The 268,921-nt window shown below is 43.9% G+C and overlaps 8 protein-coding genes, 1 long non-coding RNA gene and 2 pseudogenes across 29 annotated transcripts; 4 read left to right on the top strand and 7 right to left on the bottom strand.

Moving 5' to 3' along the window:
• Positions 1-38,861: 38,861 nt before the first annotated feature.
• Positions 38,862-43,548, top strand: LOC308653755 (transmembrane epididymal protein 1A-like; the record flags this gene model as incomplete). Of its 2 annotated transcripts, XM_081302433.1 has the most annotated exons (2): positions 38,862-39,182; positions 42,167-43,548. In XM_081302433.1, 2 exons carry the CDS (start codon positions 39,110-39,112, stop codon positions 42,805-42,807), a joined length of 714 nt encoding a protein of 237 aa, XP_081158559.1. In that variant the 3' UTR covers positions 42,808-43,548. The 2 variants fall into 2 exon arrangements, with proteins under 2 accessions (XP_081158559.1, XP_081158558.1); XM_081302432.1 differs by lacking the exon at positions 38,862-39,182 and having other exon boundaries at positions 41,935-43,548.
• A 16,689-nt stretch (positions 43,549-60,237) lies between these two features.
• On the bottom strand, positions 60,238-70,363 carry LOC308653402 (RNA-binding protein EWS-like; annotated as a pseudogene). The gene is made up of 2 exons: positions 70,303-70,363; positions 60,238-61,160 (listed from the first exon to the last, which is right to left on the bottom strand). The product of its transcript is annotated as an RNA-binding protein EWS-like (transcript).
• Positions 70,362-182,441, top strand: LOC308653401 (aldehyde dehydrogenase X, mitochondrial-like; annotated as a pseudogene). The gene is made up of 3 exons: positions 70,362-71,712; positions 72,090-72,254; positions 182,388-182,441. The product of its transcript is annotated as an aldehyde dehydrogenase X, mitochondrial-like (transcript).
• Positions 182,442-187,101: 4,660 nt separating this feature from the next.
• CHRD (chordin) lies at positions 187,102-196,062 on the bottom strand. Of its 3 annotated transcripts, XM_081302360.1 has the most exons (23): positions 195,899-196,062; positions 195,569-195,672; positions 194,974-195,103; positions 194,736-194,864; positions 194,548-194,647; positions 194,313-194,400; positions 193,807-193,948; positions 193,560-193,700; positions 193,396-193,478; positions 193,084-193,231; positions 192,829-192,935; positions 192,566-192,685; positions 191,584-191,740; positions 191,025-191,245; positions 190,378-190,491; positions 189,797-190,075; positions 189,616-189,709; positions 189,452-189,508; positions 189,083-189,186; positions 188,536-188,638; positions 188,061-188,215; positions 187,840-187,939; positions 187,102-187,473 (listed from the first exon to the last, which is right to left on the bottom strand). In XM_081302360.1, exons 1-23 carry the CDS (start codon positions 196,044-196,046, stop codon positions 187,418-187,420), a joined length of 2,880 nt encoding a protein of 959 aa, XP_081158486.1. In that variant the 5' UTR covers positions 196,047-196,062; the 3' UTR covers positions 187,102-187,417. The 3 variants fall into 3 exon arrangements, with proteins under 3 accessions (XP_081158486.1, XP_081158485.1, XP_081158487.1); XM_081302359.1 differs by having other exon boundaries at positions 193,396-193,700; XM_081302361.1 differs by having other exon boundaries at positions 187,102-187,470; positions 193,396-193,700.
• A 576-nt stretch (positions 196,063-196,638) lies between these two features.
• THPO (thrombopoietin) lies at positions 196,639-204,117 on the top strand. 6 transcript variants are annotated; one of them, XM_081302366.1, is made up of 5 exons: positions 196,639-196,776; positions 199,449-199,613; positions 200,251-200,337; positions 202,222-202,389; positions 202,622-203,263. In XM_081302366.1, the coding sequence occupies exons 3-5, from the start codon at positions 200,322-200,324 to the stop codon at positions 203,128-203,130; spliced, it is 693 nt and encodes a 230-aa protein (XP_081158492.1). In that variant the 5' UTR covers positions 196,639-196,776; positions 199,449-199,613; positions 200,251-200,321; the 3' UTR covers positions 203,131-203,263. The 6 variants fall into 6 exon arrangements, with proteins under 6 accessions (XP_081158492.1, XP_081158493.1, XP_081158491.1 ...); XM_081302367.1 differs by having other exon boundaries at positions 196,644-196,776; positions 199,454-199,613; XM_081302365.1 differs by lacking the exon at positions 196,639-196,776 and adding an exon at positions 197,207-198,152.
• Positions 204,118-207,772: 3,655 nt separating this feature from the next.
• Positions 207,773-212,472, bottom strand: POLR2H (RNA polymerase II, I and III subunit H). Of its 3 annotated transcripts, XR_014023072.1 has the most exons (6): positions 211,821-212,090; positions 210,818-210,901; positions 210,630-210,723; positions 209,011-209,094; positions 208,741-208,824; positions 207,773-208,138 (listed from the first exon to the last, which is right to left on the bottom strand). XR_014023072.1 is itself a non-coding variant. In XM_081302180.1 (5 exons), the coding sequence occupies exons 1-5, from the start codon at positions 211,891-211,893 to the stop codon at positions 208,021-208,023; spliced, it is 453 nt and encodes a 150-aa protein (XP_081158306.1). In that variant the 5' UTR covers positions 211,894-212,472; the 3' UTR covers positions 207,773-208,020. The 3 variants fall into 3 exon arrangements, 2 of the variants coding, with proteins under 2 accessions (XP_081158306.1, XP_081158307.1); XM_081302180.1 differs by lacking the exon at positions 208,741-208,824 and having other exon boundaries at positions 211,821-212,472; XM_081302181.1 differs by lacking the exon at positions 208,741-208,824 and having other exon boundaries at positions 211,811-212,091.
• A 1,199-nt stretch (positions 212,473-213,671) lies between these two features.
• Positions 213,672-228,726, top strand: CLCN2 (chloride voltage-gated channel 2). The gene is given in 25 exon segments (XM_081302176.1): positions 213,672-213,835; positions 213,837-213,998; positions 216,272-216,428; positions 216,587-216,718; positions 217,275-217,403; positions 217,490-217,623; positions 217,727-217,804; positions 217,882-217,960; positions 218,092-218,217; positions 218,306-218,390; positions 218,473-218,574; positions 219,338-219,422; positions 219,583-219,738; positions 220,098-220,167; positions 220,414-220,524; positions 220,820-221,033; positions 221,562-221,695; positions 221,935-222,107; positions 222,230-222,344; positions 222,552-222,625; positions 222,859-222,918; positions 223,035-223,073; positions 223,232-223,336; positions 227,108-227,194; positions 227,333-228,726. Coding segments are annotated over 25 exon segments (2,961 nt in total). The 5' UTR covers positions 213,672-213,676; the 3' UTR covers positions 227,528-228,726.
• On the bottom strand, positions 214,052-218,187 carry LOC308653565. The gene is made up of 4 exons (XR_014023073.1): positions 218,079-218,187; positions 217,343-217,397; positions 216,572-216,711; positions 214,052-214,199 (listed from the first exon to the last, which is right to left on the bottom strand). It is a non-coding gene; the product is annotated as an uncharacterized lncRNA (long non-coding RNA).
• FAM131A (family with sequence similarity 131 member A) lies at positions 228,476-236,321 on the bottom strand. Of its 3 annotated transcripts, XM_081302179.1 has the most exons (7): positions 234,873-234,891; positions 234,525-234,570; positions 233,756-233,898; positions 231,469-231,562; positions 231,047-231,229; positions 230,772-230,888; positions 228,476-229,522 (listed from the first exon to the last, which is right to left on the bottom strand). In XM_081302179.1, exons 4-7 carry the CDS (start codon positions 231,536-231,538, stop codon positions 229,047-229,049), a joined length of 846 nt encoding a protein of 281 aa, XP_081158305.1. In that variant the 5' UTR covers positions 231,539-231,562; positions 233,756-233,898; positions 234,525-234,570; positions 234,873-234,891; the 3' UTR covers positions 228,476-229,046. The 3 variants fall into 3 exon arrangements, with proteins under 3 accessions (XP_081158305.1, XP_081158304.1, XP_081158303.1); XM_081302178.1 differs by lacking the exons at positions 234,525-234,570; positions 234,873-234,891 and adding an exon at positions 236,120-236,321; XM_081302177.1 differs by lacking the exon at positions 234,873-234,891 and having other exon boundaries at positions 234,525-234,627.
• Positions 236,322-236,901: 580 nt separating this feature from the next.
• Positions 236,902-255,579, bottom strand: EIF4G1 (eukaryotic translation initiation factor 4 gamma 1). Of its 6 annotated transcripts, none has more exons than XM_081302170.1 (33): positions 255,426-255,579; positions 254,576-254,632; positions 254,257-254,350; positions 253,877-253,963; positions 252,614-252,790; positions 252,322-252,421; positions 250,930-251,042; positions 250,015-250,107; positions 249,746-249,815; positions 248,642-249,466; positions 248,290-248,378; positions 248,007-248,193; positions 247,785-247,918; positions 247,507-247,665; positions 247,157-247,345; positions 246,778-246,975; positions 246,285-246,431; positions 245,842-246,078; positions 245,576-245,680; positions 245,313-245,472; positions 245,008-245,108; positions 244,077-244,179; positions 243,750-243,852; positions 243,284-243,516; positions 243,024-243,139; positions 242,743-242,915; positions 242,197-242,322; positions 241,959-242,040; positions 240,690-240,788; positions 240,464-240,598; positions 240,252-240,333; positions 239,971-240,111; positions 236,902-237,532 (listed from the first exon to the last, which is right to left on the bottom strand). In XM_081302170.1, the coding sequence occupies exons 3-33, from the start codon at positions 254,314-254,316 to the stop codon at positions 237,348-237,350; spliced, it is 4,809 nt and encodes a 1,602-aa protein (XP_081158296.1). In that variant the 5' UTR covers positions 254,317-254,350; positions 254,576-254,632; positions 255,426-255,579; the 3' UTR covers positions 236,902-237,347. The 6 variants fall into 6 exon arrangements, with proteins under 6 accessions (XP_081158296.1, XP_081158297.1, XP_081158298.1 ...); XM_081302171.1 differs by having other exon boundaries at positions 247,157-247,342; XM_081302172.1 differs by lacking the exon at positions 253,877-253,963.
• Positions 255,580-259,512: 3,933 nt separating this feature from the next.
• On the bottom strand, positions 259,513-268,699 carry PSMD2 (proteasome 26S subunit ubiquitin receptor, non-ATPase 2). Of its 2 annotated transcripts, none has more exons than XM_081301072.1 (21): positions 268,503-268,699; positions 268,001-268,057; positions 267,518-267,703; positions 266,391-266,512; positions 265,893-266,117; positions 265,436-265,594; positions 265,138-265,282; positions 264,900-264,960; positions 264,512-264,658; positions 264,234-264,340; positions 263,938-264,065; positions 263,533-263,620; positions 262,244-262,406; positions 262,043-262,144; positions 261,740-261,885; positions 261,395-261,478; positions 260,940-261,108; positions 260,764-260,858; positions 260,484-260,610; positions 259,949-260,067; positions 259,513-259,802 (listed from the first exon to the last, which is right to left on the bottom strand). In XM_081301072.1, exons 1-21 carry the CDS (start codon positions 268,635-268,637, stop codon positions 259,620-259,622), a joined length of 2,748 nt encoding a protein of 915 aa, XP_081157198.1. In that variant the 5' UTR covers positions 268,638-268,699; the 3' UTR covers positions 259,513-259,619. The 2 variants fall into 2 exon arrangements, with proteins under 2 accessions (XP_081157198.1, XP_081157199.1); XM_081301073.1 differs by having other exon boundaries at positions 267,518-267,682; positions 268,503-268,698.
• Positions 268,700-268,921: the final 222 nt, after the last annotated feature.

Genomic DNA, 268,921 nt, shown 5'->3' with positions numbered 1-268,921 from the left:
GGACTTCCTCTACCCAGTCTGCTTCTGGGACCGATCCCCTCTAGCAGAAGGGTTGATTCATTTCTTCATTTAACAAACTTTTATTTTCTTTTTTTAGTTGTAGTTGGACACAATACCTTTATTTTACTCATTTTATTTTTATGTGGTACTGAGGATCAAACCCAGGACCTTGCATGTGCTAAGCAAGTGCCCTGTCGCTGAGCCACAACCCCAGCCCCCTTTACAAACTTCTATTGAGCTCCTAGAATGTAAAGGAGGAATATGGAAAATAGTAAGGTTGCTGTCCCTGGGAGAATAATTGTGCTCTGACATGTGTGTGTGTGTGTGTTTCTCTTTCTCTTTCTCTCTCTCTAAGTGGATAATGCAGGAGGCACAAAAGGAAGAGGTACCACAATCATCCCAGAAAACATCGGGAAGAGGACAGCTCACCAAAGACTTCCTGGAGGTGGTAACCCCCAGAGGAGTCTTGAAACTCCCCTGTCAGGAGTAATCCTCAATGGATCTGCCCTTCAAAGTAAGAGCCTCAGTTTCCAAGGTTGCTTAGCTGGAAATATTTTGCGGATTTATTCCTAAAGGATAAGCCTTTGTCACATAATAAGCCTGAAGGCCTTCTACCATTGAATGCCTTCACTCAGGGATGGCACCATGCTGGAAGGGAACCTCTAAATGCGGATGCCTGAGTCGTCTCCCTCACAGGTCTCCCGTTGTGTCCTGTCATTTCCTCCGGAAGTTTTGATGTTGGAAGGTTGCCCTGACCTACCTCTTCAGGTTGATCAAATGGTCCAATTGTCTACAAAGAAGCCCAGACGGCCCTGAAGGAATGGATGGGAAAGGGGGGGCTGTCTAGAAAGGAACGTGCCAGAGGGAGTCCAGCCACCACACCAGGTTGGCTGGAGCCAGTATCCCACAAAGGATCCCTTTGTTGTTGGAGGAGGTGTCACAAGAGGTTGGCCACAACTCATGAAGCGCATCCAGGAACAGTTCTCCTGAAAGCACTGGCAGGGAGCTCTGTCTGGTGGCCTGGAACGGATTCTGAGCTAGAGGAGGTTGGGGGGGGGGGGGCAACCCTCTCCCTGCTGTCTGGCACCACCTGTCCTTGAAGCTGGCTGTCCCAGGTGAAGTGACCAAGAAGCATGGCAGGGACTCCACAGTGACGGAGCTGGCTGCTCTCAGGGAAAGGGCTTCTGGGCTGTGGTCCGCTCCTTCCCTGAAAGGTCCTGAGAGCTGCCACTTCCATCTTGAACCCTACCCCTCTTCTCCTGGATGGTCATATATATAACCTTTCAAACCTGTGTTGCTTCAAAGAGTTGAAGAGGTGCTCATAATAGCACACTGAGTCAACTGGCACCAACTCTGACCACCCCAAGCAGACCTAGGAGTTTGGGGTCCCTACTTATTTCCTCAAAAGGTCAAGACAAAAGGACGATGCCTTGAAGCAGATTGGTGGTGGGGATGGCCAACAAGCCTTTCCAAATTCCTCTCATGCTTCCTGTCTTCCATTCCCTGTTTCATAGCAAGATGCTCTGAATTAATAATGGCACAGCTTGCCTTCGAGACCCCCATCCAGACTTTGCTGAGGACTTAATTGCCCAGAACACAGTCTAAATATGGCGCCCTGTGCAACTATTCTTCCCTTTGTTGTTGTTATTGTTGGTAGTCTTCCATTTTTTTCTTTTGTTTTATCACAAATGGCTATGATGCACTGCATAAAGAACATGGGCTTGTCCAAAGTATTAAAAAATAATAATTTCCATTTAAAAATAAAAAAGTGGGGCTGGGGTTGTGGCTCAGCAATACAGCGTGCACCTTCCATGTGTGAGGCACTGGGTTCTATCCTCAGCACCATATAAAAATAAATAAAGGTATTGTGTCTATCCACAACTAAAAAATAAATAAAGGTATTGTTGTCTATCTACAACTAAAAAATATTTTAAAAAATAAAATAAAAATAAAAAAGGGGGCTGGGGTTGTGGCTCAGCGGTAGAGTGCTCGCCTAACATGTGCGAGGCCCTGGGTTCGATCTTCAGCACCATATAAAAATAAATAAATAAAACAAATGTATAAAGAAATGATAATTTCCATTAAAAAAAAAGAACATGGAGGGCTGGGGATGTGGCTCAAGCGGTAGCGCGCTCGCCTGGCATGCGTGTGGCCCGGGTTCGATCCTCAGCACCACGTACAAACAAAGATGTTGTGTCCGCCAAAAAACTAAAAATTAAATAAATATTAAAATTCTCCCTCTCTCTCTCTCTCTCAAAAAAAATTGACAGAGATGAATGTTAAAAAAAAAAGAACATGGGCTTGTACATGTCAAATCTGGCAGTACCAAGTGTGGGTGAGGGCACAGAGCAGCAGAAACTCTGGCATGCTGCCAACATAGGGAAAACTGCACAACAGATCTGAACAGCATAAGGCCTATAGTCCAGTAATGTCACTCCTGGAAGTACACCCTCATGAAACTCACACAGGTATAGAAGGGACACAGGAACAAAACTGTAGCCACATTATTTGTCAAAGCAAAAAAAAAAAAAAAAAACTGGGAGAAGCCAGGTGTGGTGGTGCACACCTGTAATCCCAGCAATTTGGGAGGCTGAAGCAGGAGGATTGCAAGTTGGAGGCCAGTCTCAGCAACTCAGTGAGGCCCTGTCTCAAAATAAAAATTAGGAATAGCTGGGGATGGAGCTCACTGGTAAAACTGAACTCCTGGTTTCAATCCCCAATACCAAACAAACAACACAACACAACAAGCAAGAACCTGGGAGCAATTTGAAGGTCCATCGAGATAATCGTGGCTTTTAAAAATTGGTGACAATACATAAATTAGAGATATATGGATCAACTTAGATACTGTCAAAAACGATTTTAAGAGAGAAGAGCAAGTTGCAAGAGGAAGATTCCTTTGCTATGATGCTGTCTGTAAAAGTTCAAAATATATAATAGGATATGACAGAGACATACAAGCATACATGAAACGAAAAGCACCAAATTCAAGGCAGTGATTGGAAGGGAGAGAGGTGAATTAGGAAGATCAACAAGAGGAATACAGAGATTTCAACTGCTGGTAATATTTTATTTCTTAAGCTGAGGAGTGGGAACACCAAACTCACCCCAGGCTTTTGCATGAGACAGGTTTTGTCTTCTAACACCAGTCTAGTACTTAGCCTCAGATAGCCCTAAACATGTTATTTGACCATTTTCTTCTCCATCAAGTGTGTTCTCATAATGCCCACCTCCTAGAGTGGCTGTGAAACTTTGGAATCTTTGGTAAGGGTTTATTTCATCCCCACATAGTGTGATCTTGGATCCTTCTGCAACAGACTCTGGTAGCAGGTGCTCCAGAAATGAAAACAGGATGGGGCAGGGGTGCTGGGAAAGTGTCCATGAGGCCCAGGCTGGACTGGTGGGATGTAGTAAAGACAGCACCCCCACCACCACCCTACTGTTCTCTGACCAGGTACACTGCTCAAGATTTTTCTCCTTCTCTTCCTACCTCTCCTTTTTCTTCTCTTGTTTCTGCTGCTCTCTCATAGGACAAGACAGATAGATACCATGGTCACACAGCTATCAAGTAGCAAAACTGGGATTCTAGTATATGTGCTGCCGAAGCGAGCACAACAAAACTGGGATTCTAATACAGGGATCTCAGCACGGACACACTTCCCAGATGGGTGAGATGGCAGCCTGTAATCCTGGCTTGAAGAGGCTGAGACAGGAGGATCCTAAATTCCAGGCCTGTCTTGGCTACTTAGCAACACTCTGTCCAAATAACAAATGAAAGGGTTGGGGAGAGAGCTCAGTGGTAGAGCACTTGCCTAGTATGTGCAAGATCCTGGGTTCCATCCTCAGTGTCTCCCCCCCCCCTCCCTCTCTCTCTCTCTCTCTCTCTCACACACACACACACACACACACACACACACACACAAAATGATGACATACTTTTTAACTAGACCAGGGGTCCACAACCTTAGTCACCTTAAAACCACCACCTGAGCATCTTTAAAGATACCAAAGCCTGGACTTCACCCTGGAACCTCTGGATACAATGCCACATGGGTGGAGTAGTTGTCAAAGCTTCCCGTGCTGTGGGGATGCCCAGCCAGGGATGAGCAGGGGTGAGGTCTCCCTCACTCCTGTCCCTGTTGTTTTTCTGGTTATTACCCTTTTATCTAATTCCTGATTTGTTGGATTAATCAGGTTTTGTTTCTTTTCTCCTGTTATTTCCCTTTCTCTTTCCCAAGAAAACACAGAAGTATTTGACATACAAACATTCATTTCTTATTTCCTTTTCGACATGGAGAATGAAGATATCTATTGAAACATTTCTGCCTGAGGAGAAGAGAAAAAGAAGGATGATAAAACCCAGAGGTCTCTGTTCTCCCAACATCAACGCCCCTCAGACTGACCCCTTCTGCTTTACATTCTCAGAAACCACTGAGTCCCATTCTCTGCAAGGCAGAGGGGTGACCAAAAGCAAGGAAGACCAAACCTGGCTGGATTCCCAGGGCTCATTTCTGTCTGACTCTTAGCTAGGGGCCCCCAATAACAGAAAACCTTGAGAAGTTCAAAATAAATCCACTAGAGGGCACTGCAGCACTGCCCTGAAAAGACCATATCTTGAAGGCTTTTTTTCCCCCCATTCAATTAGCAAAAGTATTAAGCGCTAAGCCCCTTTTAGCCCAAAGCTCTGGGCAAGATGCTGAAGTACAAAGATCAGGGCACAGATGCTACCCACTGTCGAGTAGAAGGAGGGCTCAGAACCTGCACAGGTGGGTAAGGTGGTGCCTAGGTAGGGTTAGTGTGTGACTTTTTCCTGCTTCAGGGGACATATGTATAGAACACACATACACACACACACACACACACACATACGTGTGTGTATATATGTATATGTATATATATGTATTATATACATACACACTACATAAATAACACACATACATGCACACATCATAGGAACAACATGCACAAGCCACGCAAGCCACATGCACACACTCTGCAGTCTGGGACTTCCAACATCTGGGAGGAGCCGGCCATGGGCCATACCAGCAGTTGCAGGGGAGATAGGTTAGAGAGGAGGTAGGCAAAGGAGAATGTGGTGCTGAGCAGCGGTGAGTTTACAACTTGAGAGAACAACCCTCATGGCCCCCAGACAATCCACACATCATTAGAGTCACTGTAAAAGAACCCCGTTAAAAACGCACACATGTTAACCACATGCTGCCCAAGGATTGCACGCACTCATAGATTCCTACTAACATATAGCCCAGATTTACTGAGTGCTGAGGTTGGGATGGGGGATCGTCTGTCAGAAGGTCACAGGGAGAAGAATGATAGCACCATTTAAGCAGTGCTGATCATGTGCTGAGACTGCACTGGGGCCTCCGAGGGCTTTTTCTCTTAATGCTTGCAGCGCCACTGTGCTGTGGGTTAAGACACTGCATCCCTTTTCAGAGGAGGACATGTAGTCTCAGAGAAGGGAAGTGGTTTGGCCAGGACCACATAGCTATTAGGAAGAAGGGCTGGAATTCTGAACCTGTCCTGAGTGAACTCACAATTAGTTAGGGAGATGTATAAATAAAAGATCCAAAACGACACATGGGATTCAGCAAATATCAATTTCATTTTCTTTCTTCTGTTCTTTCTTTTTTCCTCCCTTCCTTCCTGCATTCCTTCCTTCTATTCTTTCTCTCTTTCTCTTTCTTTCTAGAATTTAATATGTTCAGTTTGCATCCTGAGAAGGAAGGGGAAGCCCTGCTCCTATTACCCTCCCTTCATGTCTCCAAGTAACTCCGTATCACCAGAGATGCAAGCATCCCTGTCACCTGAGCCATATGACCCAGCAGACATTAGGGTGTGAAGGTATCAATGGTTGGAAAAGATGTCTGTGGAGTTTGTGGAAGATGTCTGTGGAAGTTTACAAACTTGCATGGAGGTACCAATTAACTGTGCAGCCAGAATTTCACACTGGGAACTGGTCCTTGCGGGACCCACCAGGCTATAAGATCGAGCCAGACTGGCAGCCATCCAGTGTAGGGTGGGGATGGCACAGTCAGAGTTGAACATGAGTGGATCAGAAGGCAAGCAGCATGGCCCCCAGATCAGGCTTTCCTGTGCCCCTCAATCAGCTTATGTCATGGCTGCTTGGGTTTCTGTCCAGCCACCTGGAGGAGGAAGATACAGCCTGAGCAGGGCTTGCAGATGCTGCACTTCATATCTACCTGCGAACTGAAAATGAGGGCACCTGCGCTACGACCTTGCTTGCAGTGGCCTTGAAAACCCAAGGAGAAAATTCTTCAATAAATAGAGTTTCAGAAGAACTAATCATCCCCTTCATGTGGAAGGAGAAGTGTCCTGAAGTTAAAGTATATGACAACTCAAGGGAAGTACCTGGGGAAGAGGATGTGGATCGATACTTGAGAGTTGGTCAAAGTGTGAAGACCTTCCTATCACACGTTAACACCCACCAGGAGCATCCAGTATGGAAGAGGTGCTGAATGACCCATAGCCAATGGCCTGGTCAACTGACATCAGCCAGCCTTTGTTATCGGACATCACAGTGCGGGCATGACTGCTTCATGGCGGCAGTGCACAACAGAGGCTCCACACAGACCCACCACCAAGTCCCATTTAGGTCTATCCCTGAATGGTCTGCCAGCCAAGGATGCAAGGGAAATTAGGGAGCCTGGAAGAGTGGCCACCAGGAGGCGCAGGCTGAACAGGTGAACCCGGCAGCGGTGGCAAGGTCCTACCTATGGAGAAACTGCAGCTGAGGAGTTTCTTCTCTTTTCCTAGTTACAGGGGGTGTAACTAGGAAACTCCAGAAATGGCAGAGGTGGGTGGAATGGAGCAGGTCAACTTCCACCCAGGACAGCTGAGTGAAGAAGGCCCTTTGTATATCCAAGAGTGGGCCAAGGACTTTGGCTAATGCTGAATTGAGGAGGTAGAGGGTTATTTTCCTCCATTTAAGAATACTTTAGGGCTGGGGATGTGGCTCAAGGGTAGCACGCTCGCCTGGCATGCGTGCGGCCCGGGTTCGATCCTCAGCACCACATACCAACAAAGATGTTGTGTCCGCCGAAAACTAAAAAATAAATATTAAAGTGCTCTATCTCTCTCGCTCTCTCTTAAAAAAAAAAAAAGAATACTTTATATTGTAGGAGGGGGATGAAGGTTTTTAAAGCACCCTCAGGCAGACTGTTTTGCAGTCAAGCCCCAAAACAATCTTGAGAAGTGGTCATTACCACCTTTGTCTCATGGAGAGCTGGGCTGAGACTTCAGATCATTTGTCTCAGGTCACACAGCCAGCCAGAGGGGCTGGACCTGAACTCAGGACCCTCCAAGTTGAAAGACTTGGGTTCAGACTCAATCTCCACACAGTTGGGTTTGTGATCCTGAGAAAGAGCCTTGGGCTTTCTCTGTGATTCAGTTTCCATCAAAGTGGGGGACAATGAGGTAAGCTTAGTCATCTCTTTTGAAGCTTTGATAAAGCACCTACACCTGCATAGCTGGTGGCACCCTAGAGCTGCACACACCAGGCCCGCCCCCACCAGAGCCCCTTGTTAAACATTCATAGCACACCACTGCACACAGGCAGAGCTGGCAATTTCGGCCCTTGCCTCCAGTGCCTCTGAAATGTTTTACTTATTTTTTGAAACAAGAAAAAGTTATATAGTATACAAAATTTTAAAAAAAAATGTCCCTCCCTCCCTTGTCCTTTTTAGCCATTATCTCTCCTGCATGACCACGGCTATTACTAGTTCCCCACAGTGGTAACACATTTCTAACAGAGGCACTCTCCTGGGCCAGGTGGGTCCCCTATGCAGACCATAAGTCTTCCCAGAATGTTCTACATTCAGACCCACCTAATGTTATAGACTTGCTACATGCCAGACTCACCCAACTGGCTCTTTTTATTCTAAAAATTTTAAAAACAAAATAATTAAAAAAAAAAACCTGTTAAGTAACATCAAGACACTGATAGGCTAAGGTCACCCAACAAAACAGTGACACCCCCTAGGTCTGACTCCAGGTCCTGTAACTCCTTCACCTGAGCCTTTGCCCTTATAATCCCAGCATACCCTCCTCCCCTGCCCCAAGCAGCCCTGGTGTGGTCCAGAGTCACTGAAGCACCTGGTTCACCATCATCACGTTCAGGTTGCCTGTAATCAATGTCTACTTTGTATGTCTTTCTTTATGAGGAAACTCATGCGCAAGGAGGGCAGCCTATGTGATGTCTTCTACTGGCCAACCAGCGTCCCAGCCAGGGCTGGCCCCAGGAGCTAACGTCCCAGTGGGTCTGACTGAGCCACATCAACTTTGTTTCACGATATCTTCTTCAGAGATGGGTAGACAGGACTCCAGTGGCTGGAACCAAGTCACCCTTCTATAGTATCCCACTGCACAGTCCCTTCAACCCTGTTTTTCCTGGAATCTCCTCCTCTACCCTGGGTGGGCTCCACTCATTATCCAGGTGGGGATACCAGAGACCACAGGGCCCCAAATGGAGGACATTACCCTGAAAGCAAGGTCTCATGGAGTGTCTGTCTGTCCTCAGCTCCATGACTTGCTCATAGGAGCACCAGAAAGATGACAGCTCCTTAATCCTGGAGCCTGCCTTCCCCTCACCCCCTGCAAGTGGGGGCTCAGCCTCAGCCTCACCCAAGACTGAAAGATTGTCACCACATGAACAAAGAGCCTAGTGACATGCCTATGCTCCCACGAGGAACCGGTCCTGTGCTCCTCAGGACAGGATTGTGCTCTGGGGAGGAAGTGGGCATTTGAACAGGTGGAACCTGTTAGAAGTCAGCTTGTCCTTTCTGAGAGGTTCAAGAAGGTTCCGCGGGTTGTGACTTGAATGACAGCTACAGAATGAGGCGGGCAGGGAAGGCCAGCCTGGGAAGAGGCCTGAGGGAGGAGAGAAAGAAAGAAGAAAAAGAAGGAGGGAGGGATGCCTGGACACCTGGTGGGAGGACTTTTAAATAGGGAAGGACCAAGTGACAGAGCATGCAAACTGGACAATAGACTTCCGGGGGCCTCCCCTTTTCAAAAGGTCATCAATCAATCCACCAATCAATCAAACATCCCTCCCAGGGATGTTTTCTTTTTAAGAAAAGCTAAATTCTCACCACACCAGTTAACTCTCTAAGCTATTCTTTTATTTGAACCTGAGAAACAAAGAGAATTTCAGGACTGTGGAATCAACTACCTGGATGCTGTCAAAGCATCCAGAAGATATAAATGGCATTGTGGGAGCTGGTTTGTTGGGTGTGGTTTTTTGCTGTTAGAAGAAATGCATCCTTGTTTAACTTCCCCGAGCTTGTTTCCTCAATTATACAACAGGGACCTGAACGCTCTGTGCCCTGGTGGTTTGCTGCAAGGATTCAATGACAGGAAGTCTGTAAAGTGCTGATCATAGTGCCTGATGTGCAGTAAGCACTCGATAAATGTGAGCTGTGATTTTGTAACAGCCAAATCACTTCAAAAGCTGAGGCCCAATTAGTCAGCTTGCAGTTTGGTCCCTTCCTGCATCTTGGCTTTAATGGCCGCTAATTGCTCAGAAGCTAAATTTTCACTTACTGAAGCATTTATCATATGCTCTCTTTGACAGCAAGCTTGCTTCCTAAGGAAAAAAAAAAAAAGTGATTCAGTTTATAAAATTTCTATTTTTGTCCAACTGATTTTAGAACTATCTTTCTCCATCAGCTAAGGAATTGGACCAGATAAGCTGTGAGATCCTTTTCTGATAAAAGAAATTCTGTTTCTCTGTTACATAAGATGAGGAACTCATGTTGACTACTCAAGGATCTTCAGGGATCAGACATCAACAAAAGCAGATTAATATTTTATACAGAATAATTTGCAAACTGGGAGAGCTGAACCAAAACATTTAACATCCAGTGATGAATTTCTTGTCAATAATGAGGTCATTTGTATGCAATACATAATTCAGAGAGGAAACAAATTCTTTTCAACATCATTTAGCTGAATTAATCTTAAAAAACCAATCCATAATACTGAAGGGGGGAATTTAAGATGTTCAGGAATGCATATTTGCAATCAATATATAATTCAATATGAAATTGACTAAATATTACAATATGAAAATAACTACATAAAACTTGGTTTATTCAAACATTCAGAATATCATTCAAACATTACATGGTTGCACTAGGACAGTTGTTACAACCACCTGCTCTGGAATTAGGTTGCCTGGGTACAAGTTCAGCCTCCACCTCTTAACAACAGAATGCCTTGAACAATTTATTTCTCTATGCCCAAGTTTCCCCACTTGAAAAATGGGGATTAAACTGTTGGCCACCTCTAAGAATTTTTGAAGATTAAATTTAAAGTTGCAGATGAAAATACATGATACTTTATATGATTGCAATAATTTACAGTTGGCCCTTCTTATCAGTGGGTTCCAGCATTTGTGGATTCAACCAACTTCAGGTAAAAAAATATTTGGGCAGCCCAGGAGGCTATATATGCCTGTAATCCCAGCTCCTTGGGAGGCTGAGGCAGGAGGATTCCAACTGCAATCCCAGCTCCTTGGGAGGCTGAGGCAGGAGGATTCCAGCTGCACAACAACTGAACGAGAACTTGTCTCAAATAAGATCAGTCCAAATATGACTGCAACACTCTCTTTTCCACCAGCTCCTCTACAATGTGATTTTTTCCCACTCTGTCCATTTTCCTAATGTTTGATGGAATTCAATGATGAGACTATCAGGGGCTGGCCTGTTCTTTGTGAGGAGTTTTTTAAAATATTACAAATTAAATTTATTTAATGGGTATAGGATGTTCAAATTTTCTATTTCTTCTTGAATCAGGTTTGATAAGTTGTCTTCCTGGAATTTGTTCTTTCATCTAAGTTGTTGATTTATCAGCATGAAATTGTTCATAATTGTTCTTTTTCATTCCAGGTCCAAGGGTCCATATTGGCTTCCTTCTTTTGTTCCTGATGTTAGTAACTTGTGTGTTCTCTCTCTCTCTCTCTCCCTCCCTCCCTCTCTCTGTCTCATTTCATTTGATCAGTCATTTCTATTAATCTTTTCAATTTTTCTTATTACTTGACTTTTACCCATTTTATTGATCTTAGCCTTTATCTTTATTCCCTCTGGACTCCTAATGTGAAAATTTAGATCATGGATTTTAAACACTTCTTTTCTGATATAAACATCTAAACCTATAAACCTATAAACTTTCCTCTAAGTCCTGTCCAAATACATCTCACAAATTTGGCTGTTTTAGATTTTCATTATTCAGCTTATTTTTTTATTTCCTCTTGTGATTTTTTTTATTCGATTCATTATTTATTTAGAAATCACTTGCTTATTTTCAAATATTTGGAGATTTCCTAGCTATCGTATATAATTAATTTCTAATTTAATTTTCTTGTACTCAGAGAACATTCTCTATACAACTGCAATCTTCTTTTTTTTTTGGCTCTAGTGAACGAATCCGTTTATTAAATGAAATACAATACAAAAATATTAGGACATATCCATTTACTTGAGTGTTTTTTCAATTTGGAATGAACTGGATGCAGGTTTGGAGGTAAGCTATCTTCTCTCCTGGTAAATGTCCCTGTTCATCATGGGTATTTTAAGGGCCTCCACAGGGAAAACCATCTGTTTGCCTGTGTGTTTGCCTAGATCATGTACTGGAACGTGTCTGGGAGGCTTTTAAAGCTGTGTGAAGAGTGGGAGACAGTGCTGCTGTGGGGATGCCCATCACTGTTGGCCGTGGTGGTCTGTCGGTGCTCATGTATTCATCGTGTTGGCCTCCCATAGGGGATATTAAGTGCAGGAAGGGTCCTAGTCAAGTCTTTGTAAGTTGGAAGTGACCTGTAGACGTTTTCTGCACATCCTTCTCAGATACGGTGTACACCTCTTTATTTATTTATTTATTTATTTTATTGGTTGTTCAAAACATTACAAAGATTGCAGAATCACATCGGTTACACATCCACATTTTTACATAATGCCATATTAGTAACTGTTGTATTCTGCTACCTTTCCTATCCTCTACTATCCCCCCTCCCCTTCCCTCCCATCTTCTCTCTCTACCCCATCTACTGTAATTCATTTCTCTCCTTGTTTTTTTCCCCATTCCCCTCACAACCTTTTATATGTAATTTTATATAACATTGAGGGTCTCCCTCCATTTCCATGCAATTTCCCTTTTCTCTCCCTTTCCCTCCCACCTCATGTCTCTGTTTAATGTTAATCTTTTCCTCCTGCTCTTCCTCCCTGCTCTGTTCTTAGTTGCTCTCATTATATCAAAGAAGACATTTGGCATTTGTTTTTTTTTTTTTAAAGAGAGAGTGAGAGAGGAGAGAGAGAGAGAGAGAGAATTTTTAATATTTATTTTTTAGTTCTCGGCGGACACAACATCTTTGTTGGTATGTGGTGCTGAGGATCGAACCCGGGCCGCACGCATGCCAGGCGAGTGCGCTACCTCCTGAGCCACATTCCCAGCCCTTGGCATTTGTTTTTTAGGGATTGGCTAGCTTCACTTAGCATAATCTGCTCTAGTGCCATCCATTTCCCTGCAAATTCCATGATTTTGTCATTTTTTAGTGCTGCGTAGTACTCCATTGTGTATAAATGCCACATTTTTTAATCCATTCATCTATTGAAGGGCATCTGGGTTGGTTCCACAGTCTAGCTATTGTGAATTGTGCTGCTATGAACATCGATGTGGCAGTATCCCTGTAGTACGCTCTTTTAAGGTCTTCAGGGAATAGTCCGAGAAGGGCAATAGCTGGGTCAAATGGTGGTTCCATTCCCAGCTTTCCCAGAAATCTCCATACTGCTTTCCAAATTGGCCGCACCAATTTGCAGTCCCACCAGCAATGTACAAGTGTACCCTTTTCCCCACATCCTCGCCAGCACTTGTTGTTGTTTGACTTCAGAATGGCTGCCAATCTTACTGGAGTGAGATGGTATCTTAGGGTGGTTTTGATTTGCATTTCTCTGACTGCTAGAGATGGTGAGCATTTTTTCATGTACTTGTTGATTGATTGTATGTCCTCCTCTGAGAAGTGTCTGTTCAGGTCTTTGGCCCATTTGTTGATTGGGTTATTTGTTTTCTTATTGTTTAATTTTTTGAGTTCTCTGTATACTCTGGATATTAGGGCTCTATCTGAAGTGTGAGGAGTAAAAATTTGTTCCCAAGATGTAGGCTCCCTGTTTACCTCTCTTATTGTTTCTCTTGCTGATAAAAAACTTTTTAGTTTAAGTAAGTCCCATTTGTTGATTCTTGTTATTAACTCTTGTGTTATGGGTGTCCTATTAAGGAATTTGGAGCCCGACCCCACAATATGTAGATCGGAGCCAACCTTTTCTTCTATCAGACGCATAGTCTCTGATTTGATATCAAGGTCCTTGATCCATTTTGAGTTAACTTTTGTGCATGGCGAGAGAAGGGGATTCAGTTTCATTTTGTTGCATATGGATTTCCAGTTTTCCCAGCACCATTTGTTGAAGATGCAATCCTTCCTCCATTGCATGCTTTTAGCCCCTTTATCAAATATAAGATAACAACTGCAATCTTCTAAGATGTTGATATGGATATTCCAGAGAGTGGTCTAATCCTTGGACAAACCATGTGCAGTTGTTGGGTATCAAGTTCTGGAAATGCCAATTAGGTCATGTAAGTTGGTAATGTTGTTCAAATCTATAATGGCTCTGATTTTTTTTGGTCTAGTTAGTCTATCAATTACCAAGAGAACAATATTAAAATCTCCAACTAAAATTATGGATTTGCCAATTTCTCCTTTCAGTTCTGTCAATTTTTGCTTCATGTATTTTAGAGTTCTGTTATTTGGTGCATACATATTTGTTATGTCTTTGTCTTCCTGATGAATTGACCTTATTGCTACAATTATAATAAATGCTACTTTGATATTATTGTAGGCAAGCTAGTTTTTTAAAAATGATTTTTATGTTTAAGATGTATGTGATACGTCTTTTCCTTCCTTTTAAATTCAACCTGTGTCTATTTCCTTAAAGTTCATCCTTAGTGTGCTGTAGTTAGCACACAGCTGACTCCTGATTTTTTATATTAAGACTAATAATCTCTGCCTTTTAATTGAAAAATGTAGTCGTATGCATTTAATATTTTGTATGGTATGGTAAAATTTAAATTTACCCTCTTGTTATGTGTTTTCTGGGTTTTGTTGCTTTATTCCTTTTCTTACTGCCTTTTTAAAATTAATTAGATATTTTTAAATTTTTCCTTTTTTCTATTCTTAGTATAATTATTGGGGATTACAATATGTATCCATAAGTGATCAGTCTACTATAAAGTAGGAAATGTAGGAAACTTACAATAGTATAATTCAATTTATCTCCATATCCTTTGTGCTATCTTGTCATAGATTTTACTTTTACATGTTTTATAATCCCCACAGTTCAGTGTTATACTTTTCCTTTAAACAGTCTGATACTGCTTTAAAAATTAGTATAAGAAAGCCAGGTACTGGGCATATACCAGTAGTCAGGGACTCAGGAGGCTGAGGCAAGAGGATCATAAGTTCAAAGCCAGACTCAGCAACTTGGTGAGGCCCTAAGCAACTCAATGAGACCCAGTCTCTAAATAGAAAATAAAAAGGGGTGGAGATGTGGCTCAGTGGTAAAGCATCCCTGGGTTCAATCCCTGGTATGTATAAATAAATAAATACTAGTATTTAAAAAAAGGTAACCTTTTCTATATATCCACATTTCACTTAACTATATCCTCCAAGCTCATCCATGTTGCCACAGCTTACAGGATTTCATGTTTCATTTTGTTTTGTTTTTATGATTGGATAATAGTCCAGTGTGTGCATGCACCATGTTTTGGTTATCGTTCATCTTTGATTGACACTTTGTTTCATTCCATATCTTGGCTCTTATAATTAGTGCTGTACTGTAGTTTTATTTGCAATGAATTCTCTCAGTTGTCCTTTTTTCAAAAAATGTCTTTATTTTATCCTCATCTTTGAGGAATATTGTCAAAGAATATAAAGTTATGAGTTGTTTATTTTTTCTTCCAGCAACTTAAAGATGTTATTCCAGGGCTGGGATGTAGCTCAGAGGTAAAGCTCTTGCTCAGCATGCATGAGACCTAGATTTGATCCCCAGCACTACCAAAAAAGAAAAGATGTCATGTCATTCTATGTCTCTGGCCTCCTTTGTTTTTCATGAGAAGTCAGCCATCATTCATATCTTTGTTCATACATGATATATCTTTTATATGGCTACCTAAAGATTTTTATATTTGTTCATTTGACTATAACAAGGTTAGATATGGCTTTCTTTTTATTCATCTTGCTTGGGTTTACTGAACGCCATGGATTTGATTGATGTTGTCACTAAATTTTGGAAAAGTTTGATCATTATTTCTCAATATACTTTTTTCCTGCACCATTTTATCTTCTCTTTTCTTTTTGAGATCTCTGCTTTAAATATATTAATCATGGAGAATAGATTTTTGTGGACAGCTAGCAATTGCAGCCATGACATTCTAACCAGGAGGAAAGAAAACAAAGAGAAAGAGAGGCACACTGCTTTGCTTCTGCTCTTATTCTTTTGGCCAGTACCCTGGACAGCTGTGTCTCCAAATAAAATTCTCTCACTAGAGAAAGAAGGGGGAAGAGACTTCTGATTACAGTTCTTATGGAGTAACTGATACCAGATTCCCTCCACCACCACCATAAACAACTGTAAAACCAGACAAAATATATGAGGTAACTGTTCTCAGGCATTGAACAACAGGCAGTACCGGACTGTGATGAGAGAGAGAGAGAGAGAGAGAGAGAGAGAGAGAGAGAGAGAGAGAGAGAGAGAGAGAGAGAGAGAGAAGGAAACATGAGTTGAGTTCCACATAGGGCCTGGCCGCCTTCCTAGGAGCTGGAGCGCACACATAGCATAGCATTCTCGCAAAGTGGAAGAGGCAGGAATTAGAGTCAGGAGACACAGCTGGCTGGAATTTTCAGGGCAATGTAACAGAAGAAGCTGAATGAACACAAGGGACTGAAGTATGCATTGGGATTCTCCAGCAGCCCTTGGCTGGGAGCTTGGCTGGGCTGGTGCAGGTGGGGCACCATGGGGCCAAGGTCAAGGGGAAGTCTGCTGTGGGGCTGAGCACTGAAGGGGAAAACCCAAGGTTGCCCAACATTGGAAGACGTAAGAGATCCTGCCAATCCAGAGTTAGGAGCAAGGACCTACGACTAAGGTCAAAACCAAAGCAGACCAAGCCTGAGGGCTAATAAGACCCACTGATAATCTACTTGCTTGCCATGACTAAAGGCGCAGAGTCAAAGCCAGTAAATTAAAAAACAGAATTTTCCAGAGTGAAAGCTGTCACTACAGAAGAGCTGTGATTATAGCTGCTTGCGCCACAGTACTGACAGGAAACAAATGGAATAGAAGCCAAAGGACTCTTGGGGGAATTTTCATTATCAAATGTGGCCTGCAGACACTAGGGTGTATTTTGACACCTAAAGTAACATCTAGGTTCCCAAAATGCACCAGAGGAAATAGGTTGTGAAATCTGCACACCTACTCCCTCACCTCATCCCTCCATACCCACAGAAGAACATACCAGATACAGGGCAGGTACCTGGTGAGGCTTTTCTTTCCAGAATCCCAGACAGAATGAGGTTAGAAGCCTTGCTTCTGCTTCTGTGATTTCCTTCAGTCTACCTGTCTAGAACTTTAGGGCTGTCTGGACTCACCTCTCACCACAGCTTCTCCTTCCTCCATCGTCTTCCTCCTCCCTCAATCCTCCCTTCATCCTGATAATACATTTCTCTGTGTATTTTTCTGATCAAGTTCACTACGGTCAAGGTTTGATTTATTAGAGGAAGAGCTTCAAGATGAAATTATTTCTTTTCTTTTCTCCACAACAACTGGCTTTTGAAACTCTCATCTTGCTGAAGGGGTTAAGGAAGTCAGGGTTCAAACAGCCTCTCCAGGGCCTCTGTGTCCCAGGCAGGTCTTTCCCTGAGCAACTAGAGAAGTGAAAAGAGTGATTTACATGGGGAATAAAAATATATCGGTTTAATATTGTTCCTCTTGCATATTTTATCTCAGTTTTTCACTTGAATTTTTACTTTGTTTATGGTTTCTTTCAAGGATAAGGATTTTAAAAAATATTTATGATGTTGAATCTGTCATCTTCTCCTTAATGGCTTCTGGGTTTGATGTCCCACATAGGAAATCTGTAACCTAAGACTAAACATAACTTTTAATGGCTGCAAAATAAGACATTGTGCAAAAATGCAAATGTGTCCTAATTTATTTACAGACGACTATTTAGGGTGTTCTGTCATTTAAGTCATCATAAATAATGCAGTAAACATTGTTGTAAGTACATTTTTTTCTTCTGCAATTTAATCTGTTTCTTTAGAATAGATTCTTAGGAGGTCCATAGGCTGTTTTCACTGTTCCAAAAGCCTCAAGAATGATTAAATATTCACCTCTTATAAAGAGGTAATCTACACTAAAAGGTCAAGTTTCTTTTCTTCTGCACAGAATTACAGCTGCTCAGCGTGGTTTTATTTATATTTCAGGTTGATTAGGAGCTCTGATAGTTACAAATGACTTTGATTAATTAAAAGGGAGAAAACCAATTACTAGGTAACGAATGAAATTTATTTGATAGACTGTCTTTTGAAAGACAAAGGAAAGGTTAATAAAGTGTTCCTTATTTTATTGAGGATAAGGCGGGAGTTGGGGGGAAATCACCTCAAGGACACCCAGGTAATTTCCAGCAATCAGGTTTGAGATTTTTTTTCTTTTTCTTTTGTACTGGGGGTTGAACCCAGGGACGCTATACCGCTGAGCTCTATCCCCAGGTCTTTCTGGTTTATTATTATTATTATTATTATTATTATTTTGAGACAGGATCTTACCAATTGTCCAGGCTAACCTCAAACTTGTGATCCCCCTACCTCAGCCTCCAGAGTTGCTGGGAGGTGTTCACCACTGCGCCCAGTTTGATTTTGTATTCACATTATCAGCCCTTCTTTTAGATGATAAAGACAGCATCACCACCATCACCCTCATCATTACAACCACCTCTTCTATGTACCTATCTCTGTGCTGAGTAAAACCACATCCCTCTCCTTCCTGAAGTCTAAGTTCAACTGTGGAGTTTCAACACTGAAGTTCACATACAAGAGCCATTGTTCCACTCAAACTGGAAGGTGGGCTGCTCAATCTGATTCTAGCATCCTTGTGAGATGCAGTACCACAGTGGTTAAGAAATTAGATTCTAAACTTGAAATTGAATCCCCATTTGACCCAGTTATCCCATGCCTCAGCATATACCCAAAGGACTTAAAATCAGCATACTATGATGACGCAGCCACATCAATGTTTATAGCAGCTCAATTCACAATAGCAAAGTTATGGAACCAACTTAGGTGCCCTTCAACAGATGAATGGATAAAAAAAATGTGATACACACACACACAATGGAATATTACTCAGCCATAAAAGAAAAATAAAATTATGGCATTTGCTGGTAAATGGATGAAACTGGAGACTATCATGCTAAGTGAAATAAGCCAGTTCCCAAAAACCAAAGGCCAAATGTTCTCTCTGGTATGTGGATGCTGACTCACAATAAGGGAAGAATAAAAGTACTTTTGGATTAGACAAAGGTGAATTAAGGAAAGAGGGGGTGGAAATAAGAAAGACAGTGGAATGAATTGGACATAACTTTCCTATGTTCATATATGAATACACCACCAGTGAAACTCCACATCATGTTCAACCACAAGAAGGGGATCCTAATTAGAAAAAGTCATACTCCATATATGTGTAATATATCAAAATACACTCTACTATCATGTATATCTAAAAAGAACTAACAAAAAAATTTTTTAAAGAAATTAGGTTCTATGGGCTGGGAGTATAGCTCAGTGGTAGAGCACATGTAAAGCCCTGGGTTCAATCCCCACCACCTCAAAAAGTAAAAATCATATCAAATTAAGTTAAAAATTTTTTAAAAAGAAAAGAAACAAAACTAGGCTCTTAAGTCAAGTATTGTGGGTTAAAAAAATCCAATGATCTGTCTCTTAATAGTTATTGGTCTTAGGCAAATTTATTTGACTTTCTGAGATTTAGCTTCTTCTGGAGATAATGAGAGTACTTGCCTCAGAGTATCAGATGAGGCAGTTAATAAGAAAGCATGAACTACAGCATGACAAATTGTCTGTTCTGTGTAACATTAAAGTCTAGGCTCCAGATGCCCACATAATACAAAGAGTAGACATAATAACCACAGAGAAAATTTTGCCTCACACTTTAATTTAAACACACTCCTAGAGTTTGCCTTAACCAAATGTACCTGGATTGCACTTTGCCCTGCATGCACAAGTTCACTCAGTTGATTCCACATTTACTGAAGGTCATTGCTAAGCTCCAGCAGGGACAAAGGTGAGTCCCCAAACCAGCCCCATTCTGCTCCCCAGGCACTCTGTAAGCAGATAGTCTGGGAGCACGGAGTGGGGATGTAAAGGTGGGTTTCAGGGAAATCTGGAAATTTCTACTGATTTCCCTCACTACAACAAATACTATCTATGGTTTCAAGAGAATCTTTTTTCTTATGATAGGAATATATAGCCTCTCTGTTAACTAAAAAGGAAGAAAAAAAAAGGAATTTAGAGATCCTTAGTGACTTAGTGAGATCCTATCTCAGTAAAAAATTTAAAAGGGCTGGGGATGTAGCTCAGTGGTAAAGTACCCCTGGGTTCAATCCCCAATACTATATATATATATATATATATATATATATATATATATATATATATATATATATATTCAGAAAATAGAGATTAAAAACTAGAGAATTTTAAAGCTCACTTTCAATCCCAACTTCTAGAGAGAAATGCAAATGGTGTGTTTTTTGATTCCTTTTCTTGTGTATGTGTATGTCTGTGCAAGATACAAATGTTTTAGAAAAGCCAAATGGGGTTCATCCCACACATTCTAATTTTCCACTTGACCAATAAGCTAAGTATATCTATGCAGGATGCAGGGCTCCTTGCACTCCTGCTCCTCCAAGTGTCGTCCTAAGCCCAAGCCCAAGCCCAGGTTTGTGAGCTTGATTCTTAGAAGGGAAGGTAGGGAAATGGGGGGTGGGGCGGAAATAAGCCTGCTTCTCAGGCTGGAATTCAAACCTACATTTTCATAAACTCCCCAGAGAATTTATATGCCCCATACGTTTGGGGAACATTGCTTTAACGACCAGATAGTGTCCCATAACATGGTAAGACCCTCATTTATCTATTTCATTTCTCACTAGTGGGATCCCTCCAGTCGCCAGAAGTCGGTCACTCTAGGATCTGGTGGTTCTGCAGACCCTCCCTCCAGCAGGGTGCTTTTCCCTCTCCCTTTCCCATTTCCCAGATGACCTCTTGGCCCCATCAGGGCCTACCCCTAGGAGACCGAGGACTGCTGGGCAAGCGCAGTCCTCACCTTTCCCCACCTAGACCCAGGGCTGGCTCTGCACACTTCCCAGCTCTCCATTCAGAGATCTCAGGCAAACGCCCGCGCCCCCAGACGGCAATGCAAACGTGTCGGTGCAGCGTCCGCGGCCCGGGGCTCCTCTCAACCTCGAGGCAACCGGTGAAATTCTTTCCACCCCACTATCCTCCTCTGGGATTCCCTCTGATTCCTGCAACCCCCGGCCCCACCCAACGTCCCGCTGGTGGCTCTCCTGGTCTTCCCACCTCCCGACCTGCCCCAGCCTGTCCCCTCGTGTCCTCCCAGACTCCGGTGGAGACCTCCTTTCAGCCCCTACCCCTCTTCCCCTCTCTCTCCCCCACCCTTCTTCCAAAAACCGCCTCCCACTTCTCACCCACCCATCTACTCCTCCCTTTTCAACCTCCTCAATTCCCACCTCCCCCCCAAATTCCAGTCCTCTCCGTGGGAAAGTCAAAGCGGCTCCGGTCCCGCCCCGGCTGTGTGTGGCCCGAAGCGGGGTGGGCGCACTCCCCAGCCTGGAGCGAGTGAATGGGTCCTGTGTGCCCGCTCTGTGGGCGGGACGTCAATGGCCAGTGTGTCACTGGGTGAAAAGGCACCTAAGGATGCCTGTGAGGCTCCCCTGACATGCAAAGTCTGACCCCGCGACCTCGTCCGTGCTTCTGTCGGGGCTGGGGCTCCAGATCTGAGCGCGTGGGAGGAGCAGGGTGGGCGATCGGTCCCAGAGAATCAAAGGCCAGACCTGAGGGACACCTGCCCGAGCTGCCAGCTCAGTGTCACGCAGCTACTATAGGACAGTGGGTCCCACCTCCCCCCAGCAGTAAAGCAGTTCTTCCTTTAAAGATTTTGATATGCATTTGTGGGAAATCTTCCTTTAAACGACACAAGTAAACTCCCATCTTTGGGAGGATGAAAATAGTTTTGTTTTGTTTTTTTTTTTTTTTAATAGTGGTGATAAAGCTGCTGTGGAAATGGAGTCACCCGTGCCTATGGAGGACCGTAGGAATGGATCTGACTCAGGCAAAGTGTAATAATACAAAATAAGAGTCTTTGAATGCCTATACCATTTGATACTGAAATTCTCTTTGTAGAAATGTAGCAAGAAGAATAATCCTAAATATTCCCCAAAGCTTTTTGTATACAAATATTCTTTGTGCTGAAAAATAAGGAACGGTTTATTTAAAATTGGGATGGACTTGGACATGGATATGTATATCACTGTGCATACACAAGTTGGGATATGATTCTGCCATTAAGAACATCTGATAATATGTGGAAAATTTTTATGAAATGAAAGAAATAGAATATAAGTTTGTACAAATGGGATATTCATAGGTATATAAGATAAGTATAAAACACAGAATGGAAGAAAATAAACCAAATGTCAGTGGGTGATTTTCCTGTGTGTGTGTGTGTGTGTGTGTGTGTGTGTGTGCGCGTGCGCGTGCACAGGCGCTAGGGATTGACCCTACTTCCTCTCAAATGCTAGGCAACTAACTCTACCACTGAGTATAGTATCCCCAGCTTTCCCCTTTAAAAAAATTTATGAACTATTTTAATATACACCAATTTATAAAGAAATTTACCCATCAATAAGCACTAGAGTGCAGAGGCATTATTCCTGTTTACACTTTTCCATTCTGAATTCTATTTTTTAAAAAATCTTCTCAAAAGTGAAAGATACGATGTATAATTGCAACCTGCATTTCATGAATTAAGAGCCTGATTACTTTCTTTTTTTACTTTGATCAGTTATTATAGTTTTTTTCTGAAATATCTGCTATGGCCATTGTTCAATATTACTGGAGGCATATGTACTCATGCTGATGTATATTACATATTTGTAAGTTTTTTATTATGTTAAAAAAGTATACTTTTACACATTTGTAAGTTTCTATTATGTTAAATAAATATACTTTTCTGTGTGTTAGGCAGAAAAAAATAAGCACTAGAAATGCAACCCCCTCCCTGCTGTAACCCCTGGGGGACCCTCCTTACTTCCTACCCTTACTTTTTGAGGTAGCCTGTTTTGATCATTCATATATATATCCTTAACCCTAATATAGTATTATTTTAAATAGTTCAAATTTCACATACATAGAGAAGTTATATGCATACTCCCGTGATTTGCTTATCTTGGTCAATGTGATGCTTTGGGGATTTATCCATGTTGCTAAATCCAGCTCTGGTTCATTCAGTAAATGAGTCAATATAAAGAACTTAGTATCTATCACCTGACACTACATGTTTGCTTATTTTTTTAATAAATAAAAATTCACTTTCATTGCAGAGTAGTAGAATGTTGTGGTAATATTATATTAAATGTATTTATCCTGGGCTGGGGTTGTGGCTCAGTGGTAGAGCACTCACCTAGCATGCGTGAGGCGCTGGGTTCAATCCTCAGGACCACATAAAAATAAATAAATAAACAAACAAATAAATAAGTAAAGGTATTGTGTCCAACTACAATTAAAAAAAATTTTAAAAAATGTGTTTATCCTTTCTCCTGCTGATGATAATTTGTGATGTTTCCATTTTGTGCTTATTATAAATACCACCAAGATCACTTTAGTTCGTATCTCCCTATGCATGTGAGTTTCTCTAGAGTAGACAGCAAAGGCCTGCCTTGCTTCAATGCTACAAGTTACTTCCTTGTTGTTTTCCAAAATGATCATACCTAGCAGATAAGTTATCCTGCTCCCAACATCCAACTGAGCACCTGTGCTTCTCAGATTTGTTACTTATTTTCCAGTTTAATGAGTATGTAGTGTTATTTCTTTATGGTTTCAATTTGCATTTTCCTGATTGCTAAAGGGTTAAAGATTGGGCATCTGTTCATATATTTATTGGTCATTTGTATTTTTTCATTCTGAAAACTTCTGTCCAAAACCCTTTCATAGTTTTCTATTGATTATTGTCATTTTCTTATTGATTTTCAAGAAATCTTTATATATTTTGGATGTTGATCCTTTGTCATATGGATGTGTTGCAAACAGGGTCTTTTGGTGGAGGGAGGGTACCAGGGATTGAACTCAGGGGCACCCAACCACTGAGCCATATCTCCAGCCTTATTTTGTATTATTTTTGGAGACAGAGTCTTATTGATTTGCCTAGCACCTCACCATTTGTTGCTGAAACTTGCTTTGAACTTGCAATCCTCTGCCTCAACCTCCAGAGCAGCTGGGATTACAGATGTGTGCCACTGTGCCCAACTTGAATTTGATTCTTTGTGGAGTGTGATAGAAAGATCATCTTTTCCACATGGACAATTGCTGAGCCCCTTATGGCTTAGCCCATCCTTTCCCAGTCATCTGCGATGCTGGTTTTGGCATAAGTTTCTTAACATGTGTTGGTCTGTTTCTGTGTCCTCTATTTTGTTCCATTTTTCTGTCTTGAGCAATCCTGTACTCTCTTAATTCTGAAATTTGATAATCAGTCTGGATGAACATATACTCCCACATTTTTCATCATCTTGATTATTTGGGGCCCTTTCCTTTTCTTTTTTTTTTCCGTACTGGGGATGGAACCCAAGGCTGCACGTGTACTAGGCCTGTGCTTTACCATTGAGCTACACCCCCAGCCCCACTTTTTGTACCCATTTTAGAAGTAGCTTGTCAGGTCTACAAAAATCTTTTCTAGGATTTCAACAATCACTTCATAGATTAATTTTGGAAAGTGGACATCCTTATGATATTGAACCTTTCTATGGAGACATAATCTCCATTTATTTAGGTCTTCTTCAAAATTCTTCTATGAATCTTTACATGTTTTCCATATAGATCCAACACCTTTTGTTAGATTTGCTCCTGGATACTTTATTTCCACAGTTCTATAAAACCTCAGCAGTCTCTAGGATTCATAATTTTTTAAAAGCCTCCATATATTGTGGATTGTTTTTAGCATTTGAGAATTTAAATCATCATCCAGACTGGGGTCTGGGAAGATGGTCTACTCTATAGCCAGTTTTCTCTGGCTTGATAAAACTGCTAAAGCTTTTAGAGAAAGGATGGAGGCAGGAGAATTTTAAAAAATACACTTAAAGCTTTAAAGAAAAAGCGTGGGAGTGGTTATTAAAAATCAAAAAGTACAAAGGCTAAATAAGGCAGTGAAACTCAGCAGCCCACCTGCCCACATCAGGTTCTCAGCACCTCCTGCCACTCCTTGTAGGTCTCTCCCCAAACATCTGCAGCTCACAGGTTCTTGTGAGCCTTCTAGAATTACTGTAGTCTCTCACAATTATGTATATGATTAGACTTTCTCCAAATCTAAGTAAATCTAAGTAAACTTAAATATGATAATGTTCCTCAAAAGTCAATAACTACAACTATGATCCCTCAAACTATTTCTATAACAAATAAACATCAGGAAGGGACACTGACTTTAATTGTTATTATTCCACATTATTTTAAATGTTCAGTTACTTTAACAACAGAAAAAAAAACTCTATTTGCAGATGATATAAATGTAAACTGAGAAGAACCCAAAAGGCTGTAGCAAAAGCATTCTACTGGAAAAGAAATTTAAAACCAAACAGATACACAAGATATTTACAGATTGTAGTAAGTACTCTGCTAGAAATAAAGAAGTGATAAAGGGTATGAAAGGCTGGGCATGGTGGTGCACACCTGTAATACCAGCAGCTCAGGAGGCTGAGGCAGGAGGATCACAAGTTCAAAACCAGCCTCAACAACTTAGACTTTGTCACTAAATAAAAAATTAAAAGGGCTTGGGATGTGGCTCAATGGTTGATCACCCTTGGGTTCAAATTCTGGATACCAAAAAAAAAAAAAAAAAAAAAAAAAGGAGTAATGAGGCAAAGGGCCTGACTCTAGCCAGGGTCTGGAAATAAGACTCTGACAATGAGAAAGAAGAGCCACATTGGGAATGGCATTCCAGCCACAGGGAACAGCATGTGCATGTGTGGGTTTGAGACAGTCAGAAGACTACATTGGCAGTGGGTAGGAGGGAGGCAGGAGGTAAGGTGGGAGTGGGAGCTGTGGGCCAGAGTAAGAAGGCAGTATTTTATTCTGTGTGCCAGAGGAAGCAACTGAAGGACATAAGGCAGATTTATGTTTTAAAAATATGATTTATGTTTTGTTTTCTCAGTACTGAGGATTGAATTTAGGGTAGGCACATGCTACACACATGCAACCCAGGACTTCGCGCTTGCTAGGTCAGCACGCTACCGCTGAGCCACAACTCCAACCCCTTGATGTATGTTTTTAAAAAAGTGTTTTGTCTGTTTTGAGAAGGCAAGGAAGGGACACAACCTATAATCCCAGCGACTCAGGAGGCTGAATCAGAAGGATTAAAAATTCAAGGCCAGCCTCAACAAGACCCTGTGTCAAAACTAAAAGTAGAAAGGGCTGGAGATGGAGCTCAGTGGTAGAGTGCCCCTGGATTCAATTCCCAGTACTAAAAACAAACAAACAAACAAACAAACAATAACAGGAGTTTCACCAACAAGAAGATGAGGGATGGGAAAGAGATGCATTTTGGAGTTGGAACCCAGGTGGATGGATATGGAGATGTTACCTCTTTCTGGTCTGTCTTTACTTACCTCTTTATTTTCAAACTTTAAGTGTCATTTTGTTTTAGTTATGTGTCTTACAAACAGAAAATAAGTAAGTTGTTGTAGGGTTTATTTTTTTACTATCATTTTTTAAGTGGAAATATTTAATCCATCCACACTAATTTCTCTCTCTCTCTCTCAAAAGAGCCTTGTGCACGCTAGGCAGGCGCTCTACCACTGAGTTACACCCCCAGCCCACGATATGTGTTTTCTTATCATTTATATATATATATATAATGATAATATATATGATTTTCCTTGCCTTTTTCTTTTGCTCCACCTTTCTCCTTGTCTTTTATTCTTCATTTTTGAAGGACTGGGCCGAGTTTTCCTCTTCTTAAAGTTCTAACAATTTTGCAGTTTATAGCATTGTACGACAGTCTTGTAACTCTCCAGGATCTTAAGACTTATTTTAAGTATTAACCCTCTGTTCCTCTCCCCCACAATGCCCATCCCCACCCCACCATCTTTCCTTAGTTTTCTTCTGAATCTTTGCGGTCGTCCCAATCAATTTTAGAAGTACAAGTTTCCGGATGAACGAACGAAGTCGCCTGGTTCATTTATGCTCTCTTCTCCCTTCTTTTCCCTTAAGGAGAAGTGGTGTCACTTCTAACTTGAAAGGAATGGAGGACGGAGGGAAGGATGGGGCAAGAGAGACTTTCGCGCCCCACAGGCTGGGGGCTGACTCAGACCTGGCTCCTGCGGGCTGCACCAGCTTCACGGTCCCCACACTCTCGGGGCTCCAGTAAGCGGGTGCTCCCTGCACCGCAGAGGTGAGCAGAACACTGTTTGGGCTCCAGGGATTTAATCCCTCCGCCCAAATCCAAGTAGCGGGACCTAGTGGTACTTCAAACCTCTCCCGCTAGAGGGCACTGATGCGCTTCCCAGAAGAGCCTGGCCCGGGTGGGTTCCGGCTCTCCTCCTACTGGATTCCACCGTCGCGTAGACAGGTTCTGCGCAACGGGGCTGCGGGCGAAGGAGGCCTGGGACTGCCCTTCAGGAGTTTGCAGACCCTGTAGCCCAGCCAGGGTGGAAGAGACAGAGGATTCTCTTCACTGCTTGACTGTTCCCCAACATGCAATCCACACACCACCAGAGAGTCTGGAAGAGGCCAGAGCTGCAGGATCCCTGAGGGATCCATCACAGAGTGCACAGGAGTGTATAAATTGAGACCCCAAAAGCCCTACACCGCGGCCCCAAAGCCGTGTTCCCAGTGCTGCTACGACGCCTGACCACCCACCCCAAATAACTCCATTACTTAGAGAACCTTTGTCAAATGCACATGTGTTAACCACATGTTACCAAGGACAACTCAGTAACCCTCTGAGAATTGCAGTCAGGTGGCATTGGGATAGAGAGCACTTTGGGCTGTAGGTCATTGGGGATATATAGTTAGTCATTACCTCAAAAACTACAATAATTGTCCTTGTTCTTCACTTATTCCCTGCCAGGCACTGCGCCAGGAGATTTGTCTGATTATCTCTTTTATATAAAACAGCGTCCTGAGATCATTTGGATAAGTGATGTCTGCTGGGTGTCATCCATGCTGTAAAATTACCACTTTTCCCGTAGTAAAATTAATAAATATTTGGGAGAGAGAATCTTTGAGGCTGTGAAAAAATCTATTTATCCTCAAACTTCTCCCCATTTCTCAGTGTCCTTGGTATGCCCCTGGGGCACATCTTCCTCTTCTAATTGATAATTTGAGTGCTTGGTTCACTGTCCTCCTGTCACCCCAGTCTGTCATCTGCCTGCAGCCCTGTATTAACACTCCTCACCCCACTGTCTGATAAAGGCCTTTCACTCTGCACCCTGTCCTTGTGCGTGCATGATTTCCAATTTGCTGAACTCTTCCTCTTTCTCTTTCTCATGGTAGGTTCTTTGGTAGCTATTTCTCTGATGAATTCCCATGTCCATCAAACCCTGCAAATAGCATCTCTTATGATTTTCCTGGGAATTACTTAGCCTGAGTTCTGAATTACTTTAACTTCCAAATCCTTGCTTTATAGCCTCCAAATAACTCTACCTTCACAGTCATCCTCTCCCCCTTCCCTCCAATCTCAGACAAAGAAGAAGGTCCTTTGCCAGGCCAACTTGAGCTGTGGAAGCCTGGTAGAATAGGAAGAGCCCAGGAAGGCTCTGGAGTAAGGCAGACTTGGTTTGGATCCAAGTACCACTACTTACTAGTTACAGTCTCCATTGTTTGTTTTTTGTTTGTTTGTTTGTTTTTCCCTTTAACTTTTCTGAGCACTAATTAACATGTTAGAGATATTTAAATATAAATATTCATTGTTAAGGGTTTTAAAAATTAGTAGATGGGTGGTGAATTTCTGAAACAACTCTGACACGTAATGCTCAGTTAATGATAGTTTAATTATTCATGGCATGGATCCCTGTGCCCTGTAAAAACTGCTCTATACCTGACTCCTCTTCTCTCCTCTGTTTTGAATCTCTCCCCTCTGAACTGGTTTTCTTATTTCAGCTTTTCAACAGGGTCACATCCTTCCTGTCTTCAAAAACAAGCAAAACCCTAAACACAGAACTCCTGTGTGAAGAAACCCTCCAGCTCCCACGAGCACATTCAGACCTTATCATGAGAAGAAAATGCTTCAGGAAGGGAGCCTGGCTTACCCCATGCCCGGCTCCTGGAGATTCATATTTCTGGCGGGAGTCTTTGCTTTGCTTTCTTAAATCAATACATTGGCTTATTTCATCAACTCTGAAAAATTCTCATCCATTATCTCTTCAAATATTGCCTTTACTCCGTTCTGTCTCCTTTTTTTCTGGAAACCTAATTAAATACACGTTGGATTTTCTCCCTGTATCTCCTATCTCATTTATCTTCTCATCTGTGTTTTCCATTTTTATGCCTCTCTGGGCTCCATTCTGTATGTGTTTTTCTGATTTATCTTCATTTCCACTGATTATTTGTTATTAACTCTTCTGATGAGCTCTGAATTTGGTTATTGTACTTTTCTCAATACTATGATATCTGTTTTTTTATTTTTATTTTTTTCATACTAGAGATTGGACCCAGGGGTGCTTAACTATTGGGTCCCCAGCCCTTTATAATATTTTATCTAGAGACAGGGTCTTGCTGAGTTTCTTAGGGCCTTGCTAAGTTCTGAGGCTGGCTTTGAACTTGTGATTCTCCTGCCTCAGTCTCCTGAGCCACTGGGTTTACAGGTGTGTGCCACCACATCTGGCTAACTGATTCTTTTTTAAATTACCACTGTTGGGTTGGGGTTGTGGCTCAGAGGTAAAGCGCTTGCCTCACATATGTAAGACACTGGGTTCAATCCTCAGCACCACATAAAAATATTCAAGTAAAATAAAGGTATTGTGTCCAGCTACAACTAAAAAATATTTTAATAAATAAATAAATTGCCAATGTTGTTTTCAAAATTTCTGTGTCCTTACTTAAAACTTTAAATTTGCCTTTTTTCTCCATAGGCATAATAAGCATTGTTTCATTACAGATTGTATCTAGTAATTCCAATATCTGTGATCCCAGTGGTTATATTTCTGTGGTACATTTCTGTTGATTCTGCCTCAGGGTGTTTTGTCTCATGGGCCTTGCATGCTTGTGAGCTTTCCAGACATTCTATCTGAAAGAATTATCTTTAAAACGAATTTGAGAGCTAGAATTTCTTCTCCCGAGAGGATCTTCCCTTTCCCAATACCCAAGGGCACTAGCAGGCCAGGAACAGGCTTGAGAATATTCTATATAACTTCCAAGTCAGTGCCCACCCTTGTTTCCAGATGCATCCCTTTGGGGTCCCTGTCCAAAGCAGAGGGTAGGCTTGGGCTTATACTAGGTTTCCACTTTTGTGGATGTGAATGCTCTGTCCCTTCTTCTCTAGGGGTTTCCCAAAGCACTGCTCACCTCACATGGTTCTGGGGGTGGGCAGACAGTCCTCAGGACCATGGGTAAAAGTGTCAGTGGGTGGGGCAGCTGTGATTCTTGTGCATCTCCAGGACACTATGGAACGCACCTAAGGAAATTGGCCTACTAGCTGCCTTCTCCCAGTGGACGGACCGGTAGGGAGCAGAGAATCATCAGTCTGGGTTCTCACCCTCTCTATTAGTTCTTCTTTTTCCCACCCCCCTCCTTTTCTTCTGATTAGGCTTTCAACATTATTAAGAAGATGGTTGGCAAAGCCGAATGTTTTCTCTGATATGTGGATGTTAATTCACAATAAAGGCGTGGGGAGAATAGAGGTACTTTGGTTTAGGAAGAGGGGAATGAAGGTGGGGAGAGGGCGTAGGGGTAGTAATGATAGTAGACTGAATCAGATATTCTCACACTATGTGCATATATGATTACACAACCAGTGTAACTCTCCATCATGTACAACCAGAAGAATGAGAAGTTATACTCCATGTATGTAGGATGTGTCAAATGCATTCTACTGTCATGTATAACTAATTAGAACAAATAAAAAATTTAAAAATGAATAAGCTAAAAAAATGTAAAAGAAGATGGTTTGATGTCTCTTCTAACACTTGTAGTCGTCTTTAGAAAGACAGTGATTTATCCCAGAGTTTTCAATTTCTGAAAGCAAGTAACAGCAACTGGTGTCTTTTATCATTTCTTTCCTGAGAGAATGTCAATCCTTCCTTTTACTCACAGTGAGCTTCACACAGGGTCTACTGAGGACATTACAATGCAGAGAGTGATTTAGAACCAGCCACCAGATATGGCCTGGCCTCTACCTGGGCCCAGGTTGGAGGCCATCTTCCTGTGTACCTGATTGTCTGCCCACATAAGAGGCATCTCTGATATGAGTGCTGGACTTCCCCTGTGGTGCCCCTGATACAGACACCCGAGGTCTCTATAGGAGGGTTCTTCTTTGAGTGGACCTCTCCAGACAAGCCACCTGGGAGAGAGGCCCATTTTCTCTGATTCTCCTAACTGTGCAGGGTCTTCTCTGCCTTTTCTCAGTGGAGCCCACACCACACTCCACCTGATATAGTTGAGGTTTTACACGCATGTCGTATCTTCCCTTTTATTGTTGTGGTAGTTTTTGCTTCATTCATTTTGTTTGCCTAGGTTAAAGATGTTCAGATTATTCTTGGTTCTCTGTCCCTGACAGATTTCATCCCTGGCCTATACAAAGCCGTTTCCTTATTTTGTTGATTTGATTATTCTCCTTGATCCCCCGTCCCTCCTCACACAAGTAACTATTTTGTGGGCATCTTGATTTGCCGATGTTTAAAGTGTGCATTGTGGATTTATGTGCATTTATTTAAAATGTTATGTGAAAGGTACTGTGTAATGCACCTTGTTCTGTTTCTTCTTCTCTCTGTTTTTAACATCCAACCACATGGCTGTGTGACACCTGATTCAAAATGCCTTATGGCCGCACAACACCCTGTCAAGTGTCCCTGCTACATTTTATCAATCTACTCTCCCGGCATTGGACACTCTATGCTCCTACAGAATTGTGCTGTGATGAACATCTTTGTATTCATTTCCTTATGGATTTGTGTGGAATTTTCCTAGGAAACATATCCAGAAGCAGGATTGCTAGGCGAGAAAGTACACACACATAGGACTCAGTTCAACCAAATAAAATCAGGCTCCATCCAAAATGGCCATGGCTATGCACACTCCCCTCAGGAATGCATGATTGAAGTCTGTCTTATCAAATCCTTCCAACTTAGCGTTATCTGGCTTTCTAGTGGTTGTCTAATGAGTTCAAAATTATATTTCATGGAGGGGGTTAATTTGCATTATCAGATTATCAGTGATTTTGATCATCCTATCACATGCTTATTAGCTTCTTGGGCTTCTCATCTAGTGTCTCCCTATTCAAATCCTTTGCCCATTTTTCTATGCAGGTTGCTGGGATATTTTTCTTGAGCTATAGGAATTGTTTGTATAGTCTAGAATTTTTTAAAAAATATCTTGCCAGGTTTAGATATTGCAATATCCTCTTTTATGGGGGTGGGGGCACCAGGAATTGAACTCAGGGGCACTTGACCACTGAGCCACATCCCCAGCCTATTTTGTATTTTATTTAGAGACAGAGTTTCACTGAGTTGCTTAATGCCTTGCTTTTTCTGAGTCTGGCTTTGAATTTGTGATCCTCCTGCCTCAGCCTCCTGAGGGGCTGGGATGACAGGTGTATGCCACCACATCTGGCCAATCTCACTGTTGCCAATCAGCTTTTCCATAATGTCCTTTATAGAACAAAAATTCATTTTATGTAATCAAATTCATTAAATTATTTTCCCATATGATTTGAACTTTCGAAACTTGAAAGAAGTTCATTCATATCCCTGGGATATAATATGTTTTCCTTCTCTGTCTTCTGCTAACTGTATGGTTTTTGTCTTTCATGTGTAGCTTTTAACTTCATCTAGAGTCCACTGATATAAGTAGTGTTGGGCAGAGATCCAGTTTAATGTTCCTTCAAGGGTGAGCCATTTTCTCACCACCATCTACTGAGCAATCCATCCTCTCCCTCAGATCTGGGAGTGTCACTTCTGTCCTATTTAGTCCCCATAGCTAGGCAGGCAGGGTGGGGGGGGGGAAACAACTACAGCTTTAAGAGGCAAGAGCACCTTCAGCTCTGTGTCCCACACAGCACCCGCCCCGCCCCACATGCCTTTCTCATTTACACAAGTGCACAGGGTCAGGCTGGGCCAAAGCCATTCCCCAAAGAAAAACCTGGTGGTGATGCAAGGCTCCTGTGCCAGTGAGAAACTGATGTGACTCCATTTTTGAAAATAAATAAATAACAGCAGCTTCTACCTCAAGGCCTGTCCTAAGGAAGGGGGTGTGACCCTTGTCCTTGGAAAAACCCACAGAGCACTCCTAAGCACATACCCACCCTGCTGAGTTGTTTGTCTGTAAATAACAGGAGAGATCTGCTGCGCCAGGTGTCCCTGACTCAGTTAGGCTAGGTGAGGACCCATAGCAACCCCCTAGCAACCACCAATCAGCAAGAGACAGGGAAAATACCTGGGATGCCAGATGACCTCCCAGTAGTTTATGGTGGTTGATAACATGTTGGGAAACCATGTAGTTTAGCACGGACACCCCTCATGGCTTAAACCAATCAGTTCAAAGGAATCCCCCTCTTGTACTAACCAATCACCCCTACCCAACTTGTTCCTGCCAGTGAATGTGCTAATGAGTTGTTGTTTGATTTTCCCGAGGTATGGAATGAATTGCTGTATGATGTTGTGATGCATAGAGTATTCCCCCCAAACCTATAAAATCTCACTGAACAAAGGACCGGGACTCACTCCCTGGGACCACTGCATCAGGAACGATTGTGAGTCCAGGCTTGCAATAAAGACTCTTGTGTGATTGCATCAATTCAGCTCCTGGAGGTGTATTGGGATCCCACGAATCTGGCATTACGCCAGCCCCCATGGGCTGTATGGCCAGAGCTCAGGAGAACCTGGTCCTATCTTTAAGGAGATTCAGAAAGACCTCTAAGCTAAAGGACTCCAGAGAGGCCACAGAGGGTCTAAGGCAGCCATATTGGATCAATTCTAAGTTCAGGAGCAAAAGAATAATAAAAAAAAAAGTTTGTTTATTGGAAACTACCAAGAATACAAACAATAAATGCTGGTGAGGACGGGGAGAAAAAGGAACACTTTTACACTGTTGATGGGATTACAAATTAGAACAACCACTCTGGAAATCAACATGGAGCTTTCTCAAAAGGCATGGAACCACATATGCCCCAGCTATGCCACTCCTCAGTATTTATCCTAAAGAATTAGTCATCATACCATACTGATACATGCACACCCTTGTTGACAGCAGCACAATTCACAATAGCCAAACTGTGGAACCAATGTAGGTATCCATCAATGGATGAATGGATAAATAAAATGTGGTATGTGTACACAATGGAGTTTTATTCAGCCATAAAGGAAAACAAAATCATGGCATTTGCAGGAAAATGGATAGAACTAGAGAACATTATGTTAAGCAATATAAGCCAAACTCAAAGGTCGAGGGTCATATGTTTTCTCTCATATGTGGAAGCTAGAGGGGAAAAAGGAAAAGAAAGGTGTGTGAGAGGGAAATCTCATGAACATCAAAAGGAGATGAGTAGAGGAAAAGGACCAGGTGGTGGGAAAAGAAGAGGGAGGGGGGAAGTGTTGAGAAGTGATATTGGCCAAATTCTATTGTTCTATTGTGTGCATGTACAAATATGTAACAACAAATCCATCATTATGTACAACTATACTGCATAAATAAAAAATATGGAAAGAAAAGGTTTGCAGGAACTAAAAAATAAGAAGATTCCTTATCATGCTGACCACTAACCTAACTTCTAACACCTTTAGAAGATTAGATTAATTTTTGTCAATTTTCGACCTTAATAAAAATAGATTCATATAATATTACTGAAGGACTATTTTCTCACTTAAAACAATTTTAATTGGCACATAATAATTATATATTTATAGGATACAATGTGATATTTCAATATATATATACAATATGTAATGATCATGTGTGAAGTTTTTGTTACTCTGTGACAAAATACCTGAGTTAAATGTTGTAAAGAGGAAAGATTGGTTTTGGCTCATGGTTATAAAAGATTCAGTCCATGGTCAGTTGGCTTCCTTGTTTTGGGGCCTGTAGCAAAGAAGAGCATCATGGCAGAGAGAAAGTAGTGGAGCAAAGCTGTTCACTCCTGACGGCTGGGAAGGAGAAGGAGAAGAGAGGAGAGGGGAGAGGAGGGGAGGGGAGGGGAGGGGAGGGGAGGGGAGGGGAGGGGAGGGGAGGAGACAGTTCCAATGTTCCCTTCAAGGTTATGCTCCCAACTGTGGAACTTTCTTCCACTAGTTCCCACCTCCAAAAAATTCCACCACCTCCCAGTAGTGCCATTATCTGAGGACAAAGCCTTCAACACATGAGTCTCTGGGGGACATTTAAGATCCAAACAGATCAGATGAGGACAATTAACATATCTGTCATCTCAAACATTTATCACTTCTTTTGTGTTTGAAACATTCAAAATCCTCTCTATTAGCTACTTGGAAATATACAATCAATTATTTTTTTATCAGTTACCCTACCGTGATATAGAACATAAGAAGTCATCCTTCCTATCCAAATGCACTCCTGTCCCCATTAACCTTTCTCTTTTCCATCCCTCCTCCCCCAAACTCTTCCCAGGCTCTGGTTACCACTATTCTACTCTCTACCTCCATAAGAAAATTTCGTGGATTCCACATGCAATACTTGTCTTTCTGTGCCTGGCTTATTTCACTAGTGAAATGTCCTCCAGTTTCATTTATGTTACTATAAATAACAGGATTCATTTTTTCCTAGACTGAATAATATTTCATTGTGTGTATATTCCATATTTTCTTTATCCATTTATTGATGGACATCTTCTAGGCTGCTTCAATTTGGCTATTATGAATAGTACTCTAATAAACATATGTGTGCAGATGTTGTTTCAAAACACAGATTGTATTTCCTTTGGATAGATACCCAGTAGTGGAATTGCTGAATCCTATGATAATTCTATTTTTAGTCCTTTGAGGATTCTTTCTAATGTACATCTGCACCAATAGTGAATGGGAGTTCCCCTTTTGTCGAGTTCCTCATGACTAAAACACTCAGGGTTACTCCAGGTGAACTGGGCTGCACGAAATAATCACATAAGAGGCAAAGATACCTTTTTCTTTGGGTCCTGTGCCAGATCCTCTGACCTTAGAGATCCATGGAAAGAGAGAAAGAGCATTGTATATTTATATATGTAAATATATATATATATATATATATATATAGAGAGAGAGAGAGAGAGAGAGAGAGAGAGAGAGAGAGAGAGAAATCTCTGTTCAGATTATTTGCCCATTTTTAAATTGGATTATTAGGCCTTTTGCTGTTGAGTTGCTTGAGTTCCTTATCTACAAATATCTTGTAAATATTTCTTCCCATTCTGTAGGCTGTCTCTTAACTCTGTTGGTTGTTTCCTTTGCTGTGCAGAAGATTTTTAGTTTGATATAATCCCATTTGTCAATTTTTACTTTTGTTGTCCATGCTTTTGGGGTAAAATAATTTTTTTTTACCTAAACCAGTGCCTTTTTCTTATAGTAATTTCTTATTTTTGGGTTTTACATTTACGTCTTCCATCCATTTGGGGTTGATTTTTGTACATGTTGAGTGATAGGGGTCTAGTTCCTTTCTTCTGCATAAGGCTATTCTGTTTCTACCACACTATTTAATAAAGAGAATCGTCTTTCTCCAGTGTACATTCCTGGTGCCTTTGTAAAAAATCAGTCGGCTGTAATACGTGAATTTATTTCTGGGTTCTCTATTCTGTTCCAATAGTCTATGTGTCTGTTTTTTATATTGGCATCATGCTGTTTTATTCACTATAGATTTGTAATATGTTTTGAAGTCAGATAGTGTGATGCCTCCAGCTCTGCTCTTTTTGTTCAAGATAGCTTTAGCTTTTAGGAGTCTTTTGTGTTTCCATATGAATTTCACAAATGTTTCTCCATGAAAAACGCCACTAATATTTTGATGGGGATTGCACTGAATCTTTAGATCACTTTGGGTAATATAGATATTTTAACAAATTAATTTTCTAATCCATGAACATGGATTGCCCTTCAATTTCTTCTTATCATTGTTTTACAGTTTTTATTATAGAGATCTTTCAACTCCTTGGTTAAATTTATTCCTAGGTTTTTATTTTTGTTTTTGTTTTTAGTTCTTATAAATGGATTGCTTTCTTGATTTTTTTAGCTAATTCATCATTGGTGTATAGAATATTTACTAACTTTTTATGTTGAGCTTGTATCCTGTGACTTTAATGAATCAATCTATTATTAAACATTTTTTTTTTTTTTGCTGAAGTATTTTTTTAGTACCTGGGATGCTTAACCACTGAGCCACATCCCCACCTTTTGTATCTTTTATTGTGAGACAGGGTCTCACTAAATTTCCTATGGCCTCATTAAGTTACTGAAGCTGGCCTCAAACTTTCAATCCTCCTGCCCCAGCCTCTTGAGTGACTGAGATTGCAGGTGTGCACCACTGCACCTGGCTAGGCTTTTCTATACCTAAGTCATGTCATTGGCAAATAAGAATAGTTTAACTACCTTTAACTATCTTCTTTACTGTTTAGATGCTTTTTTTTTTTTTTTTTTTTTTTTTTTTGGTACCAGGGATTGAACTCAGGGGCACTCGACCACTGATACACGCTCTCAGCCTCATTTTGTATTTTATTTAGAGACAGGTTCTCACTTATTTGCTTAGTGTTTCGCTTTTGCTTAGGCCCGCTCTGAATTTACGATCCTTCTGCCTCAGCCTCCCAAGCTGCTGGGATTACAGGCATGTGCCACTGTGTCCGACCTTTTTTTTTTTTTTTCCCTCTTTCTCTTGCCTAATTCTCTGGCTAACACTTCCTGAAGGTTTTAAAAACAGAAATATCTAATACTCAATCTAATAATCAATTGAGAGTTCTGTTTCTGAATGATGTAAGACCCAATCATCATCCTCACACATGCAATCATGCAATAAGTCTGCCATGTGAACAAATGCCTTTTGTAAGTGGCGTGGTTTTGTTTGCTGGATGGTAGAGTCCCAATCAGAGGAAAGAGGCTGAGTCTCCTCTCTGTTCAGTGCTAAAGGGGGTTACAAGGCAGCGGCTGTGAGGTTTGTTTGCCAGGGAGGCGCTGCCTGAGCAGACTCAGACTGGGCCAGGTGGAGGGGACGCCCAGGCTGTGGAATGTTCAGAAACCCTGGACAGAGCACTGGACTTCCTCCAGAGTGAGGGACCAGCGCTGAGTCAACAATATGTACTTTCAAAAATATAGAATGACCTCCACTAACATCTGGATTACAAACTAGATAAGCATGTCATTTTATTAAGAAGATGAAAGAACTAGTCATCCCTGTGGACATATGATCATCCCTATTTGACATTAACTGCCTGGTTATTATTCCTGTGTGATTTATACCTGCATGAGTCGGATTAGGGAGTGAATCAAACAAAGCCTGCCCAAATCTGGAAAACAAGAAAGGAGGAAAGAGGTTTTAGCCACAGATATCAGCAGGGAACAAAAACTAAAACCCTTTCTGATAGATTGCCATTCGGCCACCTATTCCAAAATGTTGTTACTAGATGTAGAAGCGATACAAGAGGACAGGGAGGTTTCTGGGACCAGTCAAGGGCAGGAGTCAGACCACACGTTAAAGAAAAAGTGAATTTCTTTAATCCCCAGTAGCAGGAAAAGTTGAAACCAGTACATCATCCAGCTGGGCCTCCCAGGAGAGTAGGGAGTCAACTCCAGAAAGAGGGCAGGACCCACCCTTCCAAGTAAACTCAGATAGTATAAAGTGGTTTTCAGAGATTTTATTTTTCACTTTTACTTTGTGGTAAAATATATATACATAACACAAAATGTATCAATTTATCCATTTTTAGGTACATAGTTTAGTGGCATTCAGGACATTCACCTCCATCCCTGTCCAGGACTCTTTACCTTCCTGAACTGAAACTCTCTACCCATTAAGCAATAATTCCCCACCCTCCTCTCAAGCCCCTGGAAACCGCCCTTCTATTTTCTACCTCTGAATTAGACTGGTTGAAGTAGCTCATACCAGTGGAATCTTTCAGTATTTGTCCTTTTCTGTGTTCCTGGGGAGTTTTAAGAACAGGCATAACCCAAGTCCAAGCATAGGGCAGTTAAACTCAGACGTTGGAGTGGGGGAGGCGCGAAGCCCAAGCAGAGGTGCTATTTTTAAAAGTCCCCATGATTCCTGTGGGCAGCCTTGGCTCAGAAGGTCTGACTCCGGTTTATTTTCAGGAATCCCTGCCTCAGAACCAACACACCTCAGCACCTGCTGGCTGAGGCCCGGGATTCCTTTATCTGTGAGAAAAATTCAGGATTTTCCTTCTTCAACTGGAGTTGAGAGACTTAAAATGACAGAGTGAGATATCACAGTGACTGAAACTCATCTGCTAGAGATTTATCTATCAGTCAACAAGTGTAAGTGATTATTATCCAACACCAGCTCCTTTGGAAAGCCAGAGGATTCAGGATAGCAGATGATAAGCCAATGGTGATCTGTGAGCTGGGGAGAGACACACATGCTAGGGACCCAGGGCCACGTTTTGGAGTGGTTGATAAAGGTGAGTCCTGCTTACCTTTACTTATTGTGTGGACAAAATAGGAATCGGGAGGAATTTAATACCAGCACATCTGTGCGCTCGCCTCATCTGGAACATGGCCACTTGGACATATGGTTCCCATCAACTGTATTTTTGCATGATTCTTGAATCCCCTCCCCCCCTTTTTATTTAACTGCACTGACTTCATTACAAAGGAACTCCACTTACATGGGTTCTAATTGAGGCATGACCAGTGCCTTGCTGGAGGAAGAGTTCCTTCTGTTCCTTGTCGCTGCAGAACTAGCAATGCATAGAAATGATTAGACAGACAGACAGAAAGAAAGAGAAAAACGGAATGACAGGAAGGCTCCCCACCAAATCATGATATTCGTTTACCATGTGAAGAAGGGAGGTGTGGGAGAAGGACTAGAAAGATGTGAAGGTTTAATTTATCTGTTTTTTTAAACCCTGGAAGCCAGCAGGACAAAATGATAATACTTGTTCATTCTGGGTTGGCATTTTCTTATGTCATAGGACTTGTCTTGTGTTTTTGAGTGCCTTTAAAAGTTGTCAATATTACACATATATGTCCATAAATAATTACACACGTATACATGTACAAAGAAATACTTTGGTGCTGAAAAGAGCTCTTAGGAAGTGTTTCGTGTTAATAAGTTTATCTAAAATAAAATAAAATCAGAGTAGAATATTTGAAAAACAAAAATAGAGACACAAATTAATAAAACTACCATCTAAAAATCGCCACATCTTGATGCCTGCACATCAGAGGCTTTCCCCAGGCATCAAATAATTGCATAATTGATTTCAAGTTTTCAGATAGATTCTGATTGCAAAGATAATACTGTTCATTGTAACATTCGAAAAAGATCAGGATGTCCTCACATGGGGAAGTGAGCTTGGTGTCTCATCTTCTAATCCCATCATGGGACCATACTCTTGTGACCTTACCTAAATCTAATTACCTCCTGAAGTCCTCACTTTCCAAATGCTAATGGGAGATAGAACTCTGGCATAAGAATCCAGGGGAGAGGGAACAAACATTCAGTTCATAATACTCTACCTTTTACCCCTCACAGTTCCAAATTTTAGACATTTGCAGCAGCATCTCATTTCATAGAACCAAAATGCTCTTAGTCATCTTGGGCTGCTGTAAAAAAAATAATGTAGACATAGACTGGGTGTTAATTTCCCATAGTTCTAAACGCCACAAGTCCAAGATCAGGTTGCCAGCAGTGTCAGGTTCTGATGAGGTCCCTCTTCCAAGTTATAGATGGCCACCTTCTTTCCGTGTGCTTACAGGGCCTTTCTCAGTGCATGCTCACGGACAGTCTCTCACTTCCTCCTCCTATAAGAACACTAACTGCATCCTGAGAGTCTCCTTTTCATAATCTCATCTAAGCCTTTTGCTTCCCGGAGGACCCTACCTCTAAATATCATCACATTTGGGATTAGACTGTCAACACATGAATTTGGGGGTGTCGTGAACATTTAGTCCGTAACAGGTATCATGCTGATTTTATTTATTACCTTACCCGTCAGATTTAATCTCAAATTTCATCTTTTTTGACATTTATTATTTTTTCTTGGTATAACTAGGTATTTTACATCCTTTGCCGTTTTTCAACTGAGGTATTTATTTTTAACTTTTTTACTTCTAAGAGCTCTCTATTTTGTAAGGAAATAAATAGTTTGCTAATATGGGATAAAATTTGACAGTTTGCTTTTCTTTTAAAATTTATTTTTAACTAATTTTACTAAATAAATGTAATGTTCAATTTTCATTAATAAAAAAATAAACATTTTAAAGATGTAATTAATTATTTTACTTCTTTATGTTTCTTGCTTTGGTATCATTCACAGAAATATTTCTTTGGGTTCACAGGAATTTAGCAAGGAATGCCACTAATAACAAAAGTGAAATCATTAATCATCACCACCATTTATTGAGTATTTACTATGATTCAGACATTTCACATATATTATTCTATTTAATCTTCACAGCAAACCTGTGAAGTAATTATAATTTCCACTCTGGAAAATTCCACAGAAACCAAGGCTCAAGAATACAAAGTAACTTGCCCATAGTCACATAATCTGCAGGTGTTGGAGCTGGATTTCAGGCATTCTGCTATGAACAAACTCTGTACTTCATAAGGCAGTGGACCTGGATCCACACCCCAACTCCACCATGCCAGCTGCTAGATGAACCACCCTGTGCATGTCCTGTCACCTCTTCATTTCACCCATAAAGTCTGTTGAACAATACCTCCCTCACAGAGTTGTTGAGGAATTTAAATGAAATAAAATTATATAATATGCCTGGGACCAAAAGACAGTCCACCTGAGAGAGTCAGCCTACCAGGCCTCTTTGCTAGAGCCCCTTGCTTCTAGCTCTCTCCTCCCTGGGGCGCTCAAGCACCAGAGCACTGGGACCAGCAAGGGAAGGGGCAAAGTGGCATGGGGAAGCAGATGGCCACAGGGAGGTACAGAGGTTGAGACCCTAGACCCAGCAGATCTCAGTAAGGAGCACAGTGCGATGGCTGAAGTGCCACAGCCTACAAAGGCCACACCCTGGGAGTGGTGTAGGTGTCGCAGTGAGAATATTCCTTCTGTGTGTGGGAGGCAGAGCAGGGCTCCTGGGGTGCTATCTCTTTCTCTGTGTGGCTCAGAGGCTTGTGAGGACAGCTGGTGACAGTGCAGCTCATGTGCAGCTGCTGTCCTGTCAGTCTGCCTCTACATACTCACTGACGCCATGGGAACCATTGAGGGGCACCTGCTGGCTGCAGCATTCTTCCTCTTCTACGCACTGTACTATTCAGTGCTAGTGTCCCTGGCTCTACTACAGGGACAGAGGGTCCTCAAGCCACCTCTTCCCCCACGGGAAAAACAAGGACACAGGCTGTGGCAGCGGGTACCCCTGGAAGGAATGGTGAAGGTGGTGTTCACTCTCACTGGCATCTTAACTGAGTTCTTCTACCCACCAGGGATAAACCGGATGAAGATGGTGGACTGGGAGGACCCCCAGCGGCCATTCATGTTCACGGACGCCTGGCACCACATTACCATGTACTTGTTCTTCATGCTCAGTGGCGTGGTGGACATTGTCAGCCAGCTGTGTCTGGCTCAGCAGAGCAGGAAGCTAGAGCGAGCCGCTGAGGCCGTGGCCTTCTATGTGCTGGTGCTGCTGATGATAGCCCACCTTGAGAATAAGAGCACCCTGGAGATCCGGGTGCACATTCTGTTCCTGGTGCCCACCTTCCTGGTAGCCCTGGTGCTCAACATCGAGGTCTGGGTCCCTGACCAGCCTCCGCTCTGGGTGCTCAAGACCTGGATGGGAATGGTGCTCAGCACTTGGATGCTGCAGTTATCTGTGGTGATGTACAGTCCTCCTTCTGGACAACCCTGGAAGGCAGACAACCCCAAGGACATGACTTTCCTTTCCATCTTCTTCTGCTGGCACCTGGGCTTAGGGGCTGCTCTGCTGGCTGCTATCTATGGCCTCTGCAGCCTCTGGCATCACCACTGCTCCTCCTGGACAGCGACCCTGGATCCCAGTTACCAGCCGTGCCCCACAGAATCCAATGGTGGAGAGCTAGACAAGCTCAGAGCAGAGGCCATGCTGTAGGATGCAGGTATCTAGGTACTGAAACTGTCTTTCTCCCATGCAGATTGTAATGAGAACTTCAAGGGAGGCCACTGCATGGATAGCACAGAAATGTCCTAGGATCTAAAGTATGGCTTTCCATCCCAGGAGCCATCTTCCTTGTTCCGAAATAAACCTTTCACTCTGTTCTCCCCAGGTGAGTCCCTTGGCTGTTCCATTATTCATATGGTTCCTGGCCATGCACACCTATGAAGTGTGAACAAGCAGTAGTGCTTCTCTCTAATCGCTTTTGGGATTCAAGGGGAGGATGTGAAGTGAGGAAATAGGAAACAGGTGAAGGAGGGTGAGTGGGGGTCTGGGGAGGATTCAGGTGTGTGCCTATAGCAGAAGCGTTTCAATGGGTGAAAGACAGAGGGGTCTGTTTCTGCACAATGGCGAGATGTTTTCTTCCTTTCTCTCTCTCTTTTTTTTTTTAATTCACATTAAGTGTAGCAGGATAAATAACTTGTATGTCTTTTTTTTTTTTTTAACCTAAACTAAATGAGGCTACTTCTGTCTCCTGAGAGAGTAAGGGGTGAGAGGTCCGTGGCAAGGAGGAAGCAGGGATGATCAAATTAGCATAGTCTCAAGTGGTGAGGGGAAAAAAGGTCAAGGGGGAATTCCCAAAGGTGGTTATAAAAATTAAGATTTAAATGTAAACTTTTTAAGTTTTTTTTTTCTTTTTGCTGTGATGTAAAACAACTTTATTATTCCAACTCCTTCAGTAAAGTCTGTCACACATATTATGCCTTGTGTGAATGATTCTGGGGAGAAACCAGAGAAAAGGCCCAGATCTGAACTGGGGGGAACAAAGGGGGAAGGACTGCCATGAAACAGTGTCACCCATCTCCTTGTTCTGAAGATGCAAGAACTCAGAGCTCAGAGAGAACCTGCAGATGTCTGCACCCTGGGATTTCTAGAAAATTTTAGCCCGTCGTTGGAACTCTCCTGGAATGAGACACAAGTAAATCCACATATTTGGTGAAATATCTGAAAGAAAACAATCTGCTTCTAATAACATGAGTCAGCTTAGGTGAGACAGAGACACAGCGTGTCACGTCCCTCATGACTAAAACACTCAGGGTCATTCCAGGTGAACTGGGCTGCACAAAATAATCACGCAAGAGTCAGAGATACCTTTTTCTTTTTTTTTTCTTTTTTTAAATTGATTATTTAAAGCATTACATAGCTCATGATATATCATCTTTCATACATTTGACTCAAATTGTGTTTTGAACTCCCATTTTCACCCCAAATACAGATTGCAGAATCACATCTGTTACATATTCACATTTTTACATAATGGCATATTAGTGACTGTTGTATTCTGCTACCTTTCCTATCCCCTACTATCCCCCCTCCCTTCCCCTCCCCTCCCATCTTCCCTCTCTACCTCCCCTGCTGTTGTTCAATTCTCTCCCTTTTTTTCCCTCCCCCTTGCCCCTCATAACCTCTTATAATTTTATGTATCATTGAAGGTCTCCTACCATTTCCATATGCTTTCCCTTCTCTCTCCGTTTCTCTCCCCCCATTCGTCTTTGTTTACTGTAGTCTTTTCCTCATGCTCTTCCTTCCTGTTCTGTTCTTAGTTGCTCTCTTTATATCAAAGCAGACATTTGGCATTTGTTTTTTAGGGCTTGGCTAGCTTCGCTTAGCATAATCTGCTCTAATGCCATCCATTTCCCTGCAAATTCTATGATTTTGTCATTTCTTAGTGCTGCATAATACTCCATTGTGTATAGATGCCACATTTTTTTTATCCATTCATCTATTGAGGGGCATCTAGGTTGGTTCCACAGTCTAGCTATTGTGAATTGTGCCGCTATAATCATTGATGCAGCCGTATCCCTATAGTGCGCTCTTTTAAGGTCCTCAGGGAATAGTCCGAGAAGTGCGATAGCTGGGTCAAATGGTGGATCCATTCCCAGCTTACCCAGGAATCTCCATACTGCTTTCCAAATTGGCCTCACCATTTTGCAGCCCCACCAGCAGTGTACAAGTGTACCCTTTTCCCCACATCCCCGCCAACACTTATTGTTGTTTGACTTCATAATGGTTGCCAATCTTACTGGAGTGAGATGGTATCTTAGGGTGGTTTTGATTTGCATTTCTCTGACTGCTAGAGATGGTGAGCATTTTTTCATGTACTTGTTGATTGATTGTATGTCCTCCTCTGAGAAGTGTCTGTTCAGGTCCTTGGCCCATTTGTTGATTGGGTTATTTGTTATCTTATTGTTTAATTTTTTAAGTTCTTTGTACATTCTGGATATTAGGGCTCTATCTGAGGTGTGGGGGGTAAAAATTTGTTCCCAGGATGTAGGCTCTCTATTTACCTCTTTTATTGTTTCTCTTGCTGAGAAAAAACTTTTTAGTTTAAGTAAGTCCCATTTGTTTATTCTTGTTATTAACTCTTGGGCTATGGGTGTCCTATTAAGGAATTTGGAGCCCGACCCCACAATCGTAGCCAACTTTTTCTTCTATCAGACGCAGTGTCTCTGATTTGAATTATCGCTATTTGCGGATGACATGATAATATACTTAACAGACCCAAAAGAGTCTACAAAGAAGCTGCTAGAGTTAATAAATGAATTCAGCAAAGTGGCAGGTTATAAAATCAACACGCATAAATCAAAGGCATTCCTGTATATCAGCAACAAAACCTCTGAAATGGAAATAAGGAAAACCACTCCATTCACAATATCCTCAAAGAAAATAAGATACTTGGGAATCAACCTAACAAAAGAGGTGAAAGATTTATACAATGAAAACTACAGAACCCTAAAGAGAGAGATAGAAGAAGATCTCAGAAGATGGAAAAATGTACCCTGTTCATGGATAGGCAGAACTAACATCACCAAAATGGCGATATTACCCAAAGTTCTCTACAGGTTTAATGCGATGCCAATCAAAATCCCAATGGCATTTCTTGTAGAAATAGATAAAGCAATCATGAAATTCATATGGAAAAACAAAAGACCCAGAATAGCAAAAGCAATTCTAAGCAGGAAGTGTGAATCTGGAGGTATAGTGATACCAGAGATCAAACTGTACTACAAAGCAATAGTAACAAAAACAGCATGGTACTGGTACCAAAACAGGCAGGTGGACCAATGGTACAGAATAGAGGACACAGAGACTAATCCACAAAGTTACAACTATCTTATATTTGATAAAGGGGCTAAAAGCATGCAATGGAGGAAGGATAGTGTGGGGAGCCATTCTGACACGTGATTGGGTGACTCCCGTTAAGGGCCTGAGGCACTCTGGCTGTGTCGGAGTTATCCCGACCCTTTCCTGATGAGAGAGCCCATCCGTGTGGGGGTGTGCGTAACCACTGACCCTGGAGACCCAATCACTGACCCTGACCTTGGAGTACAGCCCCCCCTCAACCTTCATTGGATGGAATTCTCCCCTGAATCTCTTGTCCCCCCAAATAAAAGGCTGATCCCCGGCGTGTTCGCTCTCTCTCTCTCCTGCTAGCCCAGAGTAATCCTCGCTGCCCTGCTGAGCGGCTGGAGGCAGGGAAACAGGGAGACCGAGCCGTCTCGGACCTAGCATTAAAATAAGGTACTGTCTGTGTGTTTTATTTTGATCTCTTCTAACTAACTGAATGCCAGAACCTCATTAATGAAACCACTGCGCAGGCCGCGTGGTAGAGGATAGCATCTTCAACAAATGGTGCTGGGAAAATTGGAAATCCATATGCAACAAAATGAAATTGAATCCCTTTCTCTCGCCATCCACAAAAATTAACTCAAAATGGATCAGGGAGCTAGATATCAAATCAGAGATACCTTTTTATCTGGGTCCTGTGATGGCTCCTCTGACCTTAAGGGTCCATGGAAAGAGAGAGAGAGCGCGAGCACATGCTGAACCCTTTTATTGGGGAGAAGCCATTCAAATGAGGCAAGGGGTCAGGTTTCAGGGGGTTGAGTCTAGCTTCCTGATGTCTGCTGTCAGCAGGTTGACTGACATCTAGGAAGGCCACACCCAAAGGCAGTGCAAGAGAAGGGGACATACAAAGGGAGTTTCTATGGAACATTCTATCCCAAACAGGGCAAAGGGGTAGGATTACAAAGGAAAAGGTAAGTATAGCTTCTGAAGACACGCCCTCAACTTCCTGGGCTGAGACAACACTCAGGTGACCACGAAATGTAGTGATGGGTCAGAGCCTAATGCTTCAGGAGGGAAGGCATGGGTCTTCAGAGTGGCTCCCCACAACACAGTATTTGGAAGTCTGAATAAAGGGATGGGAAGAAGGGAGGAGATGCTGGCCAGAGATGTGAAGAAAGAGTCATAGAGAAAATACCCACCATGAAGCTGCTGCAGTCACACCTCTCCCCATGCAGCCAGAAGTGGTGTCCTTGAAGAATGGAGAGCTTCAAGAAGCAGAAGAGGCAGGCTGCACACTGTCCTTGGAAAATACCACTGGACACCCTCTAAAGAAACAGCACCCTGGGCTGGGGTTGTGGCTCAGCAGTAGAGCACTTGCCTAGCTTGTGCAAGGCTCTGGGTTTGATCCTCAGCCCCCCACATAAAAATAAAGATGCTGTGTCCAACTACAACTAAAAAATAAATATTAAAAAAAAGAAAAGAAAAGTAACAGCGTTCAAGAACATAGACCACAGTCCCTGGAGACTTGGTCAAGGGTTAATTTTGGAGAAGGGAAGCAAGGGACAGGAAAGAGGAAGGCCAAGGTTCAACAGCCCACACTGGCAAGGCTTGGGCAGGGAGACTGGATTTTATTTTATTTATTTTTTTTTAGGATGCATGAACCATTTTTATTTATATATGTTTACAATGCAGATTGAGATTAAAACCAAAAAATACCACTTAAACTGGCACAATGATTAAAATAGGGATAAATTTGATAAAATAAGGGAGTTACTCGAGCACCAAAAACTGAAAAATGTTGTTAAAAAAATCTTTAAAAATGAAATAAGTGGAGGTACATTCTTTGTTCATTGGTCAGAAGGCCCAACATTGTTAAGATGCCAGTTCTCCATAAACTGAACAATATATTCAAAGCAATCCTTACATAAAAAATTATTTCATAAAATTTGACACGCTGATTCTAAATTCATATGGAAATGAAAAGTATCTGAATAACAACAACAGCAAAAAGCCTTTGAAAAAGAAGTAGAAAAGTTTACAAATCTACAGTGTATTATTCTGTTATCACACTGCATCATAGACCGAGCAACTTAAAAACAACAGAAATTTACTTCTCAACGTTAATGGAGGCTGGAAGTCGGAGATGGGTTGTGATCTTGGTCAGTTCTGTTTAGGGCCCTCTTCCGTGTTATAGATTGTTGATGTTCTGTTATAGCCTTAGAGAGCACAAAGAGTGCAAGGTAGCTCTTCGGCCTCTTCTTATGAGAGGACTGATCTATTTGTGAAGGCTCCATCTTCGTGTCTGTATCATTTTCCAAGGGCCCATCTTGTTACTATCACATTGGAGACTAGATTTCAATATATGAATTTCTGGAGGGAGACACAATCTATAGCATATAGTAATCATAACAACATGTTATTGATGTAAATATAGAAAAATAAATCAATGGAACATGAAGAAGACCAGAAGTAGATCTCCACTGTATATGAACAATTGATTTTTGGTAAAAATATGATCAGGTGTAGCTGAGGGGCTGTGCTTGCATGTCAGGGCATACCTTCATCATGCAGCCTGGGATTTGTCAAGTCTGCCTTTGCCTTCACTTTCTAGTACTGCAGAGCCACGAGGGCCTCCAGAGATGAGAGCCTGGGCCTCCTTGAGACTGGATTTTAGAGGAAGGAAAATGTGTCTTCCTGAAGCAGGAACCAAGCCAGCCCCAACCTCCCTCCTCAGGGAGTCAGGCACCAACTCAGGGAGAGGCCAGCACCCTTCTTTCTGACTCACCCCAAAAGCCCAGAAGCAGAACCAGATTAACTTGAAATCTATGAAACTTAAGCTTCAAGACCTCTCAGTTTACACGTCCTGTTAAAAGCCCTGGGAAGGTCTTCACATGATCACACATCACTGAAGATTTGCAAAAGTGAGATTGTTTGGTATTCTTTTTCCTAAAGATGATTCTCCAAATTTGTATTAGCTTTAGGCTCCACTAAAACCTGGCTCTGTCACTTCTAGAAACTTGATGAAGATTTACTTTCAAGGTGCCTCACCTGCCAGTAGAACATTCTTGAGTTGGTTGGTTGTTTGATTGGTTAAGGTTCTTCCTTCTTCAACTTGGGAAGAAGAAGCTTAAAATGTTAATGACATCACACACTGGCTGAAAATCACCTTCAGTCAAGAAATGTCAATGGAGGAGGGCTGAGGATGTAACTCAGAAGTAGAGCACTTGGCTAGCACACACAGAGGCCCTGGGGTCCATCACAAAACAAACAATTGTTAGTGAGTGTTACTAGATCCTAGGAATTAGAGGCTCAAAAGACCTGTGGTTAGGGGAGGAGGTGGGAATGAGTTACAGTGGCTGGTCCTAGTCACTTTCTTTGTCCTGGGCACAGGGGTTGTTGTCTGCACATCTGGTCCTTGCTTAGTTTATTAATCAGTGTTCCCCAAAGAAAATAGGATGGATAGATACAGACCTACAGACAGACAGACAGATGATAGATAGACACTTTAAGGAATTGGCTCATGACATTGCAAGGTACCGGCAAGACCAAAATCTGTAGGGAAGACCTGTTGGCCAAGACCCAGGGAAAAGTTAATGTTGCAGTCTTGAGTCTGAAGGCAGCCTGGAAACCGAACTTTTTCGTCAGGGAACATCAGTCTTCAGATCTTCAATTGGATTGGGGGGAGATGTGGGGTCGGGAAGAATGGAAGTACTTTGGATTAGACAAAGAGGAATGAAGGGAAGGAAGTGCAGAATGGGACATAACTTTCATATGTTCATGTATGATTACATGACCAGTGTAACTCCACATCATGTATAACCACAAGAATGGGATCCTAAATAGAGTAAGTTATACTCCAAGTATGTAAAATACACTCCATTGTCATGTATATTTAAAAGAATTTTTAATTTAAAAAAATTTTTTAAAGATCTTCAATTGGTTGCAGGAGGCTTATGAATATTATAGAGGGTAATCTTCTTACTCAAAGTCCGATAATTTAAATGTCAATCACATATTTAAAAAATACCTTCACAGCAACATCTAAACTGATATGTGACCAAAGAACTGGGAAGCACAGCCCTAGCAGAGTTGGCAAAAAATTAACCATCATACCCTGCATATCAGCACATGGCCACTTAGATGTGATTTATATCAACTGTGTTTATTATAATTTTTGGAGACTTTCCAAAACAATAAACTCTAACTACATATTCCTAGCTGGTCATCTCCCTTTCCACCACCACATTCTCTCTAGTGGGAGAGAGGTATGGGTGTGCAGATAAGTGGTAATTATTTTTAAAGATTAAGAAATCAACGTTTAGAGGGTTTTAAAAGGTTTTATTAATGTTTTACATTTTACACATCTTAGAAAATATTGAAAAGTATTTTGAAATCTACCTTGTGCTCCCATCCCCAACACTTACTATCTGGGAGAGCCAAAAGGGTGGGAAGTTATTTCAGTCACAGGGTGGATGTTAGGATTTACAACAAAGGTGAGGCCTTTCCTAATGGTGAGGAGCCCAGGATATGCTTGGTGAACAGTCAAGAGGTTTAGAGGTGAAGATCCTAAAGATGAAGAAATCAAGAACTGGGAGACTAGTGTGTGGGAAGGAGTTGTAAAGGGACAATGACATGTCAGGAAGATGGCAACCTTAGACCAAAGGAGAATCCCTGTTTTTAGGGGAGATCATAATGCATCAAGGACTTTCAGAAGACAGGAATCATGGATAGCATGACTTTCCAAAGAGGAATTGATCAGGGTTAAGCAGAGATGGTAACATTATTCAAAGAAAAAAATGGAGACCAGTTAATTAGCAAAATTTACTCAAGCAAGAAAAAAGGGTTCTAGAACCAGGAAGCATTCCAGACCAAAGATGATTCACAATGCAACCTGGAACCATATACAGGTTATATTTATAGCTAGAGAAAAAGAGTTGACATACCAAAATAACCTAATTGGTTGCAGTTGGCAATTACCTTCTATGGTCATGTTTTGGCAGTATTCAACCTCTTATTGGCTGTTAAATTTAAGTGCTATGATTGGTTAAGACTCAGTTGCTTGGTTACAAGGGTATATGCTTAGGTTAGGTTACAATTTTTTAACATAAGTCGCAGATCATTACAAAGGGAAGCCACTGTTAAGCCAAATTTATTTGTTCAAGTGCAAATTTGTTTTAGTTAATTAATATTCATCTCTCAGAGGTATCAAGAGAAATAAATGAAGCACTGTGTATACAACACTTGATAGAGAGCATGATGTACAGTAGATTCTCCATAAGTATTAATTCAGAGACTGAATATACAAATAATGACCAAACCCTAACATAAAAATAGAATTCTTACCATAATCTGCAAAACCAGCCCAGAAAACCAACCAACTCCTTATCAATCATAGCCAGCCCAGAAGCAAGCCTACTACCTAAAACTTACACAAGTCATAGACTTAAAGAAAGTCACCTAGCCATCTCTAGTAACAAGTTTAGGAAACCAAACAATAACCTCCACAATTGGTTCCAAACAGTGAGGACTTAATTAATAATAACTAACAGTTTTCTTTAATCTTTGCACCATTTCCAACTTAGGACCAACCAAAGAAAGTCAATTAGGCACCCTAACCAACCATATAGGAGGCTCTTTTCTAGTTAACCTCCTATAGCTTCCTCATGCCAATGGGTTGCAATCAGGGTGCCTGAAGCCTTCCCTTTTTCCTACTCCTCTGCCCACCTTCTAGTCTCTGCCAAAATGCATGCTGACTTGATAGTGGCTGACTCCCTTGTTGCAGCAAACTTCACATAAATAACTTTTGCTTATTCTCATTTGGCTGGTCTTATTTCTAATTTAATGAATTCTTAATTAATTCACCCAAGGACTTACTCAATATTTATTATCTATTACATGTCAGACTGCACAGAGTATTGCCCTAAGAATAATGAATTTGAGACAGAGCAGGGAGGGCTCTGATTTCCCCCACCAAGGTTTCCTCCTCGACACAAGATGACTTCAAAAATTTTTTTCCACCAGTGACCAGGTTTAGGAGCTGCTGATGCCTCACCAAATATTTCCCACAACCCTGAACATACAATATGCCTGAATTTGACTGAAATATTACCTTCCTAGGGCAGTGGTAGTAAGAACTTTTTACCAGCTGAATGCAGACTGACCCAATGCATGTGATCATGTTGCTGTATCAGGTGTAAATCCCAAAGGTGAGGACAAAAAAACTTCATAAAACATCTGCAGAAATCCTGGGATCATGTACCACATCTGACTGTGCATCTGGGCAAGCCTACTTTTTGTCTATATAAACTTGACTCCTTGCATTCTTAGGGAAGCCAGCCTGGGAACCCAATCCCATGTGCTATCGCCCTGCTGCTCAAACATAAGTCTCAATAAAGCCTCATTCAGTTGGTATTGCCTCATTGCGATCTCTGTCTTAAATTGAGCAAAAGAACCCAAGACTGAGCTGGTAATACTGAGAGCTGGTAATACCGAGCTGTTAATGAAGTGACCCAGATACCAGCATCCCTGCCTTCAACTCACTACAATTCAGAGGGAGGAGAAAGACCATTCCTCATTACAGTCTTCCAAGGGCTGTAATGAGGAGCATCAAAGCCAGACAAGGGAATCAGGAAAAGCTCCCTTAAAAAGGTATATCTCCACAGGGACCATAAGAATGAACATGGAGCAGGCACAGTGGCACATACCTGAAATACCAGCAGCTCTAGAGGCTCAGGTAGGAGGATCATGAGTTCAAAGCCAGCCTCAGCCTAAGCAAACTCAGTGAGACCCTGTTTCTAAATAAAATACAAAATAGGGCTGGGGATATGGCTCAGTGGTCAAATGCCCCCGATTTCAGTCTCTGATACAAAAAAAAAAAAAAAAGAAAGAAAGAAAGAAAGAAAGAAAAAAAATGAGCATGGCCAGGGGAAGAGGAATGGAGAAATATCTGGGCAACAGGAAAGGACCATGGGGAAACCCCCAGGCCAGAGAGAACATACAGTTTCAAAGAAGCAAAACAAAGTCAAATGATCAGACCTTGGTGTTTGATAGTAACCATGAAGATAGGCAGGCAGAGCAGGATTAGTGTCCTTCTAGGCAATTTAAGGAATTTGGCATTTGTCCTGAAGTACTGATCACATATCTATTTTAGAATATAGCTCCATGTGGAGTGAGGCCTGGGGGAGCACAAACCTGGAAGCAGGAGCTTATAGGTGATGGTGGCAAGATAGGAGGAAACAAGAAAAGTATGGGGATTAGAGAGCTGATTTCAATGGGTCCTGATGAGACCCTTCGCTGAAGGTCTATAGAGGAAGCAGCCAAAGCTTGGGCAACTGAGAGGAAAGGAGATCATGAAAACCAGACAGGAAGATAAAGAGAAGAGATGAATTCTGGGTGGAGATAACAATATTTGAGGTGTCCCCAAAATAACTAGTTGCGCAAGTCTGGAATTCAAGAGAAGGACATGGGTAGAGAGGGAGGTACAGGGGTCACAAGCAAGTGCACAGCTATTAAAACCATGAAGGTGGGTGAAGTCCTGCAGGTCCAGAGGGTACAAAATTGGCCCAGAACAAAACTCTGAATGGGAAAAGGAAGAGCAGCACTTAGAAGGCAGACCAAGAAAGAGCAGACAGGGAAAAGGAAGGAAAGTCAGGAGCATGCTCTAACACAGAAACCAAATACTGGATTGCTGTCAAAAAAGAGAGTAGCCAACAAAGCCTCCTTTCTTATTCTCCAGTATTCTTTTCTCCTTTCTTACTCTCCGTTTCCCCCTTCACTTCCCTGAGAAAGATATCCCTGGGACTTTGGGAAGGAAAGGCTCTCAAGACCAAGTGGAACTGGTCTGGCATTGCCCCATAGTGTTGCCCAAGCTGCTTCCTGGGCCCCTGCATTCCTGAAGTCTTAGAATAGACTGGAGGATGGAAAACAAAAATGAAAAGTGGAAGTACTTCCCCCTAAGACATACCCAGCTAAGGATTTTACCAGTATCTTGATAAGGTGGGATTAGACATTAATTCCTGGATCACATCAGCCATTATTTTTTATTTGATGACTGCACATTATATTGTTAGCAATTTAGTCCATCAGCCCTGGCAACTGAGTGCCTTATCATATACCAGATGGAAAATGGAAATCAAATCTCCTCTCTCCTCCTGAGCTGTTAAAGAATACAAAAGGAACCACAGGAAGAATAACAATCCATATTTCATGGTCCCCCACCCTTCAGAGCCTCACCCAGGCATCTGTCCAAATTCCCACAGGTGTCTCTCGCCCAGCCCTTCTTTTCTCTACCCTTCCTCTGCTACCTAATGCTGTGGGCAGCCTTCAGGCTTCCACAGGAGTTCAGAGATGGCTCCTCCCGTTCCTTGTGGCTGAAGGTGTTCTTGGTAAGCCGCGTTTTTTCCCTCCTCTTGCAATTCTTTCATAACACCTAACGCCCTTGCTGCACAGGGCACTCAACCCCGCCTTCCTGGAAACAGTCTCTTAACCTCACTTTTGAAACTTCTTCAAGGATGCAGAACCCAAGAACATCTCTGAGATGCAATGCGCTGTGTTGCAACAACCTCACAGTCTTGCAAATCAACCTGTCCTTAATTAATGTCCTGGGACAGGCTCTGGAGGTGTGGGGAGTTGGAGGGACACTTGATTTTTCATTTCACCCCCTACTCTTGATTGTTCTATCATGTAAAAAGAAAGGATACCGGTAATGCACTTGTTTTTTTTTTTTTTTTTTTTTTCAAATTTGTAATCAAAGCATGAAGTTGGAAAGAACTCAGTTCTGCCAGGCTGACCCTGGCTATGTCCCTACGCTCCTCCTCTGCCACCTTCCTGTTAAAAAGGGGCTTCTATGGAAGGAGACCCTCATTGTTACACAAAATTACATATAAGAGTTTGTGAGGGGAAAGGGGGAAAAAAACAAGGGAGAGAATTAAACAACAGCAGATGGGGTAGAGAGGGAAGATGAGAGGGAAGGGGAGGGGGGATAGTAGGGGATAGGAAAGGTAGCAGAATACAACAGTCATTAATATGGTATTATGTAAAAATGTGGATGTGTAACCGATGTGATTCTGCAACTTGTATTTAGGGTAAAAAATGGGAGTTCATAACCCACTTGAATCAAATGTATGGAAGATGATATGTCATGAGCTTTGTAATGTTTTGAACAACCAATAAAAAAGGGGGGGGGGCTTCTAGGGCTGGGGTTGTGGCTCAGTAGTAGAGCGCTTGCTTCACGCGTATGAGGCACTGGGTTCAATCCTCAGAACCACATAAAAATAAATAAATAAATAAAGTTGTTGTGTCCATCTACAAATAAAAATATAAAAGGGGGGTAGGTTTCTGGCTCCCCCTCCCGCGAGGCGGTGAGCTCCTACGCAAGCCCAGGAGGGGGTTTCAGGGATTTGGTGGCGCAGAGCCCTGGGAGAGGGAGCTCAAGTTGGTTGGAGCGCGCGGGGCGGGGGTAAAGGGAGGAACGCATACCATCTTCGCAGTTCTGATCGCACTACATCCCCTACATCTCCATTCCTTCTCAGGGCGCAAGGCGTACACAAGGTGTACTCGCCTGTTCTGCTGCACCCGCTGCCAACGCGGTGCTGAGTCCGAGAGAGGGGAAGTCTGCGTTCTGCGTTCTGCATCCTGCAGTGGGGCCCCAACAGGTAATTCCTTTTTCCACAGTAGCCTGGTCATTTGGGCTGGGAGGTTCCTGTATCCCATGTGGAGGAAGGAGGATAGATGAAGGAATGTCAATTGATAGATGGGTTTTTTTTTTAAGTCTATAATGCGTGCAATAAATTTATTTTCTTCTAAGCTCTTGGGAGGCATCAGAGAACAATAAAAAGTTCCCAGCTTGCCAGAACCTGAGGCAGGGAAATAGTTGGATAGAAAATAAACAGTGAACTTATTAAATCATATACTGATTTTTAGCTCTAGTGACCAAAACGATCTCCCACACACTATCAAAAGCAAAAGTTCTTCCATAAACTGCCCTCCTACCACGCACCACTGGAAGGTATGCAGGAGTGGCAAACAATGCCTACACAAGCTGCTGAACTTTTTTTAATTTATAAAACATTATTTATCCTAATCATTGGGGCTCCTGAAAATTCCCTAAGTGCCCTTTCCCTCTTCTTAGCAGCTAAGTTTTGAAGAGTAAGAAAGGGTGGCAATTTCATTCCACATAAAAACACTTTTGACTACTTATTTAATTTAACAGTCAGTTCTGGCAGGATGGTTGAGAAACCAGATGTGCTGACAGAAGGAAAGCACACATCTGAGAAGCAAATGATGGGGATACATGAGTGTCCTAAATGGAAATAACAGAATTTAATGTCCAAATAACAGTGCCCAATATGACAAAAGGGATCAAGGCCAGAGGACAAGATCAATTTGCAGGAGGCCCTTGCCAGTCATTTTTCTTAAGCTGCAAAGTAGAATAGTTCGCTATGTATTTAGTTTGGAGCAGTTTTGTGAGTGGGAATGGCACTAACTAATCATTTAGGTGATATCTCCATACACAACCTACATTTGCCTGTGAACTTTACATGTGAACACAGCAACACACCACAATGTACTCATAGGTGAAGTCATTATCAGAAAGTTTTTATCAGTGATCCTACTAAACTCAATACTCCCTTTTTTATAAAAAGGCTCTGGAGGCCCATTTATTATCTTGAAGTGGAATTCATAGATAATATAATCTACCTACATGCATAAATGAAAAAACATCACTCTTCTCTGACTCACAGCCAAAGACCCTCAGGAAAACACGTGTAACTGACAAGTTCACTATTCATTGATAGGAAAGAGAATGCACACCTTGGGGAAATGCAGAGCATCTCTGTAGAGGGTCTAATCACAGGACTTAGGTTTTGTATTAAGGAACTCTGAAAAGGTTCATGGAAGCAATGCTTCATGGATTGGACTGTGGAAGTAGTTCTATGCTTGGGTATTGGAATGCATTTTATCTAGAAGAATGGAAGTTTAGAGAGGCTGAAGTGACAATTGTAAAAATGTAGCAGTCATTCCTATGATCCAGGACAGGAGAATATGGCCATCTCTTTGGTGGAGAATGCACATGTTTTGTCTATGTTCAGACATCCTTGTAGAGTATTCTTGTGCTTCCCTAGAGCCACCCCTGGGCACAGAGTAGCCTTATCTGATATTGGTGCTCTGTGAACTGATTTACGTGCAATAGGAAAACATCACAGCCTTGCTATCAGGCCAGCTCTCAGGTCAGAGACTGTTGCCTTTCATATCCTAATTGTAATAAAAGAAATAAAATGATTCATAATAAAATAATGTTTCCTCTTGTAAATCACCTAGCACAACTTTACTAGAATAGTTAAATGGTTATGTGAATCAGTTTGGATTTGTGTGTGTGTGTGTGTGTGTGTGTGTGTGATGTGCTGGGATTGAACCCATGGATACTTTACCACTGAACCACATCCCCAGCCTGTTTCATTTTTAAATTTAAAGGCAGGGTCTTTTGCCAAGTTGCTGAGGCTGCCCTCAGACTTGTGATCCTCCTGCCTCAGTCTTCCAAAGAGATGAGATACAGTTTGGATTTCAAAGTGATAATATTGGAAGTGTCTTCTTAGAAAAATACAGAAGAATGAAAGATAGCAGCTATGGATAAGATCAAAATTAAAAGTAGTGTTATATAATAACATACTGGGCTCACTATTATATTATAAGAAGAAATAGAAACAGGAATAACATGCTAAGCAAATTACAGACTATCAAAGAGCAAAATTAAGAGAGTAATATTCTCAGAATAGCGTTGATAAGAGTAGTGTCTAAAAAAATTCTCTCTGTGTGACACAGAACAAAGTGATGATGAAATACCCCAGAAATCATATTTCCTGTCTCAAAATATTAATGTTCATTCAAGGTATGCATTCTGGTACTTAGACCTTGATGATAACATTCAGTAAACCTCCAAGATAACATATTCTAATACAATAAGATTCACTTTGGTCCCTTGACTCACATCAGTTCTCAAATCTGAACCTCAAACTGAGGTGTGATAACATTTATCCTAAAGGAAAGTGTTCAGATTACAGATAATGTTTGGGACATGTCTGGCTCATGGTGCTTTAAAGACTGGACATTGCCGGGCATGATGTGCATATCTGTAATCCTAGCAGCTTGGGAGGCTGAAGCAGGAGGATGGAGAGTTCAAAGCCAGACTCAGCAAAAGCAAGGCACTAAGCAACTCAGTGAGACCTGTTTCTAAAAGAAATACAAAATATGGCTGAGAATATGGCTAAGTGGTCGAGTGTCCCTGAATTCAATCCCCAGTACCCAAACAAACAAAACAAAATGTCTGACCAATGTCTGGTGTTTTTCTTTGTGTGTGTGTGTGTGTGTGTGTGTGTGTGTGTGTGTGTGTTGTGCATGGATGGAGAGAGAGGGTGGGTGCCTATGTGGGTCTCCCAGTTTGCTAGGAAGGTGCTTGATTAAATATACAGTGTGTTTTCAGGAAAATCCCAGGCAGTGCTATTGTAAGTATCAGTGCAAGACAGGTACTGGGAGCAAAATGGAGGACAAAGAGAACAGGCTTGGCAGTAACTCAACTGGGACTGGCTCATTTGGATATATCAATAGTTATGTACAATATATTTCAATATTTTTACCTTTGTGCCTTTTAATTTTAATAGTACAGACTTCCTAGAAGTTTTTTAAATTAATAACACAAAAATGCAACTGAACAGTTGACATGCTTGTCTTTTAAAAAAATTATTTATTTTAACTAGGTATATATGACAGCAGAATGCATTTTGATTCATTGTACACAATTGCAGCACAACTTTTCCTTTCTCTGATTGTATACAATGTAGCGTCACACCATAGGTGCAGTCATATCTGTACCTAGGGTAATAATGGTCATCACATTCCACTATCTTTCCTTCCCCCGCTCCCTCTCCTTCCCTCCCTCCCCTTTGCCCAATCAATGTTCCTCTATTTTTCTCATGCCCTCCCCCATTATGGATCAGCATCCACTTATCAGAGAGAACAATCGGTTTTTGGATTTTGGGGATTGGCTTACTTTGCTTAGCATGATATTCTCCAACTCCATCCATTTACCTGCAAATGCCATAATTTTACTCTCTTTTAATGCTGAGTAATATTCCATTGTGTGTGTGAGTGTGTGTGTATCATAGTTTATTTTCCCATTCATCAATTGAAAGGCATCTAGGTTGCTTCCACAGTTTAGCTATTGTGAATTGAGCTGTTATAAACATTGATGTAGCTGCATTACTATAGTATGCTGATTTTTTTATAACTTTTTAAAATTTATTTTTATGTGGTGCTGAGGATCGAACTCAGGGCCTTGCACATGTGAGGCGAGTGCTCTACCACTGAGCCATAACTCCAGCCCCTAGTATGCTGATTTTAAGTCTTTTGGATATAGACTGAGGAGTGAGATAACTGGGTCAAATGGTGGTTCCATTCCAAGTTTTCTAAGGAATCTCCATACTGCTTTCCATATTGGTTGCACCAATTTGCAGTCCCTCCAGCAATGTATGAGTGTACCTTTTCCCCCACATCCTCACCAACACTTATTGTTGTTTGAATCCATCCCATTTGTCAATTCTTGGTTTTATTTCTTGCAATTGTTTTTATGCTTGCCTTTTGAACGTTATTTATTTCACGGTTAATAATGATAAACAAACTTTATCATTTGTTTCATCAGGTAGGGGAGACTAGAGGCTAGCTTGGAAGAAGAAACTGTAAAATAGGAGAATGAAAGAGGGCTTTGGGGAGTTAGGCCCTTAAAGGTGAATCACCTGGGACTGTACCAGAGTTAACAGTGAAAATGCTAAATCATAACAAAGTATCCAAAATAAATAAAATAATGCGCAATTTTCACAAAATGCTTTTCTTTGCATTGTGCTAAACATCTGGTGCTAATTTTTTAATGATCTACAAACTCATGTTGCCAACAAATTTTAGTTGAGACTCAATCTGTGACACAGACAACATAATAACATTAGAAAATGGAATTATTGTTTCTATGAAATAAGTTTCTAGGGTTTTGAAGTCTGTCAACGCCTTTGTGTACATTGTCAGTAATTTTGAAAATAAATTTCCACTGTGGCTTTTTTCATTTCTTAACCTTATCCATAAAGGCAGGAAAGCTTCCTTCTCCCACCAGGGGCTCTCATCCATTAGTAATGAAGAGTCGCTCCAGGGATCTTACTACACAGCTAACATTCAACAGCTTTCACCATCTCATCAATTTTTCCTAGAACAGTACAATCAGAATTCTTTTTTTTTTTTTTTTTTTTTTTTTTTTTACCATTTAACTTGTTTTAATGTTTCTTCACAAATGGTGAAAAATACTAAAGTACAGACAAGGAATAATCATAATGTTGTGGCCAACATTATAAATATGGAATTATAAATTTAAAACATTTTCTGGTTTAAAAAATAAATCTGGTAGTCAATGCAGCTCTGCGGGGTCTGTGTCTAGTAGGGCCGATCTCTGCGTTCCTGACGGTGCTCGCCTTTATCCATTTTTCCAGGTCCTCCACGTCCACCTCTTCTTCCTCCCATCTGCTCCATTAAAGGTCCAGGGGGACCCCCTGGACCACCTCGTCTTCCTCCGCCAAAGCCACCTCGGTCATGCCACGGCCACCACGGAAGCCACCCCTGTCTCCATCACGGCCACCTCTGAACATTCCTCCAGGACCGCCGCGGTCCATGAGGCCACCTCTTCCTCCCCGCATGCCACCAGGGCCACCTTTTCCACGGTCACCACCCGGGGGTGGGAAGGGTGGTGGGAGAAAGCCCTCAGGCTTCAGGGCCTTACACTGCTTGCATTCTGTTCTCCAGGTGAAGTTCTGGTTTCCACAACCCGGATTGGGACATTGCCAGTCCCCAGCTCGGTGCTGGACGTTTCCTCCTCCAGAGGGATTCCCTCCAGAACCCCATGGCCCTCTTGGGGGAAAACCTCCTCTGTCTCCTCCACGGCCTCCCATGCGACCCATGGGTCCCCCAGGACCTCCTGGGCCACCTGGACCTCCACGGAGTGGTGGTGGCATCCCTCTGCCCTCACGAGGTGGCATGCCACCCCGCATGCTGTTCCATGGGAGGCTTCTTTCGAGCAAGAGTGACTTTTAGTTTGCTTCCTTGAAAATCTTTTCCATCAAACCACTCCACAGCAGCCTTGGCAGTTGGCGGGTCTTCATAGGACACTGTGGCATCACCTTTGGGCTTTCCTGTTACAATCAGAATTCAATGGAAGAAAAATGTTTCTGGTCATCCTAATAGAAATTTTTAAAAATCCTAGTTTTTTTTTTCCTGATCATCCTAATAACCTATCATTCCCTGCAATTTGAGGAGTTTTTTTTTTTTCTACAGTATTAGGCTGCTTAAGATAGTCTGCAATCATTTATATCATTCTGAAAGAAATTAACAACTATACCTTCTACTCAGAATAGTTTTTGTTTTTAACAATCACTCACAATTCTAGTTTCCAAACTTCTCTTTAAATCTCAGAAGTCTATGGTATGCTGTCAACTTTACAAACACATTTCTTTGTAAAACTTTCCCTTTATCTTGATAGGGTCACTGTTTATTAAATAAGTCCACAGTGGACATGTGGACAGTTTTTTGTTGTTGTTGTTGTTGTTGTTGATTTTTAAAAAAGGACAGCAGAATGCATTACAATTCTTATTACACATATATACCACAATTTTTCATATCTCTGTTTGTATATAAAGTATGTCAACACCCAATTCGTGTCTTCATACATGTGCTTTGGATAATGATGTCTATCACATTCCACCATCTTTACTAATCCCCTGCTCCCTCCTTTTCCCTCCCTCCCCTCTTACCTATCTAAAATTCATCTATTCCTCCCATGTTCCCCCTCCCTATCCCAATATGAGTCAGCCTCCTTGCATCAGAGAAAACATTCAGCATTTGTTTTTTTGAGATTGGCTAACTTCACTTAGCATTATCTTCTCTAACACCATCCATTTACCTGCAAATTCCATGATTTTATTCTCTTATTGCTGAGTAAAATTCCATTATGTATATGTGCCACATTTTTTTTTATCCATTCATCCACTGAAGGGCATTTAGGTTGGCTCCACAGTTTAGATATTGTGAATTGTGCTGCTAAAAACATTGATGTGGTTGTGTCCCTGTAATATGCTGTTTTTAAGTCCTTTGGGTCTAGACTGAGGAGGATAGCTGGGTCAAATGATGGTTCCATTCCCAGGTTTCCAAGGAATCTCCATACTGCTTTCCATTTGCAGTCCCACCAGCAATGTATGAGTATACCTTTTCCCCCACATCCTCGCCAACACTTATTGTTGTTTGTCTTCATAATAGCTGCCATTCTGACTGGAGTGAAATGATATCTTAGAGTGGTTTTGATTTGCATTTCTCTAATTGCTAGACATGATGAACATTTTTTCATATATTTGTTGATTGATTGTATATCCTCTTCTGAGAAGTGTCTGTTCAGGTCTTTGGCCCATTTATTGATTGGGTTATTATTATTATTATTATTTTTTGGTGCTTAGCTTTTTGAGTTCTTTATATACCCTAGAGATTAGTGCTCTATCTGATGTGTGAGGGGTAAAAATTTGTTCCCAGGATGTAGGCTCTCTGTTCACCTCACAGATTGTTTCTTTTGCTGAGAAGAAATTTATAGTTTGATCCCATCCCATTTATTGATTCTTGGTTTTAATTCTTGCTCTATTGGAGTCTATTAAAGAAGTTGGGGCCTAATCCCACATGATGAAGATTAGGGCCAACTTTTTCTTCTATTAGAGGCAGAGTCTCTTGTTTAATTCCTAGGTCCTTGATCCATTTTGAGTTAAGTTTTGTGCATGGTGAGAGATAGGGGTTTAATTTCATTTTGTTGCATATGGATTTCCAGTTTTCCCAGCACCATTTGTTGAAGACGCTATCTTTTCTCCAGTGCATGTTTTTAGCACCTTTGTCTAATGTAAGATAATTGTAATTTTGTGGGTTAGTCTCTGTGTCCTTTATTCTGTACCATTGGTCTATCAGTCTTTTTTTGGTGCCAATACCATGCTATTTTTGTTACTATTGCTCTGTAGTATAGTTTAAGGTCTGGTATAGCAATGCTACCTGCTCTTCTCTTCCTGCTAAGGATTGCTTTAGCTATTCTTATTTTTCCCAGATGAATTTCATGATTGCTTTTTCTGTTTCTATGAGGAATGCCATTGGGATTTTGATTGGAATTGCATTAAATCTTGGACAGTTGTTTATATGTGAGCAGATATAAAACCAGTTTTTTTTAATGTTTTCAGTTTGTTTATTTGTTTATTTATTTTGGTACCAGGAATTGAACTCAGGGGCACTAAACCACTGAGTCACATTCCCAATCCTTTCTGTATTTCATTTTGAGACAGAGTCTCACACTGAGTTGCTGAGGCTGGCTTTGAACTGGCAATCCTCTTGCCTCAGCTTCCAGAGCCATTGAGATTACAGGTAAAACCAAGTTTTTAACAGTCAACTGAATGTTGTTCACCCTTCTCCTCTATATTTGACATTTTGTCATAGAGTTATCCTGAAGGGGACAGTTTCAATCCACACAGATTGAACCAACAGGATTGCCATCGGTGGTTTTTCAAAATGGTGATCTCTCAGTCAAGTTCCAACTAAAACAAACGATCTTTCCTTTATATAGGTAGTTGTTTCTTCCTAAGAAATTTGGTACATACCAAACCTTGCAAATAAAACTAGTAAGAAAACAAACAAAAACCTCTGTATATTTTTGTACAGTGGAATTAGTCCGAGGCTCAAATACTTATAAGTGGATTTTTCACCTACTAAATACTGGGTTCATTTAGATTTTAAAATCTGATTATCATAAATAGGTTTGTCACTATATTTACAAGTCCTGAAGGACACAGGAGGAATCTCTGTTATGCCAGTCTGGCCCCACTAAATGCCAGCAGTAGCCCGTATTCATTATGAACAAACTGAAAGAGGCATACAAATTTCCAAAATATCCCTGGAAACATTGTCACCCTGTAGAGAACCATTAATTTTTATGACGATGCAGTCACACATCTGTGGTTTACAATATGAGCTATATCTTATTTACATAAAAATATAAAGTAATGCAAACATGAGCAGAGCTGTTTTAAGACCTTTATGAGACTTGGGCTTGCTCCTTTCCTTCTCCTCCCTCCTCTGCTCCTTCCCCTCTTCCTCCTCTTTCTCCTCCTCCTTCTTCTTTTCTCTTTTCCCCCTTCTCCCTCCTCTTTTTCCTTTTTTTTTTTTGCTTTACTAAGGATTGAACAACCCAAGGGGGCACTCTGCCATTGAGCTTGCCCCCACTCCTTTTTATTTTTTATTTTGAAACAGGGTCTCACTAAGTTTCCCAGGCTAGCCTCAAACTTGTAATCCTCTTGCCTCAGCCTTCTGATTTGCTGACATTACAGGCATGTGCCAACACACCCAACTTCCAGAGGCCCTACCATAGTTAATATCAAGCATATTAGAATGCACCCCCATCATATAGTAAATATAATAATAACCAGACTTGTTATGTGACAGATAGTAAGGTTTTTACAATAACCCTCTGAAATAGGCACTATTACTACTCCCATTTTACAGATGAGGAAGCAGGAATGGAAAGATTTAGTGAGTTGCACAAAACCACTCAACTAGTAAGTGGCAGAGACCAAATACAAAGCTACTCTGATGCTAACATGCTATGACCTATATAATTCTTATAGAGTTTCAATTTGAAAATAATGAAGATACTATCTATGAGTTAGTTGAATTGCAGATGACCTAACCTTTACAAATCTCAGTTGTAGAGTTTTCATTTTGCATTGTGAGCCAATCATCTAATTCAAAGTCTCAAACATTATCAGAAGGCCCTTGGAAGGCACTCAAGCCCCGTACCAGGCCTGCACTATTACCTAGGAAGATGTTGCCTGGGATTCTCCCCACCATGATCATATGCTTTCAATCCAGCACCTTCATGCAACCCAGGAGACCCAGACAGACACTCACCCTACCTCTCTAGCTATTTGTGCAAATCGAACTGAAAAGAATGTCCAGCTTGTAAAGTAACACAATCCGTGCAACATTATCTATAATTTTAACACCTACCTTATTATCTCAATTTAAAGGTAAGGAAATTGATGTCTGGTGATGAAATGATTGCCCAGTGTTTCATGCCTACGAAATGACAGAGTTGAAAATTGAATCCTGGTCTCTATGGCTCCAAAGTCTCTGTCCCCTCGTAGGCTCAGGTCTGCCTTCTTGGGTCTTTCCTTTTGCCCAACACTCCCTTCCCAGCAATGGAACCTCAGCAGATTTCCACTGTCTTGTCAACCAGTTCCCATCCAGATACTGGTCCTTCCCCTACAACCTCCACCATCCCATTCCAGGTCCAGAGAAAGCCCTCAGGCTCTTGCTGGAGGAAGCAGGAAAATTTTCTCAGTGCCAGGCCCTTATCAGCTCTTCTTTGCCTAGGCACCAAAATCACCATCATTTCTCCTAACCATGCTCCCTTCTAAGAGATGCTTTCTCCCATAACCCTGGGACCATGGCTAGATGAAGCTGCTTCTCATCCTCATTGCCTACACCCCAATGGATCCAAGGCATGGGGATGGATGTTACCATTGGTTTCCTCTCTTGAGACTGAAAGAGACTCAGTGAAGCCTGTCACCTGGGCATCTCAGAGAATGGGGTTGAAACAGCCACATTTTGTTGGCTGTGTGGTAAAGTAGAAAACACTAAGAAAAGGAAGGGAGTGGAGATCTGGGCAGGAGGAGGAGGAGGAGCGGAAGGGGAAGGAGAGGGTAGAAAGAGAAGGAGGAAGAGGAGAGAGAGAGAAAGAGAGAGAGAGAGAGAGAGAGAGAGAGAGAGAGAGAGAGAGAGAATGAGAATATTGTACAATAAACAAGAAACTTGGTGCCTGCCTTTCCAGTCCTCAAATGCTTCCTAACCTTAGGTTCCATGCAGTCTGCCAATAGTCCTTCAGTAATTCATGGCAAACTTCCCTGCATCACCTGCGGAGCCCACTGCAGCTGTAGGTGCTGAGGCCCTGGGCAGGGGCCAAAGGACCAGCTCATTAGTTCCAGCTGTCCCCCTCTCTATTCCACCCACCTGGTGGGTCTTGACACTAAAGTAAGCTCCCTCTGCCAATTCCAAACTCATCAGTGGCACAGAATGTCTCAAGGCCTGCCCAGCCCCACCTACCCCATGGTTCAGAGATGTCACTATTCACCTGGGGTTCCTGGGCCCATACGAGGAAGTATCACACAGCCAGGAAAGTGATGGTACCTAATGGCCTGGAAATAAATTTACAAATCTACATGGCGGACAGTAGCTATGTAGACGTGCTTATAACCAGACACATGTTCACTGGACACAGTCTAGGAAGCAAGATGGGGGATTTTTGTTTGGGTTTGATTTTTGTTTTTGTTTAAACACTGTTATAATCTAACACACCCAATAATGTGGGTGGCTCTCACAAACACCATGATGAACAAACGCAGTCAGACACCAAAGAGTTAATATATCCGAACTACCTACATGTGGAAATAAAAAATGAGTAAAATAATCTATGATGTTGGGAGTCAGAATAGCAGGAACCCCTGGGCTGATGGGGAGGGGAGTGGACAGGGCTTCGGGGGTGCTAGAAATGTGCTCTTGGTCTGGGGGTTGATCACATGGGTTGCTTCACATGCAAAAAACTGTCAGGCTGTACCCTTTATATCGGTGGAACTTATTGCATGTTACATTAGACCTCCATTAAAAAAAAAAGCTAGCGTTCTTCCCTTCCCCAAGAATATTCCCTGGATGAGAATACTTTTCAACTTTCTGACCTCCAGTCTTTCTGAATCCCTGGATACCTTTGCTTCCTTCCTGGGCCTGGAGATTTTCCCTTCTGGAAGCTTGGTTTGGAGCTGAGAGGTACTGGTATAGTTTAGATCTGGGGTGTCCCCCAAAGTCTCTTGTGTTCAAGGCTTAGTTGCCAGCCCGTGGCTTTATTGGGAGGTGGTAGAAACATCAGGAAGTTGGGTGTAGTGGAAGGAAGTTACATAATTGGGAGCATGCCCTTAAAGGGAACATGGGGACCCTGGCGCCTCCCTCTCTCTCTTTGCTTCCTGGCACCATGTACTCTGCCACATGCTCCCCACAGTGAAATATTGCCTCAACACCAGCCCAGAGGCAACAGGGACAAGTGACCATGGACTGAAACCTCTGAAACCATGATTCAAAATAAAACTTTCCTCCTTTTAAGTTATTTATCTCTGGTATTTTGTTATAGCAGTAGAAAGCTAACAAACACAGCTTCCAAATAGGATTAAAGTACTCTTAATTAAGAGACTCCAAGTACTGTGTTCCATATGCTAGAGACCATATTGCCTCTCGGTTCTGTGGTAATGAAGCTGGACCCAAAAACATCCCTTCCTCTACCAGCTGGTCCAGTGCTGTTTTCTCAGCAGAGGAGTACAGGATTTACTGATCTTATCTACAAGATTTATTGATCTTATCACATTTTTTCACACCTCAAAACAAACTGCCTAAGAAAACAAGGCTATTAAAGTTTCATTGATATGCATCGTAGGAACCACACCCTAGGACAAATGCACTAGCTAAGGGATGATTTCCTCAGTATTTGGACCACATGGGAAGCAAGAGCCATCATGCCCAATGACTCACACACTTTGAATTTTCTGAACCTGCAACCTTTTTCTCTCTTCTATTAGAAAACATGGCACCTGCAGGTGGGAGGAAGAGAATACTTCTACCAGATAACACTACGAGACTTGAAGCTACAGCTCCTATCTGAACCCTTGGGAATCCTGCACCACTGGGCCAACCAGCAAAGATTTCTGGCAGAGGATGCGATTTCACTCTGATTGACATGAAGAGATTAGATTAGTTACCTCTGTGTCATGGTATTGGAAAGACTAAGACTGAAACTCAAAGCTTCCATGCCTTATAATAACAGTGAACAGGCAATTAGAGCAACCACTGCCCAAGAAGGGCAGCTAAAGCTCTGAGTCTGAGGGGAAAAAGGACTACATCTCTCCACCAGGCAACAAACCCAAAGCAATCAAAGTGCTGGCTGATAGAAAGAGGGACATCTATAATGGTGTTAAAAGATGATAAACACTGCTTTCAGCTTTGGGGCAAATTGCACTGGTAGGGATCATAGATTATTATATTAATAGTCTTGTACTAAGTTCGTACAGAGATTATAGCTCCTCACCATTTGGCTGGGAACTCTGTGGTGGGTTGGACTTGACAGAGGGAAAGAATAACTCTGAATCATACAAGAAGTAGGCTGTTTTGGACTCCTCTCATGACCACTTCTCTTGGCCACACCTCTTTTTCTCAAGTCATTGCTTTTGACAACCATTTTTGCACAGATATCAACCAGTTGTTGCCTGTACAATCTAATCGTGCTTTGCCTTGGGCCCAGTAACACATACTTCTAGTTCTATCCCTGATACTCTTTTGCATTTATATATGTGCAAGCCAAAATATAGGAAGGTTACAAAAGTATTGATTATAGTGATACATGCATACTCACGTTTATCGGAGCACAATTCACAATATCTAAGTTATGGAATCAGCCTAGGTGTCTGTCAACAGATGAATGGACAGAGAAAATATGGTGTATATATACATATACAGTCTAGTTTTATTCAACCTTAAAAAATGAAATTTTATGTCATTTGCATGAAAATGGATGAAACTGGAAAGTATCATAATTGGAAATAAGCCAGATTCAGAAAGATAAGCTTCACAAGTTTCTCTCATATGTAGGAGCTAGAAGAAGGAGAAAATGGAAGGATGTCATGAATGTAAGAGGGAGACTCTTAAAGTAGAGGAAAGGGATCCGAGGATGGATGGTAGAAGGAGAGATATTGGGAGATTAATTTGATCAAGCTATGCTATAAGCATGTATGATTATACCACAATAAAGCCCATCACTCTATAAAATTGGTGTTCACCAATAAAATTACAGGGAGATTTAAAGCTCATGGAGCTATTCTTCAAGTCTAAGGCTTAGACCAATGGAGTTAGAAGCCAATGTATAGCCTTCCTTTTTCATTCCCCAAGAAGACATCTTTAAGATACATTTGATGAGGTTTATTGCAAAGTCCTCTAGTCTGAACACCAGTCACTCATAGCAACAGCCAACTCACTTTTCTTCCTGCTTTGCTCTATTTTTCTTTACTTTTGATCCCAAGGATAATATTCTTAAGTAAACTGCCTACAGAAAGCTTTTATTTCAGATTTTGCTTTTGGAGAAATTCAGGCTATTATGCACGGCCAGATGATGCCTAGAATATCAAAGATAGCCATCCACTCTTCTTTTGGAGTCTCAGAGCAACTCACTTGGAACATAGAGAGGCACTGGCATTAGTGGAATATTTTTGTATTTTGGAGTATTAGCCTGTAAATCCAACAATTGCTCTGGTTTCTTTCTAGAGCATGGGTCTTTGCTAAAGCCATACACAGATTTTCCTGCAAGGAAAGGGAAGGTATTAGGACAGCAGGAAATAGGGGAGCAATGCGAGGGGGGATAAGACTTTCAGGATGATAGAGAGATTTTGATCCACAAACTTAGAAAAAGATTCTGGTTCTAGGATGTTATCTGCTTCTGGGGAAAAACTTCCTGGTCAGTTTTACTTTAAGATTTCCAACAGGTATATAGTTTCAGGAACTTGGAAGAATGCTTCTGAGTTGAGATGTATATCAAAGAGTCAAAATCCTGAAATTTTGCTACAAAGAAAAACTTGGTATTCTCCCTTCCAATGGAGTTCAAAGGTAGACTTTCTCTGGCATTGTTTTTTTAAAAAATCACCCAAATCCCAATATCTGGGTTCTTGGTCATGACAGGTCATCAATTGGTGGGTCACAAACGGCTTTCATAACCTAGTGAAAACCCACTTTGGCATAATTCATTAAAGCCTTATACTCTTGAGTCATTCAAGAGTTTATAAGAATTGGAAGACACATACAGGTTCTATTATTAAGTGATAAACTTTCCAATAACCATTTTATAAGGGGTTAATCTATGTTTTGCAGTGAGAGTAGATCTGATTGTCATCAACTGGTGATACCTTGACCAAGAGGATCCAATCTATTTGATTAGCTTTGCTTCATACCATTGTGTTTATAATACTTAACTCTTTTATGATGTGGCCAATGAAATGAGTACCTCTATCACTGGAGATTTTCCAGAAATACACTATAAGGAAAACATTTTCTAACAACTTTTTAGCTACTATTATAGCATCAGCATTCCTGCATGGGAAAGTTTCTGAATAACCAGAAAATATGCATTAAAGGTGGTAATTGAGGCTGGGTCTGCTGTGTGGAGGGGCTGAGTACCAGACCTGGGAGAGATCTCATCTGAACCTGGATTCCAGGCTTGTTGCAGAGTGGTCAGCATGCTGCACTTCCTGGTACCCCAGTGTGCTTTGCCTCCAGGGCAGGATTGCCTCATACTCCTTAGCAGCAGCCCTCTCAAGCCCAATCTTGAGCCCAGACATCCACTGCAGCCACAACAAGTGGCAAGACACAGTCAGCAAGAAGACCTTCCATGGTTAACCCCACCACAGACGCGGTCATTGCTCATGTGGCTGCTGTGGACAGGGCGGTGAAAGCAGCCCATGAGGCTTTTCGTCTGGGGTCCCTGGGGTGCCGGATGGATGCCTGTGAGCCAGGCTGGCTGACCTAGTGGAGAGGGGTTGTGTCCACTTGGCCTGACTGGAGACCTTGGACAATGGGAAACATTTCCAAGAGTCTTATGCCTTGGACCCAAATGAGGTCATCAAGGTGACTGCTGCTTTGCTGGCTGGGCTGACAAGTGGCATGGCAAGATCATCCCCATGGATGGTGAGCATCTCTGCTTCATGCAGCATAAGCCTGTGGGTGTCTGTGGCCAGACTGTACCATGGAACTTTGCCTTGGTCATGCAGGGCTGGAAGCTCACCTTGGCACTTGCCACAGGCAACAATGTGGTTATGAAGGTTGCAGAGCAGACCCCCCTTTCTGCCCTGTACTTGGCCTCCCCCATGGGCTATGACCCAACAGCAGGAGCGGCCATTGCCCAGCCTATGGATATTGACAAAGACACCTTCACTGGCTCCATGAAGGTGGGTCACCTGATCCAGAAGGCTGCTGGCAATTCCAACCTCAAGACAGTCATCCTAGAGCTGGGTGGGAAAAACCCCAGCATTTGTTGGCTGATGCTGCCATGGCTCATGCTGTGGACCAATGTCACGAAGCTCTCTTCTTCAACACAGGCCAGTGCTGCTGCGCTGGTTCCTGGGCCTTTGTCAAAGAATCAATCTATGATGAGTTTCTCGAGAGAATAGTGGAGAAGGCCAAGTAGAGGAAAGTTGGGAACCCCTTTGAGCTGGACACCCTGTAGGGGCCCCCGGTGGACAAGGAACAGTTTGAACAAATCCTGGGCTACAACCTGCTTGGCCAGAAGAAGAGGGAAAAACTTCTTTGCAGCAGGGAGACTTTTGGGGAGCGTGGTTTCTTCATCAAGCCCACTGTCTTTGGTGGCATGCAGGATGTCATGAGGATTGCCAAGGAGGAGATCTTCAGATGCGTGCAGCCCCTGTTCAAGTTCAAGAAGATCAAAGAGGTGACCAAGAGGGTCAATACTACTAGGTACAGCCTGGCTGCTGCCATGTTCACCAGAGTCCTGGACAAGGCCATGCTTTTTACCCAGGCACTCCAGGCCAGGACAGTGTGGGAGAACACCTACAACATCGGCACTCACCTACTGTCAGGAGCCATCTGTGAAATGTGCATGGAGCAGATCTGTATGGAAGCCATTGAGTGGGGAAGTCTGGTATCTAGGAACTCACAGCAGCACTCCTGTTTGTGAGATGACCCAAATACATGTGAACTCCCATCCAGCTCTGCCAAAGGTCCTGCACAATGCCAGAGATAGGGTAACCTGCTGCAGCTACACAGACACACACCTTCTCACAGATGGATGTGGTTTGCCAAGATATCAATCAACCTGTTGACTGCAAGATATCAGGAAGCAAGACTCCACCCACTGAAACCTTATCCTGCCTTTGATGTACTACCTTAAATAAAAAACCAGAGCCATTTTTTAGCTGTTCTGTTCAAGCTCCTATGCGGACTGGAAGAAGCCGTTTGGAGGCTCTGAAGAATCTGGCAACAGGAAGAAGCTGGGGGAGGATGGGCTTAAAGCCTACAAGGAGGCGAAGACTATCACCATCAAGGTTCCTCAAAAAACTCATGAAAATGGCCACCATGCAGACCCAGCCCAGCAATTCCACAGCTGTCTAGACCAAGTGCATGCCAATTCTGGGAAGGGGCGGGGCATGGATTCTATTTATTTGTTCCAAAAAATAAAACAACTAAATCAGAGTTGTACATTTAAAGCAGGGGAGGGGCTGGGTCTACAGTCCTTTCCTGTGCTCCTCAGCCCCTGTGTGCTCTTGATGGCTCAGTTACTTCCATGAAAACTTAGTCTCTGGAAGGCTATTGAAACTACTCATTGGGCAGACAGTCACTTTGGGTCCTTTCTGCTGATCTAGGGACTTTCCAGTAGATAAATCAGTGGCTTTGAGAATGGTCTCATCTCAGAGTATTAGAAGACATTAGAAGTTTTGAACTAGGAGAACACAAAATCTTAGCCCTATTTTTCACTGGGTTTTTTCTTTTCTAAGTTCCAGCTGTTGGCTGGTTTGCTTATCCTTCATTTTACTACTGATTTTCCTTCATTTGAGGAAAAAGGTAGGTGAGGAATGCATTTATAGATATAGCTCAGTAGTAGAACACTTGCCTATCATATGCGAGGCCCTGAGTTCAATCCCTGATATCACACACACACACATACACACACACACACACAAAAGAATGAATTTCTGACACATGCTATAATATAAGTGAACCTTGAAGGCATCATGCTAAATAAAGCCAGACATGTTGTATGATTCTATTTATATGAAATGTCCAGACTAGGCAAATCCATAGAGATAGAAAGTAGATTAGTGATTGGCAAGGGTTGAGGGAGGAGGGTTGGGGACTAACTGCTTGTGGATATGGGAATCTCTTTCTGGGAGGTGTTGAAAATGTTCTGGAATTAGGAAGTGGTAATAATTGCAGAACTTTGAACATGTACTAAAAACAACTGAATTATACACTTTAATTATGGTAGTATTAATTCCATTTCAAAATTAAAATAAACCCATACATTCTATTTGGGAAAAAAAATGGTGATAATTGAATGAATCCATCTGTAAATGTTCAAGTGATCCAGCAGGTGCCAGAAATGTCTGGCCTGAGTTTTTTATTGTCTTATTAGAATTATGGATTCAATGAACCAAACATTGTTTATGAACAATTTTTTAAATCAGTCAGCTCATCGATTTTTCTTTTCACATTTTGGATCATTTTATCTCTTCAATGACTTATTATAGAAAATAAGGCTTTTAATATGGGAGTTTTAAGGGCTCAGGAAGGATCAGGTGGCCATCCCGGTGATCCATGAGTACGTGATTAATACTGGATTTACATCATCTTAACTACCAATTTTGTTTAACAACTCAGGTCTGTAGCATTGTTTATTCAATAGGTTATCATAGGTAATTTGATCAATCTTAATAGAATTCATTCAAATTGCATACTTTAATTTCAGTACTGGCTCATTTAGCATGAAAACCCACCAAGTCATTTCCTTGATATTTAATTGATTCTTGTTCTACTTAATGTTGGGTTGGCAGTTTCATGACCCCATTAGTTTCTTCGTTAGAGTTCTGGGAATTCTGACCCAGTCTGATGATATGATCTCAAAGTTCAGAAACCCAAATTTGTCAGTCTTTTTCATGAATCATCTCAGAGACAAAACATTTTAGGTTTAGAGATGATCAGGAAGGTACCAGAATACACAATTAACCGTCCATTATGATAAGTCTTAAACTGGCTATCTTTAAAGATCTGATGAGAGTTCATTACAATAATGGTGCAATTGACCAGGGAATTCTATTGTTTCTGGATCATACAACAGTATGTTAACTAGGATTATGACTATTACATTATACCAGGAATATTACATTTCTTTTTTTTTTAAGAGAGAGTGAGAGAGGGGAGAGAGAGAGAGAGAGAGAGAGAGAGAGAGAGAGAGAGAGAGAGAGAATTTTTAATATTTATTTTTTAGTTCACGGAGGACACAACATCTTTGTTGGTATGTGGTGCTGAGGATCAAACCCGGGTCGCACGCATGCCAGGCGAGCGCGCTACCCCTTGAGCCACATCCCCAGCCCGGAATATTACATTTCTATGACATCAGAAGCAGCAGCTCAAGCTTTTAATCCCAGTGGCTCAGGAGACTGAAGCAGGAAGCTCACTAGTTCAAAGTCAGCCTCAGCAACTATGAATTTCATACAATTTCTAAAATACATATTTAACAACACAACCATACAAATATAACTCAAAGAAGGTTTAGCATAGCTTATTATTTGACAGTCTTTCCACTTCCTATATCATTTCCATAAATAATATATCAAATATGACCAATTTATTTAATATATCTCTCTTTATAGGAGAGGTATCCTTTTGAGAAATCTAAAATTTCATCAGGAAAATTCAAAAGTTAATTGGAGATCATGAAAAGGATTTAATTTAAACTTTGATATGGGGAAGTTCATAAAAAAGTCACAGATTTAAAACATTTCATCAAAAAAGGAAGAAAGATCACTGTATATAATAGTCATTCATTTGACCAAAGTGAAAATTTAAAAACTTCAAAGGTAAATACAAAAAGTTATATAGATTTAGAAAAACCTTACCTTTTTTAATAGAGAGGACTTAGTTTTCTTAAGTGATATAAAATCTAATTTTAAAAAACTACATGAAGCACAGGAAATTATCTTGGTAAAACACAGAATCTTTGTTTCCTAGGCAAATTACATAAAAGGTAAAGAAAAAGCTTTCACAATTCCCTTTTAAGACATTCTAAGAAAATCCTTAAAAGAGAAGACCAAACTCTAATTTCACATTAGACTTTTGATATTAAGGCTCATTTATTAGGAAAACTTATAACTTCCTTCTAATCTTAGCCAGACTGATCATATATAAACTTCCTTTCACAAGATTCATTTTCCATGAATCTTCTCTACTTTATTATTCACTTGGTTTTTGTCCTACATTTGTCCTCTCCTCATTTTGGAAAAACCATCCATTATATTTCAGGGCAAATATACTTTTTTTTTTCCTTTGACAAAACACAGACTCCTAATTCCTTATAGCTTTTGCTTACTGGAAGCACATCTTACCTTCCTTATTTTTGCACATAGAGTTGTTTCCCTTATAATTTCTGGTAATCTTAGTTACATATGCTAATTAGAATTCTAAACCCTTGGTGACCTTAATTTCCAATGAACAATAGGAAGCAAGCAACTCTGAATGGTCACACCAGCAATATGTAAACTGCAAATCTGACAAGTTGTACTACAGGGACACAGCCACATCAATGTTTATAGCAGCACAATTCACAATAGCTAAACAGTGGAGCCAACCTAGATGCCCGTCAGTAGATGAATGGATAAAGAAAATGTGGCACATATACACAATGGACTATTCTTCAGCATTAAAAGAGAATAAAATCATGGTATTTGCAGATAAACTGATGGAGTTGGAGAATTTAATGCTAGGTGAAGTTAGCCAATCTCAAAAACCCAAATGCTGAATGTTTTCTCTGATTTAAGGATGCTGATTCATAATGTGCTGGTGGGAGGGGCATGGGAGAATTAGATGAAAGATAGATAGGGCAAAGGGGAGGGAGGCTTCTAGAAATTATGATTCATAGTGTGGCCCAGAACATATTAACTAAAAGTTCCAAATAGCTTTAGTATCTTGGTAATAAGAAATTATAAAGGACAGAAAATTACTCTACCTTCTCATGGGTTTGTTTGTTCTCTTTGGTTGGTTGGTTTGTTGTTTTGGCTAAGCCTGAGAGCTCTGGCTTAACTTGGCATTCTCTTTCTTTCTTTCTTTCTCTTTCTTTCTTTCTTTCTTTCTTTATTTTATTTTTAGTTGTAGATGAACATAATATCTTTATTTTATTTGTTTATTTTTAATGTGGCACTGAGGATTGAACTCAGTGCCTCATATACACTACCACTGAGCTACAACCCCAGCCCCTGTGACTTGGCATTCTTTTTTTTTTTTAATTTGTTATATATGAGGGCAGAATGCATCACAATTCATATTACACATAATTTTTCATATCTCTGATTGTACACAAAGTAGAGTCACACCACTTGTGTTTTCATACATGTACTTAGGGTAATGATGTCCACCATCTTTCTTACCCCATGCCCCCTCCCTTCACCTCCCTCCCCTTTGCCCTATCTAGAGTTCATCTAATTTTCCCATGCCCCCCACCACCACCACATTATGAATCAGCATCCTTAAATCAGAGAAAACATTCGGCATTTGGGTTTTTGAGATTGGCTAATTTCACCTAGCATTAAATTCTACTCTTTTAATGTTGAAGAATATTCCATTGTGTATACATACCACATTTTCTTTATCCATTCGTCTACTGACAGACATCTAGGTTGGCTCCACAGTTGAGCTATTGTGAATTGTGCTGCTATAAACATTAATGTGGCTGTGTCCCTGGAGTATGCTGTTTTTAAGTACTTTGGATATAGACCAAGGAGTAGGATAGCTGGTTATGGTAGTTCCCAATTTTCCAAGGATTCTCCATACTGTTTTCCATATTGGCTGCACCAATTTGCAATCCCACCAGGGATGTATGAATGTGCCTTTTTCCTCACATCCTCACCAACCCTTATTGTTGTTTGTATTCTTATTAGCTGCCATTCTAACTGGAGTGAGATGAAATCTTTTTTTTTTATGTAAAGATAAATTTTATTTATTTATTTTTTGTTTTGTTTTTATTTATTTTTTATTGGTTGTTCACAACATTACAAAGCTCTTGACATATCATATTTCATACATTAGATTGAAGTGGGTTATGAACTCCCAATTTTACCCCAAATGCAGATTGCAGACTCATGTTGGTTACACATCCACAATTTTACATAATGCCCTATTAGTAATTGTTGTATTCTGCTACATTTCCTATCCCCTACTATCCCCCCTCCCCTTCCCTCACATCTTCTCTCTCTACCCCATCTACTGTAATTCATTTCTCTCCTTGTTTATTTTCCCATTCCCCTCACAACCTCTTATATGTAATTTTGTATAGCAATGAGGGTCTCCCTTCATTTCCATGCAATTTCCCTTTTCTCTCCCTTTCCCTCCCATCTCATGTCTCTGTTTAATGTTAATCTTTTCTTCCTGCTCTTCCTCCCTGCTCTGTTCATAGTTGCTCTCATTATATCAAAGAAGACATTTGGTATTTGTTTTTTAGGGATTGGCTAGCTTCACTAAGCATAATCTGCTCTAGTGCCATCCATTTCCCTGCAAATTCCATGATTTTGTCATTTTTTAGTGCTGCATAATATTCCATGGTGTATAAATGCCACATTTTTTTTATCCATTCATCTATTGAAGGGCATCTGGGTTGGTTCCACAGTCTAGCTATTGTGAATTGTGCTGCTATGAACATTGATGTGGCAGTATCCCTGTAGCATGCTCTTTTAAGAACTTCAGGGAATAGTCCGAGAAGGGCAATAGCTGGGTCAAATGGTGGTTCCATTCCCAGCCTTCCCAGGAATCTCCATACTGCTTTCCAAATTGGCCACACCAATTTGCAGTCCCACCAACAATGTACAAGTGTACCCTTTTCTCCACATCCTCGCCAGCACTTGTTGTTGTTTGACTTCATAGTGGCTGCCAATCTTACTGGAGTGAGATGGTATCTTAGGGTGGTTGAGATGAAATCTTAAAGTAGTTTTGATTTGCATTTCTCTAATCCCTAGAGAGGTTGAACACTTTTTCATATATTTGTTGATTTGATTGTATATCTTCTTCTGAGAAATGTCTGTTCAGTTCCTTGGCCCATGTATTGATAGGGTTATTTGGGTTTTGTCTGTGTGTGTGTGTGTGTGTGTGTGTGTGTGTGTGTGTGTTGTGTGTGTTAGGATTTTTGAGTTCTTTATACATCCTAGAGATTAATGCTATATCTGATGTGTGTGTGGTAAAAATGTGTTCCCAAATTGTAGGCTCTCTATTCACCTCACAGATTGTTTATTTTGCTGAGAAGAAGGTTTTTAGTTTGAATCCATCCCATTTATTAATTTTGGGTTTTAATTCTTACACTATAGGAGTCTTATTAAGGAAGTTGGGGCCTAATCCAACACGATGGAGATTTGGGCCTACTTTTTCTTCTAATAGACACAGTGTCTCAGGTTTAATTCCTAGGTCCTTGATCCACTTTGAGTTGAGTTTTGGGCATGGTAAAGATAGGGGTTTAATCTCATTTTGTTGCATATGGATTTCCAGTTTTCCCAGCACCATTTGTTCAAGAAGCTATCTTTTTTCTAATGTATGTTTTTGATGCCTTTGTCTAATATAAGATAACTGTAATTATGTGGGTTAGTCTCTGTGTTGTACTTTAGCATTCTTCATGATAAGAATGTCAAAACTTTTTGGTATGGAAGTTCATCTTTTTTTTTTTTAAAGAGAGAGTGAGAGAGGAGAGAGAGAGAGAGAATTTTTAATATTTATTTTTTAGTTCTCGGCGGACACAACATCTTTGTTGGTATGTGGTGCTGAGGATCGAACCCGGGCCGCATGCATAACAGGCGAGCACGCTACCGCTTGAGCCACATCCCCAGCCCCGGAAGTTCATCTTTTATGTGAGAATTTTGTTGTACATCTATTTAACTCATTTATTTTTTAAAATATGCTTGGATTGCTTATAAGATGTAACATTAAATAGCTTGCTATTATCTTGTTATTTTTCTTGCTGACACATTTTGTAAGACAGAGATAACATGAGCTTATTTTACCAGTAAACACAGGTAGGAAAAGTCATGCATCTATATTTTTATTTCATGTTGAAAACTCTGAGGACATTATTGTTTTAATAAAGTAAACAGTATTCTTAAGTGTTAGTCAGCTTTTTATCACTGTGACCAAAATACCTGACAAGAACAACTTGGAGGAGGAGATTTTATTTTGGCTCATGGTTTCAGAAGTTTTGGTCTAAGATCAGCCAGCTCCATTGCTCTGGGCTTCAGGTGAGGCAGAACATCACGGTAGAAAGGTGTGATGAAAGAAAGCTGCTCACCTCATGAGAGCCAGAACACAGAGTGAGTGAGGCACAGGGACAAAATATAAACCCCAAAGACATGCCCCCAGTGACCCATGTCCTCCAGCCATGCCCCATCTGCCTTTGATTATCACCCAGTACACTAGTCCTTCCAAATTATTATTCCATCAAATGGATTAATTCACTGATTAGGTAACAGTTCTCATAATCTAAAAACTTCACTTCCTTCATTAACACAGGAGTTTGGGGGGTAAACCCTCATATCCAAACCATAACATTCCATACTGGCCCTTGAAAGTCCATGCCTGTCTCATGATGCAAAGTGCCTTTAGTCCATCTCCAAGAGTCCCCATAATCTTAACAGTTCCAACACTGCCCCAAAACCCAAGTTGAAGTCCTCTCTGAGACGCAAGGCCAAACTCTTGACTGTGATCCCCTGTAAAGAACAGAAACAAGTTATATATATCCAATATATCTCAGCACAGAATACATATTTCCATTCCAAAAGGGAGAGATAGGGGCATAGAGAGAAGAGATGGGCTGGGCATAGTGGCACACACCTATAATCTCAGTGGTCTTGGGTAGCTGAAGCAGGAAGCTGGAGAGTTTGAAGCCAGCTACAGCAATTTAGTGAGATCCTGTCTCAAAATTAAAATTTTTTTTAAAAGCTGGGGATGTGGCTCAGTGGCTAAATGCCCCTGGGTTCAATCCCTGGTACTCCCACACACACACCAAAAAAAGGAAAGAAAGAAGGAAGGAAGAAAGGAAAGGGGAGGGGGGACCAAAGCAAGACCAAACTCCAGGTGGGTAAACAGGTCCCATAACTTCATGTCTGGAATCTGAGGCTTGTGGCAATGATGTGAATTCCAAAGGGCTTGGGCATCCCTGCACCTATGGCCTTACTAGTTGCAGCCCATGGCCTCTCTCTTAGGCTGGCTGTCTCCACTCCTCATCACTGGCATCTCTTAATCCCAGATCTGCACTGTAGCTTTAGTTTCCTTCTCACAATTTCATTCATCACCCCCTCAGGGGCTGCCCACAGGGATTACAACCCCGCTACACTCTGCTACACAATGCCAAGGTCTGCTGCCAGTTCAAGCAATAGCTGAGCCCTGTAGGACCTTGGCTACAGTGGCTTCTGAGTGCCTGGATGAAACAAATCCTAGGGAAACAGCTTTCTAGGCACCCCTGTGCAAGCAGGGAGACCCAAGGTCTCCTAAATGAGTTTTCACTTCTACTTCCACTCCACTTTCTATAGATCCAAATCATAACATCTTATTTACCAAAGTTTACCCAAGTCATATGAACTTGAAAAGCATTTGGGTTAGTTCTCATTTTCCTGAAAGAATGCTTCACTTATATAATTACTTCTTAAAGACAATTAATTAAATTAAGCTCTTTCACAATTTAATTTGATAATATTATAAGAAGATGGAAAAATACCACATACACCATGTGCAAAGACATACATAAACATATAGACAGAAACAGACCTTGTAGCTTTCATTCTAAAATTTTAGCTATATTCTGGGTATAATAATACAATTTCACTAATTTGTTAAAGAAATCAAAATTGCTTTTCCATCCAATGGAACAATATTTCCTGTTCAGATGGCTAATGTTTTTTTACTAATATTTATGAAGAAGACTTTTAAGATTTTTTCACTTGCCTTCTATAAGAAACCTCTTTAAGAGACGATCTTTGGCCCACTTAATCTTTTTGATGTCTCTACATACCAATTAAAGAATATATCCCATTGCTTTTGAAGTATTTTGGATCCTTTCTTTTCTAATGTATTTCACAAGTGAACAATTTTATCTAGGTTAAAAATTCCCACAGCAACCACTATAATTCTGAATAATCCTTAGTAAGGTTAACCCATTTTTTCAAAAATACACGGATTCTGGGTTCATAATTTTTGTTCATAAAGTTTCTTGGTATCTTACAAAGTGAAATTCCAGACTCCTTAGATTTGGAGGAACTCTTTTTGTTTGTTTGTTTTGTTTTGGTACCAGGGATTGAACCCAGAGGTGCTTAACCACTGAGCAACATCCCTAGTCCTTTTTGTTTTTTATTTTGAGAGAAGTTCTCACTAAGTCACTTAGAGCCTTGCTGGCTCACAATATTCTGCCTCAGCCTCCTGAGCCATTTGGATAACAGGTGTGCACTCCATGCCCAGCTTGGAAGAGCTGATTTTTAAAGGTCCATACATGAGGCTTATAAATGGATCCAATCCAGTTAATTATCAGATTCAACAAAAATTACTTAAAAATAAAGTTGGACAGGTTAAAGCATAACTCCGGAGAATTCAAATATGAGAGAAAACTCACCCATGATCCCAGTTTCTGTGGGAGATCAGTGGACACATGCACCCTGGCAAATACCTTCACTCAATCACTCAGCGCTCCTGACGATCACCCAAGGTTTAATTTAGATCCTACTTCTGATACTAATCTCTTAAAAGAGAAACTTCAGACAAATTAAGCCTAGTAGAATTTATTTGCACAAAGAAGTAATCATGAATCAAGCAGCACCCAGAACCAGTAAAGGTTCACAAAGATCTACCCAGCAATGTGGGCAGAAAACTGAAGTGATACATAGAAACAGCCTGATTGGTTACAGCTTCTTCTTTGCCTTGTTTGGATATGCTGAGCAGTTTGCAGTCTGTGACTGGCTGAAAGTTCCACTGCAGTGATTAGACAAGTTTTGATGGTTACAAGATCCACTCTCTGATTAGGTTGCCATTTGATTAGAAGTTAAGTCAGGTTATAGTATACTACATATGAAAGTAGCTTTAGGCCAAATTTAATTTAACAGTCACCAGCTAGCATTCTCCACTTCATCAGGGAAGTGTAGTGACCAATTTGACTGATACCCCTCCAAAGAAGTAAAAATAATTAGAGTTTTGATGCTTAAAAGGGTAAAGAGGAAAGCCACCCCTATCCTAAGATAGGATTTCTTGGCTATGACAATCATGGTAAAGAGAAGAGAGAGTTCCATGGGACAGAGAGCTAGAATGTGACCACACTTAGCAAACGGTAAGGAAAGGATGAGCCATTAAGGAGAAAAACAAGTTTGGAAAGGGAGAGAGTGAGCAAAACCAGGAGTTAAACTCACTATGCACAGAACTATTATGGCTCTTGGTAAACTGTCACTTTGGCTATCAGCATGATCAATATGAGCATCCTGACTTGCCTAACCCACCCTGTCTTGACTCAGGATCTCTGTTTTCTTTTCTGTCGCCAAAGAGGCTGTGTTTCTTTTTGCTTACATTCATTCCTCCCCTGTGTTCTAGATCTTCAGTTTTAAGAATTCGCTTGTAATATCCGCTTTCCCTACTCTCCTCATTTTCATGGAGCATTTCTTCCTGTCTGAATTTCCATAATCCTTCCCCCACATTTCTGCCCTCCTTATCACTAACTCTTCTGGTTCCTCCTACCCTGGAAATGGGAGTTTTCCCAACAGCCCCGTCTTTGCCTCCCTCTCACCATACACAGTCTCTCCAGACAATCTTTTCCACTCGCATTGCTTCACCTTTTCATTTTATATTTCACAGATCTCCAACTTTGCTTCCATATGTATACCACATTTCCAACAGCTGTCTATGCATTTCCACACAGAAAAATCAAATATTGAAAACTCAAGTAGTTCTCAGCAGAGAACGGCCAATCATTTTTCTATATGAGAGTTGTGAATTTTGCATATTTGAGGTATTTTATATTGTTACTATAATGATAAAAAAATCGAGCAAGTCTATTTTATTTCTAACACACACACACACACACACACACACACACACACACACACACATCTGCTGAATGACAGGAGTCGGCTGGAACCCAACATCCTGGATCTTCAGTACCTGATTCATTGTGCACATTCCCGTTTACCAATAACAAAAGCCAACAATCTCAGTTATGCATCCCAGGTTTCAGCTTTCAAATTCTATCTCTAGCTCACTTCCCCTACTTCCCAAAGTCCAGCAATGTTTTAATGCCACAAGGATACAAGTTCCCTTGCCTCAATCACTTTTTCCTAGTCCTTCGATCTCTCTCTCTTCCTTGCCAAATTTATGTTTCTCAGCCAATTAATGCAATTGCTTTGTTTATCCCAATCTTAATTCCTTTGCCCTCTTCTACCATACTTCATAGTATTCTCCTAGCCAAACCTCAAATCAGGTTAAATCCAAACCTTAGCTATTTCACATCTGTCCTCACACACCTGAATCTGGCTGGAGAAAAAGGCACAAAATTGCTCAATGTTTTCATTCTAAATTCATGACCATGAATCTCAAGCATACTATAAATACAGTGGGCAGCTAGCTGAACACCCTAAACCTTTCTCTCTTCCTATAGTCCTAGAGGGCTATTTATCATCTATTTTCTCCTTGACCCTCCAACACCTTTCCTATTGTGACTATTACTTGTAATGCTGCTTCCTATTTTACTGAGGAAATGCAATCCATCAAAAGAGAGCAATCCAGAGCTCCTATCTCCAACCACACCATCTGCTCTGAAGGCATCTGCCCTGAATATTCTGTCCCCTTCTTTGACTACAGATTAATCATCTCTGCTCTGATCTAAAGCCAGCCCCCACTGCACAAGGACATCTGTCCAGTGATTCTACCTCCTCTCTCTTACATCACTAAGTTTTCCCCTCTACTGAATCCTTCTCTACTGAGTCTTTCACACGGGCATATAATCATATTATTAGTTCTCTAATCTACAAAAAGAAAAAAGAAATCACTTTCTTGACCCTCCCTTTCCCTCTAGCTACCATCACATTTCTCTGCTTCCTATCATAAAAACTATTTGAAAGTATGGCTTGTGCTCATTGGTCAATTCCTCTCCTCTAATTCTCTATTGCATCCACTTTAATCAGACCTTTGCTTCCTACCACAACACTAAAATATCTCTGAAAAAGGCCATCAGCAACTTCCATGATACAAAATCCATCAATTCTCAGTTCTCATCTTACTGGACCTATCAACATACCTGGCACCGCTGACCATGGTCCTCCTGGAAACATGCTCTACCAATCCACCGCCCTCTTCCGATGCCACTGGTTGTTCCTCCTCAGCCTCCTTTGCTGGTTCTTCATCTTCTACTTCTTCACCTGGGAGCACCCCTGGGTTCTCTTCACATCTCTGTACACTAACTCTTTGGCAATTGCATCCAATGTTATGACTCCAAATACCTTTATATTTGGGCAATACCACATTTATATCTCCAATCTTAAACTCTTCCTGGACTCCAAATTTGTATTTCAGTTGTCTCTGCCCCCCCCCAAAAAAATTCCTGATTTTACCCACCCAAATCTGCCTAACCTATAATTTTCAAATAATGACAATTCTATTTTTCCATCACTCAGACCAAAAACTTTGGACCTTGATGCTTTTTTTTATCCCCCAAATCCAATCCATTAGAATACCCTGTTTTTGTTCTGCATTCAAAATATATTCAGAATCTTATTGCCTCCATTAGTACTGTCCTGATCTAAGCCACTCTAACTCCTCACTGTGTTAGGAACAGCTACCTATCTTTTTGCTTTAACCCTTGCCTCTTCCAAATCCATTCTCCACACATCAGCCAGAGGGATCCCCTCCAAATACAAGTCAAATAAATCATTTCTCTGCTTAAAATCTTCCAATAGTTCCTCACATCAGAGTAAAAACTACAGTCAGGTGTTAAGGATAACAGATGCCCTGGCTTCCAAGGCTTTGAGGAAACTCCAGATGTGGGGCCTCATGCCAGATGTCTTCACTTTTATATTACTGGAGCATTTTTTAATATTTATTTTTTAGGTGTAGATGGACACAACACAATGCCTTCATTTTTTTATGTGGTGCTGAGGGTCAAACCTGGGTCCCGCCCGTGCTAGGGGAGCACTCTACCGCTGAGCCCCAATCCCAGCCCCTGCTGGAGTATTTTCCCCCTAAGGGTTGCAGCTCCCTGTTAAGTCTGCTGTGGCTGACCCACAAAGAAAGGCAGATACAGATTTTTATAGAAATTATGATTTGATTTCAGGTAAAATTTTAAGGAGATTTTTTTTAAAGGCTGGTATTTTACAGAATGCAAAGTAATTTGGAATGTAAAGAATTTCTTTGGATTGAGTTCCGTGGAATTTGGTCACAGACTTTTGTTCCTGAACTATAAAACCTGAGTATATGGGTTAAGGAATAGTTTCTTTGGGTAAATTCGTAACCAACAACCAAACAAACCAAACAACCAAAGTTACTTTGGTGGCCTGCAAGGCCCTTTAGATTTGGCCTCCCATTGCCTCTGATCTCACCTCTTATTATTCCCACTCTTATTCCTTCCATTTTTTTTTTCAGCCACTTTGAACTCCTCAAAGTTTCTCAAACATTTTAAGTTTTCTCCTGCCTCAGGACTTTTGCACAGGAATGTCCTCTCTCTTACATCACTGTTTTCCCTCTACTGAGTCTTTCACGCATGCATATGATCATATTATCAGTTCTCTAATCTACAAAAAGAAAAAAAAAACACTTTCTTGACCCTCCCTTTTTCCCTTGTGGCTCACTCCCTCATCTCCTTCAAATATTAACTCTAAAGACCTCAATGAGGCCTTCCCTGACCACTCCACATAAAGTTGCAAGTCTCTTCCCCACAACATTGCCAATTTCCATTATCCTCCTCTATTATTTTGTAATATTTACCAGCTTCTAATAAGCTATAATTTGTTATTATGTTTCTTGCCTGGTCCCCTCACTGGAACACAGGCTTCCATGAGAGCATGGGTTTTCTTTGCTTTGTTGGTGTGTGACTAGTGCATGAAACAAGGCCTGGCAAGTGGTAGACTTGAATAAATATTCATACACTGAATGAAGAAGATAGATGGGTCTTGAGCATTTATTGGTCGCTGGATGTTTAAATCAACCTGGAATCTATGAGCTACCATAGGGAGCTGAGGGTTTGAAGTGCTTCCCAGCTGACATAATAGCATCCTTTAGAAGCCCTCTAGGGAGTATGTCTTTATCCACAACAATTGCCAATTCATTACCACGTATAAAGTACCATCTATATTGATTTTGTCCTCACGGTCTTGTGAAGTAGGTATTATTTCTATCATATGTTATACATGAAGAGACTAGGATATAGAAGCAATAAATAACTTCAGAAAGGTAACAGCTAATCAATGGCAGAACAGAGATTTAAATCCTAGCCGAATAGGGTTGCGTGTCCTATGCTTACATCTTTCGTACACTGCTCAAACTTTAGAAATTGGGGAGATAATTTTCTACTATTTGGATCAGAGGGAGGGGATCCAAGGGTGCACAAAGGCGGAGAAGCTACAGAAATATGGTGCATACCCCAGACCCAGCATGGATTCTCGGGAAATAATACCTAGATATCCTATCACCAAGAGAAGCAGGCAAGAATCTGTGCTTCTTGTGAGTAGAGTGTGACCATGGCATTCAGCGAGTGAACATGCTTTAGACACGTCCCAAGACCCAGAGAGAGATGGGTCAGGGACAAGGTAGGACAAGGTCCAGAGACCATGAGGTCAATGGAGAAAAGAAGCAAAGTTGTAATTGTTGGGGGACATATTTTTGTCAGGTACTGTACAGAAATTTTTACTTTTTTAAAAAAATATTTATTTAGTTGTAGATGAACACACAGTATCTTTATTTATTTTTATGTGGTGCTGAGGATTGAACCCAGTGCCTCACACCTGTGAGGCAAGCACTCTACCACTGAGCTACAGCCTCAGCCCCTAAAAATTTTACGTTTTTTACCACATGGAAACCCCTCAGTCAGATAGGCACCATCAGGGCACTGTATCCCCACTCAGATTCAGAGAGAGAAAATGGTCTGCCCAAGGTCACACAGGTGATCTCCGCTACACTCACACTAGGCCATATCCATGAGAACAGTGCTCACTGACCTGAAACCCAAAGGCAGGATTCTTGGGACCACGTGGCATGTGTTTTCCTCCATTAAGAATCCAGGTTCCGTGGAGCTGATGACAATCAGTGACGCCAGGCTACAGGAGAGTTCTGGCCTTAGCTCCAGAGAAAGGCCATGGACCCAGGCTCTTGCCACTCAACACAGGGGCCCAGAATGGTGGACTCATGCTCTAGCATCCAAGCCAAACACTGAGGACAGGGCTTAGCTCAGCCAAGACTGTGACTGCAGGACAAGGAGCGTGTGTTGGGGTCCTGTCGTGCCTTTCTTTTTTTTTTCTTTTCTATTTTTGCATTTTCTTGGGGTATTTGGAGTCCCTTTTCTTAATAATTCTGTGAATTTATGACTAAAGCGTGCCAGGGTTTTAATAGGTGTTTAATTAAGAGGAGTGAGAGAAGCCAGAACCACATATACAAGGGAGCTGACTTTTTCTGATGGGACGGAGGGTGGACAGGAAGCCCATAAGGAATTGGTTAAATAAACTATGGTGCTTCTCAAGACTGTTGAAAGCAGCCTCAGACACCATATTTAATGACAGGGAGAGATGTTCAGTGTGACACAAAACAATGTTTTTGTTACATTTAAGATGTTTTCAACAGTACGGAGAATGTGAAACTACAGACCCAGGGGCAGAAGTGGGGTCTCAGCAATAGCCTGCAGGGGCAGGGGCCTGCTGTGGACTCAGGCAGATCTCCCAGCTCTCAGGCACAACCACACCAGCCTGCTGTCCAGCCCAAGAGCTGCAGTCAGGGTCAGATCCAGCTCCTGCCACCTCAACTACCTGCCACCTTCTTTCTTTTTCTAATGAGAATGATTTTCTTTTTACCACTCAAAAGTTCAAGAGGAGGAATTTCCAATTAAAGATGTCAGATTTACCATCTCTGTTTATTTCTTTTCCCTTCCACTTCCTCACTAAGATTAAAGTGTAAGAATGAAAATTGATAAACTACAGCCACAAAAGAATGAGAAAAATGATAGCTAAAGTTACAGGGTGAAGAAGCTACGGGTTACAACACGGGCACAGAAGTTTAAAAAAAAAATACAGAAAGGAAATTTTAACCCTATGGAGCATCAGGGAGACTCAGGTCTCTAAGAAACCAGGTATAGGACAGTGGAGAGAGATACACAGGGTCGAAAACAGGGTAGCTGATTGAAAGTGTATGCAGAGTAAAAATTATTCCATTCTCCCCTCCCTCCACTTCCAGTGTGGAAAAAAACAGGCATTGATTCTCCAGGGAGGATCATGTAGAACTCTACTCTGGAGCAATGAGTGGGTCTCCCACAGATTAACCAGTTCCTGCATCACCACTAGCAAAAAAAGCCCAGTCCCCACCCCCCACCCCGAACACAGGGCTCCTAATAGCTGTCAGTGCCACACTCTCAAATATAGAAATTTGAGTAAACCATCCAAAATAAATAAAACCAATATTTTTAAAAATACTCTATTGGATTCCCCTGGGAAAAATGATAGCTATCTACATCCAGATCTTGTATATAAGCTATACAACTCATAAGAATTAAAAAGGAGAACAACTTAAATCACATATAATCCATATCTACATCATAACAATAGGTGTACAACTTTAACTTATATGTAAGAGAGGAAATCGAACCTAAGATATCAGCAAAGCTGGTTCCAGAACCCATTCAGAGCATGGAAAAGGGGAGAGGGCCATGGGGTCCCAGCAGTAGAGAACTTGAATAAAAGCCCCCCTCCAGAAAGAGGGGCTCTCATCATGAGTAGAAAAATATTGAGGGGGATCCAACATGGCTGCCGGCGAGGAAGCAGCGATTCCAATGTCTCCACATTAACGGGATCAGAAAGACCCTTTGGAACAGCGGCAGTCTACCTACTGAGGAACTTCTAGCAAAATTCCGTGAAGAGGGGACCTGCCGGGAATTGGTAGGTTTATTAGAAGTGTCAGTTTGTCCCAGACAAGTGGATCTTGGCCGGCCACGCAGGCGCGGAGGTCCAGTCCCGCAGCCACCTGCTGCTTCAGAAAGCGGCCGGAGGCCCCGAGCGGCGTGGCCCGCCCGAACCCGCAGACGGCGCCCGCCACCTCGCCATCCCGAGAGGCCCCGCTCTCGCTCAGCGAACGGCCACTCCACCCGCCCGGATCTTAGCCATGCGGCCGCAGCTGCCCGGCTCTACCGGCAGCCCGGCGCAGCGAGAAGTGTCCCCGCCTGGCCCAGCAGATAGCCCGTGCCCTCCCGGCTCTACTAACAGCCCTGCCCACCCAGCGAACGGCTCCCCCCGCAGACAGCGTGAAGGGAATCTAACCAACCCTTTACGAAATAGCGAACTGGGAACTAAAACCAGAGATTGTGTCAGACCAGAGACAAGCCAGTTCCATCCCTCCCTTCGGACACTCCGGCAAGGAGCCAGGGGCCCGCCATAGCAGAGAGGGGAAGTCACCAAAGTTCGGCCAAAGAGATTCCTTCCCAGCGGAATCTACTTTAGCAGGTGTGTGACTCCCACCCACATCAGATACAAACAACCGGGAAACTTCAAAATCTCTCCATGGGCGTGACCCTAAGGGCCAAAGGACTCTCGACCCCCAACTCCCCCTACTGCCAGTGACGAGGGCGTGACTGTAGGGGCAGAGGGAAGCAGAGAAGACTCCCCACCCCCAAATCCCCCAACCGCGAACTGAGAGGGAGTGACGGTAGGGTCGGAGGGAAACAGAGGACACTCCAGACCCCCAACTCCTCCTACCGCCAGCAGTGTGGTTGTGACTGTAGGGGCTGAGGGAAGTAGAGGGGTTCCTAGACCCCCAACTCCTATTACCACCAGCAGCGACACCAATGGTCTTAGCTGCCAGATTCCGAAGGTGTGCCCACCAAAGGGGTACGGAAAAATTAAACAATTGACTCCCAGACCACAGCTCCACAGCACTGGGGCTTAGATGAATGACAGCGAGAGTGCTCAGTAGTTAGGGAAATAGAGCACTCGGTGGGGCTGAAAGTGTAACCAAATCCTTGGGGAACTGCCTCCGGTGAGCAGGACCTGGCTGGCTGGCAGGAGGAAGGGGAGGAGGGGCCGTAGAAGTGAAACGGCTCTGGACCAACAGGATTGAGAGACTCCCAGGAACTGCCTTACAGGGATTGCTGTTGACACATTGAGGGCAAAACTCAGCCCGGAGGGCACAGCTTTGCCTACGGGAAGAGAAGAAAATGGATCTCTAAGACCTAATTTTATTTCCTATTTCAATTTAACTTTTTCTCTCCCTTTGCCCTCTCTCTCTCCCCTTCCAAGTTTTACGGCTCTTTCCATTCTCCTCTATGCTATCTATCTCCCTCTCCTTCTTTCTTTTCAAGAGCACCTACCTTCCCCTTCCCCCCAACTTTCATCCCAAGCATTACGTCCTCCATTTCGCGTAACTGTCTAAATACAAATAGGTGTGCACCCTTCCCCCGCGCCTCCAAGGTAGCCGGACCTGCAACCCACCAGCAGGTCAGGCCCAGCAACCTGGGAGTGGCAGAGCCGCCCCACGCGCCTGCAAGGTAGGCGCACCTGCTACCAACCAGCAGAACAGGCCCAGCGGCCTGCCAATGTGGTAGGCACAGCGCCCCAATTGGAGGAGGAGCAGAGCCCCTGCCCGCACCTGCACGGGAGACTTTGCAACTATACAAGAGTAATACAAATATATAGGGGAAAATTCAACAACACAACAGTCTCAGTAAGCAGAAAGAAATGCGAACAGTTTGAAGAGACAAGGAAAGAAAGGACCACAAGCAATGCAGGTCAACTCAACGTTAGAAGAGGTAATTTCTGCAGCAGATGGAATGTCAGATAAAGAATTCAGGAGATACATGCTTCAGATGATCTGGAGTCTCAAGGAAGACATTAGACAGCAAAATCAGACAATGAAAGATCTCTTCAACAATGAAATACACAAACAAATCCAGGAAGCAAAAGATCAACTATACAGGGAGATAGAAGTTATAAAAAACAAACAAACAGAAATCCTAGAAAGGCAGGAAGCAATAAACCAACTTAAAAACTCAATTGAGAATACTACCAACAGAGTAGAACACTTAGAAGATAGAACATCAGACAATGAAGACAAAGTATTTCAACTTGAAAAGAACATAGACAGCTCAGCAAGACAGTTAAGAAACCATGAGCAGAACATTCAAGAAATATGGGATAACATAAAGAGACCAAACTTAAGAGTCATTGGGATACAGGAAGGCATGGAGGTCCATACCAAAGGAATAAACAATCTATTCAATGAAATAATACGAGAAAACTTCCCAGACTTGAAGAATGAGACAGAATCCCAAATCCTAGAAGCCTACAGGACGCTGAATATGCATAATCATAAGAGATCCACACCTAGACACATTATAATGAAGATGCCCAACATACAGAATAAGGAGAGAATTTTAAAAGCTACAAGAGAAAGGAAACAGATTACATTTAGGGGTAAACCAATCAGGATAACAGCTGATCTCTCAACACAGACTTTGAAAGCTAGAAGATCCTGGAATAACAGATTTCAAACACTGAAAGAAAATGGGTTCCAACCAAGAATTGTGTATCCAGCAAAATTGAGCTTCAAGATGGAAGATGAAATTAAAACCTTCCATGATAAACAAAAGTTAAAAGAATTTGCAGCTAGAAAACCGTCTCTCAAAAAAATCCTCAGCAAAACATTACAAGAAGAGGAAATGGAAAATAACAATGAAAACCAACAGTGGGAGGTAGGACAGTAAAGGGGGGAAAATAATCAAAGAGGAAAACAAACCATATTCAGAAACATAAATAAACAAATATGGCTGGAAGGATAACCCATATCTCAATAATAACCCTAAATGTTAATGGCTTAAACTCACCAATTAAGAGACACAGGCTAGTAGAATGGATCACAAAACATGACCCAACAATATGCTGCCTACAGGAGACGCATTTGATAGAAAAAGACATACATAGACTGAAGGTGAAAGGTTGGGAAAAATCATATCACTCATATGGACTTCGGAAACAAGCAGGAGTGTCCATACTCATATCAAATAAAATAGATTTCAAGCCAAAGTTAATCAAAAGGGATAAAGAGGGACACTACATACTGCTCAAGGGAACCATACACCAACAAGACATAACAATCATAAATATATATGCCCCAAACAATGGTGCAGCTATGTTCATCAAACAAACTCTTCTCAAGTTCAAGAGTCTAATAGACCACCATACAATAATCATGGGAGACTTCAACACACCTCTCTCACCACTGGACAGATCTTCCCAACAAAAGTTGAATAAGGAAACTATAGAACTCAATAACACAATTAACAACCTAGACTTAATTGACATATATAGAATATACCACCCAACATCAAGCAGTTACACTTTTTTCTCAGCAGCACATGGATCCTTCTCAAAAATAGATCATATATTATGTCACAGGGCAACTCTTAGACAATATAAAGGAGTAGAGATAATACCATGCATCTTATCTGACCATAATGGAATGAAACTGAAAATCAATGATAAAAGAAGGAAGGAAAAATCATGCATCACTTGGAGAATGAACAACAGGTTACTGAATGATCAATGGGTTATAGAAGACATTAAGGAGGAAATTAAAAAATTCTTAGAGATAAATGAAAACACAGACACAACATATCGGAATCTATGGGACACATTGAAAGCAGTTCTAAGAGGAAAATTCATTGCATGGAGTTCATTCCTTAAAAAAAGAAAAAACCAACAAATAAATGATCTCATACTTCATCTCAAAATCCTAGAAAAAGAAGATCAAAATAACAGCAAAAGAAGTAGAAGGCAAGAAATAATTAAAATCAGAGCTGAAATTAATGAAATCGAAACAAAAGAAACAATTGAAAAAATTGATAAAACTAAAAGTTGGTTCTTTGAAAAAATAAATAAGATCTACAGACCCTTCGCCATGCTAACGAAGAGAAGAAGAGAGAGAACTCAAATTACTAGCATACAGGATGAAAAAGTTTTTTCCCAGCAAAAGAAACAATAAGAGAGGTAAATAGGGAGCCAACATCATGGGAACAAATTTTTACTCCTCACACTTCAGATAGAGCCCTAATATCCAGAGTATACAAAGAACTCAAAAAATTAGACAATAAGATAACAAATAACCCAATCAACAAATGGGCCAAGGACCTAAACAGACACTTCTCAGAGGAGGACATACAATCAATCAACAAGTACATGAAAAAATGCTCACCATCGCTAGCAGTCAGAGAAATGCAAATCAAAACCACCCTAAGATATCATCTCACTCCAGTAAGATTGGCAGCCATTAAGAAGTCAAACAACAACAAGTGCTGGCGAGGATGTGGGGAAAAGGGTACATTTGTACATTGTTGGTGGGACTGCAAATTGGTGCAACCAATTTGGAAAGCAGTATGGAGATTTCTTGGAAAGCTGGGAATGGAATCACCATTTGATCCAGCTATTCCCCTTCTGGGTCTATTCCCTAAAGACCTAAAAACAGCATGCTACAGGGACACTGCTACATCGATGTTCATAGCAGTACAATTCACAATAGCAAGACTGTGGAAGCAACCTAGATGCCCTTCAATAGACGAATGGATAAAAAAAAAATGTGGCATTTATACACAATGGAGTATTACTCTGCATTAAAAAATGACAAAATTATAGAATTTGGAGGGAAATGGATGGCATTAGAGCAGATTATGCTAAGTGAAGCTAGCCAATCCCTAAAAAACAAATGCCAAATGTCCTCTTTGATATAAGGAGAGTAACTAAGAACAGAGTAGGGAAGAAGAGCATGAGAAGAGGACTAACATTAAACAGGGATGAGAGGTGGGAGGGACAGGGAGAGAGAAGGGAAATTGCTTGGAAATGGAAGGAGACCCTCAGGGTTATACAAAATTATATACAAGAGGAAGTGAGGGGAAAGGGAAAAATAATACAAGGGGGAGAAATGAATTACAGTAGAGAGGATAGAGAGAGAGGAGGGGAGGGGAGGGGAGGGGGGATAGTAAAGGATAGGAAAGGCAGCAGAATACAACAGACACTAGTATGGCAATATGTAAATCAGTGGAAGTGTAACTGATGTGACTCTGCAATCTGTATACGGGGTAAAAATGGGAGTTCATAACCCACTTGAATCAAAGTGTGAAATATGATATATCAAGAACTATGTAATGTTTTGAACAACCAATAAAAAAATTTAAAAAAAAAGAAAGAAAAATATTGAGATAGGCCTGCAATCTGAGGGGTCAGAGCACCAGCTGCTGGGTGACCCAATCTTGGAACGATACCACTCCTGGGAAGAGGGAGGCAACTTAGGTGATGCATGGCTTGAGGGTGAGATGTAAAGAAAAGTAGGGAACAGAGTGGTGGCAGTAGGAGTCCTAAAACAACAGAAGAGGGTCAGAATCAGAAGCCACCAACCTCTCTCTCTCTCACAAAAGCACAACAGATTTATTTATAATGGATTCATTGAAGACTTAACGTCACTGTGCCAGGAGAATGGCACATTCTCATACTAAGAATCACAGTGAGCCACTCCAAAACACACTCCCTCCCACAAAGAAGCACCTGTTATTGAGGGCCCAGGAAAATTAAATAGGCTTTAAAATAAACAAAAATAACAGGGATTGCTTATACAAAGTCACTATAAAAGAAAATAGAAACTAAGAGTGCAGTATCTTCAACTGATGAATTTACTTTCCTCTAAAACAAAGAAAATTTTGACACAGTATCTAACATGAATTAAATATTACTAAACAGACCTTTGAAGATACAAAAGTACACAAAATTCAAAACATCAGGATGAAATGGACAAAAAACAAAAACCTTATGTGCAGTGAGTTAATCAAACTCTGGAAAGAAGTAAAAGAAAAATAATTTAAGCCATATTAGAAATAAAGGCTAAATTACAAAATGCCTAAAGGTGAATAAATTCAACTTTAGCTAAAAGTATAATAAGGGACATATCCAAGAATACAAAAGCAAAAAGGTAGAAATGCCAGAGAAAAAGGCCATAGCTATTAAAAAAAATAGGCAACCCTCCCCCACCAAAAAAACCACTATATATAATTAGAGTTGCTTAAAAAGTAAAACCAAATAATGGAACAAAGCTAATATTTAAAACTATAACCCAATAACAATTGTATTGATGATCATACAACTGTACATTACTTATCATAACTCACCAAAATGTACACAAGATTGGTGAAGTTTACTATATAAATTATATAACTATAAAGCTGGTTAAAAAAAAGTGTTTAAACACAAAAATTGTAATCTGACAAAACTTTCTGGAAATAAAATAGGCCTAAATCCAGATGTTGAATGAACTTATGCACATAGAAAAATTGACCAGCATGGATAAACTATTATAAAGGTTTTTTAAAAATTCCAAAATTTGTCAGGAGTGATAGCACATGCCTGTAATCAACAGTTTGGGAGGCTGACACAGAAGGATTTTGAGTTCAAAGCCAGCCTCAGCAACTTAGCAAGGTCCTAAGCAACTTAGCAAGACCCTGTATCAAACAGAAAATAAAAGGGCTGGGGATGTGGCTCAGTTGTTAAGCACCCCTGCTGTTCAATCTCTGAAACCAAAAAAAAATTAAATTTTTTTTCAAAAATTTTAAATCACATACAAAGTCAATTAAATCATCAACTTAAGTGATATTCTCTAGTGCAAAACCAAAAGAATAGTGAAAGAAAGCACAACTGTCTAATTAATAGAAAGAATATGGAATTACAAAAATATTTTATTACTCTAAAAGAAATAAAGGAAGGAAGAAAAAATAGAACATACAACAGATGAATTGCACAAAATACAAAAGGTTAGGGGGTAGTTATAAATTCAACCCCACCTGGAATAACATTAAATGTAAATGGACTAAATATTGCAAATCAAAGACTAATATTGTCAAATTGGCTTCAAAAATGATGTTTGTGGCCAAGCAAGGTGGTGCACGCCTGTAATCCCAACGGCTCCGTAGGTTAAGGCAGGAGGATCTCGAGTTCAAAGCTTAGCCTCAGCAAAAGCAAGATGCTAAGCAACTCAGTGAGACCCTATCTCTAAATAAAATATAAGGGTTGGGGTTGTGGCTCAGTGGTAGAGCGCTTACCTAGCATGTGTGAGACACTGTGTTCGATTCTTAGCACCACATATAAATAAACAAAATAAAGGTTCATTGACAATTGAAAAATTATTTTAAATAAATAAGTAAAATACAAAATAGGGCTGGGGATGTGGCTCAGTGATCAAGTGCCCCTGAATTCAATCCCCAGAATGAAAAAAAAAATCTGCTTGTGAGACACATTAAATATAAGGACACAGATGGTCAAATATAAAAGAATAAAAAGATGACCAGTTTAAAAAAAAAAAAGATGATCGGTTATGGCTCGATGCCCTGTGGATACAGAGGGATGCCTGTGCTTCATCAACATTTCCTTTAAGTATAAAGTTGTCCTATGTATTCACAGATTATTAGCACACCCTAAATACTTAACATCAATAATATCTTCTAAGATACAGTTAATATTTAAAATATTCATTTGTGCCCAAATTTACTTTATTAGCACTCTCTTTGAATACAGGATACAATCAATAGTTACACACTATGGTTATTTATTGTACAAATTTCAAAAGATTTAAATAATTCAGAGTATATTTTCTAACTATAGTGGAATTAAACTAAAAATATCAATAGCAAAAAGATAACTAGAATATTTTCAGTTTCCTGGAAATCAAACAATATACTTCTAAATAACCCATGAGCCAAAGAAGAGATATATCAAAAATTATAAAATATTTTATCTGAATGATAATGAAGATATAACATACCAGAACAAATATAACACAATTAAAACATTTAGAGGTTAATGTAAAGCCTAGGTTGCACATATTAGGAAAGAATAAGGGCTGAAAACCAGTAATTGAAGTTTCCAACTCAAACACTAGTAAAAGAACAGCTAAATGAGAGAAGATGGAAAATAAAAATAAAAGCAAAAATCAATGAAATAGTAAAAGAAAAAAATCAACAAAGCCATGTGTTCAACAAAAAAAATTAATAAATTCCTAGTAACACTGACCAAGAAAAAGACACGTATACACAAAATACCAATTTCAGCAATAAAAAAGAGAAAGAGAATTCACTACAGATCCTATAAACTTTAAGAGATAAAGAGGATATTATAAACAGCTTTACACCAAAATAGTTTGCAGCTTGAATATATCGGACAACTTCCTGAAACTATTCACCAAAGCCAGTGGAAGAAATAGAAAATTCAAAAATGTATTAACTTAATGAAAAAGTATATTTGGCTTTGAGTTTTTCCACTAGTTCTGTACATAACAGAGTAGTTAGTACTAGACTAGCCCTGCTGCTATAAATAGTATAAACCTAGACAAAATATATAAAGAAACTTTTTTTCAGATATTGGACAAGAGCTAGTACAAGAACTATGATCCCTGAGAAGAGAACCCTATGTGAGTGCCATTATCATCTGGTCGCTTTCTAGACCACAGTACAGAGAGATGGAGCTCAAGCAGAGCACAACAGACTCACTGAATGGAGAAAGCAGAGACCAGATTTTTAGGGTTGCTGAGAGAGCTGAAATCTGTGGGGCAGAGAGCTGACAAAGAGAGTTACACAGAGAAAGAGTTCCAGAAATCTACAAAGCAGTCCACTTAAGTCTTTGACTGAATTCTCAGTTGAGAATGGGGAGATGAAGTCTGATGTGGTGCACACCAGGGATCCCACCACTCAGGAGGCCAAAACAGGAGGATCACAAGTTTGAGGCTAGCCTGGGCAACTTAGGGAGATCCTTTCTTAAAATAAAAAGAACTGAGGATGTGTGACTCTGAGTTCAAATCCTAGTACCAAAAAATCAATAAATAGATGAAGCTACAAAGCATGATAGAGAATATAGAGAATAGTACTGGGGAGCTGTGAGCTGCAGAGATTGCGGAATTCTCACAGTACCAGTTCCAAATAGCCAGGGTGGCCAAACAATGTGGAATTAAGCTGAGATCTCAGAAGGGCCTTATTTTAGGAATAGAGCTATTCTTTCCAAAGATTATTCCTAATAAAAATAAGGAATAATGTAGATCACCAATGCATAAAACAATCCTGTCTTCTAGGAAACAAATCAAGCTGATTCAAAGTAAATTGATTCTGGCTAAAAAAACAAACCTAAATAACTTTTAAAGGAAAACAAATTCCCCAAAACAGTGTCTACAATGTACCACATACAAGCAAAAATCATTAAACAAGTGAAACAGCAGCAATATGTAACTTATGGGGCGAGGGCATAGTTAAGAAAAACAAACCCTGACATGATGCTAAGTTGAGGAAAAATAACCCAAAGATGTTAGAATTAACAGATACAGGACTTTAAACAACCATTATAAATACACTTAAGGACTTACAGAGAAAAGCTGAGCATATTGAATGAATGAATGGGGACACTGAATAGATAAATGGAAATTATGAAAAAAAGGACCAAATGAGAATTCTTGAATTGGAAAAGACAACACTAAAGTCAAAAATTTTAAGGAAAGAATTTAAGGAAAATTTGGACACTGCAGGGGAAGAAGAAAATCAGTGTCAAGGCAAGACAAGAGAGCTATCCAAAGCAAATCACAGGAAGAAAAAAAAAAAGGATTGCAAAAACGAACAAAGCCTAAGGAACTTGCACAGCAATATTGGTCAGTCTGACACAGGGGTAATTGACAGTTCCGGCAGGAACAGTGAGATACGGTGGCAGGAAAAAATGTATTTTAAGAAATAATGGCTTGGGGCTGGGGATGTGGCTCAAGCGGTAGCGCGCTCGCCTGGCATGCGTGCGGCCCGGGTTCAATCCTCAGCACCACATACCAACAAAGATGTTGTGTCCGCCGAGAACTAAAAAATAAATATTAAAAATTCTCTCTCTCTCTCTCTCTCCTCTCTCTCTCTCTCTCTCTAAAAAAAAAAAAAAAAAAAGAAAGAAAGAAATAATGGCTAAAGGATTTTCAAATATAACAAAAAAATCACCCCACAGATCAACAAAGTTCAAATGCTCAAAACCACAGATAAAGAGAAAAATCTTAAAAACAGACATATGTGAAACACTGAATAAAAATATTTTAAAGGAAACAATGACAAGACACTAACTTCTCATCATAAATACCACAAACCAGAAAACAATGGGAAAACTTCTTCAAAAGAACCAAAGGAAGGGAGGGGAGACTGCCAACCTACAACTGTCATCTATTATCCTGTGAAAGTACTCTCCCCAAATACAGGAAACTACTAAAAAGAACCAGAGGTCCCTGGAGAAATGGCTGGTTAAATGAGCAGGGCATGAAAAGTTCAAGTTGAACTTAGAACATCATGGAGAACCAGATAGCGCTGATAAATATGGAGAGAGTGGTTAAATTTGAAAAATCACCATTTTACAACCAGCAATGGTAAGGTCTGATTGAAGAAAATGGGTGATAAGTCTATGGTAGAAAGCTTGACAAGGAGCCATAATATTCACATAGCTTTAAAATTTCTCCCAAAGGTGATGTGTTAGTTGCAAGGCAAAAAAATGAGTAGACAAAGCAACAACTTGACTGGCAGTCAGAATCAACATTCCTAGGGAAGGGAGGGGGGACAACCTGTCTCTGAATGTGATGCCCTGAAGAGGACCCAGTATTACTCATAAAATATTACTGCTGAGAGTGACAAGCTGAATCTAATCATGAAGAGATACCTGCTGCGGATTGGAATGGGATCCTAGGTACACAAGATTACCTAGGGAGTGTTCTTGAAAAAAATGTTGAAGCTGTTTCACACAGTCAGATAAATCCAGAGTGGAGAACTTTTCCTTTTCTTTTTAATTTTATTTTTATTGAGGTTTTTAAATAAATGGCAGTGGAATGCATTACAATTCATGTTAAACATATAGAGCACAATTTTTCATATCTCTAGTTGAATATAAAGTATATTCACACCAATTCGTGTCTTCATACATGTACTTTGGATAATGATGTCCATCTCATTCCACCATCATTTCTAACCCCCTTCCCCTCCCTACCCCTCCCACCCCTCTGCCCCATCTAGAGTTCATCTATTCCTCCCATGCTCCCCCTCCCTAACCAACTATGAATCAGTCTCCTTATATCAGAGAAAACATTCACATTTGTTTTTTGGGGATTGGCTAACTTCAATTAGCATTATCTTCTCCAACTCCATCAATTCACCTGCAAATGCCTTGATTTTATTCTCTTATATTGTTGAGTAATATTCCATTGTGTATATATGCCACATTTTTTTTATCCATTCATCTACTGAAAGGCATCTAAGTTGTTTCCAGTTTAGCTACTGTGAATTGCTGCTATAAACATTGATGTGGCTGTGTCCCTGTAGTATGCTATTTTTAAGTCCTTTGGGTATAGACTAAGGAGAGGGATAGCTGGGTCAAATGATGATTCTATTCCCAGTTTTCCAAGAAATCTCCATACTGCTTTCCATATTGGCTGCACCAATTTGCAATCCCACCAGCAAAGTACGAGTGTATCTTTTTCCCCACATCCTCGCCAACACTTATTGTTTGTCTTCATAATAGCTGCCATTCTGACTGGAGTGAGATGAAATCTCAGAGTACATTTGATTTGCATTTCCCTAACTGCTAGAGATGATGAACATTTTTTTCATATATTTGTTGATTGATTGTATATCCTCTTCTGAGAAGTGTCTGTTCAGGTCCTTGGCCCATTTATTGATGGGCTATTTGGTTTTTTGTTTAGCTTCTCAAGTTCTTTATATACTCTAGAAATTAGTACTCTATCTAATGTGTGAGGGGTAAAAATTTGCTCCCAAGGTGTAGGCTCTCTATTCCACCTCATGATTGTTTCTTTTGCTGAGAAGAAACTTTTTAGTTTTATTCCATCATATTTGTTGATTCTTGGTTTTAATTCTTGTGCTATAGGAGTCTTATTAAAGAAGTTGGGGTCTCGGGGCTGGGGATGTGGCTCAAGCGGTAGCGCACTCGCCTGGCATGCGTGCGGCCCGGGTTCGATCCTCAGCACCACATACCAACAAAGATGTTGTGTCCGCCGAGAACTCAAAAATAAATATTAAAAATTCTCTCTCTCTCTCTCTCTCTCTCTCTCCTCTCTCACTCTCTCTTTAAAAAAAAAAAAAGAAGTTGGGGTCTAAATCCAACTTGATGAAGATTAGGGCCTACATTTTCTTCTATTAAGAGACAGGGTCTCTGGTTTAATTCCTAGGTCTTGATCCACTTTGAGTTGAGTTTTGTGCATGGTGAGAAATATGGGTTTAATTTCATTTTGTTGCATATGAATTTCCAGTTTTCCCAGCAACATTTGTTGAAGAGGCTATATTTTCTCCAATGTATGTTTTTAGCGCCTTTGTCTAATATAAGACAATTGTAATTTTGTGGATTAGTCTCTGTGTCCTCTATTCTGTACCATTGGTCTACCAGTCTATTTTGGTGCCAATACCATGCTGTTTTTGTTACTATTGCTCTGTAGTATAGTTTAAGTTCTGGTATTGTGATGCCACCTGCTCCACTTTTCCTGCTAAGGATTACTTTAGCTATTCTGGGTCTCTTATTTTTCCAGATGAATTTCATGATTGCTTTTTCTATTTCTATGAGGAATGCCATTGAGATTTTGATTGGAATTGTATTAAATCTATATAGTGCTTTTGGTAGTATGGTCATTTTGGTAATATTAATTCTGCCTATCCAAGAGCAAGGTAGATCTTTTCATCTTCTAAGGTCTTCTTGGATTTCTTTCTTTAGGGTTCTGTAGTTTTTATTGTATAGATCTTTCACCTCTTTTGTTGATTTCCAAGTTTTTTTTTTTTTTGAGGATATTGTAAATGGAGTAGTTTTCTCATTTCCCTTTCAGAGGATTTGTCATTGATATACAGAAATGCCTTTGAATTACGGGTGTTGATTTTATATCCTGAATTCATTTACTAGTTCTAGAAGTTTTCTGGTGAAACTTTTTGGGGTTCTAGGTATAGTATCATATCATCAGCAAATAGTGCCAATTTGAATTCTTCTTTTCCTATGTGTATCCCTTTAATTTATTTCATCTGTCTGATTGCTCTGGACAGTGTTTCAAGAACTATGTTAAATAGAAGTGGTGAAAGAGGGCATCCCTGTCTTGTTCCAGTTTTTAGAGGGAATGCCTTCAATTTTTCTCCATTTAGAATCATGTTGGCCTGGAGCTTAGTGTAGATACCCTTTACAGTTTTGAGATATGTTCCTGTTCTCCCTAATTTTTCTGGTGTTTTGAACATAAAGGGGTGCTGTATTTTGTCAAATGCTTTTTATGCATCTATTGAGATGATTATATGATTCTTATCTTTGAATCTATTGACATGATGAATTACATTTATTTATTTCTGTATGTTGAACCAACCCTGCATAAGTAGGATGAATCCCAGTTGATCATGGTGCTCTATCTTTTTTATATATTTTTATTTAATTTGCCAGAATTTTATTGAGAATTTTTGCATCTATGTTCATTAGAGATATTGGTTTGAAGTTTGCTTTCTTTGAAATGTCTTTGCCTGGGTTTGTAATCAAGAGTGGAGAACTTTTTACATATAATTGGCCTGAGCTCTTCAAAGAGGCCACACTGAAAACCACCAAAGTATCAGTAAGGGGTGTGCCAGCAGAAGTGAGGTGGGTACTGTTCTAGGTTCAAAGACAGTAAAGAAACCCAATATCTGTAATTAATTAGTGAATCTTGATTGAATCCTGGATTCAATACTTAGGATACCTAATACATAGGCAATGGTATGTTATTGTACTATATTGCTTAGGGAATAATGACCAAAGAAAATCTATACATGTTTAATACATATTCAGTATTTTTCTATTTTTTTCTATCTGTGGGTAGTTGAATGTGCAGATATAGAACTTAGGAAAACAGGGCTGACTATATTTAGAAGTAAAATATCATGGTCTATAGTTACTTTCAAATGATTAAAAAAACTGGAAAGGGATTTGGGGGGGAGAAAACAAATATAGCAAAATATTAATTAATGATGTTTTGGAAAAGGATGTATGAACAGGAAAACTGACCTTAGGGGGAAAAAAAACAAGAAGAACTCAGAGAATAATAGAAAACTTAAAAATTTACATATAGTATCTTCAGAGCAATTTGAGAAGGAATTACAAACATAAAAAGAGAGCAGAATGCTCTAAAACAAGAAAATTTAGTAATTACAATAAAGCTCTTGGAAATTAAAAATATCATCCTGAAAAATAATTTCAATAGAAATGTTGGTAGATTTAAAAATAGGCTTAAAAAGCAACAAAACAAAAAATGTGAGAGGAAAGGTAAAAGCTATTGAGGACCCATCCAGGACTCTAATCTGACTAGCTGTAGTACTAGAAATGGGAACAGAAACCATGGGGGAGATTTTATTTTCAAAATATAGAACAAAAGATTTCCTACAGCTGAAGAACATTAGACTTCATCCAAGAACCCAGAACAATAAATGGAAAATAATTCCACCAAGGTATATCTGCTTCATTATAACCCAAATTCAACATGCTGAGGACACAGAAATGGTTAAAGATTCTAGAGAAATAAATTAACACACAAACATGTTACCTGCAAAGGAACAAGAGTCAAGCAGGGGTCTCAATATCTTTTCCAGGGCCAGTTAGAGGATAGGGGACCCTGCAGCAGTGTTTCTCCTCAGAGGGACGCATGGGCACTGGGAAGCTGGGCCTGCTCCAGGAAGGCCCTTGTGTCTTACCCAATATTACAGATAATTGCACATCTTTCTTTTTCACAAGAGTGTCATTTACTGAAACCAGGAGCACCAATTTATTCACCTCAATACTGGCCTCTCTTCATGAGTTCCAAAGTCTTGTGAGGAGTAGACACTAGAAGTTCTTTTAAATAAACTATAGTCAGTCTCTGTCTCTCCTTCTCTGTCCCATCATTTCTTTCTGCCCCATTTTCTGACCCTTCTTAATCATTTATTCAATCATTCTAGAAACGCTAAGTGAGAACCTCAGTGTGATAGGCCACAGGGCATCAAATGGACAAAGACCAGACCTGGATTCCAGGAGCTCACACCTGTGACAAGGGAGACTGTGGGCTATGGCTTTCCAAGAACGGGTGGCCTCCCCCTCCAAACTTACAGCACAGAGCCCGGGAGAACCTGCAAGTAGTTTAATTCTCCTAGTCTTAAATCTGAGTTGAAGATTTTAAGTTTGAATTAGATTGTATATGTTTCTAGTTTTAACATATAGCTAGTTTTCACTTCTGAAGATTCTTTAGGACCAGTGGCTCCCAAGGGAACAAAAGTTTGCTCTTTAATACCAGTAGAATTACATCCTCCAGACACTGTGTCCTCCTTTTCCTGTGAATTCCTCTTTGAAAGGGGAAGCCACAGGATGCAGATGAAGCCTCACCAGCCATCAACCCTCTCTCCTCAGACCAGAGCTGCCCAGGAGGAACACCACAGGGAGTGGCCCTAGTGTCACTGAAGGGGACTCGGAGGGTGAGCCTTCTCTGTGGACAGTTCCAGGACAGTGCCTCCTCCGATGGCTACAAGAGGAAGCTGTGGTGGCCTCGGCCCAGCATATGGACAAGGAGGTAAGGTTTTGCGCGCGCACACACACACACACACACACACCATTAGAACTTGGATCCTTTGGGCATCAGAACTTTGATAAAGAAGATTAAGCCTCAGAACCCCTCACCTGCACATACCCCTTCTAGGTGAAGGAGAGGCCTTGGCAAAATGTTCAGATGAAGATATATATTGCAAAATGTGCAAAAATACTTCTTAGGTATTTACTTTTTCTGATGAGGGTCCTACAATCCCACAAAACCTATGTCTGACCTTTAAGTCACACAGGGGCCCCTCAGTTCAGAGCTTGCTGAGTGGTTCTTTAACTCAAGCATCCAGTTCCCATCCCTATTCCAACCCCACTGAATGCCACGCATAACACTTTAGGAGAGCAGTGTGTGCAAGGATCAGGAACAGGGATTCAGGAGTCAAACAAATTTAAGTTGACATCCTGCCTCTGTCACTCATTAGCTGTGTGTCCCTAGGCCTCTCTTTCCTCATTTGTAAAATAGAGATGATGATGATGATGATTGTACATACACTGTGATGCTGGGAGAATAGAATTAAATGGTGCTCAGTAAATTTTCAGTTTGGTGGCTGGCCTGCAGGGGGTGCTCCAGGAACAGTAGCTAAGGGACCTCAAGAAATAGAGAACATAAATTGTGTGTGTGTGGGGGGGGATATATATATATATGTGTGTGTGTGTGTGTGTGTGTGTGTGTGTGTGTGTGTGTCCCTAACTTAAATTCAACTTTATGTTTAGGGCAATTGTTTGAGTGTGTACCCTAAAAGTTCATGTGTTGAAACCTAAAGTTCTCATTGTAGCAGTTTGAGGGGGTAAGGCCTATTGGGAGGTGTCTGGTCACAGGAGTGGAGCCTTCATTAAAGGGTTAACACCTTTCTCATGGGAATAAGGTGGCTATGGTAGGAGTTTAGTCCCTCTTTTCTCTCTGCATGTGCCTTCTCTTCCCGTCCCACTTCTGCTACATTATAAAGCTGTACAAGGCCCTCTCCAGTTGTGGTCGCCAACTTGGACTTCCCAACCTCCAGAACCATGAACCTAAGTAAACTTCTTTCCTTTATAAGTCTCCAGTATTCTGTAATAGCAACAGAAAACCAAGATGATCAGGGTTTTTTAGCCTACAAATATGGCAGTTTCACCTGATTCCCCCAATGGAACAAATGTCAAAACAATACAATGGACAGCTGGAGTGCAGGTTATTCATAGCAACCCTAGTTCCTTTCATTGGGAAATTGTGACTCTGTGCTTTGCTGGGGAGGCTGTTTTATTTCTTGCTCTCTCCCCTCCCCTGAATCCCCTCTCTTTGGCCACAAAGGTCTATGATAAAATGGCCCCTCCCCATTCCCTCTGTAGCAGTTTCAGCAACTACAGCCCCCTCCAGAACCAGGGAGGCCGCTTCTTCCCCCAGCAGTGTATGAAACTGCTGTCATCTCCCCTGAGCTCCATCTGCTTTCCAGAATGTAGCTCCATTTGTTGGTGCTGGGCTCCGTGATCCCTCGAAGTCCTTGAAACCTAATCTAGAAGTCTCTCTTCTTCATTAAGCCCTAGGGAAAGTGGAGGAGGATCTGGTGGAGAAAGAGCTGGGCCCAGGTAGAGTGCACACTGCAGGGTCCCCACTGCAGAGTCCTGAAGTTGTGCCTGAGAATCACAAACTCACAAACATAGACTGGCTGCCAGTGCCTGGGTTTCTCCTGTTTAACTCTCTCCTACCCAGGGGCCTGCAGGCTGAACTAGGTATTTAGTGGGTTCACCTGGCCAATCACAAACAGGTATGAGTCACCGCTGTCAAGACAGGTGTCCTCAGAGATCAGGGGCAGTATACCTTGCAGACTGTGCTGGTAGAGTTCTCCAAGGAGCAGGGGCAGACAGAATAGGGGAGGAAGATGGTTGGGGGCAGGGAGTTGTGAGACCACAAGGCGGAGGTGGCAAAGCTTCTGCTCACCCCATTTCTGGAACACAGATATCCAAGGTTTCCTGCTAGAGACATCCCTGGTTGAGAGAAACAGCCAGGCCTTATACATACCATCGTCATGCCCAGTCACTGGCTGGGGCCACCCTGCAAGAATACAACCCCAGCTCCAATGCTGATGCCAACCTCGAACAACCACCTCAATGCCTAGGCTGTCGCTCACCCACACTCCCTGAGACAGGGCAGCAGTCATTTCTTGAAGAACTGAGGGCTGCAGCTCTGTGTCTACCACAGTCTCACCCTTTACACACATTTGAGGAGCAGCTTCCCCATGTCTCTGGGGGCTTCTCTAGAAGACAGAAATTAAGGCCCATGAAGTGTAGACCTCATTCACTCCAGTGGGTCTTGGAGCCACAACTGGGACTCACCATCTACCTGTTCTATGTTTTCATTCTATACTACCCTTATGCCAGGTGTGGTAGCGCATGCCTATAATTCCAGCAACTTCCTTGGTTCAGTAAGGAGGATAGCAAGCCTCTGCAACTTAGCAAGACCTTGTCTCAAAAAAATAAAATAAAATAAAATAAAATAAAGGGTTGGGTATATGGCTCAGTGGTTAAGCACCCCTGGGTTCAATCCCTGGTACCAAAAAAAAAAAAAAAAAAAAAAAAAAAACCCTAAACTACCCAGCAGCTATCATCTGCTGGACTCAGAGGTTGTCCATTTATGTGACCCAAGTTCTCATTCTTGAGGCATCTGAGCCCCTCACAAAAAGGAAGATGCACTGCTGATCCTTTCAAAGAAAAAACTTGCTGTGAGGAATGTGGTCAGGAGACAGTCTCCACCTTTTTTTCTTCACCATGACCCACCCCAATTTTGCAGTGAAGGTCACTCCATTCTTGAAGTCCCAGCCAGTAACCAACAAGATGGAGGTACAAGTCCAGTCTCTGCTCTGTGGCCACCCCATTTAACCAGCAGAGATGTTGTCATATATACATTGCCATCTGATCCTTCCCCTGATCAATCCTGCTTTCCCCTTTTCCATTTGCAGGTGTCACTCCTCCATGAAACGTCACACCCACTCTGTCTCACAGCTCCTGGCTGGAGTACCCAGCTGCAGCACTCAGTACCAGGAGTGCAAGAGAGCATCCCGAGTGGAAGAGGCCCCACAGGGACATAACAACTGAGCCAGTTAAGGTCAGCCAGCCTTCATCAGTGGCTACCCTTGTGCCAGCACAATGGGCGGATGAACAAAGTGGCCATGGTGACAGAGACCGAGGCTCTATATGGATTCACACTCACCAAGGACAGTTTAGCTATTGTGGCCCTGAGGCCCAATCTGTGTGCACAGAGTCCAAATCTTTGCCTGCACTGGCACTGTTCTCTGAGGAGGCCAAACAGCGATCAGTTCATTACATTGGGCCCCTCTGTCCTAAAAGTTCAGCAGTGCATGCTAACAGGAACAGACAGCTCTTCTAGGTATGGGTTTGGCTTTCTTAGCCCGAAGGCCTCAGCCAGCACTGCTACTCAGAGGCTATGGAATGCCTAATTCACAGGCAATCTCATCCAGCATAGCATCTGTCATACAAATGGACCTGGGATTTGTTTTAATCAGGTATGGTTATGATTGTTGCAGAGGCTTGCTATGATTCCCAGGAGTGGAAATGATTGTCATGAAGAAAAAGGCTGTGCTCACAGATCCCTCTGAAACGGAATGCCTAGCACACCACTCAGGACACATGGGAAAGGACCAGGATTGATCAGGGAGCAAAAGAAGAGTGAAGGCAGAGGATGGCCTAGAGTCTTTATTGGGGTATATGTTGACTAGATCTTATAGCCTCTTTGGGGTATAGTCCCTTTCTTTTTTCACTGGACCAGCATATCCCCAGTAAAAATATGTAAGGATGTGGATTTTGAAGTCTAGCAGCCAGGACAGAAGGTGTTGTCTTGTGGGGAAAGACCTCTGCATTATCTTTCCACGTGAGAGTGAGCTCTCGGATGTAGAGTGGGCCCTCGGCAGGCTCTCGGGTCAGAGAAGTTCAGCTTTATCTACCTGAAGATAATTGCTAGTATTAGTATCTACCTCATAATTGTTAGTATCTAAACTGAGCTTTTCTTTGGAGTGAGGCTCTCCAGGGTCCTAGGTTAATTATCTCGGGCATTTTGTTATAGCAATGTGAAGCTGACTAATACAGGGTACCAGTGACTGTCAGATCCTCCTGCAGTGAGATGAAAGCACCTGATATTCCTACACCCTATCCTTGGCCCCTGTCTCAATTCCTGCATTTCAGTTTTGCTTTCTTGCTCCTTCCCTGTACAATCTCTTACCCCACTCTGAGCAAGCCACTTCCTGGGACAGACCTTGTCTTTGGGAAAAGCAGAGACTGTACAGAGCAAAGGCTGCCCATTGAGAAGTCCAGCCACTGGGAGAAATGGAAAGGCCCTTATAACACTGCTTTGTTCAGGTGTGGGAGAGGCCTCCCTAAAAAGGATGTGACTTCAGCTGAATGGACAACTCACCATGTGTCTATAGCTGGACAATGAGTTCTCTCCCTATTAAATGTCCTTCCATATAGATGATGACAAACCTGTGCAAAGTATAACTGAACTATAAAAGTTACTTCCCTGGATAATAAAGTGGTGTTGGATAGAAGTTTACCAGGAAGAAAGGTGGGAGGAGAGTTTGCAGGCAGAGAACGTTTAAATACCTAGGCAATGAGTATATTCTAGAAAAATACAAAGAATCCAGTTGAACTGAAACATAAACATTGGTGAGTAGGGGAATATTAGCCTTGTCTACCTTGTCACAGAAATTCCGATTGCAGCCTGCAGCTGACAAAGGGTATTTGAAGAATGTTCAACATAGAAATATTATAATCACAAATAAATACAAGAAAGACTTCTCTGACAGCTGTGTGGGAAGGAAAACTGGGAGGCAGAGAGATGGGGGGTATCAGGAAAATGCTGCCATGGCTCAGGAAAGAACCAAGGTGGGTTAAACTCCAAATAGCTCTGCAGGAAGTATAATTGGCTGGACACAGTGATCTATTGACTATGAGGGGTGAAGGAAGAGAGAAGCCTGGGTAGTGCCCTGGTTTCTGAGCATCAGATTAGCTATTGTCCTGATCCCAAAAGACATGACATATATGCCTTCTCCCACCAATCTCGTCTTCACTTTGACCTGTGGTCTTCTCTTTCCACCCTAGGTCCCTTACACCATTAGACAATCCTCACACCCCTGTCCTCCTGATGCTCATGCCTAGAAGAAGACATAGAAATAGAATCGTCAACAAAGAGAGCCAGACATCATCCTGGGAACTGCTCAAGTGTTATAACCCCTGCCCAGGCCATCTCTCAGCTCTGAGCTTTGGGGTCCTCAGTCCTCTATGAAAGAAGCCCTCACCAAACTGCTCCAACTTGTCTGTTTGGCTTCCCCCTCCACCCACCATTCCTCTTGTACATTCTTCTCTTGTGATTTCCCACCCCAGGTCCCCCACTTGCAATATCTAAACCTTGAAAGCCCAGTCCAAATACCACTTCTCTTGAGATCTCCCCTAACTCCTTCAGCTGGGAGTCTATCCCTCTTTGATCTCTATGGGCCTTGTTTGCTGTCCCTATCACCCCTGCTCTGTATTGTGGGGCTTTTTGTGTTTGTGGGTCTACTTTACTAGCTGTCAAGAACCCAAAGACAATGTCTGTCCCAGGAAGGCCTTGCTTATAGTGGAGACAAGAGATTGTATAGAGAAGGAGCAAGAAAGTGAAGCCAAGACCCAGTGACTGGGACAGGGGCCAAGGACACAGAGCAGGAAGACTCTGTGTACCAGGTGCTTGCATCTCAGTGCAGGAGGATCTGACAATCAGTGGCGCCCTGCATTAGTCAGCTTCACATTACCATAACAAAATCCTGAGATCATTAACCTATAAAGAGAAAGGATTTATTTTGGCTCACAAGTTCTGTAAGTTCTAGTTTAAGACTGGATGACCCATTGCTTTGGGCCTCTGGCAAAGGAGGCACATCATACCAGGAATGTATGGCAGAAAAAAACAACTTGCATCACAAACCAAGAAGGAAAGAGGAAGAGATTGGAGCCTAATAGTCCTCTTCAAGGGCAATGAACTAAGGACCTCCCATAAGGCCCTATCTCCTAATATAGTGACACCCCCTTTCTCCACGGAAAACTCTGGCTTCTCCAGAAATCTTCACCATGGTTGATTTTAGGACTGTCAGCAAAAGAGTCTCTGCAAAAGAGTTCAATGTAGATAAACTTCCTATTTTCGTGTTGCCCTGTTTTACTTGGCCACTGGCCGGGAAGAAATCATCACTCCAGGTGCTGGGCACCCCGTTACTAGTTTTTCACAAACATGTATCCAGCATAATAGTTTGTAGAAATGTGTAAATAAAGCCTCTGGCCTTGAGCTGGGCTTCACAGAGATGTCTACATTCCTAAGATAAGAGAAGTTGCCAATTGGGCTCTATGATAACAGATGGCAGGAGGAGAAAAGAAAGGGAAGAAGACGCTCTCCCCTTCTCAGGTGTTGCCCAGAATAGTGAAAGAAAAAAAACTGCTTTTATGTGAACTTCTACAGACTGTGAACTTCTACAGACTGTGAACTTCTGAGCCTCTCACTTTATGCTGGGTATAAAAATCTGAAATTACCTGAACTCAGGGTTCAGGAGACTGATTGATTACAGCAAAAACTGTGCCCTCTGAACCTGGCTGTAGCCAAATAAAACCATTTCCTGCTATCTTGGGTGCCTTGTTTCATCTGTCCCTACAACACTAAGATATCCATGTCCCAATAGCAACATCCTGGAGACCAAGCCCTTAACAACAGGGCCTTTGGGGAACATATATCCAAACCATAGCACCTCCTTACCACTGCTGTCTACACAAAAGTGCCCCCAGACCCATGCAGATCTCACGAGTATTGGCATCTAAACTAGGCTGCTTTTGGGGATGAAGCTCTCCAGGATCTCAAAAGACTCTATTTCCTCTGCTGGGTTCCAAGCCAGTTTATTGTCTCTCTCTCTCATTATTAGTTACAACAACTGCACACCAAACAGGCAGAACAAGCCTTACCCTTACCGTGCAGGTCTGATGAAATCCTCCCAGCTGCCTACACGCTGACCCCCACTGTGCCCAACCTGGACTGTGTGACATTTTATGGGGCAAGAATCCCAAAAGATGTGCCTGAATGTCACCCCAAGGAGTCTACCGAAATTGAATTCACAACCTCTGGGGGTTTGCCAGGCTCCAGGACATCCTTGTACCAGAAGACACCAGGTGTTCAGGCATAGTGCAAGTTCACTTCTAAAATAGGTTCAGGAATTTTTCAGCAGAGAAAAAAGAGAGCAGACTATGATTGAAACACAGTCACCACATTTGTGGCTATATTCTTACAGATGGGGAAAGATGCAGAAATTCACAGACGAAAATTTTGCCTAGGATAGCAGAGACAGCCTAGGTGAGGTCTCCATTGACCAATGAATGACCTTGGGCTGGTTACTGCCTTCTGCTCACTTTTCTGGAAAAGGGTTCATGTGAATTGTTGTGAAGAATTCAATGAGTTCACATATATGCTAAATGCTGAGAGCAGGATCTTGGAACATAGTAAGTGGTATAATTATTTGTGCTTTTCTTAATTTTTTAGGATGATTAGAATTGCAGCAACATGTATGTGTGCTGATAAATTTAATTAAAGGCCCAGAAAGGTTTTAAGTACTTTTATTGTCAGATGGAAAGTGTGAGATAAATACATTAATTTCAGCTTGATGCAAACCATGAACAATTAAGCTGGAATTGAGAAAGTTGGCACTAAAGGTAATTGAGTACTCTGGATATATGTGACCCTTGCAATCATGCTCATAATAATAGGTTTTTCTATTTAGAATAGAAAATTATATATTTTGTAATTTTAATGAAAAGCAATTTGCAATTTAAATGAAAACTATATTTGATAGGTCATAAATTTTGAGAAATTAAATGAGTACAGGAGGAAGAAGAATAAAAAAATGCATATATAGTATGAATCCAACTACAGAATGTTGAATCTTCTATATCTATAAAATAAAATAGTTTCTGAAAGGTAGGAGATATGCTCAGATATATCTGGAGTCATCTGACATCTCTTCTACAAAAGGATCTATTTAACATGAAGACTAATGAGACTTGAGATGATTCATTTATATGGTCATGGTGTGCCCAGATAGATGTTAAAAATGATCTCTGGGCATATCTGTGAGGGTGCTTCAGGATGATACTGGCATTTGAGTTGGTGGACTGAGTAAAGCAGATTGTTCTTCCTGACATGGGTGGGCACCATCCACTCTGCCCAGGACCCAATTAAAACAAAAAGGTGAAGAAAGAATTTTCTCTCAGCTTGACTATTTGAGCTGGATATTGTCTTCTTTTGCCCTCATATGGAACTTACAACATCATCTTTCTGATATATATATATTTTTTTTAATTTATTTTATTTTATTTTATTTTTCGTTGTCAATGACACTTTATTTATTTATATGTTGTACTGAGAATCAAATCCAGTGCCTCACACATACTAGGCAAGTGCTTTACCTCTGAGCTACAACTCCAGCCCTCTTTCTGTTCTTTTCTGTTCTTAGACCTTTAGAATCAGACTGAAACTACCAGCTTTCCTGAGTCCCCAGCTTGCAGGTGGCAGATAATGAGACTTCTCAGTATATTTAATTTGCCTCCTGTTAATTCTTTTCCTCTGAAGAACACTGACTAACAAAGATTTTCATACTGAGAATGATTCTAAAGGACCAGAATTTTTAAAAAGTTTCCTGTATGGGTTCTGGAGTTTGAGGAACTAGATCTCTAACCTGATTATATATTTAAAGACATTGATGACTCTATTTCCAATCAATATTCAAGAGAACAGTAGTAGTACATGGCATGATATGACAATGGAAATAGGCAAAATATCTCCTCTATAGACTCCTAACCAACCATTTCCAAGAAGCAAGGGGTTGTGAAACTATGTGCTACTTTTAAACACTTTCGCAAAACTAACAAATATGAGATTAGCTATTTGCTCCTGATGTCTCTGAGAAGGGGGGTGAAAGAAAAGAATGAGCTCAAGGATTCAAATACCTAGCTCTAGAGCTACATACATACCTAAGAGCTTTTTCATGTGCCCTGAAGGAGACCTTTATCTCTTGTAGTTCTAGGCCAAAAACTAAACAGAGAATTTCATCCCATAACTAGCTGAGTTACAACACTAGTTGAACTCCTAACCTCACAGGGAATCTACTTTTAAAATTAAAGCATTGATTGGAAAAGAAGTTGATGATGTAAGTTGAGATGATAAAGTGTGAGAGAACTGATGAGGCTGTGGACATTGATTCCCTAAATTTAATGAGTCTTCTCTGGCAATGGAAATGGCCCGCTTATCTCCATTTAAGGAGATAAACCCTGCATTGCCTAAGGATACTACAATGGCCCTCCTGAGACAGTTGCCATGCTGATTCTCCTCAGGATCCACCCCTAGGATCCCTCTCTACTTCTAGATCTACAACTAGACTGGGGTAAAGATGAGGTACAAAGTTACCCCAAAAGGAAATGTGCTATAGCCCAAAAGAACTACTTGAGTTTTTTAATTTTACACTGGGGAACACATATGAGAATGGATACTGAGAATGTGAAATAAGGGCTGGGGAATATAGCTCAGTCGGTAGAGTACTTGCCTCACATGCACAAGGCCCTGGGTTCAATCCCCAGCACCCCCCCGCCAATAAAAAAAAGGATATAGATAATAGTGAAAGATACCTAAAGTTGGATCAGAGCAAATATATTTATATGGGCGCACTAAGATGATTCTGCCTTTAATGTTGTGACATAGGGAGTTAGAGAAGGCTCCAACAGTTTGGTTGGCTGACTCATGGATCAAAGGTGGCCCACAGTGAGCTAACTGGAAATGCTGGATAGGACTTGGTTTAATGGAGAAGATGGGATTTAAAAGGCTCAGGGAGATTGAAATGTTAGAGGGGATTTGTCATTTAAGACTTACCCCAACTTGTAGAATCTATAAGACATACATTTCACTAACACTGTGAGATATTTGTGAGGGGAGCTGTAAAGAACTCTGCAATTGCTCTTCTCTGTAGACTGGACCTTGCTGCACTCACTGAATTGAGAAACATAAGTGTAATGGAAGCCATTGAATCTCAGAGTGACAGGATCCAAGTGTGTGGCACTCAACTGCCAATGTCAAGATGGGTCTGGCTACAATATTGGACAGCAATCAAGACAATTATCAGAATAGTGTGATTCATGCAGAACTATGGCATTGGCTAGTTGATCCTAGTGTCCCTAGGAATAAAATAGATAAGAAGCTTATAAATTGTTTTGTCTGTATATGAAGAGAATTCTATCTACTGAGAACTTCCTTTGTGACAAGTATTTCATGCTTTCTTTTAGTGTGTGAGCTCAATGGAGGAATAAGAGCTCAAAACTGAGGAAGGGAGCAAACTAGTATCAGAAGTATCACCCTCACCTGGAGCTCTGCCTTGTCAGCCACCTGAAAACAGACCTGGGCCCACATGATCCCTATGTCTGACCCAAATTTGGCAACAGAGACAGGTGAACTGGGACTGTTCTGAGAGTTCAGAGGTGACATGCCCCTTGTGGCAACAGTCACTCACAATTCCAATTCTACTTCTGAGCAGACAGTTGGTGACAGCATGCCACTCTCCTGGACATCTGCTTCCCAGGCTGGTCACTTACTACTCTACTATAAAGTGATGGTGTCCTGAACCCTCCGTTGGGGTCAAAGAGCTCCTCTTCCTCCCACTTTTCCTCAAGGGATAAGTGAGGCCAGGAGCATTGGTAACAGGTACATGGGGAAGAAATGGTGAAGGCTGGGACTTCTTGTCTCCATCTTTGTGGAGTTCTTCTTCCTACCTGGACTCAACCATTTTTCCCTTATAAACTTGGAAGACTGTTGGTGGTCTTTCTAGAACCACAATTTAAGGCAGCATGCCATCGTGTTGGGGCTTTTCCTACTTAGTGACCTGGTGGAGCTCAGGAGCTAGACATGGCTGACCCAGAAGAGCATGAAACAGGAGTGAGTGGTCACAGCCTTGGCCTCGTTTGTGATGCTGCTCCAAACGGTGGCCCCATGGAACACAGAAGGCCTTGGAGACCTGCGTGCACAGCCTGCGGTTGCTCCCTGTCTTCCCATTGGCTCTGGTGTTTACCATCGAGGTCTGTGTCCCTGACTAACCCCACTCTGGGTGTTCAAGGTCTGGATAGTGCTCATGTTTGGCTACTGGATGTTGCAGGTGACCTTGGTATTATATATGCCACTCTCTGGACAGCCCTGATGGGTAGACACCCTGTGGACCTGGCCTTCCTCACCATCTTCTTCTGCTGGACCTGGGCTTAGAGGCTGCTGTTCAGGCTGCTGCCTATGGCCTCTGTAGCCTCTGGAACTGTCACTAGTCCTTCGGAATAAAATTCTCAAGGGCCAGGTACCAACTGTTCCCTGAGAGTCCCAGCCACAAAAAGCTCAAGAAGCTCAGGGCAGAGGCCATGCACAGGACAGAAATACCTATCTAATTTAAAGACTATCCTTCTGTTCACAGCTATACTGTCCTGACCTTGTAATGAGCTTTGTGAGAATGGGCACTAGAAGAGTGACACTACAGAGCCCTGGGATCAGCAGTGTGGCTGTGCATCTCTGGAGCTATATTCCTCATCCCCAAGTAAACCTACCAGCTCTGAGGATGGCTTTCCATGCCGTCGCCCTATCAGCCTTTCCATTTTTCTGGTTTCTAGGCCTCTCTGAGGGGAATCCAAGCTCTCTCACCTGGTCAATTTAGCATTCTGGAAGAGGACACTGAAATAAGTGGGAAGAGATGACCCTGAATTTGTTAGATAGGCAAGTTGTTGCAACATTATTCCATTCTGGTATCAGGTAGGAAAAGTTTCCCTTCCATATTGTTTCTTTTGAAAAGTAAACTGGCTGCTCCCAAAATCTGAGGTAATGCTATTTCTTAGAGGTAAGCCAGTAATAAAAATAAAATGAAGAAATATGAACCTGTCAGGATCGGAGAGGAAGGGAGGCCATGGAATGAAATATGGTGGGAACCCAGAGGTAGATGAGTGTAGTGTTCCACGACTTAACACTCAAGGTCACTCCAGGTGAACTGGGCAGGTGAACCTGGCTGCATGAAATAATCACACGAGAGATTTTTTCTTTGGGTCCTGTGCCGGCTCCTCTGTTCTTAGGGATCAGTGGAAAGAGAGAGAGAGAGAGAGAGAGAGAGAGAGAGAGAGAGAGAGAGAGAGAGAGAGAGAGAGAATGTGCTGCACACTCTTATTGGGGGAAAGCCATTCAAATGAGGCAAGGGGTCAGGTTTCAGAGGGTTGAGTCTGCTGATTGACTGACATCTAGGAAGGCCACACCCAAAGGCAGAGCAAGAGAAGGTGACACACAAAGGGAGTTTCCATGGAACATTCCATCCCAAACAGGACAAAGGAGCAGGATTACAAAAGACTAGGTGAGTGTAGTTCAATCTCAGGGGTGACACCTACATCTGAAGACACGCCTTCCACTTCTGGAGCTGGGACAATGTCCAAGTCACCTTGAAATGTAGTGATTGGTCAGAGCCTCTTGCTTCAGGACTGGAAGGCATGGGTCATTCAGAGTGGCTCCCCACAGTTAAAGTTGTTGATAATGCCATGGACCAGAGGCAGACACATGACTCTACAAATAGGTAAATAGAACAATCAAGGACCAACCATGAGAGTATGTCACAAATGAGAGTCATCATTGTTCAACTTCTGCACGTCCAAGATCCATTTAAAGCAAAGAAGACTGAGAGCAGACACAAGGCTAGGTCTTTGGGGTAGGAAAGGCTGCAGGCGGTTGTGCTAAGGCTGGCATGTGTCCTGTGGTCCTGTGAGAGGGAGCGTCTGCAATGATGGCCCACATTTGCTCTCTTATTATTGTGAGGTTTTCCAAGGCCTTCATTTTTTTCAACTTTTGGGGGTTTTTTCAAGGTAAATTGCTTAAAATATGAAAGTGACTTTATCTACTTCGGTCCTGGGAGAGGTGAGAAGAGGTGGCTTCACCTTGTCTAGGGAAAGGGAGGGAAACAAGACACCTAGCAGAGGCCTGAGCCTGGGGGGAAGGAACAGGGAGAGTTTCCAGCCTACTTAGAAGCAGAGATGTCTAATAACTTCGTGCTAAAATTTACTGCCCAGCTGCAATGTGAAAACGTCCAACCTTTTCAATAAAGTCCACTTCTCAAATAAACATTATGTGTGAATGATTCTGAGGGAAAACCAAAAAGAGGCCATCCCAGAGTCAGTGGGAGCAGAAGGGGAAGAATCACTATGAAATGTGGATGTAAATCTTAGTGGTACCCCAGTTGTAGGAACTTGGAGTTTGCCAGTTCCCAGAGATCACAGAAATTTCCAGAAGGCCTTTGGACTTCATCAAAATGAAGAGGGGGACACAACTAACACACAAAGGAGATGAAAGGAAATAGAGCTAAAGAAAACTGTGGACAGTTCTCAACTTACAATGCTTCAACAGAGGGTTCTTCAACTTTATGATGGTGTGACAGTCAGACAGAGTCAGTAGAAACCATACTTGGCGGGCTGGGGTTGTGGCTCAGTGGTAGAGCACTTGCCTCACATGTGTGAGGCACTGGGTTCAATTCTCAGCACCGCATATAAATAAATGAATAAGATAAAGGTCCATCAATGGCTAAATATACATATATACACACACAGACATGGACACACACACACACACACACACACACACACACATCTATTTAAAAAAAAAAAAAAGAAACCATACTTGGAATTCTGAATTTGGATCTTTTCCTGGGCTGGTGACATGCAATGTCACACTCTCTCATGAGTAGTAGCAGCAAGCCACAGCTTCAGTCAGCCACACAATCACAGGGAGAAAATAACCAATGCTCTACAGTGGATAATAATGTTTCTAAGCTATGAGGTTCAGCAGGTTAAGCATATTAAATGCATTTTTTTTTTTTTTTTGGTACTGGGGATTGAACTCAAGGACACTTGACCACTGAGCCACATCCCCAGCCCTATTTTGTATTTTATTTAAAGACAGGGTCTCACTTAGTTGCTTAGCACCTCACTTTTGCTGAGGCTGGCTTGGAACTCGCAATCCTCCTGCCTCAGCCTCCCTAGCAGCTGGGATTACAGGCATGCACCACCATGCCCAGCTTAAATGCATTTTTGACTTAAGACATTTTCAATTTATGATGGTTTTATTGAGGCATAACCCCAATTACAAGTTGAGGAGCATCTGTATATAGAAATATGTGTCCCTTGGTGCAGTTGGGAGGCCACTGCTTCTACTGACGTGAGCCTGCTTGTGTGAGAAGAAACAACACAATGTTTGGAAGTCTGGAGAGGCAGAAAGAAAGGAGGTGCTGATGGTAGGCACAGAGAAAGGGTCACTAAGTAAATCCCCCACTCAGCGAAGTTGTTACAATCTGAGAGAGTCTGTGATCGAAAACGCTGTTATCAGAGATCAGAAAGCTTCACAAAGGACCAAGATTTTTGCCAGGATGGCAGACAACATAAACCAAGGTTTGAAGATAACCCTGAGTGTCACTTAAAGAGGTAGTATTCCCAGGCATAGAAAACACACTTTGTGGACGATGGTTAACCTAGATAAAGGGAGGAGGGAAGGAACAGGGAGCAAACAAAGGCTTAGTGGACTCACCCTGGAGGAGCAGGCTCCAAAGGGTGGAGAACAAGATGCCTCGATAACTGAATCCAGATCAGCCCCAGCTTGTCCTCCCAAGGAGCAAGGGCCAAGCCTGGTACCCTCCCTCTGATGCCCACCCTCACGAGGATCTGGAAGTCTAAATCAGAGAGGCTTTCAAGAAGCCTGTTGGCAAACATATCTCCTACCTCCTGACCCAAAACCAAAAGGTGGACAGTCAGGCAAGAGGGAGAGACAGAGCACATGGGCTGCCCAGCCTGCCTTCTGGGGATGCAGATTTACACAGGTCCATCCTGTTTACCTTTGAGGACTGCAGACGAATAGTGGCTCTGTATGAGGAATCTTTCTCCTACACATCTGTCCTCTCACCCAGCTCAGCAGTGACCTGCCAGCAGTTTCTTGTGTATTTTTGAGACTTAAAAGAATGCTCACTACATTATAAAAGAAGTTCATTCACAATTGCTACAACTGAGATATCTCTCCATTATGTCGTTTCTGGTTTTTTTTTCCCTGATCATATAAGCAATAACAGTTTATTGCATGAATAGCTCAGAAATGTGTTACGAGTAAAACTGAAATTGCTAACAAGCAGAAAATTCATTCATTCAAAAAACATACATTGAGCTTGGGCCTTCTCACTGCCAGGCCTGCTCCAGGCTGGGAATAAACAAGGCAGAGCCCTTGTTCCCATGCCAGTGACATGCTAGTGGTAGACAAAGAAAAGACAAGGGACAATTCAATAAGCAAAAATTATAACAGGTTGTGAACAATATCGTGAAGAAGAATAAAGAGGGCAAGAAGGACAGGGAGACTCTGGGGAGTGTGTTATTTCATATTTGAAGGCTCAGGTGACATTCCAGAAAGTAGCACAGTAAACTTTTAACTACACATTCACATTTTATTATCAATTGCAAGTTTTCAGATATAACTTATTTTTTCAGTGCTGGGGATCAAACCCAGGACCTCATGCATGCTAGATAAGCACTCTACCACTAAGCTACACCCCTAACTCAGAATACTTTGCAAAAAGAATAAATATGTTTGTCTTAGAAAAGTAACCCTGTTCCTTCTTGTAGAAAACCTGGAACTTGATAGAAAATGTAGCAAGGAAGAGTACTGTCCCATGGTAGTATTTCCAAAGGAGACACTTCTAGGCGTGTTGACGCATTTCCCTCCTACACTGATTGCTAAACCCAAATAGTATTTACGCTATCAGATCCTGTTTTTCTTCTCTTTTTTTTTTTCATTTTTTTATTGGTTGCTCAAAACATTACAAAGCTCTTGACATATCATATTTCATACATAAGCTTCAAGGAGAGAAATGTTTTTCTTCTCTTAACCCTCTAAAACATCATCCTATGCTGGCCAGAATTGTGAGAGAGAGAGAAGGTGTCAGGGGACACGGCTCACCTTCTACCTATGAAAAAGGCTTTCACAGAAGTCCAGGAAGACAGACTGCTCCTCTGTCTGGCTGCCTGGGTGCCACCCAGTCTAGAAAGACCTTGAGTCTCCATCCCACCTGTCACCAAGAGAGACAGAGACAAAAGATGAGTCCCAGATGCCCAGAATCAAGCCTCAGGCAGATGGGCCTCCTTGTGTCACACCCAAGAGAAGCTGAAGCAGCCACCTGGGTATGGGGAGTGTTTGTTTCAGAGGTAGAAAGGAGGGAGGTACAAGCCCCCGGGGAAGCCAGGTAGGAACCCAAGAAAAAGGAGACATTGGCAGCAGGAATGTCTGTCCCCAAAGCCACAACTAATAGCCCCTCTATCTCAGAGTCTGAGGCATCCCCAGATGCCCCCCTAAAATTCCTACACAAGAGATGTAACTGCCTTAGGAAGATCAGAAGGCCCTGACCCTCCTGCCCCAGGAAGCAAATGCAAAAGACCCAGGCCACTATTCTCCTGTCTCTCAACCCAGCGTCTCTGCCCACCCCTCTGCCTTTCCCTCTGGAGCTGTGTCTCTTCCTTTTTGCTTCTTAGCCTCCTTAGAGCATCATTCTGGTCCTATAACCACTCACCCCCATCCCCAATTCTACTCAGTCAGATCATTAGAGAGTTTTATATACCAGATGTGGCTCTTCAAAATTCTTCCAGCATGTCTATTATACCATAAGAAGGATTTGGTTATCTGTGAAAGGTGGGTATGGCTGGTCAAAAATGTCAAGCTCCCTCTCAGGAGCTGTGCTCCTTCCTGTCTGGAATATATGCACAAAGATCCAAATTCTCTGGTACTTTGAGCAATCTTTGCACATGCTCCCACAAAGTCTTGCTATTTGCCAGCTATGTGTCAGTAAGTAAATTACATACCCTTTGCAAGCCCTGGTTTTCTCATCTAAAAATAAAAAGGAATTATAATATGCATCCCTTAGAGTGATGGAGAGCCACGCTCTACATAAAGTGCTCAGTGCATAGTAAACCCTTAATAAACTATAGCCATCATTATCCATACTATTTTAGGACTAAGAAAATTCTGAGGTGACCAATGTAAGCATTTTTTGCCTGCCTTGAAAAGTTTTCAGCCCAAGACAGAGGTCACGTACTCATATGCCTTCAGGCCATCAAGTACCAGAGATGAGAAAAGCAGGCAGTGGTTGGAATTAGGCTAACTGGAGACTCAGGCCACCTGATGTCTGGCAGGAATGCAGACCTTCAGTTCAGATCTGATATTTCCCTCCCAAGGGAAGACATAAATCTAGATTTTAAAATGAAATGACTAGATTTTTACAAGCATGGCAGAGTCTTTCAAAAAAAACAATGCAGGGCTGGAGTTGTGGCTTGAGGTAGAGCGCTTGCCTAGCATGTATGAAGCCCTGGGTTAGATCCTCAGTATCGCATAAAAATAAATAAAGTAAAGGTATTGTGTCCATCTACAACTAAATTTTTTTTAATGCAGACAAAATCAGCATGAAGAGCTTTGCAGAGAGTGGCGGGTGGGTGCTGGAGGGCACCAACGGATAGAAGAATGACATTTCATGGAGAGTGGTAAGGGTCTTCATGAGGGAAGAACAAGGGTGTAGGGTCACAGCAGGATTTGGAGTTTAGTGTCTAGGGAGATGGAAGTGAGCCAACAGCTGGACAGGAGGGGACTGGGGAAGCCAACATGAGGCTGGGGCTGGCCCAGGACATGGAAAGGGCCTGAGCTGGTAGGGAAAACAGTGAGACATGAGCCAAAATCTTCAAGAGGCAAGGAGGTGACCCAACAGCAGCTACGGGAGACTGACAGGTAGGCACTGCTGAGGGGTCAGGAGCTCACCATGCTGTGTGGAATGATCGTGCACCAGGCTTAGCACTATACCTGGTATGTGTAGTTACTCAATAAATATCAGTGCACGTACTTTATTGATTTCCCCAATAAATACAAACTGGGAATATACTGTAAGCCAGATACCAGGGGGAGAAAGATCTCAGGGTTCCTTCACACAGAGCTGAGAGGCCCGTGGAAAACCAAGCAAATCAACCAGCACTTGCAGTGTGGCCCAGGGAGGATTATAGTGGCCATACTCTGAGAAGCCAGACCTGGAGCAGGGAGAGCTTTCTGGAATTCAACAAGGAAATAGAGCATGGTGGGCAATGGTCCAATCGGGGGAAAAAGGTTCTGTGGAAGCCAGAGCATAACAAGTCAGAGAGCACAACTGAGGATCTGAAAGAAAGGGATGAAACTGGCTTTCAGCAGAAGGGGTAGCATGTAGGGTCTTCCAAGGAGGCAGGACTCCACCAGGGACCAGGGGATCCTCAAAAGGTTCTAAACACCCATCCAAACCAAGACTTAAATCATCTTACTGTGCATCAAACATTTTTCAGAGAACTTTATAAAATTACAAGCATGTTTTATTCATTTACTCTTCCTACAAGCCTCATGAAGTAGATCCACAATCCCTACCCTCAATTCCACCATGCAAAACTCTGCAAACCTAAAGATTTTTATAACTTATTTGGCAGCAGAATTTGAGCTGAACTGACATGAGGCTATTTCTATCTTTGTTTACCCCCACATAATGTGAATATTCATGCTTCACTTCAGAAATACTGTTTGATTACAGGATATTGCCTCAGATCTCACTGGGGATGTCAAGAAATTTATGACACATGCAAAGTACTGCCTTTTCTGAAATCCGAAATTTCTGAATTCGAAAACATATGTGATCCCAAGGGGTTTTAATAAGAGATCGTAAAACCTGTTATTCTCCCCATTTTACAGATGAGGAAACTTAAAATAAGTAATTTTCCCAAGATTGCATAGGTGGGAAGTGAAAATGCTGAAACATGAACCCAGAGAGTCTTGCCTCAGAGTCCACGCTACAGGAGTCTAAGCCATTCTCCACTTTAGAAAGACGTCTACAGTTACTGTTAGGACCATAAAAAATAAAAAATAAATAAAAATTTTAAAAACTAGATATCAGAAAGCCAAGGTAGTTGGCCTTAGGATTGGAGGGATTGGAGATTCAAGAGATATTTTTTAAAAAGAAAATCAATACAGTCTTGTAGCTGTGAATTGGTCAGGAGGAGTTGGGGGGTCCCAGGATGATTGGTCAAGGAGGACACCCAGGATTTCTGGATTCAGCTCTGGGGAGGCCAAATAATAGGCCAGTTTGTGTTAAGGTAAACAAAGAAGAGTAGGACTGTGGAAGAAGATAACAAAGTCAGAATTGCATATCTTAAATTGTTTAAGTTTAGATGTCAAGTAGATAAGTGGATATACATAGCTGGTGCTTGTGAAAGAGGCCCAGGATCGAGATAAAGAGGGGAAATGCTAGATATCAGCAGTCATTAAGACAGGATCATGGTAAGAGTGCTAAGAACCACCAATAAATACTAAGGGTAAAGAATTAGAAGATAACGCAAGAGACTAAGAGAGTAGCCAGGTGTGTAGGAAGCCAAGGAAAGAAGCACTCTCGGAAAAACAAGAAAGGTCACCTGCCCTCTCCTCCAGGTGACAGGTAGACTCAGGACCTTTGAGAATGGGGAGGGTATCTTTCTCCAGAGACAAGAAGGAATTGAGCCCCCTTCCCTAGTCCTAGCATGGCCAAAATCAGAGCCCAAGGCCAAGAATCAAGAACTGTGGGTGCCCCAAGGAACAGCAAGGATAGACCATGGAGCTAAGCCTGTGCCCCTCTAAAAATAGCTTTTAAGAGCTCAATCTGGGCCACAGTGAGAAGTGAGTTGAAATCCTAGCTCTGCCACTTACTATCTGGGTACCCAATGGCAACCTAACACCTCTGGGCTTCAATTTCTTCATTTGACAATTGAGATAATAATGTCTATCTCAAGTTTGTTGTAGGCACTAACTACCTACTGCCAGTTTTTTTTTTCTATTGCTGTAACTGAATACCACCTACTGGGTAACGAATAAAGGATAGAAGTTTTTTTAGCTCACAGTTCTGGAGGCTGAGAAGTTCAAGAATGGGGTTCTGGTGTCTGCTCAGCATCTGGTGAGGACCTTCTTACTGCAGTATAACATGGCGCGGATATCACATAGTACTTGTGGCTGGCTCAGGTCTCTTTCCTCTCTTAAAATCATGATGTCATCACAGGGACACACCCTCATGACCTCATCTAATCCAACTACCTCCAAATGCTATTACCACATGTTTTTTTTTTTTTTGGGGGGGGGACTCTCCAATGCATAAACTTTGGGGAAACATATCCAAACCATAGCACCTACAGAGAAATCAATTTCATAACTGAATTTATAGTGAGGGCTCAAAAATTTGTCTTAGCTATTATTTTTACTATGAATCATCATTATTATTTACCAATGTGGAGAAGGGTAGGTGGTGAGGTCTTTTCAGGAAGAAAGGACCATTAGCCAAGGCTTGAACAAGGTGTGTTCAGAGAACAATGACCTATCTGGGGGGCTGGAGAGTATTTGGGGTGGGATTGTAGAGCTTGGAGGATGAGGCTTAGCCATCTCCCTACTCTGTCTCCATCTCACATTTTCTGCGATTCCCACCACCTAACCATGTACTCTCTGTAGAAATTACTAGTCCTCACCTTCCACAGTGTGGGAATTGCCTCTCTAACCTCCCTTCCCCCTACAGCTGATGGAACACAGGCCCTTGTCACCTATCTGGAAAGAACAAATCTCCCAACTGGTCTTCCCTCCGGCACAGGCCCTGGGGCCATCTCTGAAGAATGTCAATGCAGTCAGGTTGCTCTCTACTTGCAACCACACTGCCCATAACTGCAGAACAGAGCACACTTCCAAATCCCTTCATAGGCTTCATTTCCCCTCTGTCTCACCTCCTCCTTTATTCCCACAAACTCATACTCTGTTCTAGAGTTTAGAGGGCATAATCATCTGCCTTTACCCAAATGAACCATAAACCTGTTTCTGGGCCTTTGCACATGCTGATTCTTCTGCCCAGAATGCTGTTCCCCATTTTTTTCCCTTAGACCTAACCCCCTTGCCTTTCAGTGGCTCCAGGGCAGCCCTTGGTCCATTCAGTGGTCCATCTCAACAAAACCTACACCATTTGTTCCAAGGAGCTCGTCTTTACTCCTTCAACTCCCATGACAGTGCCTGGCTCTTGATAAGACTTGATTGCAATGTGTGGAGTGATAGAGAGGAAAGAAAGGGCCAGAGCATGGGGAGCCTTAACACGTGGGGGTTAGGTTATGGGGAAACTGCCAGAAATTTAGAAGCCAAGAAATGTCATCCTGCGGTGTTTGAGGGAGATGATCATGGTGGCAGAGAAGACAGAATGGATGTGCCCAGAAAGGTGAGAATTCTCCACCTCCAGAGAAAAGCAGGGGATAGGAGACCAGTGGCCACCTGCTAGAAGATCAGATTGTTATGATGGGAGAGAATGGTTGACCTCTGCTGTCCCTTTAGCAATGATCCACTGAGAATGTCCACTCTCGTCAAAGCCAAGCCCTGAAGGTAATAAGGGATTGGGAGAGTAATACTGTCAAACTGGAAAAAGGAAGAGAAGCTAGGGAATTCCTGTGTGCTCAGACATGGCTGCCCAAGGAGAAGTCCTACGGTCAGACCTGTGCCAACACAGAGCATTGTGTCATTGGCAAAGGGAAATGCAACAAGGGGCTCTTCACTTCTGGGTGAAGGTCCTAACGAGAGTTGGGCATGCCTCCACCCCAGGCAGTTTAACTGGGTGGGAGAGATGGTCCATTTTTACCCTAATCCTCCTAGAGTTCCCACACCCACCAAGACCTTCAGTCCACTCCTGCGGTGACTCCCAGGACACGAGAACCTTCGCCATCAACTCCCTTCTCTCCCAAAATTTCCCCATACATTCTCCTGGCTCTCTCAGAGGAAGCAAAATCTGACTCACCCCAGGACTCATGAAGGTGATTTCAGCTGCTTGTACAAATCTCAACCCACATCACCTCAAACAACAAGATCTTGTGTAACCTAAAGTCCAGGGCAGGGAGGACTTCTGCAGGATTTGACCAACAGGTTCCCACTAGGTTTTCCAGCATTTCTCTTGACATGCATGGCAAACCTTACCACCCACATGTTAAATAAGAGGAGGAGGAGGAAGAGAAGGAGGAGGAGGAGGAGGAGGAGGAGGAGGAGGGAGAGGAAGGAAAAAGGAGGAAGATGAAAGATGGAAAAGGAGAAGGAGAGGAAGAAGAAGAGGAGGGAGGAAGACCACTCCTCATTTCCCAACATTGCACAAATCTGTCCAATAGTGTCAGCGAGCACTGGATCCATATGTCCTTTTGTCCTAGGTGCACCTATCCTTCCCCCTCCTTAGTTTGTCAGATTCTCTAAAGAATCCATGACCCAGAAGAAGTTATGAATCACTGCCCAGCAGAAAAGAAAATTAGTTCATAATAATTGTCCTTAATTCCAAATGTTTAATAAATGTTCAAATTCTATTTACGATTTCAAGAATCTGAATGCAACATAAGGTTCATTCCGACTCCTGTGTCCCATAGGGAACTGAGGCATCCCTAGAGCACACAGGAGGCAAAAGAGAGGGCACTATAGCCCGGGAACAGAAAAATTAGAGCTGAACACACAGCCAAGCAGATGTATTTCTCTTTGGCCCATCTAGCTTTAGATGTAACCAGAGTCGGAAAGGGAAAGATTGAAGATAGTTGGCAGAGGTCATCTATTATTTCTGCTAATTAATGTACATAACTATTTTTAACCATTTCTTCTTAGGACACTTGTATGGGCAGAATAATTCTCAACTCATGGCTTTTGTTATGTTCATGAAATCCTGAATTAAAAGAACTCCACTCAAAGTGCATATGATCAGCTCAGTGAGATGCCACTGTGCACCTAGAACATCTTAAAGAAACCAACTGTACCCAGTATTTGGTGAAGACTTGGAGCAACTGGAACCCTTTTACATGGCTAGTGAGAATGTAAAAAGAAGCAATCATCTTGGGAAATAGCTTGATAGTTTCTTAAAATGTTAAACATGTATCACAGGATCTAGCCATTCCACTGAGAGGTATTTACCCAAGAGAAATGAGAGGATATGTCCGTACAGTAATTCATACTCAGATGTTCATCACAGATTTAATTATAATGTCAAAAACTGAAAATAATTCAAAATATCTATCAACAGATGAAAGGATACACAAATTGTGGCATATCCATATAATGAAATTCCATTCTGAAATGAAAAGGAATGAACTATTGATGCACACATCCTAAGTAAATCTCAAGATAATAATGTTGAGGAAAATAAGAAAAGGTAAAAAGTACATACTGCATGCATTCATTTACATAAAATTTTAGAAAATGCAAGCTTCCCTATAGAGACACAAAATAGATCCATTGTTGCCTAGGAATTGGGATAGGTGAGAGAAAAATTGCTGAAGGCACAAGGAAACTCTTCAATATAATGGACATATTAATTATTTTTATAGTGTGAAGGTATATACATAGGTCAAAATTTATCAAATTGTACACTTTAAATGTGAAGTTTATTGTATATCAATATATATTAATAAATCTGTTTAGAAAAAAAGAACAACAAATGCCCACTATACTCACCCCCTTCTCATACCCTGTCTTGCCTTCATTTCCATAATCTACCTATATGACAATAATAGATAAAAGTGTCAGGACCCAACTAAACAGAATCCAGTCACGAGGTTAATACACCCCTTAATTCCACTCATGGTGCCAAGCTATTAACCCTATTGCTTTTGACATATGCCAACAGGACCTAACCCCTGAGTCTCTCACAGAAAACTCGGATTTTTCTGCTAGTGTAGGCAGTTGTGGTTTCCAGAGCTTGGTGGCTCTCCAGAGTAAGGAAAGAAGAATTTTTTCTGGGGAGGATGGCCAAGCTCCAAGCAGCAGCATACATCTGTTCCAAGTTCAGAAGTTGTTTCTGTACATTTTATTACTTTCTCTAGGGAGAAAAAAATGTGATACCAGCAGGCGCCATGGTGTGCACTTGTAATCCCAGGAGATGGGGAGGCTAAGGCAGGAGGATAATGAGCTCAAGGCCAGCATCAGCAACTTAGCAAGGCCCTAAGTAACTTAGTGAGATCCTGTCTGTAAATAAAATATAAAAAAGGGCTGGAGATGTGGCTCAGTGGTTAAGTGCCCTGGGTTCAATCCCCAGTACCAAAAAAATAAATAGATAAAAATAAAAGATTCCTTGCCTTAAAAAAAAAGTGACACAGCACATTTCTTGTGTCATTCAATGAGAAAATGTTGCTTATTTGGGAAAAGAAAACTAAAAAGCAAACAAAGATGGCTTCTAAACAAAGATGGGTTTGTACCAGGGAATTTCACCTATTACAAGTATTTCTAATACAACTCTTGCTATACACATTAAAATATGAATAATAATTGTGTCTATTAATCCACCTGCTTCTTATGAAAAGAGGGAAGCTCCTCACATGTGGGTGTCAGGAAGCCTCAGTCAACAGGGACTCCCTCCTGGCTGGTGTCCCATGTCTCTCAACTCTCCCCTTCACTACTACTTTCACTACTAGGATAAAAGGACACTCACTGCCTGTCTTAGCTCTCTCAAGTCACCCCTAACTGATGCCCATCTGGCTTCAGCTTCACCCCTCCAGCAAGGGAGTTCTCAAAAGCCACAGCAGCCTCAGGCATTGCCCTCTGACCTTCTCTCAGGCCTGATCTTTCACCTTTCACCTCTCTGTAGTCTTTACCTTTCCTCTCCTCTTCCCATTTCTGAGCCTCTGGCCACCTCCAATTACTCCTCCCCATTGATTCCTCATTGTATAGTTTCCACCTAAATTCTTTCCTCTATGTACAGACTCTGAATATCTTTATCCCCCATGCTTCAAGTTCTCATTTATTATTCAAATGACTCCAAAATCTATATATCTAGCCCTAAGCTCTCTGCAAGCTTGAGATTCACAGATGGTGGACTATAAATAAGATAAATCCCCAACAAAGGAAAGAAAAAAGATTTTTTTAAATCTGCAACTCAAAATCATGAAGGGTTTCCTTGGTGGGACAGAAACCATGGAGAATTTTCTAAGGTCAAAATGCTGAAGCAATGAAGATAGGGCTGGACTTAAGGGAAAAAGCAAAGTCCAAACTGTGGATGAGACAGCCCTAAACCCAGAGTAGGGAGGACCTGAGAGCTAGAGGGACCCAGGCAGCCCAAAGGCAGAACCACCAAGAAGAGCTGCCAGGCTGGGCACACTAGCAGCCGGGAAGGTTGAAGCAGGAGGATCACAAGTTCAAAGCCAACCTTAGCAACTTAGCAAAGCCCTAAGCAACTGAGAGAGACCTTGTCTCAAAATAAAAAATAAAAAGGCTGAGGATGTGACTCAGTGGTTAAGCATTCCTGGGTTCCACCTCTAGTGCCCAAAACAAACAAACAACAACAACAAAATGCCATGTGTTTGATCTCTATAAACCAATCCCTGCCCACATAAACACAAAAACCCATATACACAGATAAGCCAGTCAGAGGCACTAGGTGTGGCCCTGCAGGTTGCACAGTGGGTGGGGGCTTGGGTCAGAGAGACAAGGCAGTGCTCCATGCATACCAGAAACTGGAGCTCCCATGTCCATAAGCTTAGCTTCTACCATGTCCTGTCCCAAGCTGCCCTCCCTGCCCTGTCCGTGCTCCTTCCCATCCCACCCTATTTCCAAGCAAGCAGCACAAACAGAAACTAGAAAGTCTAATGTAGCCTCTCAGTTACAACCATGAGCCCAGTCAACATTCAGCAAGCATTTGAGTAAAGCCAACATCACGAAAGAAATAGAACAACAATAAAAGAACTTACGGAGGAAAAGTGTAGTCATAGCAAGACTTATGTAAAATCTAAACCCTCAAAGGAATAAGGGAAGGTCTATAATATCCAAGAAACAATAATAGTCAGGCTGTTATAGAAAAAGAATCAATGAGAGATCTTGCACATTAAAATTAAAAAAAACACAATTAGCCAGCTGTGATGGTGCATACCTGTAATCCCAGCAGCTCAGGAGGCTGAGACAGGAGGATCTCGAGTTCAAAGCCAGCCTCCCAAAAATCGAGGTGCTAAGCAATTCAGTGAGACCCTGTCTCTAAATAAAATACAAAATAAAGCTGAAGATGTGACTCAGTGGTTGAGTGCCTGGTACCTCCCACCAAAAAAAAACAAAACAAAACCACACAGAAAAAAAAAAAGCAGACAAGCTGATAACAAAATAATTACATTTTATAAGAATTACTGAGCTGAGTGAGAAAGGAGTGAAATTATATGTTCAAAAGTACCCAAAGGGGAAAAAAAACTGCCAACCAAGAAGACTATACCAGGCAAAATTGCCCTTGAAAAATGAGAGATACTTTCTCAAACAAACAGAAACAGAAAGAGTCCATTACCACAAGACCTGCCTTAGAAGAAATTCTAAGGGAGTTCTTTAAAAATGAAAGAATGCTAAACAGCAACACAATAGCATAAGAAAGTATGAAACTCTTTAGTAAAGAGAAATACATAGATACGTAATATTGCTACCATAATGATTTTGGACAAATCACTTTTTTTTTAAAGAGAGAGTGAGAGAGAGAGAGAGAGAGAGAGAGAGAGAGAGAGAGAGAGAGAGAGAGAGAGAATTTTAATATTTATTTTTTAGTTATCGGTGGACACAACATCTTTGTTTGTATGTGGTGCTGAGGATCGAACCCTGGCCGCACGCATGCCAGGCGAGCACGCTACTGCTTGAGCGACATCCCCAGCCCCAAATCACTTTTAATTCTTGCATAAAAATCAAAACACAAAAGCATTAAAAATAATTAGAACAAAAAAAATATGTGAAAAACTATACAGTATGAATAGATGCAAATTGTGACAATAATAATATAAAGTGCAGTGGAGGAAGCTAATGAACTTTTCTGTGCAGTTGAAGTTGAAGTTTTTATCAACTTAAAATGGACTATTATAACTATCAGATATTTTGTGTGAGCTGAAAGAAACTACAAGAAAAAAAAACTAAAAATTTCACAAAAGAAAGTGAATAGTATCAAAGCATATCAATGTAAAAAATCAGCAAAACACAAAGAAAGACTGAAAAAAAGGAAAAGTTAGAAAAACTAGAACCAAAAAACAGAAAAATGGCAATACCAAAATCCATTCCTATTAATAATTTAAACATAAGTATATTAAACTTAAATATATGATATATATATATATATATATAATACACCAATAACTTTATTTTTTTAAGAGAGGAGAGAGAGAGAGAGAGAGAGAGAGAGAGAGAGAGAGAGAGAGAATTTTTTATTATTTATTTTTTAGTTATTGGCGGACACTACATCTTTGTTGGTATGTGGTGCTGAGGATCGAACCCGGGCCGCACGCATGCCAGGCAAGCGCGCTACCGCTTGAGCCACATCCCCAGCCCAATAACTTTAAATATAAATAAATTAAACTTCTCAATCCAAAGACAGACTGGCTGAATGGATTAAAAAATAACTATATTCCATATACCAGGAACTTGACTTGAATTTAAGGTTACACATGGACTGAAAGTAAACAGATAAAAAAATATATATATTCCAGTCAAAAAAACAAAAGGCAGCAAGTGATTATAGTTGTTTTAGACAAAACTGTCACAAAATATTTTAGATTTTTTATTACAATAAAAGGATCATTACACCAGGAACATATAACAATTATAAATACAGATGCACCCAACATGAAAACACCTAAATACATAAAGCAAACACTGATCGAACTAATGAGAAAAAAAGACAAAAATATGATGACATTAGAAAACTTCAATACCCCACATCCAAAAATGGATAGAACATTTAGCTATAGATCAATAATGAAGAAGAGACTTAAATAAAAACCACAGGCCAAATGGATTAAACAGCATATAGAACATTCTACACAAAAACAGCAGAGTGAACATTTTTCTCAGATCTTTCTCCAAAATAGGTCATATGTTAGATCTTAACAAATTTAGGAAGACTGAAATTGTACCAAGTCTCATTTATGACCACAGTAGAATGGAACTAGAAATCAACAGCAGAAGGAAAACTGGAAAATTCACAAATATGTGGAAATTAAACAACACACTCTTGAACCACCATTGGCTCCAAGAAGAAATCAAAAAAGAAACTAGAAAATAGCTTTAGACAAAAATAAAAATACAATATACCAAAACTTATGGAAAACAACACAAGCATTCCTAAGAGGGAAGTTTATACTGATAATTGCCTACATCTTAAAAATCCCAAATACTTCACCTGACTTTGTACCCCACATAATTAGATAAAGAACAATAAACTAAGCCCAAAGTTAGAAAGAGGAGGTAACAAAGATGAAAGTAGAAATAAACAAAATAGAAAAATAGAAAAACAATGGAAAAATCAATAAAACTGAGAGTTGACTTTTTGAAAAGATTTAAAAAATTAGCAAACCTATAGCTAGACAAACTCAGGAAAAAGATAAGACTTAAACAAATAAAATCAGAAATAAAGAAGAACTGACACAACAACTGACACCACAGACGTAAGAGGGATCTTAACAGACTACTATAAACAATTTACATCAACAAACTGAATAACTTAGAGGAATGGATAGATTTCTAGAAACTTATTTCCTACCAAGACTTAATCATGAATAAATAACAAGTCTGAACAACCTGTAACTAGTAGGCAGATTGAGTTAGAAATCAAAAACCTTCCAGTAGGTTTGGTGGCACATGCTTATAATCCTAGCTACTTGGGAGGCTGATACAAGAGGATCACAAGTTTAAGATGAGACTGGATAATTTAGTGAGACCCTGTCTCAAAACAACATTTTTTAAAATGCCTAGGGATGTAACTCAATGTTAGAGTGTCTCTGTGTTCAATCCTCGGTACCACAAAAAAAGATAAGGGAAATAAAAAAATATATCCAACAAAGAAAAACCCAGGATCAAATGGCTTCAATGGTGAATTTATTTTTCTTTTTTTTTTTTTAATTGAGTTCTATAGTTTCTTTATTCAACTTTTGTTTGGAGGATCTGTCCAATGGTGAGAGAGGTGTGTTGAAGTCACCCATAATTATTGTGTTGTGGTCTATTTGATTCTTGAACTTGAGGAGAATTTGTTTTATAAATGTCGCAGCACCATTATTTGGTGCATAAATATTGATAATTGTTATGTCTTGTTGGTGAATGGTTCCTTTTAACAGTATATAATGTCCTTCTTTATCCCTTTTGATTAACTTAGTCTTGAAGTCGATTTTATTCGATATGAGGATGGCCACCCCTGCTTGCTTACGAGGACCGTGTGTGTGGTATATTTTTTCCCATCCTTTCACCTTCAGCCTGTGTATATCTTTTCCAATCAGATGTGTCTCCTGGAGGCAGCATATTGTTGGATTTGTTTTTTTAATCCATGATACCAGCCTATGTCGCTTTATTGGAGAGTTTAAGCCATTAACATTCAGAGTTACTATTGATATATGGTTTGTACTTCCATCCATGTTTGATTATTTATCCTTTTTTTAAAAAATTTAGTTTGTTTCTCCATGATTATCTTTCCCCTCGCCCTCTGTCTTTACTGAGGCACTTCCCACTGATGGTTTTGGTTATTGTTTTTCATTTCTTCCTCGTGTAGTGTTTTGCTCAAAATGCTTTGCAATGCTGGTTTTCTGGCTGCAAAAATATGGAACGCTTCACGAATTTGCATGTCATCCTTGTGCAGGGGCCATGCTAATCTTCTCTGTATCGTTCCAATTTTAGTATATGTGCTGCTGAAGCGAGCATGAATTTATTTTTCTTTTTGAGACAAACTGGCTGGCCATTAAACTCCTGGGCTCCTGCCTCAGCCTCCCAAGTGCTAGGGCTTCAGGTGTATATCAATAACTATGCCCAGAAAGTGGACTTTTAAGAACCTGGGTTTTATAAGCAATATTTTTTTTAGTGTTAGGGATTGAACCCAGGATCCTTGTACGAGCTAGACCAATGCTATACCACTGAGCTACATCCCCAGCCCTAATTCTAACAAATATTAAAGAATTAATGACACTCCTTCACAAGCACTTCCCCCAAAACTGAAGAGGAAACCCTTTCTAACTCATACTCTGATGTTGGTATTACCCTGATACTGAAGCCAAAGACACTACAAGAAAAAGAAAATTACATTACAATATCCCTTCTGAACATTCATGCATAAATTCTTCACAAAATTACTAAATGAAAATTAATAGTATACTAAAAATATCACACATCATGACCAAGTGGGATGCAAGGATGGTTCAACATGTGAAAATTAAAATTAACATGATACACCATTATCAGAAAAAGGGCGGGGAAAAACAACATACCATCTCAATTGATGCAAAAAAAAATTGACAAACTTCAATGCTTTTCATGATAAAAACTCTCAACAGGGATGGGGATGTATGTTACGTTTATAATAGAACACTTTGCCTAGCATGCTTGAGGCCCTAGACTTGATCCTGTCTCCTTCCAAAAAAAAAAAAAAAATCACGGGCTGGGGATATAGCTCAATTGGTAGAGTACTTGACTTGCATTCACAGGACCAGGGTTTGATCCCCCAGCACACACTCAAAAAGTTACTTAGCAAATTAGGAAGATATTTCAACTACCTCAACATAATAAAAATCATATATGAAAAATCCACAGTAAACATAATATTCGATGTTGAAGGATTGAAAGGGTTTTTTTTTCCCTAAGATCAGGAATAAGGAAAGGATACCTACTTTTACCATTTCTATTCAATATAGTACTAAAATTTCTAGCCAAGAAAATGAAATAAAAAGCATCCAAAAAGGAAAGGAAGAAATAAAGTCATACCTGTTTGCAGACAACACCATCTTACAGAGAGACAAATAACAATTATATGATATGGTAGATACCTTTATTAGCTTGATTTAATGATTCCATAATGTGTATGTGTGTCAAAACATCATATTGTACTCCATAAATACATAAAATTATTATTTTTCAGTTAAAAATTTTGGAGTAGAAATCCTAACGATTCCATTTAAAAATTGCTAGAACTACATATAAATTCAGTACAGTTTCAGGATAAAAAAAATCAACATAAAAAAAGAGTAAAACACATAGAAATAAACTTAGCTAAGGAATAAAAGACTTGTATACTGAAAACTATAAAACATTGATTAAAGAAATTAAATGATAAAAACAGAAAGACATCCCATGTTCATGGATTGAAAGAGGTCATATTGTTAGAAATGTCCATTCATCTCAGGGTGATTACAAGTTCAATGCAATTCCTAAAAATACCCCAATGGCATTTTTTACACAGTTAGAATAACTTCTGAAGTTCATGTGAAACCACAAAAGATCATGAATAGCCAAATAAATCAAGAAAGAAGAACAAAGCTAGAGGAATCACACCCTGGCTTCAAAATACATTGCAAAGCTACAATGATCAAATTAGTATGGTGCTGGCATAAAGACACATAAACCAGTGAAATAAAACAGAGTTCCCATAAATTAATCCAACCATACACACTCAACTAATCTTGGTCAAGAGTGCCAAGATTACACAGTGAAGAAGGATAATCTCCTCAACAGATGATTTGGGGAAAACTGAATATCCACTTACAAAATAATTAAATTGGGCCTTTATACCATATTCAAAAATCAACTCCAAGTATAATAAAGACTTAAATTCAAGACCTGAGACTGGAACTCTTGGGGGAAAAAAGGGCAAAGGCAATGTGGGAATTGGGGATTCTACTGTGCCACTGCTTCCTATAAAACACAACATGAATATTGAACCTTGGGATGAAAAGGGGTCAGTGGTAAAGGCTCCACCAACCCCAAATCCAACAGCCTCAGCCATTAATTCAATTGCTAACATTGGTGCAATGCCAGCTGCCTCAGTCACCACAACCACAGCAACAACAAGGACCTCAGCCACAGGCCCAGCCACACCAAATGCAGCCCCAGCCACAGAAGCTGCACAGTCTCTGGGAAGCTCCTTGGAACAGGGGAGCAGGCTCCAGCAAGAACAATGGAATGGGCCATGAAAACTTTGGTTTAGGGGTTGTACCTGTCAGCGCTTCACCTTCTAGCATAGAATCACATCCAGTGCTGGAAAAGCTAAAGGTCTTAAACAACCACAATCCCAAAGACTTTGACTGGACTCTGAAGGATGGACATGTGTTTATCATTGAAAGCTACTCTGGGGATGACATACATCATTCCATCAAGTACTCTATCTGGCGTAGTCCTGAGCATAGTAATAAGCATTTAGATGCAGGTCACCGTTCCCTGAATGGGAAAGGCCCACTCCATCTACTCTTTAGTGTGAATGTCCAGGGATATTTTTGTGCAGTGGCTGAAATGAAGTCCCTTGTGGACTATAATGCATATGCTAGTGTGTGGTCTCAGAATAAGCGGAAGGGCAAATTTGAAGTTAACTGGATCTTTGTCAAAGATATTCCCGATAATCAATTAAGACCCATTCACTTCAAGAACAATGACAACGAATTAGTAACCAATTCAAGGGACACTTAAGAGGTACCCCTAAGGGTACCCCTAAGCTTAATTGCTACTTTTAAGCATACCCGCTCAATCTTTGATGACTTTTTGCACATTATGAATTAAGATGAGGAGGAAGCCAGGAGCCGTGGCACACACTTGTAATCCCAGCAGCTTGGGAGGCTGAGGCAGGAGGATCATGAGTTCAAAGCCAGCCTCAGCCACAGTGAGGCACTAAGCAACTCAGTGAGACCCTGTCTCTAAATAAAATACAAAATAGGGCTGGGGATGTGGCTCAGTGGTCAAGTGCCCCTGAGTTCAATCCCCAGTACCAAAAAAAGAAAAAAAGAAGAGAAGGAACCCTGTGCTTCTCCTTTGTTGGAAAAGCAACAAATCTTCTTTTTCCTTTTTCTTAAAAAAAAAAAGGAAAAGGAGGAAGCCATGTGTAGGGAGAGAAACAAGCAAACAATAACTATGTAGAGATGTCCTATTAAAATTACAACACTAATGATATAGACTCTGAAAATGCCTAATAAGTCAAAGCAGACTTTATTAAAGATTTTTTTTCCTGCTTAAGGTGACATGTTTAAACACTTTAACACAAAATTGACTCTTCTTGTAATGGTTTTCATTAGCAAACTTATGCTTTCACCAAACACGCTGGAGAACTGTCACTTCATCAAAAACCAACTGTCCTGCAGCTTCTACCAGTGTCTCCCGTCTTTTGTAATTATGCATCCTCTCTAAGGCGCAGAAGACTAAATGAATGAAAGCCTTCATTAACTCTTTGAATTTGTTAAATGCTAACAGTTAACCATCAGAAGTAGTTCAAGACGTAAGAGTCGCAGTGCTTCAACTTTTTCTTTGTTGTAGTTTTTAAATTGTCTATTTTTAGCTATTCAACAGATTAAAAGCAAAATTACCATGTTAAGTCCTGGAGTTCAAGCCTAAATGTTTATGTGAAAAAAATATTGTAGTAAACTGTTTTTTAGAGTGTTACAGTTATACACAGCATATGGGTTCATTTTGACAAAATCATACATGCATGGAATTTTATTTCAATCACCATGCCCTGCCTTTTTCTCTTCTCTCCTCCCTCTCCCTATTCTCCTTCCTCTACTGATCTTTCTTTCCCTTATTTAGTTATTTTTGATTGGTAATTTCTACATATACATAAAGGTGAAATTCCCTGTAATATATATATATGACATGCAAATTTGTGAAGCATTCATTATTTTTATGCATATATATATATGCATAAAATATATATATATAATATATATATTTTATGCATATATATGCATAAAATATATATATAAAATATATATATATAAAATATATATAAAATATATATATTATGCATATATATATATGCATAAAAATAATGAATGCTTCACAAATTTGCATGTCATTCTTACACAGGGGCCTGCTAATCTTCTCTGTATCTTTTCAATTTTGTATATGTGCTGGTGAAGCACACACTGTAGTAAATTTTTAATATGGCAAAGCAACTTTACACTCTGTTTTAGCCAAATGAAATATAATCTGAAATAATGCTAAGTGAAGTTAGGCAATCCCAAAAAACCAAATGCCAAATATTCTCTTTGATATAAGGAGGCTGATTCATAGTGGAAAAGGGAGCAGGAGCATGGGAGGAATAGACGAACTCTAGATAGGGCAGAGGGGTTGGAGGGGAAGGGAGGGGGCAGGTGTTATTAATGATGTTGGAATGTGATGACCATTATTATCCAAAGTACAGGTATGGGAGAGAGAAGGATAATTGCATGGAAATGGAAGGAGACCCTCATTGTTGTACAAAATTACATACAAGAGGAAGTGAGGGGAAAGGGAAAAAAAACAAGGGGGAGAAATGAATTACAGTAGATGGGGTAGAGAGAGAAGATGGGAGGGGAGGGGAGGGGAGGGGGGATAGTAGAGGATAGGAAAGGCAGCAGAATACAACAGACACTAGTATGGCAATATGTAAAACAGTGGATGTGTAACCGATGTGATTCTGCAATCTGTATATGGGGTAAAAATGGGAGTTCATAACCCACTTGAATCAAAATGTGTGAAATATGATATGTCAAGAACTATGTAATGTTTTGAACAACCAACAATAAAAATTTTAAAAAAAAATTCTTTTTGTCCTTTGGGTGCAAAATTTTCCTATTCTTGAGCCTGCTACTTCTACCTCGTAGTCTCCCAGCATGCATTCAATTAGCAGTCAGCTGCAACTTTAGCTCCAACTGACTCCTGCAGGTATCCAGGACTATGGATACATTTCTAAAGGTGAATTTAAATTCACCTACATTAGAGATCTCCATGATATTCTGGTTCTGGATTTTTTAATAATAAATTTCTGTTCTATGCTAATTTTATTTTAAAGCCACATAGAGATTAGGATGTGTTTCTTGAGCATTTTATTAAACTCTTTTCCCTTCTTGGATGGTCTGGGGTTTTGACAAGCATTTTTACTGCTTTTCTATGTTAGTTACTGGCAATTCACTTTTTTTCCTAATTTTTGTTTCATGGGTTTACTGAAAGTTGAGAGTTGATCTTTTCATTTATTTGTATGCTTAACCAGATTTGTTTTAGTGTGTAATGTACTGAATAAAGTGTGCCATAATTTGTTTAAAAAAAAAAACAAAGTACAGGTATGAAGACACGAATTGATGTGAATATACTATATATACAACCAGAGATATGCTAAATTGTGCTCTATATGTGTAATAAGAATTGTAATACATTCTGCTGTCATATATAAATTTAAAAACTTTTTTTAAAAAAAGAAATATAATCTGAAATTATATTAGAACATTTCCCTTATCTTCAAACTCTTTGGTGTAACAGAGTATTATATGCAGTTTGATGGATTTCACTAGTTAATGCACACTCTTTCCCCTCCTCCCCCCAATTGTATGTATACTGAGAAATTTGCCTTTGAGAAATTATTCTATTTGCTACCACTTAATGAATCTCAAAATTTTGAGTAAATCTACCTCAGTCTAATCAGTTTTCTTAAGAACTTTATAACTACATTTAAAATCCTTAATTCCTATTTCTGGGTGTTTGGGAGCTGATGGCTATCATAAAGTAAAAATTTATTATTCTAGGTATTCACTCGCTAAGTAAACACAGTTCTTGTTTAGCTAGCACATACTGTTCTTCAAATCTCTTCTGCTTTTGCAGTTTCCTGGCATCCTTAAAATACTTTGAGAATGTGGCCATGATCCATGAATTAAGTCAGTATCTAAGTGAATGTGTTGATATTTTACTGACCAAAGTGGAAATACAGCATATATCTGGGTATTCTTATTTGTTTTTATTTATTGTTTTATTTTTATTTTTATGTGGTACCTGGGATCAAACCCAATGCCTCACGCATGCTAAGCAAGCACTCTACCACTGAGCTACAACCCAGCCCCAATCTGGGTATTCCTTTTTTTTAAACATTTATTTTTTAGTTGTAGGTGGACACAATTCCTTTATTTTATTTTTATGTGCTGCTGAGGATCAAAACCAGTACCTCATGCATGCTAGACAGGCCACAACCCCAGCCCCAAAGCTATCTTTGTAACATCTTTTTTCTTCATTAATTGCATTTCAACATTAATTTTGCATCTTGAAACAAATTTATTTTGTATAATTGAATGTGTTGAGCATCTTTATTAACTGATTTGATGGCCTAATGTTATGAAAATAATGTCATGCCCCATAGATTACTGTTCCAAAAGAAGAAAATTATGTAGAATGATACATTAAAGGTGAAAATAGCAATACAGTAGATTTGAATATCTAGATGATTTATATTACTTCATTTCTGTTTCATGGTGTTTAGAAATGTTTTCATTTACTATGAGCTTTGGTTACTTCAATTTGAAAATCTATTTTTCTTTAAGGCTTTCATTTATATAATTTTTATACAATATTTTCCTTTTTCTGCATTTTTATTGGTGCATTAGAGTTGTACATAATCATGGGATTTGTTGTTTCATATTTGTACATGTTTATAATGTAATAATATGATTTGTCCAGTATCATTCCCCAGTATTTCCTCTTTTCCTCTGGCTACAGTGTTTTCTGAAAATATGCAATTACTGTATTTTTTTTTCACTTGAATACAATATTTGTAGGTAACTGTAGCTACTTAATAATTCTTGGGTAATTCCAGGATAGTTATATCAATGTTTACTGAAAGAACATCAAAATATTAATGCTATAATATAAAATAAAGACAAGCCAAGTTTTACCTGTTTTACATTTTTGAGACTAAGGTATGAAATCTTGTAACTAGTCTCTTAAATAATAAAAATAAAAATTGGCATTTAGTTATAGTCAACATAGTGGTGTTCTATATCTCTTAAGATTATATGGGTAGGGCATGCCAAAGGTGATTGTTATTACTCTGGAGATTATTAGAGAAAATCATAAAAGAACAACATTTTAAGAAGGATTTGAGTGCTCTCCCTGACATTTTCTTTTTCTTGGTGCCTTATTAGCAACTCTGGATATTTTTATAAAACTAATTACATCATAAATGGATTCAAACTTATTTAATTTGCATTATGTTTCTATGTGAGAAATGTCATGGAAACACCCTGCATACAGGCTGGTTGCAATAGATTCAGGCATGTCAAGAGTAGTCTGTAGTCTATGTATGGTGAGGACTACATCCCAGAGCCTTTAGTCTGGATTCCTATTCTTAAATGAAAGGGGTGCAATCCTTTGGAGGGGAAAAAAACTTTTCAATTGGAAATTTTGTGGTTTTCTCATTTAAATTTTCCCAAAGCACCAACTTTCTCTTCCATCTTGATCTGTCAGGTCAGTGTATTGCAAGGTATTTTTTTTCTCTAAATAAAATTATTATAGGTTGTCTCCAGAGCACAACCAACTGAAGGTTTCTTCATTGCCAGAACCAGAAAGGAGAGAACATGGGCTCTATAAGAGGAGATACATACTCAACTTTTGAAAAATCATAAATTAAAGACATTATTTGCCCAGTAAATTTCTCACTTAATATTTTTCCAAGTTCTAGTTTAAATGGTTCTTATTAAAGTTATATGTGAGGATTTTCTTTCAAAAGGTATTATCGTTTGTACACTTAAGAGTAAGAGGTAAGCCAGGAGCAGTGGTGTGGCACAAATCTGTAATCCCAGCAATTTAGGAGGCTGAGACAGGAGGATTGCAAGTTCGAGACCAGCCTCAGCAACTTTTTGAGACCCTAAGCACTGTTCTCAAAATAAAAAATAAAAAGCGATGGAGATGTGACCCAGTGGAAAACACCCCTGGGTTAAATCTCCAGTACCCCTCCTCCCTCAAAAAAAGAAAAAAGAAACCCAACCTTTTCTTAACTTTTAATTTTTAATTTCTCATTTTAACTTAATTGATGTTTCTAATCAAAAAAGCTATTATTTTTGAATACCACATATGGGGGTTAAGCCAATGTTAAAACAGTTTGCAATTAAAAAAAGAATCAGCTTAATTCATTTAATCATTTAAAGTGCATTCTGCATCCTTTAAAATTAAGTTTGAGAATTTAAGAGAATTGTGTTTTCATTACGTTTTGCATATCTTTTGCTACGCCATGTCAATTCCCTTTTTTATGATTAAATGAAGGTTATAATAAAATGATTATTTAGTTTATTTACATTCACTTGTAGCAATTACATGAGAATTTGAATGTTTGGGGATATGGGTTTGTTCATTCCTGTGAATGATGGTACAGTTGAGTGATATTTTCTATTGTGTTACCCAAACTCAACATTTGGACCTCTTTAATCTTTGAGGGTTTCAATAAAAATTGTTTACTTAAAAAAAATCTAGGAGATATAACCTCATACCTGTCAGGATGGCCATTACCAAATTGAAAGACAAGTGTTGATAAGTATGTAGAAAAATTGAAACCCTGCACACCTGCACACTGTTAGTGGAGAGGAAAATGGTACAGCCACTATGGAACAATATGGAGGTTTCTAAAAAAAAAAAAAATAGAATTACCATAGGATCAGACAATTCCACTTCAGAGTATTTATCCAAAAGAATTAAAATCAGGATTTCAAAGAGATACTAGCACTCCTATACTTCCTGTAGCAAAAGTCACAATAGCCAAGATGTAGAAACAAGTGAAACATCCATCTACCAATGAATAAAGAAAAATGTGATATCACACACACACACACACACACACACACACACACACACACACACACAGTGAAATACTATTCAGCCGTAAAAAAAAAAAAAAAGAAAGAAAGAAAGAAAATTCTGCCAGGTGCAGTGACATGCCTGTAATCCCTGTGACTTGGGAAGTTGAGGCAGGAGGATCACAAGTTCAAAGCCAGCCTCAGCAACTTAGCAAGACCCTGTCTCAAAATAAAAAAAAAAAAAAAAAATACAAAAAAAAATTTGTTTAAAAAATGGGCTGGCGCCCCTGGGGATGGCTCAAGCGGTAACGCGCCCGCCTGGCATGCGCAAGGCGCTGGGTTCGATCTCAGCACCACATAAAAAATAAAATAAAGATGTGGTGTTCACCAAAAACTAAAAAATGAATATTTAAAAATTCTCTCTCTCTCTCTCTCTCTCTCTCTCTCTCTCTCTCTCTCTCTCTCTCTCCCCCCCCCCCAATAAATAAATAATAAAAATTTAAAAATGGGCTGGGTATAGGACTCAGTGGTTGAGCAGTCCTGGGTCAATGCCCAGCACAAAAACTAAAAAATACATAAAAAGAAGTGAATTCTGCAACATGTGACAATATGGATGAAACCTGAGGATATTAACCAAGTGAAATAATCAGTCACAGAAAGTCAAATATTTCACAGTCCACTCACAGTCCAAGGAATCAAGAATAGTCAGATCCATGGAATCAAAGAGTGGCATGGAGGTTGCCAAGGACTAGGAGGAATTACTAATCAGTGGAAAGAAAGCCAAATGAGTAAATTCTAGCGATCTGCTATATAACACTGTATCTATAGTCAACATGGAGTATTATACACTTAAAATTTTGTTGGGGGTAAATCTCATATTAAGTGTTTTAATGACAATCTGTTTTTATTTATTTATTTATTTGTTTATTTATTTATTTATTTATTTATTTATTTTGCCATGTTGAGATGGAGCCCAGGGCCTCGCACATGGTAGGCAAGCACTCTACCATACCACTGAGCTACATCCCCAACTCCACATGAAAGTTCTTAATGTTTTTTTGTCAAACTTAGCAATCTGATGGGAGAATATATATATATTTTTAAGAATAGATGAGTATTCCTCAAACCTCCCCAAAAATGTGAGTCCTTAGAATTAGAAGGATACCCTAGCTAGGCTTGATGGTTCATGCCTGTATCCCAGAAACTCAGGAGGCTCAGGCAAAAAGAGCCAAATTTTGAGGCCAGCCTCAGCAAATGAGCAAGACCCTGTCTCAAAACAAAAAATAAAAAGGGCTGGGAACATGGCTCAGTGGTTAAGTGCCCTGTGTTCAATCCCAGCTCCTTCCCGGAAAAAAGGATATGCTGAGTGATAAATAGGATGAATATAATAAATGCTCATTTGGACACATTGTATTGAAATTTCAAAACATAATGGAGAATTTTAGGTGTTTGGGGGGCAGGGGTTGCTCGAAGGAAGGATTTGTTGTTTGTGCTTGCTTTTGCAGTGAGAAGGGAAGAGAGGGGAAGCTCTATGGGTACTGGGAGAAACTGTCAAGGAAGTGGGGGGTCTTGAGCTGTCATTCACAGCTACTTCAGGATCCTTGAGACTTTCCTGCAAACAGAATTCTGGAGACCTACTAGAGAGCTAGGATGGAAGGATTTGTTGTTGTTGTGTTGTTTTACTCTAACACAATAACTAGCAATTCAGAGTTTACAACTCAGTTCTTCCTTAATCTATTTTTTGCTTCTATATCAAAATACCTGAGACTCGGTAATTTATAATGAACAGAAATTTATTTGGCTCGAGGTTCTGAAGGCTTAGCAGTCAGAGATCAAGGCACTGATCTGGCGAGAGCCTTCTTTCTATGTCATAATGCAGTGGAAGGCATCACGTGGTGACAGCATGGAGTGATGGGCAGGGGGCATCAGGAACCTTGTCCTTCAATAATGATCCCACTCCCAAAGTAATGGCATTAATCCATTTTTGAGAGCAGACCCCTCGTGACCTGATGATCTCTTCAAGGTCCACCTCTCAACACTGTTGTATTAGGGACTGAGTTTTGAACACATGACCTTGGGAAATGCATAAGCCAACACAGTCATTCACATAGCAGTATGAACTATCTGAAACTGCTTTATTTTTATTTATATTCATTTATTTGCAGAACTGATTTTTCAACCCAGAGTCTTTCTGGGGAAGTGCACTACCATTGAGCTAAACCCCCTAAACCTCATTTTTCCCCATATTTTCCTTATTGGTACATTATAATAGTACATAATGGTGGGATTCATTGTTACATGCTCCTACATGAATACTCAATAACAATATAATTTGACCAGTATCATTTCCCAGTATTTCCCCTTTCCTATACTCCTCCTTACCCAGTCCCTCTCCTCTATTCTGCTGATCTCCCTTCAGTTTTCAAAATATTCCCCACCACCATCACCACCATTATTTTCCTTTTTCCTCTCCAGCTTCCACATATAAGAGAAAACACACAGACATGCTTTCTGGTTTGACTTATTTCTCTTAGCATAATGTTCTCAAGTTCCATTCATTTTACTGAAAATGACAATTTCATTCTTTTTATGACTGGATAAAACATATATATGTATACATATGTATGTTTGTGTATCACTTTTTCTTTATCCATTCACCCATTGATGGCACCATAGTTTGACTATTATGAAGTGTGCTGCTATAAATATGAGTATGCATGTATCACCGTAATACAGTGACTCTAATTTTTAGGATAAATACCAAGGAGTAGTATAGCTGGGTCATGTGTTGTTTCCATTCCTAGCCTTTTGAGGAACCTCCATACTGATTTCCATAGGGGTTATACTAATTTACAATCCCACCAACAATGTAAAATTGTTCTTTTATCTCCATATCCTCTCCAGCATTTATTTTTGTGAAACTACTATTTTTGTAGCATAAAAAAAAAATGTTGACCATTTCCTAGAGTTCTACCCAATGGGTAATTTCAGTACATACTCTTAGCGACATGAAATACACATTATTACTATCAATTCATTGTAAAGAGGAACAAGTAGTGGGATAGTGAACCTAAGTCTGTCAATGGGGGCCATACAACTGCAAATGGCAGAAGCCAGTCAGCCTAACTTCATCTCCTGGCTTGATTCTTTGGGAAGCACCACCTCTGTCTGAAACCCAGAAAAACACATCCTCTTTTCCCCAGGAAGACAGGGCCTTTCATGGAGGAAGTTTGATTTCTAGAAAGATTAGGTTCAAGATAATCAGAGGGGACAGGGTGCTGTGGGTGCACACCCTTTATCCCAGCAGCTGGGGAGGCTGAGGCAAGAGCATCATGAGATCAAAGCCAGCCTCAGCAATTTAGTGAGGCGCTGAACAACTCAAGTGAGGCCCTGTCTCTAAATAAAATATGAAGTAGGGCTGGAGTTGTGGCTCAGTGGTTGAGCACCCCAGAGTTCAGTCCCTCGTACCTGCCCCCCCCCCCCCCCCGCAAAAAGAAAGATAATCAGAGGGAAGAAATGGCTTTGACTAAGAGAACTTCACCTTGACATTCCGACAGACAACATGCTTAAGGTGTAACACCTGAGCTGGAGAAAAGTGTGTCAGGATAAGCAGACTACAAAACTGAGATCCTCAGGTGTGTGAGGAAGAGAAAGAGCTATTGTGCGTGTTCCAGCTCTGGGCCCTGTGCTCAGAGCCTTAAGCAGCCAGGGTACTGTTTTCTCTATACCATCAGTACACAGAGAGGGGAGCCTCCTCGGCCTGCATGACAATTCCAGCAGGCCTCAAAATTTTCTGCTCAAGCTTAGAATAGTCTGTAATCACTGTTAGTTAAAAATTCAGTTTAACGTCAGAAGTTAGAATGTTAATGCAAAGTATTCATCAAAACTCTAAATTTACTTTTACCTTAAAATCTTTTCTCTTCCCCCAGTTTGAGGTTAACCAGCTAGAAACCTCCAGTGGGGACAGTGGAGAGGGGTTGGCATCTTCTCTCTTTTCCTACCCCACCTGCCCCAGCCAGCTACCACAGCTGAGACTCTGGCCACTCTGGGGAAGCGAGTTGGGGAAGAGGTAGCAACAGCTATAAGCTGGGTTTGGTCTTTCTAGCTGGGCAGATACTAAATTCTGCCTCTTTTTCATGGAGTTGCTTTCATGCCTCCTCCACAGGTCCCTGACTCAGCTTTCTCCCAGAGTTCTCTGAAACCATGGATGGATCTCAAGTGCAGTGAGATAGTCACCTGAGACTTCGTACAGCCCTGAGCATTCGGCTCCCACCTGTTCCCACTGGAGTTCTTCTGCACAGGAGACTGCTATGGTTTGATATGTCCCCCCAAAACTCATGTGTTGGAAACCTAATCCCCAAATTCATATGTTAATGGTATTTGGAGGTAGAAACTTTAGCATTAGCAGGTGGTTAGGATTAGGTGAAGTCTTGAGGTTAGGCCCCCCATGATGACATTAGTATTTTCATAAGAGGAAGAAAGGACCTGAGCCAGCAACTTGCTTTGCATCTGTGATGTCCTTTACCATGTCATGATAGCAAGAGGGCCCTCACCAGATGCTGAGCAAATATTGGTGCCATGATCTTGGACCTCCCAGTCTCCAGAATATAAACAAAATCAACTCTGTTCTTTATAAATTACTCAGTTCTGAGTACTTTGCTATAGTAACAGAAACATGGACTAAAAGTCCTTGCAGGCTCTCTCTATTGTGGGGCCTACAATTGTCCAAAGGAAACTCTTATGCTTCCCTTATCCTGAAAAATTCTGGGAATGCAGGCTGGTCCCAATAACGTGGCAGAAGTCCTACCACAACAACTAATAAGCTCTCCTTTTACCTTTCAGTTTTCCCAAGTGGTACCAGACCCAAGGCACCACCCCCAAGCTGTGGGTCACACATTAGACTCTTGGAGAAACGGGCCCATGGACACTCACCCTCACCAAGTTGGAGGTGAGGGAGCAGGGGCCAGTCCTGACCCCAAGATGAAACTCACAATAACGCTTTCTTCAAGGACATCTTCCTTACAAAAGCCTCTCCTCTCCTTTCTACTTTTTCAGAGTCTCAGAATGAGCAATAGGTTTCAAAAGTCTTGGAACAGATTCTTGGCATTTCTTTAGGAAATCATAAGGCAAGTTGGCATCTCGCTTTGGATTTTCATATCCGTGACACATATTGGCACTTGGTGGAAATTTTAGTTTTAAGGTCCTGTTATACTTATTTGCATTGACATTTTCCATCTTCCTGAGCAGAGATTTTTTTTTTTCATTTTAAAGATAGGGAAACTGATCTAAGATAAATAAGGCCAGTGTCAACCAATCAGAGATGGATCAAGTCTTCAACCAGGTCTGCTTGGCTTCTTCTGGGAGGTGCATGCACACTGGGCCAGACCCCCAAGTGAAGACTCTGGGGACATGAAAGGAAGTATTTCCTTCATTTAGGGACTTCCACAAAAGAATCTGTGCTACTTTAGACCTGATTTACATCTGTGGCCACATTCTGCCCACATCTTCATAGAAGACATTCCTGTGGAGATTGGACCTAGTTTTGGAGAAAGGACTGGGAGAATTGGGGTTGTGAGAGACACTGAAAATTCTACTGACCTGGCAGCAGCCCTAGCTTTTCAGACTTTCAACTTGAAGAGTGAGCCAGGTAGACATACTCACCTGGTCTGTCCTCCAAGCCAGACACGTTAGAACGTGGCTCAGCTCAGCCAAGACCATCGCTACTGGAATACAGGGATTGCTGTGCTAGGACCCCAGCCAGGCCTTTGGCTTGCTGTTTTCTCATGTGTTTGGTCCAACACATGAGGAAAGGTTCAGGCTCAGGGCTGGGCTCCATGGATTCCTATGGCTCCTGGGATTGTGCTCCTTCAAACGACTTTCCAACTTATCCTCAGGCTGACCCAAATGTGTTGAGTCAGAACAAACTCATTTCCATCTCTCCTTCATGCTCTGTCAAGGATTCAATGGCTGGTCTTGTACACCCACCAAATACAAAGGGACTCCTCACACCCCACACCATTTCCCCAGACAACTGAACCACTCACCTGCTGAGCCTTCCCCTCAGGGATGCCAGGAGACCCTGCCCCAAATTCCAGTGAGAGCTATGAGGCCAGAATGTGGTTTTGGCCTTTCCTCAGTGAAGAAGAGAAACACACATGCACACTCAAACTCATACACCATCACACATTTCTTTAATCTAAGAAGATCTACCTTGCAACAAAAACACAAACACAATTTTAAGTATTGTTATGTTTTGGGTTTTGTTTTTACATGCAATTGGCTTGTAATAGGTACATTGTCGTGCGACTAGGGATTGAGCTAAATTCATACTTAGATCTGAAATATTTTTCCAAGTAAGCAATCTGCAGAGATGCACCTCTGCCCCCACTGCAAAGATCATCTTTCAGCATGTTGTGCAGGATGGCCTGGCTTCCTCCCAACACAGCACCTCAAACCTCTGTACTCCAGATGAGAGGCTCTGCAGGACTCACACAACAAAAGACCACAGGGAGGCTTCTCAGGACAAGGGAGAGGGGTCAAACAGCCCTCATCTATGCACTGGGAACAATTCTAGTTGTCATCCAAATTACAGGGTTTGAACTCCACTGGGTTTGTTTGTTTTGACTCTTATCCTTTCCATCAGAAGGAAGCACTCACCCTGTTATGTATGTAGGCTTGTATATCTATGCTTAGGAGAAGTTCTGGAAGGAAACACAGCAAAATGTTAAAAGTAGTTGTGGCAAGGGCTTGGAATTAAAATATTTCATTTTCTTTATTTCTTTTTTTTTTTTTTTTTTTTTTTTTTTTTTTTTTTTTTGTGGTGCTGGGGATTGAACCCAGGGCTATGTGCATGCAAGGCAAGTACTCTACCAACTGAGCTTTCCCCCAGCCCGCTCATTTTCTTTTATTGTTACCTGTGCTTTTTATGATAAAGATGCTGTTTCTCTACCTCATCAAAGAATTCAAAGCCATTGGCCTGGACTGCCACAAATTCCTGCTGCCTTCTCCCTTTCCTCTCTTAGCCCACACCATCTTTGTGCCCATATCTGTCCTTGTCTCCCAAATCAGAGACCGAGGCAATCTGTGTTCCTACTGCCTCTTGCTGTGTTCTTACTATAACTAACATGTAAAGCTGAATTTTTTAAAAAGCTCAAAAATGATGATAATTATTATTTCACTTTGTAGTAACTCGGTTTCTTCATCTCTAAAATGAGGTCATCATAGAACTTACTTTTAGGATCATTGTAAGGATAAAATGAGTTAAATTTATGTTAAATACTTAACAGTGTACCTGGTCGATAGCAGGCACTCTATGAATGCTTGCTAGTATCAGTATTAGTAGCACTCATTATTAATCCTGGTATTTGTATTAGCACATTTTTCATTTCCTCAAAACCTTGATTCATCAATTATCTCCTCCTCCCACACTTTAGTCTCTTCCTAGATTCCCTCTCTCAGTTTATTAAGTCAACTCTGCACCCCCAGATTTTCTCATGATCTCATCACCTGTCTCTCTACACCGTACAAATCCAGGCATCTGAAAAAGTAGGTTTCAAGACATCTAGCCCATTGGCTCACAGCTCACTGTTGCTCACGATGCAGAGTAATCGTTTCCCTCTCACCTCTCCAAAGAAACTTCTAGCAAAGACCACAAATGACCTTCTCTTGCCAACTTCAAAGGACACATTTCAGTTTTTATGTTTCTGAACCTTTCTGTTTTATATAACCTAATGACTCCCTTTCTTTTTTTATTTGTTATTTGTTCTTTATAGTTATACATGAGAGTGTATTTTGACACACCATACATACATACTTCCCATTCTTGTGGTTTTACATGGTGTGGAGTCTCACTGGTCGTGCATTCATATATAAACACAGGAAAGTTATGTCTGATCCATTCTACTGTCTTTCCCATTCCCATCCCTCCTCTATTCCCCCCAACTTCCCCCTGTCTAATCCGGTGAACCTCTATACCTCTCTCCCCTCCTGATTGCCTCTCTTTCTTAGAACTTTCTTTCCTTGCCTCTCCTGTTCTTCTCTTACTTCTCTAGACTCTTGTCAGCAGCCTCCTTACCTGGGCTCTTTCCTCTGCTCAGTTCCTAAATATTAGCGCTCCCCAAGGGCCCGCCTGCAGCTCTAGCCCTGGCCCCTTGCCTAAGCTCCAGACCCACATGTCCAGCACAAGCTGTGTGTTTATACCTGGAGACACAGACTAAGATCAGTCTGATTATCCTCCTTGACCCAGGTGGTGACTCCACCATCACTTTCCCCCAAGTAAGAAGCTCAGGAAACAACCTGGACATCTCCCTGTAATCATGCCTTACATCCAGCTGAGCTAATTTCTCTACCTTTTCTCAAACTCACCTACTTCTTTCCCTGTCAGTGCCAGTCCACGTCAGTGAAGCAGTCAAAGCATTTTCTCAAACTCTCTACCCATCCTCCTCCTTCCCTCCCCCCTTTCGCTTTCTTTTTCTCTTTGAGCTTAGTCAGTCAACAGACACAAGCTGACCCTCTACAGTATGCCAGCCCTAGGAATATAAAGAGGGGGAAAGAAAGATAATGCCCTAAAATCAGGAAGCTCACAATGTTGTCACAGAGGGATAAAACTCCAGCACCATGCAATATGCTCATATAAGGAGTTCAAAAGCCAGTTTCTCTGAACTAACAGTTACATAAGTATGGATTAGTATTATTTTGCTATCATATTTCAAACAAAGAAGTAAAGACACTGTCAAGCAAGCATTCAAATCCCAGCTCTGTGAAATGAATTCTTACATTTATCTCTCTCCTGTATGTTTATACTGTATTTAAAATATATACATATTTATATGCATATATACATCACACATAATGTACACATGCATGTATGTAACTATGTATCTGTTACATGTCTTCAAACTTCATGCAAAATGTACCATACTTCATGCCATTTTTTTATTTTTATTTTTTAATTTTGTGTTACTCTTTTTTTAAATAACTTTTAGTTATTTATTTATTTTTATATGGTGCTGAGGATCAAACCCAAGGCCTTGCACATGCGAGGCGAGCACCCTACCGCTGAGCTACAACCCCAGCCCCACTCCATGCCAGTTTTACAGAGTGATTTTTTTTTTTTTGCTCCACATTAGGTTTTTGAAATTTATCCAGATAGCATTTTCGCTGCTCTGTAGTATTCTACATAAACACTCTGCAGTATTTATTCATTCTCCTGTTGATGGACACATGGATGACTTCCAGCTTTTCCCCAATATGAGCAATGTTATAATGAATTCTAGAAGTCAGTTGCAGAACTGCAAGACTGAAGGCTTTTAGACATTGCCAAATTGCCCTTCAACGTGACTGTACTGATTTACATGGCCCCCCAGCAGCCTATGAGAGCTTCTGTTTATTCTTTTTATCTACTCTACATCTAAACACTTGAGAGTAGCCCTTTTTAATTGCTGCCAGTCTGAGGGATGTAAGATGGTATCTTAGTTAGAATTTTCACTTCCTGAATTATTAACAGAGTTGCCATTTGGATTTCCTTTTCTCTGAATTGACTTACTCTTTATGTATTTTTCTATTGCATTATTTATTGCTTTCCTGTTTTATTTACAGGATCTCTTTACAAATCATAGATACTAACTTTTGTCAGTTCTCTGAGTGGCAAATTTCTTGCCCTAGTCTGAGTCTTCAGTTTTTTTTTTTTTTAACATGTCTTTTTGAATGGAAATTGTCCAATTAAAGCAGGTAAAATGTTACTCATTCCCTTTATGATTTATTTTTGCATCCTTTTTAAGAAATCATTATCTGTCCAAATGTCATATAGATTTGTCTAATGTCTTCTAAAAGTTTCAAAGATTGATTCTTAGGTTATTTATTTTGGGGTATGGAAGTAGGAACCTAATTTTATGTTTTTCCATGTGGATAACCAATTTTCCAAGCATCACTTATTTTTAAAAGTAATTTTTTTCTCCCACTGATTTGAAATCCCAGCTGTTTGTATATCTTTTCCATATGTGCGTGGGTCTCTTCCTGGGCTCTCTGTTCTGCATCACCACCCCACTCTCTAATTACTATTCCTTTATAATACCACTAAGTCTTGTTATTTTGTAGATTAAGTCTTCCTTCCACCCTACTGCCTTGTGTTCTTTTCCAAAATTATCCAGCTCTTCATCTTCCATGTGAATTTTAAGATTAGCTCATCAAGTTCCTCCCCCATCCCCCCTTAAAAAAAACTTCCCTGGAATTTTGATTTCAATTTAATTAAATTTATGTATTATATGGGAAAATTGACATATTTAGGATATCAGCTTTTCTGATCCCCAAACACATATGCCTCTTCATTTATTTTCAGTTCTTTTCATTCTTTCCACAATGCTTTGTAATTTCATCCATTAAAAATTCAGATCTTCTGTTAGATTAATCACTGGGACCAAACATGGTGGTGCACGCATATAATACCAGCTGCTAGGGAGGCTGCAGCAGTAGGATGACGAGTTCAAAGCCAGACTCAACAAAAACGAGGTGCTAAGCAACTCATGGAGACTCTGCCTCTAAATAAAATACAAAATAGGGCTGGGGATGTGGTTCAGTCAAGAGCCCCTGAGTTCAATCCCTGGTACCAACACCCCCTCACAAAAAAAAAAAAGATGAATCACTGAGTAACTCATATTTTGTCATATCATTATGAATGGGATATTTGTTTCTTCTATTTCGTTTTCTAATTGTTCATCATTGATGAGAAGAAAGAGTAGGGATTTTTCTGTTGACCTCGTGTCCAGCTATATTGCTGAATTCATTGAATATATCTAGTATTTCATTTATAAATTCTTTGGAATTGTATAGAAAATGATAGTCTGCAGAAAATAACACTTGGATCTCTTCCTTTCCAATACTTATGCCTCTTTTTCCCTCTTATATTACTGCATAGGTTGGTTTCTCCAAAGTGGAAAAGAAATTAAGAGAACAGGTAGCCTTGTCTTATTCCTGAGTTTAAAAGAAAGCTTCTAGGGGCTGTGGTTGTGGCTCAGCAGTAGAGTGCTCACCTAGCATGTGCAAGGCCATGGGTTCGATCCTCAGCACCACATAAAAATAAATAAATAAAATTAAGTTATTGTGTCCAACTACAACTACAAATATATTTCTTTTAAAAAAAAAGAATGCTTCTAAAATTGTGTCATCTGAATATGTTTGTTCGTGATTATTGGTGAATAAACTTTATCATGTTCAAATTTTTCCCTCTATTCAAAATTTGACAAATTTTACCATGAATGGATGGTAAAATTTTGTCAAATGTATTTTCTGCAGCTATTTATTTATTTATGTATTTATTGTACTGGGGAATGAACCCAGTAGTTCTGTACCACTGAGATATAACCCCAGCCCTTTATATTTCCCCTCCCCCTCCCCTCCCCCTCCCCCTCTTCTTCTTCTTCTTCTTCTTCTTCTTCTTCTTCTTCTTCTTCTTCTTCTTCCTTGTACTAGCAATTGAATCCAGGGACACTTAACCACTGGGCCATATCCCTGGTCCTTTTTTATATTTTATTTAGAAACAGGATCCCACTGAGTTGCTAAGGCTGGCTTTGAACTCACAATCCTCCTGCCTCAGCCTCCCTAGCCACTGGGATTACAGGCATGCACCTCCACATCCAGCCTGTTTATTTATTATATATATATATATATATATATATATATATATATATATATATATATATATATAATTTCTTCATATAATTTTGGACAGAGTCTCCCTAATTTGCTGAGGCTAGCCTCAAAATTATGATTCTTCTGCCTCAGCTTCCCAAATTGCGGGGGATGGAACCCAGGGCCTTGAGCATGCTAGACATGCACCCTACCACTGAGCTAAATCCTCAGATCTCTCCTTTAATTTTGTTAATATGATAAGTTACATTAGTACATTTTCCTAAGTTCAATATTTTTACATTCTGGGATAAACTCTAATCACAGACTACTTAATTCAATTTGCTAGTATTTTATTTATGAATTCTGTATCTAACTTCATAAGTGAGTGCAGCAGTTCTCTATTGTTGCATAATTATCCCAAAGTAGTGGATTAGAACAATAATAAATATTTATCATCTCTCCTTTTCTGGGGGTCAGGAATATGAGAGCAACTTAGCTGCTTGGTTCTGTCTTGAGGTGTTTCATGAGGTTGCAGCCAAGTTGTTAGCCACTGTTGCAGTCACTTGAAGACCCGGTTATGGCTGGAGGATCCAATTCTGAAATAACACACTCATATGACTGACAAATTGGTGCTAGCTGTTGGCAAAAGGCAGTTTCTCACCCTGTGGACCTCCATAGGGGTGTTGGAATGTGTTCATGACATGACATGGCAGCTGGCTTCCTGCAGAGCAAGAAATCCAAAAGGGTAAGACAGAAGTGGCAATGTCTTTTATCAACTAGCCTCCAAAGGCATACCCTCTCACTTCTGCCATATCCTAATGAACACTGAATCCAGCCATGAATCAAGGGTCTGACATTCAGGAGGTAAGGCTCATTGGGATGCGGCTACAAAAGTGAGATTGATTTATAGTTTTCTTTTCTTGAATGAACCTAGTATGATTAATATCAGGAACATATAAACCTCAAAAATAAATTTCCCTGCTTCTCAATTCTCTGAAAGAGTTCCTTGAAATTTCAGTAAAAATCTTCCTCTAAAACCTGTTTTTTAATGACAAAATCATAGAATTTGCAGGGAAATGGATGGCATTAGAGTAGATTATGCTAAGCGAAGCTAGCCAATCCCTAAAAAACAAATGCCAAATGTCTTCTTTGATATAAGGAGAGTAACTAAGAACAGAGTAGGGACGAAGAGCATGAGAAGAAGATTAACATTAAACAGGGATGAGAGGTGGGAGGGAAAGGGAGAGAGAAGGGAAATTGCATGGAAATGGAAGGAGACCCTCAGGGTTATACAAAATTACATACAAGAGGAAGTGAGGGGAAAGGGAAGAATAATACAAGTGGAAGAAATGATTTACAGTAGAGGGGGTAGAGAGAGAAGAGGGGAGGGGAGGGGAGGGGAGGGGGGATAGTAGAGGATAGGAAAGGCAGCAGAATACAACAGACACTAGTATGGCAATATGTAAATCAATGGAAGTGTAACTGATGTGATTCTGCAATCTGTATACGGGGTAAAAATGGGAGTTCATAACCCACTTGAATCAAAGTGTGAAATATGATATATCAAGAACTATGTAATGTTTTGAACAACCAACAATAAAAAAAAATTTTAAAAAAATAAAACCTGTTTTTTTTTGAAGGAGGGGATGTTTGACTGATTACACAATTATTATTAGTTAATGTAAATTTTCTATGTCTTCTTGGTCAAGTTTGATGATTTATATCTTCTAGAAAAGTATACATTTCCTATATGTTTTTAATTTCATTAATATGAAGTTGTCTATCATTCTTCATTATTTTTAAATTTTTCTACTACATTACTAGTTATTCCTATTTTTTATTTCTAATATTGCTTCTCAGTAACTTTTCCCCTTTTTTTCCTAGATGAGTTTCATTCATCACATGTTTTGTTAAGTGTTTCTTTTCTTTTCTTTTTTTAATGAATCATCTCTTAATTTTCTTTCTTTTGTTTTCTATTTCACTACCTTTCATATTTTACAAATATCTTCCCTCTACTTAGGTTTACTTTAGTCTCTTGTATTGAATAAATAATTAATTTTAACTTTTTCTTGTTTAAAATTAGAATTGCTCTGTTTCATTGTACAGGTTTTAGTATGGTAGTTTTGTTGTTATTTATTTTTAAACATTTGGTGATTTCCATTGATATCTTTTTTTATTTAGGAGCAACTCCAAGCAGGTCTGTATGTGTAGGGGATTTAATGTAATTTTTATTAAAAACTTCTAATTTGCTTGTTTTGTGTTAGAGGATATCATTTACATGATATTGACTAACATCCTCTTTTACCTGTTCTATAGTTAATATTTATAATTAATCATTCTGTGCATACTTTAAAATAAATATATGTTTGGGGCTGGGGCTATAGCTCAGCCGCAGAGTGCTTTGCCTAGCATGTCTGAGGCACTGGGTTCAATACTTAGCACCACATAAAATAAAACAAATAAAATAAAGGCATTCTGTCCATCTACGACTACAGATTTTTTTTAATTAATAAATGTGTTTGGAATATAGTGAGCATATTAAACTAAGCTTTATAATACTGTGGTAAAATAGATATATAAAATATAAAACAGATATATATCTGTTGTTATTTTGTTTCGTTTTAGTACTGGGGATTGAACTCAAAGGTGCTTAACCATTGAGCCACATCCTCAGCCCTATTTTAAATTTTATGTAGAGACAGGGTCTTGCTGAGTTGCTTAGGGCCTTGCTAAATTGCTGAGGCTGGCTTTGAACCTGTGATCTTCCTGCCTCAGCCTCCCAAACCTCTGAGATTAAAGGAGTGTGCCATGGTGCCCAGCAATATGCTGATTATATTTTTACCTACTAAATATGTTGGTGTCAAAAATGTGTTAAAATCTCCTGGTATAAAATTTCTTTATTTTCCTTTGTAATTCTACCAGTTTTGTTTGGTAGAAGCAGAGAGGTTCATGATTATCATATCTGCTTAGTGAACTGCTCTTTTTATTACTATTTAAGATCTTTTATTCCTTCACTATTAATATTCTTTGTCCTGATTTTGTATGATATTAACATTGTCATATGAACTTGCTTTTGAATACTATTTGCATCTTACATTTTTGTCCACCAGATCATCCTCAGCCTTTGTGTTTGGTTTTGTTCTAAGCGTGTGTCTTATAAGCAGCATATGAATTGGCTCGTGTCCTATTATCCATTTTGGTCATCTCTGCATTTAACTGGTCAATTTGATCTACTCATATAAATAATATTTACTTATTTTTTACTTATTAGTAACATTTTATTTTGTTTTTGTTTCATAACCTTTTTCCTTCTTTCTTTTTGCAAAATATTTGCTGTTTTCTACGAGAACTTAAACTTTTTTCTAAATTGTATTATTTTTCCCCTGTTGGTTTGGAAGCTAAATATTGTATTTTGATTCTTCACCTTGTCCTTAATTCTTAACTCTTGAATATAATTGTAGTTTAATCTAAAAAATGTAAAGTTCATCCATTTCTCCTTTTTTTCTTACATAACAAGGTCATTACTCTTCACTTAAACAATCCTTAATCTTTTGTCATCTAACATATTGCTGCCCTACAGAAATAAAACATGATCCACATAGGTGATTTATATTTTCTGGTAGTCACAATTTAAGAAGTAGGAAAAAAAAGTGAAGTTAATGTTAATAATATATTTTTAACTCAAAATAGCTAAAATATTATCATTTTGACACATATTCAATATTTTAACATACAAATAAGATATTTTATACTCTAACTCATATTAAGTCTCAGAAATCCATTGTGTATCACAATGAAGTATCAAATACATCTCATCTTCAACTAAGCACATTTTGATTGCTCAATGACCATCTGTGGCTAGTAGCTACTGAATAGTGATGATCTAGAGTTTTAGTTTCACTTATTATTTAGAAAAAAAAATAGTTGTAGATTTCATTACCCCAACTCCCTCCCAAATCTCCACTTTAGAACTGTCTGAAATGATTTAAGCAAGACACTTCAAAAGAATGGGAGACAAAAGGACACCCACAAATTCTGGAAACTGAAAAGCAGATGGAATGAAAAATAAGTGACTCCACATACCAGAAAAAACTCACCCCTAAGCCAACCATCCAGGAAACGCAGGAGCAAACTAATAGAGGGTGCACAGTCCTGAGAAGTCACGGAAACTGAGGTACCAGAATAGCAATGTGGGTGGGATTAACACAGGATGACTGAGTTGAATCTGAATGAGAAGGACTATCCCCACTTGGAAGACTGAAACCTGGGGAAAAGACCTACATATTGACATTTGTGGATCCCTAGGAAAAGAGGGTAGCCAGAGAAGCTTACAGAGAAATTCACCTAGGACAAAGCCCAGCCTCATACTTCAGGCAGCTCCTCAGGGCTTTATCCTGAACACCAACAAGCAAGGATGTCTCAATCTGCTCAGGCAGCTATAACAAAGACCATAAACTACAGAATTTATTCCTCACAGTTCTGAAAGCTGAAAAGTCCAAGATCAAGACAGATTCAACATCTGGTGAGAGTCCACTTTCTGGCTCATAGACAACATCTCGCTGTGTCCTCACATGGTGAAAAAAGTAAGAGCTCTCTCGGGCCTTTTTTTTTTTTTTTTTTTTTTTGTACCAGGGATTGAACTCAATGGCACTCAACCAACAAGTCACATCCCCAGCTCTTTTTGTGTGTCATTTAAAGACAGGGTCTCACTGAGTTGCTTAGGGCCTTACTAAGTTGCTGAGGCTGGCTTTGAACTCTAAATCCTCCTGCCTCAGCCTCCTGAGCCTCTGGGATTACAGGCATGTGCCACAGCACCCGGCCTTTGGGCCTCTTTTATAAAAGCACTAATCTCACATATGAGGTGCAACTCCCATGACCCCATAAGGACCCCACCTCCTAATACCATCCCCTTGGGTTTGAGGATTTCAACATATAAATTTTGGGGAGAGGGAAATATTTAGACTATAGCAAAGGATTACCAGACATCTGAGCATTCCATGTGAAAGAGACAAAACGAACAAAACAGAAAAGGAGTTCTGAGAAAATTAAGACAATTGGGAAAAGAAAGAAGTAACTATTTTTTTAAAATCTATAATTAATATTCTTAGACACATAAGCAGAGATAGGTGGATAATAAAATGTAGGAGAATAAATTTTAAAAAAAACTTAGAAGAAAGCCTGGAAATAAAGTCAAGGAATCTCCCTAGAGATGGAAAGAGAGGTTGAAAACAGGAAAGAAAAGATAAGACCTTTAGATGATTGATCCAGAAAGTCTAATATCCAAAGAAAAGGATATTTAACAAGAGGAAATGGCGGGGGGAAAGTACCAAAGAAATAATTCAAGAAAACTTCTTAGAAGAAAGAACATGACTTTCTAGATTAAAAGGGTCTCCGCATTCCCAGGACAATGAATTTCAAAAAACCCCTACAAAGGCATAATATAATATCACAACAACAGGGATAAAAGAAAGAGTTCAGGGATGGCTCAGCAGCAGAGCGCTTGCCTGGCATGTGTGAGGCACTGGGTTCAATCCTCAGCACCACATGTAAATAAATAAAAAATAAAGGTACATCAACAACTAAAAAATATTTTAAAAAAAGAAAAAGAAAGTGAATGCTCAAAAGTTTTCCAGGAGGAAAAAAAAAAAAGAAAGAAATTCCATATTTGGAATCTGGTATCAAAATAGCTGTGGGCCTCTAAATAGTAACACCAGAAGATAAAAGATAACAAAAGGACAGTATCCTCAAATTCTGAGAGAAAATTCCTTCCAAACCAGATACAGCCAAAGCATAACGCAAGTATAATAGTACCTTAGACATTTTCAAAGATGAATGGTTTCCAAAAAATGTACCTAGAATACACTTGTGTTAAAAAGAAGACAGATAACTAAAGGCACATCTTTGACATAATGCCTATGTAGAAAATATTATTTTAATGCTATTTTACACGATAAAAGCTTCCAGTTTGGAAGGGCTTATGTATTTGTTTCCCCAAAAAAGCGCGGAAGGACAAAAAAAGGTCTTATGCACCCTGCTCAGGAAACCGCTGGAGAATATACTGCATGAAACAAAGGAATAATCAAAGAGGAAAACACAGGACACAAAAGGTCAGCAAGGGGATCCCCAGGTGACATAGAATACCCTCCTAGAAAGACAGAAGGTCTAGGGAGCAGCAAGCTCCTAGGAGATAGAACGTCCCCCAAGAAAAGATGAAATTAATAGAATACCTGATAAGTTCAGACATACTTAGAGGAGACAGATTACTCACAGGAAGAGAAATCCAAACAAACAAAATAGTAAAGCATTACTATCAGGAGGGAGTAGGGTGGGAGGACAAGAAAGTAAATGTCATCATGGTGAATACTGATAGAAGCACTGAATTGCAAAATAGTCAGGCTATAACTACCTTGAAGGTGAGAAGAATTTAGGAGGGAGGAAAATAATATTATCTACCACAAAAGGAAGTTAAAATGTAATACTTAAAATTAAAACTAAAAAGAGAAACAAGACAGATAGAAATATAAAAGCCCATTATAAAAGCAACAACAAAAAATAGCAGCTAAAAGGAAAAGTGTTGAAAGTATTTGCCTTTGGGTATTGAGCACTGGGGTGGGGTAAAATGGCTATATTATCTCTGATGCAACAAATCACTCCACAAACTTATCAGCTTAACATAACAACAAACGCTTGTTATCTCACAGTCTCTGTGAGTCAGGAATTTGGGAGCAGTTTAGCTGGAGGATCTGACTCAGAACCTTCCCGGGTTATTGTCAAGATCCTGGTGAGGACTGTAATCTACTGAAGTCTTTTTTTTTTTTTTTTTTAGACATACATGACAGAGTATATTTTGACATATTATACATACATGGAGTTTATCATACTCTAATTAGGATGAATTCTTAACAGAAACTAGAGAATCCACTTCCAAAGAGGTTTACTACCAAGCCTGGCAATTTGTGTTAGCTAATGGCACCAAGAGGCCTCTCAATTCCTTGCCACGTGGATCCCTCTTTAGGGCAGCCTGAGTACCCTCACCACAAGGCCATTGTCTTCTTCTAGAGTGAGTGACCCCAGAGAAAACCTGGCAGAAACTGCAATGCCTTTTATCCCTTAACCTCAGATGCCACATACCATTGTCTTCTGCAGCATTGTACTGGTTATGCAGATCAGCTCTATTTGATATGGGAGGGTATCACACAGGGGCATGAGTTCTAGTAGTTGAAGGTCATTGGCAGTGGGGGGGGGGCAGCACAGCAAGCTGGCTACCACATTAACCTTGTAGAACTATTTGACTTTTTAAGATATGAGTATGTATACCTTTAGTAAAACCAAGGATTTTAGGGCTGGGTGTGTAGCTCAATGGCAGAGCATTAGCTTAGCATGTAAGAGGTCCTGGATTTGATTTCCCACCATGACAAAAAAAATAAGAGAGAATTTTAAAAAGAGTTTTGTCACATATACATAATGGAGTTTTATTCAGCCATAAAGAAAAATGAAATTATATCATTTGCAGGAAAATGAATGAAACTTGAGAACATATGTTAAGTGAAATAAATTAAACTCAGAAAGAAAAGAGTTGTATGTTTTCTCTCCTGTGTAGAAATTGAAGGAAAAGAAAGGTGGGGCGGGGGAGATCTCATGAAAATCAAAGGGGGAACAGTACAGTAAAAGAAGGGGGGAGATAGAAGGGAAGTCCTGGGAAATTATATTGACTAAATTATATTGTGTGCTTGTACAAATATATAACAATGAATCCCATCATTATTTGCAACTATAATGCACCAATAAGAATATGAAGAAAAAAAAGAGTTTTTGGTAATAGTTAATGCTTATTTAGATTAACAACATTTTACCAATTTCTATTCTTAACATTGTATTTTGTATGATTTTTTATGTGTTCATTTCTCTTCTTGATGTTCTATAATAATCTATAATAATTCTTTCAATGAGAGTCTCTATAGCATATTTTGTATGAGATGCTCTTTTTATCTTATATTTTGACTAAGTTAGCTGGGTATAAAAGTGTAGTAGGCACTTTGAAGATACTATTCCATCATCCCTAGCCTCACTCTTTATTGAAGCCAGAAACTACTTTTAAAGTAATCTGTGGGGTTTTTAGTTCTATTATAAAGTGTTTAGCGTTCTGCAATTTCCCCAAGGAAATTTCTCAGCTACCTCCATTCATTCCCTTCCTCAAAAACTCCTACTGTCCTAACTACAATCTGTCACTCATGTCTCATAACTGATGTTATGTATTTGAATTTCTGTCTCTGTGTATCATATTATAGTTAAGTTATACTTTCTAACAGTTATATTTTCTTCAGTAAGTTATATTTTCTAACTCACTAATTCTTTGTTTCTGGTCTACAATATATTCTATCTACTCTATTATTATTTTTAGTTACCAAACTTTTGTTTCTAAGAGTTCTACATGATTGTTTTCATATCTATTTGTTCTCCTTTCATTTCTATCTGCTTTCATTCAGTTTTTATTAATTTCCAATGAATAGTAAGTCTTCATTTGCCTTTTTGAGCACCTTAAACATGATTTTTATTCTTATGAGACTTTCATAAAATTAACTTAATCTGAAGTGAATTTATATTCCAAATGTCAATTTTTTTACCTTTTTTTTTTTTACCACAATGTATTTTTCATTTATTTTGATTTACAACTTCACAATGAGTTGAGGACTTTAAAAAAAAAAAAAAAACTTATTTTTACATCTGTTTTTTACTATGTCCAAATGTCCTGAGCCCAGGCCCAATAGAGAATCAGGTCTGTCACAGCATTTCAGGGCTCCCTATAGATATCATTGATTCAGGCACGTAGCCAGAGGGTGGCCTGGCTCAGCTTGTAGTCAAGAAAGCATCTTCGTCTTCCTGCATCTCCAGCCCCAGGCTGTCTGTGGACAGGTGGCTTCCTCCCCCTACCATCCCACCACCACAACCACCTCCTTTCATAAGCAGAAGCAGCCTTACCCCACCCTGGCTTCAAGGGTTCTGGTTCCTGTCCCCTGTCTTGCCTGGAGCTAATTAGCTGGAGTTACCAAGAGCTATGCTGCTGACAGCTACTGCTGTTCTAGATTCGAAGCCAGCAGGCCTGAGCCCCACTCACCACTTTACATTTCTGGGCTGCTTCTAGTATGCAGAAATATCCCTTTTGGTCTGGGCCCAGCTATGTTCTTTTGTTTATCATTTTTTGTATTTTGTTTAGTTTGCTGTGTGTTTGGAACAGAGAGGGGAGCCACAGCATGATCTCACTATGCCAGCTGACTGGAAGTCAAGGACTGAATTGGATGGCTGTTCTACCAGTAGGGAAGTCTCAGGCTTCTTTTACTATTTGTAAAAGAGGAGAGATCATTTTATAAAACTTCAGTGGGCTTTAGCACAAGAATACTAGGTGAGGGCAGGTGGCTCCTGATACAACATGCTTCCTCTGGAGATAATGGAGGTAGTGTGTGTGTGTGTGTGTGTGAGAGAGAGAGAGAGAGAGAGAGAAACACACACACACACACACACACACACACACACACACACAGAGTGAATTCCTCCTTGAAAGGAGAGGTCACAGGATGCAGCAGAGCTGACCCTGAGGATAACAGCAGGAGTGGCCCAGGGACTGTGCTTGCCATTGAAGGGGACTGGGAAGGTGCTCCTCCTCTGCAGACAGTTCCCAGGGGAGCACCTCCCCCTGGTGGTTACAAGAGGAAGCTGCAGTGTCCTCTGTCCAAGAAATGACCAACAAGGAGTTAAGGTTTTGCTTGCTGGTGCCACATACACACACATACTCCAGTGGATGTGGGACCTGTGGAAATGGCAAAGGCTGCCTGAAGGTCCTACTTACAAGGAGCTTAGGGTGAAATTCTCTCTCCTGCCTCTCTTGCTGTGCCAGAAGAGTCTATACGACTAGGGCCTGTTATTCGAAGGCAGATATTCCTGCCCGGCCCTTCTAAGCTAAAGAACGTTGACTATAGAGCTCTTTGGTCCAGTGAGTTTTCTGAGCTCCTTGTAAGTAGGACCTTCAGGCAGCCTTTGCCATTTCCACAGGTCCCACATCCACTGGAGTATGTGTGTGTGTCCAAACTCCACTTGAAGTCACAAGAGGACTGTGGGAAGGAAGTCTGGGGTACAGAACTCAGGTTTGGAGCTGATAGATCTGTGACTGAATCCACCCTCTGTCACTTATTACCAGTGTATCCCTGGGCAAGTTGTTTAAAATCTCTGTGCCTCTGGTCTTCATCTTTAAAACAAGGATAATAATTGCACATACCTTAATGGGTTCCTATGAGATTAGAACCAGATAGAGCCAGATACACAGATAAGTCCTCTACATTGCCTGTTTGAATTATTTGGGGCTCTTTAAAAATGTGTGTGTGTGTGTATGTGTGTGTGTGTGTGGTTGGACACAATATCTTTATTTAATTTATTTATTTTTATGTGGTACTGAGGACCGAACCCAGGGCCCCGCACGTGCTAGATGAGCGCTCTCCCGCTGAGCCACAACCCCAGCCCTGTTTGGGGCTCTTATGACCCCTTCTTAACCCCTCTTAGAACCTGCAGGCTTCTACCAGCCACCCCTAGGTGATGGGCAGCAGAGATGGGAGGATTTTTTGAGGAAGAGCCAGGCCCAGATGAAGTGTACACTGCAAGAGCACCACATGGAAGCCAAAGTCCTCAGGCCTTAAAGTCCCTGAGAATCACAAACTCACAAACATACCCTCTGACTGCTGGCGCCTGGGCTTCTCTGTTTAACTCATTCCCACCCATGCCCCTTATTCTAGAGAACACAGACAAATTTCTGGAGTCTATACTAGAGGCACAACCTAAGCAAGGCTTAACTGTACTTTCAGCTGGCCTGTCAGTCATACTAAAGTTATTAGACACCTGCTCTGTGTTTCTCCTTGGGGAGAAAGGACACATCTCTGCTCTCGGGGCAATCCCAGAACAGTGGGGAGACTTGCAGACCCTCATGGCATGACTCCATGAGTCTGTGCAGACTTCAGAGGAGCACAGATCAGGGTCAGCCAGGGATAGTCAGGCCCCGCTTTCCAGGAGAGGGGCTGCTGGCTGGGCCCCTGAAACTTCATCAATTCATTCAATATACTTTTCTTCTTCACCCACCACTTTCTCTCCAGCTTCTGCTCTCTGCACTAGGGACTCCCTGACAAGAAAGGGAAGCCATCCCTGCCGTCCAGGTCTTGGTGCGCACTCACGGTGAGACTGAGGTGCTCTCCTGTTGAACATAAACAACTTCACAGGACATCAATCTCAGACAAGACCCCTCTGTGGCTGTGCTGGGTCTAGACAAAAACACGCTTAAACCCTCTGTATCCTTTGTGACACCCTCTACTAAGACGCCCACAGTGCCTCAGACTGCATGTTCCCCTTCATTGCAACAAGCAATAAACCCAATGTGCTCCGCTACAGGTGGGTTCCTGATGGTCTCTGGGTGGAGGATATGGATGATGGCCTAGAAGTGGGAGTCTGAATAAAATGAGAAGCAAGTCATGTGGACATGTGAGGGAAGAACATTCCAGGCAGACAGGACAGGGGTGCAAAGGCTCCAGAGAAGGAATTATGACTGGCATGTTTGAAAAACAATAAGCAGGCCAACCTAGATGCAGCAGAAGAGGCGGAGCTGATATTCCAGACAGAAGGGACACACTGTGAAAACCTCATGGAAAAGAGGCCATTGCTGGAAAGTCTAAGTAGTGCTGTATGGTTGAAATAGAAATCCAGTATGATTTGTCCCGGGAAGCAGAAAGTGTATACAGCAAGCACGCAAGAATAAGAACCTCTGCCTTTCCTCGGAGGTTGTGAGCAAACTCACCATGGGTCCTCGTGCTCTGTTGGAGCCACCTCTGAGGGCATTCTTCTTTGCTATGGTAACAGAGGAAGAAGATCAATACATCCTCTTTTGGAGTAAGGTCTCCTGGAAGGAATTCTACTTGCCCATGACAATTCCTTCATTTATCATTAAGGAAGAAGAGAGAACAGATGCCAAGCCCTCTGCCTTTTGGATGATTCTGTCAGCCCACTCTATGGATATACGTGTCTCTAATCCATCTAGGGAAAAGCCCATCCCTGTGGTTTAGGTCTAGGAGGATAACCCAGGATGAGGACAAGCATTTGTGTGGTCCAAGGTGATTCAGAGAGAGTGAATAAATTCATCACCAGCTGCAATTCATGCCCCGGAAAGAATACAAAAAAGAGTCTGCCTTTTAGTTGCTGGCAACATAAACTGAAAATTCCCTGCAGCAGCTTAAGCTGTAGACTGCAGGTGTGAACAACACACACACACACACACACACACACACACACAGCCCCCCTCCCCATCATCACTGAGCCTCAGTTCCAATCTCAGTCCTGTCAGGGCTCCTGAGACCAAGCAATTCAAGTTTCCCAGTAAGAAAGGGCTAAAAACAATACAGGCTATAGCTAAGAATTATTTTCGAATTGGCATTTAATAGAGAACAAAAGCAAACTTTTGACTCTTTCTATCTCTAGATGTCCTGAAATTTCTGGCCCATTAAAATTAATAAAATCAAGTAGTCTTGTCCGTGAGGGTAGTAAGCCTTGATTTTGGGCAGAACCTTAAAATGTCACACACTAGACTTCTATCTTGCACCCTGCTGACAGTAGGAGTCACAGGAATATTTTGCACAGGATGGGGACATGGAGAGGTTTAAATGCTAGAAAGATCACTCTGGTAGCTAACAATGGTGGATTAGAGAAGGGCATTCATCCCTGTTCCTTCTGAAGTCTTTTTTTTTTTTAAGATACAAAATTCTACAGGGTAAAAGGACAGAGGTGGCAGCAATAACAACAATTTGGACGCAGGAAGGCAGCTAGACAAATGGCAACCAGTGTATCAGAACCAAGAAAGCCCGATCCCGAACCGAAGAAGGAATGAGGAACAAATTCTATTTATACCTCAGAACAGACAAATGGTTCAGGAATGCTGGCACCAGGCACCTTGGAAAGGGGGCAGGAAGAGCCTGGTAAAGACGGAGACAAAAACAAGAAGATTAAAGATTGATTTCCCCACCCTGTCCACTCGTTCTCTCATTCTACCAGAGACTAGGGATGTTTTTCTTCTTCTAAAAGGGTAAAGTTAAGGGTCTCTGAACTAGCACACCAGGCCAATTAAGGGCACACTCGGAAAATGAGATCAAACGGGGTTTTGAACACAAAGACATGCCCCGTCCCCAGCCTCATCACCTGTCTTTTCTGCAACACTGGCAGTCAGGTTAGGCTGGTTCTTGACACCCATCCAGGACACCAGAAGAGCCATCTGAAGGACTGTGACCAGCCCAAGGAGAAAGTCTTACAGATTCTGAAGTCTACACTTCCCATCAAGCAGCCTGGCCTAGATCAACCAGCGACAAAGCTTGAAACAAAGCACACTCCTCCAATACATGCACACGTGATGTGCATACACGGTATGCACACACACTGATAAGTTATCACCCCTAAGAAGCAGAAAAGCAGGGAAAGGAAGATGGTGAGGAAAGTGGGCATAAGGTATTGTTTAGAGCCAAAAGTCTTCTTTAGTTATTTGACTCTTTAATCTAGATGCACATAAAGCCATCATAAAAATAAATGCTGAGCCAGGCGTGATGATGCACACCTGTAATCCCAGTGGCTCAGGAGGCTGAAGTAGGAGGACTGTGAGTTCAAAGCCAGCCTCAGCAACTTAGTGAAGCATTTAGCAACTCAGCAAGACCCTGTCTCTAAATTAAATATTTTAAAAGGCTGTAGATGTGGCTCAGTGGTTAAGCACCCTTGGGTTCAATCCTCAGTGGGGCGGGGGAGGGGAGTCCAAATTAGAGAAAACTAGAGGAGCAGGGTAGAGGGACAAAGAGAGAGCAGAGAAAGAGTGGGGAGGAAACCATTGCAATATCCAGGAGAGAGATGAGACGCCCGCTGAGGCAGGGGCAGTGGGATGAAGAGGAAAGTTGGACTAGCTCTATGATGGTTAACTGTGTGTGTCAAGCTCACTGGGCTAAGGGATGCCCAAATGGCTGATAAAACATTATTTCTAAGATCCACCTTCACCAATGTAAGTGGACGTCATCTAATCCCTTGAGAGCTCAAATAGATCAAAAAGGTGGAAAAAAGGCAAATTCTCTCTCTTGAGCTAGGTTAACTCTTGGCCTCAGACATTGGAAATCCTGGTTCTCAGGCCTTTGGACTTAGATTTAGTTACACTATTGGCTTTCCTGGGTTTCCAGCTTGCAGATAGCAGAAGGTAGGACTTCTTGGTCTCCATAATCATGTGAGACAATTCCCATAATAAGCCAACTTCCACAAAACCAAACAATACATATGTATGTGTGCATGTATATATGTATGTGTCTCTGGAGATAGATCATACAAGCTGGCTGAAATGGTGACTAACTGGGGGGACAAAGGCGAGGAGCAGGAAAAGCCCAGGACATGCCCTTGTTTATGGATTAGGTGTCTAGTATGCCTTTCCCTATCAATTCTTCTTCCACCTAATTGGTGACTTTTTCTTCCCCAACTATAGGTCTCTTCTTCCATCACACATGCCTTGTCCCCCAGGAGTCCTGGTGCAGAGGCCCAGGTAGCTGCAAACAGGGTGCAGAGCCTTGGGTCCCAAGTGACCATTCTCTCTACATGACAGATAAGGCTTCTTACAAAGGTAAGGGGTAGGAGCTTGTGAGGGGTTGGATCTCAAACACTACCCAAGGCAAGATCACCCCCTTGGTATTCAGGCCCTGGGTCAATATATGTTGTGGAGCCCCTGTCTATATAAACAATGTGATTTTATAATATATTACAAAAAGTTATGGATCCACATGAACTACACTGATGATTAAAGAGATACTTACATATTTGTTTATTGCCTAGTTGGTGTAACTGAATATGTATGTATTCCATGATGTACAGGCACCATCTCTCCTGTTCAGCCCAGGACCCATCTCTTCATGTTATTATGGTCAATTGGTTATTCTTACCTAACTTCATAAGTCTCCAATAGCAAGTCACACAATGGCTCTTCGGAACCCGTTTATATTGAAACAATATAGACCTCTTGCCCCTGCAATTCTCTGATACTATTTATTTCATGCTGGTTCTACCATTACTCATGACACTGCATCATCCATAGCACAGACATGAGTACTGGTTTCCAGGAACTTTCTCTGAGGTTGTGACAGTCCTTTCTTGATAATGATCACAAACGCAACCCAGAGTAAGAAAACAATATGAGTCATTATTTGGTTTCAGATTATGTTAAGTTTATCATTGAGAATGTTACAGCATAAACATAGAAGAGCACATTACTCTAGAACTCTTTAGGACATAGTCACTGAACCACCAGAATGTGATCTCTTTCGCTGTTGACCATACAGCAGCTTTGTACACAATATCAGCAGAAATATCCAGAGACACATACATATATACATGCACACATACATATGTATTGTCTGGTTTTGTGGAAGTTGGCTTATTATGGGAATTGTCTCACATGATTATGGGGACCAAATATATTGCCCAGGGGGCCCAGGGACAGTAAGAAGAACAGACTCATTTATACTTCAGGCAAGGGAGGACATTCATGGTGAACATCCTTTGGTGTTGTGGAGCTGGTGCTAAGAGGCCTGAGAGGAAATAGCTGGACCATCTTCAGAGGACTGCCTGACACATGGTATGGAGACTACAGAGAGGTTTGGCAGACTGCCCCAGCACCACTGACAGAAAGGGAAGGCCTCAGAGTACACTTGCTTCCACCCGCACTGGTCTTAGAAGCTGTAGTCCTAAGGCAACATGGTGTTGAAGCACCAATGGGTGAGAACTGACATGTGGCCATTCACACAGCCAAGCCTAAGAGTCGGTGGTGGACCATCGATAGCCCAAACCTTGAACTTGCCCTTTGCTTGACTAACCACAGTAACACAAACTCATGTGATCCCACATAATAAATGCCATGTTCAACAGTGGGAGCAATCCACTCCCCAGGCCACCCTCCTAGAGGGGGTGCCCATGCACAGACTCCAGGACCACACCATAGGTCTGACTTCCAGAGCTCTTCCTGGAAGCTGGTTTACCCCACACCTGGAGCAGAGGGTCAGAGAACATGACAAAGCAGCATAGTAGGGACTTGGTTTCATGTCAGTCCTGATCCTGACTCAGAGGTGTGTTTGGCGGGTAGCTCTGGCTGGTATTTATCATTAAAGAAATTTTTGAGAAATGGGCTTCTGGAGACCATGACCCCCACTCACCCAGTCTAGGCTAGTACTGCCAGCCCAACCCATCCCTGACAGCCAATGAGGGTTTAGACCATTCAAAGGAAGACCCTGCAAAGCACTGGGCTCTCTGGGGCCTGGTCCGGGGCAGAGACCTGCTTACAGATATCTAAAGGTGGTACTAGCTCATGGACACAGTTTACCTCCCATCCATCCTCTCTACCCTGAGCTTTAGGGTCTCTGTGCAGATATGCATGACATTCAAGACCCTCCCCAGCCTGCCCAGTTCTGCCTGTCCAGCCTTATCTTTCCACCCCAAATTTCTTCTTCAACCTTATTGAATCTACACTCTCCTCTACTTCCCACCCTAGAGCCCTGGGTCCTTCCCTCCACTTGCAATATCTAAAACTTAGCGAGGCTCCACAAATCAGCTCAGAAGCCACTTCCTCAATGAGGTCTGCCTTTATTTTCCCAGTTAGAAGTGTGCCTCCCTCCCTGGCCTCCACTTGTCCCACATGTCCTCATACTCAGCTTGGTGCCACTAGGATTCTATGCACAGTATATTTTACTAGATAATAAGAACCTAAAATGCAAGGTCTATATTGGGTAGGGCCTTGACTAGTGTGAAGTGAGGGGGTGAGGGGTGAGGGCACAGCAGGAAAGCACAGAGGAGACAGGAAGCAGGGTCCCAGAGTGAAAGACAGGTCCCGGTGTCTTCAGAGTAAGAGAAAAACCAAGGTATTAGTGGGATTTACACTACTGCTGTCCACACAAAAATACATTGTAAGCCCTAGGAAATAGTCTAGAGTATATCCCCAGGGTGCCTGTCTGCTGATTCACAGCAGTTCTCATTCTCTCTGGATCTCTCTCTCTCTCTCTCTCTCTCTCTCTCTCTCTCTCTCTCTCTCTCTCTCTCCTTCTCCCTCTCCCTCTCCCTCTCTCCTTCTCCCTCTCCCTCTCCCTCTCCCTCTCCCTCTCCCTCTCCCTCTCCCTCTCCCTCTCCCTCGTCCTCTCCCTCTCTCCCCTCCCTGTCCCACCTACATGCCCATAGTACCCCCTCCCCAGAGGTCCAGAGGTCTCTAGCAGTCACCATCTCTGCTGTGTGACTCCACTCTCTGACCAAATCCCACCTCCAGGGATTTGGATTCAAACACAGCCAGGAACTGAGTGTCTACCAACTGTCAGGCTGTGGGCCCATATTCTGCACTTGGAAAATCAGCAAAGACCTGCATCCAAAAGAGGGAATTCTAGCAGATGAGGCAAAAAGAAGTGATATTGGTCAGGAGTTATTCAGAAATAAGTGATGGAAACTCAGATTAAAGCAGTTTGAACCAAAAGAGACCTTTTGGACTCACCAACTGCTAAGAGTGGTACTGCCTCACGCCCAGCTGTCCTTGGGCCACACAGCTTTTTCCCTCTCTCCACTTCTTGATTCTACTTGGATTTAGTTCTTTCCCCATAATAAGTATAAAGACCTTTAGAAGCGCCAGGCTTCATCTCCTCCAGCTTAATATTAACCCCAAGGAAATGAAAACGGCCCTTAAGTCCATGGATCTGTCACAGAAAAGTCTCTGGCTGAAACTGCCTAGACCACACCCCCACCTTGAGTTAATAAGTGGGTCAAAGAATGCTGAATGTTGGGCTGGGGTTGTAGCTCAGAGGTACAGCACTTGCGTAGCATGTGTGAGGCACTGGGTTCGATTCTCAGCAACACATATAAATAAATGAATAAAATAAAGGTCCATCAATAACTAAAAAATATTTTAAAAATTAAAAAAGAATGTTGTATGTTATATGTCTGGTAGTGGTGGGAACAGAAACTGTGTGATTGACAGTCCCCAGTGCCACATGGACAGAGAAAGAAGTCCCCAGGTACTAGAAGAAGCAGGTGGAGCTGGGAAAGCATGACAGGCAGTCCACAGGTAACTCTGCCTCAGTTCTGTTGATAACAGAGACAGCAAGGCCAGCTCCAGACAGCTTCCTCCCTCCTGGCTCCAGACTCCTGTTCAACAAATCCCTCTGTGCTCCAAATAAGTATTCCTTTTTGGCTAATCTTACTGGGGATGGGTTATTTGTGACCAAAAGAGTAAGACAACCACAATCATGCATACCTATAACAGCACAGTTACAACAAGACCGTAATAGCGGTTATTTCTGGTTGTTAAGATTTAGGTGATTTTAGTTACCTTTGTTATATGCTTTTAAATCTTTCTCCCAGATTATATTTATTTGACTTTTATTACGCACATACTAAATATTTGATAGAGCAAAAATTGTGAAGAAAAACTAGTTTTTTGGCAAGAATCCAGCACTCAGAGATCATGATTATTAACATTTTGACCTCCTACCTCACACACACATACATTCATACACAGTGTGGCCTTTGGAATTGAGTGACACCACCTTGTAGGACCCTTACACCAATTACAACATTTTGTTATAAAATGTTTGGAAACATTGAAAGATGTGTTTTTTATTCATGAGGAAGAAAAAAAAAAAGCTTGAACCCTAATCCCCCTAATCCTATTTGAGATTCACAGGGACAGACAGTAACAACTCATTATCCAGTGGGTGTGGTGATAAAGATCTGAGAGGTTCAGTGGAGGCTCATACCACAGGCCCCATCTGGAGCCCCAAGAAAGAAATCACAGTGAGTGAGGAAGTGGGCCTAACTCAGCACCATGGTGTAAAGGTCAGAGCCAACAGAGAGATCAAGGTGTCAAATTCATCTCCTTCCCAGAATGCAAAGCTCTGAAGTGAAAGGGGCAGGAGGGGCAGGAGGAGCAGGATAGTGGGAGATACCTACCTGTCTACACAACTTTAGAAAATTACTTTACTGCTATGCTTCTTGTTTTCCTCATCTGCAAAATAGGAAAGGGATGTCAATGCTAACCATCCCTTGTGGCTGTTTTGAGGACCATGGGTTATGCTACGCTCTTGTCCTAGTTCTGGGTTCACGACAAATATTGAATAAATAGTCATGATGGTGATGATGAAGGAGAAAGAGGCATGCCTCATCCTGGAGGCTGCAGGGTAGGAAGAACCACTGTTAAGAACTCAAGGGGCTGGGGTTGTCGCTCAGTGATAGGGTGCTTACCTGATATGTATGAGGCCCTGAGTTCTGTCCCCAGCACTACTTAAAACTAAGTAAACAAGGGGCTGGGGATGTGGTTCAAGTGGTAGCGCGCTCGCCTGGCATGCGCGCGGCCCGGGTTCGATCCTCAGCACCACATACAAAGATGTTGTGTCCACCGAAAAAACTAAAAAATAAATAAAAAATTCTCTCTCTCTCTCTCTCTCTCTCTCTCTCTCTCTCTCTCTCTCTCTCTCTCTTAAAAAAAAAAATTAAAAACGTCTCTAACCCGGTGCAGGGTAGCACACCTGTAATCTCGGCCACTTGGAGGCTGAGGCAGTAGAACCACAAGTTTAAGGCCAGCCTGGACAACTTAGACCCTGTGTCAAAAAATTGACATACACACAAACTTTGGGAGTAAAACACCCGCGTATAGGTTCTGGGCTTAAGAATCCAACTGTTGTCTCTCCCTCTCCTCCAAGGTTTAAAAAAAAACTAAGTAAACAAAATAAATGTATTGTGTCCATCTACAACTAAAAATATGTTAAAAAGAAGAACAACAACAACTACTCAAGTGACTCTGTTATGGAACACTTACATACACTTCTCCCTAGAAAAGCTAAACCAAAATAGGATCGTGAGCTCCAAAAATCAGGGAATAGGTGACAAGGAGCTCTAGGTATGGACAAAAAAGGGAGCATTGTCTCATGACCTAGGGCCTAAGGATGAGGACAGGACATTATTTCTGCATAAACAGGCAGCACCAAGTGTCTGGCTGACAGATGCTTGGCCACAGGAAATAACCAAAGACTGATGATCAGAGACCACCTACAAACAGCAGGGAGAGCGGTCTATGGAAGAGAGTTGAGGATCTCTAAATTAGGGGTGAGAACCCCCTTTCCTATCTCCATCCTCATCCTTGGCCCCAGGACACCTAGAGAAACGCAATAAGGGAAAGGCTTTGGCTTATCTTTGGCAGTTGGTAGTAAGGAACCCAGCACACTCCAAGGACCAACAAGTAACCTTGACCTAATTGCACAGTGAGTAGTGGGTAGGGGTCTTCTGGGAGAGATTCCTGAGATTCTGATATCACTGCAGAATTATCTTTCTTTTCTGGGCACAGATAACTGATTACAACCATAGCTCTTAAGCAAGGTCTGCCAAGGTCATTGCCCCCTTCCCAGGCTGGCTGCTCTAAGCGCTGCAGGTCACATCTCCTGACCATTCCCCTAAGACCCACTTTTCTCCTCTTCTCTCACCTGCATCAGAATCCCCCAGGGAAATTCTTAAAACTGTTGGTGCCAAGACCCCATCCCAAGCAATTATGATTTAGGAGCAGGGTATAAGTGTCTTGTCAATCTCCAAACGGGAACTGTTCCTTGGCATAATCTGCGCCTTGCAGAATCTCCCAAAGGCCTACCATGAAATAGCTCTGACTTTTAGAGAACACCTTGCACAGGATGAGGCCCCATGGATCTTTCCTCAAGGGGACCTGAATTCTGGGTCTGTGGACCTTGGATGGGCTGGACCCTCCCTTAAAGCTGCAATGTTCCCTCAAGTCCAGTCCTGTGAGTCAGACCTGCATCCGCTCCATTACTCAGCCTTACTAACAATGTCTTTGCACACCTCCCTAAACCTGTTTCCTCTTCTATAAAGTAGGAATCATAGTATCTACTCCAGGACATTGTGGATGAAATCAATGCACGTCACAGCCATGTATGTATGTATAACATGCAAAATACATTCTACTGTCATGTGTAACTAAAAAGAACAAATTAAAAAAATTTTAAAAAGAAATTATTTAAAAAAATGCATGTCACAGAAAAAAAGAGGCTTTAGCCCACGTACCTAAGTGTTTCATTCTCAGAAACTTATTCTCATAAATTTATGTTTATATTTAGAAGTACATTCGGTGTCTCCAATATGTACCAACAGTTTTAAGAATTTCCCTGGGGGATTCTGATGATGCAGGTGAGGGAAGAGAACAAAAGCAGGTCTTAGGGGTGTGGTCAGGAGATGTGAAATACAGAATACCTCTATGGCGTATTCCTGTCAAAAACTTGAACTAGAATCCAATCAAGACTTTGTTTAACTTTCAGATTACAGAAAATATGGGGAATGAAGGGACAAATTAAATGGCACTACAAGCAGTGACTATGAATCATTCTCCAGAGACAAATAATCCAGATTCCCCAATAGATTATTGGCATGGAATAAACAGAAAGAGGAACTATAACAGAATGAAACAATTTCAGAAACAAGAACAAAAGATGCAGTTTGACAGCCAAAGTCACTTAGAGAGGAATTCCAAAGCTAAGCATAGAAACACAATTTCCAACAATTTCCCTTCTAGAGATACACCCAAAGAATCAAAAGCAGGGACTCAAACACTTGCACACCAATGTTCCGTGCAGCATTATTCATAATATCCAAAAAGTGAAAACCACCCAAGTGGCCATCAATAGATGAATGGAAGAAATGTGGCATATACATAGAATGGAATACTATTTAGCCTTATAAAGTAATGAAATTCAGATGCACATGCTATTACATGGATAAAACTTGAAAATATTATGCTAAGTTAAATAAGCTCAACATAAAAGAGAAATATTATGGGACTAGGATTGTGGCTCAGTGGTAGAGTGCTTGCCTAGCATGTGGGAGACCCGGCATTAGATACTCAGCACCATGTAAAAATAAAATAAAATAAAATAAATAAGCAAATAAAATAAGTTATTTTTTAAAAAATTTAAAAAATAATTTAAAAAGACAAAAATTATGTGATTCTATGTATATAAGGTGACTAGAGTATACAAGAAGTAAATTTATAGAGACAGCAAGTAGAACAGATGTTACCAGGGATTTAGGATTGGGTGGGATGAGGTTTTATCCTTTATTTTGTTTTATTTTTTTAATATCTGAGGATCCAGGGCTGGGGATGTGGCTCAAGCGGTAGTGCGCTCGCCTGGCATGGTGCGGCCCGGGTTCCATCCTCAGCACCACATACAAACAAAGATGTTGTGTCCGCTGAGAACTAAAATAAATAAATAAATATTAAAATTAAAAAAAAAAAAAATCTGAGGATCCAACCCAGGACCTAGAGCATGCTAGGCAAGTGTTCTACCCTAAGCCACATCCCCACCAGGAAGTTAATGTTTGATAATAGTTTCTGTTTGGGATGATGAAAAAGTTCTGAAATTGGTGGTTGTAATGAATACAATATTGTGAATATGCTTAATGCCACTGAATTATATACCTAAATATGGTTAAAAAGGTATATTTTAAATTTTTATTTATTCTTATTTATTTGTTTGTTTTTAATATTGGGGAATGAATCCAGAGGGGCTTAACCACTGTGTCACATCCCCAGCCTCTTTTATTTTTAATTTTTTTTTTTTTTTGCCTTGAAACAGTGTCTCACTAAGTTGCTGAGACTAGCTTTGAACTTGCAATCCTCCTGCCTCAGCCTCCTAAATTGCTAGGATTATAGGCATGCATCACCGAGCCCATTTTAATTTTATGGATGTATATATTTAATTTTATGCATATATATTTTATCACAAAAAAAGGAGTCCCATTTTTTTATTCATCTCTTGAACGATATTAAGGAACACCCTTCAACACAGTCCACAGAAATGTTAGAATCTCTTTGCTCTCGTATCCACTTCTCTCTCAGCCCACATAGACTTCTGCACACAGCTCCAAGGCCCCCCCCCACCTCTAGCACTAGAGCCCCCACCCTGCACCTGCCTCTGTTGTCATTTGGTCATGTAGATTCACTTAGCCTCACTCCCAGAAAGAAAATGCTTCCTCTCTGAAGTTAGAAAGGAGGCTGAGGATTAGACTGGCTACAGAGGATTCTCTTTGGCAGGCTGCCAAAGGTAGAAAGGTTGCGGGTCACACCCTCGGTGGTAATTCTTATCCCATCACATAATGGAAGCCTGAGTCTTCATTCCCTCCACCCCAGAATGACCTCACCCTTTCATGGGCATGTAGAATACTTCACACCTCCATAGCGATCCTCACACCCATTATCAGACCCAATTACAGTGATGTTATTGAGTGCCAACTGTATGCCAGGCACATTACAGACATTTCTACAGTCCATATAGCAATCATGCAGGCAACCATTATCATCACCATTTTGTAGAACACTGAGGTTCAGATATGGCAAAAGACTAGCCCAAAATCACAAAGCCAACAAATTTTGGTCCTTGGATTCAAACCACTCCACTCAACTGCTGCCAGTTCAAGACTTGCTATTTTTCTGGGAAATATTCACAAGGAACTAAACTGAGGTGATACATGGTGGTCATGGGACCAAAAGGGTTACTATTAAAGCAAGATTTTCTTTTTCTTCAGGAGGCTCCCCTACCTGAAAATGCCCCCTTCTCATCACAACCCAGGGACGTGCAACCACTGACCTACATCCCCAGCCCTTTTAATTAATTAATTAATTTATTTATTTATTTATTTATTTATTTATTTATTTATTTATTTATTTTGAGACAGGGTCTTGCTAAATTGCCAAGGCTGGCCTTGAATTTGTGATCCTCCTGCCTCAGCCTCCTGAGTCACTGGGATTCCAAAGAGACCCAGTGCTCTTGGCCTCAGCTGTGTCTTCTTGGCAACCGACATGAAGACACGCATTGCAAAATATTAAGGTAACCACAGCTATGTGGGGAGAGAGCGCGTCCAGCTTCAGGGCAGCCCCTCCTCCCCAAGAGTGGCATCTCACACTCCCTCTGGCTGCAGCCACCTCCTGGAAAACCAACACTTGCCGGCTGCCTGATGGCTCCCCGCTGCTCCCGACTGTGGGTTTTTTTTTTTTTTTTTTTTTTTTTGAGGTGTCCAAACTCATTTCTCCATCTGAGGTCCTGTCGCCAAGACTTTGCTCTGCCATCAAGCCAGTGCCAAGGGTGGTCTACCCACCAGGATGGCGCAGCTGCCTGCCTCTGGCTTCATCCAGACCAGCAAAAACAGCAGCAGCGTTGTCTCTTCTTGTAGTGGTTTTGGGGGTTGCTGTTGGTTGGTTGGTTTCGGGGGTTGGGGATGGAACCCAGGGCCTTGTGCATGCCAGGCAGGCATTCAACTCCAACAACTCCTGGCAAAAGCCTATGATATTCTGATAATAAGGCAGAGCAAGGAAAAGAGAGCTGTAAACGCTAAACAATAACCAAAAAGCACACAGAAAGAAAACATTTCCCCCCAAAAAATTCTCCACAAATAGTTTTTCTTGGTTTGTTTTGTTTCATTTTATTATTCATTCGATTTTTTTTAACTGAATTTTCTACTTTGAGCAAACTTTTTTTTAAATTTTGAGACTAATTCACTAAAAATATCATCTAAAATTTTAAAATAAATCTTTGTATATTAATGTAAGGGGGTAGGGATGGGGGAGAAGCACAGGATAATCAAAGGTAAATGAGGTTGGATCATTCTGGGTTAGAGTTTTAATTTTATTAGAGTTTTAAAATATTCTTCATTTTATATGGGTCTGTTTTCCAGAACTTTTATAATGAGGAATCATTACATTTATGATCAGATAAAAATAAAACACTATTTCTTTTGTACCTGTTAGGAAGTCCCCTTGCCTATCTCTGGAATAAGGGGGAAAGGGAGCTACTCCTGAAGGTTTTCCTGATGCCACTGTCAGTGGTACCTCGTTTGGAAGCGATGAGAAAAAAGTTCCTTAGTAATGACATCAGCCTTGCTTTAAAAAAAAAAAAAAAAGTCTCCAAAACTCATGAAAAACACAGTTGATGTGAATCATATGTCTGAGTGGCAGAGTTCCCGCTAAGTTGGGCAAGTGCACAGATGTGCAGGACAGAAATTCCTCTCCACACAGTGACTATTCCCCTTGGAACTGTTGAAGGTAAATAGGCTGGCTCTTGTCCCTTCCTGGAAGCGTAGCTGTGAAGTCCCCATTTCCCTACCTCTTCTCGCTCCTCAGTCATTTATTCCTTTCTCTAACCCTCCCCCTTGTCAAAAAGTAACAGGATCTGACAATAATCACTTGCACTTGTTGACTGACAGATTGTACTTTAGCAGATGACCTAGTATCTAACCAGTCATTAGCATTTTAAGACTCCCATCTTCCTGTTTCACAAGGGGAAAAAAAAAAAAAAAAAAAAAACTCTCCTAGAATCCCCGGGCATCAGCCAGCAGGTGCAGTAATGCTTTTGCCAAAAGGACAGGGGGTGGGTCCTGACAGTTAATCTGACTTAGATTTCTGGGGACCTGGGGCGGGAGGGGAGGAGGAGGGGTGCTGGGCCTCTCCTCAGGGGGGCTCCCGGAGAACCAATGGGCTGGGCTGGTTCCAGCTGCAGAGTTGCTGGGGGAAAATGAAGCATCTTTTGTCCTTCCACATCTGGGGTCTGCCCTTCCATGATGTCTACCAGGTATTTCCCCTCACCCTCTTTCTTTTGCTCCCTTTTTTTTTTTTCCCACATGAACCCCTTTCCTCAGGAAAGAAACTTTCCAGGAACTTCTAATATAGTGCTTCCGTAGGTAACCTTCAGTGAAATTTTCAAACTGCAGCCTATCTTGTCTGTCAACCAGCATAACTCTTTATGCTTCTTGTGACATTTTGGCCTCTAATTTTTTTTTGCTTTGTTTTGATTTTTCTTGCAGTACTGGGGATTGAACCCAGGGGCATTCTACCATTGAACCACACCTCAAGCCTTTTTAGTTTCTTGATTTTGAGATAAGTTCTCACTAATTTGCTTAGGCCCTCCCTAAATTGCTGAAGCCAGCCTCAAATTTGGGATCCTCCTGCCTCAGCCTCCTGAGTCACTGGGATTACACATGGGTGCCACCACACCCAGCTTGGCCTCTAACATTTCTGACCACAAAATATGTGCTTAAGTTACAATTCTTCCTTAGTAGAGATTGTGTGATAAGTCCCTTTCCTAGTTCTGTATAAATCCTCCTCCCTTCTTTCTCCTTCTCCTAACTTCCAAATGTCTGGGTGAGTTGTATCTTATGAGCAAACTCATACAAGCAGATTGACACATTAATGTATGTGACCTAACTGTACCTGGTAATAGCTATTTCTTTAACTCTTCCTCTGTTCATATTTCATCTTTATATAGTATATAATTTAAAAGTTAGATGAGGCACAATTCCTTTGAGATTTGCATAAGATTGAGTCAAGACTTCCTGCTCAATTATGAATACCCCAAGGGGCCGATTTTCTCAGCGTTCTCTCTGACTCTGAGCTCTGATATCTACTAATCTATTGATTTCACATGAATCTCATAATTATGGCAGGTGTCTTCCCTTCATCTCTCCTGACAAGGAACTTAGCCACATTTGTAATTTAAAATAAAATCATTGCCTATTCCCATGGTTCATTCCCTCTCCTTCAAGTCTTTATTTAAATCTCACCTCACTGGAGTTTCTCATCCAGCTCCCTTTACCCTGAAGAACCCAGTTCCCCTTCTCCAGCTGTGTCTTCCAACGCACCATCTTCTTTACATTTTATGTATTTATTTCTATAACTTATTTATTTATTATATTTATTGCTGTCATTTGGATGTGAATAATCCCTGAAAGGCCCATAGTTTGAAGATTTGGTCCCCAGTCTGTGGCTCTATTGGGAGGTGTTGGAATCTTCAGAAGTTGGGGCCTAGTGACAGAAAGTTAGGTCATCAGAGGTATATGCCCTTGAAGGGGATATTGGGACCCCAATCCCACCGCTTCTCTCTCTTTGCTCCCCAGTCACCATGAGATGAACAGTCCTCCCCCACTGTGGACTCCCAGCACCACATATTGTGCTATCACAGGCCCAAAGCAACAGGGCCAATGACCTTGTACCAAAACCTCTGACATTGTCAGCCCAAAGAAACCTTTCATCCTTTTAACTTGATTACCTTGGGTACTTTGTTACAGTTACAGAAAGCTAAGACATTTATTGACAGTCTTCTCCCACTAAATCATAAATCCCACATGGACAGAACTTTTTGTCCATTTGATTCACTGTTGACTCCCCAGCACCTAGGACAGTGCCTGACCCAAAGAAGATACCAATACATCTTAGTCGAGTGAATAAACTTATGTGAAATCTTGATGATATAGCAAATTTTGCTGAAAGTTTGAGTGAGGAACTGTCTACAGCCCTGCTATTCATACGGATCCCTGGTCCAGCAGCAGCAGCAGCAGCAGCAGCAGCAGCAGCCGCCACCGCCTCTGGGAACTTGACAGCAATGTAGAATCTCAGGCCCACCCCAGACCTTCGGAATCAGCATTTGCATTTTAACAAATTCCCAGATGATTCAAGTGCACAATAAAGTTTGCAAAGCTGGAAACTCCAGGTTTATATCACAGATATGTGTAAAACTTTGACACCCCAGTTCTCAAAGGCTTTCCTTGTATGCAAAAAAAAAAAAAATAGCGGTAATGGGTCTCTCCAAGGGATGGACCTAGATGCCTGGGATGGAGTGGGAGGAAGAGACTATGCCCTACATATTATTTTGTGCTTTTGTCATGCAATTATTACCTGTGGAATAATTTACAAGATAAACAGTGCCTAGTAAAATCCCTTCAGCCACTTTTCCATGGAATGTGTCTCCCTGGCCGCCTTTCTCTGCAGCCTCCTGTCTCGCTGCTTCTTAGCCCCTACCCCAACTCTCCCCTCACTATAAAGAATGTCTCTACTACTGCAATACAAAAAGCAGAAGAAAAACAACAGATGTTTTGTGTTTTAAAGAACTAGTTCTTTACTTTTTTAATAGTCTTATTAGAGAGAATGTCCCGGTCTTCCTCACTTTCCCTCAAAGCCAGAGCTTCTCAGGACCCAGATTTCCATGTTCAAAGCCCCAGGGTCACCAGGAATGTGGGCAGCAGCAGCAGCAGGCTGCATATGTCATCTCCAGGGTGTTCTTGCCATGCCTGTGGAAAGTCACAGCTATGGCCACCTGCTCCAGTTTCATGTGCTTCTTTGCCAGCCACGTCAGATTCATGAGGTCCACCAGCTGGCTAGGCTGAAAGAACATGTACTTGGCGGGTTGTCTTCCCCAAACCTAGGCAGCAGTCTTTCTGCCCCTGAATGGAGAAAGACCAGTGCATTGCTCATCAAGCTGTTCTCCTTCAACTGGCACCTGCTACCTCCACGGGTACCGTGCCAGTCCCACCACACACGAGAGAGCGAGTCTCTGTCCCAGAGACCAGCGACCTCAGCAGGATGCAGGAGGTTCCAAAAGAGAAGAAACCTCACAAAAAGACTGTGGCTCTCCCCTGAGCCAGACCCACAAAGGAAAAAAGACAAGAAGAAACTGGGAATGACACCTCCCAAAGAGTAGGGCCCCTGGCTGCCAGGAGACATTTCCTCTGGAGGACCTCTGTTGCTGCGTGCAGATAGAACAAACTCCAAGCCCACTCTACACCCATCAGTGGAGGAGCTAGGCCCCCACTGGTGGCCTCTAGTCAGTTTGCTGAAAATCAAATCACTGAATGTCAATTTGCCAGATTCTCTGAGCTGTTGAGGATTTTTTTTTTCTCTTTTTGTGCCTCCCTAGACATTTTCCATTCCAATGCACAGATACCCACACGTGCGTTCCACTGCTGTCCCTGTTTGTACGTGTACTTCAGCTCCAGCGGCTGCCACAAGAATATCCCAAATTGGGACATCACAGCCACTTCACAGTGAGGACTGCAGGGGCAAGACCCAGAATGGGAGTGGATCTGGGCAACTAAATGTTTTAACTAACTACACCTCAGAAAACTACTCCGTGGGTTTTTTTTTTTTTAATCTGTTACCTGGAGTCGGAGTACCAAGTGAATTATTCTTTCTTCATCTATTTTCATATTACCACAATTATTCACAAAATTTACTTTTATGAGGAGCAAAAACAATTCTGACAGCTCTCTTTAAACATGAAACCAGTGTCAAAGCCAAACACTGGGGCTGGGGCTGGAGCTCAGTGGCAGAGCACTTTGCCTAGTGAGGCACTGGGTTGGGATCCTTCGCACCACGTAAGAGAAAACAAAGTAAGGGCATTTTGTCTACCGACAACGTTTAAGGCTGGGAATGTGGCTCAGTGGTTAAGCATCCTTGGGTTCAATCCCCAGTACCAAGATAATAATAATTATTTTTTTTAAAGCCAAACAATGGTACAAGAGGCGGTTTCATTCTCAGAGGACTAAAATCACTCCAGAATGCCCAAGAAGCCCTCTTTTTTTGTCATCTGTAACAATGGCATGACCCTGACCACATACATAGACACTACATATATCATTTCCATGCATTTCATACATAGATGTCTTCTTCACACATCTCTGACTACCTTAAAATGTGACAAGCTAAAATATGTCTCTCCCAGCATGCTCAGTGAAATCATTCCTTGCCCCAATTCTGTGAAAACTCTCCTGTCACTTTTGTTATGTCAGAGTGTCACTTTTGCTTTTTCTATTTTCCATTATTCTTATAAAAGACAAAGGGGTGAAATGCCAAAAAACAAAACAAAAATACTGTCGTTCTGAAAAAAATTTTTAAAGCAACCCACTGGTCTTTAGAATGCAATCTTTGCTAGTAGTTGAACATCTCTCATGAAAATGGGGGCCCTGGATCCCCAGTCCCAGTAGATGCCCAGGTACCCCCTCATTTCTCTCTTCCTGGAGGCATTTTCAGAAGTCTATGATCACAGTGTGAAAACTACCTTTCATAAGTCACTGTCATAAATTATTCAAACACACAGACACTGCTCTGGTGACTTGGCCAAAAGTGAGCTGATGTCTGCCAGCAGCCCCATGAGGCTATAGCTCCAAGCTAATGACTGTCCATCACCTGACAGCTCAAACCTGGATTTTGCATATAAAATAATGAATAAAGGGTGTCACTGGGAATTCATAAAAGGTGGTTCCACCAGTAGAACATGTCAAAGTAGAAGACTAAACATGAAAAATTTCTTTTTTGAAAAATAGATGTATCAGAACTATCCCATTCATCCAGTCACTCAGAGCATCGATGTATGACCTCTGCCTTTCTGCTGGAGAAGGCCGGTCAAACCCTCTACAATGTAGAAGACCTCATTGTCCCCAGCATTAGATACCAAATTTTAAACCCTACCAGTTACTAATTTGAGACCGTAAAATGTTCTAACCAGGAAAACTGACCCTCCTTAGGTTGTTTTAGAGTATGGTTTGGTTTCTTTAGAAAGGACTCTCTCATTATGTGCAGTTAGTTGTCTAAAGAGAAATGAATGTGGCACCCCTCTTGTGGTATCTGCACACCAGGACTCCAAGGGGCCTGACATCAAGTCCATCACAAAATGCAAAGGACTAGAATTCCTGGGTCACTACACAACCTCCTTGGGGCTTGAGCAGGGCCTGGGACTAGCCAGCTTTGTTGGAGTGCAGGGTAGGATGGGAAAGTTATTTCAAAGATTTGTCTGAAGAGGATTCTACTCTGCCTGATCCATCAGCTGTTCATTCATTCGCTCAGCTGACATCTAGAGGCCTGCTCTAAATCCCTGCTAAGTGCCTGTAATTCAGGATCCATAGGATTAGATTCTGCCTCATGGAGCCCACTGATCCACCCTGTGGATGACCCAACTCAGCGATGCCTTCAAGAAAGACAATACTGTCAGCATTCATTTTCAGACCAAATCCTCCACCATACCATGGCTGGTGCTGTGCTTAGTTCTCTGCATTTAACCCCATGCTGAATCCTGCTGCTCTTTCACCCCTACCTGGCCCTCATAATCCTCCTACTATGACAGGTCAAGGCCCAAGTTCAGTTATCTCTGTCCTTATCATCCCTTCATCCTCAGCTTAGCTCCTCCACAAACATCATGCCAGATACAATGGAAGCCCGATGCCACTCTCCTCCCCACATTTCTCCCTTACCCAGAGCAACTCCAAAAAATCCCACTATAGCTAGAGAGTGTGCCAGACACTGAGCTATACAAGCACTTGTTCTGATGGTATCCTGTGGGGAGGTATCTGCTTTACAGAAAGGAAAAGGGTTTGTGGACGTGAAATAATTCATCTAGTTAACAGCAGTACTGGAACTTGAAGTTTTGATGGGCTAAGACAATAACTGCTTATCCACATACGACATGTCTGACACTAAATAAAAGGCTATCATCTCCCTCTCGCTCTGCTCTACCAGATCGTAAAATCCCAGATTTAACCCTATAGGAAACAGATCTGCAGGTACATACATTTTAGATTTTTGTGCTGATATCCTTATGTCTCTAGAGCCTGTGGAGCCTGTAGGAATAAGGGGTAAAGGGAGAAAGGTGGAAAAGGACAGGGGTGTTTTGTGCTGCACATCACATCACTTGATCTCAAAATAAACTCAGCCAAAAACCAGACTGGAGTGGATCCCAATCTACTCAGATCTGGACTTGCCCCAGAATGGGTTCAGAACACAGTTCATTTTCAGGAAAGAAAAACAGAAAAGTGTGTTTCTTGCTTTACACAAGGAGAGTAAAGGTAAGTGACATTTTTCTCTCTTTGTAGCAACAACAAAATGGAGTCAGCAAAAATGCCAGCCATGGGTGACTAAACTTGAGTCTAAATCTTGCTTCAGGTTGCCTGGGCTCTGGAGGTTCCAGTGTATCTCAAGGATCATCTCAAGTCCCTCTGCAGAATCCAGGCATGACAGCCAACCACTGCACCATCCTGTTCCCTCTCTAATACTCCTCCAGTTCCAGAGGGTCAGAAGAAAGGCCTTGGAGCCAGAGATCCTACTTGCCTCCTACTCTCAGACTCTTCTCCACTGGGGCCCACTCAGGTCCCTGGCTACAAAGAATCCACCGAAAGCCCAAAGACTGAAAAAAAATGTTTTAATAAATACAAAAATCTCCAATAATGACTCTGCTCAGCTCAGGGGCAGCAGGAGTGGAGTGGGGGGACCCTTAGTGCTGAGTGAGGATAAATTAAAAATCCCAACAAGCCAGTGACATTATATACAGAAGGAAGGGGGTAGGCTTCTAGGCCAGAGGCCAGACAGTAACAAGGCAGGAGTTGGGGTGGATACGGCCTTGGTCTGCCCAGCTGCCTCTCCCCCTTGTGGAGTTGTGGTTCCCAGAGGTAGTGGGGGAAGGAGAAGAGGCAGAACCAAGGAGCCAAAGGCACTGGGCTTCCCCATAGGAGAATGCAGGGTCCTCAGCACCACCCCTTCCCCCAGCTCAGGCCCCATCCTCTTGGTCATATGGCCTTGGGGCTGCTCCCTAGGAGCCTTCAGCTTCTTTCTCAAGCTCTGGAACAGTCCTGGTCTCCGGGGCTGCTGCAGACAGAAGTGGGTAGAAGTTGGAGGAGGAGAGTGGGAACAGAGTGACATGGAGAAAGTCATAGAGGGGCCAAGCAGAGTATCTCTGCTCTGGGCCTAGAAACGCCAGAATTTTCCAAGCAAGCCCATGCATACCAACTATTTGCCCAAAATAGAGTTGCTTAATTCCTCTGATCTTCAGAAATCTCATTTAAATAGAAATTGTAATAAATAACAGCCCACACCCCAAGACCACTCTATGAAGGTAGGCTAGGAAGGCACCTGTGATGCAGACTGTGTGGCTCTAGCATCACAGGGGCTCTCTTCCCTCCCTGGGCTCCCTGCAGCCAGCCCATAGCTGCTGCCCTGGCCACCCTCACTTACGCCGCCGGGGTGTGCAGTGGGAGCAGCATCGACTCTCCTTCCCTGAACTGCAGGATAATGACAGTGAACAGTCATCGCGCTCACAGTGGGGCACCCCTGCCTGGTGTAGAACAGAGCAGTTGCTGAGGGTCACCAGGGCCCACCTCCAGGAGTCTGCCCTCCCTGGAAAGCTATCCCCCCACCAGGCCCCCATTACCCACTTCACACAGGCTCCCACTTACCCCACACCTGCAGGTGATACAGCTCATTTCCCCAAAGGGGGGCACAGATGGGTGCCAGCTCTGGCTCTCTGGAAACCACTGTCCCGCAAAACGGCAGCCCCGGGGCCCATCGGCCTGCATGGGATCCCCCAGCTGGGGATGGGCCCCTGGCCCCACTGTTGGCAGAAAGAGGCAAGGCTCAACCCTTGAGAGCCAATGAGATTTTATTCCTCTTTGAATTCCCAACACCTAGCAGTTTCTGGCACTTAGTAGTTGATGGATAGATGGACAGACAGGGCAAGAACTGGAGCCCATCACACCCCAGTAGCACATGCACATTCTTCCTACTGCATTTAGATCTCTGCTCCATGCCAGACACAGTCAGTGCTGAAGTAGCTGAGAAGCCCCTTCCCCTCACCTTCATCATGCCCCTCCTCACCCAGGTCAAGGCCTGCCCCAGTCCTAAAAGTGAGGCCTCAGTGCCCAAATCCCTCACCTGGACACTGTTTGCAGCAGTCAGTGGGGTTGGCGCGGATGGGCTGGGCACATGCCAGCCGGGGACACTGCACCTTCTCACAGTGAACCTCTCCAGTGCCCCCCTGTAGAGATCCATTGAGTGAAGGGTCAGGAAGAAGGGAGGACACATAAATCTCCCTCTCCTTTTACCACTTCAAATAAAACACGTGTGTGGCCTTTTATTCAGAGGCCTGGGCTTGCTTTATACTCCTAGACTCAGATCCTCATCATTGCGCCCTGCAAAGTAGGTACCACATTTGCTTACAGGAGAGGAAAGGGCGAAGCTCAGGGAGGTTCAGAAAATGCCCAGGGTCACATGGAGCCAGTCAGGGAGCAGAGGCAGAATTCACACCCAGGTCAGCCATTTCCCTTCTGCTACAGGAAGCTGGAAACCAGCTTTCAAAGCCCAAGGAATTTTTCTCATGGTGTTTTCATCCTTGAACCTTCCTCACCAAGGATGGCAGCCCCCTCCCCATCTCTGCAGACCCCGCTGGGTTATGGCACCAGAGAAGATTGGGCAGCCATACCTTGCAGGTGCAGACAGCACACTTAATTAAGCCAAAGGGGGGCACGACGGGGTGCCACCGGGTACCCGCTGCCCGCCAGCTCCGGTCACCATCAAAATAGCAGCCTGGTGGGGGACAGTGCCCAGCTGTCATTAGTACTGAGCTCATCAGCTGGGCCCACAACCAAGGCTTGAGCTTCAGGGCAGCCCCACACTAGCTAACCCAAGGGCCTACTGGATGACTGGTAACACTAATGAGGTCTGTCGGGTGTCACTTGGAATCTGTACCCTTCACCCCCACACACGTAGATTCTCTCCCTCCTTTCCCCCTCCTGGTCCAACCCAAGGCTCCTCTGGATGCTCCAACCCTGCAGGCACTCTTCCAGCTCACCCTCTCCCGGGTCCCGGCTCCTTGGCAGCCCTGGCAGGTCTCTAGCATCTTGTTTCTCTGTGGAGCCAAAGAAATGGTGAGGCAGAGGATGACCATCCCTCCCTAAAGGAAGCAACCCCAAGGGCGGCCCCTGCACTACCTCTGCTCCCCTGCAGGGAACTCACCCGGGCACACGGGGCAGCATTGGTCGGGTGCCTGCACCGGGTGTGGACAGCTGGGGGGTGGACATACCACCGGATCACAGATCACCGTTCGTCTCTGCAGAGAGAAGGGGAGCATTGACGGGGTGCTGAACTCCTAGTCCCAGACCCCGGGCTCCAACTGCGCCCTTTCAGGGCCTCCTACCTGGCAGGTGCAGAGTGAGCAGAGAGGATCGTAGTTGGGCGCCCAGCGAGCCCCGTGCGGGCGCTGTTGCCCCTCGAAGAAGCACGTGTTGGGGTCTCGGGGCCGCCCAGGGCCTCCAGGTTTGACCGGCGCTGGGGCTTCTGGGCCGGGGACCGCCTGCACAGGCAGCGCTGGCAGCGCTGCAGCCGCTGCAACCGAAACGCCAGAAGCCCCCGCCCCCTCGGCCCCGGCAGCAGCCAGGCGCAGGCCGCCCACCTCACATTGGTTACGGATGTGCACCTGGGAGGAAGAGGCCAACTGAGACAGCATCTAGGCCCCCGCTCCAGTCTCCACCTTCGCAGGTCCACCCCTCAGCACCAGGGCGCCCAGGAGGAGGCTATTAGCCTCAGCAATCATCCCAGCTGCAGGGACAGGATGGTGCTCTGCCACCCTCCTTCGGGGACTTTGTGTGGCTTCATCCTCTCCACCAGCCACACTTTGATACTATCCCCTTCACCCCACCCACTGGGGGCTCAGAGAAAGCACAGGAACACAGGGCCAGCCCCATTACACCATCCCCAGTGCCCACAATGCCCACCAACCTGCCCTCGCAGCTCCCCTCTGGGGCTACCCTTAGTGGTGATCAACAGGGAGGCGGTGCCCTGTGCCAGGTGCCGCAGCAGCTCAGGCTCCAGGTCCTTCACCACACCCTGGGCCTACAGGGATACAGAATGAGGGATGGGTTCAAAGCACGTTAGGGCTGAGCCTACTACTGCCCCTCAATTTGCAGATGAAGAAACCTGAGACCCAGGGAGATGGCAATGGTGCAGAACTTGGAAACCAGGTCTCTCTGACTCCAAGTGCACAGCAGCCCAAACTACTTCAGTGGCTTGGCCATCCCACTACCCCTCTGGAGTCCCAGAATATTACATACTACACAAGGGATGTCCTTAGAAAGGAGAATGCATAATAAAAGGCTGAGTCAGATTCACATCAAGACCTGCCTAACTCCTAAGCCCATACCCCTCTGTAATACCAGGCTGCCTGCTTTCTGCTTTCCCAACCACAGGTCCACACATCCCTTCAAGCTAAAAAGCAAGATTTCCCAGGCTGGGGATATGGCTCAGTTGGTAGAGTGCTTGCCTCACATGCACAAGGCCCTGAGTTTGATCCCCAGCAACACACACACACACACACACACACACAAAGGCAAGATTTCCCAAACTGTCTCCCACCATCGTGTCCTCACCTCTGAGCCGTAGAATCCCTTCAGCAGCCGCCGGGGCCCTGGAATTCCAGGAGGCCCAAGGAGGTGAGCAGTGACAGTGCCCTGTTCTGAGCCACCAAGCCCAGCCAGCAGCACTTCATAGTGCAGGTGACAGTGTGTATCCAGGGAAAGCCAGGCATGCCCAGCTGCCTGGCTCTGCATAGGAGGCAGCACCAGGGCTCCCGCCAGGGGCACAGGCAATGCTGGGTTCAGAGACAGAGTAGATGAGAAGGTGGCCTAGAGCAACCCCTTACTCCCAGCATTCCCATCTCCCCCAACATAGACTCTGCAAACTGAAAGGCACCATCAATGGGTCCAGGCCTGGGAGCAGCAAGTTTTAGACTCCTACACCATGGCAACAGGGAGAGAGTCTGCCAGTAGGACCCCCCATCCCCTTACATTCCCACCTTCTCCAGATGTCAATCTGAATCTCAGGCAGAGAAAGATACTCCCTAGGCTCTGGCCCTCTGGCACCATCCCTCATGTGCGTTAGTCACAAGTCCAAGGATACAGAAAGGCAAACAAACCCTGGAACACTCACTATCATGGCGGGCACTGTGCCCACTGTAAGGCAGGGTGGCCACATGCCCCCGCAGCTCTCCATCTGGGAAGTCCTTGGTGCCCACATTCAGGAACAGCTCATTCTGTAGCAGCATATGAGTGCCTCGGGCACCCAGCCCAGGGCAGACACCCACAGCCTGGGGGGCAAGAAAGGATGAGCCCCCTCAGCTTTCACACAAGCCCAGAGGCTGAGGCCTTTCCATCTTTTGTGCCCCAACTACAACAAGATGTATTTCTACACACCAGTAACACTGGATAAGAACTTTGCAAGCCCAGTTTCAAGTCTCTCCTCTGTTACTTCTTAACTATGTGTAACAACCTTGAAGAGTTACTTAACATTTCCAAGCCTTCAATTCCTCATCTACAAATGGGTACTGTAAAAGTAAAATATATATATAAATAAGATAACCAGTGCAGGAGCCGGCAGTAGAAATGTCCAATAGTAGCAACCATATTATCATAGTTATTATACAGTGTATTGCATAGTACTTCTTAACTACTTCAATTTGATTTGACTGTGAGCTTGCTGAAGACAAGGACCACATCTGATTTTCTTTCCTTTTTTTTTTTTTAGTACCAAGTTAAGCACCCCTGAGGTGCTTAACTACTGAGCCACATCCCCAGCCCTTTTAAATTTTTATTTTGAGACAGGTTCTCGCTAAGTTGCTTAGGCCTCATTAAGTTGCTTAAGGCCTTGCTAAGTTGCTGAGGCTGGCCTTCAACTAGATAGAGATCCTCCTGTCCCCTGAGTCACTGGGATTACAGGTGTGCACCACCAACCCCAGCCCCCACACCTTATATTCTTTGTACTCTAGACCCTAGCCTGGGGATCACTAAAAATATGTCAAATGAATCAATTAATCAATGAGAGAGTCTGTAAGTGAAGGATACTGTATATCCCTGCACATCCACCAGGCGTCCCACTGGTGACCCTGGCACTATGGCTCTGCCTGGTGTCTCACCATGTGTCCTCCCAGCTGGAATCCAGCCATGTGGCACAAGACAGTGCGCTGATTCCTCCGCTGAGGCTTGGTCTCCAGTGTCATGGCCACCACCTCACTTCCTGTACCTACCACTTGCACCTGGTGGGCAGGGTGGGGGAAGGCAAATTGAATAGGCAGCAAAGGCCTGAGGCTTGAACCATTACAGGTCAAGAATCCCTTCAGCAACCGCCAAAGGAGGATGGTGACAGCCCTTACCACCTCCTGCAGTCCCTGACTCTTACCTGGTAGATCAGGGAGCCATTTCCTAGCAGTGTGAGGCTGGCTGAGCCGGCAGCACCTGTCTGGACTGGGATTAGGGCATCAGCCCCACAAAGGACACTCTGCAGAACTGTAGAGGGGCAGGACAGGCTTGCTACATGGCCACTCATAGCTTGAGTCCCCTGGAGTCTCCCCCATCCACCCTGGCCTCTTCCCTGGCACTTGTTTGTGCCTCTTGGATGAGTGTACCTCAGGTGCCAGGCCCCACCCTGCCTCACCATCGCAGCTCTGCCTGGCAGCAATGTGTCCACTGATGCGCATTTCTGGCCCACCTGCCCTCTCCAGGGCCATTTGCAGTTCCCCCAACACCAGCCAGTCCATCTCCTGGGCTGTCAGATTGGGCAGCACCTCAGCAAAACCTGGCTCCTGGGAACAGACCAGGGTATGATGGGCACTAGCAAGAGGCCAGGGCAGGTGGCAACAAGAATCAGAGCCTCGGGCTGGGGATGTGGCTCAAGTGGTAGCGCGCTCGCCTGGCATGCATGCGGCCCGGGTTCGATCCTCAGCACCACATACAAACAAAATGTCACCTGGGCTGAGACATTGGCCTGGAGCTCCCGCAATAGCTGACCCTGATGTAGAATCTGGAGCCTTAAGGGAACCTGGGTTGCTCCTGTAATGGGCATACATGTGGACATTTCTAAGAGATAGGTACCCTCTCTGCCCTCTCTCACACTTTCCCCACCACACTTACCCACACTCTTGGGTTCCAGCAGGCCCCGGAAGAGCAGCAAAAAATGCAAGGAGTCCTCTGTATCACTGAGGGTGAGCAGGGTGATACCCCCCACACCCTGCTGTTGTAAGCCTTCTAGAGTCAGGATGGCACTAAAGGTCTCTGAAGGAGGGAGGATGGTGACAGCCCATCAGAAAATCCCCTTCTCAGCCCACCCTGAGAATATAAAGAGTTTTCTTCATATTCAGCAGCTGCATATTCCCCTTACCTGCAGCTAGGGCCCGGTGCCGAATGAGAGGCCCCCAGACCTCCCCTGAAGGGTGAGTAGGTATCACAAGGGCCACATGCAGCTGTTCTGCCCTAAGGAGCCGCAAAGACAACCTAGGCACTGCCCGCCACACCCCACAGACCTGTAACAGAGAGACAAGAAGGGCCCACACTCAGACAGTATGCCGGACAGGCCAGCTAAGAGGCCCAGGCCTGCTGAGGAAGGAATATGGAAGGGAGCCCCCAGGCCCTCCTAGGAAGCTTAAGAAGGTGCCCAGGAGCCAGATGCTTGGGTTCAAATCCTGGCTCCACCACTTACTAGCTGTGTGACCTTGAACAAATCACATTCTGCTACTGAGCCTCAGTTCCCTCATCTGTAAATTGGGCATCATAATGTCAGTGCCTTCCTCCCACTGGGTTGTTCTGAGGACCAAAGGAGGCAATGCAGAGCATGCTCTCAGCACAGTGCCCAGACTGGATAAGCGCTCATAAATGGCATCATCTCACCAGGCCATCTTGGGTGGGGGATGCAGGGTGTTCAAAGAGGATGCTGCCAGTAGAATCTGAGAAGCGGACCCTGCTGGGACGATCCAGCCTGGAAATGAAAAGTCCAGTAAGGCTGGACGGGGAGCCTGGGCCAAAAGCAGCACCCCCACACACACCCCTACCCAGCTTTCTCAGTTCTTCTTCCCCTCTGCAGTTCCCCCAGCTGACCCGCTCCTCCCTTCTTCCCCTTTCTCACCTCCGGTAGGAGATGGAGAAGCGTAGGCTGGAGCGTAGCAGTGAGACTCGGGCACGTGCCACTGCCTGCGACCTCGGCCCAGTCAGCAGCGCCACGAAGTCTGCCAAGGGAGGAAGACGTTATGAGCACTGTCAACCATCGCTGACCGCCGCCCCAGGACTACCTCTAACACACCCATCCCCTCTTACCCGTGTGGCCGTCTGCGCGTGCCCTCTCCTCAGCACCCGGCTCCCCGCGATCACTGTAACTGCGATGCTCCGGATCCCTGGGATATTCGAAGGACAGGCCCGGCCGCTGCTGTTCCGAATTGCTGCGCTCTGTGCCAGGGGTAAGAGACACGGGCTACAGCAGGCCACCCCAATCCAATTAGCCCAGGACCTAGTATTGCACCCTGTTGCCCTCCCCTTACCGCAGAGCTGCTCTTACCTTGGGGGCAGGTCTGGCAACAGTGTCCTGGTAGCTGGTGCGGCTGCCCACAGGCCAGCGTTGGGCACTCAGGTTTGATGTTTTTGCAGCTGACCCTGCCAGGGCCCCTCCCACGGCGACCCCACTGTGGCTGATCTCAGAGAACAGGGAAAAATCAAGTGAGTGCAAGATGTCAGACCGTTAGACTCCAGGGCAAAGAGGGAGAGTCTAGGGACCAGTGCAAAGTCCACCAGCAGAGTCCGAAAGCTCTGGCATTTACAGGTGGAAAGACCCTAGACAAGTCGCTTAACTTCTTTGGGCCTTAGGGTCCCCCTCTGGAAAATGGGGATAATAGTGTTATCTATCTAGCAAAGTTATAATGGTAGTAGAGAGAGAGAGAGAGAGAGACAGACAGACAGACAGACACGGAAGGCACAGAGTGAGCGATCAATAGTAGTCAACACCTGAGACTTAAAGGGGGCGATCCCAGCTTCCTTCGCCAGAAAACTCATCCCAAGTATCTGTGGACCAGTCTCTTCCTCCTGAGCAACTAGAGTGCACTCCGACGTCTCAGAACCCCAGAGGTCCCCGAGCGGTGGCGGTAGGATTCACTCACCGCCTCACAGGCGCACAGAACGCAGCGCATCACCCCAAAGGGCTCCCCCAGGTCCGGGTGCCACGTCTCGTCCAAGGCATAGACCTTCCCGCCGAAGGAACAGCCTGCGGGGACGGGCTTGGCTAGCGGCCGCTGTCCCGCTCGTGCAGTATGCCCGCCTTGGGGGCTGCCCGCCCGGCCCTGGGTCCCCTGGCACAACGCGCCTGGAGGCTCCAGCCCGCCCGCTGCGCGGAGCCACCTGCTCCCGGGGTCCCCTCCCGAACGGTGCGAACTTGCCCAAAGCCGGACTCACCGCCCGCGCCTCCCCCCCAACCTCCGGCGCCCACCTACCTGCCGCTCCCCGAACGGGCAGCGGCTCTTTCTCAGAACGAATGGGCAGCGCGGGAGGCTCCGGGCCGGCGCCGCGGGCCGGCCGGGAGCCGAGCAACAGCAGCCCGAGGAGCAGCAGAGGGGCCGGCGGGGCCGGGAGGCTCGGCATGACGCGAACGGGACAGCTGGGGAGGCGGGCGGGAGGAGGGAGCAGGACGGGAGGAGGGAAGAGGGCCGGGTCGGGGGCGGTCCGGCGGGAGGGGGCCGGGGCCAGGGCCGGGGCAGTGCAGCAAGGGGCTCGTCGGGCTGCCGCAGAGTCGGCGCCGGGCCGGGTGGGGCGGGAGGAGCGGCCGGGAGGAGCGCGGGCGGGCGGGCGCTGACCCGGGCCGTACTCGGCTCTAGTGCCCCGGGCGCCGACTCCGGCCCGTTTTATGCCCGGCGCCCGACGCCCCGGCCGGGGGCCTCCTCCTCAGCAAACGGGGCGGCGGCGGCGGCTCGGCGAGGGGCCGGGCTGAGCCCGGGGGGTCCGGCCCAGCGGCAGCGGCCCGGATCGCGAGTGGGGGAGGGGAGGGAGGGGCTGGGACCGGGCAGGGGAGGGAGGGAGGGGCTGGAGGGAAAGGGGGAGCGAGGGGGTAGGGGGAGGGGAGGGACCAGGGGGCGCGAAGAGGGGAGGAGAGGCGGGCCTGGAGCCCCCAGCTGCCGGCGGCCGCAGAATGACTGGACCGGGACATGGGTGTCCAGCCCAGGACCAGATTCTCAGGGCCAGGGAGGGGCCAAGGCTGGGCCTGAGGCCTGGACGGGTCACTGGGCAAGGACCTTCCGGCTTGAAGGATGAAGACTTGCCTTTAAGGATGACAACTGATCTCTTCTTGACTCTAGGCCCTACTTCCCCCTCTGAGGTCTGTCCTCATTCTAGAGATTCCCAGGACAGAGACTTATGCAGTAACTGGCAGTGTTACCCTTGGGGTAGAGTGTCATTGTTTCCCACTCTAACCTGTCCTCAAGCCCATTCAACCATCACCCTCTTGCTCTCTCAACCTCTTCCTTCACCCAAGGGACTCTCTTCCTCTCCAGCCCACCCCCAATCTCCTTTGTCTTGGTTTTCTGGTCATGTCTCCCTGTTCCCTCCCACCCCCACATCCCCACCATCCTCCCAGCTATCCCAGCACCCTCCTTCCTAATCTTGGGAGGCATCTCGTCTGTCTGAACTGGAGAATTCCGGGATCTAGGCCATACTCCTAGCAGACAGCCCCATCCTTGGGAAGAAGAACCAGAGAGAGCCTGAGGAAGAACTAGGGGTAGAAGGTGGGAACAAGGTCAAGCCAAGAGGCCCCTGAGGAAAGAGACTGTAGGGAGACTGGAACTGAGGGGAAAGCAAAGTAGTTAGAGCCAGGGCCAAAGGAAAGAGGGGGGTGGCAGCAGGGAGGTATTTGCGGGGGAGGCTCAGCAGCTGTCTTTCTTAAGACAGGGACACATGGGCCTGGTTATTTTTCTTGTCACATGTGGAGTGGTAAGAGATGGAAGAGGGCAAAAGACAGGGCAAGCTCAGGGCATGGACACAGAGGTAAGTGGATTTAGTTGTCCAAGCCCTTGGGCCCCAGCAGAAGAGCACCTGGACCCACCCCTCACCCTCCAGTCCCTTCAAACTGTCCACACCCTTTCTCCATACCATGACCCCTAATAAGATCTTTCTTCAATATAGGCAATGCCCAGATTCCATTTGGGAAAGGGGAATTACAAGATGAGACTCCCTAGGGAGTTGTAGGAGAAACCTGGAATCTGACAGCTGGTATGGTGTTCAGAGAGAAGAAATTTGAATAGCTAAGAACTGAAAACCTCATCAATCTGAAGCAAGACTTTAGATTTCCCTCAGGACAAACATGTCCTGCCAGCTATCTCCTGGACAAAACCTCTATTCCTTTCCCATCTCTCTCCCAGCCAGCTCCCAGGTTTCCATCTTCTAGGAAAAGATGGATCCCCCTATGCAAATCCTCCCTGTGGTGTGTGGGGGTGGAGGAGCTGGGCTCCATTAGTGGACCATGGTCCAGGCAGGGGCTCCAGGTCCAGCTTAGATAGGAGGAGAAGGCGTCACTTCCGGGGCCTTCGCCAGTGTCTGGTGGCTCTCTGCTCTCTGATTGGGCAAAAGTGGCCAGGTCAAGCCTGTGACCCCACTGCAGTGGAGGGGCTGTGCCCCAACGCCACATGTCTTTCTACTCATCTGCTCCCCAGAGTGCTGCCTGCTGTGCACCTGGGTCCTTAAGCCCTTCTCTACCCGGTGAGTGGCAAACAGGGTTTGGGGTTAAGTGAGGGTATGAAAGACAGGAAAGAAGAGTTGGGCTCTAAGCTGGGGGAGGGGCAAGCAAACTGGAACCTACAGGCACTGACCTTTGTCGAGAAGAGTGGAGCCTTCCCAGAATGGGAGGAGCAGGACAGGGCAGGGGTAGGGGGTGGGGTGCTGGTTTCTGAAGGACTGATCACAGACTTAGTGGAATATAGCACAGGCCTCCCGAGATCTAGGAAAGGGGACACAGGCCCAGGGAGAAAATAAGAAAGGAGGTACATGTAGGGTTAGAAAACACAGCACTAAAATAGACGCGGTCCAATCCCCAGTCTTACCGGCTCATTTTTTGTTAGCTTAAAGTTCTGAATCCTGGGACTGGGGAAGCTGGGTCAGGCAAGCCAGGGCACAAGGAGAACATAAAGGGAGGAGGGCTCATGCATGTTGACAGACCTACAGGAAATCCCAATATTGAATCAGGTGCAGGCCTCTTTGCACAACTTGTGAACGGAGGAGGAAACCATGTGGGGGGTCTTGTGAAGGAATCAGAAGGGGTCTGCAGAGGGGGCAGGGAAGCAGGTGTAGCCATGAGACAGATAACTTGGCCAGTCAGTGTCTAAAGTAAGGTAAGCCATGTAAGGTGGGCATCACCTCACTAAGCTGTTGCTCATTCCTGGGCCACTTGCCTCAGGAAGGAAATCCCAGGACTATTAGTTCATCTCTTTAACTTGGATAATAGGATATATCACAACTTGGAATGCAAAGAAAAACTCCAGGAGACTATATGGGTAGGGTAAATAGAGAAAGAATGAGAGGTCAATGACTATGGTACCCCCTTTTAATCCATGTCCTCCTGTGGTCCCAGTTATATTTCTGCCCAACACGGAAGCCACACTGCAACACATCGTGCATATTTTCAACTTCCTGATCCTTGCTCTGGATCCTGTTTTCCACTCTTCAGGCTCCCTTCTCTAACCCGATCCCAGATTTCTTCCAACCTAACAACCAAGGTTACTCAGAATTTGAGGCCAATAAAGGTGTGTGTGTATTCACACAAGAGTGCATATCATGTTCTGCTGCCCTCAGCGTGTATGTGGGTGGAGGGACCAAACCAGTACCAGAGTCACTGAGGACCCCTGACAAAGTCAGGAGACACCATATGCTGTGATCACAAGAAAACCTGGGAGCCATCAGAACTTTAGTAGCTCAAGCTCTCCCAGCATCTGTTCCCCCTGCCAGGCAGTCTTTTTTCTTAAAACTTGATAAAATATTCACCACTTTTGTAACTTTCAGGATAGTTTCCAGACTGTCTTCCTCGGCCCTCCTGTGCCCCACCCCACTCTGCCCAGAAGTGCAAAGAGCCCAAGCCGCCTCCATGGCCCCAGGAAGGATTCAGGGGAGAGGCCCCATACAGGGAGCCACTCCAGCCAGACACCCCAGCCAGAATGGAGCTGACTGGTAAGATCACACTTGAGGGGCTAGGCCCAGGCTGGAGCATGGCAGGGAGAGAGAATAAATAGGCATGCTGCAGGGGTGGGGAATTAGGGAACCAGTCTCCCAGGAATAAGGTATGTCCAAGTAGAAGATTCCCTGGATTTCAGGTCTGGGTCCTAAATGGGATTTCCTGGACCATCACCCAACAATGATTTCTTCCTTATCCACCCCGTTCAACCTCACTTCTCCTCATCTAAGAATTGCTCCTTGTGGTCATGCTTCTCCTTACTGCAAGACTAACTCTGTCCAGCCCGGCTCCTCCTGCCTGTGACCCCCGACTCCTAAATAAACTGCTTCGTGACTCCCACGTCCTTCACAGCAGACTGGTGAGAATTCCCAAGCACTAGCTTCTCTATTCACTTAACTGGTAAGGTACCCTCAACCCCATAACTTCCTCTCACTCCCGGACCAATAACTATTCTTCCAACATTGCCTTTGACCTACTGATCACCACTCCCTGTCAAGAATTGTGATTTGCACTAGAGCCTCTTTTAGAAGCTCTGGACTGAACATAGTGCTCATGGAAGGCTAGCCCAGTCACTGGGCCACCATACCCTCTATTTCATCTCTCTTCTCCCCCACACATTTTTTTTTTCAACAGAGCCAGTGCCCAGACATCAATCCTTTGTCCACCCCTGTCCTGCTACCAGCTGTGGATTTTAGCTTGGGAGAATGGAAAACCCAGACGGTAAGAAAGTCATCCCTGGGATGTCTGGGCTGGGGGCATGGCTCAGTGGTAGAGTACTTGCCCAGCATATGTGACCCTGGCTTTGATCACCAGCAACACACACACACACAACACACACACACACACACACACACACACATGGAACTCCATCCTTTACTTTGGCTCCCCAAATTCCTGTCATTATCAGCTCATTATCAGCTCCCTACTGCTTTCCATGGATCCTTCATTTTTTTTTTTTTTTTTTTTTTTGTGGTGCTGGGGATTGAACCCAGGACCTTGTGCATGCAAGGCAAGCACCCTACCAACTGAGCTATATCCTCAGCCCATCCTTCATAATTCTTAAGGTCACTAAAAATAATCTCATCTTCAGCTTGGCCACCCTAACCCAATATACATTCATCTATGTGTATCCTGTGGACAAGATGATGGATTTCAGGCCCAACATGTCAAATAGATTCAAAGTTAAACATCATGAAAAGCTGGAGAAAGGGGCTGGGGATATAGCTCAGTTGGTAGAGTGCTTGCCTCGAATGCACAAGGCCATGGTTTCAATCCCCAGCACCATACATACACACACAAAAAAGCTGGATAGAAGTCTATCATGATCATGCCTTTAAGACTGTTCAACCTTCTTAAGTTGGCACAGAGAAGTAAGATTAATCTGTATCCACAGATGACACGATGCTGGGAAGCACCACTAACTGAAGTCAGAATCAAGATTCCAATCACTAAAAACTTACATCATAAACAAGATGAAATTTAATAGACACGTGTGTAATTCTACGTGTAAAATGAATAAAGTCCTATTCCAGCTTAAGACCCTGAAGCCCTGCTTCCCTCATTTAAGCTTCTGGCCCTAGCACTTCCTATGAAAAAGATTTGGAAGTGTTAAAAAAAAAAAAAAACTTAGCAAGTAATGGCACTATTAAAGCAACTATTTATTTGTTTGTTTGTTTATTTATTTATTTATTCCTTTTTGCAGAGCTAGGCATTGAACCCAGGGCCTTATGCATGAGTTACAACCCCAAATCAGAAGCAATTGGTTTTAAAGCTAGCAATTCTAGACTGCTTTAGATGTTTAGTAACAATATTATGGAAATATTCTTAGAACTCTATTTTGAGTGGATTGCACTTAAAAGCACTGGTCTGAGTACTGAACATCCCCTTCAGGACACATGCTAATTTATTAAAAGGGACCATATTAAACTGTCCAGAAAGAAAAACCTGCATAGTGAGAGCCTAGAAAAAAATGTTATGTGAGACATGGTTAAAAAGACATGTCTGATTAGCTTGAAGAAAAGTAATAGTCTTATGGTAAAGCAAGAAATGTTTCCACTTATGACTCAGGAAACCTACTTGGGATGCAGGACTCATTGGCAGGTCAACTCTTCTACCCCCCAAGATCTCTAGAGTCCCCCTCCTTTCCTCAGGTCTGCTTGGATCACTGGGTCAGAGGAGGACAGTTGGTCCCTATGGATCACCTATAGTTCAAGCTCTGCCATTTATTAAGTCCCTTCCCTTCCATTATTTTGGAGCCTCAATTCTTCATGTAGTTTAAAAATGCTATGGTCCTAATATTTTGTAGCAAAAAGAGTAGACTTACGGCACTAGTTTTCAAGAGCTAAAAGTTATAACCGTGCAGAACTTTCTGACTGAAAGTTGGTGTAAGACCAGGCAGGGTTGCCGGACAGTGGAGTTATTGAAGCAGAGGCCGATGACCAATTGTCGGGAGACTGCGAAAGAATTCCTGTGCTGGGTGGGACCCTGGTCCTGTCCAATTCTCAGCTCCTATGATTCATTCTGCTGGCTACTCCTACAGGCTCCCCACCCGCTATTAGCATGCCCTTTGAAGCAGTCCGCTTCTTTCTTCCATCTCTTTCCCAGGAGCAGACCAAGGCACAGGACATTCTGGGAGCAGTGACCCTTCTACTGGAGGGAGTGATGGCAGCACAGGGACAGTTGGGTCCCACCTGCCTCTCAGCTCTCCTGGGACAGCTTTCTGGACAGGTCCGACTCCTCCTTGGTGCCCTGCAGGGCCTCCTTGGAACCCAGGTAAATCCCAAGCTGAGGAATCCAAAGAAATTGTCCTCTGACTCAGTCTCCCTAAATGACCTGGGGGAAGAAAGGGAATTCAAGGGATCTGGAGGGTAGAACTGGTCTGCCAAGGAGTGTTCCTTCCTAGTCATAATGCCTGGGTACAGACACCCTATCTGTCCTACATAGTCAAGGGAGACCTGATATCTTAGGCCTGGTCTCTGATTTCAGGCCCATCCTCTGCCCTCAGCTTCCTCCACAGGGCAGGACCACAGCTCACAAGGATCCCAATGCCATCTTCCTGAGCTTCCAACAACTGCTCCGAGGAAAGGTGCGTTTTCTTCTGGTTGTAGGAGGACCTGCCCTCTGTGTCAGGCGGTCCCTGCCCACCACAGCTGTCCCAAGCAGTACTTCTCTATTCCTCACACTGAACAAGCTCCCAAACAGGACTTCTGGATTGTTGGAGGCGAACTTCAGTGTCTCAGCCAGAACTACTGGCTCTGGACTTCTGAGCAAGCTGCGGGGATTCAGAGCCAAGATTCCTGCTCTGCTGAATCAAACCACCAGGTCCCCAGACCAAATCACTGGATACCTGAACAGGACACACAGACCTTTGAATGGAACTCATGGACTCTTTCCTGGAGCCTCACCGGGGACCCTAGAAGCCCCAGACATTCCATTAGGAACTTTGGGCACAGGCTTCCTGTCACACAACCTCCAGACTGGATCTTCTCCTTCCCTAACCCATCCTCCTACTGATCAGTACACACTCTTCTCCCCTTTACCCACCTTGCCCACCCCCATGGTCCAGTTCCACCCCCTGCCTCCTGACCCTTCTGCCAACCCTACTAACCCCCTTCTAACCAGAGCCCATCCTAACTCTCCAAATCTGTCTCAGGAAGGGTAAGGAATGCTGACACTGACAATATTTGCAGTGTCTCTCATGTGCAGTTCCCTTCCGTGGAGAGGCTCTGGAAGACAACTGCAGATATACCAGACATCCTGTTTCCACCTGAAAGCCAATACTCTGGTAAAGGTGAATACACAGGAAAGAAAAAGGGACTGTTTTTTTTTCACTGTACATTATAAAACTTCAAAAGTTATTTTTTAAGCTATCAACAATATTCATCAGAGCAGCTAGTTATCTTTGGTCTATTTTCTGCATAAATTTGAAAATCACTAATTCTCTATAAGCTTTTTATTCATATAATAATTCTGCAAAGGCCTGTTCTGGCCTCACCTTTGAACAGAGATGGAGACTATCTTTGTGTCAGAAAACAGAAAGGGTAGTTTCCTTCGCTTCAAGTTTAAGGCCCTCCAGTGCCTGGTTCCCTTTACTGTCATTCTCTGTGGGACTGTTTGGTCCTCTATTCTTAAGAGATTCTTACTTTTGATAAATGAGTAACAGATGTCTCTCAGAAACACTGTCCCTATAAAATTGACAAAACTAAGGCTGTAAAAGAATAAATGAGAGAACCCCAAAGCTCACTAAAAAGCAAAGGAAAGATGTTCTTCACAGGAGGTACCCCCACACACACAACCCCACCTCCCAAGAAAGCTAACACTCACCCCCGCCCCAGGTAAGGCTATGTAGACAGTTCAGTAAAGACAAGACCTGAATGTGACAGCTGAGCAAATAGCTAGCCCTTCAGCAGCTCAGTAGGAGGCTTTGCCAGGCCTGGGCTCTTGCCTCCCTCCTGTGGAGGTCAGGGGGAAGTGCAGGAAGTGGCATGAGCTCCTTAAGCTGGAAGAGCAGGACAAACAAGAACAAGTTGAAGGCTCCCTTCTCAAACCCTACAAGTGCATCTAAAGAGCAGCCCAATATGATTACCATAAACCCAACTATGGGATCCCTAAAAAGAAGGTGGGGTTGCAGGGCACAGGTAGCACACACCTGTAATCAAATTACTCAGGAGGCCAAAGCAGGAGGATCACAGTTCAAAGTCAGCCTCAACAATTTAGCAAGAACCTGTCCCTGCTTCCCCCAACACCTCAAAAAAGGGCAGGGGATGTGGCTCAGTGGTAGAATGCCCCTGGTTCAATCTCCTGTACCACAGGGAAAGGTGGGGGGTGGGTAGACTTCAGAGGCTTTGCAAATAAGTCTTGCTGTCTTGGTGCTCAGGAAGGGGAGGTTTACCTTGTGTACAAAGATCAACTTACTACATTCTGAGGTTCCTGTAGGAAAACTAGTAGGAACTTTTCCCTCTCTCCCACCTCAAAGAAAAAGGAAAGTCTACCAGGAACTCAGGATTCTAAACACTGCCACAGATACCTGAAAACCCCCAAAGGCATTCCAAAACACTAGGGTGAAAGTCAGGAATCATATATATGTTCCTTTTTCTTTCTTCTTTTTTTTTTTTTTTTTCCTTTAAAGACAGCGTTTGATTAAATTGCTGAGGCTGACCTTGAACTTCAGATCCTCCTCCCTCAACCTCATGAGTCCCTGGGATTACAGGCATGCAGTACCACACCCATCTTATATTCCCTTTTTTAATGCTCATACAATTCAGTAAAATGTATATTACCACCTACATTTTAAGGATGAGGAAACTAAGGCTCAGAGAAGCCAGGTAAATTACCAATGGTCACAGAGACTGTTGGCAGGAATAGAAACAGCCCTAGTCTGATTGACTCTAAATCCCAGAGTCTCCTCAGTGTGGTGCGCTGTCCAATATAATCGTTCAGTAGTTCTATTTACTGGGAAAGATTTCCAAGTCCTTATGGAGTAAATACATCAACTATTAATGAGGTACTTTACCACTGAGCTACATCCCCAGTCCTTTTCTTTTTGGGACAGGGTCTCAATAAGTTGCTGAGGCTGGCCTTGAATTCGTGATATCCTGCCTCAGCTTCCTAAATCACTGAGAATTATATCCTGCTACATCCTCAGCTCTTATTAACAAATCTAAGTGGAAAACCTAAGCTCTTGGGGGGTGACCAATTTAGATCTCCAAGTATCTTTCTTTCCTGGGCAGAAGAGTTAACATGGAGAAGGAATTAACAAATGCACAAAGCTGGGATGCTGCTTAGTAGTAATGTGTTTGCCTAGCATGGTCAAGGCCCTGGGTTCCATCTCCAGCACAGCAAAAAACAAAAAGTGCACACAGCTCAAATATATTGTCCAAATCTCAGGTGCCATCAGTTCTGCATGAGAAAGAATTAGTTCAACCATACTACAAATTTCAGGGTGCAGTTAATGAAATGATTAGTGGAAATTATAATTTATTTAAATATCAAAACAAAGCATGTTAAATTTAATGATCAAAAATATATATAATGATCAAATGAAACTTTATGGCATATGAAAAAGCCAGAACCCGGAATAAGATATGCCAAAGGGACCAAAGAATTATGGATTCTCAGCCCACTCATAGGAGAGATAAGGATGGCAAAAATGTAAATATAGCCAGAGAGTTCCAGGCATCTAATATTCGCGTTTGACTTACTTTAGTGCAGGCAAAAAAGAAAGCACATAGTTTTCTCCAGTGTGAATGAATTTGCACCTATTAAGAATCTATCCTAGCCAGGCACAGTGGTATACACCTGTAATCCCAGCAGCTGGGAAGGCTGAGGCAGGCGGATAGCAAGTTCAAAGCCAGCCTCAGAAGCTTAGTGAGGCCCTAAGCAACTTAACATAGACCCTGTCTCAAAATAAAATGTAAAAAAAAAAAAAAAAAGGCTATTTATGTGGCTCAGTGGTTAAGCACACCCAGGTTCAATCTCCAGTACAAAAAAAAATTAAAAAATCTATCCTAGATTGTCCAGCATGTGTGACATCCTGGATTTGATCTCAGCACCATAAAAGTTAACTAATCTAACGTGGAGCAGCAGGTGTAGCACTTCATACATGCTTGGCATATTATGAAGCCCCTGAAGTCAACCCCCAGAACCAAAAGAAAAGACTTCCAAATCACTCCTTCTGGCTGATTCCATCCCTTCTTCTATCCCTTCTTCTCTCTCTCACACACACACACACACACACACACACACACACACACACTTTAAAACCATAATGCTCTTATCCCCGTTTTACTTTACACTAGTTCTCTTTCTTTTGCTACCCCAGGACAGTTTATATCCTGATTCCCAGTAGTTAGGTTCTCTCTCTCTAACCTAAATCCATCCTTCTCCAACTCTTCAAGAGAATCTGACCCCATGGAAAGGTTCTAAGATTCCATAAAAATACTCTCCAACCCCCAAGGCATCTGCTACTTCCTTCCCCAAACCACCAATGGTAAAATAACAACAAAAAACACCTTCTCTCCTCACTGCTGAGGTCATTCACTTCAACCCATTTCCCTAAATACTATTTCTAATGCCTCATGTAGAGACCTGAAAATGATGGGAAAGCAAACACCCCAGGCATACCAGCAGGGGACCAGCTCCTATGGCAAAACCAGGATATCAAAAGACAATTGCTTAATACCCAATCTTTCTGAATTATTACCCTGAATTTCCAAGGGGAAAAGAGTCCATATGCTTTCTCAGGTCCTCTAATGCCTGGTTGTAGAGCCAGTTCACAGGCTGGAGCCCTTGTCATCGCCACCATTTCCTTAACTTTTTTCTTCTTCCACTTATAAGTTAGTGAGTGCAGTCAGGCTGCTGTGTTGTCCTGGGCACTGAACTGCCAACCTCTTGGTATTACTGTCCTGTCCACTGCACTGGTCTGTGTAGCAGCTCCCTGTTCAGTGTCACTCATAAGAACCATTACCACTTACCCTCCCTCCTGGGTCACCACTGGAACATGGAGCAGAGAACCAAGTCCACCTGCTTCTATAGCCAAGTCCTCTCTTCCTCTTCTCATTAGTCACACCCCAAGTCCATGTCAAAAAGTCTCCACCCAAAGCTTCCATTAAAAAAAGAACTTTTCCAGGCTATGCAAGTAACTCATTCAAATTAATGTGAACTGACTTCCTGGAGACTGAGTGTTGGAAGGACATGAGCATGGCACCTTGCCAATTCAAAATTCTATGCCAAATGGGTGGTATCTTCCGGGCATGGGATATTACTCTCAGGAGGCAAAGCACAACCCTCCCTCCAGATAGAAAATCACACTAGAGGATATATGCTAGAATAGTCAGTCAGCCAGGAGATGGAGATGACCCTAAACCGAAAAACCAAAAGGCTGAGATTGGGACAGCCCTAGGTTGATACATGGTCATCTGGCTGTGGGACAGAAATATACTACAGACAAATTGGAAAAAAAAATTTTAAAGAAAATGGAAATGGGGCTGGGGTTGTGGCCCAACAGTTGAGCACTTGCCTGACATGTGTGAAGCACTGGGTTCAATCCTCAGCACCACATAAAAATAAATGAACAAAATAAAGGTATTTGTTCATCTACAACTAAAAGAAAAACAATTTTTTTTAAATGAAAATGTGTTAAAGAAGGGGGGGGAGAGTCTGAAAAAGTAAAGTTTAATTAAAAAGTCATATATACACAAAATAACTTCTGATTCACTTCAAGCTTTCCCATTGGGTCTTTCACAGGCAAGCCAGTTTCCCACTGAGTTCAGACTAGCTAAAGATGCACCAACAGTGGGCAGAAAACCAGTTCCTCCTTAACAGGTGAACAACAGCAACTTCTACTCAGGTTTGAACAATGTCCACAACCTGAGTGACCAAGAGCAGGCTGGCATCCTTCGAGGTTCAGAAGGCCAATTTCTTCATCAGCAGATAAACTCTGGAATCCACCTCAAATCCATGCAGGTTGTTGGCGTCACCCTGCAGCCTCATGAGCAGGCCCCCGTAGGACACATAGGCAGAGCTGAAATAGAAGGATCCCCATCCCATGAGTCTGAGCTCCATCCCAGCATACAAAAAAAAAAAAAAAAAACAGTGTTCTGTCATTAAGGAACCAAAAATTCATTCAAAGAAAAATGCACAGATACATGCAAAGCACTGTTGTTTATACTAGCAAAGGAGGAAAACACCAACATGCACAAAATTAGGGGAATGGCCAAATGAATTAAGATGAATCCAGAATGATATACAGCCATTGAAAGTGTTTAGGAAAAGCTTTACACTAACATGGGGAAACATGGTGTACATATGTTAAACAAAAAGAGAAGAAAACATTAGAATAAACAACATGATCTCAAAGAAAAAAATAGACTTAAAAAAAAAAAAGACCATTCAAAAATGTTTATGTAAAAGGTTCTCCTGGGTATAAAATTATAGGTAACTTTTCCCCCTTTACATTACTTCTCTGCTTCAAATAGCTTACAAAGAACACATATTGTTTTAATACAATTTTAAAGAAAAAAAATAAGCAGGGAAACCAAAGAACCAGGGATTGGGTTACAAAGTAGCAAAGCACACACGCACAAATAAACAACAACAAAAAAGCCTAGCAGTTTAATCCTTAACGCTGCATGTTGTTCCTGGGGAAGCCACTCTTCTTGGCACTTCACACAGCAGGATTAAGTTTTGGAACCACTGGGCCTTGAGATCCTGACAAAGGACAAAGTGGGCAGCCAATACTTCAGACTGGAAACTGTACCAGGAACAGCTACTACTTAAGTTCTAACTAAGTTTGAGGTATTTGAGGAGAGGGGCCCAACACAGGAAGCAAGAGCATGGCCCAACTTCTTAGCCAGGGAAGAAGGAAAAGGATTCTCACCAGACTGCAGAACTTACAGGCGTGTTGCTGCTTCAGTAGACGTTTCATCCCCCTCAATCCTGTACACCTTCCCATACATTACATACTCAAACTGGTCAGCCCTGCAGAACAACAGTGACAAAGTTATTCTTCATAATAATTACAAACAATCCTTTTCAGCTGGGCACAGTGGCACACACCTGCAATCCCATGGCTCGGGAGGCTGAGGTAGGAGGATCTCAAGACAACCACAACAACTTAGTGAGGCCCTAAGCAATTTAGCGAGACCCTGTCAAGACCCTGTCTCAAAATAAAACATAAAAAGGGGCCAGGGATGTGGCTCAGTGGTTAACATCCCTGAATTCAATCCCAGGTACCAAAAAAAAAAAAAAAAAAAAAAAAAAAAATCCTTTTAAAATGGTAACTAATAGCCAGGTATAATGGCTACACCTGTAGTCCTAGCTAACTGGGAGGCGGAGACAGGAGGATCACTTGAACCTCAGAAGCATGAGGCCAGCCTGGAGAACATAGTGAGACACCATCACAAAAACATTAAAAATAATAAAAAAATGGTAACTGGTAATTAAGTGCCAGCATTATAACAAGGGCCAACTTAGAAATATGATGTCATTTAGTCCTTCCCCACCATAATCCTTTGAACCAAGTATGACATCTCTATTTTACTGATGAGGAAACTAAGAATAAAAGAGATTAGGGTATTCAACAATTAAGTACTAAAGCTAAGAACTAAACTCAGTGGTGCTCCAATGCCTCTCTATCACACCAAACTCCTCCCACATAGCCTAGGTCACTCAATGGTCATTTCTTCCACCTTCAAAAAGCTACACCTCAAAAGCATGATATACATGGTATCATTGCTCTCAGTAAACACCTGGTTGTTTAAATTCTTTTTTTTTTTTTTTTTTTTTTTTTTTGGTACTAGGTATTGAACCCAGGGGCGCATAGCCACTGAGTCACATCCCCCAGCTTTTTTGCTTTTTTATTTTAAGACAGGGTCCCACTAAGTTACTTAGGGGCTCTCTAAGTTGCTGAGACTGGCTTTGAACATGCAATTCTCCTCCATCTGCCTCCCGAGCAGCTGAGATTATTGGCGTGAGCCTCCACACCCAGATAGTTGTTTGAATTCTTTTTTTAATATTTGTTTTTTAGTTGTAGTTGGACACAATACCTTTATTTTTATTTATTTATTTTTATGTGGTGCTAAAGATGAAACCCAGGGCCTCGCACGTGCTAGGCAAATGCTCTTCACTGAGCCACAACCCCAGCCCTGGTTGTTTGAATTCTTAAGTGCAGCAATTTCCTTAAGGTTACTCAGATTCTGATGGCAATCATTTATTCCAGGGTCTAAATAAAGGTCTTTCTAAATCAGACACAATAGCACATACCTGTAATCCCAGCTACTCAGGGGAGCTGAGACAGAAGGTTTGCAAGTTTGAAACCAGCCTGGGCAACTCAGCAAGATCCTGTCTCAAAATAAACTAAAAAAGGCTAGTGATGGAGCTCAGTGATAGAGTACTTGCCTACCAGGTATGAGGCCAAGGTCCAGTTCAACCCCCACTTGCAGAGGTGGTTCTATACCACTTAGTCCTCAGGGCATATTTCAATATTTAAAGTGCTCCCTTCTCTACTCCCTCACCTGGAAGGCCTGTCATCTGTGGGGTTGTATTCACCATCATCCAGGGTACCATCTTCATACAAGGTACTAGCTATAACCAATCGGAACTTGTCACCTAGAAATAAAAATGCAATATCTGAGGATGAAGAATAGATGAAATTAAGAAGAAGGGAAAAAAACTCTTGCTATTGTGTGTGTTCAATACTTACCCAAGTCTACAGGGTAAATTTGAATGTTTACATCTAAAATGAGGTCCATCTTGAAAGATTCACTCTCACAATGCAGTCGAGATACTGGGGAAAAACAAAGTAAGTGACAAGCATACTTATCAAGCCCAGGGCAGAACATACAGATCCCAGTTTGGTGGTTAATTGCAAAAGAATTTTAATGTAACCTGGTATACATCCATTAACCTCTCCACTGCATTCAAGGAAGTGCAGGTTCAATCAGAACCTGTGCAAGAAGAAAAAGGGCAAAAACTATGGCAATAGAACAGAAACCCCAGAAAGAATCAAAGATCCTCTGGCAGGCTCTAGGTCCCCTGAATGATTGAGAACATGACTCTGGGCAAGTTATTACTTATCCAAAGGTTTTCTCTTTCTGTGCTATACATTATGCTGAGAGGATTAACAGGATGTATAAGTACTTGATAAATATCTCAGTCTGTAGGCAAATAAAGTATCACCAAGGAGAAAAAATTGTCGATGGATTGCAGAATAAAGAGTTGTATGCCAAGCAATTAGCTCTAACTCAGAGAGGACTTCACAAACAGCGAAAGATTCTGGGGCCAATATAAGAATACAAGTCAAATAACTCACTCTGTGGTCTTGGGTGGGTTACTTAACCTGTCAGAACAAAATGCAAAAACACCTCCTACTTCATGGGGGCTTTTGCGAATGAACAAGCCAAAGTGTGTGAGAGGGGAGCACAGTATAATCTCTAACACAGAGAGTAGGTCGCGATTATAAAGATGCCCAGGAGTTTGTCAGCATCATGGCTGAAAGCCACCCAGGCAGCAGGCACTGCATGGGTGAAGCCAGGGAAAGCTCAGAGTCTCAAGTTTCTCATTCATAAAATGTTTCCTGAGGGACGTCGCTTCATCAGAATCTGTCGCTAGAGGCTGGCCACGTGAGCAGGGTGGAGAAGGTGCCCAGGGGCGTGGCAATGAGACAGGCCTCTTCTTTTGTACCGCTCCTGCGTACCTTAACTTACCTCGGTCAAACTTTTTACCCTCCGGGTCAATGTCTTTCACATCGAAAATATCCTCAAACAGGATGCCCGCCATCGTGAGGGGGCCAAGAGACCAGAAGAAGTGCTGACCACACAGCCACGACTGGGGGTTCGCGCACCCCCTCGCGTGGAGAAAAGGAGACAGGAAAAATGTTCAGGCTGAAGAGCTCCACCGGGGCAGAATGACGCATGCGCACCGACTTGCAGTAAGGCAGCCACTTCCGCCGAGTCTCTCTCGGGGCTTCTACACTTCCGCCCGGAAAGATTGCTGTGGAGAGGCTTGGACGTTGAGGGCGTGACTCTAAGTTCAGGTGACACGCCCAGGGCGGAGACACAATAGGTCCCACCTCCGCGGAGGTGGCGCGGGTTCTCGTGCTCCGCTACTGCTCTACTGCGCCCTCTTCAGAGTCCGGGACCGAAGACTGGAATGCGTGGGGGCCTAACCCAGGCAAGGACCTTGATCCTTAGCCCAGAGAAGCCCGGCCCTAACCCTGCCCTGCTGGTCCGCAAGCCCGCCCGGGCACAGTCCGCACCGGGGGCGGGTGGATCAGAACCCCGCCCCCAGAAAGCTGGCCCGGCAGGGCATAGTGCCCAGCCCCTCCAGCTGGCACCAAGGCCCCCGGGGCTGGCCCGGGCCGGCTCGGCCCAGCTGGACGTCACCCGACCGGGTCCGTCCGGTTTGGGAATTTGCCTTGATGTCACTATGGAGAAAAGAAAAGTCTGCACTGTCCCCTCCCCTGGTGCTGCATCCTCCCCATCACTGCCCTCTTTCCCTGGGTCCTGCTCTCCTCCCACCACCTCCTCTTCGGTCTGACATTAATCCCCTCACACTGCGCTCCCCAAAAGCATTGCCCCTTCAATTTTGGTACTGCCTTTTCCCCACCACTGCCCTCTCCTGCACACCTTGGATTGTCCCCCTATTGTAGAGAAGAGGTCTTCTCTCAAACTGCCTCCTCTTCCTGGTAGCTCCTCTCTCATACTGCCTCCTCACTGGCACCAACCCTTCCCCTAGAGCACTGCCGCTGTCCCCCAAATGCCCCTCATCCTGGGACTGCGCCCTCCTACAAATTGTTTCTGGGGCCCGCGCTCTCCCGTGGCTCTAGCTCTAACAATGCCTATCCATCCTGTGCCCACTCCACCCTGTTCTATCCTTCCAAGGACCCCGATAGAGAATGCGGAGCCCCAGCAGGCCGTTCCCCCAACACGGCGAGACGTCAGCAGCTACTCGGGTTTCTGGTTGGGCCCTGCCAGGGAGAAGCGACCTCTGCTCCCCCACACCCGCCTCCCAGGAGTGGCCTCCCCAGCACCTACAACTCCCTTCCCTCAGGCCTCACCCTCTCCACCTCCACCCCGGCACACCCCGCAGGCCTGGCAGCTCCAGGTGCACCTCCTTGAGGGAGCCCCGAGGAAAGAAAGAAGAAAGGGAGGGAATGAGGAAGGCGGCCTAGAATTCCCCTCTGACTCGCTCCCAGTTGCTTTTCATCCTGGATCGGGCAGAGGGGACTACCCGGACTCTCCTGAACCACCTGTTCCTCTCTAGGAGCAGAGAAGGGGCTGCTCCTAACGGATCGAGTCTCAGGAGCCCAATTTAGACGGTTTTGGAGCTCCAAGCCCCAAGCCCTACTGAACCCCAACATCTCCAAGTCCTCCTGCCCCGCCCAGAGAGCTGTGGACCGGGCCCAGCCCCTCCACGTGCGGGCAGACCCGCCCTCGCCCCAGCCGTGGGTGCCCCAGTCAGTCCCCAGCCTCCAAGGGAGGGGGCGCGTGCTCTCATGCAAAGCGCCCCCTGCCGCCTCTTTCGAGCCTGAGAGGCGGCTCCATCGCAGACCCCAGGCGGGATGGGCCGGCCCCTCCGGATGGGCCGGCGGGCGGAGCGGCGCAGAGGACACCGCCCTCGGCCCGCCCGCCGAGGAGGGGACGCGAGCGGGAGGCTGCGCCTGCGGCGCCCGCCCGGGACCCGCCACACTCTGCACTCGGCCGCTCGGGCTGCGGGGACCGGACGGGTGCCTGCTCGGGCTTTGCGGACTGGGAGCAGAGACCAGGCCGGAGCCCGAGCGGCAGAGGGAAGCCAGAGGGCAGTACACGGAGATGGCGGCCTCGGCGGCCGTGGCGGCCGAGGAGGGGATGGAGCCGCGAGCGCTGCAGTACGAGCAGACCCTGGTAAGTGAAGCCGAGCCGAGCTCGAAGGGTTGCACTTCGGCACAGCTGTTCCAGATTACCCTAGGAAGCGCAAGGGTTGGGGGCCTACCCTACCTCCGCCTCAGTGCTCTGAGCTGGGGAAACTGAGGCTGAGGAGTCCGAGAGGCTGCAGCGCCAAAAGGTTGGAAAGCTGCTTGCTGGCTTCTGGCTGAGCCTGGGGGCCTGCAGGGGACAATGACACCAAGTGTTTATCTGCGGTGTGCTTCCCTTTACCCCCACTCCAACACACTCGTTTTCTTTGCCCCTTTCCTCACCGTTTGAGCCCAAGTCTCAGCGCGCTAATACCCCTCCCCAGTACCATCTACACCCTTGAACTTTATCCACACCCCTTCTGTCTCCACCATCCAAGACATTCCCTGTGTCCCTACAATGTACATTAATGACATTCAGCTAAGCATAGAATCTAGAGTGTGTAGACAGGTGATCAGACTCAAACCTCTGCCTTTGTGGGCTCAAAACCAGCATTGGCAGGAACCTCTCAGTCGATCCTGGCTAGGGGGAATGGCCTGCCACCCTGGAGGATAGGAGCTTTGGGGAGGATGGATGAAGCAGATATGGGTGTGGGAATTGGGACCTCTGTTCATGCTGTCCCTAGGTATACAGCCCCCACCCAACCCTGGGTGTTCCTTGACCTCATTTTCTAATGAGGAGGGGTCCTGGGTTCTCAGCTGACTCAACCTTTACTTAGTATTTGAGAAGCCATTTGACCCTTTTTATATCACTTGAGTGGAAGACCTAAGCCCTAGGTAAAGGAATGGCCCATGGCTCCTTTTTATCAGCTTGGGCTGGAATTTGCCCAGGAGGGTGGCAGGGAGGTAACCTCTCCAGGTGAAGAGGGCCTGGGCTGTAACTGAGTCTGGGAGGTGCCCAATTACAAAAGAGAGAGAGGGAAAGGGAGACTGGATGAAACAGGATGACCAGGGGAGGTGGTAGGTATGGGAGCAGAGCAAAAGGAGCAGAACAAGCCCTTGGGACAGGGTGAGAGATATCTGTAGTCTGCAGAGGCCAAAGAGGGGGCACTGATCATGGAGCCAGGCACCTGACCTCCCAAATGGTGTCTCTGTTGCACCAGCCACATCTCCATCTCCTTCCCTTGTGTCTCTATCTCAGGAATGAGCTCTCAGGGTCAAGCTCTCTCCCGGCACTCTCTGCTCCAGCCTCTCCCCCTTGTCCTTCCTACCCTTTTGTCTGTCTCTCACCTCCCCCCTCCTACACTGTATCTCTATATTCTACCCTCTTTTCCTCCTCCCTGCTTCTTTCCCCCCTCATCTCTCCTGTGTTTTCTCTGGCCTCTCTCTAGTTCTCCTCTCTGAGCTTCTCCCTTTTCTCACTATCTCTCACTCTCTGTCTGTGTCTCTATCTGTCCCTCCCTCTCCCCCCTCCAACCCCAGCCCCAACAGGAGCCCTTTGTGTCCTGAAGCTCTGCGGGTGGCAGCCGGAATCTACTCCTCCCCACCCCCCAACACACGCCCAGCTTGGCAGGTCTAGCCATAGCTCGGCTACTCTCCCGTCCCATCACCCAGCATCCACAGTCACAGCTTTGCCATCCACAGCCTCTGCTGTCCCCGACCTGCTACTGGACTCTGGGCAACTCTAGAGTGGGGCTGAGGCCACCAAGCACTCTCCACCCTCCTGGAGAAGCTTTCCATTCCCAGCTGGGCGGGTTGGCTAGTCGGGGGTGGGGGTGGAGAATGGGGACAAGGGGATTAGGGTGGGTGGGAGGGGTGCAGCTGATTTGGTAACAGGCCAGAGGCCCAGCAGGAACGTGATAAGGATTGGGGCCGCGCCTGCTTCTAGGCCCTACTCAGCTGCCCTCAGCTCCGCCAGGCTCTTATTGTTGCCCATATGCCCTTGACCATCCCTTATTCTCTGACCTTCCTTCCTCCCACTTTCAGACTGTGCCTTAGGCTTTTCCATCTTTTCCCTCTTCTGGAGCCTTCCCTCCCACTCCTCTTCAGTGCTCCCACCTCTGGCCTGTGAGAAGAGGACCAATTATTCTGCCACCCCCAGATCTGTGTCCCTGTACCTTAGCTGTCCCTGTCACTGTAGCCAGGGCAGCCCCCACACTCAGCAATGTACATTGTTCCCACATGCCAAGCCAGAGTGGGAACTGTGGGTTCAAGGGGGGTATACAATATGGAGGCTGGGAGAAGGGGAGTCAAGGCCCCAGGCGCCCTCCCTGTATCCCCACTGAGTTCATGCACACTAATGCCCCATCTTCCCCATTGCTCCAGATGTATGGCCGGTATACTCAGGAACTCGGGGCCTTTGCCAAAGAGGAAGCTGCTCGGATTCGCCTGGGAGGCCCTGAGCCCTGGAAGGGGCCCCCGTCCCCTCGGGCTCCCCCAGAGCTCTTGGAATATGGACAGAGCCGATGTGCCAGATGCCGCAGTGAGACCTGAGTTGGGGCAGGGGACCTGGCGGGGTTGTGATGTGCTGAGGGGGAAGAAGCCATTGGAGCTACCAGTGGAGGAAGGGGAGAAGCAGTAACCAGGATAGGAGTACTTTGGTGCCAGACTCCCTGTTGATCTTACCTTCCCTGCTCCCAGTCTGTTCAGTACGCTGCCACAAGTTCCTAGTATCCAGGGTTGGTGAAGACTGGATCTTCCTGGTCCTTCTGGGGCTCCTCATGGCACTGGTCAGCTGGGCCATGGATTATGCCATTGCTGTTTGTCTACAGGGTGAGAGCAAAGGCTGGCAGTGGGAGGACTGGGGAAAATCAATGTGCAAAAGTTGTTGAGGCTTCTTGGCCACTGATCACTTTCCCCATACGGTCTAACTGCCTTCCGGCACAAATACTGCCACTCCCATAGGTCATAACTTCACGGTGTTTTTTTGTTGTTGTTTTGATTTGGTTTGGTTTGGTATAGGGGATTGAACCCAGGGCACTTAACCACTAAGCCACTTCTCCAGCCCTTTTTTAAAATACTTTATTTAGAGACAGGGTCTCGTTAAGTTGCTGAGGCTGACTTTGAACTTGCAACTCTCCTGCCTCAGCCTTCTAAGCCACTGGGATTATAGGTGTGCACCACCACACCTGGCAAACTTCTTGCCTCTTTCCAACTGACTCTTTTACCTATAGTGGGCTTTGTCCTAGTGTATGCCCTAGGGCCCCTTTCCTTCCATCTGTGCCCAGGCTCTGTGCAGTATTCCCTGGGAAAACATCATATTAGTGTGTCCCAGTGGCCAGGAGCAGGTGTGAGCATTGGGGTCCAGCAGCATGTCCTCTTTCCACAGCCCAGCAGTGGATGTCTCGGGGCTTAAACACCAGCATCTTACTCCAGTACCTGGCCTGGGTTACCTACCCTGTCGTTCTCATCACTTTCTCAGCCGGATTCACACAGATCCTGGCCCCTCAGGCTGTTGGTATGATAGGAGAGAGGAGAGGGCAGAGGTCAGGCCTCCTGAAGTGTGAACATCAAGTGACTTTTATGGGCATGAACCCCCTCCAGGGTCTGGCATCCCCGAGATGAAGACCATCTTGCGGGGAGTGGTGCTGAAAGAATACCTCACTCTCAAGACCTTTGTGGCTAAGGTCATTGGGCTGACCTGTGCCTTGGGCAGTGGAATGCCCCTTGGCAAAGAGGTAATTGCAGGTTGGGGAATGGAGTCCTTCCCAGTGGAGGAAGAGACCAGGCCAAGATCAGGGCAGGGCCCCTCCGCACTCATCACAGGCCCTCACCCTGCAGGGCCCCTTTGTGCATATTGCGAGCATGTGTGCTGCACTTCTCAGCAAGTTCCTTTCTCTCTTTGGGGGTATCTATGAGGTAAGGGGATCCCTGGGGAAAAGGGGGTGGGTAGGTGCTGAGCCCAGGCTAATGCCCCCTTGCACCACTCTTGCCAGAATGAATCTCGGAACACGGAGATGCTGGCTGCTGCCTGTGCTGTGGGTGTGGGCTGCTGCTTTGCAGCACCTATTGGAGGTAGGTAGGACTCCTCCATGAGCACAGCAACCCAACCCTGCCTTGGCCTCTCCTCCTCTGCCCCTCTCCTCTGGGTCTGAGTCCTTAGACCACGCCCAGCCCCAAGTAATGCTCTCGCCTTCCCCTGGCAGGTGTCCTGTTCAGTATCGAGGTCACCTCCACCTTCTTCGCTGTGCGAAACTACTGGCGGGGCTTTTTTGCTGCAACCTTCAGTGCCTTCATCTTCCGGGTCTTGGCAGTCTGGAACCGTGATGAAGGTGGGCGGCACCTGGGGGATGAGGGAGCCCAAGATGATTTAGGTGGGGGATCCCTGAAGCTAGACCTGCCTCCCTGCTACTCCTTCAGAGACCATTACTGCTCTCTTCAAAACCCGGTTCCGGCTCGACTTTCCCTTTGACCTGCAAGAGTTGCCAGCCTTTGCTGTCATTGGGTAAGGTGGGAGGTGGGGGCGGACAGGAGGGAGGCTTCCACAAGAAGACCCTCTTCAACACTAGTGCTTCTTCCCTCTCCAGCATTGCTAGTGGCTTTGGGGGAGCCCTCTTTGTCTACCTGAACCGGAAGATTGTCCAGGTGATGCGGAAGCAGAAAACCATCAATCGCTTCCTCATGAGGAAGTGAGTTGACCATAGACTTCTCCAGGAAGCTTTGGGTTGTATGAGGGCCAGACGGGGCAGGGGGACAGTGAGGAATGAGAGAGTGGCCTAGGCACTGCACTGAGAAATGAGCCAATGGTGTTTCCAGGCTGACTAAACATTCTGACGTTCATATGAATTACTGGAAAGTTGAATTTTAGTAGTGACAAAGGATATTTGGGATCCAAGACTGAAGCTTTCTTTCGTCCTGTGGCCTGGCCTAGATGGCAGTGTTCCCTGGAGGGTGTTTGTTTGCCTTGGTTTACCCCCTGTGACCCATGGGAATGGATGAGATTTTTTATCTCTGGAACACAGCTCTTAGTTGTGACCCTGATGATTAGGAGTGGAGAGGCCTGAGAAGTGACTTTTGTTGAAATTACGTCCTTAAGGGAGAGGGCAGCCAACTGAACCTGCTCCCTACAGCACCTTTGGTCCACTTCATGAGTGACCCCAGCTTCCTCTACACTAACCTTCACCCTAAGTCTCCACAGAGAGACAGAAACAGAAATGTCTGTATACCTTCACACAATGTGCCCTTCAGTTGGGCCTTCTGCGGGTGGAGGGCAGAGTCACCGCTCAGAGGTGTCCAAAAAAGCATTAGGGATGGATTTTCTGCTGCTGCTACTCATAAGAGCCAAGACTCTGCTCTGACCTCAGCCCTGAGGTATGTGAGGGCACTCAGCTCATTGCTGTCCATAGGAGGTCACACTCCCCATGCCTGATGCTGTGAAACCTATATCTCTAGACGCCTGCTCTTCCCGGCTCTGGTGACCCTGCTCATCTCCACTCTGACCTTCCCCCCTGGCTTTGGGCAGTTCATGGCTGGACAGGTAACCCCAGGCAAAACTGACACGTGCACTCCTCCCTCAGACGCATTACTTCTAAAGTAACAGCCCAGCATGACTCTGGGATCCCTGTTCTTGTGGGTTCCTTTGGCTCTTTCCCAGCAGCTTGTCTGTTCCCTAGCCTGAGGCACCCTGTTTACCTTAGCTTTCACAGAAGGAGACATTGGTCACCTTGTTTGACAACCGGACATGGGTCCGCCAGGGCCTAGTAGAAGAGCTAGAGCCATCCAGCACCTCACAGGCCTGGAGCCCACCCCGTGCCAACGTCTTCCTCACCCTGGTCATCTTCATTCTGATGAAGGTGGGGCTTCCTACATATATATTGATAACATTACATAGGCTTACGGGGTGCCGGCGCTGTCCCAAGCACTTGCTTTGTGTTAACTCCTTTAAACTTCATAGCAACCCTATAAGAAAAGTGCTCTTGTCCCTGTTTTAAAGACACGGAGTTGAAACACAAAGAGGTTAAGTAATTGGCCCACAGTCACACAGTTATTCGATGTGTAAGGATTTGAACCCAAGCCATCTGGTTCCAGACTCCTTTCCCTTCCTTTCACCTCCTGGGATTCTGGGATACCTGGGGAGATTATTCCCACTGATAAGCAAGACAGGCTTCCCTGGGGGGCACCTCTGCTTGTTTGAACCGCCTCTTGTCTACAGTTCTGGATGTCTGCACTGGCCACAACCATCCCTGTGCCTTGTGGGGCCTTCATGCCTGTCTTTGTCATCGGTGAGTTTGCAACTGCCTGTCCTCCAGCCCTGCACCCTCCCTATACTCTGGCAATCCCTGGCCATCCCCTCTCTGACCAGGAGTGGGTTTTAGTCCAGCCCCTTGCCCAGACCCCCAACCCTGCAGGGCTGCCCCCTGCACTGAATGACCCACCGGCCCCTCCCCCACCCTCTGACCCTTTCTCTTCCTAGTGCCCCTGCCCTCCCCCTCCACTACCTTTTTCTCTTCCCACCCCCCTCCCTGAAGGAGCAGCATTTGGACGTCTGGTGGGTGAAAGCATGGCTGCCTGGTTCCCAGATGGGATTCACACAGACAGCAGTACCTACCGGATTGTGCCTGGGGGCTATGCAGTGGTTGGTGAGTGCTCTAGGTCTCTTGCTTTGCAGTGCTGGAGATCAAACCCAGGGTCTTGCATGCTAGGCAAACACGCCCCCAGCAGAGTAACCCCTGACCCTCACTGTCTGCATCTGCCTTGGAAGACCACTGCCCCAGCCACAGAGTCTGAGTCTCTGGTGCCCCCTGCTGGCAGATGCAGAGGTCCGGTCCTAAGGACTATTTGGGACAGCCCTGAGGGACCACCATAGGCCCTGCCCAGGGAAGGGAGGGTCTTCTGGGGCCTGGGCATCCTGAGACTGAGAATGGCTCTCCCCAGGGGCGGCTGCACTGGCAGGAGCAGTGACACACACAGTATCCACAGCCGTGATTGTGTTCGAGCTCACGGGCCAGATTGCCCATATCCTGCCTGTCATGATTGCCGTCATCCTGGCCAATGCTGTTGCCCAGAGCCTACAGCCCTCACTCTATGACAGCATCATCAGGATCAAGAAACTGCCCTACCTGCCTGAGCTGGGCTGGGGCCGCCACCAGTATGGAGGACAGGGTGCAAAGGGTGTGGGTGAGGGGCAGAAGGCTTCCTAGGAGCCCTCTCACCCACCTCCAGCAAGGCCTTAAGCTGGGGAACTGGCCACCTTGCTCTTTCCCTCCCTTCAGGCTGCCTTCTCCCTGGGGTTCCCTGTAGGTGGCCCCAACTGACCAAAAAGAAGAGTGAGGCCAGGCACAGTGGCACACATCTATAATCCCAGTGGCTCAGGAGGCTGAGAGAGGAAAATCACAAGTTCAAGACCAGCCTCAGCAGCTTAGCAAGGCTTTAAACAACTTAGTGACCCCCTGTCTCAAAAAGTAAAAAGGGCTGGGGATGTAGCTCAGTGGTAGAGTGCCCCTGGGTTATATCCCCAGTACAAAAAATAGTGGTGGGTAGGTACACTTCTGAACACTTGAGCCTTTGTCCCTTGTCCTCTGGGGCTCTGGGGCCTTCCCTGTGACACTGGGGTGGTAGTGCTCTGGGCTATTCTCCTTATGCTGATGACAAACTGAGTACCCCACTCTGCCCTTAGGCAGTACCGGGTGCGAGTGGAAGACATCATGGTGCGGGATGTTCCCCACGTGGCCCTCAGCTGCACCTTCCGGGATCTGCGGTTGGCACTGCACAGGACCAAGGGTCGCATGTTGGCCCTAGTGGAGTCCCCTGGTGAGGCTAGGAGGGTTCCCAGGTGCTGTGAGCACCTCCCAGGGTTGTAGCTCAGGAAGGGGCAGGGAGCTCAGGACTAGTCTCCTTGGTTCCAAAGGGAATGGATTAGCACTTGCCAGGCAGGGGTTTCCCTGTGGTGTGCAGCCTATATCCAAGGCCCCACTCTGGGTGTGAGAGAAGGTCCAAGGGGTGGGAGGGTCACCCCCCAGCAACTGAGTTTTCCCACTTGCTCTATCCAGAGTCCATGATCCTGCTGGGGTCCATTGAGCGCTCACAGGTGGGGGCCCTACTGGCAGCTCAACTGAGCCCCACCCGCCGGCGACAGTACATGCAGGAGCGTAGAAAGGCCCAGACATCTCCACCCTCTGATCAGGAGAGTCCTCCTAGCCCAGGGACATCTGTCCGCTTCCAGGTGAGGGGAAAAGCCCCACAGCCACACACACTTCCAAAGTATTATTGTATAGACGGATGGGGAAGATGATTTAGAGGGTGGTCTGGAGCCACAGCCTCTCCAGCCCTTTCCTGCCTGTGCAGGTGAACACAGACAACTCAGGCTTCCCTGCCTCCCGTGGGGAGACTCACAAGCCCCTGAAGCCTGCTTTAAAGAGGGGACCCAGCAATGCCACCAACCTCAGGGAGAGTCCTACAGGTGAGCTCATCTCTCCTCCATCCCATACACAGTCTGAGCCAGGCCACTGAGATCCATAGGATTCCTGCTCACCCTATCAGCTAAAAGAGACCCCCCCAGATGGGCCAGGGGTAGAAATGAGACACCTCTCTCTTGGTTTCTCCACCTCTTCTGGTCCTCTTCCCCCAAGATGACATATCCCCTGGGGCCTTGTGTTTGGGAACACAGGCAATGTGGAGTCGGCAGGCATTGCCCTCAGGAGCCTTTTCTGTGGCAGTCCACCTCCTGAGGCGGCTTCAGAGGTGAGTGGTTGGAGCCGCCCCTCCTGGTTTACTTTATCCCCAGTTCCCTCTAAGGCTGAGACCCCCCTCTCCATTAATCAGTCAGTGCCTGCCCCATTCTACCTACCCTCTGCCCTCCCAGCTGTCAGCTCTGGTCCTGCAGGGTACCCTTCCCACTGAGCTCTACCACACCCTTCACCTCCCCTCTCCCTATAACCTCAACACCTTTCCTCTCTGGTTTGGCTCTGACAAAGATGGAGAAGCCAGAATCCTGTGACAAGCGCAAGCCGAAGCGGGTCCGAATCTCCCTGGCGGTATGTTCAGCCTCTCTTCCTGCAGCTCAGGAGCACTGGGCAGGGAGGTTTGAAAGTCTAGGCTGGGTAAACCTCCCAGAGCTGGAGTTCCACTCACCTCCCTCCCTCCTTTCTAGAGTGACTCGGACCTGGAAGGCGAGATGAGCCCTGAGGAGGTAAGGCACCACTGGACTCTGGACCCTGTTTCTTCCTGGGTGTGTTCAGTCTTTCCAATGGGAAAGACCATGGGGTAGAATAAAGGGCAAGTCAACCTTTAGGAAGGTGAGAGCAGCTTTTGACACCTTATCCCTAACCTTCAGTCTCTTCCTCTCAGATTCTGGAGTGGGAAGAACAACAACTAGATGAACCTGTCAACTTCAGTGACTGCAAAATTGATCCTGCCCCCTTCCAGCTGGTGGAGCGCACCTCTTTGCACAAGGTAGGGCCAGTGGCCTGGTGTGGAACAGGATAGGGATCTGGGTCTGCCCGCACCACCACCCGCCCCACACACATCAACAAGTTTAGAGTCAGGCCAGTGGGAAAGGAAGGAGGCAAGAGAGTAGACGCTGTTGAGATGTTTTTCAGATGTTACTGTGGGCAATGGGAGGCTGGAAGCCAAGGCCCCTTAGCCTTGCCCTGCTCCATAGTGGAGCCAGGCATCATTTTTCCTCTGCTTAGCCTCACCCCCAGGAACATTGGAGCAAAGCAGCAACAAAGACAGAGCTTGAGCTGGTTGTAAGCCAAAAGGCCAGGCCAGGGTCAGAGCTAGGCAGGAGGCTGCCAGAGCCCAACAAGGCTGATACACCCACACTAAAAAGATCGGGTGAGAAACAGGCAGGATAAGAAAATCTAATAAACAAGCTAACAAATAGCCAAGTAGGGGTGAAGAGACTGCAGAAAAGAAATAAACAAAGATGAGAAACACTCAGTGGGGGGTTTGGAATGTCAGACCCCAGAAAGTCTGGTTTAATATGGGCCAAAGGAAAACTGGTAGAGACTCAGGAAAATAGCTCAGCAGAAAGTCAACACCGCTGCAGAAATGGGGAGATTCAGTACAGATAGGTGAGTAGGGGGTGAGGCAGACACCTGAGGAAGGTGGGGGCCTTCTGGGGATTATGGCTTCAGGGCTCCCAAGAGGTAGCTGGTGCCAATGGGCACCTACAGGCTTCCAAGTGAAGGCAGGGAGTGCAGACATACCCCACAAAAGCTAAATCTTTGACAGACTTAATGTACAAACCTCTGTTGGAAGATGTGGGTTGAGGGGACAGGCTTCAGGTAAAACTCCCAAGGCCCAATGCTTGGGTGGGTGGCTGGCTTAGGCACAAGAGTCAGCGTTGCATGCTACAAGCAGAGGTGGAGGCAGGAAGGACAGGGGACAAAAGAGAAACAAAAAAGCAAACAGCAATAAAGGAACTTGCCAGCATTTAGATAAAGACCTCAGATTAAAGTGAATGGGGAATTGCAATACAGTTGCAAAAAAAAAAAAAAAAGGAGGTAGGCCTGAAGATAATATATTAGGCTTTTATTTAAAGCCTTTGTCCCTAAGACTGCTAAAGCTTTTCCACAATGATTAATCATCTTAATCTTCAGACATCCACAATGATGATATTTTTGAGTGTTGCTATATGCCAGACATTGTGCTAAGGTCGTCACATGTGTAATCTAATCCTCACAACCACACTATAAGACAGATATTGTGATATTCCAGTTTTTATAGAACAAATTGAGATTCTGGGAGGTAAGCAAGTTTTTTCAAGGTCACACAGTTAGGAGTGGAACTAGAACCTGGAATACAAGATGGTGTGACTCAAAAAGCCTGTGGCTGGGCTGGGGTTGTGGCCCAGCAGTAGTGAACTTGCCTAGCATGTGTGAGGCACTGGGTTTGATTCTCAGCACTGTATTAAATAGATGAATAAAATAAGGCCCATCAATGACAACTGAAAAAATATTTTCAAAAATAAAAATAAAAGGCCTGTCATCTAAGCCATTCTAGTACATAGGAAAACTGAGGCCCATGACGAGGAGGTCATTGCCTGAGTCAGTTTAGCAGAGTCAGGCCAGAACTCAGAGCTCTTGGTCCTGCTCCCAGGATTCTTTCAGAAGACCACATTGTCTCTTCCTGTCAGTTCACTGTTCTCAAGCCCAAGAAAGTGGACCCTCCAATGGGCTCCCTGATGTCTAATTAAATTAAAAGGGACAAAGCAGATGTTTGTTACAAACGTAAAAATCAGAGGAAGAAAAGCCTTTAAAAGGAACCAATCAACAAAAATACAAAGAACTAGATGATAAGGACATAAAAGATTAGAATTCAAAATGTCTCTGCAGGCCCGAGGAATCAGTAAGTAGTAGCCCAGTCAAGTTCAGAAGGAAACATTCCAAGAGAAGAGAGAATACTTTGGAGACTGCTCAAGAACCTGTGTTGTTGATCATGTGCCAGCCAGGTACCTCATTCACTCAGGGGTCACCTACAGAGAAACAGCGGGAGTTGTGAGGGCCAGATCAGTGCTCACTGCCACATGTGAGTTAGCTGTGCAACTGTGGCAAATTTCTTAGCCTCTCTGCACTTCACTTCATTTATCTGTAAAGTGGGGGACCTGCCTCATTTGGCTTTCTGAAGATTAAAGGAGATAAGACCCTGGAAGCACTTAAAACAGTGCCTCACACAGAGTATTTAAAATGTGTTAGGAATTACTACTGTTACTTATACTGAAGAATGAACAGTGGGAGATTTTTAAAGATGGTACAGTGAGAGAAGGTCTGAAGTGTGGAAGAAATGAATATTTTCAGAAAAGAGCCGAGTGATTATGTGAGTCTGGAAGCTGAAATGCACCATGGAATCAGCCAGTAAGACAAGCTGGGGATGGCTTGGGAAGGATCTCATGGACCATTCTAGGAAGCTAGGCACTGAGCAAGTCTAAGAAAACAGGGCAGCAGAGCCAAGCCAGAGAGAAAACCCATTCTACGATTGTGGCACAAGTCCTGGTGAAGATAGTGAGGCTAATAGCTGGGGAGAATAGCGAGGATGTTTAGGAAATAGATTGGTGAGGCTTGGTCATTGCCACAGACACGTGATTTACAAACCTAAAAAGCACATTACCTGCCAGAGCCCACTCTGATTAGGAAAATCCAAGGGAACTATTTAATAGGCTTCTTGGGAGAAGATGAGAGGGATTATTTGACCATAAGACGACAAGGCTAAGGGATTATTAAAACAAGAAACCCTATAATAAAATGTTTCCCACTGGAGTCATACAAGGAAATTAAGGCTGACTTGTAGCATGTAGGATTCAAGTTAGATATAAGGAAGGACTTGCTAACAACATGACAACTTTGTAGGTACTTAAGGGACACAGAAGAGCTTTTTCCAAAACTGAACTTCTCGCCTCTTTTTATAAATACTGTCATGCCTTAGATGGAAAAAGGAAAGTTCTAAAAATCCCTTTCTATAGAATTTCAGGGTATAAGAAAACAATTAAAAGGTGTTAAGACAATTTAAGTGAGTTCTAAGTAATTGGTACTCAAGAAGCAGGGTTATTACTGCCCATCTTGAATCAACCATTAAGCCAAGAGGCTTACAATTAAACTCAGAACAGTGAGATAATTGATAGGCCGAAATTCCAGGAACTGCTGAGTCAGGAGAGCTGTTTTCAAGACATTTGGCCCAAGAAAATCCACTTATAGCACAAGGGGGACTGAATGACAATTTCTGAATTCTTTTTTATGGTCCTAGGGATTGAACCCAGAGGCACTCAGCCTCTGAGCCACATCCCCATCCCCTTTTCGTATTTTATTTAGAGACAGAGTCTTGCTGGGTTGCTTAAGGCCTAAATTGCTGAGGCTGGCTTTGAACTCACGATCCTCTTGCCTCACTCTCCCAAGATGCTGGAATTACAGTCGAGTGCCACCACACTCAGCCCAATTTCTGAATTATTGGGGATCACATTTGAAAACTTGGGAGAAGGCCCAAAGCAAAACAAACATAGGGACATGAGGGTGACCCCATCAATTAAAATGATATAAGGGATTTCAGCCATCAAGTTTCTGAAGCCTACAGGCACAGAAACATTCTATTTTCCTTCCAGTAGACCTGTTCCCTTCCTCCTATTACCTGGGATACCCCCATAGACCCTGTCCTGGGCCCCTTTGGCCTGTGATTTCAGAACTGCCCCTTCCAACATCAAATCCAATGTGTTTTCTCTCCACCCTGCAGACTCACACCATCTTCTCACTACTGGGAGTGGACCATGCTTATGTTACCAGTATTGGCAGACTCATTGGAATTGTTACCCTAAAGGAGGTGAGATAGTAGTAACCAACAAAGCCACATCCCCTTCCAATGACATGGAAGCTTATGTTTACTTCCCCAGAGGAGTGCTGGGGAGGGGCCTGAGCAGAAAGCTCCAAGTCCAGACAGCTGACAACTCTCATTTTCCAGCTTCGGAAGGCCATCGAGGGCTCTGTCACAGCACAGGGTGTGAAAGTCCGACCACCCCTTGCCAGCTTCCGAGACAGTGCCACCAGCAGCAGTGACACAGAGACCACTGAGGTGCATGCACTCTGGGGGCCCCGCTCCCGCCACGGCCTTCCCCGGGAAGGCAGCCCTTCTGACAGCGACGACAAGTGCCAGTGAACCCTTCTGTGGGTGGCCCAGGATGGTGGTAGCCATATCCCTTCTGCCTTGGGAAAGCAGGAGGCAGCTGGAGCTCCAGTCCCCTGTCCAGACCTGGGATGCTAGCTTCTCCCAGTCTATCCTACCTGGAATCCTACCCAGCACCCACCTGCAGGAAGATTTCCAAGTGCAGGAAGATTGGCACCACCCTGGCAGGATGGGTCACTTGACCCCTGCTCCCCTTTGAAGGGAAAAAAGGTAGAACTAAGATGGGTTTATACTGGAACCTCCAATGACCAGATGTATATAGAGATTTACAAAGATTTTTATATTAATTTAATAAAACAAATTCTTAAATAGAACAAAATAAACACCTAATGAGCCACTTATATATAGAATGTTTGTGCCCATTGGCTCTTGTTCTTACCTTGGGTCCTCTTACCTGCCAAAGCCTATAAGGCTCTTAATTCTGCAGTCACCTACCCTCCCCACAGCCTTAAAAGTCTGGACTCCAGTGTCCTTGGAATACAGGATCTGCCAAAGATCTCCATGCTGGGTCATCAACACCCTGGCTGGGGCAGGGTCCCTGGTACTGTAACTGTGGCCTTTCACTCAGCCAAGAAAGGCACTACCCTTTCCTCCCCTAGGAGATACACTCCCTCATGACCATCACTCATTGGCACAATTCCAAGCTGGCTGCACAGGCATCAGCTGACAATTTCCTGGCACCCCTGTGGCCCCCTTGTGGCCCTCTCTGGAAGAACATCGAAGTCACAGCTCTAGCAACCAGAGCAACCCTTTCTTCCAGCTCCACCCTCAAGAGAACTCCAAGTGCCCACACATCCTTGGAAGTCTGGGAAAGGGCCCAGGCCTCACGGGGAGGGGGGCAGGGAAAGGGTACATGCTTCCATCATTCCAGTGCCTCCCAGAGAAGATCCGACTGAAAAAACAGACCAGAAACCCTCTGTCTTTAGGGAAAAAGAAGAAGATTTAGAGACAATGGAGAGGTGAAGCACAGCACGTGCCCCGCTGGGCAAGGGGTCCTTAGGGGTTGGCTCAATCCACAGGAGCCAGCCCCCCAGGTGGAGGTGATTCTATCAAGCACTGCACATGGACTCGGAGGTGAGGAGAGAAGCAGAGAGAGGCATGGGGAGGGCAGAGGAGGTGGCCAGGCTCCCTCCCAGTCCATCCCACAGCCCAGAACAACCTCCTCAGGGGTTCACATCATCTGAGGAGAAAATGTGGCATTTTGGATTTGAGAACGTGAACATCACTGTCTGCCACAGCTGTAGCCATGCCCCAGGGGCCCCGGGCAACCCCCGGCAAACCCCTGGAGTGGGGGCAGGACATGCGCCCCCAGCCCGGCCCCTGGCTCCTCTCCAAACACTTTCATGCAAAACACACAACGGACAAGTGAGGACTCCCAGTAGCCCTCTAGGCTGAGGAGCTTGCTGAGAGCCTTGAACCCAACACTTGGGCATGGAGGCTCTGCCCCCAGCAGCAGCCAGGGGACACATGCCACCACCAGGCATGATTTGGGTCACTGTTCCTCTGGTTCTGCCTCATCCTCATCTAAGGACACCACCCCAGAAGAGGCCACGTCAGAGGCTTGTCGCTGCCGTTCCCAGCTGCCCACTGGTGGTGGGCAAAGCGGCTGGCAGTCCTTGCAAGGGTCTGGCTCCTCCTCGGCAGGGGAAAGGCAGGACTCCGTGAGGGGCGAGTTGTAGAGCGAGTCCTGGGCCTCCAACGGGCCCAGGCTGTGGAAGGCACTTTCCCGGCTGGGGGGCAGTTTGGCGAGGAGCAGCTCATCACCCAGCAGCTGGGAGGTCAGGCGGGCTGGGGAGCCCAGCAACCCATCCTCCAGGCTGCACAGACTAGAGCACAGGGTGTCTGGGGACACGGTCTGCGAGCAGTCGCTCTCAGGCTCCACAGAGCCCTGGCGCACAGGCCGGGATAATCGTCGGCCGGTGAAGAGGTCCTGGAAGTGGGGCCCCAGAGGCAACTGCCCGGCCATGTCTGCAAGGGGGAAAGAAAAGAAGACAGGTCTGCTGGCCCCATTTCAGTTGCCCAACCTGGAAGCCACATTCCCCTGCCCCACTCCATCCTTGCTATGGGGTTGGGGCTGGGGGTAGACACAATCTTTCAATGCCTTAAAGTTCCCTTCATGGTGAATTAGGGATTCTAATAACACCTACCTTGTGGGGTTGTTGAGAGAACAAAAGTCAGGCACACAGGAAGCAAATAATAAATGTACAGCCACCACATGCAGGTTGTTCACTGTACAAGGCAGTGGGTGTGGGCTGAATTGAGCAATATGCCCTGGCTTGAGGCTGTGCCCACCAGAGAAAGGGGTGCCTTTTTAAAATTTGCTCAAAGATTCCACACGGGGTAGTAGCAGCCTCAGATAAATGTTAGTTATTATCTCAGGGGTCAAAGAAGGCCTGGAATACAATCAAAGGAAAATGCTTGTGGATTGGGGTTCCATCTTGGCCTGGGCATCCAAATCAGTCCCCCTTTTACTGTAGCAACAATCACTGGGTCTGCTTGGATATAGAGGGTGCCATGGAGAATTATTACCTAGCTGGAGGGGTGGGGGCTGGGAGGGTGATCTTCAAAGGCTTAGGGGTTGGGGGCAGGGTCCTATAAGGCTTGAGCCCAGAAGCTGTAGAGAAAGTCAGCCATGAACTCCAGGGAAACAAGATGAAAGGAGAGCTAAGCACAGCTGTGCAGCCCTGCAGGGTCCCCTCCACAGGCACTGGCCCTGAGAAAGACCCACAAGCTGGAATGCAAGGATGCTGAGCCAGAGCCAGCACAGCCCTGTGGGAGTCCAGCCCCAGCATGCCTTCCTGTTTGCCTGGGGCCAGTGCCCTGTGAGGTGCTGCACTGCGGCTCATCTGTCCCACCACAGCCAGCCAGAAGGCTGCCTGAGAGGAAAAGGCCAGACCCTCCTGGAGACACATCTGCACTTGAGTTGTCCAAAGGTCTCTGGGCTTTTTTTTTTTTTTTTTTTTTTTTTTTAAGGACAGTGAGGCCCAACTGCACACAAGGGCAGAGAAGGCTCAGCACCTCTAGGAAAGGAACCACTCTATTTCCAACTACTGATATCCCAATGCATGGGTATGGCTAGCCCTCCTGCCCCTGGGGTGTCAAGGCCTGCCTGAACAGTCTGTCCCTCTCCCCTCCCCTTCCAAAGGCTCCGAGTGAACCACAAGGCCTATCAGGCAAGTCCACCCCAGCACACAGCATCAGCACAGAATGCCCTCACCTGTGTCAGTTCCTCCAGCAAAGTCCTCATCATAGGAGTCGTCAGTGGAGTCGTCACCATCCACTGAAGACCATGCCCGGAGCTTGGCTTCTGCGATAGCAAACTGCTCTGCCACTCCTATCAGGAGGATACAGAATCCATTAACAGGAACTCAGCTAAGACCAGGGCTCAATTTGCAGATGGGAGAGCAGAGATGGGTATGAAAAGACTTCAACCCCCCTGCCAGACCCAAGATCAGAAGCAGCAGTATAGGACTGACTCCTTATGCCACCCACCTGCTGCAAAGCGAGCCTCTTGTTCACCCTCACTGAGGTCTGAATAGGAGGAAAAGGCGGATTCCAGGGCAGCAGGTGAGTCACTTGGCTTACTCCAGCCCTTCCACTCAATGAGGTGAGCCACCCGGCCCTGGGCCATGGCTGTAGGCTTGGTCACGTGATCCTTCACCACCTGGGAAATGCCTGGGGGTGGGAGAAGGAGAGAGAAGCCTCTTAAGGAGCATGGTTCAAGAAACACCTGGAAGGGAAGTGGAAGGTAGTGGTAGTAAGGATCCAAGTGCATGTGGGTAGGAGGAAGGGCTGGGATTCTTTAGGAAAAGGAGGATCCCAGACAAGGCCCAAAGGAAAGAATTCCAAAAGACATGTGTGAAAGGGAGGAGAAAGGACAAAATTGGCAGAGGCTATGGGAGGTGGGTGCATACCATGCAGGGAGGATCTGGCCAGCGCAGCAATCTCCTGGATGGTTAGGGCTCTCCGGGACTTGGGCAGCATCGCGATTGTGTCTCCAACATTCACCTTGAGGGGCACCATCAGAAGATCAGTACCCTCTGACAGCACTGATCTTCACCCCAATATATCCATACCCCACCCAAGATATCAGGGTGACATGGGAGCTGGGAAGAATGCCAGAGCAGCACATATGGCCCAGTGTTGCTGGGAAACTTAAAACTAGGACCAGTGAACTGCACTCCCAGGAAGCAATGTAGCATCAGGCAGGCACAAGGGAACAGAAGTATAGCTAAACTCCACCTTCCCAGCTACCAGAGGGGAAACAGGAAGGTCAGGAAGTGAAGAGCCCTGAAGTGGGGGCTCCAGGGAGAGGAAAGATGAGGAAGGCAGAAGGTTATAATATCAGGGACTTCCTTAATTTCCTCTCCCCTTTGCTCCTTCCTCCTCTTTTCAGATCTACATTCCAGCTATTCCTAGACCATCTACCAGAGCTACAAACTCAGCATGACCAAATTGAACCAACACCTTCTCCCCACATTCGGCTCTGCTTCCTGTCTCCCTTATTTTGTATCACCCCACCATTTTCTCATTCAGCCTGATGTCAAACCTCAACATTAGTCTCGGCTCTTCCTTAAACTCTTTGCCTGCCCACATCTGTTAAGACCTCGTGATTCTACCTCCAAACTGTCTTTACAACCACTCTCGTCCTTTCTGCTCCCACTACCCTTCCTCAAGCCCTCAAAGATCCCTGCTCAGATTAGCACAAGCTGGGGTTCCCCAACCTCCTCATACTCTTATCTTCTCAGCCCAGGATGTTATGTGTGAGTATTCTCTTTCCCTCCCTCTCTTCCTATGGCTGGCTGGCTCCTTCGAACATCCTTCCAGTGTTGGCTGAAATATCACCCCCTCAGAAGAACCCTCCTGGCCACCCTGCCAGTCTGTCCTCCCTAAGTAGTCTCCAAGAAATCACTATCAATCACAATATGTAATTATGGTCTTATTTCTTGTGTTTCCTTTTCTTGTTGGTCTCTCTCAAGGGTCTTTACCTCCTTGAAGAATTCTGTCTGTTGTGGTCATGATGCACCCCAGTATTTTAGTATAGTGCCTAATAAAGTGTAATCTCTCTCTCTCTCAAAATACATTGGCTGAATAACGAGAGACATGGTATTAAATGTAAGCAAATAATTTTCCTGGAGTGCAGCTGGTCACAGCATATCTCTATTAAATTTTATAAAAGTTAAAATCTTTTCAGTGACATCAGTGTAGGCTTCATACCCAGGCTCTGAAGGACCCCTCTGTGAGGCCCCTGCCTCCTTTCAGACCTCCTTGGAATTCACCACTGGCTCCCTCTGTCCAATACAACCCCACTATGCCTTCCCTGTCAGTAAACAGCCTGCAGGCCTGCAGGAAAAGGAACCCAGCTTTCTTCTGGGCCAGAAAGGCCTTTCTTGACTGACAGAATGCTTCTTCCTACCATGTAAGGTCCACTTCCTAGTGGTGCTTTCAGCCCAGACTGACTTTTCTTTGACACCCTTCCCCCAGCGTTGCCCTTGTATGGCTCCTCAGGGAGCCCTGAATGGCAAGGCCTGATTCTGACCCATCTGAGTTCCTACCTCCACTCTGCACCTGGCTCAGTGCTCCTTAGCAAACCCAACAAATGTTTTCCTCAATGAATGGAGGCACACCCCCGCTTCCCAGCGTTGCCTCACTCTCCTCTACTATATTCCCACCCTGCACGAAAGCAGCCTCCACCTGCCCCTCAAGCCCACCCTCTGCCCCTCCCCTTCAGTACCTGGCTGACAGGGCCCCCAGGGTGGCGCTGGTAGCCTTCGGGCAGGCCTAAGGGGAGGAGCACTTACGGGGTGTTTCCAGGCTCGCTCTCCCTCCCTCCTCTCGCTCCCCCTAGGCGCCGCCGCCATCCATGCCCAGCGCTCCGCGCAGCTGCGGCCCAGGCCCAGAGAAAAGGTGTATGTCTCCCTGGCAACCCATCACCATGCAACAGGGTCTCCCGGGATACGGCCCGGGATGCGCTGACGTCAGTGCCGAAGGCGCGAGCAAGCCCGCCCGCTGGCACAGAGCCGAGCGGAGCAGACCCGCGCGGGGGCGGCCTTACTGCCAGTCGGCCGGATAGCGCCTCCGCTTGCAGGAAAAGGGGGCCCCGAAGCAGGCTGGCGAGGCGGGGGTGGGGGAACACAGATCCCCTGGATGTAAATGCGGTCCCTCCCCCCCCCCCAACACACCGACACCAGGGCCAAGCACCTCTGGCAAGTCCTGGCTGTCCACCGAGGAAGGACGAGAGGACCGGCTCCAGCCTCGGAGGGTCCGAGCAGATCCCAAGGAGGATAGAGAAATGCCACGAGGAAGTTCAATCCACTCGACAGCCCACGCGGGGTCCGAGGACACTGAGGAGATGGGGAAAGACTATTCAGCTGGGCCCCCACTTCTGCCAAGATCACGATTTTCATCCAGTCTTGCCATATCATTTCTTGACATCCCATCCCCCACTAACCAGAACATCAGCCACCACCTGGGTCTCCTCAACTACGAAAACCCCTATCCCACTGCTCGGTCTCCAGGGTTCCTTTGTGGCAGCCCACTGGCCACCCTCCTCCTCTACAAATATTTTGCCATCAAAACTCAGCGGTGAAACCCAAACATGGATAATTTCTAAATCTTCTTCCAGTTTCTCAGCCTAACCATTCCTCTTGGAAAGCACACTGAATTCTCCCACCATCACTGTCCCCCTCCCCACCACTACCCAGACCCTTTGCAGGCTGGCTGCGCTTCTTTCTCTCCTCCATTGCCTCCGTTCTTTCCCCTCACCGGCCTTATCTGGTCAGCAGCTCTTTACATGATTTTTTTTCCCCCTGATTTCTGCCCCATCCTAAAGCCTTTTCCTAATTCTCTGTTCTTGCTTCAGCCTGGTTCCCAACATCTAAGCCAGAGTAATTTTCCTCTTGCCATCTGAGCACCTAACTCCTCAGCTTCTTATCACCTCCCAGATCACATCAAGGGTCTCCAGTCTCACCTCTGCGACTTGTCTGACAAGTCCATCGTCCTCCAGGCCCTTCACGCTGCCACAGAAACATTTTGCCCAGCACAGAAATCATAGGCATGCTGGCTGTATTGATGCGGAGAACCAAAAGCCCAGAACTGCTCCAGGCTCAGCTCCCAGTTCTATTCCTGTTTTGGCTCCGGATGCTGAGCCAGTCCCCTCCCCACTTGGAACTTGTGCCTAGTCACATAAGGAGAACACTCCTGCCTCATGGCTTTGAGGAGGTGGGTGTGCCAGGGGCCTAGCCAAGCTCTCTGGGGCTTGGGGAACTAAGGCCCATCCCCTAGACAGTGCCAACAGGCCATGTACATCACAACTGACCTTTAGCTGGAGCAGCCGTCTCTGTCCCTGAGCCTCAGCCAGCTGGTGGTCCCCAGAAATGCTACCAACCAGAAGGAAGACAGGTTACAGGCCATCCCTGGCCCCCAGCTGGTACCCAATCAGGGTTCTCAAGGCCAGTCCTGAGGTCAGCCAAACTCTCCCCTGACTACAGGAGGGGATGATTTCCTGAACTCCAAGCAGGCCAGAGGGATCAGAGCAGCCTGCTGCTTCTCAGCTTCAAAAGCCATGAGGTTTATTTAGGACTACAAATCCCAGAATCCCTCCAGGAAAGTACAAATCTCAGCCAGAGTTTAGCTCTGAAGAATCTCAAGTACCAACCATACTAAGGCCTCTGTGACTGACCACCTGCCCTAAAAGCCCAGAACCCATTCCAAATCCAGCCCTCAACATCACAAGTCCCTGCCTGGCCTTAGCTTTGGTGAATTCCATGACACTGAAGTAGAGTAACCTGGCAGACCTTAGATGCATAGGACTAAGGCCAGGCCCCTGAATGCATAGCCATCCATGGAAACTAAGGCCCAAGCAGGGGTCAACAGTTGTGAGAAGGAAGCCTTGATGGCCTCCCTCTGAGCTCCCCTTCCTCCATAGTGTAAGAGTGACTTGTTTTTGTTTTTAGTGGTGGTGCAGAAATGAAATTAAAAGTTGTAAGAGGTGAGAGGTGATCAGGTGCTCACAGGTGCCCTACATGGGGCCTTAGACCCCTTGATCAATCAGCTGACTCTGAAGGGTGAGCAAGTGTTAGGCCAAAACTCTGTGATGAGGTGCTTGGCCCGCGTTTGCAGGCTGCCTCCTTAAGAGAATAACGACCTAGCTGGGAAAGGCAGGGCCACTCCCAAGACAGAGAGGAGAGGTGTAGGCATAGGGGAGTGTGTGGGCACGCAAGGCCAGTCGCCAGGGGCGGTAGAGGCGGGGACCTCAGCTGGCCCCAGTCCATCCCAAAGCTGTGTGCCTCTGGCCACCCTCAGGAGTGGGGGGAATACAGGACGGCGGCGAGACCATGGTCTGCCTAGAAAAGCCAAGAAGCAGGCAGGCCACCGGAGCGAACCAGACTCTGGCTAGCCCCCTCCTCGCTCATTCCATTTTCCTCCTCTGGCCTGGCCCGCCTCCCCGGTGCAGGCTCCTCCTTCTGCCGCCAGCCCCCTCCTCAAGGCCCACACCCACCCGCGGCCCGCGCATCGGGCGGCCGCAGCCCGACTCCCCAACGGTGCCCGGCCTCCGCCTCTTACCCTGACCCGCCGGGCTCCGGGAGCCGATACAGCCCATGGCCGGGCACCCAAGCACGCTAGCCCGTGCTCGGGGCCCGGGCCATCGCCTCGCAGAGGGTACGGCCGCGGCCACCACCAGGGAGGGGACAGCCCGTGAGGGGAGGGGGTGGGAGCCGCGCGTCCGTCGCCGCTCCCGGGAGAGGGAACCGGGCCGGTGACGTAAACATAGGGGCGTGGCCGCCCGCGTCTCCACCTAGAGCGGGCGGGACAAGGCTGACGTCACAGCCGCGCTGAGGGAGCTTAGAGCCGAGTTCGGAAACCGCTGGTCCTGTCTTCGCCAGCCTCTGCCAAGCCACCTTGAAGGCAGGGGAGGTGCTCTCTGGGCAGTGCTGCTACACTACTCGAGGGCAGAAAATCTTGCTGAACCCAGTCCCCTCAGTAAAAGAGGACATCCTTAAGTCAGAAGGCCTTCTCTGCCATCTGACGAAACCCAGAGACTTCTTGGCATACAGGGGAATGGATCACATTCAGGTAAGAGCAATAGTCCGGCAACTATCTTCTATTAAGTACTCCACAGGTACCAGACTTCCCTCTCCTCTCATAACCAAGAGTGAACTCCTCACATCCACACCAAGATCCTAAACCCTCCGGAAGGCAGTGGCTTCTCAGATCTCTAAAACCATGGGTCAGGAGAGGTGCCAGGTTACAGGTACAATGCTACAGTGCCAGCTCTGGAAAGAAAGATGCCCACCTAACCATATCCCTTCTCCAAAGGGAGCAGGCCACAAAGCAGAGGCAGTGAACTTAATTGAATTCATGTTTAATAATTACAGGCACCGTGCCCCCCCCCTTCCCCCTGCCCAGGCAGCAGCAGGGGTGGTGCAGGGGCTGGGGCATATGCCCCCAGCAGCGAGGACGGCAGTCCCAAGAGTGATTTTCAGAAAATAAAAAAGGACCCCAGGGGCAGGCGGTGGTGCCCTCCCCCCAAGACACACCAAATTTCAAGACTTTATATATAATATATCTCTGTGCCCCAGGGGGAAAGGGACACCTGGCAGCATCCTGGAGGGGGGCCCCAGGCAGCCCCAAGCCATCCTGCCTCTTCAGCCACTTTATTAGCTCAGACACATCGCACTACAGGCACCCACTGCCACCACCGCCGCCGCTGCTGCCGCCCCCCTGCAGTCCAGGCGGCTGGCCGGGCCATCCGCGTGTCCATGGGGCTCCAAGTCCCCAGCCCCACCCGCCCTCAGTTGTGGTCGGACTCCTCCTCCTCGGCCTCACGAAGCCAATTGAAGAAAGCTGTGACAGATTTAAGGGCCACTCCCTTGCCCTGCTGCTCAGCGGGATCCTTGCTGCTCTCCCAGCTGTAGAAGGCGTCCTCCTTCACCACATCCTCATCATACAGGGCATCAAAGAACATCCGAAGCAGGTCTGCAAGCCATCAGGATAGCAGTTAGAAGTGATTGGCCACAGCCACGCTACCCTGTCCCTAGGGATTCCTCTCTGTCCCTAGGGATTTCTATGTTAAACAAGGCCCTGACCTACCACCCTGACATTTGTGTCTTGAGCCTTCCAGAGTGACTAGGCCTGACAGGATGCTAATCTCATGATCTAAGAGACAGGAGTGAGTCAGCCATCGAAAAAAGCTTTACAAATTTGTCCAGCCTCACCTCGGCAGCTTCAAACGTCTCTACTTGTGATATATTTAATGTGGAAAACTACATGCAGAATTGGTACTCCTGGATTTAGGGACTCACAAGTCTACCACAAATGTTAAGGGTATAACCTGGAACATCCACCAGTCCCCACCAAAGATCTTGACCTTCGATCCCCATTTCCTCTTCCTTCCCATGCATCTCCTGAACCCTCTCCAACCTTTACACTTTTGAGGGGTGCTATCTCCTTTGCCAGAAGACCCTTTCTCTTTGTCACTTTCCTAGTAAATCTCTACAAGATTCAAGTACCCCTCCCCCCAATGCTTTAACCCCTTCTCCAGCACTGGCCACTTCAGGGCTTCCTTAAGCACTTTCCACATGACATTGCCTATCTTTCCAAACCAAAGGACATTCCTAAAAAACAGGACGACAGAGTAAGTGAAGTATAGGATCTCAAGTCTCGACTTGAGAAAATCCTAAGAAATCCACAAACTTCTTGTGGACACAAACTCCTCCCACCCCTGTGCTTCAAATCCCATGCACACTCCCTCCCAGAGGACCCCATTTAATCAAAACTATTCACTCTGCCCTCTATATTCAAAAGCCCAAATTTCTCCCAGGTACACAAAGGGCCCCCTTAGAACCACTAATTCATAGCTCAATGTAAGATTCTATCTATACTTGCTGTCTCCCTTTCCCATCTCAGTCATTATATTTCAGTCCTTTCCAACCCAGAGCCTAATTCCTGCGACACCAAATACTGTTTTTGCCAGGGTGACATGTTTTTACATTTCAGAAATCCTTTCAAGTCTGCTCTTACTGAACTCTCTGAAATATGGTAGCATTGTCTTCTACTTCCCTATCCAAAATTATCTTTGTCCACAGGTCATTGCCCTCCTTTAGTCCCGGCCCATTGTCATCCCCAGTGTTTCATCCCAACCCCATTGGGCAATCCTACATCTTCTTGTGACTTACACAGGTACTTATTACTCTATGCTAGGCACCTCACAGATGTGCTTCCTAACCTGGCTACATTCTCCCCAGATGGATCCAAATTCCCGTCTACCTACCTACCATCTCTGAGCTCTGACCCCGGAACACCATGAACTCAACTTGACCCAATGTTTCTCACCCCAGTGGCAGATGGCATCACATTATCACCTCTCCTACTCAAACTACTGTGAGAGCCACTTGTGACTTCCAATCAGTTATGTCCCCCACCCCAGGCCTATGACTAAAAGCTGTCAACTCCATTTCCTAAGTATCTCTTGAATCTGCTCACCCTTTCCCCCACTATCCACTATCACCAGGAAGATGGAACAATGAATGTCAATCTCCTACACTCTCATCCCACTCCAAACCATTATTTCCCAGTATAGCCAATGATCTAAAAAATAAAAATTATTTTCTCCCTTGCTTCAGGCCCTTTGGGCCTTACCTGGCCCTTAGGTAAAATCCCAAAGACCTTGCCATTCACACGGCCCTGCAGGACCCAGTCCCTGTCCATCTCTCCAGCCCCTCCTGCTTCATACCAATTGGTCACTGTGCTCTCCTACACTGGCCTTCCCTTCAGCAGCTCCTCTGTCTCATGTCACATTCCTTCTACTTGAGAATCTACATACACAGTGCCTTTGGTTACGAGGGTCCTCCCTCCATCTGTCTCTTAGCTAATTCCCACTTACCATTCCTCAGACCCCTCTTTTCAATAACTTATACTTGTTACTGACTCCACGCCACCACGGGAACTATGCTAAACTTCCTATGATTACCCCAATGCCCTGACACATATCTATTCGCAGAATGCACAATCTCAGATGTTAACCTAAGCCTCAGTCTCCTTATGTGGAAAATAGGGATAATACCATCTACCCTAAACAACAGTTGTGATGATGAAAAGGAGGCAAGGTTAAGCAAAGCATTTCAGACTTGTGCCAGGTAGAGTGGGACAAAAGATGCTATCATTTATCATCTCTGCACTATTGGCATCTAACAGATAGCTAGGCATAAAGCAAGTAATCAATTAACCTTCAAGGCTGAGAATAAACCAAATTTGTAGGCAAGGAAAAACTATGCAGGGGAAAGTAATCAAACCATCAGGGCATTTTGCTCTCCACTTAATTACCCACCTTTCTTGGTTTGAGTCCCTTCCACAACCACCCCCTGCTATGTGGCAATCCCTCCACCCCACCTCTGTCCCTGCAGCCTGGCTCTTACTGGCGGGCTGCTCTAAGGTCACTACAAGGGCTTGGAGGGCATAGAGCGCTTGCAGCTCCTTCTGCTCATCACATAGGTATTTCTGTAGCAGTCTTGCTCGTGCTTTCAGCACTGCAACATCCACTCGGAGAGGAGTCTCAACTATAGGGAAGAAGAAGGGATAAGTGGAACAATGCAGCCTTAGAGTGGTTCAGCCCCAGGAGGCCAGACTGAAATCCTTTTCCCTCCCTTTTATCCGTGAGGCCCACCCTTTTCCCTGCCATCTCCCTGGCTTCTCTTACAGATAATTGCAGAATAGCAGACAGTTTTCATAAGGGCTCGAACTAATGTGTTGGATGCTATCTGTTGCTCACTCAGGTTGGCCTGTGCAGGAAAAACAAATGGCCCATAAGTTCTGACTTGTTGCCCCTCAGTCTCCATGCTTGCCATCCTCCACCCCACCACAAGAAATGCCTTTCTTCTATCCCTCCCCCAATATCCAGGAGAAACATACGTCTATCCAGTCGAACACCCGCTGGTTACTGCTACCCTCCTTTAGCAGCTTCTCCAGCTGCCTGCTCAGCTCCTCGAAGGGGAGTGCCCTCTGGCCAGGGCTTTCTGACTCCTCTCCTAGGGTATACTCCACCTTCTGCAACCAAATATGCCCCGTCAAGAGATCAGATGAGGGAAGAAGATGACTAGATTCAAATGCTAAAATTAATGTTTTAACAGCCCCAAACCTGTTCAGCGACAAATGCACCAATGTCCTGGCCTTCGGGTAGAAATTCTTTCCAGCTGAGTCCAGCCTCTCGCCAAAGCATCCCTACCTTTTTGGGACCCTGGAAAACATAAGAACAACTAAGCAACCTTGTATCTCTCCAAAGATCCAACAGCTCCAAAACAGACATCCAACAAATATTCACTGAAAGCCCACTAGGTATCTACTAGGAGCTAAGGATGCCACAAAGGTAACACTTAGGCAGAGCCCTTCCATGCCTTCAGTCTAGTGCAGAACACAGCTGTCAGTCAAATATGCAAGTTACATTTAAAAAAAGAAAAAACAACCTCACGCATCACTACAGTGTTATGATGCTAGGGTGGGGGAAATGATTTAAGCCCCAAGGAAAAAACATCAACCAGCTTTTGCAGGATTCTCATTACTGAATCTTAAAAATCCAAATGCCTCACTCTAGTGTCTTCCATTCTTACCTACATTTCTCTTTTTTTGATACAGCTTGTCATTATCCCAAGTAACAAATGTGTGCTTACAGAAAGATAACTTGTAACACAGTATGCCTACTTGTTTCCTAAATTCAGAAAATGTTAGAAGTCCTCACAAAATGAACAGTCTGAGTCCTTTTCAATCTAGTCTCACTCCTCCAGTTTCCAGGTAGCTGAACTCCTCTGCAATTGCATATCCCAGCTTCTCACTACCACTAAGTACCACACCCAACTTGCCTTTCTCCATCTTTTCGCCTTTATATTCGTCAGTCACCAATTAACTTTCAAAAGCAGCTTCAGCGCCTTTCAAAGAAAACCTTCCGTCGTGAACACTGGCAAATACTTAGCAACCTCACAATACTTAAGATACTCCTTTTTCAACTACTGTTTCACTCTCCACCATACACTGTGGCTTTTAATAAGCTGTCATTTCTTACCTTTTCTCTACCAACTAGTGTTTCATAACTGCATTTCACTCATTGCTGTATCCCCAGTGTTCACTAGGTTGTAAATATTCAAAGGAATGCTTGTTGAATGAATGAATGAATCAATCAACAACAGTGTAGAATCTTACACTGCTATTTTCTTTGGCGTTCTCCATAACTCATGATAGAAACTATATGAAGGAGAATGCCCACCTCAATCAACATTTCCTCTCTCAGATACCAACATGGTCCTGCCATCACCAAAACTCTAGCCCAAGAAAGGACCATGTGGATTCACAGCCACAGGGAGTAGCAAAAACCATACAGAAATCATGCATACCACCCAGTAAGAGGCCCACTCACCATGCTTTTGCATAGAAGGCCCAGGATCTCCAGCAACAGGGAAGTAGCTTTGCCTAAAGGTCTCAGAGGCTTTGTAATCTCCCTATAAAAAGAGAAAACCCCAGTGATGACAGCTTCTATGGCCTTCTCACCACCACTCCATCCCTCTCCAAATATAGCCATCCAACCTATCACAGCTCCCTCCCTTCCGCCTTTCCTACAGTCTCTACCTTCCCTGAATTCCAAGGGGGGGACTTACCTGAACAGCTCTCCCATAGGTATCCCACCGTCCTGCAGAATGGGCGTTACCAATTCTGCCAGGTAAAGCCACACATGGGGGATGTCAATTTCCATGTCCTCAGCCAATTCCAGGATTTCATACAGCCTGCAAAGGGAATTCAGTCAGGCCATCCTGGATAAGACAGCCCAGACCCCCACTCTGCTTCTGGGTTAACATAGCATGAGTTAAGTATCAACTTATGGTACTCTCCATGAACATTTTCTAAGAGAGTTTATCTCAAGCTAAGGTCACCTTCTTGTCCTTGGATGCCTCACCAACCTCAAAGCAATGTTGACCAAGATAGTTGAACCTACATTGTTTTGAGACAAGGTCTTACTATGTTGCCCAGACTGGCCTTGAACTTGCATCTCCTGCCTCAAACTCCAGAGGAGCTGGGATTATAGGCGTGTACCACCATGCCCAAATGGGCCTACACCCTTAAACACAAAGTTCCAGGGGTCCCAACAAAGGGAAAAGAATTTATGGGTATATGAAATATGAGAGGCCCACAGAAGTTGGTCATACCCTTGGTAGTACTGGGCAGTAGAAAGGTGCCCAGCGCAGAGCAGCTGGTGCAGCAGCCGCCCCATATGCTCACGAGCAATGGTGCTACGCTCCAGTGTGGACTCAATGCCATGCCGCACAAAGATGAACAGCAGAGAGGGTGAGGCCAGCTCCTGCACACACTGCACTGCCTCCTAAGGGGCACAGGGAGAAAGCAGTCAAGCCTGGTCCAAACCCTGCACCCCCATATGCTCCCACCCTACCCACCTGGCAACAGCTCAAGCCCACCCCCCACTGCTGACCTTCATGTCATTGAGATGGAGATATTCCTCGATGATGGCCTTAGATTTCTTTTCCAGCTCCTCCTCAGAAAGTGAGGCCTTCGGGCTCACCGGGGGTAGGGTGGCTTCCCGCTTCACTGAGGGGTGGGGGGAGAACACAGATCCCAGATTCTTTAGTTCTAGTCTTCTTAGCAAACAGGGCCTGGACCTCCTGAGAGATAGGGACCAGATAGTCCCACACTAGCCAACACCCTTTCTTCTCCATTCTCCCAGCCCCTCACCAGCATCTCGCCCACGGTCCCGATCCTCTGTGAAGCTAGCTGCCTTGCGTAGTCCCTCAGGCTGGGAGGGCCGCTCTCTACTCCGCTCCTCCACTTCTTTGCTGAAACTTCTCTTAGTGGCAGGTGTCCGTGCTCGATCAAGTCGGTCCCCACGTTCACCTCCTCGTTCACTCCGCTCTAGTCTATCTCCCCGGTCCCCAGTTTTCTCACCTCGTTCCCGGCTCAAGCTACTCCTGGAAGAAAGAGAGGCACACTGTCTCTTACCTGTACTGCCAGGAACACACTCATGTAATTATCCAACATGCTGAGCAACTGCTGGGCCTCTTTGATGGCATCAGGAATGTGCCTTAAACTTAACCAAGGGCTTGGAGCATTACAGGTGAGAAACTCCCAGGTTGGGGAAAACAAGAAAAACCCACTCATAGTATTTTCAATGTCAAGAACAAAGACCTCTAGAAAATCTCACCTCTGCACCACACGTCTGTTATCTGTGCTCTCTGTGGGTACTGCTTGTTGAAGGGCTGAGAAGCGATTCAGTGTACTAGTAGCTGGGCGAGCAGCTTCTGAAGCTGGGGAGGCAGAAAACCTGGATTAAAATCTCCACTTTCTTGCATTTTCTCTCCAACTTGCCAGTTTTAGAGCACTCAAGTCCAGGCTGAGAAAGCAATTAAACATCTAGCACCACCTATATGCCTCCTACATACCTAACCACTCATATAGGTATAGGTAAGGCTCTGCCATCAAGAGAGCTTAGATTAATAACCACTCAGCTCCTTATAGTGGGCTTCCATACCTGCATCTGAGGGCTTGGCTCCTGAGCCCCCACTGCTGCCCTTGCCCCAGCTCAGTCGCCCTCCAGGTGCAAAGAGCTGGTTGTTGGAATCAATGGAGCCAGGCTGCAGAAGAAAAGGGAGTAGAGAATCTTGGGTCTGACCTGGCCAAAGTTCTTGGCCAGTACCACCACACACAGCCACACCAGTAGTGAATACCCCAGATCAGGGGTCAGGCAAACTTTCTGTAAAAGGCCAGAAAGCAAAAAATTTACTTATATTATTTGGCTTTGTAAGTCAGAGTCTCTATTGCAACTACTCAATTCTGCTACTATAGCATGAAAGCAGTCCTGGATGACATTTAAAAGGAATGAATGCGGCTATATTCCAGCAAAACTTGTGTGTGTGTATATATACACATTATACATGCATCAGGAAATGGAGATTGAACCCAGGGACACTCTACCTGAGCTACATCTCCAGCCCATTTTTTTCATTTTTTTTTTCTTTTAAGATGGGGTCTTGCTAAACTGCAGAGGTTGGCCTTGATCTTGAGATCCTCCTGCCTCAACCTCCCAAGCAGTTGGAATTACAGGAGTGCACCACCATTCCCAGCACAATTAAACTACAGACACTGAAATTAAAATTTTATGTAATTCCTGTCATGAAATACTACTTATTTTTTTATTTTTCTCAACAATTTAAAAACATAAAAACTATTCTTGTCTCATGGGATATACAGAAGCAGGTAGTGGACCAGATTTGGCATGTGTTAACAGTTTACCCAGACCAATGTGAATAAATCCCTAGGAGTTAGTGGTTCTGTCTTTAACAATCTAAACAGTGAGTCTAAAAACTCAGCAGCTACCTCTCCCATCATACAAAGATCCAAACCTGAGCTTGATGGCTTGCTGATCCCTCTTTACCCTCCACCCCACGAGCACATACCCATACCTTTGTGATCTTGGTGAGTCGTGAAGTGTCAATGGGGCGGCTGCCTTTGCTGATAGGAACTGTGTTCCAGCCACCATCATCCACAAGTGGAAGGCCACGGCCTGGGACAAAAAGGGGGACATACAATGAATAAATCCTAGTAGCCCCTTCCCCTTGGGCCACCTTAAGCCTCCCTTCCTCAGATCCTCAGTTCCATCATGGGGTCTCAGTGGCCCAGACACGTGGCACTAACAAGAAGTCATCAGCGGAAAGAATAACCCCTCAGTCCCTTCCTGCCCATTCCTTCGTCCTAGCCTCCAACTCACTAATGGGTGGGCCTGGAGGGCCACCCCGACGCTTGTCGCTGCCCTTGGCCATGAGCTGCTGCACTTTGATGTGTTCCCGATGCTCTTCCATCTCAGCCTCCTTGTGGATCTGGTCAATTGTCTTAGGACCCTGATCCCCTCGGCGTGGCACCCAGTTACTCTGTGAAGAGGAAGCCAGTTGTAATTTTATTAGGAAGGGCCAGATGGTAGTATTAAGAACTGGGAGTAGCAGACTGGTGGTAGCAAGGAGGGAACACTCATACCTGTCGCAGATCTAGCACATCCTGTAGCATGAAGCGGATGCGAGATGATGTCTTCTTTTCTTTAATGATTTTTTCCATCTGGTTGAAATATTGATCCATTCGGGGCTAGGAAGAAGCAAAGAGATCAGGTCAAGAACTTGTAATAAATACCTCCCCTTCCAATGCTGTGGCTCAGCAGCACAGACCCACCAAACTAACAAGAATGTCATCAGTGGACTAGGCCGCACATGCTTCAGCCTTCCACTTTCACACTGAAGTGCCCCTACCTTGGCTTTTGCAAAGTCCAGGTCTTTGCCAATGGTGGTAAGCAAACGACAGAGGCATTCCAGGGACTCTTCATCATGGTTCTTGAGTAGTTTGACCACACAATCATGCATTATAGCCTCCGTTAACATCTTCAGCTTGAACAACTCCCCAATAAACTTTATATTCCCTAAAGAGCGCCGCCGGGCTATGTCCCGAGCCTCTTCCAACTCTTCCTTCAGGCGTCCCCGTTCCTCTGCCTGCCAGTCACAGCACAGGAATCCATTTCAAAAAGATACCAGACATTTGGCTAAAACTCTTCTCTACTACATGTATATCCAATAAAGGCAGAGATCCACCTATCAAGGATGTCAACAACCCCCCTTCCTTATCCCCACCCAAATTCTACAACCTACTAGCACCTGGAGGGTAGTAATTAATTTAATTTAAAAGTAGGTTTTCTCACCGTAGCAGCTTCATCCATCTCTTTTTGTTTTTTTTCAAACACTTCGTCATCATCCTTGTCTTTCTCAAATTCTTTCTGACATCGATTTAACAGCAGTTTTCGGAAGTTCACAGTTACCGTTGGCTTTTCTGTAGTGGGCACTTTCAGCTGTTATGTCAAAGAGAATGTCACACTCAGACCTGTCCAGGGCAAGGAAGGTCAAGAGTCGTCTTCTTCTTAATATATTTGTTTGGTTGTAATTGGATACAATACCTTTATTTATTTTTACACAGTGCTGAGGATCAAACCCGCGAGCACTGTACCACTTAGACAAAACCCCAGCCCCAAGACCAAGAGTTTTTAACCACCTGACCCGGAAGACCTCTGACCCTGACTCTGCCCCTTCCTGGCTGCCATCAACAGCACAGACAAGAGGGGAACCCAGAAGCTAGACTCTAGAAGCCTTGATAAGAAGTTAGAAGATGATGAGATTTAGAAAACAGTGGAAACTAACCGCCATGAGGCAACGGCACATGTTGGCATAGGCCACAGAGAAGTTGGGCTCTGAAATGGCCTTCTCAAAGATAAGGTCAATGACCCCTTTGAGGCGTTCCTCCGTGTCAATGGCCAGCTGTGTCACCTGCTTCATAAGCTGTTGGAACATCTGGGGTGTCAGCTTATTCAGGATGGAGCGTACCCTGCGGAACAGGTCCTGTAGGGAAGAAGGGACAGAGAAGTCACAGTTCCAGTGAGGTTCTGAGACAAAGGCTGCTAGGAAGGACATGAGAGAATGGGGGGGGAACAGAGTTAGGTACTAGTGGTCAGTATGAGAGCAAAGTGGGCTCAGATCTCTGAAAGCAGGAATAGAGACCAACAGCAGGACTTGCCAGTACCTGGGTTTTGCTGCCATCAGCATCTTCTTCACCACGATCCTTATCAGCCGCTGTCCGCTTGCTGCTGGGTTTCCAGGCCTTCTCTGCTTTGTTCAGTTTTATATCTTCAGTCATCAACACGGTGGCAATGATTTTTCGTGGTTCCTTTCGGGGACCCTGCTGAGAACGCCTGGGCCCCAGACCAGCCTGCTAAGCAAGGGATTAGGACAAGTAAAGATACAAAGTCCAGAAGCACAACACATGACCCCGATACCACACATCTCCAGGGCAGACTTCTCCCCATCCCGCGACAAAACACACCTGAGACCCTGACACCTTGCCCATCTGCCTCTTTAGCTAGCCCCACTCACCGGCCCTCGGGGCAGCTCCCCACCTGGCCCACCCCTTGGGGGCCCACGATTGCTAAGGGCTGGTCGGCCAAAGTTGGCAAAGGATGGAGTGAAGTCTGGACCACAATTTATGCCAGGTAGCCTGGAGGGATCCAGCGATCGAAGTGGTGTTTTATTGGCCTGCAAAGAACACAAAGAAGGTCTCAAAAGCAGCCGGAGATTACTGACTATTCTTTCTGAGCCTCAGGCTCCTCTTCAGTCCATCTCAAACTTACCCTCCTCCCCATCAAACCACCAACCTTGTCAAGCACCACATCAGTAATATGGGGCAATCCCTCCGGCTTCTGCATACTGGCAAAGATGAATTGAAAGCCAAGCAGGAACTCACGGTCATAGCGCTTTTTCTCCTCAAGATTCAGAGGCTTCCACTGATCTGCAACAGAAGATGCATCAGTCATATTTCTGTCTCCTATGGCCCTGACAAGAACAATCAGTCATTCTCAACACTTCCTTCAGTATACCTGATCTGTATTCATATTTCTGTTCCCCAGGTTGGATGTTCTCAGCATTGTGGATTTTGTCCTCCTTTGAGTCCCAAGTCTCATCTGTTTCCTCAGGTCGTGGGGGCACACTGCTACCCTCAGACTCTGGACCTGGATTATTGCCTACGGGAGGCTGATTCTCCACCTCTGGTACTGCTGGGTTTACCTGTAACCATACAACACCCAGTTTGGGTTGCAAAATAACCACTGTTTCATACCCAAACTCTATCCTCCCCCTTCCCCTATTAGCTGCTTTCCTTACCTCCTTGAAGGCATCCAGAAGGTCTCCCACAGCCTCCTTCTTATTGAGCTCCTTAATTTTCCGTCTCCTCTTTGGCACGGATACTGCCACTTAAAAAAAAAAAGTGGGAATAACTTAAAGAGTACCCCAAACCCATGGAAAAAATACAAAGTAATCACAATACAATCCTTTCTCTTCCCAACCCACCCACTCTAGGCTCACAAGTTTTAAAAGTTCTTATTCTAGCTTTTAGGTTGGTTCAGTCACAGGGCTTCCATAACCCAGAGGATCTGCCCAAATGGGAGGTCATCAATGAAGAGAAGAGCTCCACCCTGCAGCTTGCCCCACCTCCACCACCCAGCCAACACCTTACCTTGAGTGGCTGCTGGTGCCTCCAAATTCTGGGACAAGTGGGCTGGGACAGGGGCACTCTCTGGAGGGAGGAGTTCCTCTCCTCCCTTCTCATTCTCAGCTTCTCCTTCTTCTTCTTCCTCTTCTTCCTCCATTTCCTCCTCCTGAGCAGAGGAAATAGCTGGAGGAGCCGAAGCTGGAGAAGCTGAAGCAGCAGAGAGGATGGTGGGGGAAGCCACTGATACGGTAACCTCCTTTGCCTGCTCTTCTGGCTCACTAACTGGGCTTAAGTCCACAGCTGGTGGCGAGGGGGCTCCATTGAGCAGTTCCTCAGGTTGGGCAGTTGGAGCAACAAGCACAGGAGATTCGGAAGGGCAAGCCGGAAGAGGGGGAGGAACAAGCTCTGGACTTGATTCCACCTCTGGTTCCAGATCCTCAGATGGGACCATGCCATTAGGCTCATGAATTTCCAACTTGTGAGATGCCAGGGGAGTGGGAACCTGGAGAGGACTGGAAGCGAACTCAGATTCTGGAACTGGTTTGCTAAGTGTCACTTCCACTTCCAGTATAGGTTCAGCAAGAGGAGTGGGTTCTGGAGAGAGGCAGTATGGCTCCCCAGTTTCACGGGAAATAGGAGTAGATTCTTCTACAGACATCTGTATCATCCCCGTTGTCATAGTGTCCCCAGAAATAGAAAGGACTCCGAGATTAGGCTCAGACCCCGGTTCCAAGATTGGGGGGGGTGATGGGGTTGGAGAAGGTGATGAAGGCTGGGATTCTGAAGGGCTGTGCTCTGGGCCAGGCAGACCTGACCGGCCCCCAATGATTGCTCCCTGCGACCGGTCATCTGCACCACAGGAAGGAAGAATGAGTATCTGAAGCCAAGTCCTTCAGTTATTACTTCTCCTCCTACCCAGAACACTCCTAATTGAACATTTCCATCTCACCCTTCAAACTTCACATTGAAATTATTTCCCCTTCTCATCTAAAATACCACCCACCCTTGAATCTACTACCTAAAACCTCATTCTTCTTTAGTACCCAGTTCAAGTCAATCCACCTTCCTGGAATTTCCAATTGCTACACTCTATTTCCCATAAAAGCTCCTTCCCACTGGCTTTCTTACCTGGCCGGACAATGACAGCAACCTGGGGCGTCTCCCCATTAGCTTGAGGCTCCTGACCACCTCCCGCCGTCTGCAGGACACAAAGGGTTACCAAGTTTGCACTGAACAATCCCACAACCCTTCTTTACTAGGCCATTTCTACTTTAACGCTGCCTAGAAATTCAGGAAAGCAGGGAAACAAAACCCTTCAGGAAATACACAAGGTACTTAGGAGCTCAAGATAGAAAAGTCATTCCAGTCAAGGTATCACTCAAAAAAGGAGGCAGTACCTGGGGAGGGGTGGGTGTGGAGGCAGTGCGGGCCCCTGACATGATCTCCTCAGTGATATCCTTCCCTCCTTGGTTTGGATCTCGAATTCGAATCTGGGGAAAAGAAAGCTATGGAATGAGCGGGAAGCAGGAGGAGCCCACCTCTCCACCCGCCCCACTCCTAAGACTCTGGGCCAACCCCCCACCCCCTACTGGGCAGTAGGTGGGTGGGTGCCAGAAACCCCATGAGTTCTACTGTCAACCCATCCAGCTGCTCTTGCAGTCCCTGCCCTAGCCCCCACCCCTAAGAGACCCTTGACCTCACAGAGCAGCCCTGTACATCACAATGCCCCTCCCTCCCTCACCTCTGCCCTGGCCAGCAGTCCCCAAGTCAGTGGCTGCACACCCTGGGGCCCAGGACCCCCATCTAGCACCCAGCTGGCTCACTTGTGGCTAGTCGGCCTGATCTCTGGGGGCAGGGCCCAGATCCAGTGGGTGGAGCCAGGGTGACTCAGCGGCTTCCCCAGCCCTGGCACCCTATTCTGGGCACCACGCCCAGGGCTTGAAGACTAAGCAGAGGCGGAGGCCTCCAGAGCTTCCAGGACTAGGGGGTGGGGGGGGGTGGGGCCACGGAAAACAAACCATTTCCAAGACAAGCCATCAGAAACCCAAAACCAAGCATAGTTCTTATGAACCCCCTACCAGAGCCCAAGTCTCATGGGAATTTCCCTGCTAGCCACTTCAGTCTTCCCATGAGTTAAGTCTACACTAAGGTACCTTAGTACCTTACAAAGAACCTGAACATTCTGTGACCCCCCCCCCACTCTCTCTGCATACTATCAGTTGAAGACCTTTTTTAAGTTCTTGCTCCCACAGGCACAATGTCCCAGCGGTGCTAGAGTTCTCCCTGTCCCAGAGTCCCCTGCAGCTACTCACCGTTTTACGCTCCCTCTTTGGAGCAATCTGGGGTGGCTGGTTCATCAAAACTGGGGCGGGGGCCACGCCAGCAGGAAACTGCTGCACACCTTGGGCTGGGTAGTAGGCGCCAGCTTGGGGGAGGGGGACAGAAAGAAAGAATGGTGGCAGCGTCAAGGCCCAACTATATACTAATGCCTGCTTGAAGACTTCCCACCTCCAGAACCTCTCATCACCCAAGCCAGCCCCTTGCCCTGCCCCGCCCTCCTCCCCCAGGGAATTAGGTGTCTGTCAAAGCTGGGGAACCAGTCTGAACCGCGTTTACAAGAATTCCTAATACTGACACATACACGCAAACACACGCACGCACGCACGCGCACACACACACACACCCCTTGTAGGCAGACACTCCTTTCCCACCACACACTAGCTACCTGAAAGTCTCTATTCTATTCCACAAGGGACTCCATGTAAGCACTCTAGCCCCAACAATACGCACACATATACTGTGAAGCCGAAAAAGAATCAGCTCTTTGGCTGGGAATGAGAAATAAGAGATTTGCTAACTCTGTGTTCAACTCAACCTAAGTCCAGTTCTAGCATCCTGCCCCTTTGCAGGGGGAAAGGAAACAAACACACAAAAAACAGTATGAACTGGGTTCAGGATAAAGACAAGTTAATTCCTCAAAGCAATGGTCTCCCAAACAATGGTCTCCAAAATGAGATGTATCTGTAATCTCATCCATAATTTCCACTTTTTTTCAACGACTGCCACAGTGTTACTTAAATTAGCCATAGGTATACACAAACACAACTATACATGCATTAAAGATACATACTCAAAATTTTTCCTGGTAGAAAAAAATTTTAGAAACCACTGGCATAAAGAACACACTAATCCTTTCCTAGAACATAAATAAAACACATCCACAAAAACCTCCCCAAATCATACTATATGCCAACCCCTAACCAAAGAAGGAGTATCACAAGGAAAGTCCACTAACAGATTCTGGAGCTGGAACCAAACCCTACGTTTTTTTTTTAAATTTCTTTTTGTAGTTGTAGATGGACAGAATGCCTTTCTTTCTCTTTTTTTTTTTCTTTTTAATGTCGTGCTGAGGATAGAACCCAGTGCCTCACACATGCTAGGCAAGCGCTCTGCTGCTGAGCTACAGCCCCAGCCCCCAAACCCTACATTTCTTGACATGGAGACTTCAATTCTGTTGGCAGAGGATCAAATCTCCCCCCACCCACCAACACCAGTTAAATATTGAGCACCAATCCCTACCACCTATTAGCCCTATTATATTTAGACCAAAAGCCATGCCTAGGAAGGATCTTATGCTTTAGAAAGCAATAAATCAATTTGGATGCTTTCTAGGACATTCTCACCTGACTTCTTCCCCCGCTTACCGTAAGTCCCAAACTCAGTGGGGCTTGCACCGGGATAGAAGCCTGGAGCTCCTGGCTGCACAGGGTACTGCTGTGTCGGGACAACATATGTGGAACGCCCCTAGTGGGGGATGGGGAGGAAGAGGGAAGAGGAATTGAGGGGAGCTTACCAGCACCATATCAGACTATAATGACAAAGTAAAACAATCAGTTCCACCCCTGGAGAAGAGATGGGACTAGAGGGTCAGGGTGGGAGAAGTAAGGATTGGGGTACAAGGTCTGTGGCTTACTGACACCAAACTTCCAGCCTCACCTGTCCAGGGATGTAGTAGGCCCCCTGGGAGGCTGAGTAGGAGATCTGGGAAGGGATCATCATTACTTGGGATCCAGCGGGGTAGACATGGGCAGCTGGGCCAGGGCGGGCGGGGGCTGCACTCTGCACTCGGGTGGCTGCACTGCTTGGGGGCTGGGCCCGGCTAGGGTAAAAGTGCTGTCAGGAGGGAAGAAAGCAGTTAGCATCAGGAAGGGGAGGAACTTGAACAGCAAAATTAGCACTCTACAATGTCTCTGTACTCTGGAGAGAAGTACTGTGGGCTTCAGAGCATGGAGACCAATCCTTCCAAAACCCACTTGATCAGCTAAGGGTTAACTGGCCTCTTGTACTCACTCATACCCTCCAAATTCAGATGAACACCTTGCATCCATGTGTATATTTAATTACTCACTGCCATGCATACTCATGTCGCCTCCACCAGACTACCCCTCTGCAGAGGATTCCTAACAAACAGATGCATCATGCCTAAAGTAAGGCCCTTTCAGGCAACACACTCCCCAGCATGCACTGTTCCACCTAAGGCACTGAGCAGCTAACTGCTAACATGCATGTCTCCCAGTTTCCAGATACTCATTCTTCAATATTTAGCCCCTACATGCATAACTCAGCTCAAACTCAAGACCTAAACAGCAAATAAGTGCCCACCCTAAAGACCCCCCAATTTGTGTCTAGCCCCTAACTAGATAGAGGGCAGGGTTGAGATCAGGAGACAGTCCAGGATTAGGAAAGGGGTATTACCTGCAGAGACCTGAATCCTCCCTGAGAGCACATGGGGATAGGAAAGAAGAGAATTATCCCCAAGGTGGTGGGGGCAAAATGAAGGAGGTAGGAAAGAATCCTACTTAGTGAGGAAGAACTTCGGGAAGAGATAAAGGCAAAAACTAGCTGGAATGTTTTTCTCAACACAGTCCAAAGAAAAATAGGAAAGGAGAACAGAGCAATAGCAACCTCCCAGGAAAAGGAAATAGGAAAGCAAGAGTTGGCAGCAGGGCCCATAGCACTGTCCCCAATCTCACGCATAATCTCACCCCAATAATGCCACCCTCACCAACTACATACTTCCTCAAGGGACCAGTCACCAAAATCAATAGCACAAAATGCAGAGCCAGATGAAAGAACACAAAGCAACTGTCAGGAAGTTGGGGCCAGGTACACAGCTTCCAGTTTCCATCCTAGGCCCAAATTTGCAGAAGCTTTCCAGTTTCCACCCAAGCCCCCTACTCCCCTCCCAAAGCCCCTCACCTGGCGGGGCTGAGAAGGCGTGTTCATTTGTGTTGCTTGTGGCGTACTGAACACCACCGGTGCTGTCTGCCCCGGGGGAAACGCTGGCTGAAGGGGGGAGACCAGAGTTCAGCAAGAGGGGAAGCCCGGTTGGGGCTGAAACCCAAGCTGGTGAAATAAGGGGAGCAGATCTGCGGCAAGAGCCTCAGCAGTCTACATACCCCCTCCCTGTGACAGCCCCCAGGGACAGCCATGGGCCCTGTCTCAGTTTGGCAGCAGACAGCTGCACTTTGCCCTGACACTGATGGGGCTGGGAAAATCCAGAGGTTGAAACCTGCTCCTGTCGGACTGCCTGGTCTCCCCCACCCCCATCCCAGTCCTGCTAATTCCTCCCTAATTACCTGTGGGAGTCCAGGGGATGGGGTGGGTGGGGGGCCTGTGGGCTGTGGAGCTTTGTTCATTTCATTTGGTGCCACATCAGGGTCCCCCCAGCACCTGTTAGGAAAGAGTGGAGCTTGGAAAAGGGAAGAGACCCAAGCATAAAGCAAATTGAGTGGGGTAAGGGTTGAAGCAAGGGCTGGGTTCAACACGGAGCCCAGGAGGTGCCAAGGGAGTGAAGGAGCAGAAAAGATTCAGCCTGTGTCCCCACCAACATGTTGTCAAACACGCATCACATCCAACCCCACACCCGGGCCCTGCTGAAACAGCCCCCACACTCACCCCCTCGGTAAAGAATAAGTCCACGGTGCGGCCTACAGGTTCTGGGCATCCGAGGGCCTGGGGTTGGGAGGTGAGGGGTATCAACCTGGCTCCGCGGGGCCCAAGACCAACCAGACCGGAAATTCCAGGTCTCGCTGGCACCAGGCTCCCGGATCACAAACGGAGCAGGCTGCTTCGGCCGTGGTGTCCCCACCCCCCACCACCCGGGGACACACAAGGTATCCCTGCCGCGGGGGCACCCGCGCGGAGCCAGAGGCGAAGCCTGCCGCCGCCCAGGAGTGTAGGCCAGGAAGGGCGGGAGTCAGGCCCTAAAAGGCCAGGCGGGCGGCGGCCACAGAGAAGCCAGTTTCAGGCAAGTGAGGGTCGGCCTGGAAGGGCGGGCGGGGCTGGGGGCTCCTCCCTGCCCGCCGCCGCCGCCTCCCTCCCCTGCGCCCTCCTTGCGCAGCGCCGGCCAGTGCCAAAGAACAACGTGTCACTTCCCGGCGGCCCGGCCGCGAAGGGGGGAGGGGGCGACAGGCCAGGAGCCGCCGTGCTTGTGCCCGCAGGCTGCCGGGCCTCCTCGGGTCGGGTGGAGATGGCATATCGCTTCCAGCGAGCCGGGCGCCCTCCCAGCCCGCAGGGCCCGCACGGTTCGGCCCCGCGCTCCCCCACCCCCACTCGCTGCCAGGCCGGGCCAGGCAGGGCACACGTGGGCCGGGGATCGGGCCCCGGCGGGCCGGGGCCCGGGTTTGGGCCTTGGGGCCAGGGCGCCGGGGCGGCGGCGCAGGGTGGCCGGTCCCGGCCCGGATGGCGGCGGATGCGGGGGGAGGGGGTGGGGGGGCCGGGTCGAGCCCGGACATGGCGGCTTTACCTTCAGTCTCCTTCAGTCCGCGCGGCCGAGCCCCACGCAGCCGCACAGACGTAGTCCACAACCATTTCCGGCTCCCCGCACAGATCCCGCTCGGCGGCCACCGCTTCTCCGCAGGCGCAGCCGGCGCCCCCACGTGACCGGCGCCGAGGGCGGAGCCGCGCCGGGCGCCCAGCGCCGGGGAGCACATGGGATTTGCCCCGCCCCGTCACGTGACAGCTACTACCCGCCCCCGTGTCCCCTTCCGAACTCTGGAACTCCCAGACCGACCCCTTTCTCTGGCTGTTTGGCGGTTCTTTAGTTCATTCATACTTTGCGCAAGCATTTATTCAGTGCATACTAAGTGCTAGGCGAGGTGTCAACCCGGAGTTGAGAATACTAAAATTAAACTTGGTGCTGGGTAAGTAAATTATGGTACAATACTTATTATGCAGCCTTTTAAAATGGTGTACATTAGATCATTGAAAGGCTTCACAAAAGAAATTAAATGTTACCCTAAAAGAATTGAAACATTCTAACTAAAGAAGTAACTTGAGTAGCCTCGTTGTTTACAAAAATCAGCCACTCCTACGGAGGGGCAGAAGTCAGTCATGAAAAATTCAGAATAAGGACAGAAGCAGCAACTGCGAGACCTTTGCCAGACAGCCAAATATTGGAGATCAGAAGGGACAGTCCTAAAGTGGAAAACGGTACTGGGAGTCAGCTTTCTTGGGTTTTAATTCAAGCTCCATTACTTATTACCTAGCTGCATGCCTATTGCCTACTTACTATCTGTTGTAAAATGGAAAGATGTGAAACTAATCTGGCTCATGTCCTGAGCTTTTTAACCACTGTGCTTTTTCTCACAATGGTAACATCCACTCTTGGATTGTGAGGATTAAAGGAGTTGTAATTTCATGTGAAAGTGCTTAAAACAGCGCTTTGGTAGGTAGTTAGCAAAGGGTATCCTTCCCACCGTTTTCAGCACCAATGGTGAACTGGTCACTTAGTATAAGTGAGCTGTGTGATCTACAAAAAAATAGTCTACTATTCTTTCCGCTGTATATGAAGGGCACCTAGACCTTACACTAATGCCCACTTTTTTTTTCTACTTTTTCTCCCTACTTTTTTTGCTAAGCAAACTATTAAATAAAAACCAATTACTGTGTACCAAATAAATGACATGTGTGGCATGACACCACACGTCCCTCAATCCATTGCTAAATCAGAAACCACTTTCTTGAACTTGTCAGAACAAGGTACTAAGGCAACTTTACCTAATCACCCCTACAGGCATCTCAGATTGCAAATGGCCAGATAAGAATTTCTCAAGGGTCCCTACATGAAAATCCCCCTCCCCCGCTTCAATGTTTTTGCTGTTTCTTGCAATGAATGGTGCCCTATATGAATCATACTACATTCCTTCCCATTCAATGTATTGTATCTAATCAGACCCCAGGTCCTGTGGACCAAAATCAAATCCTATCGATTTTATTTTTTTAAAAAACTTTCTTCTCAGGGCTGGGGTTGTGGCTCAGTGGTAGAGTGTTTGCCTACCATGTGTGAGTTAGTGGGTTCGATCCTCAGCACCACATAAAAATATAGTTATTACGTCCAACTGCAACTAAAAAATCTTGGGGCTGGGGATGTGGCTCAAGTGGTAGTGCACTTGCCTGGCATGTGCGGGGTGCTGGGTTTGATCCTCAGCATCACATAGAAATAAAATAAAGATGTTGTATCCACTGAAAACTAAAAAATAAATATAAAAAAAAAATCTTAAAGAAAAAAACAAAAAACTTTCTTCTCCCCTTTTCCATCTCCCACTTTTCCTGCTCTATTTTAGGCATTCATTCATTCGGTTGTCTGATCTCCACAGCTCCAGAGTGAGCTTCTTCACCCAGAGTAGATCATGTCATTTGCCTGCTCTTACTCAGTGGTCTCCATTAAAAGATACTCTTGAATTCTTTTAACAAAGCTCTTTCAAACCTGGCTTGATCCAGGTCTCAGAAGAATCTCCTTCCATACTTCCTCCACCCGCCAGACCCTATCTATATACTCAAACCAAATTATCCATGATTTCTGAAAATAGCTTTTCCTCCCTCCTTGCAATTTCTACTCCCTAAGCCATATCTAACCTTTTTTATTCCTCTTACAAATTCACCTTTCTCCAAATCTATTTTCTCAAATAACTTTCCCCTGACTAAACCAGGCACTTGGGCCCTATTTTAATGATCTCAGAGAAACTTGTTCACATTTCAGTAGAGTATTGATCATAAGACATCACAATTGTTTTCATGTTTTTTTCCCCCATTATAATAAGTTTTTTGAAGGTAGGCTTTTTTCCCCCACTAGCTTTGCATTCCCACAAACATCTAATGTCCAATGAAGAGTAAAGCCCTACAGATATGTTACTGAATAAATGACTGAATGTGAAAGTTTAAGAGCCAAAACAGCAGTCACATTAAAGAGGGACAACAGGCCTGATGATGCCCAATGTTTCAACTACTTCTTTGTACTGGGGATTGAACCCAACAGTGCTTTTACCATTGAGCTATATCCTGGTGGGGTTTTTGTTGTTGGTGTTGTTTAAATTTTGAGATAGCGTCTAAGTTGCTGAGGCTGGCCTCAAACTCACAATCCTCCTGCCTCAGCCTCCTGAGTCACTGGGATTACAGGCGTGCACCACTGTGCCCAGAACTTCAACCATTTACAGGCTTCCAAGCAAAAGCAAGACATGGAGACATTCAAAGTTGTTGCTGCTTCTCCGGGTAAGGCCTTGAGTTAAAATAAGTCTCTCAAGTCTCCAATAAAGACAGATTAATATAGTGAAAAAGTGCATGGGATTTAGAGTCAAATGGACTTAAGATTCAACAGTCCTGGTCTCTATCACTTATATGACTTATTAAACTTCTCCAAACTTCCCTTCTCAATAAAACATGGAGATATAACTACCTAAAAATTGTTATGAAGTCTCAGAAGCACGAAGAACAGTTATTCTTTTAATATTTATAAAAAAAACCTATTTAGTACTAGCTACTGTTTGAAGATTAAATGTTAGCTATGATTATCTTACAGGACATGATCCCCTCCATACACCCTGCATCTCCAGAGGTTCAAGCCCTAAGCAGGGGTATAGCAATATTGTACCAGCCCCACTAGAAAACAGCATGGCAGATCAATGATGATTATGTTCCAGAAAGGAGGCCACTCCTCTTTCCCATTTCTACACTAAGAGGAAGGTCAGGGTCAGGCTTTTTATCTAGTTTATACAAGGACAGCCAAAAAGTAGATGTTAATATGATCAAATCCTATTGAGAGTGAAAGAGGGTAGGTCACAGAGATAAAGATATCCCTCTCAACAGCACAAGTAATTAAAGAGAAGAACTGTTCATTCTTGGGCATCCTTAGGCCCAAGTTATGAGATAATGGGCTTGGGTGTGTGATAGGGTGGGGAACAAAGGATCAACAAGTTCCTTAGAAATTCTTAAAAGTTTGTGTAAAGTTAGGTAAGTGGCACACACCTGTAATCTCAGCAACTTGGAAGGCCAAGACAAAAGGATCACAAGTTCAAGGCCAACCTCAGCAATTTAGCAGGGCCCAAAGCAACTTCGCCATGAAACTTGGTCTCAAAATAAAAAAACAGTGAGGGCTGGGGATATAGCTCAGTGATAAACCACCAAGGGTTATATCTCCAATATAAAAAAAAAAAAAGTTAATGTAAAAAACTTTTACATGTGTAATTCTTTTTTTTTTTTTTTTTAATATTTATTTCTTAGTTCTCGGCGGTCACAACATCTTTGTTGGTATGTGGTGCTGAGGATCGAACCCGGGCCGCACGCATGCCAGGCCTGAACCACATCCCCAGCCCGACATGTGTAATTCTTATAAAGAAGATTCATTATATTTATCAGCTTTTCAAGGGTTCTAAGAAAATAAAAACAGAAGATGATCAAGAAAGTGTGGGAAAAGAGGAGCTTAGGTCCTTTGATTCAGGACAGCCTCCCTACTACTCTAGGCTCAGGGTTGCTCCAAACAATGCTCTCTCATATCAATTTCACACTCTAGTCTAACCCTGGGCCATGATACCCTAGAAAATAGACAGAGAGAGACCTTGGGGATAAAGGTCTTTATTGAACAAATTATCTCACTCAGTAACAAAAGAATAGGAGGTAACAATTCCCCCAACGGTCTGGAGCAGTGGCCACCTCTGGTGGCCACTTAGAGGTCATAGTTGGGGTTCTTCCGAAGGATAACAAAACCTTCCAGAATGGGGGTAACAGGAAGAAACTCCTCAGTGGCCAATTCTGCCCGTTCCCCATGTGCCAACAACACTGGGGTTGTGTGTGTCTGGAACCCTGTGATGGTCTTAGGCTTGCCAGCCTGGCCCACCACATCCACTGCCTGTGGGATGAGAAAACTAAAATGAAGGGATTGCCAGTGGAAGAGAAGCAACACCCCAATCCCCACACCAGTTTCAGAGAAGCAAGATTATATGTGCATTCTCCAAGTCCTAGAGTTCAGACTGAGCCCTCCCCTCAATCCCTCACCTGGCCCACACGAACAGACACCGGCAATGGCCGCAGCTCCTCATCGAAGGTAACCAGCATTCGGGGCTGCATAGCAGCCACCAGCCCATACAATACATAGTGCGATTTACCTAGAATGACTGAGGGAAGCACACAGGAAAAACTGTTATAGACAACAAAGTAAACTTGACCTGAACCTTGGTATCCCACTCCAGCCTTGACCCTTTAAGCCATCTTCAGCTGAACCCACACTGTCCTCATATACCTTACTACTAACCCAAGATGCCCTTCCTCCCTTTATCCACAGCCTCAGACTTGAGAATCACTTTTCCTAGTGATTTAGCAACAGACACTGGGCTAATCATCCTTAAACCTTTTTAGGCCAGATCAAAAGTATGGGAGAGAAAAGGTTTTATGAGAGCCATTACAGGCCCAAAGAACCTAGAATACTACAGAGTTAACTTAGGGTCTTGATCCTAAATTGCCAAGGTGGCCCTGGAAGAGGTAGAAACAGAGTGTCACATGCCACAATACGATATTTCTGACAGGAACTCACTGTTGCGAACGTCCAGGAAAGAGACAAGCACAGTGAGCAGACCAGCCACTGCCACTTGACTCATAAGCTGCCGGTCACTGTGATAAGGGCAAAGGGTAAGTGTGCCCTTCCCTAAATGTGTCAGGCCCTACAAAAAAAAAAAAAAAGAGAGCAGTAGAGGAGACATCACCTAACCTGGTCAAGTTGCTCACATCTTCCCTCCCAGTCCATACTCCACCACAGATACTTCCCTTTGCACTCTTCAAGGAGAACAGTTCTATTTTTTTTGTTTGTTTTTTACCTGTGCCAAGCGCACCATGAAGAGATTGTTGGGGTCCTTAGCATGATATTGGGCTAACTGGCGCAGCATCGCAGCCAGCCGGGCATTATTGGTACCTGGAAATGTTAACGATAGAGGCTAAAGAATATCGAATCTTCTCCCAATCTGCTTACCATCATTTTCTGCCTTGTACTCACCACTGCCCACCATGCCCATGGCAAAGATGGAATTGTAGGAAACTTCTGGATCAGCATCATGAGAGAATTTGCTTAGAGTATCCAGAATGTTGAGTCGTGGATTCGAAACAGAGATTAGGGCCAGTGCTAAAGGTACAGCTCGCCGGAGTGTAGGCTCCCCATATCTCAGCTGGTGTTAAAGAAAACAATGACAGAAATGAGGGAAATTCAATTATAGGAATGGGCTGATGGGTAAAAAGAAGACTTCACTTCTGTAGAAAGGGCACCACAAAAAGATCACTTCTCTACCTAGAAAATCCCTCAAGAGTCTCCTCTAGTCGTCATAATTAGTAATATTCTAGGGGTGGAGGTATAGCTGAGTAGTAGAGCAACTGCCCTGCTTGCACAAGACCCGGGGGTTTCAATCCCAGCACCACCAAAAAAAAAAAAAAAAAAACTTCTCTGTCTTTACTCACCAAATGGCCAAAGGTTCGTAGTGCCATCTCTGCACCAATCTCCTCTCCCATAGCAATAAGGGCAATACCCAGAACAGCTACTCCCTGTAATTGAAGAGACAGCAGAATCCACTAAGCTCCAGGAAAGAAAGAAAAAATAATAATAATCCTTGACTTCCTTGACTCAAGACCCATCTGAGAAGAAAAGTCAAAACACCCTTGCCCCTCATGGACAGAACCCAGTCTCTTGCTATTTCAAAACATGGTAATACCCAAACACACTCTAAAACAAAGCCAAAGCTGTTCTCCTACATGCTCATCTTTTCTCAAAGACTCCCTCTGAGAGTGCCCAGCTGCCCTCCTAACCTGATGTGCTCCCATGTCAGCAGGGGCTTCCTTCTTGTCCTTGTCTTTCTTTTCCTTCTTGTCTTTGTCTTCCTCTTTTTCCTTGGAGTCAAAGTGTTCACTACAAATGTGAAGCAGCTGCTGCACCTTCAGCACATTCCCAGAGCCTGTGGTAGGGTGAGAAGAGAGAAATGAGAAGGCATCAAGGAAAAACTTACTTTGTAAATGGGAGAAGCCTAACAAAACTAAAGCATATCAGAATGAACAACAAAGGAGAAACAATATGGGGGAAGGACCATAAGACAGGGTATCAAAGACACTGACCTGCATAGGCACATACATCTACCAGTGTGTTGGCAAAACTGCGGAATGGTTCTGACACAACCTCCAAAGCAGCAAGGATCGCCTCAATGGCCTCACCCTTCCCTACAGGACAAAAGCAAGGGGTCAGAGAACACTTGCTTCACTCCAGCTTAGTCTGACATATTTACTGTCAGCCCTCTGACCAAACAGATGTCCCCTCACCCAGGTGATTGAGGCCCAGGCCAAGAGGAAGCCAACGGGCATAAGTATCCTTGAGCTCAGTTTCCGACTTCTCCATGATGGTCTGAAGAATAGTGGAAGTGACATCTCCATTGCAGGATCCCACTGCTATCATTCCACAAGCTAAAGCTGTCACTCCTGCCACCTAGAAATAAGAAAGCCAATATTACACATAGTAAGCTTTTAAAATACTTATCTGTCTTGATTCAAGATATCTGACTCCCACAGTCCATTGTAAGACATCCTCCCTAACCAGACCAAATAATAACTGGTGTCTGATAGGTCAAAAAAACAAGAGCTGCGACTCTTCACTGAGTACTTACTACATGCTTGCCACTGTACCAACTGCTTTGCAGTTTTTTTTTTGTTTTTGTTTTTGTTTTTAACATTTAATCCTTACAATGACTCCATAAACAGGTCGTTATTCCCTCTTTCACTGATGAAAAAAATGAGGTCTAAAGAGATTGACTTACGAGTCCACGATCATACTGCTTCTAAGCAGAGATGGCACAATTTGAACTCATGTCTTTTTAACTCTAAAACCTCTACTTTTAGCCACCATACTGTATTTACACATCACTAAAACAACTGTACTGATAAGAAAATTTAAGGTTGGCCAATGACTAAAACACTGAAGAGAATCACTGCTGCAGTTAAGATCTGGAAGGTCCCTCAAAGGCCCCAAGGTGGCGCTATTGGCAAGTGGTAGAAACTAATAGGCAGGATCTAAAGGTCACTGAAGAGTGCTTTAGGTCACTGAAGAGTGCTGTGAAAGGAACTGTGGGACCCTGGGCTCTTCTTTCCCTCTGTCTGTGCCCCATGACTTGTGGTGAGGTGAACAGTTCTGCTCAGCTACATGCTCCTACCATGATATGCTACTTCACCAAAAGCAATGGGTCTGCTCAATCACGGACTGCAACTCCAAAACTATGAGCCAAGTTTTTCCATTTATAAATTGACTATCTCAGATATCTTGTTATAACAAGAAAGCTGACTGATACAATCATCACCCTAAACTGCATTAAGCTACTCCGTCCTCCAGCCTTAAGGATCCCCAAGGGCTAGAACTCAATACCAAAATGTTAACTCTTTAGCTTCAGCTGGGCTTGAAATCCCAGTTCTAAGGGATTTCACTGAGGTTGACCACCCCCACAACATGTGCAAGCTCATATATGAACACACACACATATACCTCTTTTTCAGTAGTTATCATAGACAGTAATCAGAGTACCTTTCCTAGCTACTATAAAAGACCAACAGCCTCTACTCACCTCCATGCTGGACTTGGAATCTCCCATCACAGGAAGCAGCAATGTTAGAACATCTTCACGATTTGAGCCAGCATAGGCCAAGCCTAGCCTGCAAAGCCAGGGAGAGGCAGTCCCCAACAACAAGACAATAAAGAACCAGAGAGGACTGGTCATTCGTTCACCATGTCAACAAACATCCACACTGGGCTAGGGATGTAGCTCAGTGGAAGAGTGCCGACTTAGTGTGAGGCCCTGGGTTAGATCCCCATCCCCAGAACCACCACCAGCACCTCCCCCAACAAAAACAAAACAAAACCACCAAGAGCCAAATATTCAGTGACATGGTGGCAATCCTTGGCAATACAAAGGTGAAATGGGCCCAGTTCCTGTCCCCAGTTGAACGCTACCAGAAGTGAGAATTCTCACCCAAAGATGGAACCAAGTCTCATGGTGTTGCTGTTGTGGAGAACATAGTCTGAAAGCAATGCCAGGGCAGGGTCACACTCATTCCGGACCCCTGAGTTCACAATTCCACAGGCCAGGAGAGCTCCTGACTGCAAAGCACAAACAGATTCTTTACTCAGGCTACTCTATCTTCTTCACCAAAAAACACGCAACGTAGGCCTCAGTGTAGCACCTGATTTAACTGGGAATAAAAAACTGGAAGACACTAGAACATAATAAGGAGAAGTCCCCAGTGAGCAGGCTATGCCCAGACCAACCTTAATGTAATCCTCAGATGAGTACAGGTACTTGTCAATCTGGGTGAGGCCACCATCCACATCCCACAGCAGAATCATACCAAGGGATGCAGCTGCACTCAACATTCCTGTACCAAGGAAAAATCAAGCAGCCTTAAAAGGATCCTGCCCTTAGGACACTATTATAAAGGGCTCCCCAAGGAACTATACTGTGAATCCCTTATCAAGTAACATGACTCTAGCAGGACAAAAAGAGTGACCAAAACAACACACATATAAAAGTAGTAACAGTATTATACCATGGTCTTTGTTCTTGTAAAGCCATTTATTGCCATCATCAGTCAGCAGTTTGTCCTGGCCAAAAGCTGCATTCACAAAGCCATTTACAAAAGAAGAGGCCAGGTTCATGCGGGCAGAGTCCACCTGAGAGCCACTGCCCCCAAACCCTGCACAGGAAAGAAAGGAAAGGTTTAGAGTAGGGGGAAAAAAAAAAGAACATAGCATAGCAACCTGTCTTTGGTTCTAAGCTGGCCCCTTAGGATCTTCTAACTATGCCCTAGATAGCAACCTAGAAAAAAGATTCATGGAAGTCCAAGCCCTTGATAAGCAGATTGGCCAAGCCATCACTCCCAATACTAGGAGAACCATTAACAATCTTCTAATCCCCACACAGAGAGAGCTACTCACTGTTATTCTCTAGGTGGGTTTTATAGATGTCATCAGGCACCTTGGGCTCCATGATGTCCAGCTGAAGATAAAGAAGCTAAAGAGTCACAACTGCTTCCCCCAGTTGTCCTCTTTGTTATCCCACTGAATGGCAACTCAAACCAGAGAAAGCCAAGTCAGAGGCATAGTCAGGGAGATCAAATGGCAGAGACAGAATTACAACCAAAAAGCCTGAATGAGAAAGGGCAAAGAGTCTCACCTCCCGAGCTAAGGCCAAGAAGTTGCTGTTGAGCTGTACATTGGACATGATCTCTGTCAGGTCTTCATACTCCTCTACATCTTCACTCAGTTCCAGGAATACCCCATGTCGTCCTAACATGAATGCCATTTGCTTCTGTACCACCCTGTGGTAGACAGCCATCATTACTGCTCACTATCATTCCTTAAGGGTACAGGAAAGCCCCTTATCCCTAACCAGAACTATAAGTCCCAGCTCCTTGTGCAAATGTCCCTTGCATAAGCTTATGTCTTCCTGTGCCAATTTCTTTTCTACATACACATCCTTGCAGGAAGTAAAGATGTCTTCTACCAGCTCCATGTCATTGAGCATCAGTGCCAATCTGAGGGCTTCAGGGAAACGGCTAAACTTTCGGAACACACCCAAGGCACAACGCAGTAGGGCAGAGTTCTCAGGCTCTGGCACATAATTCACGCAACTACAAAGTTTAAAAATAATAAAATTCAGAAAGTCTCAGACATTCATTTATCCCATTTATTTCACTTACCCCAAAATAAAGACCAAATGCCTGCTATACACCAAGCACTATGCTAGATGCTGGAGACTACTGAAGAGACACCAAATCTGTGTTCTCAAGAAATTCATGAACATTAACAAACTAACTACAGCCTAATGCGACCCTTGAGGTATATGGTTTAGGAAAAAAAACGGGCACAACCAAGAAAGAAATGCTAGGAAGGGCACACTTGCCACCCATCTCTACCATGCTCTCTTACCTGGTGAGATAGAGGCAGACCTTTGCATATGCATTCTCATCGATGTCCTTCTCCAGCATATCCACCTGCTCAATTTCCATGAGCAGGTCACAGGCCTCATGCTCTGCATTGTGGGCCATGTTGTACGGAACAATCTCCTTCACCAGGGTAAGCAGTGGTTCCCGCTGTACTTTCTCTGCATCATCCAGCTCCTGCCACTCCTTAGCCACTTCTCCTGCCAAATGCCTATGTATAGGCATAGAACATTGAGGGAGCAGAGTTTTAAGGAAAACAGTTCCCTGTGGGTCAAGGAATTTAGTGCCCAGGAAATTCAATGTGCACACAGTCTAAATTCATATCTTAAGACAGAACTTAGAATTATGCCTGAGTCCCATTCAGATTCCCAAGAGGTCTTGTTGTTGTTGTTGTTTTGCGGTGCTGAGAATTGAACCTAGGGCCTTGTGCATGCAAGGCAAGCACTCTACCAACTGAGCTATTTCCCCAGCTCCAGGGTCTTACCTGACATACTCATGACCCCATGATGCCAGTTCCTCCTGGGAGCCCACCAGCCGATACTTGAGGCATTCACGCTCCCCACTCATGGTCATGGCCAAAACAGAGATGATGTCAGCAGCAAAACGCTATAAAGAAACCAGAAATTTGAAGTCAAATTCAACAGTCAAAGGTAAGGGCAGTGTAATATTATGGAATCAAGATTACTGCTACTGTCCTCAAAATTAACCATTAACTACATACATCCTAGTTTCTGTACTAAAAATTTCCACCTTATCTAAGCTAACCCTCATAACCTAAGGCTGGTGTTGCTATCTCCCTCTTAAACCAACAGAGCTGAAGGGTAATAAGCGAGAGAGAAAAAGCAAAGAAAAAACCTCTAAATTTTATTTGTTTATTATATATTTAAAGATATGGGATTTAGCTGGGCACGGTGGTGCACATCTGTAATCTGGATTTCAGGTTTGAGGTCAGCCTCAGCAACTTAGTGAGACCCTGTCTCAAAATAAAAAATAAAAAGGGGTCGGGATGTAGCTCAGAGAGAGGCAGGGAAGGCAGAGGTAGGCATCTTGTTATGTTGCTCAGGTTGGCCCTGAATTCTTAGACTCAACGGATTCTCCTGCCTCAGCCTCCTAAGAAACTGGGACTATAGGCATGCTACCACACTCAGTTTAAATTTTACTTTAATTGTAGGAATAAGCTATTAAAAGGTTTTATGCAAAAACTCACAATCTAGAAAAACAAAATCACTATAGCTACTATATGAAAGATTACTTAAGTGGTCACAGGCAAAAGCAAAAAGGTCAGTCAGGATGCTGACTGAAGAAGGTGAGAAATGAAGATTTCTAGGTTAGGGTATACCAAGAGACAGAACTGGGGGTACATTTTAGAGAAAAATGCATGCACATGGGACCAAAAAAAAAAAAAAACAGTTAAATGTAAATTAGAAATAGATTATGCTAAAAAAATCACAAGGTCCAACATTAATGACAGATACATTTTCTGAGGAGTTGATCCTCCTTTTAGTTCTTCTGCAAGGTATTTTCACTGCAATGGACTTCAACTCAATTAGGTCTTATGTCTGCCAGGTTTCCAATGAACTAGCCTTCCACCAGCTACTGAAACAGTTTTACCTTATTCTCCCCAGGGGCCATATTCTCATAGATTTCCTTCAGTTTGCCATAGTGTGGTCGCAGAAATTTAAGAGGCTTGGGCACTGAAGTCATGGAAGTTGTAGAAGAACGAATCTGCCTTCTCAGTTCCTCCAGGGCTGGCCGATACAGGGATGTGTCCTTCTCCTGATCACGGAGATGTAAGGACTGAGACAAAAGGAGTCGCGACTCCTCCAAGTCAACAAAGAGACATTTCACCAAAGTTTCCCCCAAGGAGTAACTATGTTTTATTTATCTGTGATTCCCCAACACCCCACCAGGCACAAAACCAAAATGACCCAGTTAAAATATTCTTTGTAATTCTCCTCCTTCACATCATTATCATTACACTGACCCTAAAATACAGTTCATTTCACACAGGAGTTGTTGCCTCAAAGTGGAATAAAACAAACAAGTTGGGGAAAATGCAGGTATTTACCCGCTCACGTTAACATCATGACTCACCCCCAGTCGTTCCACGAGCATCTCCAGCTCATCCTGAAGTTGTTTGTCCTCCTCAGACTGGAGAGTTGAGGGAAGAAGCTCATCAAGAGAAGGAATCTCAATCACATCCTCCTCCCATCCACCTTGGGACAGGTGCAGAGTGCGCCTGCCTCCTTAGGAGGGGCCAGATGGGCAAGGAAGGGGAATGAGAATGGGGAGCCCTGTTGGGAAGGCAGTTTCTGAGCCAGGTTCTGCTGGAATGCCGTTCTAGGAAAAGCGAATGACAATGACCCGTCCGAGCCCACCTCATGAAACGTTGGTGAGGATTGGTGGGGTCGGCGTAAGTGACAGCGCGGGATGGAGAATGGGGGACAGAGAGGCAAGGTTCTGGGAACCCGGGGGGTCGCCCCATCCGCCCTCTCCTGGGCAATGGTAGGGCCGTTGGAAGTCGGGCCCGAGGCCTGCGGGGCCGCCGTGACTCAGCCCACGGCCTCCTCTGCCGGCTCCCGGAGCCGCGCCTCACCAGCTCCTGCTCTTTGTCTTTGTCCCCGGCATCCCGCCGCTCTTTGCCGCTGGACTTTTCGTCCGCGCCGCCGGGGGCCGTCGCAGGGGGCTGCTGGGGCTGCACCGGCGCCTTGTCTCTACCACCTTCCTCCATCTCCACCGCCACTGCCGGCCCGCTGCGCGCGCACCGTCTTACACCGCCCCTTTTCCCAGACGGCCTCGCGCGCTTCGTCCCCGGCGCTCCTCCTCCTTCAGACCGGAAACGTCCGAGCGAGTCCGGGCGCGCGTCCCCCACTGTCACGGCCTGGAAGCCCGGCCCCCGGTCCCTGCCCTCGGAGGCCGGAAGGGAACTACCATTCCCAGCCTCCTCCGCGCCACAGGCACCGCCCCCGAGCCGTGTGGGCTTTGGGTGAGCTCCGGCTGGTAGGAGGGGAGGAG

This window comes from Spermophilus citellus (assembly GCF_964194105.1).
Source record: "Spermophilus citellus genome assembly, chromosome: 7".
Taxonomy (NCBI): domain Eukaryota; kingdom Metazoa; phylum Chordata; class Mammalia; order Rodentia; family Sciuridae; genus Spermophilus; species Spermophilus citellus.
This window is presented reverse-complemented; position numbering and strand designations above follow the sequence as displayed.

Bases quoted from the DNA above. Each gene is read 5' to 3' on its own strand.
- PSMD2 (XM_081301072.1), bottom strand. From the start codon at position 268,637: ATGGAGGAAGGTGGTAGAGACAAGGCGCCGGTGCAGCCCCAGCAGCCC. The intron at 265,283-265,435 runs GTATGTAGAAAA...TGTCTACCACAG, and splicing joins TTTACTTCCTGCAAGGATGT to GGTGGTACAGAAGCAAATGG. The intron at 264,659-264,899 runs GTGAGTAGCTCT...TTTCCTGTGCAG, and splicing joins AACCCACCTAGAGAATAACA to GGTTTGGGGGCAGTGGCTCT.
- THPO (XM_081302362.1), top strand. From the start codon at position 199,865: ATGCTTCTCCTTACTGCAAGACTAACTCTGTCCAGCCCGGCTCCTCCT. The intron at 200,338-202,221 runs GTAAGAAAGTCA...TCTCTTTCCCAG, and splicing joins GAGAATGGAAAACCCAGACG to GAGCAGACCAAGGCACAGGA. The intron at 202,390-202,621 runs GTAAATCCCAAG...CTCTGCCCTCAG, and splicing joins AGGGCCTCCTTGGAACCCAG to CTTCCTCCACAGGGCAGGAC.
- CHRD (XM_081302359.1), bottom strand. From the start codon at position 196,046: ATGCCGAGCCTCCCGGCCCCGCCGGCCCCTCTGCTGCTCCTCGGGCTG. The intron at 193,701-193,806 runs GTAAGGGGAATA...TCCCTCCTTCAG, and splicing joins GCACCGGGCCCTAGCTGCAG to AGACCTTTAGTGCCATCCTG. The intron at 192,686-192,828 runs GTAAGAGTCAGG...CCTGCCCACCAG, and splicing joins ATGGCTCCCTGATCTACCAG to GTGCAAGTGGTAGGTACAGG.
- FAM131A (XM_081302177.1), bottom strand. From the start codon at position 234,612: ATGCCTATGATTTCTGTGCTGGGCAAAATGTTTCTGTGGCAGCGTGAA. The intron at 231,230-231,468 runs GTATGCACCCAC...TCCCACCCCCAG, and splicing joins GGCCAGATCCTCCCTGCATG to GCATTTCCCAGGTGGTGAAG. The intron at 229,523-230,771 runs GTGAGGGCATTC...TCCCCCTTGCAG, and splicing joins TGCTGGAGGAACTGACACAG to ACATGGCCGGGCAGTTGCCT.
- EIF4G1 (XM_081302170.1), bottom strand. From the start codon at position 254,316: ATGAACAAAGCTCCACAGCCCACAGGCCCCCCACCCACCCCATCCCCT. The intron at 245,473-245,575 runs GTATGAGTGTTC...TCCTCTTCACAG, and splicing joins ATGTGCTAGATCTGCGACAG to AGTAACTGGGTGCCACGCCG. The intron at 243,853-244,076 runs GTATGGAAGCCC...CTGCCTCCCCAG, and splicing joins AGCCAAGCCCTCAGATGCAG to CTTCAGAAGCTGCTCGCCCA.
- POLR2H (XM_081302180.1), bottom strand. From the start codon at position 211,893: ATGGCGGGCATCCTGTTTGAGGATATTTTCGATGTGAAAGACATTGAC. The intron at 210,724-210,817 runs GTAAGTATTGAA...TTTTATTTCTAG, and splicing joins AATTTACCCTGTAGACTTGG to GTGACAAGTTCCGATTGGTT. The intron at 208,139-209,010 runs GTAAGTTCTGCA...CTTCTATTTCAG, and splicing joins ACTGAAGCAGCAACACGCCT to CTCTGCCTATGTGTCCTACG.